This window comes from Nelumbo nucifera, chromosome 5 (assembly GCF_055504915.1).
Source record: "Nelumbo nucifera cultivar China Antique chromosome 5, China Antique-T2T, whole genome shotgun sequence".
NCBI classification, from domain to species: Eukaryota; Viridiplantae; Streptophyta; class Magnoliopsida; order Proteales; family Nelumbonaceae; genus Nelumbo; species Nelumbo nucifera.
Window position 1 is genome coordinate 3083044 of NC_142653.1, and position 288358 is coordinate 3371401.

Genomic DNA, 288358 nt, shown 5'->3' on the forward strand with positions numbered 1-288358 from the left:
AGAGGGATCCCGACACCATACCTTTTGAATTCTCGTGATCTTTCGAGGTGGCAGCAGCGAGGATGTACTTTCAAAGGTGAGATCGATGGGGTGAAGACGAAGAAGAAGAGCAGGAAGGGGAGAGAGAGAGAGAGAGAGGGGGGGGGGGGGGGTAACTGTCCACTTCGTTGCTTGTTCGGTGCGACAATCTTGTTGATTTCAGGCCAGGGTTGTGATGGAGCCATCGGCTTCAGCTCTGTTTCCAAGTGTCGAAGGGAAGCGTGATAAAGCCGGTGTACATTCTCCAATGTTCTGTGTGCTCGATTCTCTGTTCTCAAGCAATGCAACATCCATTGTCCCTGGGACTGCAAGCTACTAAAGAACCCAGTTAAGCTTTTAAAAGGCTGTTCTTCCAAGCATGAACGAACGATAATCAACAGATTCCGACTCTCCACATTCAGGTTATGTCTCCATATCAGTTCATATGTACCAATACTGGAATAGAATAACGCATTGGCTGATATACATCGATGAACCGATTCTTAATACGATGTTTGTATCCAAAACGCATTGCAATGTGCATCCATTTCCAAGCTTTCTTATTTTTTTTGCGCTTCATGCCCATTCCCAATTCCCTCGAGCCCCCACCCTCCAACCCTCTGACAGCAATATTTGATCAGAAAACCTGAGCCACCATTAGGTGGGGTATTCATTTCTAACCATACTGATTTTCTCACAATCTGGAAGGACCAAGATGAAATGATTGATATTCAAGTATTCATAAGACGGCAATAAATCAATCAATTTGGCAACCGTTTATTACTGATTCTATTTGCTCTATTTCTCTGATCCCTAATCTCTTCTAAGTTATTTTCCCTTTGAATTGTAAGTAATATGTGTCAACTTAAATGTGAATCAAGTGAATATCTACCATAACCTAAGGGCAAGCTGGGGCTGGGCGCAAGGCAGGCAGAAGGTATGTATAACCAGCAACAATACCCTGAAGCCTAGAGCCTTGTCCTACATTTCCACCTTTGCCTCTTGCCTTTCCATAAGTTGAGGTGCATGCAATAAAACATCAAAGTTGGAAAAAAAACCACCAGTGAACCTTAACGCTCTCTTATTTCAACACTCACAACAGATTTATTTTGTCGGACAACAACCAAGTCACCAGACCATTGAGAGATTATTTTCCTTTTGATCTCCAAAGGCCCCAACAATTGTAGATGACAGTAATTAGTTTCATGTTGGAAAATGGTTTATCCATTCAATAAAATTCCACGACAACAACTAGGTTTCTACCCAAAAAGCAAAACATGATAATTATGATTCATTGATTTCATCAATTCTGCACTAAAATTACCGTGCACATCCATAAAACCATAAATATTGCGGGAAGTGAAAAGAGGCGGAGAAAAACAAAAATAATAGAAATCTAAGGGGGAACTCAAAAACAAAAAAGCAAGAATTTTGTTGGTAATCTGATTAAATACTGTACAGTGCAGGATAGAGCTAGATGGGGAATGGCCTACATGATTAGAGCAGTAGATATACATTATGAACAGCAACCTCTCTCCACTCTACCTTCAGTGGTGCCCCCGTCTGAGGACCGATAGGAACCCACTGGACGATTTGTCCTTGCGCCGGTCCTCACCATCATCACCTACCTGTTCCAAGAGTTTGCGATCAGCTCAATTCCATTATAATATAAATATCCACGAGAGCCAATATGTTATGTTGCTAACCTCCTTGGTTAAATGCTGCAAGATCTCTATAATTTCAGAGAAGTCGGGTCTTAATGTTGGGTCTTGCTGCCAGCATCTCTCAAGCAGATCAGCAAGCTTTGGATGAGTGTTCTTTGGGATAGTTGGTCGTAAGCCCTGTCAGCACATTAAAGCAAGTAATTATTTGTTATTTAATATGCAAGTTGAAATATTTAATATATCTGATTAATACTACCCAATGTCCACAATAATGTTAACATATGTTTTATATTAAATGGAATTATTCTTAAAGATATTCACATTAGTTTTGCTCAAAGAAATTAATGACCTCACACCCATAATGAAGATTCAAAGTAGTTTCTACTTTCTACTTGGAATGGCAATGTTATTGTTTTGCTGTGGGATAATATCCTCAATGGGTTGTCTAAACTCTCTATTATGGTAACAAATAAGCACCCACTCTGTGATAAGACAAATTACAGTGGGTAGATTGAAAAATATTGATATTTACTCATTAAAAAATCAATCATATATACCATAAATGGTGGTGAAATACATGTGGAATTGAGCTTGTAGACTTCTTTGGCAGCAATTCCACTGAAATGACTTCCCTAGTTGCTTTTCCATGGTAGCATCACATAGGTATGGTAGGAATAGTTTGGTTGTAATAAAAGTTTAGAAGTGATGAATACCTTTTGGACCACACCAACTGCAGCTTGTAATGGTGTTAAATACTCGTATGGAAGCTGAAAATCAATATAATAGCAAATTAGTGTTGATAGGTTTATTCCATCATTATGAAACAAAATTAAATGGAATAACCCCCCCCCCCAAAAAAAAAAAAAGAAAAGAAAAGAAAAAGAGAAGTTAAACCAAAGAACCCACTTCAGTTGTAAAAATAAATTACTTGTGACTACCTTTCCTGTTAATAGCTCCCATAGCACAATTCCAAAACTGAAAACATCAGCCTTGTGGTCATATGGCTTGTGCTCTATTACCTTCAATAAGAAAAATAGATACAGTGATAAGTGAATCCTAGGAAGGAGAAATCAATGTTATATTTAAAAGGTAGTCAGTCTGACATGTATAACTCCACTACAGTTGGAGTGGAAATTGTTCTCTAATTTTTAACTCCCTACAAAATGCCTACCTCTGGAGCCATCCAACGATATGTTCCAGTTTCTGCGGTCATGACACCAGACTGAGCTTGCACTCTGGCAACTCCAAAATCAGCAACCTTAACAACCTGGAGCAAAAATTTAATTATTTTAAACAGGCAAGCACTGGAACCACAGAACCCCTCTAAAGAATGCTACAGAACTACACGTATACAACATAAACAATTTTGACATTAACACATGAAATAAGATGTTAATGACATGAATTTGTATATCATATAGGCATTTGCAGGATGATAGGAGTTCAATATACTAGAGCAAGATGAAACCACATCCCTCTGATTAATCTACTAAACAAAAAGATGCAGCAGCAAAAATGGTATGAGCTCAATCTTGGCACTTTTATCCCTTTTCTGAATTAGAAGGTACTTTGAACACAGGCAACGCTAACTGCCAACCAAATGAATAACTTTTAAGGGGTTTAAATTTAACAAATCTCAAAGGCTACCTCAACATTGTCTTTAAGAACAGTCATAAGAACATAGTTCCTTTAAGCCTAGGGGCCTAGGAAAATATAAATTCTAGGTTTATGCTGAGAATAATCAACCTGGGACATCTATATGGGGATCAGTGTTTTAAAAAGCGTGGGAGGCATGTCCCTGGAGGCACACCTGGCACACCTCCAGGCAAGGTGCCCCCAAAACGCCCTGAGGAATATGCCATAGGAGTTAATACCTCTGAGGCATATGCCTCAGGTGCAAGAGGTGCACATGTCGTGTGCCTCATGCACACATCATACAGAGACAAATAAAAAGAAACAAAAAAGAAAGGAAAAAAAAAGAAAAAAAAAGGTAAGGCAAAGAAAGGGTACTCCAAAAGCCAAAACCCCATTTGAGGCATCTCTTTCTTCCTTTCTATTCCCTTCCCCTCCCTCTCCATCCACGTCCCATTCAAGTCCCATGCACAGGAGCAGGGATGAACAGGTAGGGTGCTCTCTCTCTCTCTCTGATGATATTAGCATTCTGCACTTCAAAGATATTTATCAAAGCTTGTGGTTCCCTGCAATAAATCTATGATTTCAGATTGAATTTCTCTGAAACGCAGTTGTAATTTCATTTTGAAACAGCATTTAATATATTTATTTTCTAGTTATTTTTTTATAAGTTTTATTTTCTAGTTATTTTTGGCAACCTCTCCATTATTACTTTGTTTTCTCATTTTTCTCATATGAAGCAGGCATTATATCCCCTTAGTAAATGTTGTATGCATTTGTTAATTTTTATAGTACCAAGACATACATTAATACTGAACTATGCATATTACTGCACCTCAAATTGCATTTTGGGTTTTTGGAGATTCAAATATTCAAACAATTGGGACACTTGTCACCATTTCATTGGGAATTCAGCATTGGACACAGGTAATAGGTAACCAGCAGATACACAGTGGGATGATCATAGCTTTCTATTGGAAACAGAATCATTGAAAGCATGTCGGCAAAACAAGCTTTCTAGAGCATTGTTCTTAAGCTCAACTTACTACTGCACCCCACAAAAACAATATATAAGGATCCAAATGGGGATTGATTCTGCCTAGAGCCCAATTACTAAATAGAATTGATTACTATATCCTACAAATGCAATATCTGAAGATCTAAATAAGGATAGACACTGTCTACAACCCGATCTCTCAATCCAGCTTATTACGGTTCCTTAGAGGGCCTACAATGCATAAAAACTTGTTAAGAAATGAGACTTTGTATCAAAAACTTCTATTTGTATTTCTAGCCTTCATAAATAAATTCTACAAAGAGAAATACAACAAGAATTCCCATTGGAAGAATCCTGTAATAGTTGACAATATACATGTTGGTTTGTTTTATTGATCAACTTCTTCAAGTTAGAATCAAAATTTTTCTCTGGCCTTGGCAAGGATGCAAGGGGAATATTTAAAGAACACCCTGAATGGGCCTTACCCACACTAAGGTATTTAATTGAGTGAATTATGTTGTAGATATGAGAACTTTTATCAAATTTACAACAGTGTATCATCAAGAATTTGTAATAATTGCAACACAAAGAAAGCAATTGATGGTATGCAAAAACAACTACTAATTAGTAATTACATGAATAAGAAAAGTGAAAGGAGGTGGCAATGTAAAAGGATATGATATATATGACAAGAAGAACAAAAGATGCAGAATGCACAACATTGAAACAGAATTTACAGAATGAGATATAATAAGTTAATGGTTTCTGAAAATAATAAAATTACAAGAATAATAATTATTATTATTTAAATAGAGATCATCAACATAATACGCAAATGTCAAATGATGAAAGGGCCAAACGAGTCGAAATGTTGAGGTTGAATGGAAATCCTTACCTCATTTTCGTCCATTAGAAGGTTGGCAGCTTTGAGATCCCTGTGAATTATGTTATTTTGGTGCAAGTAATTCATTCCCTTGGAAACGTCAATCGCTACTTTGAGCAAGGATGGGAGCTTAAAAACGCCCTTTTGTTTATGCAGAAAATCATATACACTTCCACCAGACATAAACTCTGGCAAAAAAAAGTGAAATTAAAAACTACAGAAAAATAAAATCATAATAAAGAATGTCAAGCTCAGATTCTAAAAATATTAAAAAAAATAAGAAAATGAAGTTATATGATAAACTACCTGTAACGATGCACAAGGTTGGAGGTTGAGTACATGCTCCAATGAACTGCACAACATTCTTGTGCCTTACTTTCCTGCAAAAGCCAAAATAAAGAAAAGGCTTGGAGCAGGCAAGGTGGAAAAACAAACCCCAAAGAGAATGACAAAGTAATCTTCTCCCTCCTCCTATTTTCCTTTTATTTATATTTTCCATTATCTATATTTATATGTATATAAATACAAGAAAGAAAGAGTTCCAGCCACATATTATCATAGATGAAACCAGCTATAGCTTAAAGTAGTTCCTGAGAAGATCATATGGCTTCTAATGGATGAAATAAATTCCTCAATGTCTCCCACTGTATGGACGGGATTCCCTGTCTTGTAATTCTCTATTTCGGTTATCAATTAATTCTTACTTTGCCTTCCAAAAAAGATATCAATATTTCTACCATTTATCAAAAAAAAAATTTAATGAAATTTCTACAGTCTATCAATAAAAGCTTCCTGTATGTACCTAAAGAGAATCATTTTAAATACACCTTCTGTCAAAACAATAGCTCTCCTTGTTGGAGTTTTTCCCTATCTCATTAGCTGTGTTTGGTGAGAGTGTCAAAACAATAGCTCTCCTTGGTTTCCTTTTGCATTGATCAACTTGAATTTTTGTGAAACGTATTTTGTTGTGATGGCTACAAATACTTGGGGTGCAAATGGATCGAATCAAATTTGGATAGGGGTATCTGAATTCGATTTGATAATGTAAATCCTATATCCGATCCGATCTGACGGATCTTACGAAGATCAATTCAAATTCAAATTCGCTAAGGATGTTGGATAACCAAATCTGACTCAATTCAATTTAATTACCCATAGGTCTAAAATTTAACAAATTATTAACAGGACAAAAGCAAATAAGTCTATAAAAAGAAAAAACAAAAAATACGCAAGCATTGTTTCGATCTAATATTATTCAAAAATCTGACAGGGATTATCTGAATCCAACAAAATAGGATCAGATTTGAATTTGAACCAGATCATGATCCGAGTCCATTTACACTCCTAACAAATACGAATTTCAAGATCAGAATCTACCATTTTTTGCATTGACCACTTTGAACACAGAAGTATGCTTCCATTTTTTGGAAGCAAACATTGACTGCATTTTGAATGCAAAAACGATAGAAAAAAAAATTACTTTTATTTTCAATACAAAAAGTGAATTCTTACCAAACTCCTGCAAAATTGAATCAGAGCGCAAATTCACTTCAGTTCAGCATTTGCACTCTTAGTAAACACAGCCATAAACTATGTCCATTGTAAAATTCAAGGCATAGTTTTTTTCTCACTTTCCCACAGTACCACTTTCCATAAATTTTATAAGTATTGCTTTCCAAAAACTATAGTCTTTATCTTTTCCATACTTTTTGAGAGTTTTCATCACACTTGCTCTGATGGAAGGAGAGGATTTGAAAACAAATTTAAACAAAAGAGATAGCAAAGGATTAACTACAGTCTCACTTGAAAAACTGATTTCTCAGAGTGGATGGTTACTGCAGGATGGAGAGAATATTCGAGTGTATTTAAGTCATATCATTCTTTTTCAAATAAACTGAACAAAAATAATTCTCTAATGGATGATTGGAACAGAATAACTATTTCCAGAAAATCCAACAACAGATGCTTACAAAAGTGGCCACCATCAGTGGAAAAAATACCTAAGTTAGCAACTTTACTTGTTTGACTGATAAAACCACTTTTATTTCAACTTGGTAAAGTTAACTTTAACCAGGATATTTCTCTAACCCATAATTGTAAGAAGTGAAAGACTAGGTTAACCTGCATAGATAGATCCAATGTTCCAAAATTAAACAACATAAATAACAAAGTAATCTCTTCACAATGACAAAACTAGCTATTCTAATAAATAGTAACAAGAGACAGTTACAGAAGATGCTGAATTTTGTTTAATCTTGAAGATAAATTGAATCCAATGTTTTCATGAAAAACGCTAACTAGTGGTACCAACCTATACAAGAATTAATTGAACAAACCTCATAATAAAGACTTCTTGTGCAAATTCTCTTTGCAAGTCCTCGCTTACACGTTCAGGCTTTAGAACTTTAATAGCCACTTCCTGGCTGCGGTAGGTACCTTTATACCTGAAATAGTTAATAGGTACAACTCAGAAAGCAGTCACACACAACCAATTACAGGTCCTACATGGTGGAAACAATTTACAGACAGGAATGAAAACTTACAGATCTCCATATGACCCCGATGCAACTTTGTTCTCAAATTTCAACAGGCTGGCATCGATTTCCCAGACATCAGTTCCATCGGTGGGTATTTTTACATGATCAGGAATGAGCTTAGGCCCAGTCTGCCCACGCTTGATGGCAGAAGATGATGACTGAAGCTTTGACTGAAATTTTTTCTGCATTGTACCTCAAATAATCGTTTACAAACACCCAGACCACTTGTGACAGTGAAATGAATACAAACACACATGCCATGTTGAAATCCAATAGTTGCTTCATCCAAACACACATGCAATAGCAGTAAACACAAAGTAAGTTCTAACCTTTCCAGCGTCCCCATATAATGATGTGGTTTTACTTTAAACACTCACCATACTTCTAGACAGCACACAAACAATATTAGGTGGAATTGATTACCTATATCATGGGGATTATAACTTCACTATGTATACATTGAAAACAACCTTCTACAGGACATCAACCATATTCCAATGGGGCTATGGCCTTGTGAAGATAGCTAAGTAGGTTACATGTCTGTCAAGGCAAAATGGTATTCGTAGAATCTGAATAATCAAGGTTCTGAATAATCTGAACAATCAAGGCAAAATGAATTTTGATGGGTGTAGTATTGGCAACCTAGGGCCTTCGGGTATTAGGGGTGTTTTAAGGGATGAGAATGGAATTATAATTGCCTTGTTCTCAGGCCCAATTGAAGAGGGTAATTCTCTTAGAGCTGAGACTTTGGCGGCTATAGAAGGTGTTCAGAGAGCCAAGGACTTAAAATTGAGGAAGTTGATCGTCAAAGGAGACTCCAAACTGGTGGTAGAATGGCTTAAAGGAGATAAAATTGGTTTATGGATGTACAGCAATGAGAGGAAGAAATCCCAATGGCTGGCAAAAGTTTGGGTTAAGAGATGTGCTAACTCCCTTGCTGATGGGCTAGCAAAGCAAGGGGTGAATAGGGAGAACTTGTCTTGGGCTCAAATGTAATTTTTTGTTTTTTCTTGTTTGGGGAAGATAAGAGAGGTTATCTCCTCCCTCTGTACACTTTTTATTAATTAATGAAATCCTTTGTTATTGATCAAAAAAATAATCAAGGTTTAGAAAAAGGTGTTGATTCAGGAACAACAAAAAGATCATCCAAGACATTAGTTTAATCATCATGAAAGATATTAATTAGATCTGCAAAACGATCCTTCACTCCTGATTTATTCTGGAGCCTAAATGAATGTCTAGCTAGTTGGCAAATTTCAACAAATTGCTCCTTACTTTGAATTTAATGTAACATAGGAGCTTATGCTTATGCACATGCCCAAGGAAACTTAATGCAGATCACTTGTCAACCTTTGTACAAGCACAAGTCAAGCACCACATCTAAAAGATTAAAAGTATCAAAGCAACTACTTGAGCCACATATCCAAAATAGACATTAAATGCTAAATGAACAAGGATAAATGAAAAACTAAAAGGATTTCTATAATTAATATATTCAACACTGATTTTTTTCAATCAGTTGGTGAGGGTTATGTAGAATGCACAGCACAGGGTTTTCAGCCAGGTGGAGGGCTGACCGGCAGGTTCAGATCATCATCTAGAAAGGGACCATCAATGATCAAACTTCACAAGTATAGTGCTTGAGTGCATGTCTGTTTCATACCCATTCAAATATAAATGGCCCTTGATCAACCTCAAACCCCAAAAATAAAGGGTGACATAGATTATATAGTTCTTGCTACATCTCTTACAAGATGCACAGTTTAGCTTGGCCAACTGTCTTGATCATTGATAAAAGCTCAACTGTATCAATAGGATAAAGATTTAATGAATGAGACAAATACCTTTTGCCAAAGATATGCAATAAATATGATGTATGATACTGCTACTCACCCAAATATGTGAATGCAAACAAAAATGACATGTAACAGGGGAGAGATGGAGAGAGATTACCTCGAACTTTAAGATTTCCTTCTCAATTTCACGTCTAAGCCGCTCTGTTTCCTAACAATTTCCAACATAAAAGTTAGAAATCAAAGAGTGTACAGTGAACTAAGAGGAAGAAAAAATTCCTATTGGGTGGTGGTATTCGTATTCAGACACAGAATATTCAAATATACAAACATTTCAAACAACTGCACAACCAAAATTTCCATTGGTTCAGGAAAAAGGAAATGGCATCAGGCTTTCAGTGGTTCAATTGAAAGCCAAACCACTGACCTATCATGTCCTAAGTAAAACTACACAGGAGGAAGGGGTAAATATAATCGAGTAGATAAAGAAGTTACAATAAATATAAAATATTAACAAAAAATAAGACAACAGCTCTCTCAAAAAATGAATTTCATTTGATAACAAATACCACGTCTGGGGCTGAATAATGACAAATTCAGGATTAAGGTGACAAATGTGAAAAGTTACAAAAAAAGAAATAAATAATAACAATAATAGTAATTATATATATGGTAACTTTCGTTAGATTAACTTCAGATACTTCTATTGATTTGTTAGAAAGAATGGTTTTACAGCATTTTGAAGCAGGAATGCAGTTAGTAGCTTTTCGATAGGTTAGTCATAGCTACCTAACCCTATTTTTAATTTTTTTTATTTGGTTATTACAACACAGCCCCTAAAACAACTGATTTCTATTCACCCCTTGTCTTGCTAGTGCAAGAGCTATGTTGTTGGTTTATCTCTAAATCCAGTGGAACAGAGTTCTCCTAATTTTCCTGTGAACAATATGACCTCCCTCATTATGTATCTATATTTTCATATACCCATAGTATTATTCTGAAACCAGCTCACTAACACTTACGAATTCAGTTCCACTACTAAGTTTGTGAAGTTTAGGGAACCTCAAACCCTGTAGAAACTCAACCTTCTGAAAACACCCACACTTTTTATTAGTAACTACTTGATTTAATTGATTTAAAATGAATGAGTTATAAGCATATGGCTACATCCCTGAGATTGCGATGGACAACACAATATGTATACATCATAGGTTCCCGCATCTCCTGAAAATAAATATTCTCGACCCTTAAAAAATGGGTTCACAGTTCACCAATTGCAAAGAGAAATCCTAGGGTTTCTGGAGTACATAGAAACTTATGTATTATATAGTTTGTCTAGAGATCAGCTATTTTTAGATGAAGGAAAAGTTACACAATAAGAATAAATTCCTAAACTTCTAAGGGGCAGTATGGATGAATATCACTTAAAAACAAGAGTTTTTTCTCTATAATTAAAAGAAAAATCTCAACAATAGTTAAATCTATGGACATATTTGAAAATGAATAGCTAACTCCTAAGAAAACCATTGTACAATTAATATAGTATGAGTTTACTACAAGGAAAAGAGAAATATATACATGTATATACTTATTTCAAAAAAAAAAGTAGGTGCATAGAAAGGGGGACAATTCCTGATAAAGCCTTTGCAGGATTTTAAGTGATCAAATGGGGGAAGCCTATTGCTGTACAGATTTTCTAGTCTTGCTCCTATTTTAGCTAAACCATCTGCAATATGATTCAACTCCCTCGGTATCCACAGCAAGTTTGCGACTTGTGTTTATATTTCCCAATGAGTCTCTTGCCTCAGCCAGACATATTTTTGAACTTTTGACTAAAACATATTAGACAACAAATTATTCAAATATGTGGAAAAACACAAGAAATTTACATACAAGATATTTGATATGTGAATAAAATGAATTTCAAAAAAAGGATAAAAATACCAGAATGCATTGTTTTAAAACATTCTTATAATATCAAGATAATGATTTTATTCATAAATAAACACTCATTCAATCTTAACCAATCATTTCACCATACCACATACATTTGACCAAACTTTTTATCGTAACTCTCAATCTTGAAACCAGACTTTAATAAAATTTTCCCATTTCATAATTATGTCATATGTGTTTTTACTAACTATATTTTTAAGTTGGACGTTACACGTTAGGCACTAAGAATCAATAATTCATTGAACAACCTAGCCAATCCATCTGGAAATGAACCAGTTGCCACCACTAAAGACAAATCAAGGAAATGCTATTATCAGAACAAATGTCATCAACATGGGACCCAAATTGGACTAATGTCAACCAGGCCCCACTCCCACTCTACATATCACAAAGGTCCATGCAAAAAATCTAAACAGAGTATGCAGAAATAGTAGAATAGTTGCAAGGATATTTATCTAATGCCATACAACAAAACATGCTGATACTTTTAATCAAGAACACAAATAACTTTGATAACTAAACAGGGGAAGGAACATCAATAAAATGTTTCTTCTTCCACAAATTTTTACTTTTAAGATGGAAATACCTCAAGTGCCCAACCATCGACAACGAAGACATCTAAGGAATAGCCATCTACTGTAGAAAAAGCATGTGCTTCTTGGATGTTCAGCCCAACCTCACCAAGTAACGAAGTCAGCTGGAAATTTAACATAACTAAATTATCATAAGCTTTGAAAGAAGTGTGTTCAAATATAACAATAAACAGAATCTTTATCAATGATGCCAACATGCCAGAACAACCAGAAGTCCTCTTAATTGTTGCCAAGGCCCCTAGGGCTTTAATATTAAAACCCTTAAATAAAACATAAATAATACAATATTATGTGATATGATGTATTACACAGTACAAACATAGTAATAAGATGCAACCATAGTAATAAAATTATATCAAGGCATCCGCCTTGCAACTATTGTTAACTAGGTTGTTTGACATTCAGGCAAGGGTGCTTTTCTCACTTAGGTGATGCCTTCATACTATGGCCCTCTAACATCTTAGATCGATCATGTACCCATAAAGAAGCTTGGGCCAATAAAGGTATTAGTCAATTGATTCTTGACTCAAATTTAAAGATAGCATCAGGTTCACCATTTACTTGTGACCTGAAAGTTAAATGTCAAAAAGAACTAAATGCCTTCATAAGTTAAATAAAAGACTAGTATCCTCTATCATTTATATTATTAATAATAGTTTCTCTGGTGATTTACTGTCCAATGGAAATTATCAATCCTTCCAGTATTCAACTCAAAGTATGGATTTAAGATTTCTGAAAAAAAAAATACTTTTTAACTAAAACTAATTTCAGCTGAAACACACTGAAATTATAGTAAACTTCTTAAACTCTGGTGAAATTTATTATAGATTGAAATTTTAGGTATAGTGAATAGAAATTTTTGTTAGGCATGTTGTTTACTCCCAGGTTTATGCCTTTTATGCCCTATCATGTTTTACTCAAAATTACTGGTGGGACTCCATCTTAGGATTCATAAACCACCTTTTCATTTCCCCATCACTAAATCTAATACCAGCAGTCTAGCACCACCCCCACCCCCCACCAGGGGAAATGTAATGAATTGTCCTCTTACAATGGATATTTGTGGAAATGAATATTACTTCGCAAGTGCTAGCGTAGGGGTATTTCTGTCTTTATACCTTGATTGATGTTGCTGATCTGTAATGTTGTGTTGAAACATGTGCTCTTAACTTAAGTAAGGGCACATAGGTCTTTTCAGTTATGTTTTAATAATAATATAAATACTTACTGGCCGACTGGGAGAAGTCAAGTTGACTCTTTCAGTTCGAACCAGAATTCTCTCTTTCTCTCTTTCTTTATCACTTTTTCTTCTTCTACATAACTGAACTCAGTCAGGCCGAACTCTAAGGCAGACCTGAATTATAACATGGTATCAGAGCTAGGTTAAATCTGCCTAGATTTCTGCTTGCCTAGGGTTCATTCTCTGCGCACCCTATCTAGGGTTTTCTCCTTTTTTTTCTGTGTTCGATTAGAGATAAGGGAAAGGGCTGAAAAGGAGTGATCGCCCTCTTCCCTTGGGGGTCTCTATGCCTCCAGTCAGGTCGTATGTGGTCGGTTGCTGTGATTTCTGAGATCACCCTCTCCTAGTAGAGGAAGAATAGAGGGCCGAACTGTGTGTAGCTGTTGTGTGTGAAGCGGCTGTTGTGTGTGGACTGCTCTCCTGCTCGCATGGGTGTTACTTCAGCGATAAGGTAAGGGATTTCAGTGCATGATATCTGTTATGGATTAAATAGGAGGTGTGTTTCAGACCATTTGCTAGGGTTTCGGCCAGTAAGAGCTAGGGTTTATGCTGGTTTCTTTGTGCATTTTGAAGGAAGAGATATGATCATATAGTGGTGAGATTGCAGGTAGTTGTAGGAGTAGGGTTTGTGGTGTAAAGAGCACACATTCCAGCAACAATTAGTGCTGCAATCAGTGTGACAGGTGTGACCTAGTGGTGTGTAGTGTGCAGATCTCAGTGATAATAGAATTCAGCAAGTGTGCAGAATTGGTGATAACATAATGGGAGACAATAAGGATTATAAACCTAGTGTGATGGTGCCTACAGACTACCTGAATGTTCAAATGACCTGCATTAAGTTAAATGGAGAGAATTATGTGCCTTGGGCTAAATCCGTTGAAGTCTTTCTGAAGGCAAAGAAGAAGGTAAAACACATCAGAGAGGAGAAACCCTCCTCTGACTCTCACGAGTATGAAGACTGGGAGCAAGGGGATGCTCAGATCATCACATGGTTGTGGAACAGTATGGAACCCAGGATTACTGTGAACTTCATGTTCCTTGATACTGCCAAAGATGTGTGGGACCATGTGAAGTAATTGTATTCGGGGCAGGACAATACAACCAGAGTTTATCAGCTTTATCAAGAGTACTTTAATCTGCAATAGGGCAATCAGAGTCTTGAGGAGTACTATGCCAACATGAGGAACATACGTAATGAGTTGAATGTCTATCATCCTCTCACTTCTGATGTCAAGATTCAGCAACAACAGAGAGAGCAGCTTGATGTGACTAGATTTTTGGTGGGACTAAAGTCTGAATATGAACCAGTACGGGCTCAGATATTAGGGGGATCAGCTCTTTCGTCCCTAGAAGAGTATTTGCTCGACTTCGGAGGATTTCTATCGGATCTACTGAGAACTCTAATATCTCAGATAGATCTGCCTTTGCTGCATTGAGAGGGCGTGGTGGTAGAGGTGGAGCTCGGGGAGCTCAGTCTGGCCGTGGTGTTGGTAGTGGTTCTGCATATGGCCGAAGTGGCAATGGTGGGTCTACTTATAATCGTGGTGGTGGTCGTACTGGGAGCAGAGATTCAGGGGGAGCCCGTGGTAGAGGACGTTGCTCAGGCCCGAGGAAGTGCACTCATTGTGGTATGGATGGACATACCATCAACTATTGTTATGATTTACATGGTCCTCCCTCAACCTGGGCCAATCATGCCGCAACTAGTGACTCAAGTTCCAGCTTTAGACAGAAGAATCATTCATCTGACCAGTTGCCTCCTACATCCACAGATGGTCCCATGAAGGAGATGGTGAGTGTTCCTCGTGATGAATATGAGAGGTTTATCCAATCACAGCAAAACACGACGATTTTTGCTCACTCAAGTATGGTTTGTTTGGCATCTACACCCAATCCCTGGATCATTGACTCTGGAGCCTCCGATCACATGACTGGAACTCCAGGTGTGTTTTCCTCCTTATCTCATTGCTCAACATCACAATCTGTTACCCTTGCTAATGGTTCCACATCCTCAATTTGTGGTGTTGGTAATGTTGACCTAGATCCTGTATCCCTCTCATCAGTTCTGTATGTTCCTAAATTGCCTTTTAACCTTATGTCTGTTAGTAAGCTGATCAAATCACTTAACTGCTCCATTACCTTTTATCCTTCTATGTGTGTCTTTCAGGATCTCAAGATGGGGATGAAGATTGGTGGAGGGCATGAAGCAGGTGGACTGTATTATCTTGACGGTGGTGGTGGTAGAACTTCAACAGCTCTCCAATCATCTCTTTCTCCTCTCCAGTGGCACTGCCGATTTGGTCATCCGTCGCTCAAAGTCTTGAAGTCCTTAGTTTCGTCCTTGAGTCAGCTTTCTATTTTGGATTGTGAGTCGTGTCAGTTTGGGAAACACCATCGTGTTCCCTTTAGTTCTAGGGTTGATAATCGTGTGTCGAGTCCTTTTTCTTTAGTTCATTCAGATGCTTGGGGTCCTTATAAAGTAATGTCATATAATGGATACAGATATTTTGTCATTTTTGTGGATGATTTTTCAAGGATGACGTGGCTCTATTTAATGAAAGAAAGAAGTGAATTGTTTACCATTTTTTAAAAATTTTATGCTGAAATTCATAACCAATTTGGTACCCACATCAAAGTTTTTCATTCTGATAATGGCCGCGAATATTTATCCTCATCATTTCAGGAATACCTGGACCAACACGGCATTATATATCAGACCTAGTGTACCTACACCCCACAACAAAACGGGGTGGCTGAGAGAAAGAATTGCCATCTCCTTGAAACAGCAAGATCCCTAATGCATCACATGCATGTTCCCAAACCTTTTTGGAGTGATGCAGTGCTTACCTCTTGTTTTTTGATTAATCGGATGCCCACGTTCATCCTTGATGGTCAGTCTCCGTTTCAGGTCTTGTTTCCCACTTTGTCTCCGTTTCCTCTTACGCCGAGAGTTTTTGGGTGTGTCTGTTTTGTCCATAACCTGGGTCCTGGGAACGACAAGTTTGATGCCCGTTCTCTCAAGTGCATCTTCCTTGGCTATTCTCGGACCAAAAAGGGTATAGGTGTTACCATCCTGGTTCTCGACGGTCCTTTGTGCGTGCTGATGTCAGTTTCTTTGAGTCTACTCCGTTCTTTTTGGGGTCTGGTGATGCTTCTTCCTCCTCATCACCTCCTCCTCTTCCACTTCCCGTTGTCGATCCTCCTCCCTTTGTTCCAGCCGTGACCAAATCCTTGCCTCCGGTGCCACCACCTGTTGAACACCCACCTATCCGTCATGTGTATACATATCGCTCACGTGCACCAGCTACTACTCCTCCGGCTACATCTCCGTCGACGGATCCGGCACCAGACCCCCACTTAGCATCTGAGATTTATCTACCCATTGCTTTGCGGAAAGGTAAACGTACTTGCACCCTTCATCCCATTTCTAATTATGTTTCTCTTACTCACCTTTCCGCTTCCCATCGCCAGTTTGTTACCTTGTTATCATCAGTTATTGTTCCTAAAGATGTCCAGGAAGCCCTTGCCTCTCCAGGGTGGTGCCGTGCCATGGAAGAAGAACTCCCAGCCCTTCATCATAATCATACTTGGGACCTCACTGCTCTTCCTCCTGGGAAGCAAGCTGTTGGTTATAAGTGGGTTTATACAATTAAGTATCTGCCTGATGGTAGTGTTGAACGTCTGAAAGCACGATTAGTTGCAAAAGGGTACTCCCAAAACTATGGCATTGACTACACAGAGACCTTTTCACCGGTTGTTAAGATAGGTTCAGTTCGTGTTGTGATCTCTCTTGCAGCCATGTATGAGTGGCCACTATATCAGCTTGATATCAAGAATGCCTTTTTGCATGGTGACTTACTCGAGGAGGTCTACATGGAGCAACCTCCAGGGTTTGTTGCTCAGGGGGAGGATGGTAAGGTGTGCAGACTAAGGAAGGCTATATATGGGCTTAAACAGTCTCCTCGAGCATGGTTTGATAGGTTCAGTGAGGTGGTAAAGAAGTTTGGCATGAAACAGTGCAAAGTTGACCATTTTGTATTTAGTCATGACTCTCCGGGAGGAAAAATACTGTTGGTGGTGTATGCAGATGATATTGTTATTACTGGGAATGATTACATTGGTATTGATAGGCTGAAGACTTATCTGCAGGATCACTTTCAGACAAAGGATCTGGGTAAACTGAAATACTTCTTGGGGATAGAGGTAGCAAGATCCAAGTATGGGATTAACCTGTGCCAGAGGAAGTATGTGCTTGATTTGCTGGAAGAAACAGGCTTGTTGGGTGCCAAACCAGCTGAAACACCCATGGACACAAATACCAAGCTAAGCAGTGATATGGGTGAGGTGTTTGAAGACCCTGGCAGATACTGACGACTTGTGGGCAAACTGAACTACCTAACCATTACCAGACCAGACATCTCATTTGCAGTTAGTGTGGTAAGCCAGTTCATGCAAAAACCTCCGATTCCTCATTGGAATGCGGTTCTGAGAATTGTGAAGTATCTAAAAGAGGCCCCGGGCCGCGGTTTAATATACAAGAGTGGGGGAAAACTTGAAATAGAAGGGTATTCTGATGCTGATTGGGCCGGTTCTATGTCTAATAGGCGGTCTACTACAGGCTATTGCACGTTTCTGGGAGGTAACCTGGTGACATGGAAAAGTAAGAAGCAGACGGTTGTGGCAAGAAGCAGTGCAGAAGCAGAATATAGGGCTATGGCGCATACCGCTTGTGAATTAGTGTGGCTAAGGAACCTTCTACAGGAAGTAGGGTACAACATTAACACTCCAATGAAGCTCTATTGTGATAATCAGGCTGCAGTTCATATCTCCTCTAATCCAGTGTTTCATGAAAGAACAAGCACATTGAGGTTGACTGTCACTTTGTGAGGGAGAAGGTGCTGAATGGAGAACTAGACACTACACATGTTAATACAGGAAATCAGTGGGCTGACTTATTTACAAAAGACTTGAGTCGGGGAAGAGTGGACTACATATGTAACAAGCTGGGAGTATATGATATATACTCACTAGCTTGAGGGGGAGTGTTAGTGTAGGGGTATTTCTGTCTTTATACCTTGATTGATGTTGCTGATTTGTAATGTTGTGTTGAAACATGTGCTCTTAACTTAAGTAAGGGCACATAGGTCTTTTCAGTTATGCTTTAATAATAATATAAATACTTATTGGCCGACTGGGAGAAGTCAAGTTGACTCTTTCAGTTCGAACCAGAATTCTCTCTTCTCTCTTTCTCTCTTTCTCTCATTCTTTATCACTTTTTCTTCTTCTACATAACTGAACTCAGTCAGGCCGAACTCTAAGGCAGACCTGAATTATAACAACAAGCAACTCATCAAGCATCAGCTTGTCCTGCATTATCAATCCCCCCAAGTTAGGATACTCAATGAAAGGAACCCATGCAAGGAAAGGTTGGTCAAGGACTTATTTATCAAAAAAGGGGGAGGTCCCAATTGCATAAGAAAGGTTCTCTGTTATGTCTCACACTCTCACCAGATGCTCCACAAGTCAACCTGGATTCTGGGCATGTGAACTGTTTTTTTTTTCAGATAATATAACACCTTTTGGAAAGAATCATTTAAATGTGAATCCTGAATGTTTGACAAGGGATTTAGAATCTCAGATTGCTAATCCCATGTAAGCTCTCTGGGATTTGTTTTGTTTGGATGTAGGTAGAATCAGCCAACAGAAGTAAAATTATTATTTCTCCATCTACCTTTGCTTGCCCAACAAAAAGAGGGAGCAGAATGTGGAAATGTTCCAAAGCAGCCACCCTATGGACAATTTGGAAAGAAAGAAATGCTAGAATTTTCCAAGATAAAGAGAGATCCTTTACAGAAGTGAAGGAATGTATTTTAACTAGGGCTATCAACTGGCTGAAATCCTTGGCTTCTTTCAACTCATTCTCATTTGATGACATTTGGAGGAATTGAGCTGCAGTTGCACACACTTCGGCTAGGAAAACAAAAGCAGCAACAGTTTGGGTAACTCCTCCGGAAGGGGTTATTAAACTGAATTTTGACGGAAGCAGTCCGGGTAACTCAGGACCATCAGGCATAGGAGGAGTTCTGAGGAATGAGAATGGCAACATCATGTCCTTATTCTCAGGCCCGGTGGGGATAGGGAATTCAACAAGAGCTGAGTTGTTGGCTGCAGTACAAGAAATTCAGATTGCTAATCAACCAGGAGTGGAGAACCTATTAATTGAAGAGGATTCTAAGGTGATTGTGGGCTGGTTGTCAAATCCAGACTCAGTTGTTTGGAGTTATAAGGATCACATCAAAAAAGTTAAATGTTTAACAAGACACATAACGTGCAGATACCAGTCAGTGGGTAGGGTGGAGGCAAATGCTTTGGCTGATTATCTTGCCAAACAGGGGTCTGCTAGGGATCGGTTATTTTGGGCAGCTTTGTAATCTTTATTTCTGGCCACTTGTAATGTTTAGGGGAGGCTGCATCTCATGCCTCTCCAAGGGATGCTTGTAAAGCTTTATTCTTCTTGATTAATGAAATAAATTTTTAATTATCAAAAAAAAATATCACATTACTTGTACTCTTGAGTTTGAGTTTTCATGAATTCAAAAACATTTAGAAGGTGGTCAGGAATACAAAATTGAGAACATGTGCTTACCTCCAGTAGAAACAAGACCACCAATTTTCCTCACAGTTTAAACCCTTAAAGTTTGTTCTCCTTTGACCAATTGGAGATATTAGTGCAGGTGTCATAGGCCAGGCCGGGCCAGGGTCCAGGCCTATGACTTTATATATAAAATATTGTTTTTATATTATATGACATATAATATGTTTAAATTTTATGTTATACATTATATAATATAATATATTATAAATTATATTTTATACACCTCTCCTCTTTCCTTTTTTTTTTTAATATTTACGTATTCTTCTGGACCTTCTCTTTTAGTAATCTCTTAATAATTTGTTTAGGCAAAATGCAGGTGGATAGATAGAGGTATGTAAAGAATAACATTAAATATAGACATTATGTCATGCATAAAAGATAATATGCTTGGAAAATATTGTAGGATGCAAATTATCCAAAAAACAATATAGTGGCTGCAAATTTAATTTTCATATGATGATAGAACTCACATGCTAGAGTAGACAAACCATCAATTACCTGACTCAAAAGTTTTGGCTTGTCATCTGATGAAAATGTGATTTCATGCATCGGCCTACATGATTTTCAAATGTATAAAAAGATGAATTTCATAGTCTTTCACAAAGTAGCATTGCAATATTTAAGCAAGAACAGAAATTTTAGAAGTAGCACCATTCAATAAAAGGCTAAAACCTCACAAAATAAAGTTAAATATTTCAGTCAACTAATAATTGCACCTGAACAAAATTACAACTCAGCTGCAATAGAAAAGAAACATAGTGATAATCACACACACACAAGGCCATTATCCAAAGTTGGTCCATGCTAATGGTGTCTTGCATGAAGATAACCTATGCCATTTTTTACATGAAGTCTTTGTTCTCAGAATGAAAACCATGTTCACATTCTTGTCAGCCCAAGGTTTTACCCTATGGACCAAGTAATGGCCCCTAAATTGTTGAATGAGTGAAGAAAAGAATCATCTTGCATTCGAAACATAAGAGTAAGTCCATAGCTAGCTAAACAATAAATAAAGGAGGTAGAAAAGATTATTTGTAATTTATGCATCATAGAGATAGTATATTAAACTGGCTAAATGTAGAGAAATCCAGGAAATCCATCGGCAATGGCAATTTAATGTTTAAAATAAGCACATTTAATGTTTAAACTTTAAACTTTACCAGATGCAAAGCAAATTTAATGTTTAAAATAAGTACAAACAAATCCATTTGCAATGTATAGGAGTTCCATGTTCTTTTTCCACAATAAGCAAAACATTTTATGTAAGTATATGGATCTACAAGTCAAAAAGGCATTAGGTTGCATGTATTTACGGTATACACCCTCTATGCCCAATATAGCAGACCAATTAAAAACAAAATACCTTCTTTTGAGCAGCCCAAAATCATGCTGAAAATACTAGCATCAGCAAAATCTAACTATCCTTTACATTGACCAAAGACAACCTGTAAAGAGGAGTTAGGCAGCACACCCAACCCTAAAGCCCCATTACGATATGACATTTTCCTTGAAATTAATTAAAATTAGAGAATAATTCACACAACTTGGAATTAAGATAAGTAAAATAAACATTTAATACAAACAATAGTGCACCTACCCAGATCGATGAAGAGAGGGATCTATATAACTTTACAGGGTGATGTTCTGCTGATTTAGAGGACGGAGGACCTGAAATCCTTCAAGGCCAATAATTTTGGATCCGTCTCTCGGTTGGAGAGCAAAATCCTTAGGGTACAATCATTTTACAATCCCTCTGGATTTTTTTTATAGGAGCTGAAAATTTATGTAATCTTGTTTTCCCTTTTACTTGATCCAAACACAGCACAAAACAACTTAATAAACAAAAAAATAAAGGTTTCAAACTACAGATTCAATGTAAATTTCACTCTATATGGAAGCAGAATTAATTTGTGGAAGTTTATAGAAGCTCACAGAAACATTCTAAAATAATGGAACTTATGAAAGTTAAAAATCTTTAATCAACATTCAGAGAAATAGTTTATAGCCATGATCATAAGCTAATGCATTTTCTTTTTTTATCAATAACTGAAATTCATTAATAAATTAGAAAAATGGAAGATATAACAAAAGGAGGAGATAAACTCCCTTAACTCCCCCAGATAAATGGAAAAAAATTACAATATATCCCAGAAATTAGTATTTCTTCCCACCCCTTGTTTTGCAAAAGCATCAGCCATACAGTCAGCATCCCTCTTAAACCAATTCAGCTCGATTTCCATTCCTTTTGTCAAATGTCTAAATTTCCTTTTTTTTCATCCACAGAACTCCACCACCCCCTTTCCTCCTCTTTCTGGAGCCAGCTAATAACCAACTTAGAAATTAGAATCCCCCTCAATTAGCACCTTACTAAGGTTAAGCTCTTTGGCTCTTTTAACACCTTCCAGCACAACAAGGATTTCCGCTCTCAATGAATCCTCAACACCAATGGGAGCAGAGAAAAGAGCCACAATTTTGCTATCCTAATCCCCAAAAACATCTTCAATACCTAAGGGTCCAGGATTTCCTTCACTGCTGCCATCAAAATTCAGCTTGATGAAACTATTAGCAGGGAGAGACCAAGTAGGCACAACTAACTCTTTCTAAGGCTCAAAGTCAGCCACTTCTCTCCGCTTCCTAATCAAATCAGCAGCAGGGATTCCGCCAAAATATTTAAAGTTTTCACCCAGTGGATCACCCTAACTGTAATGGCTTCAATTAGAGCATCTTTACTTCTTTCTTTGCCTTCAAACAACCTCTGATTTCTCTCTTTCCAAACATACCAGCAAAGAGCAGCCCTTGAACATCTCCATAAAATTTCCCCCCTCATCTTCTGCCAACTAACAAAGGTAGGATCAAACAGCCTTTGAACATTTGGCGGGGGAATCCACCTCCAACCAAGCAAGGAAGAACACCATTCCCAAATTGACAATGTAAGGGGACAAGAGATTAATAAGTGATGAGTGGACATCCCATTAGCTTTACAAAGGATACACCAGTGGGGACAAGCAACAATTAGGTCTTTTCCTTTGTAGAAACTCACAAGTATTAATTCTATCCAAAAAAAAAAATCCCAGCAAAAACCCCCAACCTTATACAGAATAGGCTTACCCCAAACCTCTTTAACCAAAAAAGGTCAGCCCCCAATATCTACTGGTCTCATTAAGGATAGAAAGAAAGAAGCACAAGTGAAGTCACATGAAGGGGAGAGAGTCCAAACCCGACAGGTAGGTAGGGTATTGCATTTTCTACCACAAATAAATAAATACAAACATGTTTTCCTCATTTGAGATTTTCAAATATTTTTGTTCTCACCTATTTGTTTTCTTAAGTTTAAGATAAGACCTTTCCCATTTTTATTATTTTATACAATGTCACTTCTATCTCCATTATGTTTTTTAAAATTTTTTTTATCAATAATTGGAATTCATTAGATTAAAAGAATTTAGTTACAGCGCTCCAAAGAGAGATAAACAGGTTTAACTCTCTCCAGGAAGACAACAAAAATTTCTATCTTCATTATGTTTTTTAAAAACTTTATTGCCACACTTTCATGTTTTGACCAAAATCAGGTATTTTTATGTTATGGTGTAACGTTTCAGTTTGAACAATCAAAATTTACTGAAATTTTGACCAAAATTTCAACCTGGTAAATTTTATTTCAGTTTCCATGGAAACATTCAGTTTGAGAGGAAGTTTAAACCATACAAAAAGAGGAATAGGCATGAAGTTCAAAATATATAACCCAAGAAAACAACCAAATAAGGACAACTCATTTCCAGATATCATACGACCAATTAGCAACCTTAAAAAAACGCCTAACATAATTCTCTCAGCATTATTTAGGGAATTTCCTGAATGAGATAATTTTTTTCTGCAGAAAAACTTTCAGCAAGTATTTACCGAGGAATAAGTGGATTGGCATGCACAGAACTATCTCCATCTTCAATATTTGATCTTTGGGCTTCAAGTGCAAGAGCTTCAAGATTAGGCGAGGAACCAAATGCAGGTGGCGGATGAATGCTAAATAATCAACAAGGAGATAAATCATAACATGATCAATGAACAGTAAAGAGAAATACAAAGGACATAAAAGGAAGATGATGACAAAATGCATTCTTAAACGTGTCTGTAGAAAGGAACACATGATTTGAGGAAATATGCAGAAAAATAGAACAAAGAGTCTACATTAGATTACAAATGAAAAACAAAAATAAATAAATACCTTTGCCTCATATGAAAATTAGAACTTTGAGCATCTTCTTTCATTGATGAGTCTACTGAATTTCCATCAGAGAGAGGAGGAACCTGCATAAGAAAGAGAGTAGCAATTACATATTTGGTCACTACACTTAGAATGAATTTAAAATAGCATAATGGGAAAACCTTCATTATAAGCAATTAAACAATTAAAAAGAAGTTCAAAAAGATTGAAGTTTTCCATCAACTTGCAAGTGCTTGGATCATTTCTTACCGATTCATCCCATGTTTTTTTCCTCTTTTTTATCTTTTTTTTATAAGAGTTTCCTCGTTTTTATCTTTCCATTGCTCTACTTGAAAACAAACAAATGGAACTACTAGCTAATAAGATAGGGAACATTTTCCTCAAGTTCTATATGAACTAAACATCCCCCACTAAAGGGAAGCAATTGAGAGTGAATTTTATGTTTGCTAGTGTCAAGAAGGTATGGTGGTCATATCAAAGGTACAGTGAGTCAGGAACAACTTAACCAAGGGTCACTTGGGGTGTGTGAAGAAAAATAAGAAAGCTTCTTTTTAAGGTTCAAAATACTGGTAATTATGACTGCCATAAAGGAGGTGCTCCACTTCTGCTTTCAGTTGGAACTTGGAAGCTTTTCCTATAAGAATTAGGTCAAGGGTAAAATACTAAAATCTCCAACCATGAAAGTGAACCATAAGGGTATGCCAAATATCAATTTGAGCAAAGCCCTTCAACATTCAAGTTCACTCCTGAGGAGCCATAATACATTTAAGAAGATCATATTTACTTTGGTATATGGAATGGAGGTGCCAAGGATTCAAGCTTCCAAAGGTGTATGGCATGTCAAACGACAAAACTCATGACACTGAGACATGGTGATATGCAAAACTTAATTACAGGTAACTCAAAAACGTATTAGAAACTTTTTTCGTGATATATTTTTTGTTTACATGTGCTAAGTGCAAAGGTTTTATGCTGATTTGAGCTTGGAGAATCATCAAGATGCTACAAGAAGTTCAATGCCAAGTGTTGGCACAGTATCCAAGAGACAGCATGGCTAGATCCTCTAGTTCCAAAAAGTCCAGGTGACAAAGTAGAAGACATTGCACTACAAACCTAAAAACCAATAGAAAATAAAATGAACGCAAGTAGGCAACCAAAGGAATAAATGCCAAGCCAAAGAAACTTGACATTTTCCCTTTCCTCTATTGAATGAATAGGCAGGCAGCTCAAGCTATCAGTAAATAATCATGGGGCAATACATTATTACATGTTAAAACCTGCATTAGAAACAACTATTATATAACGAGCCCCCGTTGATTGAGTAGTCCATTTGCATGCTAACTAAGGGAGCAATACACCATGTGACAAGAAGGTAAGTGGGATACACCAATAAATTGGAGAAATAGTTACACCTGCACAAGACGGACATCAAATACAGGTCTAGTGGGGTTGTCTTGTGCCAGCCGCAGCAACCTCTTGTGCGTCAGAACATCTTCTGCCCTCTCAGCATTCACATCCATTGCATACCTACAATGCAGCAATGAAATCCTCAAGACAAGCACAAAGTATTAAACTTGCAATAAAAAAACGAAGTGTTTCCCACTGTATAACGGCAAACCACAATAGAAATGATCACAGTGCATAACATCGGAAAATCTAATCAACAGGATGAAGATAACCGAAAAAACACAATGGAGTGAATTTGCTCCGTTCTACGACTCCGTATTTTAGTCCAAAAGCTCTAAAAGTCAAGAATTTGATAGTCTGACTACAATGTAGAGAATCCCAGCAAGCAGCACACCAGGAACATAATTTTAAATGAAAGCACAAACAATAAAACGAGAATCAGTCCACATAATATCAAAAAAGACACTTAGACCACAAGATTTCACAAGCAATCCTTCGATGACCAGATTCGTAGATACTGATAAAGCAAAAGCACGATCAATACAATTAGAAGAACACTTGGAAGAAAACAAGAGAGAAACAAAATAAGAATTAAGCGAAATAATACTTAGGGTTACAAGTTACAACAGGTACCTAGCGGGCAGTCGATTAAAATGGTTCCAAAGGTCATCTTCAAAATTAGGAGCATTTGCCTCCTCGTTATTGGATTCTCTGAGTCTACGAAGCACCTCGTTATAAATCTCAAGCTTCTGTCTTTGCTGACGAGGATGCGTGGGCGAAGAGTCCACCGTTCTGCTACTGCAACTCTCGGTATCATCCATCGCCATTAGCAAACTCAAAAGAAATCAACTAATCAAAGCAAAACACGGACGACAATCGCCGAGACGAAGAAGAACAAGTTGAAAAAAGAAGAAAAAAAATCAGTCGCTTCGAGATCCAAAACTGTCTCTATGCACGCGAAGGAACAAAAGCAGCAAACGACGATATCTCATGGTTGAAGATCAAAATAGGAATGGCCAGCGAGACAGAAATCACGACGAGGAACGGTGTGAAAATATATGAGCATTAAAGAAGGAAAGTCTCTTTTTAAATAAAAGTTGCAATATATGGAGCCCTTCTTTGGAGTCATTCCTTAATTAACAAAGATTTACCCATTATTTTACTCTCTCTCTCTCTCTCCTTGCCGCTTGCCTTTTTCATGAGAAAATTTAACTAATAAAAAATTAAAAAAGATTAAGCAAATGGAAACAACGGCGGTGGCCCTTTTGGTGGCTTCACCCCCTCTTGCTCTCTTGCGTCTCTCTCTCTCTAGTTTGCCTTTAGGGGAATGCTTAACGGCGTAGTGCGCACTGCGCAGGCACCCATGTTGACGAGGAATTGATGGATCCTACTGATGCGCAGTGCCCCCACTCCTTTGCTTATTATTTCCCAGTTATTTATTTATTTAATAAAATCTGATTTATGTAATACCTCTAATTAATCGGTGATGCCATCTCCCACCACCACCACTTACCACCTTCTCCTTTATCCAATGCGGTCTCATCTTTCCCCAACTCCCACTCAACCGTATATAATAATAATAATGAATAAATAAATATTTGTGTAAAAGAGAAAAAAAACGCTTTTAGAATTGCTGAATCGGGGCAAGCAGGGAACTTCCTTGCACGAACCTATCTGTCGCTGAATTACGAATATAGCAAACGGATCTTGTGGCCGATCCAGACCGTTGATCAAATAAAAGATGCTTGGAAATGGCCACGTGTTCGGTCCCACGTAAGCTGGCTTATAAGGTTGAGAATGGGTGGCACCATGGTACAAGTCGAGAAGAGCGTGAAAACTTTAGCCCGTGGTCTCTTCTAGACTGTATTGAAAAGGAAAGAAAAGGGGGGAGTGGAAGAGATGGTGCTGGGAGTGTTGGATTTACTTTTCAGGGCTCATCCATTTCGAATGGACCTTTCATTGATGTGTTTTCCTTCTTCTTTGGTTGTTGAATATGAATTGAATCCGCTGCAGCACCTGGAAGATAAAAATTTTACTTCCTACCTATCAGGAATAGACACGTATAGAGACCAGGTTATCTCGATTTCAGTGTGAGACTCCTGCTTGGATGACCCAGATGTCCTTATCAAGCACGGCGTGTGTGGCTGATGTTACATCATAGAGCTATACTACAGTGCAACTCAATTACAAACTAGTTTAGTAGTCCGGATTGATTAGGTATGATCAAGCCAAAAGGGACTCACCAGATAATTGTTGATTGAAAATGGTATAAGTAATAAGATAGACTGATAGAGAGAGACACCTCTAAGAAAAAGATCATGTAATGTAATTAAGATACTACAAATGGGATACGGATAAGATATATTGGTTGTTGGATAAACCCCCAAATCCAAACATTCTGGAAAATACTACAAATGGGATACGGATAAGATCGATATATTTCTCGGCGGTTGTAGTTTGTACGTTGTAAACTTGTAATTAATCATGTAGCTAGCTTAGCTTAGCTAGTTTAGTTCAGTTCAGTATATATAGGAGCATAGAATGAGTTGGTGAGAGATCATGTAATGTAAGAATGACTAAACATTTATTAAATAAGAGAGTGGAGAGTGTCAGAGTGTGAAGGAACCTCTTACCTCTCAACCTGAGAAGGAAGGAAAACGAAAATCAATTAGGAGGCACGTGGTATGTATGCCGCAAGAAAAGTAGATGCGTATGTTGATGGGGTTGGGAATGCCAGATGCATCTTTACAGATGGATACGCATATGCAGTAGTAGTAGGAGTAGTAGGAGGGATGGCTGGATGGGGTCCATGGGGATGGACTCATTCAAATTCATGTGGTAGGGCAAGGGAAGGAATCGTCGGAGCTAATCTGAAAAGAGATGACGTGGAGTAGACGTGGAAAAATCTTAGGTGGCGAAAACAAGTGCGGACTTTTTAATGTGGCTAAGCGATTCTGGTGGGTGCGTAAGTTGTGCTTATCATCGGAACCCGAGGGAGGGAGGAGATGCACGTTGACAGCTAGGCTCTTCGTAAGCGGCGATTCGTCGCCGCTGGAATAGCCGGTGGAATAAATTTCTAAATCTTATCCAGAACCTCGGTACTATCCTTTTGCTAATTAATTTAGTAATAATAAAAAGGAATAAACAGCGATGAAAATGGTAAAATAAGCGTCCAATTGGGGCCGGCCAAGTCAAATTAACGTGGAATCTGCAGAAGAAGATTAGAATTAGTTTGGTGCCCAACTCCTTGATTAAAACTCTCTCTCTCTCTCTGCAGCCCACGTGCAGCAGAAGGCAATAGCCATATATCTTTTAGTTTTATGAAGAAATGCAAATAGTCCCAAAACTTTTTGTCCTCCATCATCCAACTGCTCGTCACCGTCTACTCGGAGCAACGAGAACGACGTTGGCGACGGCGAGGATCTTGAATTTATACTTTATATTGTCTGGAAATAAGTCTGATTCCTCATTTTGGATGGCAATGCTATTGTTCTCTGAATAGGATCTTATTTATTCGAGAGTACAATTTATTATTCGCGTCTTTCACTGATTGCTACCAACAGCTTCCTTCTGATTTGATCAGAAGTAGCCAGAACAAAGTTTAACAACTACACAAATTCGGTTCATTACCTGGAGAAAAGGACTCAAACGGATCCAATAAAAGTAGATCCACAAGCAGAAAGCACTGAAACATTTTATTTTCTAGTTTATTTTTCATTGCTCCTCATATGAGTATAGATCAAAAGGCACCCACCGCCCTGGTCTAGGCTACTTGAGCGCTCATCAACCACGAATGCAGTTGGAGGTAATCAAATAAAGTTTTGGTATACGAAATGTAAAAAATGTTTGAGAAGAATGTCTATCAAAAAATGCACCAGAACAGCTTGCAAACAACGACTTTTCCTCTATTTGAACTTTGTTTTCTTCTTATTACCAAAAAATTTTGAAAACTCAGATGAAAGAGCACTTCAAACTCTGGCCAATTTATCTCTTTTTCTCCAAGACTCCAATTCCGACCAAGTTCCCTCGTCTCCCAACTCCGACCAAACCCCTTCTTTAGTTTTGGGTAATCTACTTAATTAATACCCTAACAAATCCCAAATTGCTCGGATCCCTTCTTATTACTCCCAAACTTTTGTTTTGTTTTTTTTATAAGAACAACATAAGTAAAATAATAATAATAATAATAATTTGTCAACTCAAGTTTGGGTGTTTGATCGAGTAATTATGGACCATATGCAATTTTTTTTTTTAATTTTAATGCGTTTAACTTATGCCTTTAAAGTATAGTCACACCCAAACGTCAATGTCCATATTTAAGGTTGTCTATTCATGGTTAAAGTATGGATACATCCAAATGCATCACCAGGTGTTTATCCATACTTTTTTACTCCATGCGTTTTATTTTTAATTTCTTCTCAAAATTTTATTATATATTTTTATATTATTTATATTTAATAAATAAAAGATGTGGTTTATGAAAACATCTTTAAATAATTGTGTTGGAAATCCAACAATACGATACACTCAATATATGGCGTATCATATTGATATTTTGAATCTTTGGTCTATTATTAGTTCTTATCCCACCGAATCTATCTAATTTATACCCATGTTTTGTTAGAGAGAATCAAAAGAGTTTCAAAAATATTTAATAGGAAATAAGGGATTTAATAGAGTAGGGGAGATATTACAAACATTGATTATTGAAAAGAGAGAGGGGGATTAAAAACAATTTTATTAGAAAAGAGTAATGATAGATTTTAACATAGCAATTTAAAACCTAGAAAGGTTTATGAGGAGACATAAGAGGGTTTTTAATATTTCGAATGTGTGAAGAAGAAGAGAAGGGGAGACTATGTATGAGAATGTGGTGAAACACCCTTGGGTCTTGGCCTCCACACACTCCTCTTTCAATCGTATACTAGTAAGTAGTAGTGACCACTGCAATGCATGGGTTGTTCTTTAAAAATTTAGGCCCTGTTTGGATATATTTTTATAAAGTACTTTCATACTTTTGAAAATACAAGAGTATGAAAAGTACGATATAGTGTTTTTTTGTATTGTATACTTTGTGCTTCTACTTTTATACTTTTTAAAAGTACAAAAACCCCAAAAAGCATGAAGTCGGTTTTTTATACTTTGTGCTTTTGGTGAAATTGCACTTTCGTTTTTGTGCAAAGGGGTGGTCATGTGTAACCACCTTCCGATACAACTCTTGGTCCTACCTCTATTCACCACTATTGGAGATACACCGCCATTGTTGGTCTCAACCACTAGGAGTGGCCACGAGTCAAGCTCTTCATGAACTATTCGAGTTCAGCTTGTGAAAAGCTCAGCTTAGCTTGGTTTCAACCAAGCTTCGAGTCGAGCTCAAGCCTAATAAAGCTCGGTTCATGAGACTCACGAGCCGAGCTCGAATAGCTACATATAATAATAATAATAATAATAATAATAATAATAATAATAATAATAATAATAATAATAATATAATTATTATTATAGAAAATAATATATAATAAAAATAATATATATAATATTTTTATTTTATATATAATAATAACTTAAATATTATATTTCTTAATTTTTTAAATATCAAATAAAAAATATTTTTATATAATTTTTTATTTTTATTAAAATATTTTTCTCAAGTCGAGCTCAAGCTCGATCTCGATCCTTGTACTATCTTGGTGAGTCGAGCTCGAATATCTAACTATTTGGCTCGGCTCGTCTCGAATCCACCCCTATCAGCCACCAAACCACCTGAAACCGTCACCGGAAGTACAGACGGACGTGCTTTTACCAAACAGGAAATGGTTCTTTTATTCTGGAAAGCATGCTTTACAAAATGTTTAACCTAAACGGTTTTCAAAGCAAAATCATCAAAGTAAAAACATTTTTTGTACTTTACACTTTGGTACTATTAAAAGTACAAAAGTATAAGTCTACCCAAACAATGCCTTAATTTGTAAGTTAAGAACATAAAGTAACAATGATTCACCAATGTTTTTATATATTTCTAGCACTTTATATAAAAAAGAGTAGAAAAAATAATTTTTTTCTTTTTTAGTTATTGAGATTCAAACTTATTCCTTTTTATATGGCTTATATATTATGAGCACGTAAACCAACTGCTTAGCATGAGAAAAAAATTGATAGTGGCACAATTGGGGAGTTAAGGGTTTGAGGGATGTGCTACCCCTATAAATCCAAAAGAAAATGTATTGAACATAAACCAATTACCAAGTTAAAATAACAATTTCAAAATTAAACTAATGAGGAAAAACAAAGACTTACGGTAGGTGCTTTCTTATTGCATTTTATTATTGAACCAGAATAATCCATAAAACAAACTGACATTGAAATAATAGAAAAAAGAGAGTAAAACTAATAACCTATGGGAATGAGTAATGAATTCTTTAGACTTTTATATAATAAGGTTGGTTTACCATGTGTACTTGTAATGAGGATAACCAAAGGCTTACGGTAAGTGCTTTCTTATTCTTATTGCATTTTATTATTGAACCATAAGAATCCATAAAACAAATTTACATTGAATTAATGTAAAAAGAGAGAAAAACTAATAACCCATGCAAAATGAGTAATGATTTCTTTAGACTTTTATATAATAATGTTGGTTTATCATGTGTACTTGTGGTTGTGCACAAGGTTTTGACATTAGTTTGGGTCCAAGTTAGGGTTTACATTTTAGGTTGGCCCTTAACCTACCCAATCCATCTAATATATATCCTATTTTATTGGGAAATTGTCCAAAACCCACCATCACTTTTTCCGAATTCTCTTAAACTCACCACAACTTTTCGAAACGTCCAAAACTCACCATGTCAATGAGATAACGGTAACTTGACTAATAGACAACGTTAATTTACCATTTACCCTTCATTATATTTGATCCATTTTGCAATATACCAAAATTACTCCGTCAATCTTCAACCCAAAAACCCAAGCATTAGTCGCTACTTTCTTTCTCCATCGGCCGCTGCTTCCCCTTTGTTTGAGAACTTGAAGAAGAACATGATGCATCTGAGAAGAAGAACAGTCCGCAACTTCTCACCGGTCACTGCTTCTCTCGTACCTTCGTCTGAGAAGAAGAATGGTTGGATGATCATGAAAACTGTTCCCATCGTCTGAGAGCAATCGGAGTACAGTCCGCAACTTCTCACCAGTCGTTGCTTCTCTCATCGTCTGAGAAGAAGAACAGTAGATTATTGCCTCTCTCATCATGGATATTGATTTTTTTTCTAATTCATCTTTGATAAATGTAACTCAGATTTCACAAGAAGGAATTCGGGTTGCAGGGAAGGACTAACGTCTCCCCGAGTTTCCTATGAGCAAAAAGAGAATGAAGAAGATTATAACTTTAAGCTGGTGAGGGCAAGGTCACCATCGATTTCAAAGGGATCAAAGAATTTCATGGCTCTGACCATTTCTGCATTGTTTAAGGTGAACCCATCGCCGAGAAAGAAAGTGTTGACTGAGAGAAACGAGGTTGTTAGAACTTCCATTATGTTCTTTGATGGAAAATCCCCTCTTACTTGCATAGATCTATCAGAAACTATGGAAGAGACTGGTACGAAGTTGGACGCAATTTTTCATTCTCAAGTATGTTTAGAATGCAAAAGCAAATCAGAAACGTTACGTGAACCAGTCATTGCAGATTTTGGTTGCAACCTCATCCTACCTCCTTTGGTTTCTGAACCTCTCGAAAGCACTGCTACACCAAAAGCCAATAGTTCATCGATTCCAAGAAATCTACCCCCTACCTCAACAATTAGGTCTCTAGACTTTGCAGTAGGGGAAGAGATTGGTGTAGAACTAGATGACCTTCTCGATTCCCAGGAACCCTTAAAAACCCAGACACATACTACATTAAGGTTCCTTCACAGGATTTTTCCTTCATCGGCAAACCCAAATCGGTAACATTGTGCTTTAGAGAACTACCAAAGCCACGGTTGTCTACCATCTTCATCAATGAACCAACATCAAAATCTGCCTTGCTAGAACTCCCAAAAGGTTCCTTCACAGGATTTTTCTCAAGTAATCGTGTAGAAGTTCCTGATTACCTTTTGAACTTGCTCAACTAGAGTTGTTGCAACTGAACTAAACATCTCTAGGCTTTCCTTGACCTTTCTTGTGGTAATAACTGGCTCACCAGTGGCATTATTAGGGATGCTCTCACTCCTCTTTTCCTGCAACCTCTTGCTTTGCTCAGAAAGATGACTCTATTTCTACAATCTCATCCCCTAAACACTAAAATCTTCCACTTTAGTAGAAAAACCTCCAAACTTGGACTCCGAAGACACCAGTTCTTTCTTCCCTACTTCCTCTATTTTTCAAGGAAAAGACCTCTATCGAGATTGAGAAGCCAAGGAACTACCGTCAAAGATCTTACACTAAGATTCAGATGCTGCAACGTTTGTTGTTTTAGTGTTGCTTCCAAACTTACCCAAAACCCAAGCTTAAGGGTATTTCGGTAAAAAAATTGTTTAACAGGCCGACTCACCATTTAGGGGCAATTTAGTCATGAAATATGCATTTAGGTTGACGTGGACAATTTGGGTTGTTCAACTTTAACGGTATTGTAACGATGGTGAGTTTTAGAAAATAAAATCTCACTGACATGGTGAGTTTTAGACATTTTGAAAAGTTGTGGTGGGTTTAAGAGAATTCAGAAAAAAAGTGATGATGGGTTTTGGACAATTACCTATTTTATTTAGAGAAAGCCCAAAGGAAAATAGGGATTTAAGGGGGAGGAACTCACATTTGCTGCAACCACAACCGCCATTTCATTTGGTAACCACCAATGAAATGCAAACACGTTATCTAAATTTCCTCATGTCGGATTTAACGTTAACATGGACATAATGCCCAAATTAAATTAAATCCCATCGAGTGGGCATTTTGAGTTACAAAAATGAGGTGGGTTCAGGGCGGGGGTCATATTCCTTGTCCCCAACCCCGATTCTGAAATTAACCCCCGTCCCCGATCCTCGGACGAGGATGGGTTCCCTGTGGAACCTGAATCCCCGAAATTTTTTTAACGCCTGTTTGGCATCGTTGTCGTCGCTACAGAAAACAGCGCCACATTGGAAAAAAGGGTGCTCCAGGAAATAGGTGCTTGTTTGGAACCATTTTTTCATAAAAAATAGTGCTCCAAACCACGCCTTGGAAATCGGGAAGGCATGGCTTGGGCAACGCCAAATTTGGCGTTTCCTAGAGATGCAACTCATTGCTGCCAATAGGAATGTGAGGTAGTAGTGATGTGGCCCTGGATAATGGGTACCAATGCTGAAAATGTTTTATGGAGCATTAAGCATTAGTACCAAACAGGAAAAGTTGTTGTTGCTCCAGGAAACGTCCTACCTGGCAGCAACGATTCCAAACAAAAAAAAAAGACACTATTTTCTCAGAAAATAGTGCTTCCAACCCATACATCAATTGAGAAAATGATATTGTCTCTGTAGCATTGATGCCAAACATATACTTAAATAACAGTATTTTTTAAAAAATAAATTTATTTAAAATAAATAAAACATTTAAATTATAAATAATATTTTAATATATATATATATATATATATATAATTGGGGTCGGGGCAGAGCGGGGAACTCAATCCTCATCCCCGACCCGATAGGATCCCACTCTCAGCTCTCCCCTTCTCAGCTCTTACCCGATTGGCGACCAGAAGCCCTAACTGGGAGGTGGTTTAAATGTTGAATCTCATCTTCATTCCGTGCAAACCGTTGTTTATAGCCATCTACCAAACTCAAGATATTCAGTATATAGATGGGAGAAGAGGGTTTGGTTGAAATATATCTTTGATTAAATCGGTATAAGTTGGGCATGAATTTTAGTTCAAAACCTGCACAGAATATAGTTTTGACATTTTTCCACCGTTTCACGAGTTGAAAACTTGATATGTTTGAACTTAAAAACTTTAGGGCTTGTAATGGTGGAGGAACGAACATAATTCCACCCACAAGACATGGGCTTCCAACAACACCACAACAGCGGCAGCGATGGTATTTCTCAGAGAAAGAGACCCATGACTCGAAGAACTCACTCCACTAATCCAAAAACCCATCATGAGATTGACCTCCAACTCAACTCCTCAAGATCGGAGAGCCCAAATTGCCCCATTTTGCTTGATGGTGACCTCCCATTTGGGAATCCCAATACTATATATCAAATAATCCTGAGTCACAGTTGGGGCTCATTGGCATTATTGTTGCCGCAGATGATGGAGGTGGGGTTTGTAGCTGGAACTTAAAGAAGGGGAGAGAGGAAGAAGAAAATGGGATCCTATTGTGGGTTTGCATAAACTATGGTGAAAGTTGAGAGATGGGGGAGTGAGTCTCTAACTCAAAATGCCCGCTTAATGAGTTTTAATTTGGGACTTGAAGTGTCAATGTTAACGTTGAATTTGAACTTGGAGCAAACTAGATGACGTGTTCGCATTTTATTGATTGTTGCAACGGCGACCGAATTTATTAGAGTAAATAAGTATTTTATGAAAGATAATGAAGACCAATCAAGGCTTTAATTTTAAATTGATATTATTTTTAATGATTTAATTCAAAAATAAACATGAGGATGTGTGATAATGGAGAGGAGATAGGTGTTATAGCCTTACAGGTGTGAAGTTTGTGGTGACTGGTGAGAGGAATTAATTTGGATTTTCTCCTCAAACCATCGCAAAGCACATCCAGCTGTGCATTAAAAACATCTCCTTATGAACGACTGAATGACATGATACTAGATGTGACAGTTGAATGTAGTGTAAAAGTTTGGTGTGAGGAGAGCTTTTGTAGGAGGATATCCCCACAGCCAAACTTTGTATTAGAGATATAGGACTTGGATGGTTCCAAGATTAGAACCAACATCAACATTCAATATAAACTTTAAAATGGATATCACGCCCAGGCAATAAACCGGTTTGGATGGATTGGACCAATTCGGTCCAAATATTTATTAGATTGGATTGGAGATGGTCTGTTTGTAATAAATTTATATTAGATTAGGTTGGATTAAGCTAATATCTGACTCATTGAAATAAGATAAGAATATAAGTATCAATGAACTAGGTTTGGATTGAAACTAATCTAAATCAAAATGAATTCGAACAAATTAGATGATCCAGACATTGAACTGAACCAGTCTAAAATGGTCCAAAAAATTCATTGGGTTAGATTAAACATAGTCCATTTATAATGGGCTCACATTAAAATAGATCGGATTGAACCAAATCAATTCCAATTGACACCCTTATATGCGCCCAGCCCCAATAACCATACAAATACAATATTTTCATCATTATTTAATCCTATCAGAATTGAAAGTTGCAATATTTCGTCGCAAGCTGCTTGAAATCATGTGGACCAACAATAAAACTTTCAGCTCATACATACGACTCATGGCCAAACTTTATTCTAATGTTACCATGCACCAACCTCTATGTTAATTTTCTACGACTTCCGGTCCACCTCCCCCTCCACAGCCACCAAATTCGAGTAAGTCATCAATATATAAAGATTGTTCCGACTTCCGAGATTACATCTGCACAAATTCTTGTAACTGCCCAATAAATTAAATACATCCCGATTTGTATTAAATTCAAAACAAAACAACCCAAATCTTGATTGATCCAACTCAATTTTAGGAATGAATTGGTTTGGCTTTTTATAAAGTTTCATCAACGTGTATATATTTTGTTGATGTAACAGTTATTTTTTATTTAAACAAAAAAAGGATTCTTACTATTCAGTCCACTCTCACAAATTTTAGTTCTATCATACAATTGGGTGAATATTAGCTCGGAATTAATGTTAATATACGAATAGGTGGAGTGCAGTCTAATTTTCGACTCACGTGGGTGTGGCAGCAAAATAAAAAAAAAAAAAAAAAAATCGGCTCATTAGTTTTGACTTTTCCGGTTTTTAGTAAATATATAACGAACTTCTGAGGTTTCTCAATTCGTGTAACCACTGCGTGAAATCCCTCCCAAGTCGCCACTTATTTCAGTGACATGCCAACGCAAAAGCAGGAAAAAAAAAAGGGAGGGGTAAGTCGGTGAACGAATCGATGGTTCAGATTAACAAATACAGGACTTTCAGCCTTTCACTGGCAAAACAATCCGAATATGAATATACCAAAAGAATATCCTGATTTAACGGATCCAGGACCCTTGAAGAGCTCAAATACAAAACATATATATGTTGACGAGCACCTTTTTTGATATGTTAAATAATAAAAAAATAAATCAAATCGATATAGATATGTTTTCCATGTGATATATACGCATGTTGCCCATTTTTTATTTTTTTATTAAATTTTAATTGGTTGGAACCAGGTTGGATCTCCTCACACAAGGCGCTCCACAATGACTTTACTGGCACATCCCACCGTGCATTGAGAATATCTTTTGTATTTAGATCCGTATTCCTACACCTATCTCACTAAAAATACACTAACCATTGTAATTTATTATCAAAATTCATGGGTTCTTTTTTCTAAAGCCAAATTCATGGGTCAAGGTTTTTTCGGTTATCTGGCACATCATATTTGCCTCTCGCTTTAGAATTAAAATTAAGTGAGCATGCATGCTTTTATCTTTTAGTAGTGGGGACACGTGCGGTGTACAAGAAAATATGAAAATTTGAATATTTTTATTTAATATTAATTAATTGATAAATTAATAACCAAAGTTTATTGTTTATTAACTAAAAGTATTTAAAGTTATTGTTAATATTTAAAATTTTAATAATTGTATTTTTCATTCACTATTGATTTAAAAAAATAGTTATTATTAATTTAATATGAATAAATATTTTTTAGTAAATTTAATTTTTTTAATCATTTGTAGTAATTTTAATAATTATTTTCATTATTTTTAAATGAATTTTTGATTGATTTTAAATAAATAAAAATAATTATAAAAGCTAACATCTTTATTAATTTCACTAAAAATTGACAATTATATAGGAATGATAGTGGGACGGGTTTGGGGCAGGGCACACCATCCTTATCCCCACCCTGTAGTCAAGACACTATACTCCATCCCCGCCCCCACCCCAATGTCAGATAGGTTCAAGGCAAGGCACCTACTCTCTGTTAGGGATAGGGAATCCATGAATTTCCCTACCTCATCCAATCATCCTTGGTGTCAAGTGAGTTCAAGGCAAGGCACCCACTCCTCATCCTTGATGAGGAATCCTCAAAATTTTCCCGCTCCATCCCCAATGTTGGGAGGGTTCAAGGCAAGGCACCCACTCCCCGTCAACCCAATATTCAATTTGATGACAAAATTGATAGAAAAAGATATAATGAGTATCAACCACATGGCAAATTTCTAAAATTACACTAAATTGTCTTTAATTTTCAAAAATGTAATTTTATGAAAATTTATTAAATTTGTGTAATTTTGAAATTTTATTCAAATGTATTTTTAAATTGTTACTAAATAATTTATTTCTTTCTAAATGGTTCACTTACAGAATTATACTATTTTATCTTATTATTTCTAATATAAACTAATCAATAATTTCCTTTTTCCAATATTATACTAATTTATAATAATAATTTGTGTAATTATTGCTTCAAATTACAGTTTTCCCTTTCTCATGCTCATTTATCTTTAATAACTTTCAATAATTTACAATGAAAATTACATAATTTATAATAGTTTTTCAAAATCTATCAAATGTAATAAATTTTCCTAAAATTTCAAAAATATTCCAATAATTTTCAATAATTATTTAATATATTCATATATTATTGCATTAAATATTTATTTTTATTAGGTAGTTTACTAACAAAGTTACACTAATTTGTCTTTTATTTTCCAATATAAATTAATTAATAATTTCATTTTCCAATAATATAATATTTTATTCCCCTATATGCATTTAGTTAACAATAGAATAACTATAATTTTATACTTTTTGATAATTGTTAAATATAATTCTAAATTTTATAGCAATTAGTTAAAGAGTTTTTAATTTTTATAAAATATTGTTAATTAATATGAATATAATAGTAGTATTTACCCAAAATATATACTTTAGAAAGTCATGATGAGTTAATTAATAACAATATTTATTAATTTTTGGTAATTTACCAACTGTACTAATAAGAATATTTAATTTTTGATAATTTACTAACCGTATTTATTAACTTTTGGTAATAACACTATTTAATATTCATTGAATATGGGTTGGATTAAATATTAGTTGTATTTAACTATTTATTAATTAATATGAATATTTTAAATGAGAGAGAGTGGATATAGATTGTGGGGATAGATTTTAGGAAATGATTGGTGAGTGGGGTAACATGATACATTTATAATATCTTAGAGGAAATATCTTAGGAGAGAGATTCTAGGAATATTTTGGAGTGGTTGGGTTGGGAATGGTGGCATGGCTTAATGGAAGTGGTGGAAAGGGGAGAGGACAGAGAGCCAAGGAGAATGTAGGGTGGGGGTGGACCATCTTGCTATATATACATACTAGCGGGGACCCATGCGATGCATGGGCTTTGTTAAGAGAAAATTGGAAATACATAAGAGTATATAATTGTTTTATATTTTAACTTTTTAAAAGCCAATCTCACCGAAATCGACTTGAGTTGGTCAGTTTTCTAGTATTTTCGGTCGGTTTAGCAATTTTCCAATACGACCAAGTTAGGTCAGTTTCGGTTTGCCATTTGTTAACAAACAAAAATTGGATCGCCCTGACCATAGATATAATAATATTTTATATTATAAATATATTTTTTAATACCAAAAAGTGGAAAAATTCTCATATTTCTTAGTCTATAATATTTTTATATCATAAATTTATTTTTAATAATACCACTATAATTTATTAAATTTAATTTTAATTTTAAAGTTTAAATCTTTTGAACAAACAAACCAAATTGAAAATAGGCCCAAACTGATACAACATGAGCTGTCGTTTTTCACTAATAGTCAATTGGTTTCGGGTAACAACCCGACCTAACCAAGTTGATTTGGTTGGAGAAACAGCCTGCAACCAAACTGAACTAACCCTTGAACATGCCTAATCTCAACTAAATTAATAGTCTAATCTCTAATAAATAACAATAGTTAAATCTCTAATAATTATTGAAAATTTATAGCAAAAATATACAATTATTGAAAATAAATTTATAATGAAAATACAATAGATATCTAATAAAAATATAATAAATACTGAAAATGTATTAAATTAGTCAATAAATAATGTAATCTCAAATAATAGTTTAATATCTAATAAATATTAATTAATAAATTGTAAAAAATACATAATTACTAAAAATAAATTTATAACAAAAATACAATAAACACCATAAATTAAATTTCAAAAGTTAAATAATAGTTTTTTTAATCTCCAATAATTATTGACAACTTACTGTAAAATAACAAAACAAAATAGATTCATAAATAATTATTGAAAACATATTTATCAAAAATACAATAAATAATTACTGAAAATAAAAATAAATATTAATTTTAGTGTATATATATAAATATATAATGAATATACTCTATTATTGTAAAATTATAACTAATAAATATTATTTTTTGAAAGTTATTTTCTATAATTATTAATTGATATAAGTGAAATTAGTTATTTAAAATATTATTTAGTTATTCAAATAATATTGTTATTTAAAATTTTAAAATATTAATTATTTATTGAATTTAATAACCATAAAATTATAATTAGTATTATTATTACATAATTTGTCATTAATTTTGTAAAATATTAAATTATTATTAATATGAATATTATGAAATCTATTATAACTATTTTTCTACCTCTAAGATTTTTTATATTTATTACATAATTTTATTATTTTAGATATTTAAAATTTTGGCATGTTAAATATTTTGTTATTTAAATATTTAAATTTTATTTATTTTAATGTTTTTACGTAATATTGAATATTTTATTATATAAATATTTAGATATTTTTAATGTTTTGTTAGTTAAGATATTTAGTTATTTAAATAATGTTTTATTATTTGAATAACATTTAAATTGAATAGTTTGTAAAATTATAATTTATATTGTTACTACATAATTTCATGATGAATTTTGTAAAAATATAAAATTATTAATAATATGAATATTATTAAATCTATTATAATGAACTTTTGTGTTTTGAATAAATATTTTAAAGTTGGTACATAATTTTGTTATAATATTTAAATAATTCTGTAAATTTTTAAGTTGGTATAAATATGAATTAGAGATAGTTTAGGAGGGAATCTCTTTACTAAATTAAAGATAATTTAAGAGATAAATAGGAGTTAGAGACAATTTAGGAGAAAGTGGTTCCACTTGGCTAAACATTAGAAAAGCAAATCCCTCTTTCTAAATGGTGGTTAGAAATAGTTAACCTATGTTATTTCCTTATTGGTTTAATGGGTAATTATGTTGTATAAAAAAATTAAAAAAAAAGAAAATTAGGAAGGGAGTTTGGAGCAAGGAGAGGAATGGTAACGTGGACTGTCTTGCTATATAGATAGATAGATAGATGCTAGCGGGGACCCATGCGATGCACGGGTTTTGTTAAGCAAAAACAAAACAATAGAAATAAATAAGAGCATGTACTTGTTTTATATTTTAACTTTTTAATAACCAATCCGACCGAACTCGAGCCAAGTTGGTCAATTTTCTTGTATTTTTTATCGGCTTTGGTTCAACAGTTTTCCAACCTGACCAAATTAGGTCAGTTTCGGTTTGGCTACACCTAGCAAAAAGTTTACTCAACCCTAAAAAACAGGGTTAGGATCTCATATTTAGCTACTAAATTTGAGAATGACCCGACACGACCCAACCCGAAAAAACCTGGGTTGGGTCATGGGTCAACTCGCTGACCAAATTGTTAGGTCTAATTGGGACTATTTATGTATTCTTCGAAGCTTTCTTTCTTTCATCTTTACTATTTAGTCTTTACTCTTTGAATTGTTGAATGTTCAAGTTTTTTTATTTTATGTTTGGAATTTTGAGGTTAATTCTTTTAATTTTGACACTTTTCATGTATTTTTTTCTTTATTTTATAATTTTTTTGATATTTTTAGGGATGACCCGTGGGTCAACCCTAACCCGAACATTTAGGGTTAGGGTCAAGCATTTGTTGACCTAACCCGATATCAACCTACAATATCTTGACCCAACCCAAACCCGACCCACACAACCCAATTACCAGGTCTATGTTTGGTTATTTGTAAATCGACCAAATTTGAACCGACCAAACCATATATATATATATGTATTATATTTCAAATATAATTTGTTAATACAAGAAAGTGAGAAAATTCCTATATTTCTTAGTCTAAAATATTTTATATCATAACTTTAATTTTTAAGTTTAAATATTTTGATAAAACAAACCGAACTGATATAACCCGAGTTGGTGGGTTTTCACTAATGGTTAGTTGGTTTTGGGTGACAAACTCCTAACCTGACTAGGTCGATTCGGTTGGTGAAACAGCCTGCAACCGAACTGAACCAATCCTTGAACACTCCTAATTTCAACTAAATTAATAGCCTAATCTCTCTAATAAATAACAATAGTTTAATCTTCAATAATTATTAAAAATTTATAGCAAAATCACGTAATTATTGAAAATAAATTTATAATGAAAATACAATAGATATCTAATAAAAATACAATAAATACTGAAAATATATTAAATTAGTCAGTAAATAGTGTAATCTCAAATAATAGTTTAATGTCTAATAAATATCAATCAATAAATTATTAGAAATACATAATTACTAAAAATAAATTTATAAAAAAATATAATAAATTAAATTTTAAAAGTTAAATAATAGTGGTTTAATCTCCAATACTTATTGACAAATTTCTGTTAAGTAACAAAACAAAAATAGATTTATAAATAATTATTGAAAACATATTTATCAAAAAATACAATAAATATTAGTTTTAGTATATATAAATATATATTGAATAAACACTATTATTATAAAATTATTACTAATAAATATTAACTTTTTGAAATTTATTTTCTATAATTATTAATTGATACAAGTGAAATTAGTTATTTACAATATTATTTAATTATTTAAATAATATTTTCATTCAAAGTTTTGAGATATTAAGTATTTATTGAATATAATAATGCATAAAATTAGAATTAGTACTATAATTGAATAATTCATTATTAATTTTGTAAAATATTAAATTATTAATATTATGAAATCTACTATAATTATTTTTCTACTTTTAAGAAAATTTTTAAATTTATTACATAATTTCGTTATTTTAGATATTTAAAATTTAGTCATGTTAAATATTGAAATAATATGTAAAATATTTAAATTTTTTCATTATTTGAATTTTATTTATTTTAATATTTATTACATAATCTTAAGTATTTTGTTATATAATTATTTATCTATTTGTAATGTTTTGTTATTTAAGATATTTATTTGGTGAAATATTTAAATAATGTTTTATTTTTTAATGTTAAGTTTTTATTGCTTGAACAACATTTAAATTGAATAACTCGTACAGTTATAATTTATATTTTTTTTACTACATAATTTCATGACGAATTTTGTAAAAATATAGAATTTTTAATAATATGAATATTATTAAATCTATTATAATTAATTTTTATGTTTTGAAAAAATATTTTAAAGTTAATACATAATTTCGTTATAATATTTAAATAATTCTAGTTTTTTTAATCCAAACTTTCTTTAGATGTAGATAAAAAGTGTGGGAGAGGAAAGGATAAATAGGAATTAGAGATAGTTTAGGAGAGAATCTCTGTACTAGATTAGAGATAACTTAAGAGATAAATAGGAGTGAGAGATAATTTAGAAGATAAATAGGAATTAGAGGAAATTTAGGAGAAAGTGGGGGAAAATGGTGACACTTGTCTAAACATTAGAAAAGTAAATCCACTCTTATTATGGTTGTTAGAAATAGTTAAGCCTATTTTATTTTCTTATTGATTTAATGAATAATTATGTGGAATTAAAAAATAAAAAAACAAATAGATAGATAGATGGTTGGTGTATATATGGCTTAAAAAATTGGTTAGGAGCCCTGCCGGGCATAAATCCTATCTCTGTACCATAAAAAAAAACTCATCAATTAATCCGCAACGGATGAATCTCCTGACCATCATAGTGTATGATATTAGAAACAGTGTGTAGCATACTGGCCTCATTCACGGGAGTAATGGTCACTTGTTAAAACAAGATCGTTTCAGTGTTGAAGGTAATTCCGGTGTTGTATATGGTTCACTGTACATGCAAAATAGAGGAAGAAAGAAGAGCCAACTTTCTTTAACTAATATGGTGATAAATATATGATGTTTGTGGTGCCTTATCTCCAATTGCCATATTTGCTATTTATGTCTTTTATGCATTTGTAGATGCAGTTTTGTCAGATTCATGTGGACACAAATCGGGTCAACCACTTGGAGTATCTGGTTCAACCTTTCAACTGGTTCAAATAAAAATTAAAAATTAGTAGTAATATTAATAAATACTTGTTAGATATCTTTTAAATCTCTCTCTTTTTTCCTCAAAATAGGCTCAAGATGATATATGGCATTGCAGGTTCTAACGCACCCCTATTATCACGTATTGACCAAGTCAACGTATATATAAGTTTAAAAAAAAAAAACAAGGAGAGTGATTTTTTGCAATAGACAAAATCGATTTAGATCAGTATAAATCCATACTCACACCATTCGACCAGCCCCTCTTTCAATTTTCAATCTTGTTTTATATTAGGAATATCTTCTTATGAAATAAAGCATATAAGCAGGAAGATATTAATGGGACTTGCACTGACCGAAGCGGAATTCCAACCGATGATGGTGGGTCTGGAGTCATTTAGATAAACACGTGGAAGAAGATAAGAGCATAGTCAGTCTCTCATCGTAAGTCGTGGCACAGCAGCAGCTCTAACTCAGAATTGCCATGTCATCGAGTGATGACACAGACACACACAGGAGGATTAAATGAGGGAATCTTTGTCTGACTGCAAAAATAAAGGCAGGCATGGATGCGTATAAATGTCCACAGTTTCCGTTCTTTAATGAACGCCCAACACCCCAAATTCCACATTTACTCTTTTCAACTAACAAAAAAAACGCACCAATGACATAAATTTGCTACCAACATATTAATAAATCACCAATTCACCATTCACCAAGAAAAATGATAAAATAAATCTCAATGAAAGTCCGAAATTAAGGGGGCAAGGTCGACTCCATCCACTGATGCTTCCGATACACAGCGAGGATGTGCTGTGGGGCATTGTGGGCAGGAGATGTGATCTCTGATCCACACTACGTTAATGTAAGAAGACCGTGCAAAACTCTTTTCTCTCTTTTTTGTTAAAATGAAAAAATATAAACAGAAATAGGAGTAGCCTTTGGGCAACCGGCAAAGAAAAGTAAATTCGACTAATAAGTACCTACGATATAGCATAATTATCAAAAGAGAGAGAGAGAGAGAGCAGAAAAGTTGGTGCAGAGAGCAGTTTGGTTCAATCTATTGTAGCAAACAGCAGTTATGACATAAACCCGACGTTCACGGATCTGGTCTACTGGATTCCAAATCCGGTTATTGATTAGACGGTTCCCCACCGTGTTGCATAACTGGACCATTGAAGTGGATGATAACTTGATAAAGTTTACAGTTTTGCAATGGGCAGACGGCAGGAGGGGGGAAATTGAAACTGAAAAGCAATATTTATTTAATTTTCACTTATTCATCACACGATAGAACTCACGTCGTTCCTGTTAAGTGATGAGTTCAGATGCTCGACGGCCCCGGCCCAGATTGGAAGGATATGGAATGTTAGACTCGAGTAGTTAAAACCCTAGCTAGTTTAGAAATGAATAGATTATTTAACCGATGGAATTGATATATCAAGCATTAATGGAAGCAAGGTAAAGGGAAAGCTACCATTGCTAGCTCAGGCGACTTTCTCACCACCGAATCGGAATAAGCTGGACGATGAATTGGTGAAACCCATCAGTTATTCCAATCCATTGATCAAGGAGAGACAGCATACTGTGAGATCATGTAATATGAATTATGTAGCTCAAGTAGCTAGAAATAATTAAGCGAGCTGCGAGCAAACATATATAGAAACCACAGTTGCTCAAACCCAAAGTTTAATTAATTAGCGCAGGGGGTTGTGTGTATAAATGAAGCGCAGATTGATCAATATAATGGAAAATACTTATATATGGATATGCATGGTGGCATCAAATAAAAGCTGCATATTGACGTGCTATCACGATGTGCATGGCTTTGAAATTGAATATAAGGATATACAAACCTTGTAATCGGCCGGTTAGTCAGTCTGTTCTCTGTTGCGGCCGGCCGGGGAGATGGTAGTGGTTGGACTTGGACATGATGAGAAATATGGGGAGATGAAAAGAGTACTGAGATATTGGCACGGCTCAATCAAAACTGCACCTCTGAAGGCGGGCGAGATGTTTGTCTGAATGAACCGGGCCAACATCACAGTAACTATTTCAATATCATAACCATTAACCAGCAGCTTCTCTCTCTGATGAGTACGAGTACTCTCTTAATTTTTTTTTTCTTGAATCCTTCACTGTGATGGTCCTTTGTTACAAGGAACCCAAAAGCAGCAGCAGGGCGAAAATATCAACAGAAGAGATAAAGGTGGAACATGAAAAACGAGAGAGAGAGAGAGTGAGGGAAACGTGTTTGAAGGAAGGGAGTAGTGAGAAGAGATGGGAATGTCTTGGTTGAATTTATGAAGGTTGAGGGCGTGCAACAGCATTTAATCCCTCGACTACCAGATCAGAAAAACGGACCAGAGCATTAATAAGGAATCCCGGCCGGTGATACTCTCTCTCTCCCCCCTACCAAACAAGAAAAAGCAGACCACAACATTAATAAGGAACCGCTCCATAGAATCCCCTTGGCCCTCTCGAGTCTCGACTAGACAAAACCAGCAGAAAGACGGACCAAGCCAGTAATAGGAAACCGCCCCGTAATCTTCTTCTCTAAATATATATATATATATATACATATTGATTATTGAAGATCTAGTAGCATACATATATAGAAGGCCAATCACGTCAAACTAACAATCTAAGAATTATCTGCTATGGCTAATTATATTTCTCATTTTCAATGCACAATAACTTGATCGTTTAATTAATTTCATTACATGATTAATGATGAATCTGAAATTTACAAAACATAGAGGCTGAGGACAGCTAACACCCTTCTGACTTCTGACTTCTGAGGAGGTAGCCAATCGTAATTTTCATATCTCTTTCTTAATTTTCTTTGTTTTCTTAATTTCTTTTCGACAAAGGAAAAAAAAAGGACTCTTTTTTTTTTTTTTCCTCTTGCCTTTCCGTGGTCCATGACTCCATGTAAGAGAGTAATAAAGGAGAACATATCAACAATAAATACGTTGTCTGGGTCACGAAGACCTCGTTCTTGTAATTGACAGCCTTGTGTACGTCTATGCTTTAATTGGGCATGGCTTAATAGTAATTCTCAAAAATTGAAATAGGGTTTTATTCTGAGAAATGAATTCATTAGTAGTCATTAGATATATAGACATGCCCTAAATCACCAAAGTCTTAATTAAAAGCGGTGTCCCCAACACCACCACACTTTGCAAATTTACTGGTCGTGCCAGGGAAAGTATGACTGACGGGGAGACACAGACAAGTAGGTGGCTCAGGCAGTCGACTGTGACTTGAGAAAAAGGCTTTTAAATTTCATGCCTGCAGCCTAAAATGGCCGTGAACGTGAAGCCTTGGGTCTTCTTGGCTTTCAAGAAAAAAAAAAAAAATATATATATATATATATATATATATATAAAAGTAGTTATAAATAGGAGAGCAGTACATGGTCTCCAACTTTTTAACTGTCACACTCATTCAAGTTTTCAACCGCCGGGGTTTGGGATTTGGGTATTTGAGAGTGTTTTGACCTAAAGGGTTTTCATCCAAATTTCAAGTCATATTTCTGCCTGTTTTTCGGCCAAAACATGGAAACAGACACGGCTTTATGTAAAAAGAAAAAGAAATTCCCCACAGCAGCAGGCAGCGGCAATTCATTCAGATTTCAGCATCGTAAAAACATGAATGGATAATAATAGCATCTCCCTTTTGCTCAATATTGCCATGGCAACGGGGATGTCTTTTATAGCTTATGTCATGACAATCTAAGGCATGGGGATGGGTATATCATAACCGGACCGGCTAACCCTAGCCTGCTTATCTCTGTTGGCATTTCATAGCCTAAGCTCAACCCTAACATGATTAGTAGTGACAAACCAAACCCACCCCTATTGGAGGGTAGGATGGGACATCAGCATCGATCTTACCCCACAGCCAACCTGCTCCATTGACAATCCTTGATGTTGCCAAGCCCAAATCTCATACTCAACCACACAGCTAGGTGGTAAATTGCCGGGGCTGCTCTAGGTTCAACCCTTTTTTTAGTAGAACGGCTTACTTAAAAGAAAAAGTAGTAGGCCCGCTTCAACTTGACCACTGAACAAGGCGGCGAGAGACTGGGCCATCTTACTACTGCTTACTGCCATCCCATGCTTGCAGCTTTAGGCTCCCATAAATGGAACGTATTTAGGGAGGCCACCTCAGCACCTAAGGTGGGTTTGCTGATGTGCCATTTGTTTTTATTTTCAAAAATTAAACTAACCATGCTCTACTACTCCCTCCAACTCTCATTAAACCACACAAGTTTGTAGGGTTAGGAAATCTATAATAAAAGACATTTTAATTATTAATAATAATAAATTTAATGTCTTTATGTTATTTTATAATTTATATATATGTAGTAACATTTTGGTAAAAGCTGAGCCCTAGCCCGGCCCATGAATTGAGCTCAATACTCTTTCAAGTGGTCACAATAAAATCTCTCTTAGAATTAAGGTCGCCTTTGGATAAGCTTTTTAGTACCTGTGCTTTTAAAGCCTAAAAACAAGATACCAAATAAAGCTTAAAAAAGTACAAGGCCCCAAATTTAGGCTTTGTGCTTTGAGCCTTTAAAGTATTTTGGCTTTAGATTGCTATGTTTTTAATTCATTTTTATTTTCTACAGACCAAACTCAAAAGCAAATCCAAATAGAGTCTTGATTATTAAAACTTCTAATGGACAATCTTAAGGGCTGCTTGATAATGCTAAAACAGGACATCGATCAATGATCAATTGTTTAAGCTCTCCCATTCAAATCGGATGACTACTTATTTGGTTCATAACTCTTTTTTCTCTTTTATTTTTTTAACACTCAGAAAAAATGGGTAAAATGATCGTAATTTTACCATTTTAAAATTATTTAATAACATTTGATGTCACATAACAAGTTGACTAACGCTTACAAACTACTGTTACATAAATCTGCTAGTACTTCACATCAGCACATGGCCACTCCTAATCTCTCTTGGCAAATCTTATGGAAGCTGAACATACCATCACCTCGTATCCACATTTTTCTTTGGCGATGCAATGTTGGAGCCCTATCTGTTAAAAAAGCAATTCAAAAGTGTTTGCACTTTGCACTTTGCAATCTATAGATCCCACATGCGTTATCTGTGGTTGCGAAGATGAGAGTGTTGAACATTTGCTCTTTTCATGCCCAGCGGCCCAAAAAATTTGGTTTGCCTCTAACCTGGGATTAATAACTGCAAACCATGATAATTGGAGTTTTCCGCTTTGGATTGAACGTTGTATAACTTGGAACTTGATAGGTTGTCACTTTTGATCATAGGCGTGTTATTCAAGGGACCCGGGCTCTATAGTCTATACAATTCCTACCTCAATCTCTCCATTAAACAATTTGCCACCGCTTTCAGTTACAAATGCCCGCCCCTCCAATCCTTGTTTGTTGTAGCAAGCCCACCCTAGGGAAAAATTAAAATAAACGTGGATGCAAGTTTTAAAGATCATCAGTGTGGAATTGGCTGTACTGTTCAGGACCATAATGGAAACTTCTTGTTTGGTCGACCCTCTCGTATCGAAGCGTCTTCCCCCCTTGTTGCTGAGGCACAAGCCTTCCATGCTGGTGCTCTCTTAGCTAAGGGTTTACACTTGCCACATGTCATTTTGGAGGGAGATTCTCAAGTTTTAGTAAACGTCCTATTGGGTTGTTGTCCAAACCCACATTGGAATGTTGTAGTTGAGTGTAGGGCTGTGATTTCTTCCTCACTTTCTTATTAGGGCTTGTAATTCAGCGGCTGAGTTTTTGGCCAAATATGGTGCGTCTAGCTTACGCACCCACACATGGTCAGTAACACTTTCTTTCATTAAACTCGGAACAATGTAGTAATTGAATTCTTGAATGGATTTGCCTACGGGCTTAAAAAATATTTAAAGATAAAAAAAAATGGACTGACAATAGAAACCCTCATAATTTGAAATTTCAGAATACTGTAGAGACACGTTATGATACATCTCACCTAATGTGAAGGAAAAAGGGAAAATTAGTGATCGGTTCAATCAAAGCCCTCCACGTCAGAATATTATTATAAATAAATTCTTCAATACATCACAACTGTCCATTTCGAAATTAGGATGAGATTTCAAGGTTATTGCAAAAATTTGGCCTGCTTCTATTGATACATCTCACCTCATGTGAAACCCAATTCATGCTATTTTTTTTAGTAAAACAATTCATGCTAGAAAACCTAAATTCCAGCACGACGCTCGAAGCTTTGAGTTCACATCTACGTCCCACAATGTCCCACAGTATATGATACCATTATTTCTGATATTATCATCAGGAGATGTTTTCAACACGGCCAAATATACTGTAGGACGTTGTGGGGCGTTCCCTTATAGGGTGCAGATCTGAACTCCAAAGAGCTTTTAATTATAAATTAGAAAATTTCATATCACTGGAAAATGTTTCCAATATATGACGGGATGTGTTGTAGGACGTTGTGGGGCGCCCGTTGTAGGGTGCAGATCCGAACTCCAGAGAACTTTTTTACCCATAAATTAGAAAATTTCCGATGGCTCTCCTTATCCATCTCAAACATGAATCGCCCCTAACTGTTGGACTTGACTCTAACCAGTTAAATTTTGACACATGGGATCCATAGAATACATCTGATAATAACCATGCAACGAATTGAAGGAGTAAGACCGAAAAAAACGCCGAGCTTCCAATAAAAAAGACATGTACAGAGAGAGAGACAGAGAGAGGGAGGGAGGGAGGGAGGGGAAGGAGGGGGGTGAGAGTTGAGACAGAAAACTTTCGGCTTCGGGAGTAACAGGAGGTGACCCGAGAACTTGAACAGCATGGACACTAAGGTGATGGGTCAATCAGCCTCACGTCTACCGAAGGAGACAAAAAAATTGGATTATTCTTGGGCCAGGAATCGTGGATGGTTGGCGTTAATAAAGGAACAACGGTCCAGATTTTACATCATGAGAAAATGCGTGGTAATGCTTCTCCGCAGCGATAAGTACGACAAGTATTAACTTGTTTCATGTTTTATCTCACTCACTTTTTTTCTCTGAATTCGGATTTGGTCCTCACAAAACCATATAACCGTCCTCACACCGTCTTCACAGCTTTTGTAACATCTCCATGCTTTTTTTTGTTCGTAGAGAGATATTTCTAATGAACGGCTGCAATATGCTATGAGGACGGTTTAGGATCAAATCCGATTTTTTCTCTCTCTCATCTCTCTTCTCTCTTGTATGTTTTTAATAATAATAATACATATTCATTTTTTATCTATATTTTTTTTTTCTTTTCCGTTATTTGAAGAAAGATTGAATTGTATGATTTCGTATTTCTACGTCGGCATGAAGTTTAATATTTTGGGTGGATAGGGGAAGGGCGGAGGGAGCTGAAAGCCTGAAACCAATTGGGGCTTCAATTTCTTACAAAAATATAATAAGGTTAAATTGCTGAAACCTCCTCTAAGGTCTTTGGCCTTTGCTGAAACTTTCACTGAAATTTTGTAATTATTTGTCATCATTTCTTAGGATTTTTTTTTATATGGCTGCAATTAAATAGATTCTGTGGTTAGAATCCTTTAACAACAAGCATAAAAATGTCTAAAATACCCATACAGTTACTATTGAGGTTGGCTTTTATAGAAAAAAAACAATGCAAACTTTGTAAACAACAAGAAAAAGAGAATTTAAAATTATAGCTTTACCATCGTGGAGGAATTGACATGAAGGGCGGATTTGAATTTGGGGTAGCTATTGATATAAAGAGAAATTTTGGAAGATAAATATTTTAGTCAAAAGTAACTTACATGGGTATTTTGAACAATTTTGTTCCTCTTTTTAGAAGATTCAAGCAAAATGGGTCTAATTGCAATTATGTTAGAAAGTCCAAAGGAGGTTATTGCAATTACCAAACTTTAGGGAAAGTTTCAACAACGATAAGAAACTTCAAGGGAGGTTTCAACAATTTACTATAGCTTCAATTAAACCCAAGGTTCAAAATATCGACATGTATCAACCCGTATCGGCCGATACATATCATTCTAAGACCCCTCCGATATGCCCCTACAGTGGGTGTATCGGAGGTTTGATCGGTTCAGGGGATAGAGGAGATCTAAACTGACCCTCCTAAACCGGTTGCAAAAAAAAGTAAAAAACAAAAAAAACAACCAAAATGTGTATCGGTTCACCTGATATGCCCCTACCTACATATCGGACATATTCGATATTTTAAAACTTGATTAAACCTAAACATAAATACATTAAGCCAATTACTCAAACAATAATAAGAATGAATATGTTATATGCGAGTGACAAACCAGAAAAAAGAGGGTTGGACCAGTTGGTTATTATTTTCCCCTTCTTCTTTTTCTTCTTCTTCTTCTTCTCTCTCAGCGGATCACAATCCAACTAACAACCTTCGTCATTATTGTCCAATTATTATTATTATTATTATTATTCCCTAAATTTATCCAGGGTGACCATCTTAACATGTTTTTAACCATTCTCAAAATTAGGATAAAAAGAAAAAAGGGAGGACACACGCCTTGCCCCAAAAGCCATTGAACAAAAAAAAAAAAAAACCTCTCCCTGAAGCATTCAGCCCAATCCAACAAAACAAAATAAAACAAAAAAAGAAATACACTAATTAATTCTAAAGCCTTATTGTGTACTATTAGTTGGCTATTTTTAAACTAACGGACAAATGGGCTAAATGAATTAGAATGGATTGAAATCATCAAATAATAACCTGTTATAACAATACGATCTGGATTTTCTGCCCACAAATCTCTACCCACACTCATACCCGCCTTGAATCGAAGTTGCAGCAACACATCACCATATTGTATTTGTGGGATGTGTTGCTGTAATTTACTGTAAGTAGAGAAAATAAATAGAAAAATCTGGGTTGCTAACAATTACCATTCAGATCTACAATTCACAAGAATCCTAAACACCTACTTACAAAAACACTATAACCGTACATTGAGAACATCTCTCCGTATGAATGATAATATGAAATGTTCTCAATGTGTGATTGAAATAATGTATGGATAGGAAATCCGAACTGAATTATCCCATGGATGCAGAGACTATTTCTTTCTTTCTGCTGGGCCGGACTGAAATAATCACTCCTCAAATAATAGCAGACGCAGAACAATTGAGGTGAGATAAACCCTCCAAGCAATACAACTTTCGTCTTCCCTGTCGTGTTCATCATGCTCCCTTGGCGAGAAAAACGTCAACATTGTGGGCCACGGCCCACCAACCCAATAATCTCTAGATTTTGTACTGGGCAATTATGATTAACCTAATAGGAGCTTGGATCCTTAGATGGCCTGGATTTTTTTTTTTTTGTTCTTATGAAAATAATGGCCTGGAAATTTAAACCATAGAAAGGTCTTTCTCTTGTATCGTCATGAATTGAAGAATCTCTACCGTATCTAACTTCATAGTTCTTTTGGATCGTTAGAAGCAAGCCATCTGACAAATAATCATATGATATCAGAAATGCATAGACGACCAAATTCTTCGATATGACTTTTTTTTTTCGAAATCATGTTCTTCGTTCAACATTTTTTTCGAAATGAAAAAAAAAGATTTTTCTTAAATTCTTGGTCTGAAGATTTTTCATTTGGTGATTGATATTATGTATAAATAGGGATGATTTAATATCTATACTGCAAAATTTATCTTTGTTTTATAAATCATTATATTGATAGTTTAAAAAATATGGATTGTTTTTTTAAATAAGACTTACGTCTTTGCTTGTCATTTGTCAAATAGAGTCCGGATCTCTTGGATCTCCTGCCGAGAAGAACTCTATTCGCGTCTATCTACCTCAAGTTTCTAAATATTATACAGGCCGATACGCCGTATGGCCTATATGGTGTTTATTTTTATGTTTTATTTTTTTACTAGTAAGAATGGGTGGGATGCACGGTAAAATCTGATAGATTTAATAATTTTATTTTTTATTTAATATTGATTTATAAAAAATAATTATTGTTAATTGAATATGAATAAATATTTTTTTAATAAATTTAGTTTTATTTATAGTTTGTAGTAATTTTAATAAGTTTTGTTCTTTTTATTATTTTTAAATGAAATTTTGATTAATTTTAAACTAAATAAAAATAATTATAAAAGCTAACATTTTTATTAACTCCACTAATAATTAACAATTGTATAGGAATGACAACGGGGTGGGTTCAGGGTAGGTCGGGCACCCCATCCCTTCCCATGCCCCATTGTCAAGACACTCTACCCCATTCTTGCCCCGTCTCTAGTGACGCGCGAGCTCAGAGCAAAGTAACCACTCCTCAATGTTGGGCGAGTTCAGGGGAAAGGCATCCCACACCTCATCAACCTCGAATTTCCCTACCCTGTTCCTAGCATTGGGCAGGTTCAAATAGAGGTGTAAATTGGGTGTGGCCTGCACAAAGTGTGAGTTGTGCTGTGCTGGCCCATGAGGTGTCTTGGCAGTGCCTCCCTCTTCTAGGATAATTTGGGGGGTCGGTTTGGCACGGCCCACGGCTCAAGCCCGCATGAGCCCATGTCGTGCCATGGGTCGGGCTGGTCCATGGGCCAGGCCATGCCACACACCTAGCCAAACTCAAGGCAAGGCACCCACTCCTTGTCCAAGGTTTTTAAAATTGGACTAGATAGAGAACCGTTCTTGGGTCGAACGGTCTGTCTGTCGAATGGATGACCCGCTCTAACAAAAAAAAAAATAAAATAAAAAATTAGAAAAACAAAAAAGGCAAAAAACTGTTATCCGGGTTAACGGTTCAATCGCTCATGTCAACGGTTCGCTAACCAAATAAATGGTTTTTGGACAAAAAGCAGTTTTGAGGTGAAACGGTGTCTAGTTCCCAATTTTTTGGTCTAACCATCTAGTTTGATCAAGTTTTGAAAACACTGTCCCTGTCAACCCAAGTTTTGAGTATCAACCACATGGTAAATTTCTAAAAGTACACTATTGTCTTTAATATTAAAAATGTAATTTTATGAAAATTTTGGAAAATTTATTGTACTTGTGTAATTTTGAAAATTTATTCAAATTTATTTAAATTTTTATTAAATAATTTATTTTCTTTTTAAATGGTTTACTTATAGAATTATACTAATTTATCTTATAATTTCTAATATAAACAGACTAATAATTTCCTTTTTTTAATATTATACTAATTTATCTTAATAAATTGTGTAATTATTTGTTAAAATTATAGTTTTCCATTTCCCATAGTCATTTATCTTTAATAATTTTCAATAATTATTTAATGCATTTTAATAAACTTTCAAATACTTTATATCTTTTAATTTCAAAAATGTTATTTTACAAAAATGCAATTTTATGAAAATTTTATTACATTTGTGTAACTATGGGGATTTATTGAAAAATTTTTAATATTTTTTTATTTGGTAGTTTACTAACAAAATTACACTAATTTATCTTTTATTTTTCAATATAAATTAATTAATAATTTCATTTTCTAACATTATAATATTTTGTTCCCCCATTTGTATTTGGTTATTAATTATAATAATAACAACAACTAAAATTCTATACTTTTTGATAATTGTTAAATATAATTCTCAATTTTATAGAAATTAGTTAAAGAGTTTTCAATTTCTATAAATGTTGTTAATGAGTTAATTAATAACAATATTTATTAATTTTTGGTAATTTACTAACCGTATTTATTAACTTTTGGTAATAATACTATTTAATACTCATTGAATATGGGTAGGATTAAATATTAACCGTATTTAACTATTTATGAATTAATATGAATATTTTAAATGAGGGAGAGATTGAGGGGATGCATTTTAGGAATTCATTAGGGAGTGGGGCAACATGATACTTTCCTATTGGTTTAAATGAGATACCTTAGGAGAGAGATTATATGAATATTTTTAGGTAGTTGGGTGACATGGCTTAATGAGAGTGGTGGAAAAGGGAGAGGAGAGAAAGTCAAAGAGAATGCAAAGTGAAGATAATGGAGTAAGGAGAGGCATGGTGACGGGGACTCGTACTTTTTTAAGCGAAAGTTAAACAATAGAAATACATAAGAGTATATAATTGTTTTATATTTGAACTTTTTAATAAACAATCTGATTAACCAACCTGAGTTGGTCGGTGAGTCTACACTCATCGCGATTATGTGATGACTTTAAACTTATTGCAAGTCCGCACGGGTCCAAAGCTCATCGCAATTCTGCAATGGATTTAAACTCATCGTAAATCCGTACAGGTTCAAAGTTAATCGCAACCTGTTTCAACCATGAATTTATCACAAATGTGTGATGTGAGTTATGGACTCATTACAGGCACTCACATAGTATTAGTTTGACACCTCTTCTGTTCTGATGGTCTAAGTGACCACCATTTACCTACAATTGCACTGTAATTTTTAAAATTAAATTTAATTTTTAAGTTTATATCTTTTGCACCAACTAACCCAAACTAATACAACTTGAGTGGGTCGGTTTTCACAAAAGGTCAGTTTGCTTTAGTTGACCAACTCCCCAACCTCCAACCTGACCAGGTTAATTGGTTGGCCAAATAGCCTACGACATGTCCGAACCAACTTATGAACACTCATACTTTTAGCTAAATTAATAGTCATATCTCCGATAAATAATAATAGTTTAATCTCCAATAATTATTAAAAATTTATAGTGAAAACACACAATTATTGAAAATATATTGATAATGAAAAAATACAATAATTATAAAAATTACAAAAATACAATAAGTACTAAAAATATATTAACTTAGTTAATAAATAGTATAATCTCTAATAAATATTAATTAATCAATAAGATAAAAAAATACAATAAGTACAATAAATTAAATTAAAAAAATTCAATATTAGTAATTTAATCTCCAATAATTATTGAAAGATTTCTGTTAAATCAAAACAAAATAAATTGATACATAATCATTGAAAATGCATTTATCACAAAAAACTATAAATAATTACTGAAATACAATAAAGTATATATAATTATATAATAAATACAGATTAAGAGTTAAAATTATTATTAATAAATATTAATATTTTTGAAAGTTATTTTCTCGAATTATTACTTGATATAAGTGAAATTAGTTATTTACAATATTAAGTAAAAATATTAAATTATTATTAATTTCAATATTATGTCATAATTATTTTTCTACTTTTCAGAATGTTTTTAAATTTATTACATAATTTCTTTATTTTAACTGTTTAAAATCTAGTTATGTTAAATATTTTATTATTTAAAATATTTAGTTATTTAAATACTTAAATAATATGTAAAATATTAATTATTTATTGAATGTAATTTCCATAAAATCATAATTTATACTATTATTACATAATTTCATATTAATTTTGTAATATATTAAATTATTATTAATTTCAATATTATGTTATAATTATTTTTCTACTTTGAAGAAATTTTTTAAATTTTTTACATAATTCTGTTATTTTAACTATTTAAAATCTAGTTATGATAAATATTTAAATCTAATATCTTTAATTCCTATTTATCTCTAATTTAGTAGAGAGTTTCTCTCCTAAATTATCTCTAATTCCTATTTATCCTCTCCCCTACTTTTTATCTATATCTATCTAAAGAAAGTTTGGATTAAAAAATTAAAAAAATATTTAAATATTCTAACAAAATTATATAACGAATTTAAAATATTTATTGAGAACACAAAAAATAATTATTAATTTCATTGGTTGTTTAATCTAATCAAGATAAGCAATGATTACCGTTTTATATTTTTAGAACAAAAGAAAATAAGAAAAAATACAAAAAATGGAGAAAATAGATAAATAGCTTCTCTCAAAGGAGAGCTATGCTGACATGGCAGGACCAGTTAGCTACCCTCTGAACCATGATCTGACCCGATACACCCCCTGTAAGGGCATATCGGGAAGGCCCCAATACGATACATATAGGCCGATACATAACGATATTTTGAACCTTGATCTACATAATATCACAGCCACACATGAAAACATCTCATCCTCCTACATAATATCATGCACAAGGTAGTGCATTGTGGGTAAACGTGAACAGATTTCTTTGGAAAAGGCAAGAAATCTAAAATACTGGTAACCAACAAAACAGTATGCATAAAAGTGGTGGCTAATCAGTAGGTATTCATTAAATTTTTTTTTTTTTTTGGGAGGGGGGCGGTGATTGGTCTTCCATATCATACCTTCCGACATCATAGTTAATGGATTTACTCTTTAAAATCTATAGTTTCACTACTTACTAAAACCTATTTGCATTTTATTAAAACCCCCCTATAATTTGCAAATGGTTTACTCAATCAACTATCTCTCAAGAACCATTTGTTTTGCTGTTTGAAAATGGTCACATGGCCACATAAATCAAATAGAAAATGTTTAAGGCATATGTCCAATGGTTTTTTATTTAAAAAGTACTCTAACACATCAGCTGTGTTTGGTTTGAAGGAACCCTTCCTTTTCCCTACCTTTTACTTCAAACCAAACAAAGCCTTCATACATGTCAAGCTTTTAGAGATGAAACCTCCCACTACAACAGAAATTTGATGGATAAGATGTTGAGTGTATGTGATTGGAGAAGATCATGGTGATTTTCTCCCATGTTATCTATGTTTATAGGTTTAGTTGACTTGCATCAGTAATAAACTAATAACAACCACATTGTGATGCCTCTTCTTTTTCTTTTTCTTTTTTTACTAGGGGTAAGAATGATATTTCTGTTTTTATCTTATTTTAGTTAAAATTGTGTGAACAAATGTTAAGGTTAAAATTATCATTTCTACTTTTGTAAGGCTGATTAAGTAAATGGCAAATTTCTTAAAGTATCCCTATGGTTTAGAAAATTGATTAACTCTACCCTTATATTATGTTTGATTTGAAGGAAAAGGTAAGGAAAGGAAGGGAAATGTAGGGAAACCTATCAGAGATTTGTAAAGGTTTCCCTACCTTTCCATTTAGAGGTGTAAAGTGGGCCGTGCCGCGAGCGGCCCATGCAAAGTGCGGGCCGTGCCACCCTCCCCGGTGAAAAATTTAGGGGTCGGCCCGGCATGGCCCAGGCTCGTGCAAGCCCATGCCGTGCCGTGTTGTGCTGCGGGCCGGGCTGGCCCGTGGGCTGAGCCTTGGGCCAGGTCGGGTTGTGCATCGGGCCAAAGCTATTTATTTAAAAAAAATTTATAAAAAACTTAAAATTTTAATTTTATATGAATTTTGTGTATACAATTTCTTATATATACAATAATTAAATAAATTAGTATAATAAAATTAAAAAATATTTATTTTATTAATATATTATATACTATATATTATTATCTAATTATAATATATATAATATTACATATATATATATATATATATATATATATATATATATATATATATAATATAAAAATAATATATATGGGCCGTGCCGCGGGCTATGCTGGCCCATGGACCTAAAACCCCAGGCCCAGCACGACCCGCATGATCATGCCAGGCTTGGCATGGCACACCTCTATTTCCATTCTTTTCCTTTCAAACCAAACACAACCTTATTTTTTACATATTATCTTAAAGTACCTTTAAGTTTTCTAACAATTGTCTAAAATCTCCCTTGCCGAATTGCCGTTAACTTTCCGTCACACTCTGGTCACATACGATGTCATATGGTTAATATATATATATATATATATTAAATTCCTAAAATACCCTTTCTCGACATCTTCTTGAAAGAGATTTTTTATCCCAATTTCTCCTCAGGTACAGATTTCTCAGGGAAAAGGGATATATTACAGCGATACAAAATCCATAATAATGCTCTCATGATCGTTGTGCGGGCTAGAGATTTATTGGCAATAAAACCCATTGCTCCGAGCACAAATTCATTAGATGAGAATCATCTCCAGATTTTATTTCGCCTTAGCTGTAGTTATAGAGAGGGAAGACGGGTTCTTATTACTATTCCATTATCGGGATCCATAGGGACGCCTGCCAAAAACTCGTGGTGAAATCCACAGCGCCTACCAAAAACTCATGTTGAGCTGATGAGCCACTAGAATAGTTGTTCGTCCAACCATCAAGAGATATTGCAATTCTTTGCTTCTGTTCACGCTAATAATTGTATTCCTCTCTTGCCAACCTCTGTTGCTAATAATTGTATTAAAATGCAAGTCAATATAATAAGATCACGTCTGTTGTTTGTGTTAGTGTTAGGTTAGGCACTCAGGCTGGTGAGTGTGAAAGTGAACTAGGACATGGTCATTGACTGACCGACTCTACTCTGATTGAGTTTCACTAAGTTGGTTAACATTACCAGTTTAGTGCCAAATTACTGTAGATGGATAGTGATGTAATCATTTCTGGTTATGTACCAATTTTTTCAGATGTACCAATTTTTTGGTTAAGTACCTCGTCACTTGACCTGCTCCCAGGTGGCCTGTGACTCAGAGGATAGTGGAACTCCCTAGTGGCAAACTGCCTGGTGATGAGCTACTTGGTGGCGAACTCCCTGGTGGTGAGCTACCTGGTGACGAACTCCCTGGTGGAGAACTACCTGGTGACGAGCTCCCTGATGGAGAGCTACTTGGTGAGGAGATCCTTGGTGGTGAGCTACTTGGTGACGAGCTCCCTGGTGGTGAGCTACCTGGTGACGAGCTCCCTGGTGGAGAGCTACTTGGTGACAAGCTCCCTGATGGTGAACTACCTTGGTGGACTCGTCATTTGACATGCTCCTAGGCGGCCTGTAACTCAGGGGATGGTGGAGCTCCCTGGTGTAGCGTAACCCGACTGCCCTCTGCATGAGGTGATCTCCTCTCCTTTGTAGGCGGCGGGAGATGGGGGACCTGTGAGAACTGAATCAGAGGACCCGGGGGTATTTTCCTGGTGGGGACTCTCCGATGCCTAAGTTAGCATTCTAATTGTAGGGAGCTTGGAGAGAAATGAGAGAGCTAGAGAGCAAGGATTACCTCCATTTTTTCATTCTCTCCCCTTGTCTTTGGGGGTCAGAGTCCTTATATAGTGGTGTCCTGTCAAATCAGTCGTAACAGCCTCTGTCAAGTCAGGCGTAACCGCCTTTGTCTCTCTGCCGCAACCGTTACTCTCAGAGCTGAGGTGGCGGGTGCAGGCGGATACTACGGAGTACGGTTCTGCCAGTCAAGGGACAACTCTCAGGATTGGCAGGCACGGTGCCGCCTAGCGAGAGACGTGGGCGTAGGTCCCCGGATCTGTTAGGTACAGTTGTCAGGCAGGAGATCTTCCTGCGATACGCCGAGCTGCCCCTAAGTGACGAGCTCTTCATAAGACGCCAGGTTGCCTGCGGAGTGGCCAGCTGCCTGTGGCGAGCTGCCTATGCCGAGCTACCTGTAAGGTGCCAAGCTGCCTATGCCGAGCTACCCGAGCTGTACCGAGCTGTACCGAGCTGCCTATGCCGAGTTGCCCGAGCTGCCTAGTCGTCAAGAGGCTGCACTTAGTTTGCATGAGGTGCCAGGTGTCACAATTTCACTAGAGGACCAAATCCACCCTCATCAGATAGGATGCGCAGGCAGGGGATACATGCTATATTTTGTTTTAAGAAGACAGATAAATGAATCTAATCTCTGTGTTTGAGTTTGAGAAGAGGGAGCTTTGACTGATGATGAATAGGTGGCAAAGAGGTGGACCGGTTTCGGTGGAGATCGATTTCTGATGCATCTGATGAATATGTAGCAAAGATGTGATGTATTATGGTACTGTACATCAATACCGATTCTGTAGATTTCTTGCTTTGCTTCTCCAATCTTTCTTTTCTTGTTTGTTGATTTTTTTTATTTCTTTTCCTTTAGTATTTACATTCGGAAAAAATTGGAAATCAGGGTTTTTTCAACAGTTGGGTATTTTTTTCTTTTACAAATTTGATGATTAGTGAAGGGCAAATTCAATATATATATATATATATATATATATATATATATATATATATTGTTTTCCCTTAGTGTTTATCAATGTGTGAATTGTCAAAAAATTTAAGGATATTTTAAGGCAATAGATAAACAGTAAGGGTCATGGTTTTTTAAAACTGAACCAGCGACTGAACTGGTCAGGGGTCCGGTTATCGGTTCGAACACTCTGACCGTTCGACCCGAACGGCCGGCCCATTCTGACAAAACAATTGAAAAACGGTCAAAACCGTTCGAATGGTTAACCGGCCGGTTCAGCAGTTTGTTGACCAAAAACAACAGTTTTGAGGAAAAACAGAACCGGTCATTCTAGTTTTTCCGGTCCAACCGTCCAATCTGGTCCGGTTTTGAAAACCATGATAAGGATAAAGTTAGTTAATTTCTTAAACCATAGGGATACTTTAAGAAATTTGCCCTTAAGTAAATTAGTTGTGAACCATAGGATAATTTGATAAAATACAAACCATATGGTAGATTTTAGTAAATAGATGAAACTATATGAGTATTTTAATAAATAACCCTTAAAGTTAAAAATGAGAACAAAATATTCTAAAAGTTTTTTTTTTCCTCAAATTTCTCATACACTTCCATTTAACTTGCGACAGGTCATACGCGGAATGGAGGTGAAAAGTTGAGGAAAAAAAGGGGTAGGAAATCCTGATACATCTACAATTTAAGAACGTATTTCAATTTTTCCATGTTGCCATTTAAACAAATCAAAACAAACATTTTCACTAATATATATATGCTACTAAATTATTTTTCATTTTTCACATGTACTTTGTATTTAATAGAAGCGAATGGATCATGGTTTTTAAAATCGGATTGGACTGGACGGTTGGACTGGAAAAATCAAAAACAGTTCTATTTTATCCTAGAACTATTATTTCCCCAAAACCATTGATTTGGTCAGTAAATTGTTGACCCGGGCAGTTGAATTATTTGAACCGTTCAATGATTTAGTTGTTTTTTTCTTAATTTTTTATTTTTTGTCAAAATGAACCGTCTGTTCGATTCGAATGATCAGACCATTCGACCCAGGAACTGGACCCTGACCGGTTTGTTGTCCGATTCGGTTTTAAAAACCTTGGAATGCATATAGGATTATTTCTGCAGACAGATTTAATGTATGAGAAGCATGAAAAGCAAACGGTTAGAGAAAATTTCGTATCATCTAGAAGTCAGTTTTCTCAAAGAACGATAACATTTTCAATAAGCAAACAAGAGCAGGTTGGCTTTTTTAGCTGATTTTCAGCAATCAAACATCATATTGAGTAAAGCATAGGTTGAACGACCTGTTATTCGTTTGAAAGGAAGGAAATTTTTTGTGAGATTAGGGACCCCAATTAAGAAGTAGTCTTATTTGGCATACTCCTAACTTTGAAGAAGATGGGATAAAAGTCATAAAACCTACCCTCCTATTTTCTCAGCCATTCCGCCAATGTGATTCTTGAGGCCCATGTTTTTTTTTTTAATTTTATTTTATGGGGAGTTCTCAAGTCAAGTTCATCATCACCAAATATAACATAAAAGTAGTAGTCAGATAACAACCACAAAACAGTTGGGAAATGAAATCCCTGCAGCACCTACCTGTTATTCCTAAATCTTAATGGTAAAAGTAAAATTTCAAAAGATCAGCTTAGTATTAACGTTCTCGCTCGCCTATAGTCTAGCAGTTTTTCTGTTGAATTTGAGGCCTACAAGTGTGCAAGCAGCAGACAGAAAAGGGATTGCCACACTTTTCTGGGTTTATATTAAAAACAAAGAAACAAAAGGAAGACATACATAAAGGGACACAATGGGTTGAAACAGAGGAAAGAGATTGCCAAAATTTGATGGAAAGGCTGGTGTTTTTTCGTTGGAGATGGAGAGTTATTACCCACTTCTTTAAAGATCTGGTGTTAGTGTTTTGTTTCTAAGAAAATCTATTCCCGAATATACTCGTAGCAGTTAGCTAATACTCAATAGGAATGAAAGGAAAAAAGAAAGAAAAAGAAGGATAGGTAATATAAAGGGTAGGTAGCGGTTATCTCAAGCGATCGAATAAAGAGAGGGAGATATATCGGGCTCCATTATTTGCCTTGTCTGCAAGCAACTTCGTTTAGTTGTTAAATTGCTTATTTTTTAGAAGAAAAATATGAAACAGAAGGATGATTCGGACTTAAAAAAAAATCTCCCTCCCAAATCCCAATAATGACAAAAAAACAAAAAAAAAAAAAGAAAAAAAGGAGGGCTAACCTACTGTTCTCATGCCACTAGACCTTTAGCACATAGATGATTCACAGGTAGCTCTGTGGATTAATTATATTGTTCAATCGGTTGCACTCGTTAGATGCATGTTTTGTAATCATGGGTTTAGGTAATTGATGAACATACAATTACTATGTGAGCAATCTTTTGGACGGATAATCCCAACTCCCATCTCACCATATTACGTGTAACCTGATACATTGTATCTTAGAATACGATTCTAGTACAAGAGTATTTCCTTTTACTAGGAGGAAGAAAATTCCCAGCTCAAAGATAAATAGTTTGGCGCATGCATACTACAAGTCTACAAGACATGGGGATTTGCCGATTTTGGACACCCTCGGCCTCGGCCTTCTTGATCGCCACTTCCGCGTTACATACGCGCCAAGAGGAGAATCTTTGAATTTCGTATGCAGAAGGGGACCCATCTGAATTTCTCTTCAAACAAAATCAAACGAACTCCGTTTCCTCGAATCTGCAAAAGATAAACTAGCCCTTTTACACCAAACCATAATAATTTCTGAGTTTTGAGTGACTCTGATATAGTTTGCATCTTTTTATTTATTTTTTTCTTCGGGTAAGCGGGTGAATTTGCATTTATCTTTCACCCCGCCTATCCTTTGTGCTGATTCTTTGAGCCCAAAAGCTAACTCAATCATAGACCACCTTTTCTCTTTTCTCCACTAAAAAATGGTGGTGGTGGTGGTGGAAATGGATGGAGGTGCCTTATATAGTATTTCTATCTATATAAATAGTCGTCGAGGATGACAAAACAATTTCCAAGCGTTCTTCTTCTTCTTCTTCTTCTTCTTCTTCTTCTTCTTCTTCTTCTTCTCTGACGAATAAAACTATTTACTAGTGCTCTAGCTTAATTGGTTTCCTTCCATGGCCTACGAGCAACTTCGAGCCATGGGGTCGAGCCATAAGAGTCTCCAGGCCGTTTTGGCTGCGCCCGGGGTGAAGGTAAAGAAGGTCACCAGCTTATCAGCCGATGGTCTAACAGATTTCATTCAATCCATGATCTCCAAAAAACAAGAGATGAAAGACCCCTTCTATGTACTAGACTTCGGGGTGGTGGTGAGTCTCATGGACAAATGGAAACGTTCCCTCCCCAACGTCCGCCCCTTCTATGCTGTCAAATGCAATCCTCACCCAGCTTTCCTTGCTGCGCTTGCTGCGCTTGGGGTCAGCTTTGACTGTGCAAGCCGTGCCGAAATCGAGGCTGTCCTAGCACTCGGCGTCTCTGCAGATCGAATTATCTACGCCAATCCTTGTAAGGCCGAGGCCCAGATTAAATATGCAGCCAGCGTCGGAGTCAATCTCACCACTTTCGACTCTCGAGAAGAAATAGATAAGCTACGAAGGTGGCATCCAAAATGCTCGTTATTGCTTCGTCTGAAAGCCCCAGACGACGGGGGTGCTCGTTGTCCATTGGGACCCAAGTATGGTGCATTGCCCGAAGAGGTCACCCCTCTTCTACAAGCCGCTCATGTGGCCCGGCTAACGGTGGCCGGGGTCTCCTTCCACGTAGGCAGCGGGGCTACCCATTCGCGTGCCTACAGCGGTGCAATAGCAGCTGCTAAGGCCGTATTCGACACTGCCGTGGGACTGGGTATGCCACGCATGAGCATCCTCAACGTTGGTGGCGGTTTCACAGCGGGAGTGGGCCCACAATTTGAAGATGCTGCCGCTACCATAAATGCAGCCATAAAGGTCCACTTCCTCGATGAATCCGGTTTGACAGTAATTGCTGAGCCGGGTCGGTTCTTCGCTGAGACGGCGTTTACACTGGCAACCAACATCATTGGCAAGCGCGTACGTGGGAAGCTGAGAGAGTACTGGATCAACGACGGTATATATGGGTCCATGAACTGTATATTGTACGACCATGCTACCGTGACGGCGACACCGTTAGCCTGTACATCCAATCGTTCCAACCCTACTTGTCGAGGAGGAAAGACGTACACATCGACCGTGTTTGGGCCCACTTGTGATGCGCTGGACACGATTCTCACGGGTCACCAACTGCCGGAACTTCAGGTAAACGATTGGCTTCTGTTTCCCAACATGGGTGCCTACACGGCCTCTGCGGGGTCAAATTTCAACGGCTTCAACACCTCCGCCATCCCCACCCACCTGGCGTTCTCACCTCCAGCTCCATGCTAGACCGGTGTAGATGCTTTTCTCCTCGATTCCAACTCCAACGACGTCGCGGTTGTCAAGTAGCGCTTTCCTCTCTTGTTGGGGGTGGTTGTTAGTTGTTAGTCGTTAGTGGACGGACTGTAACTTCGCACTTTGAAATATATCTTATAATTTCTATCTCAGGTTCCATTCCCTTTTTCTTGGTAGATATACTCATAAATTTGGTTCTCACACCGTCTTCGTAATATTTCAGCGGTACATTTAAAACATCATCCCATCAATGAATAAGATGAGACCAAATCAGATTTTTTTTTGGTATGCAAAAAATGAAAAAAATTCTTGGGTGCATTTCTACTTTGCTGGGTCTTTGATATTTGGTGGGATTTTTCTTTTTTCATGTCATATCAAAAAATAAATATTTGCTGCGGATGCCGGATGCCATGTATGAGTGCCTGTTTTGACCAAAAAAAATCTAGAAAAAAAAGTTGCACATTGGAATTTGGATGCCTTTAACCATTCATGCCTAAAATGTTGCCATGCAAGGCCCCCCTACCGCTGCAATAAGGTCCAATGCATTCGTGAGATAATAACCTTTGATTTAATAAGGTCGGATGAGGTAAGTGTTTGAGAGGACCTCTCAAACACTTACCACAAACAACAAATGAATAAAATCAATGACATGATATGCCCTGTGTCAGACATATTGTAATGTATCGAGGTTCATCGAAACACTATTTTGAAGGCATTTCAATAAACTTGTGTTTTAAATGTTAAAGATTACTAAAACCAATTCCCTGTTAAAATATCAAAAGAATCTATGATATGGGAAAAACAACTGAGGTTGCAAATAAGGTGTAATTTATCAAAATTCATGGATGGGTTTTGATTGGTAAAACTTTTTCCATATCATATATTTTCTGTATCATAAATTTTCCCTTTTTTGGATATAATCCAAGTAGAAATGGTGCAAGATATTGCGAATATAAGGTATTTTATGGCATTAACAGATTCCGATACCTGAAGGGCCCCAATTGAATTAAAATCCTTATTTCCTCATTTTGAAAATATATATTTGTAGAAAAAGTTGTGTGCAATAGTCCACCTATACGGGAGAATATTGAGAGAATATTTTTTTATGTGGGGATTCTGGGGACACCTAAGGTGAGAAAAATACTACCCATTGTGAGATAATGGCGTAGAAAGCAGTTTCCCCTGCCCTATGATGGAAGCCCAGGCGGCACCATCCCTTGTTCTAGGTTGTGGCGTCGTGCTTAGTGATTTTACGGTTGTAAGGATGGCCTAAGTATGGATTTTGAACATAACCTTTGGCTTCCAATTCCAGGGCCAACATTTATGTATCTGAAATGTTCATATATCATGTACAGAACTATTCAATGAGTACCTTCACGGCTTCACCATATCATTGTATGTGGATGGGTTTTCTGAACAGAGCGCTGATATCAGATTATCATGTGGCACCTGAGTCCTGAGATGGCAGGCAAATTGCCCAAAAAAGAAAAGTTTTTTTTTTTGGGATGTAAATGGATCTATCATATTTGAATCAGGTATATCTGAATCCCATCCGATAGAAAATGCATACGATCTGAGTTGGCCCTTGATTAAAATTTGATTTGGATTTTTTATCAAATATCCAACAAAGGGTATCCAAATCCAATAAAATAGGATCAGATTTGAATCGGATGGGATCATAATACATTCCTTTTGCACCCTATGTTTGGTTTGAAGGAAAAAAGTAGGGAAAGGAAGGGAAAGACAAAGAAATCAATGTTTTCAACCCAATGTTGACCTAACCAATTTAATCATTCTAAATTTCTAACCATCACCCCCAACCATCCACTTCTACTAAAACCCATGAATTGGTCAAAAATCATTAACCTGATAAAAAATGTCTGACCCAAGTGGTTGGACCATTCACCCATTCAATCCAGTGATTTCATACTAAATGTGATTTTTTTTTTGGGTAATTTTTCGAGATCTATGCATTGTAGGCACCTCACCCAACTATTTTTGCCACAAAACCCTTTTTGTCTCAAATCACAAATTTTAGCATATTTATAAATAAAAATAAAAATAATACATATATTACATGTATAAGTATAAATTATTTATTAATAAAATACATATTTATATATTTTCTGATGTGACACGGTCTAACCTGTTTGACCCGGATGGCCAAATCAGTGATCTACAACACAAAAACACAGTTCGATCTCCGGTTCAACTTTTAAAACATTGGTTTTCCACTTTTCCCCTTTGTACAAAAGACCTGCCTCTCTAAGCTATACAGGTCTCCTTACAAATGTGCAATTGTATGGAATATGGATTTGCCAAGCCATTGGAAGGAGATCGGATCTCCTGAAAACACAAACTTTGTAGTCTTAAGCACATGCATCCACCCACACACGAAAAACATTTCCCCATGAATTTAATATACATGCGTGAGAGATATTCACAATGTACATTGGATGAGCGTGGAAATATTCCCCAGTAATTTAGCACTCCTGACAAGACGATAGAACCTTTTTTCTTCCTCGCTCCATAAAAAGGAATTCACCACTGTTTATACATGCATATTCCATGCACTGATGCACATAAGTCAAGAATAAAAGATGCCATGATAATCCAGAATATGGTGCAACGTCCAATGGTCTAATGTCCAATGACAAAGCTCCAACTTCTAAACCCATGAAGCTAATGTTTTCAACCCATTGTTGACCCGGCTCGCCAGACTGGTCGACCTGTCACCTAACCAGGAATCCAGGTCCATTACCCCCTCAACCACAAAAAATGTAGACCGAGTCACCAGCAAGTGACCTGCTTGAATTGTTGAGAGAGAGAGAGAGAGTGAAGATAGAAATTATTAAGAAGAAAAGAAAACAAAAACATACAAAAAGGCCTGGTTCCATAGAGAGAAACCAGGTCCAAAGCGAACGTCAATACCTGGGTCTACGAGATGGCAACACACAAAAAGCAGACCCCAAAAGCTACCCCCAACAACTAGGTCCAACTACAGGCCCTCTACAGAACAAAACACCACAGTAAGTCAGTAACAAACCCGGGTTGAACCATCCCACCTGGTCAACAATAATGGGTTACAAATTAGACCTCTTTTTTGAATCAGGAAATATCCTTTATTTTTGAGTAACTTTTATCAAAGTCCTAAAAACCTAAACCCATCTAAGTCTATTTTATCTGCATTCTTTATATATTTTCTGTATTTTTTGTCATTTTCATCATTAATAACAAAAATTCTTATATTATGTCACTCTGTTTAATATGATGAATTTAAAGACAAGGACAATTGATTATTGAAAGATGAAGTAGAAGGTAACTTGATTTTTTGTCATTTCCTCATGTCAGTGCACCAAACTACAAGGACAACTGATTATTGAAAGGCCGTATTCTTTGTCCTTCTTTAATTAGATCTTCTGGACAAAGATAATTGATCAAAGCAAGTAGTTGATCAAGACTACAGTCAGTCTTGGATTCCAAAGGATTTCAGATTGAGAAAAGTAGAAGGAAAGAGGGAGAAGAAGAAGAAAGCAGAAGTACACAAGGGTTTTGAAAAGGAGGGACAGATCGAATGAATCTGCTGCCGCCACTCTCTCAATATTTATATGTTATGTTCACTAATTGTAGGAAAGGGCAGAATTGCCCTTAATACTTGCATGGCAAATAAAACAATAATAAACTGAAATAACAAGCTGTCTAAAATAACTACCAACTAACACTGACATAACTAACAAAGATTACATGTGCTGTCATACGAACACCGTGGGGACCACAGCCGTGGGGCCCACATCAGTGTTCTCTACACTCCCCCTCAAGTTGGGAATAGATATTTGTCATTCCCAACTTGCATAGGTCTACCTCTAACTTCTTCCTTGGACCAGCCTTGGTGAGAAGATCTGCGAGCTGCATGTTGGAGGTGATATACGAGAGACACACTTCTTGTGATGAGACCCTTTCTCTGACAAAATGTCGATCAACTTCGATATGTTTAGTTCTGTCATACTGCATCGGATTGTGAGTTATATTAATAGCCGCCTGATTATCGCAATACAGCATCAAGGGCTTCTCATAATCAATACCCAACTCTTCAAGTAGTGATTTCAGCCATAGGATTTCGGCCATTCCATTAGCCATTGATCTGTATTCAGCTTCGGCACTAGAGCGAGAAACAACACTTTGTTTCTTACTCCTCCAAGAGACAAGGTTACCTCCTACAAGGGCACAATATCCAGAGGTAGACCTCCTGTCATCAGCACTCCCAGCCCAATCAGCATCTGTATAGACCTCCACCTTCATGTGATTATTATTCTTGAACAGTATACCTCTACCTGGACATCTCTTCAAGTATGCTAATATTCTCTCAACTGCAAGAAGATGAATAGTTCTAGGGGAATGCATGTACTGACTGACAACACTGACTTGCATAACTGATGTCTGGCCGTGTGAGACAGAGATATAGGAGCTTTCCAACCAACCGTTGGAACATAGCTTTGTCTTCAAGAGGCTCTCCATCCTCTGCACTGATCTTGTGATTCTGTTCAATGGGTGTATCTACAGGCTTGACACCTAACTTTCCAGTTTCCGCCAACAGATCAAGAACATACTTCCTTTGAGAAATAAAGATCCCCTGTTTAGATCTAGAAACCTCAATACCCAAAAAATATCGCAGTGCACCAAGATCTTTCACCTCAAACTCTTGATGGAGCTGTTTGAGGGACTCAATCTCACTATTATTATTCCCTGTCACTACAATATCATCCACATATACAGCAAGCAAGGTCAAGGAAGAGTTCACTCTTTTAACGAACAATGTATGATCTGACTGGGCCTGTACATAGCCGAATTTTCCAAGGGCTAGTCTGAATCTATCAAACCAAGCTCTAGGGGACTACTTTAGTCCATACAATGCCTTATTCAGTTGGAAAACCTTCTTACCTGTCTCTACATCATAAAATCCAGGGGGCAACTGCATGTAGACTTCTTCCTGTAAGTCTCCATTCAGAAAGGCATTTTTAACATCCATCTGATACAAGGGCCAAGAGTAACTTGCTGCAAGGGCTAATAGAACTCGAATAGTGGTCATCTTGGCTACTGGGGCAAAAGTCTCCAAGTAGTCTATACCATAAGTCTGAGTAAATCCTTTTGCAACAAACCGGGCTTTGTACCTTTCAATGGAGCCATCAGCATTATGTTTCACAGTAAATACCCATCTACATCCAACCGGTTTCTTTCCTTTGGGTAGGTCAACTAGCTCCCAAGTATTATTTTTCAAAAGGGCATCCATTTCAACTTTCATTGCATCTTTCCACTTAGGAACTGGCAAAGCTTCTTGCACTGTTTTGGGGATAGGAATATCAGCAATGGAAGTAAGAAAGTACCTATAATTAGGAGACAGACAATCATAGGATAGAAATTGGGAAATGCAGTGAGTTGTGGATGTGGTGCAACGCCGTTTCCCTTTATGGACCGCAATAGGGAGGTCAAGATCATCCGAAGGAAGGGAAGTAGCAACAATGGAAGGTATCTCAGTGGGTCCTGGACCTAATAAGGGGACTGTAGTACCTGGATCTGGATCCGTAGAAGGAACTGGGGCTGGCCTGAACTACTGATGACCGAAATCAACCAGCCTCCGTCGCCTGTGATAGACTTTCAACTCCTGATCCCTCTGACAACCCTCATCACTCAATGGAATGGGTAAAGGAACCTCAAATGAGTTAACCCCACTCCCACTGCGCTCCCCCTAAGAAAAAGACCCAAATTCTCACTACTCTCCCCCTGAGGAGAAGCCCTAGGATAATAGGGTACCTCCTCAAAGAAGGTGACATCCATCGAAACAAATCTCCTCCCCAAAATAGGATCATAGCAGCAATAACCCTTTTGAGATTGTGTATAACCGAGAAAAATGCATTTGGAGGCCTTAGGGTCAAATTTGGAATAATGAGGTCCAAGAATCTAAACAAAGCAAGTGCAACCAAAGGTTTTAAGAGGAACAGTAAACAACTCCTCATCTGGGTATAGAAGGGTAAATGAAGGCTTCATGTCAAGAACCCGTGAAGGAACCCGATTAATGAGATACATTGTCGTGAGGATAGCATCACCCCATAAACGGATAGGCACATTGGAGGTAAACATAATGCTTCTAGCCACCTCCAAAATGTACCTATTCTTCCTCTCAACAACCCCATTCTGCTGTGGTGTATGAGGACAAGTGCTCTAGTGAATAACCCCATGATCGAGTAGATAAGAGGCCAGTGACTTGGCAAAGTATTCTTTTGCATTATCAGATCTGAGGATTTTGATTTTGACCCCAAACTGGGTTAAAATCATCTGATGAAAGTTTTGGGTTAGAGCGGGAACCTCATACCGAAAACGCATAAGGTAGACCCAAGAAAAACGGGTATAGTCATCAACAAACAATAGAAAATATCTATACCCCCCCATAGAAGGGATGTGATACGGGCCCCAAACATCGGTGTGCACAATATCAAAAGAATTACTACTTCTTTTATTACTCGAGAAATAAGATGTTCTACAATGTTTGGCAAGCTCACAACTCTCACATCTCAAATTTGACATCTCAACAGACTCAAACAAAGTAGGAAACAGACTCTTCAAAGACCGAAAAGATAAATGACCTAATCGATTATGCCAGAGCATAATTGGACTCACAGACTGAGAGACAAAAGACTTCTTATCCACAGGCTCTTTCCAATGAGAACTCTCTCCAAGCAGATAGATTCCATTTGTCTCACAGCCAGTCCCAATCACCTTCCTCGTCTCCAAGTCCTGAAAAACACATCAATCAGGGAAAAAGGTTACTGAACAGTTCTGATGTTTTGTAATACTACTAACTGAAAACAAATTAGTATCAAGTTTAGGAACATGCAAGACTAAGGATAAGGAGATAGTATCAGATAACTTGATGTCACCCTTGTCAGAAATGGGAACAAGGGAGCCATTAGCAATGGATACTTTATCTCTACCAGAAGATAAGTGATAAGTAGCGAACAGTGATGGCAAGCTAGTCATATGGTCAAATGCACCTGAGTCTATTACCCAACAATGTTCAGTGTTACCTGGAGCTGAAGCATGGTAAGCTGAGGCCCGAGTACCTGAATGAGCAAATGTTGATGTGGCAGGGGCTGATGGTGACTGAGATGACTGAGCTAAATTCCTAACCTCCTTTTCCAACTGTATTAGGGTAGCCCGAACAACAGCTAAGGTATCTAGGGGCGTGCCTTTTGTGCCCAATGAGGATGCAGAATCGGTATTCACAGCCATACGAGCATTACCCCTTTTATTCCTTAGTTTTGCTGGGACTAAATGAGGGTGCAACTTCCAACATGTATCTTTCGTATGCTTGGATTTCTTACAATGTTCACATACTAGATCCTGCTTATCTTCCTTCTTCATGTCCCTTTCTGTATCACCCCCAGACTAAGGTTTAACTGCTACTAGGGCTGGGGGGAAGGACTGATGCTGCATCATAACCTTTCTTCTAGTCTCTTCACTATGCACTAGGGAGTAGGCTTGAGATAAGGTCACACTGTCTCTTGTCAGTATCTGCTGTCTCACAATGTCATAATCAGAATTCGAGCCAACCAGAAATTCAAACACCCTATTGGTCTCGACTTGCTTTCTATAGGTCTGTGCATCTTTTGGACTTTCCCACTCAAGAGTCTCCAGATGGTCAATTTCATGCCACAGAGATTTCAAGGTAGAGAAATAAACAGAGACTGGTTTATCTCTTTGTTTGAGGTTATTTACCTCACACTTCAGTTCATAGGCTCTAGCAACATTAAGGGGTTGGGAGTAGGTCTCTTTCATGACATCCCATATCTCCTTGGTTGTCTTTGCCCACAAGTAATTTCGGCTGATATGTGGCTGCATAGAGTTGCACATCCATGTCATAACCAAGTAGTTCTCCTGAACCCAGTTGGTATACATTGGGTCCTCCTTGGAAGGTTCTTTCACATCTCCCAATAGGTAGCTAAGTTTTCCCCTTCCCCCAATAGCCATCATTGCCGATTGGGCCCATTCCAAGTAATTGGATCCGTCAAATCTCACATTTGTAATCTGAAACGCAGTCTCAGACATATTACCAGGACTGCTGTTCCCAAAGACACCTTCCCCCTGATTTTTGAACTCCATTCTTGGTTAAGAATCAGTAATTAAGAACTATTAGGGCTACTGCAATAGAAAACAACACTTAAATAACTGATCACAGTCAGAAATCTGTATGAAATCAGTTCAGATCTTATCTGAAACCAATCGGCAGTCAGAATATAATCAGTCCGATAACAGTTCTCACCCCCAAAACAGGCTCGGAAGCCGAAACAAGTCTAGAAACCACTTAGAAAAACAACCTATAATGCTGAAGCAGAATTAGGGTTTTAATCGTAGGGTTAGGAAAACCTTTGTGAGAACATAAACAGTGCTCAGCCGCACCTTCCAAAGGATTCACAGTCAAGTCTGGCCATTGGGTTAATGACAAACCCTAAAAAAACTGATCGCCTCTAAGAAAATAAAGGAGAGTTCGGCCGCTCCTCCCAGATAGGTCCAACCTATCTTGACTGACAGCAATCTCAAGGGAAAAATAAAAACTTACCCAGAAAACTCTGATCGCTACCTTCAATCGTGGCCTGAACCCTAACCTTCTCTGATTCTTCCTGATTACCAAAACACTCTCCAAGCCTCTACAAGCCTTCGGACAGCTGCTAAACCTTTCTGGTAACCTCCAAGAATCAGCCAACAAACAATCCTTTGTAAGCTTCCAGCCCTAGACAGTTCTCATGTGGTCGGTTGGACTAGACACACATGAGAAACCCTAGATAGGCTCTGATACCAAGTAGTCGATCAAGACTACAGTCAGTCTTGGATTCTAAAGGATTTCAGATTGAGAAAGTAGAAGAAAAGAGGGAGAAGAAGAAGAAGAAAGCAGAAGTACACAAGGGTTTTGAAAAGGAGGGACAGATCGAATGAATCTGCCACCGCCACTCTCTCAATATTTATATGTTATGTTCACTAATTATAGGAAAGGGCAGAATTGCCCTTAATGCTTACATGGCAAATAAAACAATAATAAACTGAAATAACAAGCTATCTAAAATAACTACCAACTAACACTAACATAACTAACAAAGATTACATGTGCTGTCATACGAACACCGTGGGGACCACATCCGTGGGGCCCACATCAGTGTTCTCTACAAAGCATTTTTACCCAAAAAGTAAAAAAATAAAAAGGCAATAGAACGCAAAGAGATCACATTCATTTAGCAAGAGAAATAAAGAGATGGTTGTGATTAGAAAACCAGATCAGGACTATGCACTTGTTTGTTGTGAATCTTGTGATTATTTATTTACCAAGACATGCACATAAAGATGGTTCATCCCAACAAATTTTAACAGCATAAGTGCATAACAGTTTACATTTTATTTACACCGACAATTTCCCTATTTGTAAGTTAGAGCTGTACATACCATTCTTTTGAAGACATTTTTTCTGTTGCATCATGTTCCACGGGATTATGGTTCCTCTGACTTAAGATTTTCTATTTAAGAGAAAAATACTTGCATTAGAAACACAAGCAATATGTATCTGTAAAATTTGCAGAAGAGTAAATGCTGAAATTGTAGTTTTATGAACCTAAGAAAAATCAATGAACTGCTGAAATCAAAATTCAACCGAGTTGTGACAATAAACTTTCTTTAAACATCCAAACCAAATGTGTGCTTGGCCTTCCAAACATTTCTTCAAATTTAGTAAGGAGAAATAGGGGGGAAAATGAAAATAGTGAAGCGTACAAGTAAACAGCCACTTAGGTGTTTATACCTTACAAACCACCTAAAGTTCATAGCTTGATGTTTGGAGCTTTAAGAGTTTTTTTCTCCACATTGCTGCAGGAATAGTAAGCAACTGTGTCAGTCTAAAGTACATAAAAAAACAACAATCATGTAGAAGGAAATTGGTGGCTGTTTTGTTTCCTATACCTGCATCTCTGTACCTTTCTTCTTTAACAGCTAACTTGATACTTTTCACCAGATCAAGTTCCTTGGCCAGTATATCTGGACCACCTGCAGCACTGGAAAGATACATCCAATATTTAGAATGGTACAGCTAAATTTATTCAAGGTTTTAAAAGGCTGAAGGTGTAGTTGAAGCATGGTGGCCGAAAAAGGTGAGGCATAAGTCTCAAGGCGTTGTGAGGTGTAAGCCTTGAAAATTAAGAAAAAAAAAACAATTGAAGTTTATAAATGATAGAATAACATATGATATATCAAGTTAGAATGATAGAAGGTACAGATACCCATAAAATAGACGTTCATAAGCAATATAAACAACTAATCAACTAACAATTATAAACCTTTTACATTTCAAATTTCGAAATCCAAAGTTCTCAAATTATTCAAATAATCAATCATAATGTTTTAGACTATCAAAATTCTCCATCATCAAAATTGTTTTCATAAATGAGATACATATAATGAATCATCCATATAATTTATATTAGATTTATGGTTACCCAACAATTTAGAATAAAGGAAACAACTTAGGGATTTGATCTATCTATGCAAAAAAAAAAAGTCAATAAAATGAAAATAAATTCATTAGAAAGAGGAATGAGATAAATAACAAACTTGGGACGTTAGATTTAGAATATTAAAAAAAAAAAATCCCACTTAATTTAACCAATATAAAACTAAGAGTTTGATTGGCCTTTTTTGCATTGAATTGTCCTAAAACACAAAGATAACTTGATTTGCCTTATTGGCTTTTCATTTTACTTTTTTTATTTGGCACATAATTACTAGAGTGCCTCTCATATATTTTGAACTATATAAATACATAAAATTTATTTTTGTTGTATTAAATCATTGGTTCTTGAGACTTACACCTTTTTATGCCTCAAGCTGCATCTCATGCCTTGAGGCTTGAGGTGTACGCCTCTTTCTGACAAGGGCCTTGTGAGGCCTAAGCCTTTTAAAATAATGGCTTTATTTGTATTCTTTACCATCAAGTGGCCTTAAGAATGAGCACATGTAAAACAACTAATTTGTTGGCAACAAGTCGACAAATACTAAGACATTCAGGCAAATACCAGGTGTAAGCCGGCTGGCATGCCAAGTCAATGTCAATTAGATAAAAATAAATAAATATGTGAATATTCTAATGTATGTATATAATTACACAGTGGGTCTAGCAGTCAGGTCATTTAGCAAAAAAGTTGAACAACCAAAGAAATCTTCAGCATGGCAAAGTGGTTGGGGCAAAAATGGATCCAAACGTTTTTTTATCTGTAATTAATAAAAAAAAAATAGTTTTGTGAGTATTACAGATTACAGAAAAACAGTAAAAAGAGCAAGCCATTTTCTGCACATCCCAATACATCTTTAGGCCAGTCCCAAACAAGAAAAGATTCCCCATTTACCCTGGTTGATAATTAGAAGTTATCAATACCTATGTGAATGAGGTATTCACACTTCTAGCCAAAGATCTTGCACAGTGCATTCCTCCCTCTATTCCCTATTAATGGGGAAATTTTGAACTCAAAATTCCAAATGGTCAGAAACAAACCCCCTTTTTCATTCTATATCATGAGAGTTTGGCAAAAGTTTTGGTGCCGGCTGTCAACCTGACTCACCTTCCTTTATCTGGGCTTGGGACTGGCAGTGTAAGACAAAAATATAATATTGAAAATTTTTTTTCCTTTTCATTCTATCAAAAAAAAAAAAGAAAGAAATAAACCCCTTTTTAGGCAAAACTATAATTATAATATTGAGACTTTAAATAGTCAATAACCTGTTCTAGACACTAATAACAGTTGGGTCAGACTAGAATATTTGTACAGGTGGTCAATCCAGAGTATCCCCTAGTTGACGGATAGTTCAGATTGCCCACATCATCTCTCCACATGAAAGAAATATGGTAGGCTGTGTAGGGAAGCTCCCTACTTGGGAACGGGATCTGCTCCTCACACAGGGGCGCCTCACAAGCACACCCACTTGTACGGGATCTCCCGTGAATAATAACTTATAAGTACGGGAGATGTTCCCAATGCATGGTAGGAATGTGCCAGTGAGGTCGGTGTGAGGACAGATCCGGTCTCCTCTACTTGACCCAATTAAGGAATATTTTGTCCATATAATTATATAATTATACAAGTATATTTAATTGCATGTCAATTATAAATTATTAAAACTGCAATTTGAATTTCTAAACGATTATTAAATAAAAACTTGCACATGATTTTTAAAAAATGGTGACAAGATTTTTGAATAACTTCACTGGCACAAAGTAAAACATAGAAACATATAAGGGATAAGAGCCCTAAATTTTAGCTTTACTGTTTACATGCACTCCTATTGACCCAAAATAGTAACACATATCAATATACAAAGGGGATATAGTTACTTATTTTTCCATTTTAAAAAACTTCAGCTGCGTTTGGTAAGAGTGCACATGCAGAACAAAGTGAATTTGCACTATCATTCAGTTTTGCAGGCATTTGGTAATAATACGTTTTTCGTACTGAAAAAGAAAGTAATTTTGTTTTTCCAACTGTTTTTGCACTCAAAGCTGGTCAAGATAAAAAAGGTAGGTTCCAGCCTTGAGGTTCATGTTTTCACTTTCACGAACAAACATGAGACTGTAAATTTATGACTGCAAAACCTAACCAGGTTTACATCCTTCTATTTGAACAAATTTGCATTCACAACAGTGCATTCACTTTTTTCTCTTCCCAAACACAGCCTCCATGATGTATTTACTTAATTGCTTCCTCTAAAATGTTTGAAAAAAAGTTTCCTAATTAAATCAAAGTTAGGAATTACATGATCTATCTGATTTCAGCCATGCAGAGGATGATGCAGCAGGTTCAAACCATCCATCAGGTGGACACTCCAGATTGACCTGGTATCCAATTCCCTAGTGAATATTATGCCCAACTTTGCATTGGTGGTTTCCCCAACACATTTTAGCATCCAAAGTTTTTTTTAATTTTTATTTTAATAGTGTCCAACTTTTTTTTGATGAATTAACAGTGTCCAATTAGGATACCAAAAAAGCATGATAACAGTACGAGTTTATAAGAATTGCACACAAGTCTTCTGAGGTTTGGTCATTTTGGCTGCTATGTCATTCATGTGATGCAGAGAAATGCTCTTGCTACTATTTAGACTGGACTTAATTTATAAAGTGCTTTTATCACATATTTACACAACCATATAGGCAAGGCCACCTTTTACACACCTTGTAGCACAGTAGCAGTGCCTCACATTGAACATGTATCTATTTTATAAGCGGAAGGGAAAAAAACTATAAAAGGAAGATACAATGGAGTCCTTACACCTTGACAACACAAATCTAATATTAAAACAAAGCCCTCAGACAAGTGGCATCTTATTTTTCAAGAAAGAGAAACTCATAGTGGTTATTCCCACTCTCAAAGAAAAGCTTCCTTACTCACACATGTGTCTACCCACTCAAATGGTAATTACCTCCACTGAAAAGAAAAACTCATTTCAAAGGATGTAGGGTCCAATAAAATGGGTTATTATTTAGAAATAAAACTTGATTGAATCTATTAAATTAAATAACAAATGTCACCATAAAAAAATCAAATAAAATAATGGCCTAAATTTACAACATAAAAAGGGTGTCAAATAAAATTTGTTAGAATACAAAAATAGAAAAAGAAAACAGAATACTGACCTTGTACTTAGTACGGGGGGTCATTCTCTAGTTACAGAAATAAGAAAGACCAGAAAAAGTGAAGCCTAAGAATGATTAAGTACCTGTCCAAAGATACATCATAAACTGACTTTGCACGGTTTCTTCTGTGTGCTCCGTAAACAATCGTAATAGCATCAGACAAGATAATTTGTCTGTTGACATAAATTGGAGCCTGTATTCAATTCAATTGTGAAAATTCTAGCATCATAGAATGATAGAAATTGCTTTTTTAATAATAGAACTTTCCAGAAAAATAGAAGGCTTATGTCAATGCATGGCATGGTTTTGTGGTTGAATTTTGGCCCATTATTTACCAACGGATATGGCATTGAACAGAATGGAATGGTGAAACAGGATTCGTGTAGCCAACCTATATAGTTAGGTCAAGGCTTGGATGATAATGATAATGATTCAATTCAATTGTGACAAACCGTGACTCACGAGCAACCAAGACTTGTCCAACTTAAATTAGTTTATGCTTCCATTACACTAAAACTCAGAATAGCAAGTGTTTGTATACCTTCTACACAAATAAGCACATACCCTTCATATGGTTTAACCAAAATGGCCTAGAATTTATTAGTACACACGTTATTTGGAATATTAAGAATTTAAGATAGAATATGCCTTTAACATGCCTACTGAAAAAGAGATGCCTATAAACAATGCATCAGAATGTGCCTTCCTATTTTATCAATGTCCCCAAGAATATTTCTTGCCTCTTCAAATTCCAGGAATCTAAAAAAGAAAAGTTCTCAATGATGTCATTTTTACATCTAAAAAAGTTCTCCAAGGATATTTTATACAGATGTATACAAAAATTCTTGAACACAGAGATGACCAGATTATTTCAAGGGATTTTAAAACATGAAACACATATCAGAAAAAAAAAAAGTTAGTGAAAAGGTCTTCCTCCCATCCCAGGCCCAAGGACACAGCTAGACAAGGTACTGGACACAAGGCCATAAAGGCCATTACTAAATGTTGGTTCCAGCCATAGGGGGGTCATGGGAGGGGTAGACTGGATATGGTCCTAACCTTTGGCATTTTTTGCATAAAGATATACAAGGCTAACACTAAAAATTGTAGTGTCCAACATGATAGAGCACTCGTGTAAAAGTGTGCTGGTACCATAGATTTTTCTTTAAAATATTATATTGTAAGGGAGAAGTACATGAAAGGTGACTGCTGGACTTGACATACTCACAAGCGTTGACTGGGCAGGTATGTATGCACTCTGAGGAACCCTGGCCTCTAAGAAACTTGATTAGGATAGTTAAATCTCTGGAGTTTAGGGTTGCATCATATTATATTCCAGGGAATTATTTTAAGGATTCTCTATCCTTTGATTTATCCAGTTTATTTTTCACCATGTTTGTTAAGGAATCAATCTTGGGATTCAATGCCTTCTGTTGTATGTAGTCCAACCCTTTGAATTAATCACCATAACTTACAAGAATCAAGTACAACTACTAACAAAGCATCTTCTAGCTCTTCCAAGATCAATAACATTAATTGCTTCCAGGCAACAGGAAAGAAAAAGCCCTAAAAGCATTACCTTGCATCTTTTGGCCACATTTATGGCATCTGATGGGCGTGCATCCACACTTAGAAAAACTTTTTCCCCTCGCTGCAGATATAAAAGCCTCATGAGGGCTAAAAATGAGCTTTCATAAACCTAATGTGTTTACCAAAAGGAAAGCAAAAGTATCTGGTACAAGCCAATCATATATGTAAGAGTTAGCCATTAAAAAATCATAAGTTCTATAGTTACCTTGCTAAAATATATTCTGGCATGGTAAGTATTAACCACTCTTTCCGTAATACGCACCATTTTCACCTGATGTAAAAAAGAAAATCATTATATGGAAAGAGTACAGCTTACTTCCAGTATATGTAATCAAAAGAATTGATTCCAAATGGCTGTTAAAGCTTAAGAAAATCAATTAAGATGTTTCCTTCAATCATATCTACACAGCAAACTGTTTATCACTAATTTTATCATTAGGTGTCTAAATTTGAAGCCAGGAGATTGAAGTTCCAAAGACTCAAAGATTATGTTTCACTTCTAGGTTTCAAAAAGATCAGCTTTGAAATTGCCATTAATCATATCCATGTTTTATTCTGACAAAATTATTATGTGTACTATGCAGCAGAAAAAAAAAGAATTAAATTTGCAATGTACTGGAAATAAAATTTTTATAAATATGGTTCAGACTTAATGAAAAATAGAAGATGAAAAGGAAATGGGTGATCACAGGTTAGGAGAGAAGAGAAGATTACTCTCTCCTGCTTGGTGGAAGTTCAATTAAGTGAGTCTTACCCCAGACATGTGACATATAAATACTTTAGCATCAATATATGAAAGAGAACAGACCAAAGTAACCCTATTCAAACCAGTACAAAGATAAGAATACTCCTAACCACACACCTATTACATCAATATATTCTAAGAATTCTAAACCAACATTAGGCCTCAAGAAGTCATCTTTCTCATCATCATCCAAGTCTTATCCCAACTATATGGGGTTGGCAAGATGAATCCTATTTTGCCATTCCATTCTGTTTAATGCCATATCCATTGTTAAATTATGGGCACTTAAACAACTTCTTACTACTTCAACCCATGCCCTTTTTGATCTACCCCTAGCTCTTTTAGCCCCTTCAACTTGCAATAAATCACCTCTTCTTACGGTTTCTGTTGATGGTCTTCTATGTACGTGAACAAACCATCTCAATCTACTTTCTCTCATTTCATCACCTATTGGAACTACTCCTAGGTTCTTTCAAATGCACATTAAGAAATTACATGATGCACATCTCTGCAGAGATTATCTAACTACCAATGTTACAGGAATGCATAATAAAAGTAATGCAAATAAACAATGAAACCAAAGCAGAAAATTTTTTGTCATTCCAAAAAAAAAGCATGCACAAGACTTTACTTCTTTTCAATAAAAATTAAAGAATAGATAGACACTTTGTTAGAAGGGAAAGGATGGAGGGAGAATACACAAAGAATAGGACATAACAAAAGAATAACAAACATAAAGCAAACTGAGAAGGAAAAAAAAATGACTTAAACAAGTGATGAGAGGGTAATACCAAATTACAAATAAACTGCTATTTGCTACTTTCTCCATGTTCAAGACTATCACTGATTTCAGTACATGGAGGCATAAAAGTAGGGCCACTAGTCAAAAAAATTAAAGGACACAAAAAGTTTAAGCAAACAATGGGCTTTCTGAGATTTTTATGAACCATTGCTTATAGGCTATCCAGGTGGAGCCCACCTTGCAAAGCCAAATGCCACCATCGGGAAGCCCTCCCAAACGGGCATTAAAGTATTTTAAGAATTTCTTTTTAATATGGACAAGCAACTTTACACATGTTTAGATATGGGTATTCTTTAATGGAAAGCCATTTTTTTGGCTGAATGACAGCAAAATCAGGCTTTCTAGGTTTTTCACCAAACATTGCTTAAAAGCAATTTTAAGAATTGCTTGAACTTTTCATAATCAGTTATGTGATAAATTCAAGGTGAAGACAAAGAATACCCCATGTAGAAAAGTAAATTATTGCGAAGTTCTCATCTAAAAAACATCTTAGTGTATCAAAGAAAATAAAAGTTATTCATCCTCTATTGAACAAATATGAGAAATAAGTCCCTTTTCTTTGATAGTAAAATAGAAATTTCATTAAAATAAAAAAGAGAATACAAGAGGAAGGTGATAAGCAAAGTTCATCCACCATCACATTATCCACTCTTGGAACATGGGAGGCTATCTTGTTTAAATAAGAGGAAAACTCCCTGAAATAATTATTATGTGATATAATCTCCCAAGGACCTTTCTTTTCCAGGGAGCCTAACAAATAGCATAGTTAAGATTTATTAAGACTGCTTTCACTCGCCACAAGAAGCAGGAAGAATAATGATATGCCTTGAATAATTATAAACATGAACAGATTGGTTCCGTAAGTCATAATGTCATATCCAGGTTTAGGAGAGTGGGAGTCAGAACCTAAAAACCTTGCTTGAATTATAGTCACATTTACAGAACATTTCAACTCAGAATTTTATTATGAAATATTAATGAAAGAGATAAATTATGAAATGACAAAGAAATAAGACCATAAGTTATATAAAGAGACGGCTAATACATACGTAAGGAGATTAGGTCCTTACTTCATAGCCAAGTTTCTCTACAAGATTTCTCACAAACTGGAACTGGTCTGGAGAATCCTGCATGAAGCACAAATTTGATTGCCAATTAGGAAGTTGAATAGAAAGAAAATGCAAATTGACAGTCAAGTAGCAACGAAAGCAAACTGAACAATGAAATCATACCCCATTTTTATCCTCCATGAATGCATCTATTATTTTTTTGACAGCATATTCCCCTGCACTAGTAGACAGAGTTACCAATACAAAAAGACTGTCCAAAATGACAGAGAATACTGGACAACAATGACTAGCAAAAGAAATTAATAAAATGTGAAAGCGTCATATACATACCAACAATAATTGGCAATAAGAAGTCTCCATCACAAGAAACTTTTAGGAAAATTGTAGGATTCCGAAAACGATGAAGAAACCCTTGACCAATCGACGGAACATCAGCTTTGGACTCGTTTCCTTGAATAGGAAAAGGAAATAATTGACCAGATGACTGCCACTTTATTTCTGTTAGAATGCTCGAGTCAGGGGTATTTTGGTCATTCTAGTGTATCTTATTGAAAGTGAAATGTCTATTGTATCTGAGTTTAAGTTATGTGTCCCATCTTCTATGAGGGACAACATTGTCTTTCTTGTAACTTAAGTTTTATAAATAAAAGTCAAGTGGGTCGGCTAGGAGAGGGTGACTTTCACTTTTCTCTCTTCTAATCTGGCCGAACATTCTTCTCCTTCTTTCTCTTTTCTTTCTTCTTCCTTCTTCTCTGCTTTAACCTAGAATGAATTAGGGTTTATTCACATGGTATCAAAGCTGTAAGGTCGTATCCTTATTTTTTTCTTGTTGCTGTTCATTTCTGGGTTCGCCGCCAGCTTTCACAGTCGTCTTCTTCTTTTTCGATTGACCTGAGTGGAGGTTCGATAAGGGGCTGAAAAGGAGCTGTCGTTTTGTGGGTCTGGAGGTGAGAATGCCTCCTGTCGTTGCTGTGGTGGTCGTTGAAGTGGTATACTAAACCCTCTATTCAGTATCGAAGAGGGTTGAATGTGGACAGGTATGAACACTACTGTTGTTTGTCCAAGGGACTGTAAATGTTTTCTTGTTGCTTCAAAAGTTGGTTGTGGTGATGCTTGGTGTGACTGATATGCATTTCAGTCGTATTCCTCTTCATATGTATGTTGAAAGAAGAGTTGTCGACTGCTGAGGTTCACAACAGCAGTAGATTGGTGGTGGTTGTGTCGTGGTGATTGGTGGTAGTGGTGGTTGGGTCCTAGACCTTGTGTGTAATCAGTTCTGCAGTATGCAACCCAAGTGTTTGATGTGAAGACTGAGTGATTTCAGTCTTAGTGTGTGGTGGTGAATGGTTTTGCAATGTGCAGCCCAGGTGTTTGATGTGAAGACTGAGTGATTTCAGCCTTAGTGTGTGGTGTGTAATGTGTATTTAAAGCTGGGATTGGTGGTGCTATAAGTGAGATAAGCCGTGTGAAAGAGTGTGTGATTGTGTTGTATACTTGAAGGTGAAATAATGGAGATGGCTTCTTCCGTAGATGGGAATGACAACAAAACCAGCATCATGCTTTCTTCAGATTATATAAGTGTTCAAATGACATCCATCAAGTTGACTGGTGAGAACTATGTACCATGGAAAAAATCTGTGGAGGTGTTCTTGAAGGCCAAGAGGAAAGTAAAACATGTGAGGGAGGAGAAACCTTCCTCTAATTCTCCTGGGTTCAGTGATTGGGAACAAGATGATGCACAGATAATGATATGGCTTTGGAACAGCATGGAACCAAAGATTAGTGTGAACTTCATGTTCCTAGATACAGCCAAAGAGATCTGAGATCATGCTAAAAAGTTGTACTCTGGACAAGACAACACAACTAGGGTATATCAGTTATACCAAGAGTACTTCAATTTGAAGCAAGGAAGTCAAAGCTTAGAGGAATATTATGCAAGTTTGAGGAACATCCGCAATGAGATAAATGTGTATCACCCTCTAACATCAGATGTCCAGATCCAACAAAAGCAACATGAACAGCTTGATGTGACTAGGTTTAATGTGGGCTTGAAGGTTGAGTATGAGACTGTCAGAGCACAAATATTGGGGGGATCAGCTCTCCCTTCACTTGAAGAAGTTTTTACCCATCTCAAAAGGACATCCATTGAGCCGATGGAACATTCTTCATTCTCTGATAGATCTGGTTTGGTAGTGACTAAAGGGAGTGGCCGTGGAAGTAGAAGTGGTGGTGGCAGCAGTGGCCCTCCAAGCAACCGTGGTGGACACATATTTAACCGGGCTAGTGGCCGGACTGGAGGCCGAGAGCCGGGGGGAGGCCGTGGAAGAGGAAGGAGTAATGCTCAGAGAAAATGTACACATTGTGGCTTAGAGGGGCACACAGTTAATTTCTGCTATGATTTGTGTGGTCCACCCAACACTTGGGCTAACCATGCTACATCTAAGAGTAGTAGCACCATTACTGAAAGCCAGCAAACTGTCCCAACCCCCTCCACACCCGCTTGTGCTTCTGGGCAGGAAATGGTGAGTGTACCACGGGCAGTGTATGAGCAGTTCCTTCAAACATCTCAGCAGAACACAGCTACACTTGCCCATTCAGGTATGGTTTGCTTGGCTTCCAAAGCCTCACCCTGGATCATTGATTCCGGAGCCTCGGACCATATGTCTGGGACTCTTGATGTATTTTCTTCCCTTTCTCGCTCCTCCACATCTCAGTCAGTTACTCTTGCTAATGGTTCTACATCTCCTATTTGTGGTGTTGGTGATGTTGATTTCTCCTCCATGCTTTTAGCATCTGCTTTATATGTTCCTAAGTTTCTGTTTAATCTTATGTCTGTTAGCAGATTAACCAAGTCTCTTGATTATTCTATAACTTTCTATCCTTCTTCTTGTGTGTTTCAGGATCTCAAGACGGGGAAGAAGATTGGTGGAGGGCATGAAACAGGTGGTTTGTATTACCTTGATGGTGGTGGCCCCCCAGTGGCTTTTCAGTCGTCTCTTACTCCTCTCCAATGGCACTGCAGACTTGGTCATCCCTCTCTCAAGTCTTTGAAGCTGCTAGTTCCTTCTTTGAGTCATCTTTCATCGTTAGATTGTGAGTCATGTCAGTTTGGAAAACATCATCGAGTCTCATTTAGTCCAAGAATTGATAGTCGTGTCTCTAGTCCCTTTGCTTTAATTCATTCTGACGTATGGGGTCCAGTTAAAGTTGTGTCATACAATGGGTTTAAGTATTTTGTAATCTTTGTTGATGACTTTTCAAGGATGACATGGATCTACCTTATGAAAGACCGTAGTGAACTGTTCTCTATTTTTCAGAAATTCCATGCTGAAATACGCACTCAATTTGGTGTTCATTTGAAAATACTTCGCTCCGATAATGCCAAAGAATACATCTCCTCACCATTTCAGCAATACCTAGAACATCATGGAATAATTCATCAAACTTCTTGTGCCTACACCCCGCAACAAAACGGTGTAGCTGAACGGAAAAATAGACATCTTCTTGAAACTGCTCGGTCCTTGATGATCATTATGCATGTCCCAAAGCATTTTTGGAGTGATGTTGTTCTTACATCCTGTTTTTTGATAAATCGGATGCCCATGTCAATCCTTGGAAGTCAATCCCCTTTCTCCGTGTTGTTTCCCACTTTGTCTCCCTTTCCTCTCACCCCAAGAGTCTTTGGTTGTGTTTGTTTTGTTCAACACTTGGGGTCTGGAGTAGACAAGTTAAATGCTCGAGCTACGAAGTGTATTTTTCTTGGCTACTCGAGGACTCAGAAAGGGTATGTGTTATAACCCAAAATTTCATAAATCGTTTGTGTGCTCTGATCTCACATTCTTTGAATCAGTTCCATTTTTCTCAGATGTCAGGGTCTCTTCTTCTCCCTCTGTGGTTCCTCTTCCTGTACCGGTTATGGACCCTCTTCCCGTAGCTCCCATTCCTACTGCAGATGCACATCATATGCCTGTTACTACAAAGAGGCTGCCAATTACTCAAGTGTATACCCGCAGAAGTGTTTCGGCCCCTCCTCCACTTCAGCACCTTTCGACAAATCCTGCTACTGCTCCTTCTCCCTCAGATCTTGATCTTCCTATTGATTTGCGGAAAGGTAAACGTACTTGTACTTCTCATCCCATTTCAGACTATGTTTCCACTGCTCACCTTTCTGCTTCTCATTGCAAGTTTATATCATTACTCTCATCGGTTCCCATTCCCAAGACTGTACAGGAAGCCCTTACCTCCCCAGGGTGGAGGCAAGCCATGGAAGAAAAACTCTCTACTCTACAACATAATCACACATGGGAACTCACCACCCTTCCTCCTGGTAAGCACACTGTTAGGTGTAAATGAGTCTATACAATTATATGGTGTGGAACGATTGAAAGCACGGTTGGTGGCCAAGGGCTATTCTCAGTTATATGGTGTGGACTATATGGAGACATTCTCTCCTGTGGCTAAAATTGGTTCAGTTCGGGTGTTGATCTCATTGGCTACTATGTATGATTGGCCTCTCCTATAACTTGACATAAAAAATGCCTTTCTACATGGTGATCTTGTTGAGGAGGTGTATATGGAGCAACCACCAGGGTTTGTTGCTCAGGGGGAGGCTGGTAAGGTGTGCAGGTTCAAAAAGGCAATCTATGGACTGAAACAATCTCCTCGTGTATGGTTCGGCAGGTTCAGTGAAGTGGTGAAGGCCTTTGGGATGAAACAATGTCAGGTTGATCATTCTTTGTTCAGCTATAACTCAAAAGATGGAAAAATCTTGCTAGTCGTGTATGTGGATGATATTGTCATAACTGGAAGTGACAGCAATGGAATTGACAGACTGAAAAAATTCTTACAGGATCACTTCAATACGAAAGATCTGGGGAAACTAAAGTACTTCTTAGGAATAGAAGTTGCGAGGTCAAAACAGGGGATCAACCTATGTCAGAGGAAATATGTTCTTGACCTACTTGAAAAAACAGGGTTGTTAGGTGCTAAACCAGCAGAGACTCCTATGGAACTCAATGCCAAGCTAAGTGTGGACGCAAGTGAAGAGTTTGATGATCCTGGAAGATACAGAAGGTTGGTGGGAAAGTTGAACTATCTGACCATTACCCGACCAGATATATCATTTGCTGTGAGTGTGGTGAGTCAGTTTATGCAACATCCCCGAGTTCCTCACTGGGAAGCTGTTTTGAGAATTGTTAGGTACCTAAAGGGTGCTCCAGGCCATGATTTGTTATACCAAAAGGGAGGAACTCTTGAGATAGTAGGGTACACAGATGCTGATTGGGCTGGCTCTATATTAGACAGGAGGTCAACCACATGGTATTGTACCTTCCTGGGTGGCAATCTTGTAACATGGAAGAGCAAGAAGCAAACAGTGGTGGCAAGAAGTAGTGCGGAAGCAGAATACAGGGCTATGGCCCATACCACATGTGAACTAGTATGGCTGAAGAACCTACTACAGGAGATGGGTTTCTCAATTGACAAACCCATGAAACTATACTGTGATAATCAAGCTGTTGTTCACATCTCATCCAATCCTGTCTTCCATGAAAGAACTAAACATATTGAGGTGTGTCACTTTATGAGAGAGAAAGTGATAAGTGGGGTAATAACTACATCTCATGTGAGCTCAGGAAATCAGTGGGCAGATCTCTTCACAAAAGGATTGTCTCGGGGAAGAATAGATTACATTTGTAACAAGCTGGGACTATATGATATATACTCTCCAGCTTGAGGGGGAGTGTTAGAATGCTCGAGTCAGGGGTATTTTGGTCATTTTGGTGTATCTTATTGAAAGTGAAATGTCTATTGTATCTGAGTTTAAGTTATGTGTCCCTTCTTCTATGAGGTACAACATTGTCTTTCTTGTAACTTAAGTTTTATGAATAAAAGTCAAGTGGGTCGGCTAGGAGAGGGTGACTTTCACTTTTCTCTCTTCTAGTCTGGCCAAACATTCTTCTCCTTCTTTCTCTTTTCTTTCTTCTTCCTTCTTCTCTGCTTTAACCTAGAATGAACTAGGGTTTATTCACAGTTTCTTCCACAAAACCTTGCTTATGCAGTTGGTAATGCCTGGTAGTCTTTGTAGTAGTTGAAATAATGAAAGATAACTATCAAAACTAGATAAAATACAAAGGACTAAACATAGGAAGAAAACTTAAAGTTTAAACCATACAAGTTTCATTAGACCCAAAAAAGATTACTCTAAATAATGTTATAATAAAAGAAAGAGGAAACTGGAAAAGATGGTTAATTCAGTATAATTAAAGCAGCTAGGCAATAGCTAGGAGCTTTGGCCTGGTAAGGTGAGTCAATGCCCAGGTGACAATCAGGTGATGCCTAGGCAGCAAATATGATATAACTATATATTATGGAATTTGAGTTGATTTTATATAATGCCAAAATTTTTAAATAATCTGCATACATACAAAAGAGTTAAGAGAACCAACTATTAGATCTACATGCACTCCTATTGATTGAAAATGGGTTATACATATTCATATCAACGTACAAAGAGGGCATAATTAGTTATTTGCCGCCACTAAGATGCTTATATTTATACTGCTTGCCTGGTCCATTGCCTAGGCGATCACCTAGACAATGCTTTAACCACATGAATGAAATTTAAAGAATATCCTGAGGTGCTTCACAAATGATAGCTAATGAAGTTGAAATTTCAAATATTATTTGAAACTCAAAAGCAAGACTAGGAACAACAAAAAAAATATGTAAAGATAAAACTTACATAACAAGCAAATGAACAGACCAGACAAGAGACACACACAAACATATACTTCATATGGATACTTATTGCACAAGGGAAAGCAACTGAGGTAGTAATATGAAAAAGACCAAGGGGTCCGCACGCCCGTGAAAGTGATCCGATGTGAAGTGAACGTCGTGATAAGAATAGAGAAAAAAATGATTATTCGGTGATCTCTATACAGACTACAAATTGATGCAGATTATTAGAATTGGATGACTCGGCTTTACATCGTTTTCCATTTATACATTGATTTATTCTTTCGGGTACCAAATTGGATTCAAAGGCGCAGTCGTGCATGGTTGATGTATCAACCATACGAGATACGAGATACGGCACAGAGAGAGAGAAAAAAAGATGAAATCCAGAATACATCTTACTTGCTAGTTATGTTTCCTAATAATCTGAATTTTTGAGGAGGTAAAAGCACAACTTGATGTTGATCTACGATATCTTCACCAAGTAAAGGTGAAAATGAATTTAAAATAAAACGAAGATAGTAAGAGAAGCTCAGAATCGCTTCTAATATACAAACTATAACGAGAACCTAAATACAAAGGCTCAGTTTGGGAAGATTACAAATATGTACAAAGTAGATACAAGGTTTAAAAATATAGGCTCAGTTGGGAAATAATGCGAATGCAAACATCTACGGTGCAAATACATACAACATGATACAAAATACAAGGTTTTGCACTCTACATTACTCCTGCCAAACTGAACGATAGTATAAAAAATTTTGTATTGTACATATTTGTATTCTTCCCAAACTGAGCCAAAGGAAACTGCAATAGAGAACGTTTTCAAGCAAGGACATGCTGCAAGGAAACAACCAAGTGATTGCAGCATTGAAGCAGAAAACAAATAAACTAGCAATGATGGCGACCTTAATGTCACTAATTTCACCAAATTAAAGACAATCATTATTAGAAAATTGAAAAAAAAAAAAAAAAGATAAAGGCGGATTCGAACCTGAAGCCATAATGAAGGCTTCGAGGTAATCGTTGTCGCGTTCTTTGTCATTATTATTGGATTCCCCACCAAAACTTCGACGAGAAGCCTTGCACTAAATGATAAACGATTTGGTTCCGTGAGATTTTCTGATCTGGAAGCCTAATTGAAACGATGAATGAGATGACAAGCAACTCAGCGAATTCGACACAGAACGACTTGCATTCGCTTGAGCCATTGGAAAAGCTCCCATGCAGGAGGTCGTACGGACGCGTAATTGGTTTCCGATCACTCTTCTTTTTATTCCTCCCTTCCGACGAAATGAAATCGAAGACAGGATCTCTCTAAGAATGAAGACCCACAGAGGATTGGTAAAAACTAAAATGTAGTCAAGTAATCGTTGAAATGAACGGAAAAAATTGTCAACTGATTCCAGCGTTTTATAGGTAGACGGGATTTCCCGAAAGCAAATAAACGTGCGAACACTGTGAAACGAGAGCACCCGTACGGGAGATATACCCAATGTGCGGCTGGATGCGATGCTCTGAGAGTGGGTAAGAACTGCTGGTTTTAAAATCCCGTCCTAACAAAACCGCTATACCTTTCCCTCTCGGCTCTTGCTCACCGATTTGTTCTCAGTTACCTTCTTCGTCACGAGGGTTCTGACTTTGGATTGGCTCAAATTTCTTCCGGTATAATACCATTACGGCACGGTAGGTATTAGGCAAATAAAATATCTTCTTGTCCGATATCACATCTGCGCCAAGGGCGCGCCCACATTCACATCTCAGCGTGTATTGCGAACATCTCTCAAAGTTGTCTGTGCGAGATGTTCTCAATGTTGAGATATGCTGCGGGACGGATATGTGAATTCCTCTTATCTACGTCAAATATGAATTGATAATCTTATATATATAGATTATAAGATATGTGAATTGCTCTCTCCGTTTCCTATTAATAAATATATATAAGATAATTAGATATATATAATTATATAAATATTGTTAGATATATATAATTATATAAATATATAATAGGTATTATAAATATTGTTAATAACTATATATCGAATCGTTCGAATGGTTTTGATCATTTTTTTATTTCTTTTTTAATTTTTTATTTTTTTGTCAGAATGGTTGGACCGTTCGACCCGGTAACCAGACCCCTGACTAGTTCGGTCTTAGGGTCATTTTAAAACTATATAAATATTGTTATATATATATATAATTATATTGTTAGATAATTAGATATATATATATATAATTATCTAATTATATAAATATATAATAGTTATTATAAATATTGTTAATAACTAGATACCGAACCGTTCGAACGGTTTTGACCCTTTTTTTTAATTTTAAATTTTAAATTTTTTTTGTTAGAACGGGCCGACCGTTGATCATTCGACCGGTAACCGGACCCCTTACCGGTTCGGTTTTAAAAACCATGATGTTATGTCATTCGAGCGTGTGACTCATGCCCCAAAAATGGAACCATTCTGGCCACCGGGTTTCGGGTCGATGGTTCGACTGTCTGATTCGAACGGACGGCCCATTCTAACAACAAAAATAAAAAAAAAAATGGCCAAAAACCATTGAACGGGTTGATGGTTCGACCACTCGGGTCAATGGGTCATTGATCGATTCAACGGTTTCTTGCCAGGGACCGGGATTGGGGTAAAACACGAACTGGTTGCCTGGACGGTTCCCAATTAAAAATATAAAAAATGGATGACCCGTTCTGACAACAAAAATTACAAACAAAAAATTGAGTGTGTGAGGTCCATTAAGATATACCATACGTGTTATGTCATTCGAACATGTGACTCATACGACCTAAAAACAGAACCATTATGGCCACTGGTTTGACTACTCGATTCGAATGGATGGCCCGTTTTAACAACAAAAATTAAAAAAAAAAACGATCAAAAACTATTGAATGGGTCAACAGATCCTAAGTCGAGAGAGGGTTTTGTAAATTGAGTCCAAAAGTTGTGTTTAATTTTCTATTAACAAACAAAGTTACAACAACAAGTATTAAAAATTTCAATTATTTAATTGAAATATATAAAAATTATATAAATTATTAATTATACTTTACATAAAATTCAAACCATTATTAAATTCAATACATAATACATAAGTTGATATGCCTTATAATAATAATTTAATGGTTTTAGAGAATTTTAATTATAAATATTAAGAATATTTTAGTAAATTCAGTATATGAGTCATGTTTAGTTTAATGCTGTACCCTACCTAAACCGTTTTAAAATCCCAAAACTCATCTTTGCTCCAAAATCTTTTTTTTTCCTAAAAAAAACTGCGTCATCAAAGAGTGTAGGGGCGAGTACCTAGTGGAAATTGCCATCCTTGATATCGAATAATTAGTTTATCAATATTTTTACGGAATGGAGATTGTGTATATATAAAAAACTTATAGAACCAATCACAAGTGAACACGCCACTGTTGAATGCACACTCATGTATATGAAACACTCTACATGTTGTAGGCTTTTACAAACAGCATGTCGAGCAGCAGTCAGCAGATTCAGGCTCGTTTTAAGGATCATATTAGGGTTGTTCATAAGAAGACCCAATCCAACCAAACCGACCAACCTGGACTGACCCAATCTGAATCGGCCGGGTTTTCTTCAGCACCGGTTGGTTCGGGTTGTAAAAAATCATAAGTCGATGGTTCTGGTCGGTTTCAGTTTTCATGTCATTTGGTCGGTTTCAGTTTTTATGTGTGAAAACCGAAACGACCCGAACTAAACCGACTTAGTAGTTAGTTCCTAGTTAGTAGTTACAACCTACTTAGTTCCTACTTAACTAAGTTGTCTCTATCCTATTTACAACATAACTTAATTTCTAGTCTTATAGTTAGGAATGACATTAATGGCAAGTATTGTAAGCCAACTAGACAATGATTTTTTTTGGAAAAGTTTAAAGAAAAGAATCAAAGGATCCTAGTTTCTATGGTCTTTTACACCAAATAGGCAACCAATTACAATTAGAATTAGGTGTCTTTTTTACTTAGATTAGAAGGTTTATTGAAATATACAAATTTCAATCTTCTTTCTCTAATACAGTTTGACTTTCTATTTTCTTGATAACTTCTATTCTAACTTGGTCCACCCCCCTTAGCCCCTCAACTCAATCACAATCTCTAATACAATTTAACTCTCAAGAATCAAAATTTTGAAATTTCAATTTATTACCATGGTTGAACTTAGAGCCAAAACCGACCCAAACTGATCCAACCCGACTCAAACCGACCAGGTCGGTTTTGCTTAACACAGAATCAGTTTCGGTATCAATTTCAGGTAACCCAACTAGGTCGGGTTGGTTGGAAAAATCTCAGTAAACCGACCCAACCTGACCCGTGAACAACCCTAGATCATATATCCAGGTGAACTCGTTTTAGCATAAGTTTTTAATACATCTTTGGTTCACCATATATGCAAGTTCAGCTTCGGTCACTGCAAATTCATGCCCATACCGTCCTCCAAACAGCCTCTTGCAATCTTGTATCGAGAATATCTCCCTATGATTTCATAAAGCACATAAGTAGGGAAATATTCTCAATAGGCTGTTTGAACGGGCATTGCACTGATGGAAGCCGACCTCTCATATAATCGCGTAGAAATCTCCATCTAAATGGATTAAACTCAATACGAGTTCCCAAGTTGAGCCTTAACCAGCCTGCCACTATGGTTTTCAAAACCGGACTGGACCAGACGGTCGGAAAAACCGAGAACTGGTTGACCGGTTCCGTTTTTCCCCAAAACCGTTGATTTTGGTTAGCAAATCGCTGAACTGGCCGGTTAACCATTCGGACCATTCGAACCATTCTAACCGTTTTGACCATTTTTCAAAATTTTTATTTTTTTTTAATTTTTTAATTTTTGTCAGAATGGGCCGACTGTTTGGGTCGAACGGTCAGACCGTTTGAACCGGTAACCGGACCCCTGACCGTTTCAGTTTTAAAAAACATGCCTACAACAATGCGCTAGCCCAATAGCAATAGCAGAGTTCACATCTACGCCCCACAATTTCCCACAACACATTCTGCCGTGTATTAAGAAGCTCCCAATGATGTATAAAAAATGATGATGTCATCATCGGGAGATGTTCCCAATATATGCCAAGGATTTTTTGTGATCACCTTCCCACCAAAAAATTTGTCGTATAGGACATATAGTCCCTCATTGGGCTCCATTTGATAAGAGTGCAAATGGAATATAAATACAAATATGTAGATTGCATTTTAATCATGCAAATGCAAAATTGGTTTAGTTTTGCATCCATAAATTTACTTTCTTACCAAGCGATCTTTAGTTGTAATGAGTGTAAATATAAAACCCAAGATTGAAATACACCTTTTTAACATTAATCAGCTTTGAATGCAAAGTTTTCATATAAACTTTATTCTCATTTTGAATGCAAACATATCTTGAAATTTGTGAAAATTACTACTTTCAATACATAAATGCATTATTACCAAACACCATCAAAAATAAATGAGAGTGCATATATGCACTCAATTGACATCTGAATTCTTCCCAAATGAAACCCTGGGAACATCTTCTCATGAATTTAACATATATGAAGGCTCTACAGTGGCCACCTTACTATTGTCATTGTGGCATATCCAATAAAGATAAGGATTATTATATAAACTTAACTTCACTTTATTCCATTTTTCTTAAATTCATCCTAATTTTTCAAAAGGGTCATTTACTAAACCACTCTCTATAGTTTTGTGAATTTACTAAAACCTATCCTATATTTTGTGTTTTACTAAAGCATCCCCTATAGTTTGCAATCAATTTACTTAATTGACCTTCTATTAGATGAAAGTGGAAAATAACAGTTTTAGTACTAACATCCATTCAAAAAAATTAATCAAAAGAAACTAAAAACAAAAATGCCATTTTTACCCATAGTAAAACACAAACAACCATTATATTTTTCTCTAATTGGTCGATTTTGTTTTCTATACAAAAAAGTGTTAGGGGTACTTTTGGAATAAACAAAACCATGGATCTATACCCTTGAACATTTTCCACTTAGCTTAGGGATACTTTTGGAATAAACAACCATGGGTTAATGCCCTTAAACATTTTCCACTTAGTTTAGGTGATCATGTTACTATTTTCATATGACAACAAATAATTCTTAATGAAAGGTCGATTATTAAGGCTGCATTTGGAATCAATGTAAAAATACACTAATGATGTTTTACACTGAACTAGAAAGTGACTGTTGTTTTTTTTTTGAAAATAGTGATGGGTGGAAGAGTGTAAAGTTTTACATCGATTGTCAATGTAAAACTTTAGAACTGATGAGGTTTTACATCAATTATTGACGTAAAACTAAACTCCATCCAAATGCATGCAAAACTGAACCGGAGTATTTTTTACGTCAATAATAATTACACCCTCTTTCCAAACACATACAAAACCGAACCGATGTAAAATTTTCATCGGATCTTGATTCTAAGTAAATAGGTTACAAACTATAAGAGGTGTTTAAGTAAAATACAAACTATAGGGTAGATTTAAGTAAATCTATAAAACTATAGGGAGTGTTCTAGTAAATGACCCTTTTAAAAACCTCCAAAGAGCTGCAAGTAAAAAATATAGTCATTAGATGAACGATTTTTGTAGATTTACTATGCCACCCTTGTCAGAAATGGACACTTTTTTGAGTTCTTACTTCTTAGGTTAAGATGAACAACTTCCAACCGGTTACCAAACACAACCCTCATCAAAATTGACCTGTCGGGAAACAAGTAAAGGTAGTGCAAAAACTGTCCATTTCTTAATTTTCATTAACGTGGAGTGCAGTGGATAGTTGCAAAAGGCCCTCTCGTTCATCTTAATAGAGAATAGGGAGCTAGCTACAAGATCATCTGGCCTAACTATTGCCCAGGAGAAAAGCCGATTAAGCAACATACAAAAAAAAAGTTGGGGGCCTTGGGGCTATAATTCTTGAATTGGATCTGCTCCTCACCTAGGGCACCTCACACTCACATCCCACCCTGTATTGGGAACATCTCCCCATGAATAATAAATTTAAGGATGGAAGATGTTCCCGATATACGGCCAAACATGCTGTGAAGTCGCAATGTGAGGAGCAGATCTGCCCTCTTAATTCTTATGGGTTACTCACAAGACAGGAAGATGAGCCCGAGATTTTCAATTTGAAGTTCTTATTGCTCATGATTACAAATTATAGATCCATTTGGTTCGCAGTCAGAATCAGAATTGAAATGATCTATTCAGACAAGAATCAAAATTGGAATCAGAATCAACTGGAATACATTCTTATTCTCAAGAGAGGGAAAGAAATGGCCATTCTCTTAAATGAGAGAATGCCATTCCACCAGGAATTTAACGAATTCTGATTCCACCCAACAAATGATTGAAATTTCCAAGTCTGATTCTAGTAGACCCTATTCCCACAAACTGAACCCCTACAGTAAATGGAAAGTTTTACACGGGAATTCATTTTTATTCTATTTTTAAATGTAATATAAAAAATACAAAGCATAAACGCACTCGTCAATCTATCAGAATTAATCTACAATGTAAATGGTTGGAGCTATGTGGTCAGAGCATCAGGGAGAGACGTATAGTTGCCGAGTACCTTGCCACCAACATCAGGAAAATTCTCGTACCCAGGCAAAGGGCCCACCTTTCCGTCAGCTTCCACCTGGATCGGGTACCTGAGAAGGTGGGCACGCATTTCTGTAACCTCCTCAGCTGTAAACTTCTTCCAGTTATCTTCAGCCATACTGTTCACAGTCCTCACACAATCCACACTCTCAGGCTCCAAGAAGCAGTCCTTCACTACACCAAGGTGCTCCACCCAGAGAGACATCCTATAACCGTGTATCTGCATGCATAACCAACAGTTAAAATTTTGTTTTTTGTCTGGATTAACCACAAAGAAAATTGCAATAAGAAAAATTTCCGAGTCCAGTCCATTGATACCTAATCACAATCCATGTGTGATTTAAATTGTTATACTGGCTGGATATCTTGAATTAGCTCAGAATGTATACTATGTTGAAATTAAAACAAACAAAACATAGAAGAAATATTGCCAACCTGACCGCGTGGGCGTTTCTTCACAGCCCATGTGTGATGAGGTTGATAAGCACCCATAGCTATCTCTGTGTCCCTGTTACCAGCCAAAGATCGTTCATTGATATTGGCAGACCCTAAGATGACATACTCATCATCTACTATCATTCCTTTGGCATGTACATAAATCATAAATCGGCGGGATCTTTGGGCAGCTGATGCCTGAAAGAAATCAAGCTCACCATCAAATCTCTTACAAGTGGAACAAGAAAATCATGCTCTGTACATGAAATTCTGTACTCAATTAGGTATCATGTAAATTTAAAATTAATCAAGTACTCAGTAAAAACATATTTACTTCAGTTTACCAACTATGACATTAATATCCAAAACCCAAAAACCTAAAAGATGAAACATTCATTATTAAGGGCAATATCCTCCAGTTTGATGTTAAACGGTTTCAGGTGTGACTACGTCTTGGGTGGAAGTTCATAAGCTACATAATGGTAGATTGAACATGAAACTCTGTTTGCAATGCAAATCTGAACCAGATATAAATTTTGCTTCAGTTTTGCATCTGTTTGATTTTAATTATGGTTTTCACTATTATCTGATGCAAAATTTGTACCTTCTGTCTCATTTTCATTTATCGGCAGTGCAAATTTTTCATCTCAAAAGCTGATGAAAAATTTGCACCACATTCTTTTTTTTTTTTAACCCCAAAATTTACTCAGTGGAGGGGAGGCTTAGATTTGCACCACTCTCCTCCTACCTAAATTCTCACTCAAATAAAGTGGAGACCACATCAATGCAAATAAACTCTATTTGCACTACCATGCATTTATATTGATGCAAATAACATTTGCACTGCATCCAAACAGAGCCTAAAATGTACAATCTCGAACTAAGCAAGCAAATTACATTTCAGATGAAGAGGAAACAACAAACAAATGCAATATGAAAATAAGTGGAGATGCAGTAAGTATAACAGGACGTATCTGTAATGGACTTTGCATAAATTCATGTTTCAACATTCAAATGGTATGCTTAAAACAATTAAGCATATGATCAATATGTCCAATTCAGGAATAATAAAAAGAAGGTACAAACTCATGTCATGTGGTGGCAAATGTACTTGGGCGAAAAAATTATGTAGAACAGAATACATTTTGAGATATAAAAACCCAATGTTTTAACCACCAGAAACTGGATTGGAATATATTGTGTCCCGTTCAAAAGGTTCAACAGCTTAGCAGGCTGTTTGGATGATAAGACCCATTAGTAGGCCCCACCAAGGTTTAGAAGTTTCTCTACAGTGCATCCAATGAAAATTCCCCACCTCCACCTCAAATCTAAACTTCCCATCCAAATCTCCAAAGTATTATGAACCACAAAAAGAACAGTAAAATCATACATAAGATTAGATACACACCTTTGGCAGTCAGTGAAGCATAATATTCCAGTAATTGTTGCTACTCAGTTAGGCAGAACAGGGCTTGGGATGTAACAATCATCCTATGTACCATATTAATACTTTGTTGTGTGATTCAACAAGGAATAATATTATAAACTCCATTCAGCTAGGTGTTTCTGGTTTTCTACTGCATGAAAATTATACACAATGAAGCAGATTTAACTCTGTAGCTGGCCATATGGCAAAAGGCTGAGGTTGAAAATGAAAATTATATGCAATGTCAGAGTGCTTTTCCCCCTTTGGGTGGTAACGCATAAACGTCAGACGTAGAAAATGCCAAAAGACAATATAGGGTTTGGTCAGGCAACTAAATTTTTAACCAGACATCAAGAACAATTCAATCCAAAGTCTGCCAAATTGCAAATTCATAGTTGCTTTTAAGTGGATCTACAGTTGCAAAATCAGAGGCATCTAGCAAGCTAATGCATTAGGACACAAGGGACAATAATAACAACTAAAATTAACAAACAGAGTTGCTATGTGATTACCGTATCACCATTAGTAGAAGCTAGACTACTTGAACCAAGCATATCCTTGGGTAGTTCTTCCCGTTTACCAAGACAATAGAAATTCAGGTAGTCATTAACTTGTGAGTTCTCAAGCTGCACAGATTTTAGTTCCTTTGCAATAATTTCATACATCATTTGCATTGTTTGGCCCTGCAAAAGAAGAGTAAAAAACTACTTTTTAAGTGCCATACCATGTATGAAATAAATAATTTCTATATAAGTTCCTCACAAATATATCTAAGTGATATATACACCAATCCAAACCTAGTTTTTGAAACAAACCATATAGATATTATGATAAATGAAAATGAAATTGATCATTTTCTTTTATCAACACCATACTTTATAGAGTATTTTATTTTTGAGAAAATTTAACCAGAATTCATTAAATGAAGAGGAGGTACATGAGAAGATGTACAAAGCAGGGGAAGAACCCCTACGAATTACAAAGGAGGAAGCTTGTTGCTATACAAATGCTCCAAATACACACCACATTTGGCTAAACCATCCACAGTATGATCGTGTTCCCTAGGAATCCAAACTAATTTTACATTTAAACAGCCCAAAGAATCCCTAGCCTCTGCCAGATAGTGACTCAATCTCCAAGGACCCCCCTCTTTGTCTCTTAACCATTTTATAGTATTTGCTGAATCACCTGCAATGGCTAAATTCTGGATTCCCAATTTTATTATTAACCTGATTCCTGTGAGAGCAGCCATCACTTCAGCCTTTGTAGAATCAGCCAAACCGATTGGACTGCTAAAAGTCCAACATATATTGCCCCTTTCGTCCCTTACTGTACCTCTAATACCAGCTAATCCAGGGTTACCTAAGGCACTTCCATCGAAGTTAAGGGTCATCACTCCTTTTTTTTTATCAATAACAGATTCATTATATTCATTGAAACAGCATAATATTTATAGCAAGGAAGACAAACACTCTTATCTTCCGAATACAACTTAAACCCTCAAAAGAAAGAAAAGGAAAAAAGAAACAGTTAAGTTACAATGTGGCCCAAAACATTGCTTCCCTTTCTATCCCTTGTTTAGCTAATCCATCAGCTATAGAATTAGCTGATCTCTTAACCCAACTCATCCTGATTTCCATCTCCCGCACCAGCCACTTGAATTTCCTCCTCTCATTGCTGTAGTTCCATAAGCCGCAGTCGTCTTTAATCAGCCACCCTATCACCACCTCCGAGTCCCCTTCAATTATGAGTTTTCTAACATTCATCTCCTTGGCTTTCTGAACTCCTTCCATAACTGCCAAGATCTCAGCTCCAAGGGAATCCCCACTCGAATTGGGCTTGAGAACAGGGCAGAAATGATCCCATTCTCATCCCTAAAAACACCTCCAATCCCTGATTGTCCAGGATTCCCCCTACAACTCCCATCAAAATTTAATTTTAAGAAACCAGCAGCTGGGGGGGGGGGCGGTCCAAGACACCCTTATTACTGGTTTGGTCTATGTGCAGTTTGCAATCTCACCCCACTTTCTAAACATGTCATCCACTGTGTAGTCTGTAAATAGCTCTAATGATTTCAGCCACTGTACAGCCCTTATATGGATCACAACCCTCAATTCGTCAGCCCCTATCTCATCTTTTGAGAAGATCCTAGAATTTCTTTCTTCCTATAATGACCAGCATACTGCAGCCCTCAGTCCTCTCCACATAGTCCTTCCCCTTTTCATGCGCCACTTGAAGAAAGAAGGGGAAAAGAGACTGCAAGTCTTATGGAGGATTCCACCTACACCCAAAGAGAGAAAAAACCCACTCCCAAATTGACTTTGCAAATTGACAAGACACCAGTAAGTGAAAACCAGTCTCCCCATCCGCTTTGCAAAGAACACACCAATGAGGTGACAAGCAAGTATTGGGTCTCTTCTTTTGGAGCAAATCACCAGTGTTGAATCTTTCCAGATAGGCTTCCCAACAAAAAACTACCAACCCTAGGAGGAATTGGTCTGCACCAAACCTCATTAACCGAGAAAGGGGAGGTTGTAGGACTGGTGGACTGGCAAAGGACTTTGAAGAAGGAAGCACAAGAAAAAGAGCCCGTGGGGGTAGGGGTCCAAATTCTAGATTCCACCTTAGAGGTGTCTAAGAAAACATTATCAAGAAGTTCAAGGAGGCTCAAAATACTGTCGAGGTCTGAGTCCCTCATAGCCCTCCTCAGACCCAGGTTCCACCCAAACCCAGAACTGGAAGAAGAAGGGGTGAGGAAAGAAGAAATTGGCTCATTTTTAAAATCAGAGAAAGCATACAAAGAAGGAAACTGGTCCTTAAGAGGAGCATTCCCCACCCAAATTTGTTCCTAGAATTTTATGGAATTACTTGAATTCAAATCATACTTGACAAGAGGGGAGAAAACTGGAAGCAAATCATGAATGGCTTTCCAAGGTGAAGTGCTTGTGGTCCTTGCTCTGATTCAAGCATCCCATCCATTTTTCTCCAACCCATGTATGCTTGCCACTATTCTAGCCCATAGCTTCTCCTGCTCCAAAGGAAACCTCCACAACCACTTCCCCAAAAGGGCCGAATTCCTTTTCCGGATGTTCCCAAGCCCCAAACCACCATAATTTTTACTCCTGGTCACCACCTTCCAGCTAACTCTATGGTCCCTCTTCTCCTATCCCGACTCCCAAAGGAAATGTCTCATCAACCTCTCCAACCTACTACAAACCTTCCCTGGAATCTTGAACACTGAAAGGAAATAAATGGGTAAGTTTGCTAACGTGGCCTTGATTAGTGTAGTCCGACCACCCAGAGAGAGGTAATTCTTTTTCCAAGAGACAAGTCTTTTTTTCAAATCTTTCCACCACCGGGTTCCAAAAGCTCTCTCTTAGGATTATCACCTAGGGGCAACCCTAAATAACTCAAAGGCCACCCTGAAACTTCACACCCAAGTACTTCTGCACTCTCCCTAATCTCTCTCTCCTCCAGATTCACACCCACTACACAACTCTTCCCAAAGTTCACCTTCAAATTTGACATTTGCTCAAATAGTTGAATCACTAGTTTCAAGTTCCTGATGAAATTCACATTACCTCCACAAAACAAGATCGTATCATCAACAAACTGTAAGTGAGTGAGTGGGATGTTCTCCCTTCCAACTCTCCAACCTCTAATGAGACCCCTAGAGTCTGCTCTGTGGATCAATTTCCCCAAAACATCAACAACTAGTAAGAACAAAAAAGGAGATAAGGAGTCTCCCTGTCTTATACCCCTAGTGGCTGGGAAGAAATCTACCACTGTCCCATTCACTAGCACTGAATAATGACAATTCCGAACACAGCCCATGATCCATTTGCACCATCTATCCCCAAACCCCATTTTGGTCATAACTTTCCTTAAAAATTCCCAATCAACCATGTCATAAGCCTTCTCTATATCCAACTTACATACCACACCCTTCTTTTTATCCTTCTTGAAACTCTCCACACTCTCATTAGCAATGAGGATTTGATCAGTAATCTGTCTTCCACTTACAAAGGCACCTTGATTTTGTTCAATTGTGTCTGGTAATACCTTCTTCAGTCTCAAAGATAACACCTTTGCAATGATCTTGTACATGTTGTTTACCAGACTGATTGGTCTGAAGTCCCTTGGATGTGAAGCTTCTTTCTTTTTGGAAATTAAAGCTATAAAAGTGGAATTCACCCCCGGATTAACAATTCCTCTCCTATGAAGCTCCTAAAAAACCATTAGAAGGTCTTCTTTCAAAATATCCCAACAGTCTTGATAAAAAGCCATTGTAACCCGTTCGGCCCTGGAGCTTTTGTTCTGTCCATAGAAAACACAACCTCCTTAATCTCTTCCAAGTCAAAGTTCTTTTCCAAACTTCTCCTGTTATCCCCCTACATCTGGCCAGTCCAAACCTTCTACCCACACCCTTCCACTTACAGGCCTTCTTAGAATGGATTTAAAGTGTTCTACACATGCCCCGGCTATCTCCTCTTGTTGAGTTAACTCAATTCCATCCACAACCAATTTGGAAATGAAACTTCTCCTTCTCCTTCCATCTGCCAAAGAATGAAAGTACCTGGTATTTCTGTCTCCCTTTTGCAACCATTTACACCTAGATTTTTGCCTCCAGCTTATTTCCTCCTTATGTAGGCAATCCTCTAACTGTCTTCTCAAGCCCCTTCTTAGTTCATTGTCTTCCTCTCCATATTCTCCCCTTTCTTCTTTAGAGTCAAAGCTTTCAAGTTGGTCCATCAAATCTCTCTTTCTTTCTTCTATTCTCCCAAACTCCAAGATATTCCACTCCTTGATCTTTGCTTTCAAGAATTGTAGTTTCTTATGGAATCTCATCCCCTCCCATTCCACCAATGGGTTACACTCATTCCACCACTCCCTTACTCTATTGGTAAACCCGGGATGGAGTAACCACATATTTTCAAATCTAAAAGGGGCAGGTCCTCCACTCCTCTCTTCCATACATATCACTATGGGCTAATGATCCGAGGTCACCCTAGGTAGAGCTCTAGATGCCAAGTTCCCCCAATGTTCTTCCCAGTCCACAGAAAACAGGAACCTATCCAGCTTAAAACATATGGGTCTAGATTGGAGATTTGACCAAGTAAATGTCTTCTGGGCTAAAGGTATCTCCTTATGCTCAAAGGTATCCACAAACCTGTTAAACTTCCTCATGCTTGTTGTCACCCTCTGATTGGTCTTATTGGTTTCCTCTAGGTATCTGATAACATTGAAGTCTCCACCCACACACCAAGGCCCATCCCATAGCCCTCTTACATCAGCCAACTCCTCCCACAATTCCTCTCTCTCTGTAGTCATTTGGTCCATAGACATTTGTAAACACCCACACATATCCATCCTCCTGCTGTTTGAACTTCATGGAAACCGAGTATTTTCCAATTAGTTCCTCCAAGCCTTCAACCACATCCCTCTTCCACATTGTCATTCTCCCCCCTGAAGCACCCCAAGAGGGAGCAGCCACCCAACTAATGCCCCTGGCTTTCCATACACTCCTTGCCCACCTGTTATTAAACTCCATTCTCTTGGACTCCTGTAACAGTACAATGTTTGGGTCAAACCTTTTTATTACCTCTTTTACTATCGCTCTTTTCCTCACACTTCCTATTCCCCTCACATTCCAACTAAGTATCTTCATACTCACTTCTTTCTTAGTTCCCTTCTACCCTTAACCACTACTTTCTCCCTTTCCTTCTATCTCCTTTTGCCCCAAACTTCTTGTGGGGTCATCACTCCTTCACTGATGGGGTTGGGATGCCTCAAGGATGTTTGATAGGGGTGAGGGAGAAACAAAAAGGGGTAAGCATCTCTATTGAGATCATTGAGTGAGAGTCCTTTGAACAGATCTGAGTTCACCGTCCAGAGGTTGCAAAGATAAGTAATATCTGAAATTAATTCCTCCAGGGTTCTGAATTTATTGTCAAAGAGGCGATTGTTTCTTTCATCCCAAACACCTCACAACACTGCATGTAGCATTGATTGCCAATAAACTTTACCCCTTTTACTTAACCCTGTTCCTTGCCATTGATGCAAAGTGTCCATAATGTGCATTGGTATAACCCAGCTGTAACATGCCATTTTCAAGAAATGGAACCAAATCTTTTGGGTGAATTTGCAGTGAAGAAAAATGTGATCTGCTGATTCACCTTCACTGAAGCATAGAATGCAAACACGAGGAGAGATGGACAGTCTTCCCAAAAACTTTTTCTGCAAGAGATCACAAGTATTTAATTTCTGGAGACAAGCTTCCCAGACAAAGAAACAAACTCTTGAAGGGATGTGGCTACACCAGATCTTCTTATAAGGAAAAGAGGGATGTTGTTCATCAGCAATCAAATCCCTGAACATAGACTTAGAAGAGAATTCGCCAGTAGGGTGTAGGGTCCAGATTCGGGTGTCAGAATAGGAGGGGGAGATGCAAGCTTCTTTAAGGGTCTGAATTAAGTCTATTAATTCAGAAATCTCCAAATCCCCTAGGGGTCTTCTGAGTTGAAGGTTTACGGTGTTCTCAGCAGTTTGGTCTGGAAGGCAGGAAGAAATAGTGGCTTCTTGGTCAAGGGTAAGATTAAAAAGTCTAGGGAAAGAGGCTGCAAGGGTAGTTTCCCCCCCACCAAAGGTCTTTCCAGAATTTTATTTTAAAGCCATTTCCCACTTTATATCTTATAAAAGGAAAGAAAGAAGTATGGATGGAGATGATACCTTTCCAAGGATTTGTGGATTTTATCCTGTTCAAATGGAGATTGCTATCCCACCCATTTGCATTTGATCCGTATTTGCTTGAGATGACAGCTGTCCAAAGAGCATTGGGTTCTTTAGGGAACCTCCATAGCCATTTGCCTAAAAGAGAAGATTTTCTCTTTTAAGTGCCCAATTCCCAAACCACCTTCCTCTTTAGGCTTGCATACTTGTTTCCAACTGACTAGGTGGCTTCTTCCCAAAGAAAGTTCCTTTGAATCTTCTCAATCTGATTTCTGACTTTGGTTGGAATCTGGAAGACTGAAAGGAAGTAGAATGGCAAATTTTCTAAGGAGGCCTTCAAGAGAGTAAGCCTTCCCCCTTTTGAGAGATAACACTTTTTCCAAGTTGATAGTTTCTTCTCACATTTCTCCACCACTGGTCTCCAGAAGTTGAGAGATTTTGGATTCCCTCCAAGAGGCATCCCAAGATAGGAAATAGGAAGATTCTCCTCTTTGCACCCCAACAAAGATTTGAAGTTTTCTAGAAGTTCCACTTCCATTGAGTTAAGAGCTACTATACTACTTTTGCAAAAGTTAACCTCAAACCAGTGATAAGTTCGAAACATTCAATTATCCTTTTAGTGTTTGTGATGTTGGTTATGGAGGCATCCAAGAACAAAATTATGTCATTAGCAAATTGTAAATGTGAAATGTGAATCTTGTCCCTTTCCACTTCAAATCCTTTCACCAAGTTAACGAGAATAGACTTATCAAATAGATAGTTAAAGATGTCCATCACCAAAGTGAATAGAAAGGGGGAAAGAGGACAACCTTGTTTGAGACCCCTACTAGCCTTGAAGTAACCTTCCGCATCACTATTTATTAATACTGAGAACCAAGGAGAGCCAATACAACCTTTAATCTACCTGATCCATTTTCTACCAAAGCCTCTCAACTTTAAGCAATCTAAAATACAATCCCAATCCACTTTATTGTACGCCTTTTCCAGATCTAGTTTCACAAGGACCCCCAGGTTCCCAGAAGATTTTCTTTCTTCCACACACTCATTTGCAATTAGAATGCTATCCACAATTTGTCTCCCTTTTACAAAAGCAAATTGGTTTGGGGAAATTAGATCTTCTAGGACTTCTTTAAGTCTATTGGCCAAAACCTTCGCCAAAATTTTATAGATGCTCCCTATCAAACTTATTGGTCTAAAATCTTTAACTTCCAAGACTCCCCCTTTCTTTGGGATGAGGCAAAGAAAGGTTGAATTTAGGCCTTTGTTAACAATGGCAAAAGAGTGGAAATCCCTGAAAAAATCCATGAGATATGACTTTACTATTTCCCAACACTGCTGGAAGAAAAAAATTGGGAAACCATCCAGCCCTGGAGCCCTATCTCCATCCATGCTAAAGACAGCCATTTTAATTTCTTCCTCTTCAAAGCTTCTTTCCAACCAAACCCTCTTTTCAGCTGATAAAGTTGTGCCTTCCCATCTGTTCAATGTAAACTGGTTATTACTATCCTTGGAGTAGAGGTTTTTGAAGAAGGAAAGGAAGACTTCCATAATTTCCTCAGGATTCTCCACTTCCCTCTGGTTCAGTTTCAGCTTAGAGATGAAATTCTTCCTACTTCTTCCTGAAGCATAAGTGTGAAAGAATCTGGAGTTATTATCTCCTTCTTTCAGCCATCTCACTCTTGATCTTTGTCTCCAGTAAATTTCTTCTCTTCTGACCAGCTGTTCCCATTCCTTTCTCAAATCTACTCTTCTACTTCTGTTTAAAGCATCAAGGGTCCCATTTTGTTCTCTACTATCCAACTCCTCTAATTCCATGAGGATTCTTTTCTTATCTTCTTCAACAGCTTTAAATTCCTCTCTCCCCCAAGCTTTAAGGTTTTTCTTCAGAGCTTTTAATTTCTGTAATAGCCTGAAACCAGCCCACCCCTCTACTTTGCAATCTTTCCACCATGCTGCAACCTTTTTGCTGAAATCTTTGTGATATAACCAGAATTTATCCAGTCTGAAAGGGGTTTTTCTTTTGATAATTCTTTCAGTGTTTAGCAAGATAGGCCAGTGATCTAAAGTACATCTTGGGAGAAGTTCTTGGCAAAGGTTGGGGAATCTCTCCAATCAGTCCTGAGAAATCAGAAATCTATCAAGTCTGCAACTTATGACATTTTCTTGCATATTTGACCAGGTGAAGAGTCCATTAGTAAGGGGGAGGTCACACAAGTTGTGTCTAGAAATAAAATTAGAGAAGTTCCTCATACTTCTGGTTGGGGCTCTACCATTGGAATGTTCCAAACTAAATCTGGTGACGTTGAAGTCTCCAGCTAAACACCACGAGATATCCTCCTCCTCATGCAGGGAATCCAATTCATCCCAAAATCTCTCTCTATCAGAGGGAGAGTTGGGGACATACACTCCGGTAAGAATCCATCTGAGCCCATCTTTAATATTTGTGAACAAAACCGAGATTGAGAATTCACCTTTATCAATCTCCAAACCTGAAATTTCGTCTTCCTTCCATGCTAGGATGATTCCACCAGCAGATCCCACCGCTGGAACAGCAGTCCATTTCCTACCCCTTATTCCCCAAATTATCTAGAACTAGGAGAAATCAGTGTAAGGAAATGATCTCCATAGCCCCAACCTTCTTATAAGGCATTGGGCCTTTGCCTTAAAAAATAAGCCCTAGCACAACTGACCAGCTAAACCATTGCAATTACATTCATCACCTTTGAAATTCCTCTAATTTACGCTGGAGAGATTATGAGATTTCCTTAAACCATTAGAGAAATGCTTTGTTTTCTAATGTGATGAGATGAAGAGAACTACTTGCACCCTTCAAGTGGTGTATGTTTCTCGTGTAAAAAATGCCAAAAGTTGTTGGTTAATGGCCTTCTTTGTCTCTTCATGTCTTCATGTAGAACATGCCAAGTATTTTGATATTGCCCTTTAAGGAGAACACGTACAACATTCCTTATTTCATCAAGGTAGTGATACAATCCCTAGTCCCTATCCCACTCTTTTACTCCATCTAATTGCATTTGTTGATCAACCATAAAGTATGTAAAGCACTCACTTTTAGCTATTGCCCTTTAAGGAGAGCCATCAACTCTGCTTTGGTGTGATGCCAATGGGGCCACTGGTTATCCTTGTTTTTGATAACCAGAACAATCTTGGAAGTCCATGGAACTGACATGGTTATAAACTTTTTTTGGTAGACAGTTATAAAATTATAACTTACTCTTGTTACACTTTTGGTACCAAGGGCATATACCAATCCAACCACCTTGAGTTTCCAGTTTGGTGGAATTTTGAACAAGTTGAGATGAACCTATGCCTAAATCTCCACCCATGATTGAGTTTGGGCAGAGGAATGCTGCAGCCAGGTCTCTCTCTGTAGCTTGTCAGAGAACCACAACAATGATTGCTCCTGTTCACTTTCTTTGTCCTTTCGTTTTTTTTTTAATGAGAAATAGACTAATTCAGGTTTCAACCTCTATCTATTCTCAGATTAATTTCTTTCTGTGTTAATGCATGTTATAAAATAAGGACAGAAACAGCCAACAATCCAAGCATCTCTTCCCTCTGTACCCAAGATTTAAGCACCTCATTCATACCTCCTTCTCTATCCCTTTCTACCAACTACCATATGAAAATCCATAGATATAACCACTTGACTTTCTTATCTCCTCTGCACTGTAAAATGATTTCTTGAATTTTTTATCAAGTGGCAGCGCACAGCAGTAGTCATGCAATTTGACCCAAATCTGGATCAAACCATTTTAAATATCCATTTTAACAGTAGGAAACTTGAAATTTAAGATTATTTGGTTTTGCAAAAATTGTTTTTCACCTTTTCCCCAGTATGTCAAGATGATACATTATGTAAATGAGGAATTCCATTTTTCGTCCTTCATTACTTCCTAGGTATGTTATCAGTTCTTAAACAGTAAATGCCTGATAAATTTCTGAAAACAGAGTAAAGCTGCTTTGTGGATGAAATGATTTAGTAATTGATGAAAAACATTACCTGCCAATAAAGAATTTCTTGAACAGAGGCAGAAGTAGGGATACCCTCAGGCCACATCGGTATTACAACATACACTGCAAATCTCTCCTTAGCTCTTATTTTACTAGCAATTTTCAACGCCAATTCCATTGGTATTAGATTATCAGCACCTAATTAAACCAGGAAACACTAATTTGAGAAATTTAAATAGAAGCAAGTATGAAACATATAAAAATAGGTGTGTGTTTATCAGAAAAGATAGAATAGGATTACAAACAATAAGAAAGACAAGATAAGGTTCAATAAGATATTGAGGCAAAATAATTAGCCATGTTAGCTTATACTCAAATGGAACTACAGGTATGTGGAAGTCAAAAATGAATATAAATCGTTGTAGAATCATGACTTGAATGAAGATAAAAGGCATGGCTTTTGAAAATAGTCATCTAATGGTTAACAAAATTTAGATACATGGAGAAACTATCATCATCAAGCCTTGTCCTAACTATATGGGGTCAGCTACATGAATCCTGTTTTACCATTCCATTCTGTTCAGTGTCATATCACCGTTAAATTATGAGTGATCAAGTCTTACCTATAATTTAATGAAGGGAGAGGCATAAAACATGCAGCAAAATAATATAAAATCTGCAAACATGCAACATGTGTTTTAGTTTAAGATACCTTCCACACAAAAAAAAAATACTCATTATTATAACCATAAAATTTTTTTAATTGCTAAGATGATGTGCTAAAAATTTATTATAATATGGGGTATTCAACTATTTGACGACTTCTTTGCATGTATTACTATGTAATATGCACCATTGTCTTTTCAATTGTCATTTCGTGCTTGTCCTAGTGCATTGTGGATATGACACCCAACAGAAGAAAATGGCAGAAACAGGATTCATGTAGTGATTCCATATAGGTGGGATGAGGCTTAGATGATGATCTGTATCTTCTCAGCAAAATGGAATATTTTCTTCAAGTGATGAAAGTGGTTTACTTCATAGAAAATGAACCATGCAATTCATACAGAGAAAAGTTGCTTCTAACCTGCACTCTTGTAAGATGGCCATCCGTAAGATGATCCAACAAAATACTGATTTTCGATATATATGAAGTGCTGGGCAGATCTTATTGCCTGGATATATGCAGTTTGAATGCTTTTCTCTATCACCAGATTTTTTTCACAGACAAGGTTCTGCAATAGCAAATATCGAAGTTAGACCTCAATAGAAAGTTTTTCCTTAATGAGCTTTTTCCCTACTTTCACTGAAAACTACTTGTTAAACTACCCTGAGAACCTTTTGTTTTGTGTTCCATTCACTAGTCCTATTCAATATGTAAATTTTGTGTTCCAATCAATAGGAGGGTTTTATAAATAGACCTGCTCATGAGCTTGATGAACATTTTTGGTAGGAAATCCTTTTAGTGACCCAGAATCAATAGATCGGAAAACCTGTCAAAGAAGAGAAACTCAACTAAGACTCATCAGAGAAAACCAATGAAAGTAAAAAAAAAAACAAGTACTTCCAGACTAGAAATTTGCACTATCCAACCTGAACATGCCAGGTTTCAGGATCATCTTCCCCAGAAACCCATAGGGTAGAATCATCAGGAGAAACAGATTGTGAATTAGGATCCCCACGTGGACTAAGAATCCATGATATCCGTTCTATCTTTATCAAAGAATCATCATGCCAATGAGAAACCCTTTTGAAACGCCGTCCAAATTCTGACCATTTTCTTGCTCTTCTCCAACGCTGCTCAAAGTTTTTAAGCACATCATATGCAACAGGGCCTTCAATTTTGCAGTGCAAATCATGCCATGGTTGCCTTGGAGCCTTGGTTCCTGCCTATTATACATACAACCAGAAAGCAAGTAATCTAGATGATTAAAAAACAAAAGCACATGATAATAACATCACCACATATCAAATAGATGCATTACAGAACCAGAATCTTAAAGAATAAACTGTTAACATACATTGACATGGGACTGATTTGGATGCAGACAAAGATACCCATGGGAGAATCCTGAGTTTTGGGGGAAGATTGATTGTAGATGGAGTTCTTATTGCTAATGAACTAATTGATTCATGGAAAAGAAGTGGAAGAGCTGAATTGCTGTGTAAGGTGGATATAGAGAAGGCTTATGACCATGTAAATTGGAATTTCTTGGATTATATATTAATGAGAATGAATTTTGGTGAGGCGGAGAAATTGGATAAAAGTCGGTATTTTATCTCCTTCTTTTTTGGTGTTTGTGGATGGAAGCTCTTATAGGCTATTTTGGAGTTCAAGGGGCTGAAGACAAGGGGACCCTTTATCCCCCTGTTTATTTGTGTGATTGAAGCTCTTTCCAAACTGGTTGAGAGAGCAAGTTTGGGAGGACTGATGGGAGATTTTTATTTTCCAAGAAGAAGAAGAAGAAAAAAAATGTGAGAGAGACTAAAAAGCATGCTAGCAGCGCCAGCTATTCTATTTATATATTATTAGGGAGACTGTACATAATATAAAAGAAAGAAAAAAAGACTAAAAATGCCCCTACAGTACATAGCTGGCATATTACATCACTCCCCCTCAAGTTGGGGCGTAGATGTCAATCATCCCCAATTTGTCACAAAGATCATAATGCCACAAGGAATTTAATCCTTTGGTAAAAACATCTGCAAGTTGTTCTTCAGTGCTGACATAAGGAGTGCAAGCTTCTCCCTGATAAAATGTTTATCTACCTCAATATGCTTGGTTATGTCATGGAGCACTGGATTAGCTGCAACATTGATGGCAGCCTTATTACCACAGTAGGGTGACATAGGACCATCAAGAGGAAAACCCAATTCTCCTACCAGATTTTTAATCCACAAGAGTTTAGCAACACCATGAGCCATGGTCCTGTACTCTACTGCACTAGATCTAGCAACCATACTCTGTTTCTTACTTCTCCAAGTCACAAGGTTTCCACCTACAAAGGTATAATAACCACTGGTGGATTTCTTGTTGTCCACTGAGCCAGCCCAATCAGCATCAGTATAAACTTCAACTTTCATATGTCCATGCTTCTTAAAGAAGAGGCCAGTCCCAGGAAATTTTTCAAGTACCTAAGAACTCTATTTGCTGCCTCAAGGTGTGCAATCTTGGGAGCATACATAATCTGAATGAGGACTCCCATGGAATATGCAATGTCGAGCCTAGTCATAGATAAGTAGAGGTACTGCTTTGCATCCTTTATGGGCTTATCATTGCAATCCCCTAGTTTGTGGTTCACATCAATAGGAGTGTTAGCTAGTTTGGCACCTAGTTTCTGTAGAGAACACTGATGTGGACCCCACGGCTGTGGTCCCCACTGTGTTCGTATGGCAGCACAGCATGTATTCTTTGTTAGTTATGTCAGTGTTAGTTGGTAGTTATTTCAGTTTGTTGTTACAGCTTGTTATTTCAACTTTATTATTAGTTTATTTGCCATGTAAGCAATAAGGGCAATTCAGCCTTTTTACAATTAGTAAACATATAAATATTAAGAGTGGGTTGGCAGATCATAACAATTCGACCCTCTCTCTCTCCTTTTCTAAAACCCTTCGTGTGCTTCTGCTTTTCTCCTTCTGAAATCTTCTCTTTTTACTTTCGGATTCAAGACTGATTGTAGTCTTGATCGACTACTTGGTATCAGAGCAAGGATTAGGGTTTCTCATGTGAGTCTGATCCAGCCAACCACATGAGAGTTGCCTAGGGCTGGGAGACTAAGAAGGGGGATCGGCTGATTCTTGGAGGCTACTGGTAGTGTGCGGCTACTACTAAGAAGATTGTAGAAGGCTGGGAGAGTTCCAGTAGTCAGGAAGAATTAGAAAAGACTTCGGATCCCCAAGATTAGGGTTTCGCATCAGACAGAAGGCGGTGGCCAGAGATCTTCTTTCACAAAGTAAGTTTTTGCTTGAGAACAACCTTGAAAGAACCATCTTGGTCTATTCTGAGAGGTGCGGCTGAAACTTTTTTCTCCTTAGGGTTTTGAGAGAAAACCCTAAAATTCAGAACTGTCGATTGGTTTCAGATCAGATCTGAACTGGGTTCATACAAAATTCTGTTTTCCCCTTGTTTGTGGAAGACCTAGGCCGGCTGCTATCAGTTGCTTAGGTGTTGTTTCCTATTACAGTAGCTTCAAAAGATTTTGATTGCTAATTCTTAACCAATAATGGAGTTCAAGAATTAGGGGGAAGGTGCTTTTGGAACTAGCAATTCTGGTAATATGTCTGAGAATGCATTTCAAATTACAACTGTGAGGTTTGATGGATCCAACTACTTAGAATGGGCCCAATCGGCCATGATGGCTATTGGGGGTAGAGGAAAACTTAGCTACCTATTGGGAGATGTGAAAGAACCATCTAAGGAGGACCAAATGTATACCAAATGAGTTCAGGAGAACTACTTGGTTATGACATGGCTGTGCAACTCTATGCAGCCACATATCAGCCGAAACTATTTGTGGGCAAAAACAACCAAGGAAATCTGGGATGTCATGAAAGAGACCTACTCCCAACCCCTTAATGTTGCTAGGGCCTATGAATTGAAGTGTGAGGTTAATAACCTCAAGCAAGGAGAGAAACCAGTCTCCGTTTACTTCTCTACTTTGAAATCTCTGTGGCATGAAATTGACCATCTAGAAACACTTGAGTGGGAAAGTCAGAAGGATGCATAGACTCATAGAAAGCAAGTGGAGACTAATAGGGTTTTTGAATTCCTAGCTGGTCTGAATTCTGATTATGGTACTGTGAAACAACAAATACTAATAAGGGACAGTGTGACCTTATCAAAAGCCTACTCATTGGTGCATAGTGAAGAGACTAGGAGAAAAGTTATGATGCAGCATCAACCCTTCCCACCAGCCTTGGCAGCAGTTAAACCTAAGTCTGGGGGTGATACAGAAAGGGATATAAAGAAGGAAGATAAGCGGGATCTAGTGTGTGAACATTGCAAGAAACCTAAGCATACTAAAGACACATGTTGGAAGCTACACCCTCATTTAGTCCCAGCAAAACTGAGGAACAAAAGGGGCAATGCCCATATGGCTGTTAATACCGATTCTGCATCCTCATCGGGCACAAAATGCACGCCTCTAGACACCTTAGCTGCTGTTCGGGCTGCCCTAACACAGTTGGAAAAGGAAGTTGGGAATTCAGCTCAATCATCTCAGTCATCATCAGCTCCTCCCACATCAGCCTTTGCTCATTCAGGTACTCGGGCCTCAGCTTACCATGCTTCAGCTCCAGGTAACACTGAACATTGTTGGGTAATAGACTCAAGTGCATTTGACCATATGACTAGCTTTCCATCATTGTTCACTACCTATCACTTATCTTCTGGTAGAGATAAAGTGTCCATTGCTGATGGTTCCCTTGTTCCCATTTTTGGCAAGGGAGACATCAAGTTGTCTAATACCATTTCCTTATCCTCAGTTTTGCATGTTCCTAAGCTTGATACTAACATGCTTTCAGTCAGTAGTATTACAAAACATCAGAACTGTTCAGTAACCTTCTTCCCTGACCGATGTGTTTTTCAGGACTTGGAGACAAGGAAGGTGATTGGGACTGGCCGTGAGACGAATGGGATCTATCTGCTTGGAGAGAGTTCTCATTGGAAAGATCATGAAGATAAGAAGTCTTTTGTTTCTCAGTCTGTTAGTCCGGTTATGCTTTGGCGTAATCGGTTAGGTCATTTATCCTTTCGGTCTTTGAAGAGTTTGTTTCCTAATTTGATTGAGTCTGTTCAGATGTCAAATTTGAGATGTGAGAGTTGTGAGCTTGCAAAGCATTGTAGAACATCTTATTCCTTAAGTAATAAAAGTAGTAATTCTTTTGATGTTGTGCACACCGATGTTTGGGGCCCGTATCAAATCCCTTCTATGGGGGGTACAAATATTTCTTGTTGTTTGTTGATGACTATACCCGTTTTTCTTGAGTTTACCTTGTGCGTTCTCGAGATGAGGTTCCTGTTCTGACCCAGACCTTTCATCAGATGATTTTAACCCAGTTTGGGGTCAAAATCAAAATCCTTAGATCTGATAATGCGAAAGAATACTTTACCAAGCCATTGGCCTCTTATCTACTTGATCATGGGATTATTCACCAGAGTACTTGTCCTTATACACCACAACAGAATGGGGTTGCCGAGAGGAAGAATAGGCACATATTGGAGGTGGCTAGAAGCATTATGTTTACCTCCAATGTGCCTATCCGTTTCTGGGGTGATGCTATTCTTACAACAGTGTATCTCATTAATCGAGTTCCTTCACGGGTTCTTGACATGAAGCCTCCGTTTACCCTTCTATACCCCGATGAAGAATTATTTACTATTCCCCTTAAAACCTTTGGTTGCACTTGCTTTGTTCAGATTCTTGGACTTCATCGTTCCAAATTTGACCCTAAGGCCTCCAAATGCATTTTTCTCGGTTATGCACAAACTCAAAAGGGTTATTGCTGCTATGAACCTACTTCCGGGAGGAGATTTGTCTCGATGGATGTTACTTTCTTTGAGGAGGTACCCTATTACCCTAGGGTTTCTCCTCAGGGGGAGAGTAGTGAGAATGGGGTTTGTGAGAGTGGGGTTAACTCATCAAAAGTTCCTTTACCCATTCCATTGAGTGATGAGGGATGTAATGGGGAGGGTTGTCAGAGGTGTCAGGAGTTGAAAGTCTATCACAGGCGGTGGAGGCAAGTTGATTTCGGTCATCAGCAGTCCAGGCCAGCCCCAGTTCCTTCTGTGGATCCAGATCCAGGTACTACAGTCCCTTTATCAAATCCAGGTCCCACTGAGATACCTTCCACTGTTGCTACTTCACCTTCTTTGGATGACCTTGACCTCCCTATTGCAGTCCGTAAAGGGAAGAGGCGTTGCACCACATCCACAACTCACTGCATTTCCCAGTTTCTGTCCTATGATCGCCTGTCTCCCTCTTACAAGTCCTTTCTCACATCCATTGCTGATATTCCTATTCCCAGAACAGTGCAGGAAGCCTTGTCAGTTCCTGAGTGGAAAGATGCAATGAAGGTTGAAATGGATGCCCTTCTGAGGAATAATACTTGGGAGCTAGTTAACCAGCCCAAAGGAAAGAAACCGGTTGGATGTAGATGGGTATTTACCGTGAAACATAATGCTGATGGTTCCATTGAAAGGTATAAAGCCCGGTTAGTTGCAAAAGGATTTACTCAGACTTATGGTATAGACTACTTGGAGACTTTTGCTCCAGTGGCAAAGATGACCACTATTTGAGTTCTGTTAGCCCTTGCAGCCAGTTATTCTTGGCCCTTGTTCTAGATGGATGTTAAAAACGCCTTCCTAAATGGAGACTTACAGGAAGAAGTCTACATGCAAATTACCTCCTGGATTTTATGATGCAGAGACAAGTAAGAAGGTTTGCCGGCTGAATAAAGCCTTGTATGGACCAAAGCAGTCCCCCAGAGCTTGATTTGATAGATTCAGACAAGCCCTTGAAAAATTTGGCTATGTACAGGCCCAGTCAGACCATACATTGTTCATTAAAAGAGTGGACTCTTCTTTGACCTTGCTTGCTGTATATGTGGATGATATTGTGGTGACAGGGAATGATAACAATGAGATTGAGTCCCTTAAACAACTCCTTCATCAAGAGTTTGAGGTGAAAGATCTGGGTGAGCTACGATACTTCTTGGGTATTTAGGTTGCTAGGTCTAAACATGGGATCTTTATTTCTCAAAGGAAGTATGTTCTAGATCTTTTAGCAGAAATTGGAAAGTTGGGTGTTAAGCCTGCAGATACACCCATTGAATAGAATCACAAGATCAGTGCAGAGAGTGGAGAGCCTCTTGAAGACAAAGCTATGTTCCAACGGTTGGTTGGAAAACTCCTCTATCTTTGTCTCACACGACCAGACATTAGTTATGCAGTCAACGTTGTCAGTCAATACATGCATTCTCCTATAACTACTCACCTCCTTGCAGTTGAGAGAATATTAGCATACTTGAAGAGATGTCCAGGTAGAGGTATCATTATTCAAGAATAATGATCACATGAAGATAGAGGTCTATACAAATGCTGATTGGGCTGGGAGTGCTTGATGACAGGATATTGTGCCTTTGTAGGAGGTAACCTTGTCTCCTGGAGGAGTAAGAAACAAGGTGTTGTTTCTCGTTCTAGTGCAGAAGCTGAATATAGATCAATGGCTAATGGTGTGGCTGAAATCCTATGGCTGAAGTCATTACTTGAAGAGTTGGGTATTGATTATGAGAAGCCCTTAATGCTGTATTGTGATAATCAGACTGCTATTAATATAGCTCACAATCCGGTACAACATGACAGAACTAAGCATATCGAAGTCGATCGACATTTTGTCAGAGAAAGGGTTTCATCTAAAGAAGTGTGTCTCCTGTATATCACCTCCAGCATGCAACTCGCAGATTTTCTCACCAGGGTTGTTCCAAGGAAGAAGTTAGAGGCAGACCTATGCAAGTTGGGAATGACAAATATCTATTCCCAACTTGAGGGGGAGTGTAGAGAACACTGATGTGGACCCCACGGCTGTGGTCCCCACTGTGTTCGTATGGAAACACAGCATGTATTCTTTGTTAGTTATGTCAGTGTTAGTTGGTAGTTATTTCAGCTTTATTATTAGTTTATTTGCCATGTAAGCAATAAGGGCAATTCAGCCTTTTTACAATTAGTAAACATATAAGTATTAAGAGTTGGTTGGCAGATCATAACAATTTGACCCTCTCTCTCTCCTTTTCTAAAACCCTTCGTGTGCTTCTGCTTTTCTCCCTCTTTTCTTCTTCTTTTCTCCTTCTGAAATCTTTTCTTTTTACTTTCGAATTCAAGACTAATTGTAGTCTTGATCGACTACTTCTTCCTAGTATCCTTCAGAAGGTCAAGAGTGTACTTCTTTTGGGAGATGAAGGTACCCCGTTGAGAGAGGGCAACCTCAATTCCAAGGAAGTAACATAATGGTCCCATATCCTTCACCTCAAACTGTGTGGCTAGGAACTTCTTCAACCTCTGTAACTCTAAGACCCAAATACTAGTGATAACAATGTCATCCACATAGACTATTAAAGCTGATATTTTCCCTTGTTCCTTCTTCAGAAAGAGTGTGGTCAGTTTGGCATTTTTTTGAAACCCATCTGTTGAACTACATGGTGGAATTTGACTTTGACTTTGATTTAATAAATCTGAATATTCACTGATAAAAAAAAAAAACTACATGGTGGAATTTGCTAAACCAGGCCCTAGGAGACTATTTCAACCCATACAAAGACTTCTTCAACTTGCAAACTTTTTGCTCACTACCTTTTGCACAGAAACCGGGAGGTAGGTTCATGTACACTTCGTCCTCCAAATCACCATTCAAGAAGGCATATTTAATGTCTAATTGGTGAAGTTCCTAATCCAGACTTGTTGCAAGAGAGAGAATGACTCAAATAGAATTCATCTTTGCTACAACAACAAAGATTTCTGCATAATCAACCCCATACACCTGAGTAAAGCCTTTTGTAATCAGGCGATGTACCTCTCAACTGTGCCATCTGCCTAGTGTTTCACTGAAAACACCCATTTGCACCCCACAAGTTCTTTTCCTTCAAGAAGATCTACCAACTCCCATGTGTCATTTTTATGTAAGCCATTAATCTCCTCCTTCATGGCATCTGTCCATTTAGGAACTGATAAAGCCTCTACAACACTCTTAGGAATGGGAACACTATCAATGGCTGAAAGGAAAGCACAGAAAGAGGGTGAAATATTCTCATAGGATAAAAAATTAGCCATAAGGTGGTGAGTGGTACATAATCTAACACCTTTCCTCTTTGCAGTGAGAAGATCTAGGTCATAATTTGAAGTATTAATATCAATAGGTTTAAGGGTATCGACTGGAATAATGGTACATGGATAGGGTAAGGGATCTAACCCCTGAGAGTCCGATGGCATTGGTTGTACAACTTCAGGTTGCTCCGCAACTATTGAACTTTGTGGGACTTGGTTTTTATAACGTTGTCTACGTAAGACACATAATGGAGGAGGGTCAAAATGAGGAGGTAATATATCCTGAGTCTGTTTCTCCTCAACCTTATTCTCCCCTTGAGGAGAAACAGGGAAAAAAGGGACATTCTCAAAGAACAAGATATCCATAGACACAAAATATTTTCTAGAAATAGGGTCAAAACAGCGGTAACCCTTCTGAGACAGGGGATAACCAAGAAAAATACAAACAATAGCTTTAGAATCAAGCTTACCTCGGATGGGAGAGAAATCATGAACAAAGCACTTGCAAGTTGCAATCAAAGACACACATGGGTATGGGAAATAGAGTGGCCTTGGGGAAAAGGAGCTCATGTGGAGTCCTATATTCCAATAACCAAGATGGCATACAGTTGATAATATAGGCTGAGGTCAAAACAACATCCATCCAATCTTTTCGGGACATTCATTTACAAGAGTAATCACTAGGCAACTTCCAAGAGGTGGTGATTTTTTCTTTTTGTAACGCCATTTTGTTGAGGGGTTCTGGCACAAGAGCCCAGTGGAGGGAGCCACAAGAAGAAAAAAAAGTCAGTTAGATCACCATAGAAATATTCCTTCGCACTGTTTGATTGGAAAACTCAGATCTCAATCTGAAAATGAGTATAGATCATGCGCTGAAAATCTTTCACCAGTTTAGGGCAACCGTTCATAACATAAAAGAAAGAAAAAAGACTAAAAATGCCCCAGCGGTACATAGCTGACATATTACATCAGTTTCAAAGTAGGGGAGGGGAAGTAGAGGTATCTCTCCTACAATTCGTAGATGAAACCCTTTTCTTTTGTAAGGCCTCTTGGGAACAGCATGGGAATGTCAGGGCAGTTCTGAGATGGTTTGAGGAAGCCATTGGTTTGCACATCAACATCTCCAAAAGTGAAATAATGGTTGTAAGGGAAGTTGCAAATTTGTAGTAGGCAATGGAGTAGAGATGTAAAGTTGGTAAACTCCCATTCAAATACCTTGGTTTGCCACTTGGGTGATAATTGTAGATCAAAAGTCATTTGGGAGACTATCACTGAAAAAGCTTATAAAAGGTTGTCACCTTGGAAGACAAAATACTTGTAGAAAGGGGGTAAAGTCACTCTAATACAAAGTGTTCTATCTTATTTACTAGTTTATTACATGTCTTTATTCCCAATCCCAGCAAGAACAGCTATGGTATTGGAGAATGTAGAGATGATGGGCCTAATGGGCCTTAGCTCCTTTCTTTTTATTTACTTATTTTTATGTTTATATTTGTGATTAGTGGGCTTAGTTATGGGCCTTCTTTCTTTTATTCTTGTTGTTTTTAGTGTTGGCTGCCCTAGTAAGGGCATTCATGTAATTGTATTCACATTAGACTTAGAATAATAAAAGATCTTTATGGGAGACTAGAGAGAGGTTCGGTTGACTCTCTTCTTCCTTCCCTTCTCTACCTTCTCTACTTCTTCTTCTTCTCTTTTCATCTTCTTCCTTCCCTTCTCTACCTTCTCTACTTCTTCTTCTTCTCTTTTCATCTTCTTCCATCTTCCTTTCTTTTCTACTTTAGTTTTTGGATTTATACAGGTCAGATTTACAACTGAGAAGAAGATAAGAGACTTTTTGTGGATGGAAGGAGGAAGCTAAATGTCATTTGGTGAATTAGAAGTCAACACTGCCTTGCTAGGAAAGTGGCTGTGGAGGTTCAATGAACAGCCAAACAGTCTATGGAGAAGGCTAATCATATCCAAGTATGGCTCTAGTAGCAGGGAATGGGAGACAGAATATAGGATCTTTCTATGGCTGTTGAATCTAGAAGGCAATTCAAAAAACTCACCTACATTTCTCGAAGGGAATAAAGTATGAAATTGGTTATGGACAAAGGATCCTTTTCTGGAAGGATCACTGGTGTGGCGATGGACCCCTTAAGGACATGTATCCTGGTCTCTTTTGAGATTGTTGTGGACAATGCAACAGTGGCAGACTCTATGGATAGGAAGAACAGGGTTGTGTTTAGAATCCTCAATTCCGGTGGAACCTGAATGACTGGGAGGTTAACTCTTTAATTAGTATTGTTAGAGTCAGCTGTAGAGGGCTAGTATAGGCATTTTACATTAAGTTATGTGTTAAATGTAATTATGAGTAGATCTTAAATTAGCTGATGTGGCTCTCACTTAAGTGAGGGCATAAGAGTAATTCTGATTTGTTTAGAAAGGTATAAATAAAGCCTGGCCGACTAGAGAGGGTGATTTTTCTCTCTAGTTCGACCAGAACAGTTTTCTCTTCTTCTCCTCTTTTCTTCTCTTCTTCCTACTATTTCTACAGATTCTTCTTCTCCTCTTTTCTTCTCTTCTTCCTACTATTTCTACAGATTCTTCTCCTCATTATCTGGAATTATAAGGACACTATACCTGAATTCTATCATGGTATCAGAGCCACGATAACTAGTTCAGATCAACCTTTTTTTTCTCCCTCTATTCAGCACATACTCTCCTAGGGTTTTGCAGATTTCTCATTGGTAGATAGGAGTTTCACAGAAGGGCAAAAAAGGACTGATCGTTTTCTTGTTCTGGAGTTTTTCATGCCTCCAATGTGTAGAGTTGTTGCTGTTTTGTGCAGTTGGTAGAAAACCCTCTACTCGGCAGTTCGAAGAGGGCTAGTTTCAGGTGTGAGGATGAGTGACAGTGCAGATTTGGTCGGTGGGAGTTCAGATAGTTAGATTACATGAGTGTAGCAGTGAGAAACAGATTGTGATGTGTTGTAGACCAAATTCCCTGTTCGTGAGGTGTATTGTGATGGTTTATGGTGCTGAAAGTGGAAGACAGCAGTGGTGTTGTTGCTGAAAGTGGTGAACAACTGTGAGTGTTGTTGCTGAAACCTATGAGAGTAGGTACCCTAGTAGTAATCAGTCGGTGTGTAGTGTGGTGGCTAATTAGTGAAGTTGAGTGATGATGAAATCTGTATTATATGCCGCAGAAGGGCATTTTCATCTTTTCCTCCTTTTTTATTTTGTCTTGTTTGCCCTAACATATAAATAGCAATGCTGGGCACTGCCAGCAGTGATTTTCTTTTTGGCTCTCATGTCATTCTTCTTCTCCTTCTTCTCCTTCTTCTTCTTCTTCTTCTTCTTCTTCTTCTTCTCCTCTTCTTCTTCTTCTTCTTCTTGCTGAAAACATGGTATCAGAGCAGGTCGGTGCTCTGTAAAATCTCCTCAACTGCATCGGCTGAGTGTTCTGTGATTTCTGGACTGAGAACAAAGGAAGCACACTGATGTTCTGGACCTGAGACCTGTTCGACTGCATCTCCTTCATCTGTTCTGGGCTTAAACTCGATTGAAGCGATTCCGGGAGGTGTTGATGATTGGCTGAATCTTCCTAAGAGGTCGGCTGTTCTTTTTTTTCTATGTTGTTCCCTACTGTGTTACTGGAAAACCCAGAATTCTCTCGGACTGATCAGGGACACTTTGTAATTTCTTTTTTTGGTTCTTGGTGCTGACCCCAAGAACAGGTTAAGGTTCTTTTGCCTTGACTGAATGATATAAGGTGGGCTTAATTCCTTTGTGGGTCGGATGATCCAGAAAACCCTTTTTTCTTTGTGAAGAAATCTGTAGGTCATGAGTGACCTGGTTCGGCTGACTGGTACAGCAGCTGTTTACTGATGTTTGTGGCTAATATTAGCCTTGGAGGATCTGTTACACCTGTGAGTGTTCAGGTCAGTATCGCAGCAGAAGTTGGTTCTTTGATTGTTATTTACTCAGAGTGATGGCTGTGTCTTCTCTTGTGGTGTGTATAGACTGAAACCATGAGCGCTGAAGAGTCTGCAACTTCGGGAACCACCATGAATCACAGTGTAATGAGTAGTGGTCAGATGTGATTCAAACCAATAAAATTAGCAGAATATTTCAGATTAAAGCAAAAGAAAGTAAGGAAGAAGAAGAAGACAGCAAGAAGAAGAAGGAAGATTGGAGAAGAAAGGAGAAAGAAAGGAGGAGTTCGATAATCTCCTCTTTCCCCCACTAATCTTTTAATAAACTTACTTAAGTTCCATAATTTACAAGATTGCCCTTAAATAGGCGTTCACATCAGCACTATACTTAGAAAACATAAACTAGAGCTAAAGGCCCGTAAAGAAAAGGCCCAATAAGAAAACATAACAAGAAATGACTAATAAGAAAGACACTAATTGCCTAGGGCCCATTCGGCTCAGTTTCTCTACACTTCCCCTCAAGCTGAGCATAGATATCCATCATGCCCAACTTGCTTATATAGTGAACCAGCTTTCCTTTAGGAACACCTTTTGTCAAAACATCAGCCAACTATTCTTCAGAAACAACAAATGGTAGACAGACTTCTCCTGAGGCAACTCTCTCTCGTATAAAATGTCTGTCAACTTCAATGTGCTTAGTTCTGTCATGTTGAACAGGATTATGTGCAATGTTGATAACAACCTGATTGTCACAATATAACATCATTGGCTTTTCACAGTCTATACCCAATTCATCTAAAAGTGATCTCAACCACAAAATTTCAGAAACTCCATGTGCCATTGCCCTGTACTCCACTTCAACTGAGGATCTAGCCACTACAGACTACTTCTCACTCCTCCATTATACAATGTTCCTTGTTACCATAGCACAGTAACCTGACGTGGACCTCCTATCATCAATACATCCGGCCCAGTCAACATCAGTGTATGCTTCCAGCTTCATGTGTCCATGCTTAGCAAACAAGATACCTTTCCCTGGAGTCCCTTTTAGATAGCACAAAACTCTCTCAGTAGCTGCTAAATGTGTATCTCTGGGAGAATGCATAAACTGGCTGATTACACTAACTGCATAGGAAATATCTGGCCGAGTCATGCAAAGGTATAATAACTTCCCGACCAGTCTCTGGAACACTCCCTTATCAGGCAACAGTTCACCTTTAGTAGCTGACAACTTATGATTTAGGTCTATAGGAGTAGAAGCAGGTCGAGCCCCCAGTTTGCCAGTCTTTGCAAGGAAATCAAGAACATACTTCCGCTGAGAAGTGAAGATACCATCCTTAGACCTGGCAACTTCAATTCCTAAGAAATATCTGAGTTCTCCCAAGTCTTTAATTTCAAACTCAGTGTTAAGAAAGATTTTGAGATGAACAACTTCCTGAGTATCATTACCAGTAATCACAATATCATCAACATAGACAATCAGAAGGATCACTAAGGAATCTCTCCTCTTAACAAACAAAGTATGATCCGACTGAGATTGTGTGTACCCAAAAGCAACAAGAGCAGCCTGAAATCTGTCAAACCAGGCTCTAGGATATTGCTTAAGGCCATAAAGAGACTTCTTCAGTTTACAGACCTTTCCTTGCATCTCCTTCCCATATACCCCTAGAGGTAAAGACATATAGACCTCTTTATGTAGGTCCCCATTCAAAAAAGCATTCTTTACATCAACTTGAGGGGGAGTGATGAAATCTATACTATATGTCCCAGAAGGGCATTTTCATCTTTTCCTTCTTTTTTATTTTGTCTTGTTCGCCCTAACATATAAATAGATATGCTGGGCACTGCCAACAATGATTTTCTTTTGGCTCTCACGTCATTCTTCTTCTTCTTCTTCTCCTCCTCTTCTTCTTCTTCTTGCTGAAAACGAGTGACAAACTAGTGGTAGCATTTCTTCCCTTTTCCTTGTGCAGTCATGAGAAACCGCAGAGAATGCAAGTCTAGTTTGATGGTCCCTTCTGATTATCTGAATGTGCAGATGACATCTATCAAACTGAATGGTGAGAATTATGTGCCTTGGGCTAAATCTGTTGAAGTTTTTCTAAAAGCTAAGAAGCAAGTGAAGCATGTGAAGGAAGATAAACCCCCAACCGATTCTCAAGGATATGATGTGGGAGCAAGAGGATGCGCAAATTATGACATGGCTATGGAACAGTATGGAACCCAAAATCAGTGTGAACTTCACGTTTTTAGATACAACAATGAGGTTTTGGATCATGCAAAGAAGCATTATTTTGGACAAGATAACACTACTAGGGTTTACCAACTGTACCAAGAGTATTTCAATTTACAACAGGGGAATCAGAGTCTTGGGGACTATTATGCAAGTATGAGAAATCTGCGAAATGAGTTGAATGTGTATCACCCTCTTACACCTGATGTCAAAATTCAGCAATAATAGAGAGTAGTTGGATGTGACCAGATTTTTAGTAGGGTTGAAGCCTGAATATGAACCGGTAAGAGCACAGATACTAGGTGGGTCTGCTGTTCCCTCTCTTGAGGAAGTGTTTGCTCATCTCCGGAGGATCTCAGTTGGACCCACGGAGAACTCCACTATATTAGATAGGTCTGCATTTGCAGTAACGAGAGTGGGAGGCTGTGGAGGTAGAGGAGGAGCTTGAGAAGATCAGCTTGGATGTGGTAGTGGTGGTGGACCCATGTATGGTTGTGGTGGTGGTGGCATGTACAGTCGTGGTGGTGGTCGTGTTGGAGGTCGAGACTCAGGGGGAGCCCGTGGTAGAGGATGTAGTAATGGTCAAAGGAGGTGTACAAATTGTGGTATGGAGGGGCATACTATCAACTTCTGTTATGATCTACATGGCCCACCTTCAACCTGGGCAAATCATGTAGTTGTAATTGGTGGTGGTTCGAGATAGGAATCTCAACAAACTGATCAAATACCTTTTACATCTACAAATGCCTCCAAAAAGGAGATAATGAGTATTCCACGGGATGAGTATGAGTGGTTCATTCAGGGTACGTCTCAACAGAACACGGCTACCCTTGCACACTCAAGTATGGCTTGTCTGGCATCCAAACTGTAGAGAAGATGGGCCGAATGGCCCATAGACTGTCATTTTATGTTATGTTATGTTTCTCTCTGTTGTGGGCCTTATTCTGGGCCCATACTCTGTAATATTCTGTTTTTTGTATTTTCCTGCTCACTCAAGGGCCTCTCTGTAATTTGTCAAAGATTAACTTATTAATAAGATGTTTAGAGTGTTAGAGAGAGGTAATGTTCGAACCTCTCATTCTCTAACACTCATTGGAGCATCTCTCTCTCTTCTCTTCCTCTCTTGTTTGCTGTTTTGCTGTTTTGCATCTAATCTCAAACAGTTCCATACATCAAGTGAACTGTTTTTCAACTTGGTATCAGAGCGGGTCGTTGCTTGGCGTGTCCCTCATGTGGTTCTAGTTCAGCCAACTGCATGAGGAGGTTCTAGGGCTGAATGTTTACAGTCATTCGCCTGGTTCTTGGAGGTCATTGGAGGGTGCCCAAGTTTCTATACACTTGGAGAAGGGTTCGGTGACCAGGAGGAATCAGAGAGCAAGTTTTTTAGCCTGATTTGAAATCAGAGAAAAGGGATTTCGAAGCTAGCTCAGAGAGCAAAGTGTTCAGCCTGGTTTGAAGTTCAAACCAGAGATATTGTAAGTTGTTTTCTCAGTTCTTTGCTGAGTTATTTTTGTTATTTGGGAGGACTGTTAAAGCATTCAAAGCACACCTCCATTCGGCCCACTGTTGCTGGACTGATTTCTGGGTTATTCTAGAAGTGTGGTTCGGCTGTTATTGGGCTTCCAAACTGCTGAAAAACTGATCTAAATTAAGTGGTACAAGCCTCTACTTTAGTTCAGCCGCTTCTTGGACCTAGACAAAGTGTTCTTGAAGTGATTTCTGCTTGTTAACAGTGAAGTGTTGACTGTTGCATACATATTGTTTGTAAAAAGTCCTCTTAGGTACTGTGGACTGTTTTCTTTGTTCTCCTTGGAAAATTACTGTTGGGAACCAAGAATACATATTGTTTGGAGGCCTGCTGATTGTTCCTTGAAGGCTGAATCAGGGTTTCTTCTCTTTGAAAGTGCTGCCACCGAACTTAGTTCTCACGGCTGTCAGTTCTGAACTGAGTTTGTGTGCTGCTGTGTTTGCTACTGTTTCAACTCAATCTGAGTTCTCTGAAATCAAATCACTTTTAAAGGCCTGCTGAATATGGACTTCTCAGAAATTGAGAACAAGAGCACTGCTGAATATGGACATAATTTGGGAACTACAACTGATTCCTTGTTGGCTGTAACTACAGTTAAATTGGATGGAACCAATTATTTGGCCTGGTCACAATCCGTAAAAATTCATATTTGCAGTAGAGGAAAGTGGGGGTTTATCTCTGGGAGCAAGAAAGCTCCCCTAGAGGAGGATCCCTCTTATGAGAAATGGGTGCAGGAGAATTACACAGTGATTGGGTGGCTTGTGAACTCAATGCAGCCACAGATTAGCCAACATTACTTGTGGATGAACTCGGCTAAAGAAATTGTTGCAGAAACTTACTCCCAGAAGTTGAATGTTGCCAGAGCTTACAAACTGAGAAGTGATGTGAAGATTCTAAGACAGGGGGAGAAGTCACTTGCAGCATACTTCTCAGCCCTAAAATCTATATGGCAAGAAATTGACTTGATAGAGGCCGTGACATGGGATACCCCTAAGGATGCTGAAACATATAGGAAATTGGTTGAAAGGAATAGGGTCTTTGAGTTCTTGACAGGGCTCAATTCTGAATATGACATTACAAAGCAAAACATCTTGTCCAAGGAAGATGTTTCATTGTCTCAAGCATATGCTTTGGTCAGCAGTGAGGAAAGTAGGAGGAAAGTGCAGGTTCAAGGGGTCAGTATCAATGATCATTTTGCAAATATGGGAATCAAACCCAAAGGGGTTACAGGAGCTCCCAGTGGCACAGGAAAGAAGGAGGTGGTGTGTGAATATTGCAAGAAGCCGAAACACACTAAGGACAAGTGCTGGAAATTGCATCCCAGTCTTGTTCTTATCCGATTCCAGAAGAAGAATGACAATAGAAAGACAGGAAGTGCACATACTGCCACAAGTACAGATACAGAGTTTGAGTCTGCAAGTGCACAATTGGCAGCCATGAAAGCTGAATATGAGAAGTTTGGAAGGATGATCAGCCAGCTTGAAGGTGTAACTTCATCATCCAACCCTTCTGAAAGTCCAGCCACCACTGCATTTGCTCACTCAGGTATAAGGGCTTCTGCTAACCATGCATCTACCTCAGGTAATCCCAAGACCCCTTGGATCATTGACTCAGGTGCTTCTGATCACATGACCAACCTTTCCACTTTGTTTGTGTCATATGATTTGCTTCCTGGTCGTGACAAAATCACCTTAGCTGATGGTTCTCTTGCCCCCATTTCTGGCAAGGGAACTGTCAAGCCTACAGACTCTTTACTTTTATCTTCCACTCTTCATGTACCTAAGTTAAATACCAACTTGTTATCTATAAGTAGCTTGACCAAGTCATTGGATTGTTGTGTAACCTTTTTCCCTTCTCACTGTGTGTTTCAGGACCTGAAGTCTCGGAAGGTGATTGGGAGTGGCCATGAAGCGAATGGAATATACTTGCTTGACACCCCTGGCCAATGCTTTGATCATCCCAAGAATGTTGCTTTTGGTTCTACTTCTTCAGAGTCTGTCAGTCAAATTATGTTGAGTCATTGTCGGTTGGGTCATTTACCTTTTTCTGCTTTAAGTCATTCGTTTCCCAAACTGTTTAAGGGAGTCAGTGTGTCCAGTCTCAGTTGTGAGTCATGTCAGTTGTCAAAGCATTGTAGAAAAAATTACCCTGTGAGCAATAAAAGATCCTCTTTTCTTTTTCATATTGTACACTCTGATGTGTGGGGGTCTTACCACTTACCCTCTATGGGGGGCTACAAATACTTTATCCTGTTTATTGATGACTTTTCTAGATTCACTTGGATATACTTAATGAAATCCTGAGACGAAGTCCCGAGACTTGTGAGGCAATTTCATGAGCTTGTTTTAACTCAATTTGGTACCAGAATTAAGGTTTTCAGATCTGACAATGCAAAAGAGTATTTTGAGAAGAGCTTATCCTTGTATCTCTCTGACATGGGGGTTATTCACCAAAGCTCCTGTGTTAGAACCCCTGAACAAAATGGAGTTGCTGAGAGGAAAAATAGACATATTGTTGAGGTTGCAAGGAGCCTTTTATTTGCCTCACATGTTCCCACAAGATTTTGGGGTGATGCTGTACTTACTGCTACCTATCTAATAAACCGTATGCCATCCAGGGTTTTAGGGTTTAAATCCCCCTTCAGTCTTCTTCATCCAGATAAGGATCTCTTCCCAATTCCTCTTCGTGTGTTTGGTTGTACCTGTTATGTTCACATTCCAAGTGTGCAGAGACACAAGTTTGAACCAAAAGCCCACAAATGCATCTTCCTTGGTTACTCCCCCACACAAAAGGGTTATTGTTGTTTTGATCCAAAGACTGGCACCAGACATGTCTCTATGGATGTTACCTTTGATGAACTTTCTCCTTTTTATGGTTCCTCTCAGGAAGGACATTGTCAACAGGGGGAGAGTCTGTCACAAGTTTTTGCTCTTCCCCTTCCTGTCCCAGTTCAGTCTCTTGACAAATCTGTATCCTCACAAAATGAATCAAAGGAGGATCAGCCACTTCATTCTTCTTGTCCTAGTGCTCCTATCTCTTTACCTCCTCGTCCTACCCATAATCCCAAAGTGTATCAAAGACAGAGACCCAGGAATGAGCAAGTGGTTTCCCTTACAACAGATGAGGCTCATACCCTCCCAATCACAGATGAGATAACAGGTATTGCTTCAGCTCCCTAGGAATCCTCCTTCCCAGATCTTGATGTCCCCATTGCTGTTAGGAAAGGAAAGCAGAAGTGTACTGCACACTGCATTTCCAAACACCTTTCTTACGACCTACTTTCCCCTTCATATTGTGCCTACCTCTCTTCAGTTGCTTCTAACCCCATTCCTAGGTCTGTATCAGAAGCTCTTGGGATTCCAGAATGGAGAGATGCCATGCAGGCTGAAATGGATGCTCTACATGAAAATGGTACTTGGGAGGTGGTGGATTTGCTTGAAGGGAAGGATCCAGTTGGATGCAAGTGGGTTTTTACCATTAAATACAGGGCAGATGGGACTATTGAGAGGTACAAGGCCAGACTTGTTGCAAAGGGCTACACACAGACATATGGGATTGACTATCTGGAAACTTTTGCCCCTGTTGCTAAGATGACATCTGTGAGGGTTCTTTTATCTCTGGCAGCTCACTTTGATTGGCCTCTCTATCAGTTAGATGTAAAGAATGCATTTCTGAATGGTGACTTACATGAGGAGGTCTACATGTGTCTTCTTCCAGGAATGTATGGGAAAGATATGCAAGGAAAGGTATGTAAACTGAAGAAATCTCTTTATGGCCTCAAACAATCTCCTAGAGCCTGGTTTGAGAGATTTAGAGCTGCACTTGTTAAATTCGGCTATGTTCAGACACAGTCAGATCATACTCTTTTTGTGAAGAAAAGTGGGTCTCTAGCAGTGTATCTCATTGTGTATGTTGATGACATTATAGTGACTGGCGATGATGCCTCAGGCATTCTGGGCCTTAAGTCTTTCCTCCATACAGAATTTGAGATTAAGGATCTGGGGGAGTTGAGATATTTCCTTGGCATAGAAGTTGCTAGATCCAGGGATGGGATTCTTATTTCCCAGAGGAAATATGTCCTTGATTTGTTGTCTGAAACTGGCAAATTGGGTGCAAGACCAGCTGCAACTCCTATTGATATGAGTCACAAACTTTCAGCTTCGGATGGAACTTTGTTAGAAGACAAAGGGGTCTTCCAGAGACTTCTTGGGAAGCTTTTGTACCTGTGCATGACTAGGCCAGATATTGCGTATGCTGTCAGTTGCATTAGCCAGTTCATGCATGCTCCTAGAGATACCCATATGGCAGCAGCAGAACGGATTTTGTGCTATCTGAAAGGCTCTCCAGGAAAAGGACTTCTATTTGCCAAACATGGTCATCTGAAACTTGAAGCCTATACTGATGCTGATTGGGCTGGAAATATTGATGATAGAAGATCTACTTCAGGGTATTGCAGTCTGGTGGCTGGTAATGTTGTCTCTTGGAGGAGTAAGAAACAAACAGTTGTGGCTTGATCCTCCGCAGAAGCAGAATATAGAGCCATGGCACATGGAGTCTCGGAATTGTTGTGGCTAAGGTCCTTAATGGAAGAACTTGGGGTAGATCATGACAAACCCATGATGTTGTACTTTGATAATCAGGCTGCCATCAACATTGCTCACAACCCGGTACAACATGATAGAACCAAACATATTGAGGTTGATAGACACTTTATTCGTGAAAGAGTCTCCTCCGGTGAAGTGTGTCTTCCATTCATTACTTCTGAAGGACAATTGGCAGATTTTCTCACCAAGGCCATTTCCAAGGCAAGGCTTCAACATGACACTGGCAAGCTGGGCATGATTAACATCTATGCTCAGCTTGAGGGGGAGTGTAGAGAAGATGGGCCGAATGGCCCATAGACTGTCATTTTATGTTATGTTATGTTTCTCTCTGTTGTGGGCCTTATTCTGGGCCCATACTCTATAATATTCTGTTTTTTGTATTTTCCTGCTCACTCAAGGGCCTCTCTGTAATTTGTCAAAGATTAACTTATTAATAAGATGTTTAGAGTGTTAGAGAGAGGTAATGTTCGAACCTCTCATTCTCTAACACTCATTGGAGCAGCTCTCTCTCTTCTCTTCCTCTCTTGTTTGCTGTTTTGCTGTTTTGCATCTAATCTCAAACAGTTCCATACATCAAGTGAACTGTTTTTCAACTCAAACCTTCCCATTTGATTATAGATTTTGGAGCTTCCGATCATATGACTGGGACTCTAGGTGTGTTTTCATCCCTTTCTCCGTCCTCCACATCACAATCTGTTACTCTTGCTAATGGTTCTGTTCTACATATTTCATATGTGGTGTTGGTAATGTTGACACAGACTCATTATCCCTATCCTTAATTTTATATGCTCCCAAGTTTCCCTTTAACCTGATGTCTGTTAGTAAATTGACTAAGTCTCTTAATTGCTCTATCACTTTTTACCCTTCTTCTTGTGTGTTTCAAGATCTCAAGATAGGGATGAAGATTGGTGGAGGGCATGAAGCTGGTAGACTGTATTATCTTAATAGAGGTGGTTCGACAATAACCCTTCAAACATCTCTTTCTCCTCTTCAGTGGCACTACAGACATGGTCATCCATCTCTTAAAGCTCTTCAGTTACCTGTTCCATCATTGAGTCGTCTCTCTACTTTGAATTATGAGTCGTGTCAGTTTGGGAAACATCATTGTGTTCCCTTTAGTCCTAGAGTTGATAGTCATATGTCGAGTCATTTTTCTTTAGTCCATTCGGACATCTGGGGTCCAAACAAAATAGTATCTTATAATGGTTACAAGTACTTTGTAATTTTTGTTGATGATTATTCAAGGATGACATGGCTTTACCTTATGAAAGAAAGGAGTGAATTGTTTTCTATCTTCCAAAAATTTTATGCTGATATTTGCAATCAATTTGGTGTACACATTAAAATTCTTTGTTTTGATAATGGCGGCGAGTATTTTTACACCATTTCAAGAATATTTGGAACAACATGGCATTATCCATCAAACCTCGTGTACCTACACTCCTCAACAAAATGGGGTGGCTGAGAGAATGAACCGTCACCTTTTGGAAACTGCTCGGTCCCTCTTACATCATATGAATGTTCCCAAACACTTTTGGAGTGATGCTGTGCTTACATCTTGCTTCCTTATTAACTGAGATGTAAATCAGTCCTGTAAAACTGATATAAACTTGGTAAAATTCAGAGAAAAAGAAGAAAGAAAAATAGAGAACAACAGCACAAAGGAAGAAGACGGAGAAAAGAAGAAGAAGAAGAAGAAGAAGAGTTCGAACGTCTCTCCCCTCCCTTCTCTAATCCTTTTGTTAAACTTCAATCTTAGGTTAATTACAAGTATGCCCTTAAGTGGGCAGCCAGCTAGGCAATAACATAAAGAGAACTAACAAAAAAGAAATAGCAGGCCCATTAGCTAACAAATAAATAACATATTACAAGAAAAGATACTAGGGCCCATTCGGCCCAGTCTCTCTACACTCCCCCTCAAGCTGAGCATAGATGTCAATCATGCCCAGCTTGCTTATATAGTGTGTCAGCTTCTCTCTTGGAACTCCCTTGGTCAAAATATCAGTCAATTGTTCTTTTGAGGTGATGAATGGCAAGCAAACTTCTCCTGAGGAAACTCTTTCCCGTATAAAATGTCTATCAACCTCAATGTGTTTGGTTCTGTCATGTTGAACATGATTATGTGCAATATTGATAGCTACTTGGTTGTCACGGTAGAGCATCATTGACTTCTCATAGTCAACCCCCAATTCTTCTAAAAGTGATCGTAGCCACAATAATTCTGGCACACCATGTGCCATTGCCATGTATTCTACTCCAGTAGAGGATTTGATAACTACTGATTGTTTCTTACTCCTCCATGAAACAATGTTCCCCACCACCAAAGCACAATAACCTGAGGTGGATCTCCCATCATCAATACATCCTACCCAATCATCATCAGTGTATGCTTTCAGCTTCATGTGTCCATGTTTGGTGTTCATAGGTGTATTATATGTATTGTACATAGGTTTAGTGCCCGCAGGGGTATTTTTGTAATTTTGTAGACCTATTGTGTTGTACGGCCAGTATAGTATAAATACAATGCTTCACTCGACTGAAGCAGTTCCTTTGAGGCCTTAACTCAGTTGCCTCTTCTTCTTCTTCTTCTTCTTCCTTTCTCCTTTCTTCTTCTCCTTCTTCTCCTGCTCAACATGGTATCAGAGCAGGACTGTCCAGGCCTGGAAAACAACCAGCTGAGGTCTCTCTCCACTGCTGCGTAGAAGCTATAGTCCTGATGCTCGAAGACAAGGAAGAGGAAGCATTCTCTAGTGCTGCAGCTAGTCTCCACTGCCGAGTAGGGTTCTGCTACAAGAAAGCTGATTGTTCAACTTCCTAGTGCAGAAAAGGGTTCTGCTACAAGTTTTTTTCTTCTTCCTTCATCCTTCAGCCTTAGGTGATGGAAACTGGAGTTGCTCGGCTAAGAAGACTGTAGAAAACCATCCCAGATGTACGAAGGAAGGTTCTGATCTGAAGAGAAGTTTGAGTCCATGACTGTACTGCCTATTCATAGTTCGGGTGACCTAGGTACTGAACTGATTTTTTTTTTCTGTTTATGGTTCTCTTCTTGTACGACTGTTGATGTCCCAAAATCTGAGTAGGGACTGTCCCCCTTCCTCCGATTGTGTGTTGCTCTATTCAGCTCTCTAAGGGACTGTTGATGAACCCTAGACCCTAAGTAACTGTTCGGCTGCCCTGGAAAGTGGATATCAGCCGATTAGGTATGGTGAACTACCACTCGTATTGTTGTTCCTACTGAGTTTTTTTCAGCTGAGAAGCTGTATTAAAGTTGTAAAACTGTAGGTCATTCAGACCTGGTTGCACTGCAAGTGCAGTTCGTATATTGTTCTGTGGACTCCTACACAGTGTAGGTCATACAACCTAGTACTGCAGCTGCAGTGTTTGTGCTTGGTTCTCTGTGAAACCGAAAATCTGCAAGTGCCTAGTTGTGGACTGTAGCAGCTCTGTAAGGCAGTGTGCCTTTGGTTTTGTGTAATTCTAAACCTAGAATCATGAATAGTGAAGATTTAGCTACATCCGGAATCTCCACAATGCTGAATGGAATGAGTGGGAACAGTGACCTATCCTTCCCTATGGCTGTTGTTCCTCTTGATGGGTTAAACTACCTAGAGTGGTCAAGGGGGATCAAGCTATACATAACTGCAAGGGAAAAAATAGGCTACATAAATGGAAGAATCAAAGAACCACCTTCTGGAAATGCAGAACATGATAGATGGGATCAGGAGAACAGTATGGTTATGTCTTGGCTTTTAATCTCCATGCAACCGCAAATAAGGAAGAACTTCATGTGGGCTGAAACTGCAAATGAGATCTGGGAACAGGCAAAATCCACATATTCTGAACTTCGACACTATGCCAAGATTTATCAACTGCAAGCGACTTCATCTACTTGTAAACAGGGGGAGAAGAGTTTATCAGTTTATTATTCTGACTTGACAACTGTTTGGAAGGAGTTGGACCATTACCAGAATATTGATTGGAAGTGTGATAAAGATGCAAAATTGTACAAGAAACTTGTCTCACAGCAAAGGGTGTTTGCCTTTTTACATGGTCTCAATCCTATCTATGAATCCATCAGAGTACAAATTCTAAGTTCTAAGGATCTTCCTTCAATTTAGGAGGTCTATGCTCTTGTCCAGTTTGAAGAGAGCAGAAGAAACTTGATGAACAACACCGGAGGGGATGCAATTGTGTTGGCGGCAAAGGGGGGTTCCTCTACTAGTGGTGGACCTTCTTCCAAGAGAGGGGATCTCCAGAAAAAAGCAAAAGATAAGGAAAAATTGTGGTGCACTAATTGTCAGAAGCCCCGACACACCAAAGATACTTGTTGGGATCTCCATGGGAAACCAAAGTGGGCTCAGGATTTACCTAAGAAGCAAGGCTCAGATGTAATTAGAAGACCCAGGCAACAAGGTACCAAGAAACACCACATGGACAATATGGTTACTCGGGAGAATCAGCCCTCCACTTCTACTGTGACTCAAACACCACATGGCCAACATAGCTACTCTGGATCTGACCCAAGGGAGGATATTGTAAACTCCTTCCGTGACCATTTGGAACTTTATGGTAGAGCAATTCGCCAGATGGATGCTCCTCCCACCACCTCTTTTGCATCCACATCAGGTAATCCTGCCACAACTTTCCATGTTACTTCTCACGACCTTGACTCTCCATGGATCATTGATTTTGGAGCATCAAAACACATGACTGGTATGTCCTCTTACTTTCAAACTTATCACCCTCTTTCCGGAAGAGATAAAGTTAGACTAGCTGATGGATCATACACTTCCATAGCTGGTCAAGGAACTCTCTCTCTTCCCCTCGGCCTTACTCTTTCTAATGTTCTTCATGTTCCAAAATTCCCTATGAATTTGTTTTCAGTCAGTAGTGCTGCAAATTCCTTAAACTATTCTGTGACCTTTTTCCCTTCCTATTGTGTGATTCAGGATCTGGCCTCGGGGAGGACGATTGGTAGGGGACGTATGGTTGATGGACTCTATATGCTGGAGAATACGGCTAGCCTTCATGTTACAGAGTCTATGAGTCGGTTCAAAAAGAGTAAAATGTATTTATGGCATTGTCGTTTGGGTCATTTGTCTTTTGAGTCTTTGAAAATTGTTTTCCCAGAACTGTGTAAGTCTGTGTTTGTTTCTAATTTTTCTTGTCAAACGTGTCAGTTAAGCAAGCATTGTAGAACTCAATTTCCTCAACGAAATAGTAAATCTGAGTTTCCTTTTCACATTGTGCATTCTAATGTGTGGGGCCCTGTTACTTTACCTTCTGAGAGTGGATACATGTACTTCATTACCTTCATTGACGATTATTCCAGATACACTTGGGTATATCCAATGCGAACCCGTGAGGAAGTACCAAAAATTATCCAAGATTTTTAGCGGTTGGTCTTCACCCAATTTCAGACCGAAATTCAAATATTTCAATCAGACAATGCAAAAGAATTTTTTCATAGTGACCTCACAGAGTTCTTTGCTTCACATGGCTCACTTCACCGGAGCTCTTGTGCCCGCACGCCACAACAAAATGGTGTGGCTGAACGGAAGAACCGACACCTTCTTGAAGTGGCACAGGGTTTATTACTCCACATGAATGTTCCCAAACGATTTTGGCTTGAGGCCGTCCTTTGTTCTACATACCTCATTAACCGAATGCCCTCTCGTTGGTTAGAGTACAAAGCCCCACATCAGCTTCTCTTTCCTAAGGCCCCTCTTCTTTCTATTCCTCCTCGTGTTTTTGGTTGTCGGTGCTTGTCCAAAACCTATCTCCCACCCAGGGGAAATTGGACTCTCGTGCTATCCCGTGCATATTTCTTGGCTACTCATTCTCTCAGAAAGGGTATCGTTGCTTTGATCATGTTTCTTGGAAATTCTATGTCTCCATGGATGTTACCTTCTTTGAGGATGAGCCCTTCTTTCCTGTTTCTCCTCAGGGGGAGTATAGGCATGAGGAGAAACTGGTTCAACTTCCTCCTTTTCCTACTCCTTCTCCTTCTCCCCTTTCTCCTTCTGATCCTCCACCTTTCCGTGTTTTTTCTCGTCGTCGTAAAGGCCAACCAGGTTCAAGAGCTGTGGAGAATCCAAAAGCCGTACCTCAAATGCCATCAAATTCCTTGGGGGAAGATCATACTCACTCAGGTAACTTGACTCCCAACCTCCCTGTTGCTAATGATCTTGACCTTCCCATTGCCCACAGGAAAGGTGTTAGGTCGTGCACCACTAAACACCCCATTTCCAACTTTGTTTCCTATGAGAACATCTCACCTTCATTTCGTGCTTTTCTTACCTCCATTGACAGTATCCCTATTCCCAACTCAAGTATATAGAGTTGATTATGCAGAAACCTTTGCCCCTGTTGCCAAAATGAACTCTATTAGAGTCCTTTTTTCTCTTGCTGCCAATCTGAATTGGGATCTACATCAGCTCGACATCAAGAATGCCTTCTTGAATGGTGACCTTGAAGAGGAAGTTTATATGGTTCAACCCCCCAGTTTTTTGGCTCAAGAAAGTGAACAAAAGGTGTGCAAGTTGAAGAAGTCTTTATGTGGGCTGAAGCAATCACCAAGAGCTTGGTTCGGCAGATTTCATACTGCAGTTCAGGAGAGGGGATACAAGCAATGTCAGTCAGATCACACACTGTTTGTAAAAAGAGTAGAAGGTAAAATGGCTGCCCTAATAGTATATGTGGATGACATAATTGTTACTGGTGACTAGAAGGATGAAATTCAAAGTTTGAAGGACTTCCTTGCCACTCAGTTCGAAGTGAAAGATCTAGGACCCGCCAAATACTTCCTTGGAATTAAGATTGCCCGATCAAAAAAGGGTATCTTCATCTCCCAAAGGAAATATGTCCTAGATTTGCTTAAGGACACTGGAAAGATTGGGGCTAAACCAGCTGACTCTCCCATTGACCCCAACCATAAGTTAAGTGACAGCCAAGGTGAACCTCTTAAGGATGTGAAGCAATTTCAGAGGCTTGTAGGGAGATTGTTGTACCTCTCTATGACTCGTCCAGACATAGCATATGTTGTTGGTGTCCTCAGCCAGTTCATGCATGCACCTAGGTCCACTCATCTTGAAGCAGCGGAGAGAATACTGCGGTATCTTAAGAAGTTCCCGGGTGCTGGCTTATTATTCCAGAAACATGGACATTTGAGAGTTGAATTTACACAGATGCGGATTGGGCTGGATCTCAAAGTGACAGAAGGTCTACTAGTGGTTACTGCACCTTTGTAGGAGGGAACCTTGTTACTTGGAGGAGTATGAAGCAAACCGTGGTAGCTAGATCCAGTGCTGAAGCTGAGTACCGTGCAATGGTACACGGAGTAGCCGAAGGTATGTGGATAAAGAATTTATTGGGAGAGTTGGGTTTTCCAGTAGATAAACCCATGACTCTACTCTGTGACAACAAGGCAGCTATAAGTATCGCTGCCAACCCGGTACTACATGATAGAACAAAGCACATTGAAGTTGGTAAGCACTTTATCAGAGAGAAAATCATCACAGGCGAAGTATGCACTCCATACATCAGCTCTGAAGACCAACTAGCAGACATCTTTACAAAAGGGCTACACCATTCCAAACACCAAGGTCTCTGTGACAAGTTAGGCATGACTGATATCTATGCCCCAACTTGAGGGGGAGTGTTGACAGGTGTATTATATGTACTGTACACAGATTTAGTGCCTGTAGGGGTATTTTTGTAATTTTGTAGACCTATTGTGTTGTACGACCAGTATAGTATAAATACAATGCTTCACTTGACTAGAGCAGTTCCTTTGAGGCCTTAACTCAGTTGCCTCTTCTTCTTCTTCTTCTTCTTCTTCTTCTTCTTCTTCCTTTCTCCTTTCTTCTTCTCCTTCTTCTCCTGCTCAACATTTGGCAAATAGAATGCCTTTCCCTGGAGTACCTTTCAAGTAACACAGAACTCTTTCTGCAGCAGCTAAATGAGTATCTATGGGAGAATGCATAAATTGACTAATAACACTCACTGCATAGGAAATGTTGAGCCAAGTCATGCAGAGATATAACAACTTCCCAAGCAGTCTCTGAAACACTCCCCTATCAGATAAAAGTTCACCATCTGTAGCAGAAAGCTTATGATTGGGATCTGTTGAGCAAGAGCAAGTGAAGAGAGGAGAGGAGAAGAGAGAAGAGAGGTGAGTCGAGTGACTGAAAGCCCTCCAAAACACTAGGGGCGAAAGAATGATTTTATTATTTATACTAGTACAGTCAAACAATATAAACAAAGGAGAAATTACAACAATACCCTTATGGTACTAAACCTGAATACATAAACAACTGTCAACACTCCCCCTCAAGTTGGAGCATAGATATCAATCATGCCCAACTTGTCACAAAGATCATGATGTCTGGAAAGGTTTAAACCCTTTGTAAAGATGTCTGCAAGTTGGTTCTCAGAAGTGACATAGGGGGTACACACTTCGCCTGTGATAACTTTCTCTCTGATAAAATGCTTGTCAACTTCGATGTGCTTTGTTCTATCATGTAGCACCGGATTGGCAGCAATGCTTATAGCTGCTTTGTTATCACAAAATAGAATTATAGGTTTGGTCACTGGGAAACCCAACTCCCCCAACAAATTCTTTATCCACATGCCTTCAGCAACCCCGTGGGCCATAGCACGATATTCAGCTTCAGCACTGGATCTAGCTACCACATTTTGCTTTTTACTCCTCCATGTAACAAGGTTCCCTCCTATAAAGGTGCAGTAGCCACTGGTAGACTTTCTGTCACTTTGGGATCTAGCCCAATCTGCATCTGTATAAACTTCAACTTTCAAATGTTCGTGCTTTTGAAATAACAAACCAGTACCCGAATACTTCTTTAGATATCAGAGGATTCTCTCTGTTGCTTCAAGATGAGAAGACCTAGGAGCATGCATGAACTAACTGAGGACACCAACAGCATATACAATGTCTGGGCGAGTCATAGAAAGGTATAACAATCTCCCTACAAGCCTCTGAAACTGTTTCACATCCTTGAGCGATTCACCACAGTTGTCACCTAATTTATGGTTGGGGTCAATGGGAGAGTCAACTGGCTTCACCCCCATCTTTCCAATGTCCTGAAGTAAATCTAGGACATATTTCCTTTGAGAAATGAAGATACCCTTCTTTGATCGGGCAACTTCAATTCCAAGGAAGTATCTGGCAGGTCCTAGATCCTTCACTTCAAACTGAGTGGCAAGAAAAAGTTTCAATTTCTGAATTTCATCCTCCCAATCACCAGTAACAATTATGTCATCCACATATACAATTAGAGCAGCAATTTTACCTTCTCCTTTTTTCACAAACAGTGTGTGATTTGATTGACATTGCCTGTATCCTTTCTACTGAACTGCCACATGGAATCTGCTGAACCAAGCTCTTGGTGATTGTTTCAGCCCGTATAAGGACTTCTTCAACTTGCACACTTTCTGTTCATTGCCTTGGGCTAGAAAACCAGGAGGTTGAATCATGTACACTTCCTCTTCAAGGTCGCCATTCAAGAATGCATTCTTGATGTCTAGCTGGTGTAAAACCCAATCCAGATTAGCCGCAAGAGAGAAAAGAACTCTAATGGAATTCATCTTGGCAACGGGGGCAAAAGTTTCTGCATAATCAACTCCATACACTTGTGTAAATCCCTTTGCCACTAAGCGAGCTTTATACCTTTCCACTGTTCCATCAGCCTTATGCTTGACTGTGAACACCCATTTACCATCAGCATTTGTCACGGAATTTGGATTTTAGTGTGAAATTGAGTGAAGACCATTCGCTGGAAATCTTGAATGATTTTTGGTACTTCTTCCCTGGTTCGCATCGGGTATACCCAAGTATATCTAGAATAATCATCAATGAGGGTAATGAAATACTTGTAGCCACTCTCAGATGGTAAAGTAACAGGGCCCCACACATCAGAATGAACAATGTGAAACGGAGATTCATATTTACTATTTCTTTGAAGAAAATGAGTTCTACAATGCTTACTCAACTGACACGTTTGACAAGAAAAATCAGAAACAGACATTGACTTAAACAGTTCTGGGAATACAACTTTCAAAGACTCAAAAGACAAATGACCAAGACGGCAATGCCATAAATAGACTTCTTTCTTACAGGACTGACTCATAGACTGACTCATAGACTCCGTAACATGAAGACCAGCCTTATTCTCCAGCATGTAAAGTCCATCAGCCATATGACCCCTACCAATCGTCCTCCCCGAGGCCAGATCCTGAATCACACAATGAGAAGGGAAAAAAGTCACTGAGCAATTCAAGGAATTAGTAACACTACTAACAGAGAACAAATTAATGGGAAAATTTGGAACATGAAGCACATCAGAAAGGGTAAGGCCAAGAGGAAGAGAGAGAGTTCCTTGACCAGCTATGGAAGAGTATGATCCATCGGCTAGTCTCACCTTGTCTCTTCCAGAAAGAGGGTGATAGGTTTGAAAGTAAGAGGACGTACCAGTCATATGTTTTGATGCTCCAGAATCAATGATCCATGGAGAGTCAGGGGTGTGAGAAGCAACATGGAAAGCAGTGGCAGGGTTACCTGACGTAGATGCAAATGAGGTTGAGGGAGGAGTATCCATCTGACGAATTGCTCTACCATAGAGCTCTAAATGGTCACGAAAGGAATTCATAATGTCCTCCATCGGGTCAGGTCCAGTGAGATGTGTCTGAGTCACAGTAGAAATGGGGGGCTGATTCTCCCGAGTAGCCATGTTGGCCATGTGAAGTTTCTTTGTACTTTGTTTTCCGTACTTCTTATTCACCTCTGAACCTTGCTTCTTAGTCAGATCTTGAGCCCATTTTGGTTTCCCATGAAGATCCCAACAGGTATCTTTGGTGTGTTGGGGTTTCTGGCAATGAGTGCACCACAATTTTTCCTTATCTTCTGTTTTTTTCTGGAGATCTCCTTTCTGGGAAGAAGATCCCACACCAGTAGATACACCCCCTTTTGCAACTAACACAACAGCATCCCCACCAGGGCTGTTCATCAAATTTCTCCTGCTTTCTTTAGATTGTACAAGAGCATAGACTTCCTGAACAGAAGGGAGATCCTTAGAGCTGAGAATCTGAACCCTGATAGATTCATACATAGGATTCAGACCATGTAAGAATGCAAACACCCTTTGCTGGGAGACAAGCTGTTTGTACTTCTTAGCATCCTCATCACACTTCCAATCCACACTCTGGTAGTGATCCAACTCCTTCCAGACAGATGTTAAGTCAGAGTAATAGACCGATAAACACCTCTCCCCCTGTCTACAAGTAGAAGATGCTGCCTGCAGTTGATAAATTTTGGCATAGTGTCGCAATTATGAATATGTAGACTTTGCTTGTTCCCAGATTTCATTCGCAGTTTCAGCCCACATGAAATTCTTCCTGATTTGAGGTTGCATGGAAACCAAGAGCCAGGACATAACAATATTAATCTCCTGATTCCATCTATCATATTCAACACTCCCGGAGGATGGTTCTTTTATCCTCCCATTAATATAGCCTATCTTCCCCCTTGCAGTGATGTATAATTTGATCCCTCTTGACCACTCCAGGTAATTTAAACCATCAAGAGGGACAACAACCATAGGAAAGGATAGGTCACCCCCACCCATTCCATTCAGCATTGAGGAAACTCCAGATGTGGCTGAATCTTCACTGCCCATGATATCTGAACAAAAAGTTGAAACAGCAACCAAAAAAGTACAGTCGTACAAGACTATTTCAGAGATAGGTCCTTCTGACCACCGGTTTCACTGAGAACAAAAAGAAAGAGCACTGCTGTTGCAGTACAAGAACAGGTCCTTCTGACCTACAGTTTCACTGAGAACAAATAACAAACTGAACACTGTTGTTGCAGTACAAGAACAGGTCCTTCTGACCTACAGTTTCACTGAGAACAAACAACAAACTGAACACTGCTGTTGCAATACTGAAACAGGTCCTTTTGACCTACGGTTTCACTGAAACAAGTCTGCACACTGCTGTTGCAGTACAAGAACAGGTCTGAATGACCTACTTAGTAGGGCTGATAGCTAACCAGTCAAGGAGATCAATAGGGTAGCCAAACAGTCAATTAATAAGATTAATATTGAGCAGACAATTAGTCGGCTAAAACAGACCATCAACAGTCCACAATACCAACAAAAAAAAGGTTTGAATACAGTTACTGTGTTAAGGAATACAGTCACTTAACAGTAGGGCAGCCGAACAATTCATCAGTCGAACAGACAACAGTAGGGTAGCCGAACAGTCATCAAACAGTTCAGCAAACAATAGGTATCCGAACAAACAAGGATGATAGTACCTCTTTTAGTTTCAGATGATAGTCTCCCTTGTGGTAAACCAGAACCCCTTGACTGTAAACCAGAGCTCCTTCTACGAATCCTCAAACAATAGGCAGCCGAACAGAAGATGAGCAATACTTCTTTTAGTTTCAGATGATAGCCTTTCTGAAGACAGAACACCCTCTACGAACTGCAAACAATAGTCTCTCTACAGTCGAGTAGACAGGAGGAGCAATTTCTAGGCTGGAAGACGAAAAGACTCTGTAACTTCTGGGTCGAACTGACTTCACCAGATTAGGAGTTCGATTGGAGACAGCACTGGATGCAACAGTAGTTAGCTTGACACCACCCTTCAGGCCTGGACGACTTGCTCTGATACCATGTTGAGCAAGAGCAAGTGAAGAGAAGAGAGGAGAAGAGAGAAGAGAGGTGAGTCGAGTGACTGAAAGCCGTCCAGAACACTAGGGGCGAAAGAATGATTTTATTATTTATACTAGTACAGTCGAACAATATAAACAGAGGAGAAATTACAACAGTACCCTTATGGTACTAAACCTGAATACATAAACAACTGTCAACAGGATCAATAGGAGTGGAGGCTGGTTTAGCACCAAGTTTACCAGTCTCAACAAGGAGGTCAATGACATATTTGCACTGAGAAATGAATATACCATCCTTAGATCTAGCAACTTCAATGCCCAAAAAAATCGAAAATCTCCTAAATCCTAGATTTCAAATTCAGAGTCAAGAAACCTTTTGAGCTTACTGACCTCCTGGGTGTCATGACCCGTGACCACAATATCATCAACATAAACTATCAGAAATCAAGAACAAGGTATGGTCAAATTGAGTTTATGTGTAACCAAATGAGACAAGTGCAGCCCTGAATCTCTCAAACCAAGCCCGAGGAGATTGTTTGAGACATAAATGGATTTCTGCAATTTACACACCTTCCCTTGCATTTCCTTTCCATACACTCCCGGAGGCAAAGACATATAGACCTCTTCATGTAGATCTCCATTCAAAAAGGCATTTTTAACATCAAACTAGTGGAGAGGCCATTCAAAAGTAGCAATTAGGGACAACAAAACCCGGACCGAGGTCATCTTAGCCACAGGAGCAAAGGTCTCAAGATAGTCAATACCATACATCTGAGTGTAGCCTTTAGCAACCAGCCTGGCCTTAAACCTCTCAATAGAGTCATCAGAATGATATTTAATTGCAAATACCCATTTACAATCCACTAGTTCCTTCCCTTCTGGCAAGTCAACAATATCCCAGGTATGGTTCTTATGCAAAGCATCTAGTTCAGCTATCATGGCATCCCTCCATTCCGGTTAAGATAGGGCTTCTGGTACAAACATGTGTATCACATGGGAAGAAACAAAAGCAAGAAAAGAAATAGTAGGTAGGAGATAGAAGGCTACAGGACAGGTGTTTAGAAATACAATGGGTTGTACACTTCCACTTGCCCTTGCGAAGAACAATAGGAAGATCAAGGTCTGGGAAAGAAGTAGATGGGTCAGAGGAAGCCTGACCTGTTACCTTAGTAATGATGAGAGGAGCAGGAGGCTCATCTGTAGGAGTGTAAACAACTTGCCCATGTCTGAATCTGTCTTTGGTACCACCTTTGGGGAATAGGATGAGGTGGAGGAGGAATAAGAATACTGGAGGTAGGCCCAGTGGGAGAAGTGGACAGCTCATCAAATGACTCAAAAGGAACAGGAAGAAGAACTGCTAGAGACATAGCAAAGGGTTCCTCAGATTTCTCCCCCTCAGGAGGAATGCTAAAGAAAGGAGTAGATTCAGCAAATGTGACATCCCGAGATACAAAATGGGTGCCACTAACCAAATCAAAACATCAATATCCTTTCTGCGTGGAGGCATATCCCAGGAAAAAACATTTGGCAAGCCTTAGGTTCAAATTTGTGCCTTTGATGGCTGTGAACATGTACATAGCAGGTGCACCCAAAAACACAGAGAGGAAGAGAGAAGAGATCCTCATTCGGAAAGAGAAGGCTAAAGGGGCTTTTGAAGCCAAGAACCCGGGAAGGCATACGGTTAATCAAAAAGGTAGCAGTAAGGACAACATCTCCCCAAAATTTTATAGGAACATGGGATGCAAAAAGGAGGGATCTAGCAACTTCAACCACATGCCGGTTCTTCCTTTCTGCCACTCCATTCTGTTGTGGAATGTAGGAACAAGAACTCTGATGAATAACCCCAAAAGTTTCAAGATAGGTTGAGAGGGTTTTCTCAAAATACTCCTTAGCATTATCAAAATGGAATATTTTAATCCGGGTGTTAAATTGGGTAAGAATGAGTTCATGAAATTTTTGCACAATAGGTGGTACTTCATCCTGGGATTTCATGAGATAAATCCAAGTGTAACGAGAGTAATCATCAATAAAAAGGGTAAAGTACCTGTAACCCCCCATAGTAGGCAAATGATATGGCCCTCACACAGCAGTGAACAATAAGAAAAGGAGAAATAGATCTTTTATTGCTTATTGAATAAGATTGTCTACATTGCTTTGCCAGTTCACATGACTCACAATGAAGACTAGATAAAAACACTCCCTTAAACATATCTGGGAACAAATGACTCAAAGCAGAAAAAGACAAATGACCAAACGAAAGTGACATAACATGACTTTGTCAGTAGACTCTGACAAAACTGACTCCAAGGCAACTTCATGAGGTGGTCCAAGAACTCTATCAGGTGTGTCCAGCAAGTATATTCCATTCACCTCATGGCCACTCCCAATCATCCTCTGAGACTGCAGATCTTGAAAAACACAATGAGTGGAAAAGAAGGTTATGCTATAGTTCATGGATTTAGTTAAGCTGCTAACAGATAAAAGATTTGTATAAGTTTAAGGACATGAAGGACAAAGGATAAATAAAGGGTGTCAAAGGTCTTGATATTCCCCTTGCCAGAAATGGGAGAAAGAGACCCATCTAAAGGGAGATTTTCTCTCTACCAGAGAGGAGGTGGTATGAACAAAAAAGATTAGACAAGCTGGTCATATGGTCTGATGCACCAAAATCAATGATCCAAGAGATTTTATGATTACCTGAAATTGAAGCATGGTTTGTAGAAGCACGAATACCTGAGTGAGCAAATGTTGATGATGATGATGTGTTGCCTGAAGAGTGAGATGTAGAGACAGTAGCTTCCAAGTGATTTAACAACCTTCCATACTTTTCAAAATCTGCCTTCATTGCTGCCAACTGTTCCATGGTTGACTTCTCTTCACTCTCCTTACTTCCTTCTTCAGGTACTGTGGCAACATTAGCTGACTTAGGCTTTCCTGTCTAATTGGTCTTCTTAAAATTGTTGTTATTCTTAAACCGGTTAGGTAGAAGATCAGGATGAAGCTTCCAACAAGTGTCCTTAGTATGCCTCGGTTTCTTGCAATATTCACATACCTGCTCCTTCTTCTCAGTTGGACCCTTCGACTTTATTCCAGCATGTGCAAAGTGTTCCCGTAGGTGGACTCTGTAACTGAACCTACCGCCTACTCTCCTCACTGCTTACCATAGCATATGCCTGGGCAAGAGTAACCTCATCTTTGGCCAAAATATTCTACCTAATGATATCAAACTCAGGGTTGAGTCCTGTAAGAAACTCAAAGACCCTGTTTTATTCCACCAACTTTCTAAAAGTTTCTGCATCCTTCGTACTCTCTCATACAACTGTCTCCATAACATCAATTTCCTACCATAGGGATTTCAGCATAGAATAGTAGATTGCCACACTCTTCTCCCCCTGTCTTAGGTTCTTCACATCACGTTTCAGCTTGTAGACTCTAGCCACATTCAACTTTTTGTGAATAGGTTTCGGTAACACTGTCCCAGATCTCCTTGGCCAAGGACATCTAGAGATAGTGCTGACTGATATGAGGCTGCATAGAGTTGACCAACCATCCTATGACTATATAGTTCTCCTGCATCCATTTCTCAAATTCAAGGTCTACCTCTTCGGGTTTCACCTTACTGCCTGTGAGATACCCTAATTTTCCTCTACTATAGACATAAATCCTTATAGACTATGCTCAAGCAAGATAATTGGTTCCATCTAGCTTAATTGTGGTCACACCAGTCAAAACGGAATCTACCGAGCCAAGCCCGAAAATAGGCACCTGCTTGAACTCACTTCCATATTGCTCCATTAATCAAACAAAAATAAAAAAACCAGAAATCTGATCTTTATAAACTTACTTAAAGTCAAACCAGTACCCAAATGCTTGAAAACTAGGGTTTCATTGTGTCCGACTATCGGGGAGAAAGTGAAAAGATGCAACCACTTCTACCAGAGCTTCCCAATCTCTTCCAAAACTGAACCGCCCTCTTTTAGAAGTCAAAAGGCACCTCCCAAGCACAAAGCCCCACACCCAATGCTTCACTTTTATCTGTACCTTCAAAAATCTCTAATTGGCTAGGGTTTTGGGCAGAAACAGTACAGCATTGCTTCGTGGCAGTTTCTGGCCAAAATACAACTTTCCAAACCCTCTACCAACCAGGCAAAAGGTCCTCTGAATTATAGAGAACCTATCTCTCCATACACTCTCTTAATTGAAGGGTGTATGGGAAAAAGAGAGAAAGAAAAAGAAGGAAAAAGAAACCTGCTCTGATACCAAGATGTAAATCAATCTTGTAAAACTGATATAAACTTGGTAAAATTTAGAGAGAAAGAAAAGAGAAAAATAGAGAACAACAGTACAAAGGAAGAAGATGGAGAAAAGAAGAGGAAGAAGAAGAAGAATTTGAATGTCTCTTCCCTCCCTTCTCTAATCTTTTTGTTAAACTTCAATCTTAGGTTAATTACAAGTATGCCCTTAAGTGGGCAGCCAGCTAGGCAGTAACATAAAGAGAACTAACAAAAAAGAAATAATAGGCCCATAAAGATAGGCCCATTAGCTAACAAATAAATAAATAGCATATTACAAGAAAAGATACTAGGGCCCATTCGGCCTAGTCTCTCTACAAACCGCATGCCCATGTCTATCCTTGAAGGTCATTTTCCATTCTCCGTTTTGTTTCCTACTTTGTCTCATTTTCCTCTTACTCCCAAAGTTTTTTGGTGTGTGTGTTTTGTTCATAATCTTGGGCCTGGAATGGACAAGTTAGATGCTTGATCCACTAAGTGTATCTTCCTTGGTTATTCCAGGACTCAAAAAGGTTATAAGTGTTATAACCCCAGTTCCTAGCGTTCTTTTGTGTGTCCTGAGTTTACATTCTTTGAGTTTGTTCCTTTTTTTCTCCGGGTCAGGTGTTTCTTCTCTTCCATCACCATCACCTCCTCTTCTAGTTCCTGTTGAGGACCCCATTCCTCTTGTTCCAGTTGTGACTAAGTCTTTGCCTCCAGTGCAACTCCCTGCTAAACGACCACCCATTCGGCAAGTGTATAATCATCGTCAAGTACTGGCTCCTCCTCCAGCTTTGTCACCGTCGACAGATCCGGAAGTTGTTACCACCCCAGCCCCACCCCCTAGTTCTGACCTTGATCTTCCTATTGCTTTGCGGAAAGGTAAACGTAGTTACACTCTCCACCCCATTTCCAATTATGTTTTTGTATCTCACCTTCCAGCTTCCCATCGCCAGTTTGTTTCTATGTTATCCTCTGTCTCTGTTCCAAAGGATGTTCAAGAAGCTCTCACTTCTCCAGGGTGGTGCCAAGCAATGGAGGAAGAACTCTCGGCCTTGATTCGTACTCAAACGTGGGACCTCACCACTCTTCTGCCTGGTAAGTATGTTGTAGGCTGTAAGTGGGTGTACACTGTTAAATATTTTCCTGATGGAAGTGTTGAATGGTTGAAAGCCTAGTTAGTTGCCAAAAGTTATTCACAGCTCTATGCTATCGATTACATAGACACATTCTCCCCTGTTGCCAAAATTGGTTTCGTTTGTGTTCTGATCTCCCTTGCTGCTATGTATGATTGGCCCTTCTTTCAGCTTGACATCAAGAACGCCTTTTTACATGGTGACCTCCTTGAGGAAGTGTACATGGAGCAACCACCAAGGTTTGTTGCTTAGGGGGAGGGTGATAAGGTATGTAGACTTAAGAAGGCTATTTATGGGCTTAAACAATTCCCCCATGCATAATTTGGTAGATTCAGTGAAGTGGTGAAGAAATTTGGCATGAAACAGTGTCAAGTTGACCATTCCGTATTTAGTTATGAGTCCAATGCTGGGAAGATCTTATTGGTGTTAAATGTATATGATATTCTTATCACTGGCAGTGGTAGACCAGGGATTGATAGGTTGAAGACTTACTTGCATGATCACTTCTAGACAAAGGATCTTGGCAAATTAAGATACTTCCTAGGGATAGAAGTAGTGAGGTCCAAGATTGGTATTAATCTGTGCTAGAGGAAATATGTCCTTGATCTGCTAGAGGAGACAGGGTTATTAGGTGCCAGACCAGCTGAAACACCCATGGAACTGAATGTCAAGTTGAGTAGTGGTGTAGGTGAGGAGTTTGAAGATCTTGGAAGGTATAGAAGGTTGGTAGGTAAGCTGAATTACCTAACCATCACTCGGCCTGATATCTCATTTGCAATTAGTGTAGTGAGTTAGTTTATGCAGAATCCTCGAATTCCACATTGGGAGGTGGTTCTAAGGATTGTACAGTACTTGAAGGGAGCTCCAGGTCGTGGTTTGTTATATAAGAGTGGAGGAAGTCTTGAGATAGAGGGATACACGGATGTTGATTGGGCCGGTTCCATATCTAACAAAAGGTCAACTACAGGGTATTGCACTTTTCTTGGTGGCAACTTAGTGACATGGAAGAGTAAGAAGCAGACAGTGGTAGCAATAAGTAGTGCAAAGGCTGAATATAGAGCCATGGCACACACAACATGTGAACTAGTGTGGTTGAAGCATCTCCTAGAGGAAATGGGGTACTCGATTGACACTCCTATGAAGCTATATTGTGATAATCAAACTGCAGTTCATATCTCCTCTAATCCAGTGTTTCATGAAAGAACAAAGCATATAGAAGTTGATTGCCACTTTGTACGTGAGAAGGTGCTTAATGGAGTGATAAGTACAACATATGTGAACACAGGAAATCAATGGGCAGATCTGCTTACCAAAGGGTTGAGTTGGGGAAGAGTGGACTACATATGTAACAAGCTGGAATTGTATGACATATACTCACCAATAGACTTGTTCATGGGTCGGGTAGCCCAACGGCCTGGCCCGCACCCAATCGGGTTTGGACATGTAATTAGGCCCGCGGGCCTGACCTCAGGCCCAAAACACCAAGCCCGATTGTGTGTCGGGCTGGGCTCAGGATTTGTCAAAAAAACCCAGCTCGGCCCGACTCATTTATATAATATAAAATATATAACATTTATTATAATATATATTAATAATTAAATATATACATTTTTTATTTTTTCTTTATAATTTCTCTCTCTCTATTCAGCCGCTTCAGCAGCGGCATGAGCTATATACTTCGGGCTCGGGCTCGGGCCTAGGCCCAGGCTTCGGGCTTTTTATGGGGGCACTCGGGCCCAAGTTGTAGGCCTGATGGTCGGGCCGGGCTCGGGCTCGGGCTCGGGCCTTAAAAAAATCTGTTAATGCAGAGTGAAAGCCCGGCCTGGCCTGGCCCATGAATAGGTCTACTCACCAGCTTGAGGGGGAGTGTTAGAGTCGGCTGTAGAGGGGTAGTATAGGCATTTTACATTAAGTTATATGTTAAATGTAATTATAAGTGGATCTTAAGTTAGCTGATGTGGCTCTCACTTAAGTGAGGGCATAAGAGTAATTCTGATTTGTTTAGAAAGGTATAAATAAAGCCTGACTGACTAGAGAGGGTGATTTTTCTCTCTAGTTCAACCAGAACAGTTTTCTCTTCTTCTCTTCTTCCTACTGTTTCTACAGATTCTTCTTCTTCTTATTATCTGGAATTATAAGGACACTATACCTGAATTCTATCAAGTATGTTACAGACACTGTATAATGTTAGAAAGACAAAAGGAAGACTCTAATTTCTCAAGGGATAGGATTTGGATCAGAAATGTACTGTCTAAATTGGCTAAGGGGGTGAAGTAGGTATACAGGTGGTGGATGAGAGGTGTGTTTTGTGCAATAAAAGTATGGAGACAACAAGTCATCTACTGATTCATTGTGATTTTGTTTACTGGATTTGGGGAAAATGTTGGAAATTTCAGCTCTTTTACTGCTTCAAAACACTTCAAAATGTTTTTTAGATTGACAAGCTGCATAATGAAGATGACTAGATGAGTGACATGAATGCTTTCTCTTCCCATCAAGAAACCTCAAATCAGGTTCAGATTTGTAGTCTTCACCAAAAAGGCATCCAGAATATCTGCTACCATTAATAGCAACATTTATCTAACAATTTTGTTCAATTGTAATTTTCTTTCTTCTTATACATTTTTATTTATTTATTACATGCTTTATGACGTCCTGGGCTGACCTGTTTGACATGGATGATCAAACTGTTGACCCACAACCCAGAGCCAAGAACGGTTCAATTTCCGGGTCACTTATTAGAAGTGACCCTGTGGCTACCCTTTTGGGTTACCCCCTATATGCCCATGTTGATTCTCCATATTCCAATAAAAAACTTGGTCTGAAGTTTTGTAGTATGTCCTAAGCATAGAGTTTTCTATAAATAGGGGCAGTTCAATTCTCTTGGATTGCAGCCTCAAATTTGGCATTTTTGTCAGGGGTGTGGAACTCCTCATAAACATTAACCGTTTCATCAAAAGAACCGGCTCTTCATAAAAAATAGGTAGGTAAATCTTCTTGAACAGATTATGCAGGGGATAATGGCCATTTAAGGTTTTCTTGATGCCTCAGTTCCTTATTTGTACTCATTTACTTGGACCAAAAGAAGTAAAAGAAAAAGATGAGGATGATGAAATCCCCATAAGAGCATTGCTTAGGATTTGGAGATGTTATCCAAGATCAACTTCAAGGCTTGAAGCACATGTTCTATGCTGTGTGTCTATGCATTAGTCAACAGTAACTTGTTGAGGGTATTGGTGTATTTTTACAATTACTTTTCTTTGGTAATAAAATATGGACAGTGAAGGATGTTGGATTATGATAATCAATTACTTATTCCAAAACCGACAGTATATAATCCAAAAAGTCTAGATGCAGTATTTCAAGCATAATGAAATAAGGAGCAGGTTAAACAGAAGTTCTAAAATAGAATCAAAGAATGAATTGTACTCACAGGGAATGTAGGATTGTGATAATCATCCTGAAACACAGAATCAAGATCACGAAACAATCGATGATCAGGTGTGTCATAGCGGCCATCACAAAGATCAAGCCCACCTATAAATGCAGTAATTTTTCTGTTATTTCCAGGTCCTTGTGTATCCACTAACACACATTTTTGGTGATGTGTAAAAAGGGTACCAACAACCTGGATGCAGACACAACAAAAGAAATTTCAACAAAATAAAGATTATTAAGAAGCTAAAATCATCAAGTGGAATTATGTACATAAAGGACATCTATTCTGGTTGTCAATAAAAAAAATTAAAAACTGAACCAACTTGAACCATCTTCCAATAAACACCCACCAATCACTTAATTGATATTTGTGTCTCTCATACCAGAAGTAGACAGGGTCAAGTACAGTTGTGTTAGACCACAAATAAATAAGGTCAAGCATGTAAGATATACTGATGAGTTCCTGAGGTGCATTTTCAGAAGCCAGCATAAGTTAGATATTTAGAAGTTGGTAGGCTTTTCTCTTGGTGCTTTTTTAAAGTTCTCTTTAATTTTCAGGAGGCAGGGGTGTTTTGGTATTTTCACATGTATTTGGTGGTCCAGCTTTGGGATTTTGTTGTCTGTGTCATTCTTAATGTTAGTTTTAGTCTCCCAAGTAGGGGTGTCAATAGGTCAGGTTCAATTTGGGTCCATTTATACCCAGACCGGTACCCTATTATATGCATCAGTACCTTCTTTGGTGGGTCAGCACCCAAAGAGTGTAAAATTCAAATATCACCATTTTGGTGACCAATGGCAGAAGATCATCTAGGACAATGATTTTGAATTTTGAATAGGACGAATCTGTAAATAAAAACATCTTGTATTTTGAATGATGCTTTCCTGATACAAAATGCTCTGTATATATTATCCTTTTAGGAAATCTCTTCCTCCAGTTAAAGTTAAAACAATACTTCACTTTTACTTTTCAAAGAAACCTGTTACTAGTATTTCCCAGTGTTTTAAAAGTGAGAGGCACAAGAAAAGTGCAAGGACCTTTTAGCTCCAAGGTGTAAGGCGCAAGACGAGGTGTGTACCCAGACAAAGCCAGGCATAAACCCCTCTTGTACTATGGGGTCAGTGACAAATACACCCCCCCTGAAATTTCATTTGCGACAAAGACCCCCTGAACTTTCACTTTGCAACAAATACCCCCTGACCATTAAGTCAGATGATGGAATGTGTTAATTTACCAAAATACCCACCTAAACTTTTCATATTTTCTTTTTCTTGTCATTTTCTCTTAAACCCAGTTGACCAAAAATACCTCCATTTTCTCCAAATGAAACTATCTAAAATAACAAGAATAATTTCACTGGCATAGAAAATAAAGTTTTTTTTTTTAATTCTCGATTCATTTCACTCACATGAATGCCTTTCTTTATCTTAAAATATAAAAACTATCCACTCTGTTCTCCAATAATTCAAGAAAAAGCAAATGGAAGCATAAATTTATATCTATTAGAAAGAAACCTCTACCATTTCATTTGAATATTGAATCCAGCCAGAAATTTGCAAGGATCTATTGGAGCAATCAAGAGGCCTTCAATGTTATATTTAGAAAACTAATCAAATCATAAATCATTCAAATAAATAAAAGGGTAGTTTGGGGATTTAAAAAATAAATAAACAGCTGAATGAGAATTTTTTGAAGTTAACTGATGGAACTCTAATGGAGGGATTATCAAAAAAACTCTAACAGAGGGGAGTATTTGTCACAAAAGTGCAAGTTCATGGGGCATTTGCCACTAACTCCATAGTACAGGGAGGCCTTTGTAATTTATACATAAAAACAGGCAAATTGATCAAAAAATACTTAAAAATATGCAAACCTGAATTCTAAAAGAAATTAAATACTTTAAAGATTTACTACCTCAAAAAGAAAGCATAATATATAAAACAAATTCAAAGTGGAAGTGAAACCAAGCAAATGCAGATCATACCAAAGTGCTTCAAGAACTCAACAATGTTTGCTTATCTCCTAGTTGCATTACATCAACTTCCTAAAACTTAGGAAATTGGAGCCTTTTATGAATGTAAAGCACTGATAGGCCTAAAGCTGGAGGAAAGGCCCCTCAGATGCAAGCCCAAACAAGCCCATAAACGAGTTTGGGGGCAGTACCTCTGAGCTGAATTTTTTGCCATATATAATGTAGGAAACTGTGGACCCCACATTAAGTGTATTCGTGTGATACCCTGAGATGTACTTAGATTTAAATTGATTAGGATCAGCTTTCCTAGTAGGATTAGTTTTATTCTATCTTATCTAGGATTAGATTTATTTTAATCTTATCTTTTATTGCCATGTAAGCATTAAAGTTCTTTTACAATTAGGAAACTATGTATATAAATTAAGGAGTGGGGCGGCTGTTTTAAACACACCAACCACTCTCTTCTTTCTAAAACCTCTCCACCAGTTCTCCCTCTTCATCTCGCTTTTTCTTCTCATCTCTCTTCCTTTCTTTATTTTCTGTTCAAAACCTAAGAGATATTTGTAGTCTTGTACGACTACTTATAAAAGGGGGTTGGTTTTGTGATTTTGGTAGCAGTTTATTCTATTTTGGGGTTTGGGATCAAAGATCAGTTTTATTGTTTTTTCTTTATTAGCGAAAACTTTGTTATTTGAGATCCTATTCACAAAAAGATAATTTTGCATGGACTCCCCTCCACTTTGGAGGATACTTGCAAGTCAAAGTGTGTCCATGAGCTGACTTGTGTCCAACTCTTTGAAATACATATCATTCTAATTAATTCATCTCCAAATTCTAAATGGCGGCCTAGACCTTTCAGGTTGCTTGAGGCTTGGAAAACGCATGAAAGATGCAAGAATATTATTTCTGAAACTTGGAATGTTGAGGTGGAAGGGACAAAAATGTATGGGTTGTCTAAACAAATTTCGAAGTTAAGTTAAATCTGGGAAAGTGGAACAACTCCACCTTTGGATTCATTGGAAAAAAAAATATAGAAAAGCTCAACGCTGACCTGGTAGAGGTTCAAGGGCTTCCTCCTAGCCTGGCTACTGAATCTAAGAGAAAAGAGTTGGAACTGAATTTGGATCTAGAACTCAAAAGAGAGGATATATTATGGCATCCAAAGTCTAGAATCCAGTGGGGGATATGGCAAGTTATCTGGGTTGTGAGAAAGGAAATTGGCCCATCAAGTACCTAGGATTACCACTTGGTGGCAATCCTAAAGCTTTGAGTTTTTGGAATCCAATGGTGGAAAGGTTTGAGAAGAGATTAGCTGGGTGAAAGAGAAATTGCATTTCTTTAGATGGGAAGATAACATTTATCAAATCTACCATAGCTAACCTTCCTGTCTTTTTTATGTCGATTTTTAGGATGCCCCAGGCTGTTGTGAGAAAGCTGGAAAAGATCATGAGAGACTTTTTGTGGGGACCTGGGGAAGGGAAGAAAGATTAGGCCTTATTGAGTAGAAGGAGGGTTGGGGATTGGGATCATTAGAATTAAAAATTGGGCCTTATTGAGTAAGTGTCTATGGAGATTCCTCAATCACATCAGGTATGATTTGGTCTTCGGTCAAAATATTAGATTTTGGAAAGATATTTGGGTTGGGGAGACCCCTTTGATGGAGATCTTCCCTTCACTTTATGCTATTACCAATCTCAAAGGCAGACCGGTGGCTGAGTTCATTTTCTCCTCTTCCTCTCCTTCTGAGCTAAATTGGAAATTTGGAACTTGGGCCTCATTAGGAATCTTAGAGAATCTGAAATTCCCCTTGTTTTTGCTTTGCTCTCTTTGCTGAATCCAGTGGTTCTTGGGGATGGGGGCATGGACAGTAGGGTCTGGACCCTTAATTCGGCTGGGACTTTCACTTGTAAATCCTTTTTTAACTCCCTTGTAGCTTCCTCACCTTCTCTTTCACCTACTTTACCTGTTAAGGAAATATGGTGTTCTCCCATCCCTCCTAGAGTCAATGCTTTCTATTGAGAAGTGTTTCATGGTTGCATTAATACTTGTGATAAGCTTCAAAGGAAGTAGCTTGGGAGGGTTGTTTAACCCTTCTGCTTGTAGGTGTCTACTAAAAGAGGTAGATTGATGCGGAAATGCACAAGGGCAGCAATTATTTGGACAGTCTAGGAGGAAAGAAACTCTAGAATTTTGGGGGAAAAGAAGAGGAATAAGGAAGAATTGATTGAGGCCATAACCCTAAGAGTGGCACATTGGTTCAAGACCTTGAATTTGTTCTGAGACTTTAAGATTGATGATTTCTTCAAAGCTTGGGGGGGCTATAGCTGCCTCATCTTCTAGAAGACAGATTGCAACAGTGATCTGGTCTCCCCTGCCTTGTGGCTGGTTGAAACTGAATTTCGACGGGAGTAGTGTGGGCAATCCAGGCCCCGCTGGAATTGGAGGAGCTATCAACAGAATTGTTAGCAGCTATTTATGGGCTTGAGAAATCCAAGGAAATGGGCTTTGAAAGGCTAATTATTGAAGGTGATTCCAAAACAGTTGTGGACTGGACCGACTGGTTAAAGAAAGGGGAAGGAGTTTCATGGCATTTAAGGAATGATCTTAGGAGGTTCAAAAGGTCTCCAGGGATATACTGATTCAAGTTAATTGGGTTAGAAGGTCGGCCAACAATTTGGCGGATAGTTTAGCTAAACAAGGGGGTTTGGACACTGATTCTTCCAGAATTCAGTCAACTAGAAAAGGAGGATTCTGGAAATAGTTTAGGAGAGTTCCTGGATTATCAGATTTGTAATGTGATGACTTGTCACCCTCTTGTTATTTATTCTGGAAGTAGTTTAGGAGAGTTCCTGGATTCAGTCAGCTTGTTATTTATTCTGGAAGTTGGTCTATGTATTTGGGTGATGACTTGTCACCCTCTTTTGTAACTTCTTTTATCTTTAATTAAATTTTTATTTTACTTATCAAAAAAAGGGTGGTTGGACATATTTGTAATATTTGGGGGTTTGGACACTTGGTGTCTATTTGTATCCTCACAACTTCTTGTTGTGCTGCCTTAATTAGCTTAATGAAATCCTTTTTCTGAGTTATTGATCAAAAAAAAAAAACAAAAAGGCTTTGGAGGTTTGGGGAGCAACAAGAGAGTCCTTAGAGAAAAGTGAGCCAAACTAAATATGGATCAAGAAACTCGGATGGGATCTGGGTGTCTCAGCCAATCTTATGGATGGATTTTCAGTGCGGAAGGGAATTGAGAAAGCTTATAACCATTTTCAGTGTAGAGGTGTAAGATACAAGATATGTAATGGCAGAACAGTAAAATTATGGAGGGATGCCTGGTGTGGGGACAGATAATTAACAGAAGTCTTTCCAAATTTGTTTGAGTTGGCAGTTGACAAGGAGATAGTATGGCACATTGCTTCCAGTGTCAGAACGGAAGCATGATGTGGGCACCACAATTCAGAAAAAGTTTAGAGGATTGGGAAGTTGGTTCTGTGGTGGAGCTGCTGAAAGGGCTGTATGACACTCAGGTGAAATTCAGAACTTAGAAGATAGGAGGATATGGATCCGGGAAAGTCAGGAAAGTTTTCAGTTAAATCTTTTTCTGATAATTCAGCAGTTATAAATAGACTGAGGTCCCAATTAACACAGTTTTCTGGAAAAACATTCCATCCAAGGTGGCTTTTTTTTTTTTGTGTGGACTGCCTACTTGAACAGAATCCTAACTAGAGATAATATAGTAAGGAAGGGTGTGGCTGTATTATCAACTGAACGTGTGCTGTGTGAGGAGGCTGATGAATCTTTTTCTGATAATTCAGCAGTTATAAATAGACTGAGGTCCCAATTAACACAGTTTGCTGGAAAAACATTCCACCCAAGGTGGCCTTTTTTTGTGTGGACTGCCTACTTGAACAGAATCCTAACTAGAGATAATATAGTAAGGAAGGGTGTGGCTGAATTATCAACTGAATGTGTGCTGTGTGAGGAGGCTGATGAATCAGTGAACCATATGCTGCTGCCTTGCAGATATGCACAAGATATTTGGGTTAAGTTTATGGGCATGCTTGCCATTAAGGGGTGCTGTCCACAATCTGTGTTGGATTTCTTAAATGGTTGAAGGTAGTGGATTGAGTAAGAGAGGTTAAATCATTTGGATATTGATCCCAGCAGCTGTCTTCTGGAATCTGTGGCAGGAAAGAATTCCAGAAAATTCAAGGATAAGGAATGTTTGGTGGACAAAGTTTTTCAGATGATATTGGGCATGTTGCATTCATGGCTGAATGTTCATAAGTCTTTTAAGGGAAGGAGTCATGGTACATATTTTGTATTTGAAAATCTATTTTGTAAATTGCAATGGTATAGTTTATTAGCAATGCAGGGGCAGTTTTTTTTTTTTTTTTTGCAAGCTCCCCTTGTACAGCGTCTTGTTGTTCAGGGAATTTTTAAGATTAATGAAAGTTACTTTTAACTTTTCTCAAGGAAAAAAAATGCTCCGAAGTGGATATAAAGCTACCCCAATACAACTTCTTTCTAACACCTCTCTAGACAATGAATCTATCTGATTTCTGGATGTTACACCAGAACAAAAGTTTCCTGAATTGGAATTATGTTGTTTAGCCCATGGAATATATACAGGAAGATGGAAAAGACAGGCCACAAAGGAATAGTTTCACTGGACACAACCATCTGATATATCAAAAACATAAATTAAATAAGACTCCAAAACATATAAAGCTACTCTAAAGGTTAGAACCCCCAATACAACTTCCTTCTTCCTAACACCTCTCCAGACAATGACTCTATCTGATCTCTGGATGTTACACCAAAACAAGAATTTCAGACAAAGTTTCCCTTAATGGAACTATACTGTTTAGCCCATGGAATGTGTACAAGAAGATAGAGAAGGCAGGCCACTAAGGAATAGTTTCACTAGGCATATGTGACAAGAAATTCCAATAGATTGTTTGCATAATTTAATAAATGTGAATAAACCCTAGTTGTTTCTAGGTCAAAGTAGAAAAGAAGAAAGAAGAAAGAAGAAAGAAAAGAGAAAGAAGAAGAAGAAAGAGAGGAGAAAATTATTCGGCCAGATTAGAAGAGAGGATGTACAAAAAGTCCCTCTCCTAGCCGACCCACTTGACTTTTATTCATGAAAACTTGAGTTACGAGAAAGACAATTTTGTCCCTCATAGAAGATGGGACACATAACATAAACTCAGATACAATAGACAATTCACCTTCAATAAGATACACCAGAATGACCAAAATACCCTTGACTTGAGCATTCTAACACTCCCCCTCAAGCTGGAGAGTATATATCATATAGTCCCAGCTTGTTACAAATGTAATCTATTCTTCCCCGAGACAATCCTTTTGTGAAGATATCTGCCCACTGATTTCCTGAGCTCACATGAGATGTAATTATTACCCCACTTATCACTTTCTCTCTCACAAAGTGACAATCCACCTCAATATGTTTAGTTTTTTCATGGAAGACCGGATTGGATGAGATGTGAACAGCAGCTTGGTTATCACAGTATAGTTTCATGGGTTTGTCAATTGAGAAACCCATCTCCTGTAGTAGGTTCTTCAGCCATACTAGTTCACATGTGGTATGGGCCATAGCCCTGTACTCTGCTTCCGCACTACTTTTTGCCACCATTGTTTGCTTCTTGCTCTTCCAAGTTACAAAATTGCCACACAGGAAGGTACAATACCCTGTGGTTGACCTCCTGTCTGATATAGAGCCAGCCCAATCAGCATCTGTATACCCTACTATCTCAAGAGGTCCTCCTTTTTGGTATAACAGACCACGACCTGGAGCATTCTTTAGGTACCTAACAATTCTCAGAACAGCTTCCCAGTGAGGAACCAGGGGATGTTGCATAAACTGACTCACCACACTCACAGAAAATGATATATCTGGTCGGGTAATGGTCAGGTAGTTCAACTTTCCCACCAACCTTCTGTATCTTCCACGATCATCAAACTCATCACCTGCATCCACACTTAACTTGGCATTGAGTTCCATAGGAGTCTCTGCTGGTTTAGCACCTAAAAACCCTGTTTCTTCAAGTAGATCAAGAACATATTTCCTCTGGCATAGGTTGATCCCCTGTTTTGACCTCGCAACTTCTATTCCTAAGAAATACTTTAGCTTCCCCAGATCTTTCGTATTGAAGTGGTCCTGTAAGAATTTTTTCAGCCTGTCAATTCCATTGTTGTCACTTCCAGTTATGACAATATCATCCACATACACGACTAGCAAAATTTTTCCATCTTTCGAGTTATAGCTAAACACGGAATGATCAACCTGACACTGTTTAATCCCAAAGGCCTTCACCACTTCACTGAACCTGCCGAACCATGCACGTGGAGATTGTTTCAGTCCATAGATTGCCTTTTTGAGCCTGCACACCTTACCAGCCTCCCCCGGAGCAACAAACCCTGGTGGTTGCTCCATATACACCTCCTCAACAAGATCACCGTGTAGGAAAGCATTTTTTATGTCAAGTTGTAGGAGAGGCCAATCATACATAGTAGCCAAAAAGATCAACACCCGAACTGAACCAATTTTAGCCACAGGAGAAAATGTCTCCATATAGTCCACACCATATAACTGAGAATAGCCCTTGGCCACTAACCGTGCCTTCAATCGTTCCACACTGCCATCAGGAAGATGCTTCACTGTATAGACCCATTTACACCCAACAGTGTGCTTATCAGGAGGAAGGATGGTGAGTTCCCACGTATGATTATGTTGTAGAGCAGAGAGTTCTTCTTCCATGGCTTGCCGCCACCCTGGAGAGGCAAGGGCTTCCTGTACAATCTTGGGAGTGGGAACTGAAGAGAGTAATGATATAAACTTGCAATGGGAAGCAGAAAGGTGAGCAGTGAAAACATAGTCTGAAATGGGATGAGAAGTACAAGTACGTTTACCTTTCCGCAAAGCAATAGGGAGATGAAGATCTGAGGGAGAAGGAGCAATAGCAGGATCTGTCGACGGGTGCCGAAGTGGAGGAGGAGCCGAAGCACTTCTGCGAGTATACACTTGAGTAATTGGCGGCCTCTCTGTAGTAACCGGCATATGATGTGCATCTGCAGTAGGAGTGGGAGCTACGGGAAGGGGGTCCACAACTGGAACAGGGAGAGGAACCACAGAGGGAGAAGAAGAGACCCCGGCAATTGAGAAAAAAGGAACTGATTCAAAGAATGTGGCATCCGGGCACACAAACGATTTATGAAACTTAGGGTTATAACATTTGTACCCTTTCTGAGTCCTTGAGTAGCCAAGAAAAATACACTTCGTAGCCCGAGCATCTAGCTTGTCTACTCCAGGCCCCAAGTGCTGAACAAAACAAACACAACCAAAGACTCTTGGGGTGAGAGGAAAGGGAGACAAAGTGGGGAACAACACGGAGAAAGGGGATTGACTTCCAAGGATTGACATGGGCATCCGATTTATCAAAAAACAGGATGTAAGAACAGCATCACTCCAAAAGTGGTTTGGGACATGCATATTGATCATCAAGGACCGAGCAGTTTCAAGAAGATGTCTATTTTTCCGTTCAGCTACACCGTTTTGTTGTGGGGTGTAGGCACAAGAAGTTTGATGAATTATTCCATGGTGTTCTAGGTATTGCTGAAACGATGAGGAGATGTATTCTTTGGCATTATCGGAGCGAAGTATTTTCATATTAACACCAAACTGAGTGCGTATTTCAACATGAAATTTCTGAAAAATAGAAAACAATTCACTACGGTCTTTCATAAGATCTATCCATGTCATCCTTGAAAAGTCATCAACAAAGATTACAAAATACTTAAACCCATTGTATGACACCACTTTAACTGGACCCCATACATCAGAATGAACTAAAGCAAAAGGACTTGAGACACGACTATCAATTCTTGGACTAAATGAGACTCGATGATGTTTTCCCAACTGACATGACTCACAATCTAATGATGAAAGATGACTCAAGGAAAGAACTAGCAGCTTCAAAGCCTTGAGAAAGGGATGACCAAGTCTGCAGTGCCATTGGAGAAGAGTAAGAGACGACTGAAAAGCCACTGGAGGGCCACCACCATCAAGGTAATACAAACCACCGGCTTCATGCCCTCCACCAATCTTCGTCCCCGTCTTGAGATACTGAAATACACAAGAAGAATGATAGAAGGTTACAGAACAATTAAGGGACTTGGTTAATCTACTAACAGACATAAGGTTAAAAGGGAACTTAGGAACATATAAAACAGATGCTAAAGACAATGAGGAGAGATCAACATCACCAACACCACAAATAGGAGATGTAGAACCATTAGCAAGTGTAACTGTCTGAGATGTGGAGGTGCGAGAAAGGGAAAAAAATACATCAGGAGTCCCGGACATATGGTTCGAGGCGCCAGAATCAATGATCCAGGGTGAGGCTTTGGAAGCTAAACAAGTCATACCTGAATGGGCAAGTGTAGCTGTCTTCTGCTGAGATGTTTGAAGGAACTGCTCATATATTGCCTGTGGTAAACTCACCATTTCCTGCCCGGAAGCACAAGTGGGTGTATAGGGGGTTGGTGCAGTTTGCTGGCTTTCTGTAATTGTGCTACTACTTTTAGATGTAACATGGTTAGCCCAAGTGTTAGGTGGACCACACAAATCATAGCAGAAATTAACTGTGTGCCCCCCTAAGCCACAACGTGTACATTTTCTCTGAGCAATACCCTTCCTTTTCCACGGCCTCCCCCTGACTCATGGCCTCCAGTCTGGCCACTGGCCCGGTTAAACATGTGTCCACCACGGTTGCTTGGAGGGCCACTACTGCCACCACCACTTCCACGACTACTTCCACTGGCTCAATGGATGTCCTCTTAAGACGAGCAAAAACTTCTTCAAGTGAGGGGAGAGCTGATCCCCCCAATATCTGTGCTCTGACAGGCTCATACTCGGCCTTCAAACCCACAAGAAACCTAGTCACATCAAGTTGTTCACGTTATTGTTGTTGGATCTGAACATCTGATGTGAGAGGGTGATACACATTTAGCTCATTGCGGATGTTTCTCAAACTTGCATAATACTCTTCCAAGCTTCGACTTTCTTGCTTCAAATTGAAGTACTCTTGGTATAACTGATATACCCTAGTTGTGTTGTCTTGTCCAGAGTACAACTTTTTAGCATGACCCCATATCTCTTTGGTTGTATCTAGGAACATGATGTTCACACTAATCTTTGGTTCCATGCTGTTCCAAAGCCATGTCATTATCTGTGCATCATCTTGTTCCCAATCACTGAACCCAGGAGAATCAGAGGAAGGTTTCTCTTCCCTCACATGTTTGACTTTCCTCTTGGCCTTCAAGAACACCTCCACAGATTTTGCCCATGGTATATAGTTCTCACCATTCAACTTGATGGATGTCATTTGAACACTTAGATAATCTGAAGAGAGCATGATGCCTATTTTGTTGTCATTCCCAACTACAGTTGAAGCCATCTCGATTATGTCTCCTCTGAATATACACCACAATCTCACACTTGTCACAAGACTTATCTCACTTACAATACCACCAACCCACTTTCTTCAACTGCACATTACACACTACACTCTAAAGCTGAAATCATTCAGTCAACACATCAAACACTTGGACTGCACACTGCAGGACCATTTACCACCAACACACCACTACTGAAATTACTCAGTCATTTCATCGAACACTTGTTCTGCAAACTGTAGAGCTGAATACACACAAGGTCTAGGGGTTCACTTTTAAGCATTTAAAAAAATAGATATGCCAGCCACCACAACACAATCAACACCACACCACTGCTGTCGTGGATATCAGCAGTCTACCACTCTTCTTTCAGCACACATGTGAGCAAAAAAACACAAAAAAAAACATGACTGATATGTGTATCAGTTTCACCCAGCACCACAACAACTAACTTTCGATGTACACAAAAAAAAATCAGCATTCACAATCCATTTCTGAACACACGACAGCAGTGTCCATACCTGTATACGACTAGCCCTCTTCGTACACTGAATAGAGGGTCTAGTATACCACTTCAACGACCACCACAGCACCGGCCAGAGGCATTCTCACCTCCAAGCCCTCAAAACGACAACTCCTTTTCAGCCCTTTATCGAGTCTTCAATCAGATCAGCTGTAGGATGAAGAAACCTACTGTGAAGCTGGCGGCGAACCCAGGAAGAAGACAACAGCAAGAAAAAAAAAAAAAAAAACGAACACCAGACCTTAATGCTCTGATACCATGTGAATAAACCCTAGTTGTTTCTAGGTCAAAGTAGAGAAGAAGAAAGAAGAAAGAAAAGAGAAAGAAGAAGAAGAAGGAGAGGAGAAAAGTATTCGGCCAGACTAGAAGAGAGGATGTACTAAAAAGTACCTCTCCTAGCCGACCCACTTGACTTTTATTCATGAAAACTTGAGTTACAAGAAAGACAACTTTGCCCCTCATAAAAGATGGGACACATAACTTAAACTCAGATACAATAGACATTTCACTTTCAATAAGATACACCATAATAACCAAAATACCCCTGACTCGAGCATTCTAACAATAAAAAATGCAAAAGTAGGGATCATGTAGTTGTGAATAAACCCTAGTTTTCTAGGTCAATGTAGAAAAGAAGAAAGAAGAAAGAAAAGAGAAGGAGAGGAGAAAATTATTCGGCCAGACTAAAAGAGAGGATGTACAAAAAGTCCCCCTCCTAGCCGACCCACTTGACTTTTATTCATGAAAACTTGAGTTACGAGAAAGACAATTTTGTCCCTCATAGAAGATGGGACACATAACATAAACTCAGATACAATAGACATTTCACCTTCAATAAGATACACCAGAATGACCAAAATACCCCTGACTCGAGCATTCTAACACTCCCCCTCAAGCTGGAGAGTATATATCATATAGTCCCAGCTTGTTACAAATGTAATCTATTCTTCCCCGAGACAATCCTTTTGTGAAGATATCTGCTCACTGATTTCTTGAGCTCACATGAGATGTAGTTATTACCCCACTTATCACTTTCTCTCTCACAAAGTGACAATCCACCTCAATATGTTTAGTTCTTTCATGGAAGACCGGATTGGATGAGATGTGAACAGCAGCTTGGTTATCACAGTATAGTTTCATGGGTTTGTCAATTGAGAAACCCATCTCCTGTAGTAGGTTCTTCAGCCATACTAGTTCACATGTGGTATGGGCCATAGCCCTGTACTCTGCTTCCGCACTACTTTTTGCCACCACTGTTTGCTTCTTGCTCTTCCAAGTTACAGGACTGCCACCCAGGAAGGTACAATACCCTGTGGTTGACCTCCTGTCTGATATAGAGCCAGCCCATTCAGCATCTGCGTACCCTACTATCTCAAGAGGTCCTCCTTTTTGGTATAACAGACCACGACCTGGAGCACTCTTTAGGTACCTAACAATTCTCAGAACAGCTTCCCAGTGAGGAACTCGGGGATGTTGCATAAACTGACTCATCACACTCATAGCAAATGATATATCTGGTCGAGTAACGGTCAGGTAGTTCAACTTTCCCACCAACCTTCTGTATCTTCCAGGATCATCAAACTCATCACCTGCATCCACACTTAACTTGGCATTGAGTTCCATAGGAGTCTCTGCTGGTTTAGCACCTAACAACCCTGTTTCTTCAAGTAGATCAAGAACATATTTCCTCTGGCATAGGTTGATCCCCTGTTTTGACCTCGCAACTTCTATTCCTAAGAAATACTTTAGCTTCCCCAGATCTTTCGTATTGAAGTGGTCTTGTAAGAATTTTTTCAGCCTGTCAATTCCAGTTATGACAATATCATCCACATACACGACTAGCAAGATTTTTTCATCTTTCGAGTTATAGCTAAACACGGAATGATCAACCTGACACAGTTTCATCCCAAAGGCCTTCACCACTTCACTGAACCTGCCGAACCATGCACGTGGAGATTGTTTCAGTCCACAGATTGCCTTTTTGAGCCTGCACACCTTACCAGCCTCCCCCGGAGCAACAAACCCTGGTGGTTGCTCCATATACACCTCCTCAACAAGATCACCATGTAGGAAGGCATTTTTGATGTCAAGTTGTAGGAGAGGCCAATCATACATAGTAGCCAATGAGATCAACACCCAAACTGAACCAATTTTAGCCACAAGAGAAAATGTCTCCATATAGTCCACACCATATAACTGAGAATAGCCCTTGGCCACTAACCATGCCTTCAATCGTTCCACACTGCCATCAGGAAGATGCTTCACTGTATAGACCCATTTACACCCAACAGTGTGCATATCAGGAGGAAGGATGGTGAGTTCCCACGTATGATTATGTTGTAGAGCAGAGAGTTCTTCTTCCATGGTTTGCCGTCACCTTGGAGAGGCAAGGGCTTCCTGTACAGTCTTGGGAATGGGAACTGAAGAGAGTAATGATATAAACTTGCAATGGGAAGCAGAAAGGTGAGCAGTGGAAACATAGTCTGAAATGGGATGAGAAGTACAAGTACGTTTACCTTTCCACAAAGCAATAGGGAGATGAAGATCTGAGGGAGAAGGAGCAATAGTAGGATTTGTCGACGGGTGCCGAAGTGGAGGAGAAGCCTAAGCACTTCTGCGAGTATACACTTGAGTAATTGGCGGCCTCTCTGTAGTAACCGGCATATGATGTGCATCTGCCGTAGGAGTGGGAGCTACGGGAAGGGGGTCCAAAACCGGAACAGGAAAAGGAACCACAGAGGGAGAAGAAGAGACCCCGGTATTGGAGAAAAAAGGAACTGATTCAAAGAAGGTGACATCCAGGCACACAAACGATTTATGAAACGTAGGGTTATAACATTTGTACCCTTTCTGAGTCCTTGAGTAGCCAAGAAAAATACACTTTGTAGCCCGAGCATCTAGCTTGTCTACTCCAGGCCCCAAGTGCTGAACAAAACAAACACAACCAAAGACTCTTGGGGTGAGAGGAAAGGGAGACAAAGTGGGGAACAACACGGAGAAAGGGGATTGACTTCCAAGGATTGACATGGGCATCCGATTTATCAAAAAGCAGGATGTAAGAACAGCATCACTCCAAAAGTGCTTTGGGACATACATATTGATCATCATGGGCCGAGCAGTTTCAAGAAGATGTCTATTTTTCCGTTCAGCTACACCGTTTTGTTGTGGGGTGTAGGCACAAGAATTTTGATGAATTATTCCATGGTGTTCTAGGTATTGCTGAAACGATGAGGAGATGTATTCTTTGGCATTATCGGAGCGAAGTATTTTCATATTAACACCAAACTGAGTGCGTATTTCAGCATGAAATTTCTGAAAAATAGAGAACAATTCACTACGGTCTTTCATAAGATCTATCCATGTCATCCTCGAAAAGTCATCAACAAAAATTACAAAATACTTAAACCCATTGTATGACACCACTTTAACTAGACCCCATACATCAGAATGAACTAAAGCAAAAGGACTTGAGACACGACTATCAATTCTTGGACTAAATGAGACTCGATGATGTTTTCCCAACTGACATGACTCACAATCTAATGATGAAAGATGACTCAAGGAAAGAACTAGCAGCTTCAAAGCCTTGAGAAAGGGATGACCAAGTCTGCAGTGCCATTGGAGAGGAGTAAGGGACGACTGAAAAGCCACTGGAGGGCCACCACCATCAAGGTAATACAAACCACCGGCTTCATGCCCTCCACCAATCTCCGTCCCTGTCTTGAGATCCTGAAATACACAAGAAGAAGGATAGAAGGTTACAGAATAATTAAGGGACTTGGTTAATCTACTAACAGACATAAGGTTAAAAGGGAACTTAGGAACATATAAAACAGATGCTAAAGACAATGAGGAGAGATCAACATCACCAACACCACAAATAGGAGATGTAGAACCGTTAGCAAGTGTAACTGTCTGAGATGTGGAGGTGCGAGAAAGGGAAAAAAATACATCAGGAGTCCCAGACATATGGTCCGAGGCCCCAGAATCAATGATCCAGGGTGAGGCTTTGGAAGCTAAACAAGTCATACCTAAATGGGCAAGTGTAGTTGTGTTCTGCTGAGATGTTTGAAGGAACTGCTCATATATTGCCCATGGTACACTCACTATTTCCTGCCCGGAAGCACAAGTGGGTGTGAAGGGGGTTTGTGCAATTTGCTGGCTCTCAGTAATTGTGCTACTACTTTTAGATGTAGCATGGTTAGCCCAAGTGTTAGGTGGACCACGCAAATCATAGCAAAAATTAACTGTGTGCCCCTCTAAGCCACAATGTGTACATTTTCTCTGAGCATTACCCCTTCCTCTTCCACGGCCTCCAGTCCGGCCACTGGCCCGGTTAAACATGTGTCCACCACGGTTTCTTGGAGGACCACTGCTGCCACCACCACGTCTACTTCCACGACTACTCCCTTTAGTCACTACCAAACCAGATCTATCAGAGAAGGAAGAATGTTCCACTGGCTCAATGGATGTCCTCTTAAGACGAGCAAAATCTTCTTCAAGTGAGGGAAGAGCTAATCTGACAGGCTCATACTCAGCCTTCAAACCCACAAGGAACCTAGTCACATCAAGTTGTTCACGTTGCTGCTGTTGGATCTGGACATCTAATGTGAGAGGGTGATACACATTTAGCTCATTTCGGATGTTTCTCAAACTTGCATAATACTCTTCTAAGCTTTGACTTTCTTGCTTCAAATTGAAGTACTCTTGGTATAACTGATATACCCTAGTTGTGTTGTCTTGTCCAGAGTACAACTTTTTAGCATGATCCCAGATCTCTTTGGCTATATCTAGGAACATGATGTTCACACTAATCTTTGGTTCCATGCTGTTCCAAAGCCATGTCATTATCTGTGCATCATCTTGTTCCCAATCACTGAACCTAGGAGAATCAGAGGAAGGTTTCTCTTCCCTCACATGTTTGACTTTCCTCTTGGCCTTCAAGAACACCTCTACAGATTTTGCCCATGGTATATAGTTCTCACCATTCAACTTGATGGATGTCATTTGAACACTTAGATAATCTGAAGAGAGCATGATGCCTGTTTTGTTGTCATTCCCAACTACAGTTGAAGCCATCTCAATTATGTCTCCTCTGAATATACACCACAATCTCACACTTGTCACAAGACTTATCTCACTTACAATACCACCAACCCACTTTCTTCAACTGCACATTACACACTACACTCTAAACCTGAAATCATTCAATCAACACATCAAACATTTGGACTGCACACTGCAGGACCATTTACCACCAACACACCACTACTGAAATTACTCAGTCATTTCATCGAACACTTGTTCTGCAAACTGCAGAGCTGATTACACACAAGGTCTAGGGGTTCACTTTTAAGCATTTTAAAAAAAAATAGATATGCCAGCCACCACAACACAATCAACACCGCACCACTGCTGTCGTGGACATCAGCAGTCTACCACTCTGTATACGACTAGCCCTCTTCGTACACTGAATAGTGGATCTAGTATACCACTTCAACAACCACCACAGCACCGGCCAGAGACATTCTCACCTCCAGGCCCTCAAAATGACAACTCCTTTTCAGCCCTTTATCGAGTCTTCAATCAGATCAGCTGTAGGATGAAGAAACCTACTGTGAAGCTGGCGGCGAACCCAAGAAGAAGACAGCAGCAAGAAAAAAACGAACACCAGACCTTAATGCTCTGATACCATGTGAATAAACCCTAGTTGTTTCTAGGTCAAAGTAGAGAAGAAGAAAGAAGAAAGAAGAAAGAAGAAAGAAAAGAGAAGGAAAAAGAAGAAGGAGAGGAGAAAAGTATTCGGCCAGACTAGAAGAGAGGATGTACAAAAAGTCCCTCTCCTAGCCGACCCACTTGACTTTTATTCATGAAAACTTGAGTTACAAGAAAGACAATTTTGTCCCTCATAGAAGATGGGACGCATAACTTAAGCTCAGATACAATAGACATTTCACTTTCAATAAGATACACCAGAATGACCAAAATACCCCTGACTCGAGCATTCTAACAGTAGTAAACCAATAATAACATGTATGTATTTTGCCTTCCTGGTCAAGGACAGGAAAATTTTGCATTCAGAAAAGGAAATCGAGTTAACTACACCTAAGAAAAGAGAGATAAAAGTAGTGAATGAAAAATTAATAGTAGTTTCATCCACATATATCAGTGGATTCTCTGTTAATCTAATAAAGTCTGTAAAATGAGAACTTCCATTAGCATGATCAATTACTTCATATGTAATGCAAACATACTGCAGCCAAATGATAACAAAATATATTCCAACAAAACAATATAACTTATGACATGGTATAAATCCTGCCTGTTGCTTGACAACGCTAAGCTTATTGCTGGCATAACGAGGCGATAGCACACAAATGACTGATGAATGCTTGAAAAATTTCTTGGTTTCCTCATCATGAGTTTGCATCACACCAGCCTGCACCCAAAATCATGCTGCCTTAAGACTAAGAATATGTAGTCTCACCCATATTTAACAAAAAATATGGTTACAATTATCTTACAAAATTATATCCAGATAATGATGGCAACACATTGCAGAAGAGCACATAAGGGCAACATCCAGATTCCAGAGAACATTATAAGCATTTGCTTTATTAAGCAAATAGAGAGACATCAGCAAGAAACAAGTAAAAGTTTTCAAAATAGATAAATAACATAATATTTGTATACCCAGTGCCAATCATGAGTAAACATAAGTTCAGACACAACAATATTATTGAGATATTAAGATCAACACCAGGGCCAGAGCTCAAAAGTTTCTCCTGAGAGGCCCATAGAACTTATAATAAAAACAAATTAGAAAATCCAATTAGAAAATAGCATCAGCTGTCTCACCCCAGCACACCCTTTTTACATTTGAGCCCAAAACAGTTGCTGTCTATTGGCCCCCTGTCTAGCCAAAGCATCCTCCACACTGTTTGCAGACCTTTGTTCTCACCTTATTTGAAGCCGCATGTCTTTTGATACCATCTGAACTGTCTTAATTTATTTCTTAAGTTCTATATCACTCTCTTTTCCTTCATTAACCAGCTTATTACCTCATTTGGTTCACCTTAAATCATCAACCATTCAACTCCCATTTCCTTGGCTTTCTGCACCCAAATACTTCTGCCAAAATTTGTCTTTGTTGAATCTCCTTCTCCAATTGGACCTGAGTACATCAAAATTATAGTTCCCTTCTCATCCCTTTTTACTCCAATTCCAGAAAGCCCAGGATTGCCCATACTACTTCCATCAAAATGCAGCTTTGACCACCTGCTTTCCAGAGTCATCCAATCCTTTTTTTCCTTTTGGTTTTTTAGATGGCAATCCTCCAATTTATAATAAACCATTCTTTTTTTATCAGTAACTCAGAAAAAGGTTTTATTAAGATTAAGAGAAAGCAGGACAAGATATTGTGGAAGATAAAGTAGACACCAAGTGTCTAAAACCACCAAAATATTACAGCTGAGCTCAAAACATGGTCCCACTCCGAACCCCTTGCTTAGGTAGATCATCTGCCAGGCTGTTGGCAGATCTTCTAACCCAATTAACTTGAATAAATATGTCCCTAGAGAGCCATTTAAACCACCTAAGAACATTCCTTAGATGCCAAGATACTCCTCCCTTCTTTAGCCAGTACACAACTATTTTGGAATTGCCTTCAATAATTAATCTTTCAAGGCCCAATTCTTTGGTTTTCTCAACTCCAAAAATAGCTGCCAAGAATTCTGCAATTGCCACATCACTATTGGACCTGAGAAGAAAGCACGTATATTTCCTTCCTTGTCCCTAATTACTCCTCCAATTCGAAAGGGGTCAGGATTGCCCACACAACTCCCATCAAAGTTCAGTTTCAACAAGCTGCTTGATGGAGGTGACCAGCCCACTGTTGCTATCTGTCTTCTAGAAGAGGAGACAGCTATAGCCCCCCAAGACCTGAAAAAAAATCATCAACCTGAAAGTCAGAAAACAGATCCAAGGTTTTGACCTGATGAGCCATCCTTAGAGTTATGATCTCAATCAAGGCTTCCTCATTCCACTCCTTTTCCCCAAATATAATTGAATTTCTTTCCTCTGGAACTGTCCAAACCACTGCTGCCTTGGTACATCTCCACATTAGCCTGACCCTTCTATTTGTACAACTGCAATTAGAAGGCTAAACAAACCTTCCAAGCTGACAGGAGCCAGGAGGGAGCCAACTACAACCAAAAAGTGAAACAAACCAATCCCAGAAAAAACCAACAAAGGGATAGGAGATTAAGAGATGAAATGCAGTCTCGCCATTTAACTTACATAAGCAGCACCAATTAGGGGATGACACCAGTTTGGCCTCTTCCTTTGGAGCTTATCGCAAGTGTTAACGCAACCGTGATACACAGAAAGCATGGACTCTAGGAGGAATGGGAGAACACCAGATTTCCTTGACAGGGAAAGAAGGAGAATGGGAAGGTAAGGAGGCTACAAGGGAATTAAACAAAGGTTTACAAGTGAAGAACCCGGCATGATTAAGAGTCCACACCCCCATCCCCAAGAACTAAAGACTTCAGCAAGGTAAGCAAAGCAGACACTCTGGGGATTTCAGATTCTCTAAGGTTCCTAGTGAAGCCCAAGTTCTAGTTCAACCCAAGAGGGGAAAGAGGGGGACAAATAAACTCTGATACTGGTCTACCTTTGAGATTGGAAAGAGTGTCAAGGGAGGAAAAATTATCCATCAAAGGGAACACCCCAAGCCAAATATTTTCCCAAAACCTAATTTTCTGACCCGAGACCAAGTCATACCTGATGTGGTCGAGGAAAACAGGAAGAGAAGCGTGGGTGGCTTTCCAATCGGGGTGAGCAAAAAAACCGAAAAACCGGTTAACCGAACCGGTCAGTTCGGTTTCGGTTCGATGTTTCTAAAAAATCGAAGGTACCGGTTCGGTTTCAGTTAACCAATATAGAAAACCGGCCGTTAACTGAACCGACCGGTATACATATATTTCTATATTATATATATATATATATATATATATTTATGTACACTATATTATATATTTTATATTTTTTATATATTATAAATTAATAAATATGCATTATATATAAATATATATTTATAATATATTATTTATGATTTATTATTTAAAATATAATATTTTATATATATATTTATAATTTTTATTATATATTTATAATATTTATTGTAAAAATTAAAAAACTGAAAAACTGACGAACCGAACCGGTCAATCGGTTAACAAACTGGCTTCAGTTCGGTTCCGGTTACCGGTTTTCCAAAAACCAGTAGTACCGGTTCGGTTCCAAAATATGCCCCACGGTTCGATTAACCAAATCGTGAGCACCCCTACTTTCCAAGGAGTAACCATAATAGCTCTATGAAGACAACCAACATCTCAGCCATTATTTGACAGCCCACACACACTTGCCACCACTTTGTGCCAAAGTCTTTCACTTTCTTTCAGAAATCTCCATAGCTATTTACTCAATAGGGCCAAATTTTTTATTCTCACATTTCCAATGCCCATCCCCCCTTCTGCCTTCAACTTCGTCACCTTCTCCCAACTAAGCAAATGATCTTTCTTCCCTTCCCCAGGTTCCCACAAAAGTCTCTCATAATCTTTTCAATTTTTTTCACCACAACTTGGGGCATCCTAAAAACTAACATATGATAGATGGGAAGGTTAGCTAAGGGTAGATTTTATTAAGATTATTCTCCCACCCAGAGAAATATAATTTCATTTCCACCTAGATAGTCGCTTTTCTCAAATTTTTTTTTTTTGATAAATGAGTAAAATTTTATTAAACCAACAAATAAGAGTTACAAGCAACCCAGAAAAAGGCACGAGAGGCGACCTTTCCCTTAAGATTGGTCACAGAATTATAAGTTCAAATAAAAATTACAAGGTAGCCCAAAATAAAGAAGCCTGAGAAACCCCCTGTTTTGCAAGTGAGTCAGCCATCGCTTCTCAAACCTTTTCACCACTAGGTTCAAAAAACCGGGCAATTTGGGGTTGTCACCAAGAGGTAATCCAAAGTATAGGCAAATTGTGGATCAGATTTTAATTGCTAATGAGTGTGTTGAGGCCCAAAAGAGATTAAGAAAGAAGGGAATTGTGGTTATGTTGGACTTGGAGAAAACCTATGATCTAGTTGGCTAGGAGTTTTTAATTAGCATCATGAAGAATTGTGGCTTTGGGGAGTAGTGGTGTAAATGGGTTATAGGAAGTTTGCAATCAAGTCATTACTCAAAACTTGTCAATGGTTTGGGCTGTTCAGTGGTTGATTTTTTTGAAGGTACTCAAGGTCTTAGACAAGGCAACCCTGACCCATTATCGCCTTTCCTTTTTACCTTGGTAGTTGATGTTCTGAGCTAATTGATCTCTAGAGCCAATAGCTTACAGCTAATTAAAGGTTGGTCAGTTGGGAGGAATTCTAGTCACTCATTTGCAATTTTCTAATGCTATCCTAGTTTTCTATGATGTGGACTGTAGAGATTGGGTGGAAATTTTGAAGTTGGTAGTGAACCTTTTTGAGAGATCTCCAAATTTGAAGATTAATTTATAATTTTTTTAACTTATAATAAACCATTCAAGCATTTTAAAATTGTAAATGCAATATGGTAATTGTTAGACAGTGTATGCCCTTAGCTCCAATCAGCATGATGTACATTATGACATTTATTTTAATGAATAAAGTACATATTTGGTTCATATTATTATGGTGTGTTTCAGTGTAATACCCGTGTTAGTTTAGAATCTTCACAACCGTTGGATGGACCTGGGGAGATTTATCCTGCAAAGGCTGACACTGATGCACCACCAAGTTGGTTGGGGTAGTTTGTCTCAGCTGCCAGGGTGAGACCTGAGGTACATGCAGTATGGGTTTTCTTGAAACCCTGAACCGGACCAAAATTCCAGTATTGCCCTGGACCTTGGAGATAGATGGGCAAAACTAGAATGTTACACCTGACCCCTAAACTCGATTATGATACTGCACTAGGTGTCGGATTGGGCTATCTTTGATATGCCAATCAGTGAAATCCTTAGAGGGGGTCAAAACCTGGGTATGTTGGGACAGTCCGAGAATTCATCTGATTGGGTGATCATGGTGACAGGATCAGCCCCTTTGTCAGACAAAGTGAATGATCGGGGATGCACTCTCTCTGATGGAAACCTAAACTGCCGGTAGTTGATTTCAACTGTTGAAATTTGTTTTGCAAAATATATTTATATAGAAATACACACACACACACACACACACACACACACACACACATATATATATATATTATGGTTTCAAAATGTTTGCAAAATGTTTTAATTCCCGGGATCCATGTGAGTAGAGAGTGCAGCACTGCACCTTGCAGCCGAGGGAGAGGTCCTCTCTTGTCGGGCAGTGTTTGATCATTATGGGCTGAGAGGTTAAGTGTAAGACCATTGAGGGTTATACCTGATGGGCTAATCTTGCATCTGCCCACAGTCCTTGGGACTTCATAAGATGGCTGGACCCAAGGACGATTTAGTGTAAATGTTGGGCCCATTAAGAGCCCATAGTGATGGACTCAGGGGTTCACTGTATTCAGTAGTGAATTCGGCCAGGCCTTGTAATAGAGGCTAGGCTGAACCCATGTGGCTAATGTGTAGATCAATGATAGGGTCCCACGCCATACAAAGAGAGCCAAGCTAGCCAGCATTAAAGTGGAAGTGAGCCTGAAAGCTTAATGGGCCTAAAATCCCATTTCGAACTGGGTTAATTAGATTAATTAAATAGAGGCAGATCTGGGATTTAGATCAGCAGATAAGATAAGGGATTATCCTTATCCACTTAAAGAGTCCATATCCAAATAAAGATTTGGATCAAAGGAACTCCTAATTTGATTAGGAAGGCTGATCTTTATCTGCAGATAAAATAAGGGATTATCCTTATCACTAAAGACTCCAGATCCAAATAAAGATTTGGATCAGGAAAATCCTAATGAGATTAGGAAGTTGTTTCTTTAAGGCTATAAATAAGAGAGCAGGGTAAACTTTGAAGACACACTCACTCAATACAAAGAGAAGACAACTCAGTTAGACTGATCTTGCCTTCAGCTCTTTTTCTCCCTGCTCTTGTCGCCCTACCCTGTTCGATTCCAATTCTTGGATTTGATCAAGATTCGATCTTGATATTGTTTTTTGCCAGAAGAAACAATTTAGAAGTTGTGTTCACTGTCCCATTCGATTATTGCTGAAGAATCACAAGTTCTTGGTGAAGAACTACTTGTTGATCCTACCTCATCCTAAGCTGTGTCATCTTCAGTGGAGGGAGGATTTGGTACACTCTTTGGGCGTGAACACCTACGTTGGGAGGAGCATTCTTACGTGGATTCCGTATCAGGTATATCCCTCCCTAATTTTGGTTTTAGATTTGGTCCGGTTTGGTTACAAGAACGAACCTTGAAAATGCAGTTTTCTAAATCGGGAATAGGATTCTCGGATGAGAGTAAAGAAATTTTTGAAATTTCACCCAACCTTCCTGCAGGGTTCGGCCATCCATATGATGGATCTCCCATCCCTTCAGCAATACTATAGAAGTGCCCATGTAGTACCAAGTATGTATAAATTGTTATATTATACATAACCAAATTATGGAGTAAGAATTAGTATGGAAGTGTAGGATCACCAAACTTGTGAAGCTCTAGAGGTTAGAAGTATCGAAGGAGTATGCGTTTATGTATACACATTATGTTGGGGATACACTCACTCACAAGACTTGTCCCCTGCATTCTTGCCCAGGCTTTTAAATAGGCCAATACAACTACCATGGTGCCTTGTAGGACAACGTACCCAAATGCCCAGCAATGGGCCTATACCGTTTGTCCAAGTTGTCCTGTTGGAGCCACATGGCCCAAACCCAAGGCCATGGCTTTGCATGCGCACCAAGTGTCAAGGATAGCCTCCAGCATTCCACCAAGCTTGCATGTGCTGCATCGCATGCAACTGTTCCCATGCCTTATCTGAGTGCCAACACAAACAACTGCTCATAACAACCCATGGCCAATAATGATTGCCTATGCATGCACACACCTTGTACACATCAGACATCTGCATGTCCACTTGCCTAGCTCAGCCAATTTGTCTCAGCTCGATCAACTCCACCCCAACTCACTAACGTTCAACTAGCTCCTAGTTAGCTCAGTTCAACTAACACACCCTTCCAGCTCAAGTAGCTGCCTATTGTCATCTATAGCTACTTGCACTATTGCCTCCACCTAAATCCTTTGGCCATGCCAACAGCCACCATTGGTCATGTTCGCATGACACCATGTACCAGGCTAGACACCCACGCTACACCCAATCCAATACTGCCTTGTGCCTGTGTAGGCCGCCTGCGTGTCCCTATGCAATACATAAGCACTCCATGCTTCTGCTTCAACTTAATTTGCCAACCAACCTCCTACTTTGGACATCCTTCCACCCTACAAATATAAAAGCTTTGGCCACCATCATATCTTGGACTTCTATCGATCACAACTTCAGGGAATTCCCCCATTAAATACTTTTTAACTTTGGTATTTTGTTCAAGCAAAGAAATACATTCAAATCTCACAACTTGATGTCCAAACTACTTTGTTTCTTAAATAACAAGATTATCCAAGCTAATGCCATTTTGGAGTGGAATCCATTCACATTTTCAGATTATAGTTATAAAATACATAAGTTGCACTCCTAAATTTAACAATGTGTGGATTCATTCATGTTCCAGTTCTAAATCCTAATAACTACAAATTAGAGTGGACATGTCCCCTTAGGGGATGGTTTTGGTTATCAAGGTATACACTAAAAAATAAAATCTATAAATTGGACAGGCCATAGGCCTATACCCATAGGGTTTTCCCTTGCTATTTATATGCCCAAACTTCAATGGGTTCTCTTCTTGTAGCGTGACTACCTAAAGCCAAACATAGAAGCCTGCTAGAACAAATCAAATATAGAAGGATCTAAAATAGAATATTCTAAGATGCCTAGAAGAAAAGGTGATGAAATTGATTACAAAGCAGCCCAAAAGAGCTCCCCCCCCTATTTGGCCCTTGTTTAGTTAAACTGTCAGCCATCCTATTTGCTGATCTTCTACTCCACTTGAAGGTAAAACAATCTCCCTTGATAAATAATTTATCTCCTTCATGACCTGCCTGTGGGTCCACACCCCCAACTTCCTTGTTTGCATCCACCCTATCACTAGCTTAGAATTAGAGCTGTTCATGGGCTAGGTAGCCTGATGGGCTGACCCGGCTTGGCCTATTATTTATCGAGTTTGGACAAATCTTTAGGCTCGCTGGCTCGGGCTCGGGCAGTCGGGCTTTAAACACCAGGCCTGATTATTGTTGGGGCCAGGCTCGGGCTTTCTCAAATAAACCCAGCCTGATAATATTACATATAATAAAAACATACAATAATAATATAATATAGATAATATATATTAGTTTACTAAATTATTACCAAATACCAATTTACAATTCAGGAAATAGGAATTAGTTTATTAGCTTATTTAATTACACCATAAATAGGACTTTTTATGTCCAGACCAGGCTTCGGGCTTGGGCTCAGGCTTCGAACTTTATATAAGGGCCAGGCTTGGCCCATTAACATTCTACTTAGAATCATTTTCCACTTCAATCTACTGAAAGCCCAACTCTGTCCAATTTCAGTCCATGGAGGAGGGTCAAATTTTCTACTCTCAAGGAGTCTCCTGCCCCTTTTGGACCTAAGCATATAGCCAAAACCATTCCTTCTTCATCTCTAAAGACTCCCCCAATACCAAAAGGTCCTGGCTTGCCAGAAGATCTTGCATCAAAGTTAAGCTTAATTCCTTGAATTGCTGAAGGGACCCAACTTTCCTGAACCACAGACTTGATAGAAGAAGAGTTAGCTACTGCATTCCATCCCCTGATTATATCTTGCACTAAAAATCCCTCAAACAATTTGCTTGTTTTTACCAAACGTTCTACTTTGAAGGTGATGCTTTCTATTAGATCTTCCTTGGATTTTGTAGAACCTTGAAAAATGTGATTGTTCCTTTCTTCTCACTTCCCAAACCACCTACAAGGTTGCTGCTCTAGTGGCTCTCTACAAAAACCTTCCTCTCTATTTTGGTTGCCTAAAAAAAGTTAGCATCAAATAGAGCTGCCACAGAAAGAGGAGTGACCATCTGCAACCAAAGAAAGAGGAAAACCAATCCTAAATACTACATACAAATAAACATGAGATTAGTGAGTGTGATACTGTCTCACCACAGTTATTGCAAAGGATACAGACATGAAAAGAAAGGCACCAAGCTGCCCTTCTTTTCTGAAGCACATCACAAGCGTCAATCCTATTAAGAGCTGCTTCCCAGCAAACAGCCCTGATGTTAGGAGCCACTGGATAACACCACACTTCTTTAGCTGGAAAGGACAAAGCCTGACTAGGGGAGCTAAGGAGGGCAATGAAAAAAGAAGCACAAGAAAAAAAGCCAAAAGGGGAGGCCATCTAGATCCTGTTATCCGAACAAGATTGGTCTAAAAAACATTACTTAGAAGAGAAAGAAGCTCATAAATGGCCCCTATTTCAACTTCCCTAAGCCCTCTCCTTAGACCCAAGTCCCACAACACCCTATCACGACAAATGAAAGAAATAGATTTTAACTTATGTAAAGACAGATAGAAAAGAGAAGGAAAATGATCTCCTTAAGGGGGGAATCCCCAAACCAAGTATCTTCCTAGCAGAGAACTTTATTAGCAGAATAAGCACCATACCTTATAAATGAAATGAAGGAGGGTAAAGTGCCAAGAATAGCTTTCCAAGGAGAAGAGTGCAACGCCCTGGGGGGAATCCCCAAGCCAAGTATCTTCCTAGAAGAGAACTTTATTACTAGAATAAGCATCATACCTTAGAAATGAAATTGAGGGTAAAGTGCCAAGAATAGATTTCCAAGGAGAAGAACGCAACGCCCTAGGGTTGAATCCAAAGTCCCAGCCATTTGCCATCAAGCCATGAATGCTGACTATCACCTTATGCCAAAGCCTATCATGTTCAAGGGGCAACTTCCATGGACATTTCCCCAAAAGTTCTAAATTTCATTTCTTTTTTTCTACAACTTAGGAAGTAAGATTAAAGTAACCTGCCTCTCTTTAAATAGTTGCATTCTCTTTCTTTCTTTTTTTATACAACTTGAAGCTTACGCATTAAGAGGCCCACTTTCTCTCTTTCAGTGGCAACACATAAGGAGCCCACTTTTACCTTCTCTCATTCCGTACTGTTCTTCCATTTCTGTGGAAATTACTTCAAAGTGCTGCATAAACTCCTTCCTGAGAAAGTGTTCCATACCGTTTTTCATACAAGGCTTCCATGCTATCCATATATCCCAAATTTTAGTGGGCTCCCCTCTTGCAGGCTGCTATCCACAGCCTAGAATTGAAGCCCATTACAACAAACCCCATATAGAAGGATTCAAAAGATACTCTAGGAGATGCCTAGAAGATATTTTTTCTTTATTTTATTTTATTAGGTTATTTGACTAGAAATTAGGGTGAAGGTTTGTTGTCTCTCAACAAATATTTTTGTTCTTCTTTTTTGCAGCTCTTGGAGTTTGTGAATTGAGGAGTCGTCTTTCTCTCTATTCCATTAATTCTCCCTTCTCCTTTAGGAGAGGTTTGGGACCGCTGCTGATTCCTCCAATGAGAGTTCTCAAAAATCAGATTTTTGAGAACACTGATTTCTCAGAAATCAGAGAAATTGCCTGTTTGGTACCATTGCTGCCAAGTCAGCCGATTTCTCAGAAATCAGTTATGAGTTTGTTTGGTAGTGCTTATCAGCAGTGATTTTTGTGTTTATGAGAACTACCTCCCCTACCCATGTCAGATGCCACATCATACAACAATAATCAGAATCAGCATGAAAATAGGAATCATCGAATTTGCTTCTCTTTTCAGCCTGATTTTAATAATTTTTTCTGACTGATTTGCTGATTTCTCAGAAATTGGCCAACCGACCACCAAAATAATCAGAGATTTTTTAATCGCTGGTGTGGCTCTGACATGGTGCCGATTTCTGATAATAATGCGAGCTCTATGTTTTTAAGCACCCCCTGCCCCAAAGAAAGAGATAGGGAAGACGAGAAGAGAATGTAATGAATGATAAAGTCTGATTCTTTTGGAGAGAGAGAAGTTTGAGTTTATAATGAAGGTTGAGTTGTTTAAATATTTCTTTTGGTAACCAAGTGGTGGAGCTTTCCTTAGAAACTTGTAGAAAGAAAGAAAATGTATGACCAATACCAGATACAAAGAATCAGTGATCCAAAGATATTATATAAAATATATGGCTGCTAATCAATTTAGCAGCATCTTCTTAATTCACTGTGGAATAATGAAACAAGATCCCATAGCCAACCCCATATGCTTTGCATTATCGCATAAGGCTTTGTTGACCTGGGTCGAGTTCCTTTAACCACATAAAGAAACAATATGAGAACTAATTGGCAAGACAATCCAATAGTGTAAAAGAACATATTCTTTCAAACATAATGGTACCGACTAGCTAATTGGTGAAGTTTTTTTTCTTATTTTCTTTTTTTTTTTTGGGGGGGGGGGGGGGGGGCAGACCTGTGCTTTGAATCAGTTTAACAAATTTGATGTAACAGGATTATAACAAATATGTCTTCTTAGTTTATTCTTTGAATGGGGGAAAAACAAAGTGATGAAGTACATTATGTGTCTGTGTAATTTGTTCAATTCAGGCAGACATCATACATTATGTTTTACCATTATCAAAAGGAAAGGGTCAAAAACAGGATTTGAAGAAACTCTGCAAGAAAAAATTATGACGATGGTTGTCGGTAAAACTTCTCACCGTATTGATGAAGAGATTGCTATGGGAGGTCTTATCATCCCAAACCAACAACAACACCCGTACTCCTTCTTGCGACTTGTACCTGAGCAGCTCACCCAGTGTCAGATCTCCACTTCTCGGCAACGGCTGGGTTGGCTCTCTGAGTAGCTTCACCTTATGGTAGACAGACCAACCGACAATATAAATCAAGTGATGAGCTTCCACTATGGCATGACAAATATCTTCCCAGCACTTGCCTTGACGGAAAATATTTCCGTTCTCCAATTCAATCTCCGGAAGCTTCCCGTCGGGAACATGTGCGTCCTGATAAAGAGTCACTGACCCTCCTTTCTTCAGAGGAAAGTAAGTGTGTCGAACACCCAAATGATCTGGATCTGCTGCAATGCCATGTCGATACAAGGGATTAGTCTCGACGGGAGTAAATTGCATTTGCAGGTAAAGAACTGAACCAGGTTTGGGCGGTTTTCCGTTAGGTCCAATCACCGAAAACGGTTCATTAATGAACTCTCCAGATATGATTCTCTGAGCAGAAACCAGAACAACACCGATGAGCTGAGCACCGAATATGTCATTATCCTTAACATGGAATTCGACATTGGCGGTCGGATGAGCAAGGGAAATGTTGAACTCTTCGTTCCAGCAAGGGTCTTGGGAATTAGGGATAACTCGCGTGCGGGCGACCGTAGCTCCAGCAAGAGAAACAGTAACGTAAGGATCGCTGGTGATGATTTTTCGGTGATGTCGTCGCTGTTTGGAGTCCTCTGAGGCGGACGGATGTCGACAGGTGTCGCAGGCGGTAAAGCAACGGCGGAGACGCTCAGAGATTAAATCCATGTTAGGTAAGTTTTCAGCATTGACGATTTTCAACTTCAGATCTCCGTGAAGGTAGATGATTTGGTTTGAAGCCATGGAAGCCGAATCTTCAACGTTTCCGTCAGAATTAGAAGCCATAACAGTTGTCAGTTGCGGTAGAGTTGAGATATAGTATATGGCGTCACAGAGAATCAAAAGAATCGAACAGGAAGAAGAAAAGCATATAAGGTTTGCTTGAGTTCAACTGCTTCGAATTCGTGTTCATGCGGCAATCTCTGAAACTGTAACTAGCCGGAGATTTTCCAATATTTTTCCTTTTTTTTGCGATTTTTATATATTATATATAAATATATAATAAAATATGTCTGTAATATTATAATAATAAAGAAAAAAATGTCTGTATTCCCCTTCATCAATCGTTATCTAGAATTAATTATTAAACACTAGAAGACTTCGACGCAAAAACGACGTGGGATCGTGAGCACTGAGCAGGCGAAACCGGAAGATCTCGTCGCGTTCAACTCTAACAGCATTAGTTTGAGGGAGTACTGACGACTGCTGAGTACATCCCTCTCCGTTGCTGTTGCAGTTATACTGTTCGCCGTATTCATCCTTCTTCTCCACTGAACAGATTTTAAGATCATCAGCGGATAATATCACTTGCTAGTTGCTAAGCATTAACCATTTAATGGGCTTAATGACCATTGACCAGCACCGAGAGGAAGGCAAGTATCCGCTTTATCAATCCGATTCAATTTGGGGCTGGGTTGGGCTGGGCTGGGTTGAGCTGGGCTTGGGGCATCATCAGATATCAATCCGATTCAATTCAATGGGCTATGGATGGTGATGATCATGTAGCAAGCTCATCGTCCAAAAACGATTTTTCACTTAAAACGCAATAAAAGCCAAAAGCAGCATTTTGTGTAAGTCAAGTGGACTCAAATCTATCATTTTCTCTTACACCAATTCAATGGGCTATTGATTCTTTTACAAGAACGTGGTTTTTTTCTGAATTAAACAATAACCACACTAGTGTTTCAAATAACAGGCATAGTTGTTTATAGTGGTGCAAGTCGGGGCCGGGTTAAGTCGGGTTGAGGTCAATTCTAATTTAACCCGAGTTGTTGGATGGCTGGGTTCAGGTTGGTACGATTTCCCTATTCTCAACTGTTAAATGTTATTTCTTTTTTACAATCGTTCAATTTAATTTTAACATTATTATATAAAAAACAGACATAATTATCATGGTCTAGAAATTTTTCACTATACTTATAATTAATCATACATATAAATGGATAGATAAATACATATATAATTATATATTTATATAGATAGATACATTTATAAATACATCATGCATAGTTGCATTTATATATATATATATATATATATATATATATATATATATATATATAACACTTGAACATGTTTATATAATAATTATACATAAAAGCTAAATTAAGTTCGGGTTGGGTTGAACTGACTAAAGCATCAACCCCAACCCAACTTTTTCGGATTGGATTGGGGCTAACCAAACCCAGAATGCAGTCCTATTTATTTCACCTTTTTAAAGTCTAAACTACAAGGTTTAAAAATGGCTCTGTATGCAGCATGCACATAAAGTATCTTAATTCCAATTAAGTGGCACTTATTAATTATACTTTTTTATGAAAGGAAAATTCATTAAATTAGAAAAAATAAATTACGGGGTATTAGACAACATAGTTGATTTTTTATGTAGCATTATTTTTTGTTTTTAAAACAAAATTAATCATATTTTTTATTTTTACCTTAAAAAAATCGTGTTTTGATTTTTGAACATTCCCTACAATTGCAGAAAACAACCAAACAAAGACATTATACCAAGAAAAGTAGAACACACTAAAACACCTAGCGGCTGTTTGGCATCGTTGCTATTTCCTGGAGCAATGACGCCACATCAGCATCATGTAGGAAAAAATGGTGTTTCAGGAAATAGCCATCTGTTTGGAATCGTTTTTCCATAGAAAACGATACTTCAAGTCACGTCTTGGAAATCGGGAAAGCATGGCTTGAAGCAATGCCAAATTTGGTGTTTCCTGGAGCTTCAGCTCATTGTTGCCAACAGAGCAGTGATATGGCACACTAGCACTGGATAATGGATAGAATTGTAGAAAACATTTCGTAGAGCATTGGTACCAAACAGAAAAAGTTGTTATTGCTCCAGGAAGCGTCCTACTTGACAGCAACAATTCCAAACAAAAAGGGCATTGTTTTCTGAGAAAATGGTGCTTCCAACCCACACATTAGCATAAAAACGATGCTGCAACTGCAGCATCGATGCCAAACATATACCTAATCTATATAAATAGATAAATCAAGCAACCTATCTAATCTATATAATTATAATTAACTTCCCCGTACTTAGTACGGAGGAGACAAACGCAACGTACACGGATCGCATGGGTTAAGGGTCACCAGGATCTGCTCCTCACAAATGGGCGCCTCACGGGCACATCCACCATACATTGGGAACATCTCCCGTGAATAATAACCAATAAGTACCGGAGATGTTCCCAATGCATGAATGTGCGTGTGAGGCGCCTGTGAGGCGCCAGGCGTAAGGAGCAGATCCGGTCTCCACGGCAACACGAAGCCACCGACCACCATAAACATGTGACGCAGGGTTTTCTTTTATTATTTTATTAAGTTTTACTACTTTATTAATCCGTCAAGGGAGTTGGGATCTCACCAATAAAAACCGTTCCAACACTTCCAGCATGATCCAATACATCGAAACTTTCGAGAATGAGATCTCTTATACCTGAGATGTGCAGTCTGCAGTGTCAGATCACGTTGAAAGCGTTTTTTAAGCTATACACGTGTGCAAAGTATTAAAAATACATGATATATTGTATTTGAACCGGTTTATATGATTGCTATAAAAAAAATTCTATTTCTGTTTGATTCACAGGATTAGGGGTTTACAATTGAAATTAAAATGGTTCAATCCTATTTCAACTGTTTGGTTGAACAGAATTGAATCCCATTTTCATTTATGGTGGAACGGTATTTCCTCACTTAACCCCTCTCTTGGGAATGAGAATTCATTTCAGTTGATGCTAATTTTAATTCTTGTTTGAACCAAATAGGTGGGGATGAATAAATCATTTTGGTTCTAACTTGGACTAAAACTAATTAGATTTTTAAGGTTTTTTTATTTTTAGCTGAAATTAGAGTCAAAATTAAAATCATTCAAAATTGAAACCAGAATCGGAATGATCTATTCCTTCATTCTTTTTTGTTTAGAGTAAAATCAGAATTGGAATTGGATTCTCAATTCTAATGGAGGAGAGAGAATAGCTAGGGGTGGAAAAGAATCGAGCTTTGCTCATGAAAATCTCAATTAGTCTTGGTTTAAACCAAGCTTCAAATCAAGTTCGAGCTTGATATATAGGTTCATTTGCTAATTAAGCCAAGTCCGAGCCCAATGAAATTCAGCTCCTGAGGCTCACGAGCTTAATCAAGCTTAATATATATAATAAACAATTTTTATTACATACATACATACATACATGCATGCATGCATATGTATGTACATGTATATAATATTTTTATTTTTTATGTATAATAATAAATAATTTTTTGTATATAAAATTAAAAAATATTTTTGTATATATGATTTTTATTTTTTATAGGAAGTTTGGCTCGCAATCGAGTTCGAGACGAGTTGAGCTCGAACTTGCAAACTTTTGGGTTAAGCCGAATTTGAACTCAAGTCACTAATTAAAATCGAACTCCAACCTAACATTGTTTTGAGAAACCAAACTTGAATAACCAAGTATTCAGCTCGGTTCCACCCCACAGAATGGCTATTTCCTCAAACGTGAAATGCCATTTTACTAAGAATGATTCCCACAATTAAATGGATAGAATAAGAATGGTTCTCATTCAATTTTAGATCCCTATTCCCTCAAACCAAACGACCCCTAATTTCTATTACCCTACACCAAGGCAAAGTTGTTGCTGCATCGTTTTATTTGTAGGGTCGTACTATTACGTGGAAAATTGGAAATCACTGTATTTACAAGTGTCCAACCGGAATGAGATCTGCTCCTCACGATTCGGCGCCTCGCATCACATCCACCATATATTGGGAATATCTCTGTGAATAATAATTTATAAGTACAAGAAATGTTTTCAGTGTATGGTAGGATGTGCTTGTAAGGCGCTTGTGAGGCGCCCTATGTGAAGAGCAGATCCGGTCTTGTGATCAACTCAGCTATAAATTTTGGAGACGGAATCTGTTAAGTACGGAGGTATTTCCAATGCATGATAAGATGTGCATGTGAGGTGCCAGGTGTAAAGAGCAGATTCGATATCCAAATTTCGTGGGACCAGGTGTCATAATCGTAATCGGAAACACATACAAATATGACACGGTGACACTCCCCAATTATATATACTTTGACATCACATCAGCTCCGGATGTGACATGTGCCATGTCATTGGCTCTGGTTTGTAGAGATTTTAGGTAAGTATTAATTGTGATGTATCATCATTTATAAAAGTTGGCGTTGGGAGTTGCAACTTATGTATTTATCCTACATTTCGAGAAAATAATTTTCAATTTCTCGGTGAGATGTGTGGTATTAGATGAAATTGGTAGAGTATTGGAACGTGTTTTGTGGTAAAAGATCCTAATTCATAATTGCAATTCTAGGTGAATAGAGTTACAAACTATAATATTTGAACTGTCGTCGATTCTGGCGATTAGATTGTTCGGCCCATGAATCATTCAGGCAATCGACCATTGGCTAAAAAAAGTTGAATTGGTCAATGATCTATTGAAATGGGTGGTTAAATCATTTAACTCGTTTAATAATTTATGGTCATTTTTATTTTAATAAATTTTTATTTTTTTTATTTTTATCAAAATGGACCATCCGTTTGGATCAAATGGTTGAACTGTCAACCCAAAAACCGATGGCTAGAATGATTTTGGGTTCGGGTCATTTTTTAAAGGGTAAATTTCTTAAACTACCCTTATGGTTTTGACTAAGTAGACCCTTACTGTCAGGTATTGTCTAACGCTACCCCTACTATTTCTAACAATTGACTAGTTCTACCCTTATTGTTAACATACATTAATATTCCGTTACACATGATGCATATTTTTTTAAATCCAATTTTACCCTTCATCCCTCTCTCTCTCCTTCCCCTTCTTTCTCTCTCCATCTCTCCCTTGTGCGACGGACCACTCCACCTCCGGCCTCTCTCTCTCTCTCTCTCTCTCTCTCTCTCCCCCTCCTTCTTCCCCTTCGTTCCCTCTACCCTCGATGTACCTTGGACCTTTGTCCAAGCCTCGGCTAGATCCGCTCAGATCTACGTCTGCTACTTCCCTCCGTCCAGATCTACCTTTGATTCGTCTCTCTCCCTAGTTTTAGTGTCTCATCAATCTCTCGTTCTCTCTCTCACAAGGTCAATCCAAACCCTAAAAAATTCCCAATTCTCTCATGTCATGTCTCGAAGCTTCTATACAAATGTGCTCTTATTAGTTGCAAAGAACGTGAGCGAGAGAGAGGATTTAGGAAGTGGTGCTAGTGACATTATTTGTATTTTCTTTTGTAATCTTGACGGAGTTGGATTTTTGGAGTTAGAAACAAGGTTCAAGAAATCGATATGATACGCCTTGTATCGGACATATCGTATCGTATCTTTTGCGTCCCGAAACACCTGTAAGCAAATGTTTTGGGACCCCACCCTTTTTTAATAAAAAAACCCCATTTTTATCTCCTCAAAAACCAAAAGTTGAAAAAAAAAACTAAAAGAAAAATGTATTTCGATGTGTTTCTAAGTGCCGATACGTAGAGGCATATTGATACTTTGAGCCATGGTTAGAAGTGTCATTTAGTATATGGATTCGAATGGGTGAGGGTTTTCTTTGATTTTTTTTCTTCTCTGATATTTTTTTTTTCAAATGCCATTTTGTTACTTTGACTGGGATAGTTAGATTTTGTCTTTGATTTGTAAGCGAAGATAGAAAAGAACAGATGACTGACTTGCATTGATTGCTTTGAGAAGCACATATGAAAGCACACAGTTGTAGATGCAAATCATCACGACTAAGTGACTATTACCATTAACATTTAGAAATGTATTGGAGTCAAACGACCGCCGGTCTAAAGTAGGATTACTGGAATCCCACTTCAGTGCAAAAGAAATTCCATGGGAGTACACTTAGTCAGTGCAAATGGCCATTGAAATTTCGTTCAGTCTCATCTTTAATGAAGTGGGATTGCTGGTTTTGATCTAACGAAGTGGGTGACCACTGGCGACGCCACGATGGAGATTGACGAAAAAGGAATTCCCTCGACCGGGTTGACGGATTCAATGAAGGCCAGTCTAGGATGGTGCTCGGAAGTTGTAGTGGCCGCCGTTACCTATCACAATGGTGGTGCTCAGTCTTTGTTTTTGGGTGTTATAACAAGGGACAAAAAAACATAAATTTAGCTTTGGTCATAAATGTGAATTAAAGGTTAAAATGGGCATTTCAACTGTTCCGCCCATATGAGAAACAGTAAGTGTAGGGCTAGATAATTTTCAAAAGGGAAAATCTATAATGCGGAAAAGATATGATATTGGAAAGAGTTTTGACTAATCAAAACCCACCCATAAATTATGATAAATAACACTTTATTTACTACCACGTTTATAATTTCAGTTTATTGGTCAATTGTTTTTTTAGATATCATATCTTTTCTTTATGATAGTCGAACCCTTTTCAAAATAGTAAGGATATATTTAATCAATTTTCTAAATCATAAACGTAGTTTAAAAAATTTATCCTTTTTTAAAATATTGTAATTCTGGTTAATTGAACGCATTGGCTGTGAAATCAATAATAACACATGGATCCACAATAAGAAATCTTGGTGGTGTGAGCATTTATCATTGGTCCCACAGCTTGGTGAACGGTTATTGTCGAGATAGAACATCTCCTCTACTTGTGATGGGTAGCCGATCTGATCTCATTATTGCCTTCAACTAACCTTATCTCCTTGCAGAGTGGATCTATTCATTCAATGACAAGTGTTGGGATCTGCTGCATTTTTCCATGAGCAGATCCAGACTCCAGAAATTCCAAAACCTAATTTATCAATTCACCTGCTTATCCAAAATAAATGAATAAATAAATAAATAATCTTTTTGTGTCTTACACCATTCGATCTTTTAGCCTCGCTTTCAGCAAGAAGGAAGATAAATAAGAGGACCTGCTGGTTGCTACATCCCTAGTCCTCCTTACACAGACATCCATGATCCAGAATTCCAGATTATGAACATGAAGAAAGTAATATTTAGATTAGACGCTAATTATATAAGCAAAGACCTTCATAATCTAGATTGAGAGAGAGAGAGAGAGAGGGGACTATGGAGTAAAAAAATCATTGGTTCTTGTTTCATTTTTCTGTCCAGAATGCAATTTTATCAACTTGCACCCTGCCTTGTGAACTGAACAGCCTCTAGCTACAAACTGCAGTCAAAACTTTATGAAAGGCAGGCATCTCTTTCAAAGCTGTTTGCTGCAACTGTCAATAGATATATGAAGGTAAATTGATTGCTTGAATCAATATGATTAGCACTCGATCTCAACTTTCTTTACCGACATTTGAGCATGCAAGGGTGCCCGAAGAACCTGGAATGCCAAAGAAAGATGCTACTGTGCTTAGTAGGCATTTACATCCTACAAGATTAGTTCCTAACAGAGGCTGCTGCTGTTGATTTTGTGGCATGAAGTAGGAGGAACAGCCCTTATCATGATACTCTGTACGAAGGCTATCATCTGCATGGGAAAATGGCCTACTTAAAAAATTTACATATAAAATCAAGAATGAATTAACCATATTAGGTTATCAATATTAAGGTCCCATTTGGTTTGCAGGAATAGGAGTCTGGAATCGGAATTGGAATGGGCCATTCCGATTCCAACTGTTTGGTTGGGTGGAATCGGACTTTCATTCCCATTCCTAGTGGAATGGCATTCCCCCATTTGAGGGAATATCCATTCCCTCCCCCTCCCTTGGGAATGAAATCCAATTCCCATTCTGATTCCTGTCTGAACCAAACAGACTATGGGAGTAGACCATTCTGATTCCGGTTCCAAAGGATTTCAATTCCAATTCCAACTGTAAACCAAACCGACCCTAAGTATTTAAGGAACATTCCTTTATTACAAGGATTTCATTAGGGCTCAAAGATTGTAGAGTGAGGTTGGTGATGTTACTAGCTAGGAGTAAAATGTAACTAGAAGATCCAGACACCTGAGAGCACTTGCTTTTATTTTTTATTTTTTGATGATTAAGATGAGAGCACATGCTTGTGATGACCCAATTAAACATGGACACGCCAGCCCTTTCGATTTTCTTTTTTCTATTTCCATTGCTGCCATGTCTGTATCTAATTGGGGGATTGCAAGGAAATACTGCGACCACAAGCAGATGTGGACCTGGTCTAGATAGAAAAAAGTTCAAATTATTTAATAATGGTAGCCTGCAAACTATTACAGCCGGTCACATTGATAAAGAACTTACTGATGCAAATCCAATGCACATGATACTGAAACCAGGGAAATGAAATGGTGCATTTTCAGATAGGAACAAAGCTGCAAGAACAAGAGCCAAGAAGACAATGAGTTATAATTAGTTCATAATAAGATTGATTTTAGACTGCAAAAGATTTTAATGAATTTTCCTGTTACCTGTTAAAGGAGTGAAAGCTAATGGAGAGATAATGTTGGCAAAGGAACATATGCCTGAGATACATCCTTGAGCCTTCCCCTGAAATAGTATGTGTTCAGCTGTATAAGCCAAGAAGCAAAGGCTGGCTATTATACCGGATAATGCATACCAACATAGACATACATAGGGAAACAGGGATACAACTCCCCATTTCCTAACATCTGAAACATGGATAGGTGGGCATACCATATGATATGCTTATATCATGTTTTTGTATTTAGTTGTAATGTCTTAAGATTTATTTCTTATCAAATTTAATTAGGTCTCTAACATATGGCCTCATTCATTTGCATCTTTGTAACTTACCTAGGTAAGTTCACTTACCCATGTTTTTTTGATTTCTAGGATTCCCAGGTAAGTAATGCAATAGCATTTTTACCCATTAAAAGCTAATATGAAAATGGGGAAAGTTGTCCCATTATGCTTTATAAAATTCTCCTCCCCTAGGAAAGTTACTTACCCACTTGGGAAATGCGTAAGTTTTACCCAGGGAAGTGGAGCTTATTTTACCGTGGGGCCCATTAATTAGTAAATGCAAAAAGAACATTGTAAAGTTGGTCAATGGGGCCAACTTTCCCAAACTCATTTACGGGTAAATGAATGGGGCGATAAAGATTTTTATAACATGATTGTCAAAACATGCCATTTTATATATTTTTAAGGTGGTAATACCACTGAGTATTGGATAATAAAAGTCAACCCAAACCAATAACAAAATCCTATATTGTGGGAATATAGATAAAATAAGCCATCAAACAGTAGAAAATGGTTATGTGCAGGAGGAGAAAAAGTACCGAAGAGGCCCATGATATACTGTAAAGAAACATCTGCATCATTCCATTCCATGGATCAGTAAATCCAAAGTTTGAAAATATACAATATCAGCTTAGGTGATAAACATGAAGAAAGTATCAGAATTGGAAAAGCTACCTAGTTACTTACATGTGTACAGTTTGCCAATAACCCTATGGTGAGCAACTTCTCCTCCCCAAGAGTAAGTGCCAACTGTTAGACAGTTGTATGTCCTTAGCTTCAATCAGAAATATGTACATTATGAATTTATTGAAATGAATAAAGTACACATTTGATTCATGTTCCTGTGGTGTGTTTCTGTATAATACCCTTAAACTGGACACTTAATGAGACTTGTGTTAGTTTAGAATGTTCACAGTCATTAGGTAAGTCTGGGGAGATTTATCCTGCCAAGGCTGACACTGGTGTGCTGCCAACTGTTGGGATGGCTTGTCTTAGCTACCAGGGTGAGACCCGAAGCACATGCAGTGTAGGATTAATAGAACCTTTGAACCGGACCAGATTTCCAGTATTGCCCTGGACCTTGGAGATAGATGGGCAAAACTGGAAAATTACACCTAACCCCTAGACTCGATTAACACTAGGTGTCGGATTGGGCTGTCTTTGATATACCAATCAGTGAGATCCTTAGCGGGGGTCAAAACCTGGGTATGTTGGGACAGTCCGAGAATTCACCTGAGTGGGTGATCATAGTGACAGGATCAGTCTCTTTGTCGGACAAAGGTAATGATCAGGGATGCACTCTCTCTGATGGAAACCAAGACTGCTGGCAGCCGATTTCAATTGTTGAGATTTTGTTTTGCAAAATATATTTATATAAAGATATATATATATATATATATATATATATATATATATATATATATATATATATATATATATATGTTATGGTTTCAAAATGATTTGCAAAACGGTTTTAATTCTCGGGATCCATGTAAGTAGAGAGTGCAACACTGTTCCTTGCAGTCGAGGGAGAAGTCCTCCCTTGTCGGGCAGTGTTTTATCATTATGGGCTGAGAGGTTAAGTGTAAGACCATTGAGGATAATACCTGATGGGCTAATCTTGCATTTGCCCACAGTCCCTGGGTGTTACAAGGTGGCTTGGCCCAGGGACCACTTAGGGTAAGTGTTGGGCCCATAGAGCCCATAAGATGGGTTTCAGGGGGTGTACTGTCCATAACAGTGTATTCGGCCAGGCCTTGTAACAAAAGCTGGGCTGAACCCATGTGGCTGATGTGTAGATCAATGTTTGGGTCCCACGCTATACAAGGAAGCCCAACTGGGCAATAGTTTGGAAGGCTAAGTGAGTACATAACCTTAAATGGGCCTTAAACCCATTTCGAACTGGGTTGATTTGATCAGTCAATTAAAAAGGGGCGAATTCTGAGATGGATCAGCTGATAGGATTGGGCCTAGACCCTATCCACTTAGAGAGTCCAAGATCTAAATGAGATTTAGATCTAGAAGCCTCCTAATTAGATTAGGAGATGGCTGATCTGATCTGCAGATAAGATAAGGGTTATCCCTTATCACTTAAAGGGACTTCTAATCCAAATCATATTTGGATTAGCAACTCCTAATGGGATTAGGAGCTGATCCCTTTAAGATTATGAAAGGAGAAAGGGGCGGCAACAGTTAGTGGTTGATGTTCAATTCTCTTCAGAGTTGAAATCACAAGAAGAGAGAATTCTGCACCCTGCGAATACTCTCTTGCCGCCGCCATTACCTTCAGTTTGATCTCCAGTTCTTGGGAGAATTCAATATCTGATCTTGATATTAATCTTTTGGGAAAAGATTGATTAGAACTGTACTCACAAGCCATCCAGTTGATTCTTGCGAAGGGTCAAGTTCTTTTGGAAGAACATTGTTGATTCTGCTCCATCCTGCACTGTGCCATTTTCAGTGGGAGCAGATTTTGGATCCTTCCTTGGGCGTGAACACCTCCATTGGGAGATACTGTTTCTCCGTATCAGGTATTTCCTCCCTCCTACTCCTTTTGGTTCAGATCTGGTTTGTTTCATGGTTCAAGATTGATCATTGAAAAATATTTTCTTTTTCTAAAATAGGGAATTCGATTCCCTGCAAAGATGGGAGAAATTTTTGAAATTCGCCCAATCCATTCCGCAAGACTTGGGCGTCCATGCGATGGATATCCCATCCCTTCACCAACGTGGGCATGACAACCAACTGCTTTGTGTCAATTGTCATCCAAAGTAATTGGGAAAAAGGAATATGTGAATACACAAATGAAAATGCAGTATAAAATACATGAATTCACGAATTATGTGAAATTACCTTTGAGATGGCTCCTGCAATCCCAGATATTACCATTAGATCAGCAAATTGATCTTTGCTGAAGTGAAAACGGGCCTTCAAATAGTACTGCATAATGCAATTAGAAAGTCGGATTTATCAATCATACAACGTTCAGAATGTCTATTTGAAAACAAGGATATTATTTATAAATTGAACCTGTAGTACTAGCTAACAATGTAGTGCACTAAATTGAAAATTTCAATTCTTGATTAGTTTTATGACTTAAGTACATATATCCACATCAAAACATTGCTAGAATTGATCGGGTGTAATATAGTTTTCATTTGATATTGAAAGCTTTGACTGTAAAAGCCTTTTGACATCAAAGAACATGATGAGCCATCAAAAAAAGTGACCATTACTTCTCAACAGAAAGATTTCACTTCCCAAAGGAAAATTATTCTTCACATTTCCCTGCACTAATTTGGTAGTTGTTGGACAGTACCCATGTGAGTGTCACACTTTCAGTAGTTTCACTGCTTTCTACTTTAGACCCTAATAATTCACCAACATTAGACATGATACGTTATTGTACTAGCTATTCTATTCATTAGTTTATGCACAATCTGTAAGTTTCACTGCTTTCTACCTTTTTTCAAGCTCCAAACTTGTTGCTAGTCACAAAGCTTTCCTTAAACTTAGTAGAAGGTTGAACATTGGAGGTCATAAAAATGTTACTTTCTGTCAGCAGAAAAATACTGACTAATTCATTGAAATAGCACATCTGTTTACTTCATATGAAAATATCCACCAATAGAGTCACAGGTTGGAATGGGCCTTTTGGTGATTAGTCTTGGGACCTTCCTGAAGGATATATATGTAATAAGTAATAGCAAAAAAAAAGGAGAAGGTATGGCATAAGGTCTGGCTCCAAAGTTGAAGCTATCCAGAAGTTCTGCTTGAAGAACCGTTCCTGTTGGCATACATCATGCTAACTAAGAGCTCTTCATCCATTGCTGTTATCAACAGAACACATCAAATAAATAAATATTGTTTATTGTCTATGTCAGATAGCCGACTCCATATAGTTGGGATAAGGCTAGCTTGGATAATGATAGTGATGATGTTTATGTCAGATGTACTGTTTTCTAATGAGATTACCAGACCATATATTGACTTCTTGGATTAACTAGATGACGTGTCAAGTGTCTTACGAGAGGAGCACTTGCAACACCAAGACAATCTCATGTTTAGTAGATCGCGGAAGAGTATTCCCTCAGTTATTCCTAATATTTCCCCCTATATATATGCTATCTTACTTACAAGCATCTCTCAATTAAAACATAAGAATAATATACACAAAAAGGGTTACTATTCAACTCCGTGTCAGTAATTTTGGTTAAACATGATTACCACGAACTCTCCTTATATTTGGACTCCACTGAGAAAAAGTAATTACATTATGCAGTTTTTTTTACAATTCTTTAGGAACCAGTGAGACCATTCAATATAAAAAATAACGAAACAGAAGAAATTTGATCATGCATTTTATAATCTGGTTTCAGTTTCTGATTCATGGAGGGAGAAAGTACCAATAGTGGAGAGTGAAGGGCACCTTCTGCAAGATTGGTGAAGAATGCAACAATTGCTGCTTGTGAGAATGTCAAGCTGCATGGTAAACTTTTGTAACCTTATGAAAAGAACTCAGATGGAAGAAATTTATGACTTATTTTGAGAAAACTCGAAAAAAAATGTCTATGAAAACAACTCAGGCATTCTGCGACTCAATTGCCAAAGGTTCTATGGGTGTGTTGAGGTAATCAGATCCCAATTGGACCCAATAAATTTGAACATTCCACTTCTCTACCTCTTAGGACCAACTGTCCTTTACACAATACTTCCTTCTTAGTTACTTCATCAATCATCAGCTCTAAGGTGGTTGATCAGTTAGCAATAACAAGAATTGCGCCTTCCTAATGGGGTCTCCATTGGAACAAATAATGAAAGGGCTCTTCTCCGACACTTGTTGCTTGGGATCATTCAAATCTTCACAGATCGACTCCTTGAGGAAAGCCATCATGTATACAGCTGCAAGCACAGCTACAGAAGCAGAAACCTAGAACAAAAACAGTGATTATTATACATGAACATGGAAGACATTGGTGAGAATTGAATCAATTGAAAGATAATAATGGAGAAAATATCGAAGAGGGGAATAAAAAAACTAAAAAAAGTAAAAGAAAAGAGAGTGTTAAAACCTGGAATGTGGATGAAGTAGAGAGGAAACGAGCAGTTAGAGTTCCGCAGACAAATGCAGCAGACACAATGCCAGCAAGAATTCCGAACGCCGATACTCGTTGGCTATCTGGAACGCTGTCCGCCTGCAAAAGCAGAGAGAGAAGTAATGTGGATTGTGGAGGGAATTTTGAGTGAAGTTAACTTACTAAATTGCCATGGAACTTGAAATAAAATGAGCCCAGATGATGAGCAGTGTCATAATCCGTTAGTAATTTACATAGTACCTTGATGTATTTTTGACATCATTCTCAGTAACTAAACGTCTTATCACGTAAAATGGTTTTAAAATTATATAAATGATATTTTTGACATTATGTAATATTTAATTAAGGGAATACTAACAGATTGACTTGTAAGGTTGCAAAGGGTGGTTGGAGATGGAAGCCAATCTCTTTTTCAGGGGGTTCGGCTTCAATAAGCTCCAACCTTTACAGCCTTCCATTGAAAATATCTTCCTACTTATGTATCTTATTTAATAAAGAGATATTCACGGGCTTGCCCTAATGGAAACCAATCTCCGGATTCAGCTTCAGTCAGGGGCAAAAGTCCGTTTGGGCAGCCTTTTAGTCTTTTACGGTCTTGCATTAGAATATCTTTGTACTGACGGAGTCAATCTCTTTTTTAGGGTATTCAGACTCAATTTAAAATGATTATAAATACAAATTTATAAAATATAAAACCTTATATTTTATATTATTTTATATATATTTGCACTGTATGTATTTATATTTATACTCCTTCTAAATTGAGCCTCAAGTATTGCAATAAAAAATTGCACCTATTTGTAATTTACCCAAAATTTTGTTATCTCATTGATAACTGACAACTATTGTCCTGTCCATGCGCAGTATAGCCCGGCCTATCAAGAAATTGCTCCGTATCTCAGCTGAGCTTAGTTAGAAATCAATTTAATTCCTGATCTTGACTGATTGACACGGTATATTTACTCAGCAATCAGCATGACCATTCCCGCAGTCCCACTGGATCATCCCTCTACGGCTCTACCTCAATTTGGTGTCTGGTCTGAAATGTAGCAAGCCTCTAAGGCCTTGCTAGAAATGGGCCAAGCCAAACAAATGGGTCGTCGTGGTTCTCTGGGATGTTCTGGGCCCAGGGGAATACGAATATCCTTAGTCATGAACTGACAAATGGAACGTAGGTGGATGGGTTAATGGATTACAGGTGCGAGGTGTCCTGTAATTTCGTCAGACAAAAGAGAAAATATGGGTTGAAGAATTACCACATAAGCCAATGAAAGGCACTGAACGCTGCCATCACAAAGCATAGATGTGAGAGTCTTGAGCACGTAGTATGCGTAGAATAAGCTCGTTGTTCTGCTGCAAGCCAATATAACTGTAAAAAAATGCGTTACTATTATAACGTAAAACCATTCCCGTTCTCTAATCTCTACTTCATTATTGTTATTTTTTGGGCTTGGGCCAAACGGACTAAAATTCTGAAATGATCTATCAGTTTTGATGTGAGGCCAAGGCAATCATTGGAATTATGTACAGTAACATTTTGAGTTGGTTCGTGATGGGTGTCAAAACTCAAATGCGTTCAAGAATCAAGAATCAAGAATCAAACATTTATTATTTAGGTCTGTTTGGTTTGCAGGAATTGGGTCTGGAATCGGGAATTAGAATGAATCGTTCCAATTCTAACTATTTGATCGGATAGAATTGAAATTTTATTTTCATTGCTGTTGGAGTGATATTCTCCCATTTGAGAAAATGGTGGTTCCTTCTCCTTAAGAATAAAATCTCATTTTTATTTATTCTAATTCAGATTCTTGTCTAAACCACAAACTTTAAGAATAAACCATCCCAATTCAGAATTCAGAATTCAGAATTAACCAAGGGGACTACAAGGTTAAACCATTCCAATTCCAAAAGATTTTGACTAACCAAACAGACTTAGTGAGGCAAGAAAGAATACCTAGTGGAAAGATGGCGAGAGTCATTGGGAGGATAAGCAAAACTTTCCTGCCGTAGATGTTGGAGAGGTTTCCAACCAAAGGCGCTATGATGACCGAGCCCAGCCCTGTGATCTGCAACAGAACAATACACATCCGTTGGTGATCTTGCGTGACCGATTAGTTAGGTTGATATTGATCCATAATTCCATATACAATGCAACGTTCAAAAAATTGATATCTATAGGGAGTTTTCCTTACGGTGAGTGTATCAGGGTTTTGATTGGTCCAGGGGGTGAACGGACTTTAAACTGGTTCCTCTGAATCGGATTTGAAAAAAAAAATAAAAAAAACTAAAAACAACTGATTCTGTCCAATACTCTTTTACCGATGTATTAAATGTATCGATATTTTGAACCTTGATACAATATATCTTCAAATATTTTAAAAAATGTATTTTCAAATATTAATTTAGTAAGTGGAAAAAAAGGTTCTTGATGTAAAAGAGATGAAAATAATAACTCAAAAGTTTTCAATCTGAAAATATTTAGACTAAACAAATGAAAATAATCATCTTTGAACCAAACAACGTTCAGCTCGTTAACCTCGTCCATTCAATATGTAGACCGCATAGGTAGTAGGGGTTCAGTCTTGCACTCTTGGTTCAACCAAATCTGACTTCGGGACTACTGATCCTATTTCCCAAAAATTACTTTTTTTTTTTTATACAGAAAGTTTCCAAAAAAATTTACCTTTGGTTAAACTCCATATACCCTCCCATTAGAGTGTTTCGCTTAACTACCTAACTTCATTCAAGTTAAATAAATAAATATATTTGTTAACATTCTATTATTAGGAAAATGGTCATCAGAAAAATGCCCTTGCGTGCATCATGTAATACATTAGCCACTTTTGAATCCAATTTTACCTTTTTGGACGAATTTTTCCTTGAACAAGCAGATAACTCTGTTGGACTGGGTTTAGGGACGCTGTGACATTGACATATGAATTGGCAAAAGCATCCTTAAAAAAAGTAATTTGGACATTTAAAAATATCTAATACATAACATGATGGGCACAGGGGGCATTTTCTATTTATTTTCCTAATGGAATATTTAGAGGTTTTTATTTGCTTGTAATAAATAGTTCAAGGGATAGTTTTATACAAAATAAGCTTAGCTAATTAAGTGAAACATCTCCATGGTATTTAGTGTAGGGGCTACACAATGAGGGATAGCTCGTCCCTCATCAAATCCTTAACACGCCAAACCAGTGATGGTGTGGGTAGGAGTGTAACTTGGATTGACCCGACTTTAACATTTTATACTGTTTTGTTTTGGGTTGGGTCTATTTAAATATTGACAAAAGCCCAAGTTGAGACCACCCAAATTATACCCTTTTGACATTGTTTTGAGTTAGGTTTATTCAAAATTTGACAAAAAACTTAGGATTGTGTTGGGTGTAGGTGGAATCAGTTCCCAACCGATTAGTAATTGGGACGAAAACATAGACCTATAAATGTCCTCGTTAATAGTCAGGTCTATCATGTCCATATCAGGTTATATTAAAAACTATATTTGTTTATTAAAATAATAACTTAAAATTTAAATTTTGATCATATAATCTTAATAAAAATGATGAAAAATATTAAATTATTTATATGTTAATAAATTAAACATTTTTAATTAATATTTTTTATTCATTATCTATCAGATTTATCATTTCAAATATAAATTATGATAAAAATTATAAGTAAAAAAATTATTATATATAAAATAAAATAATTAGTTCTTGGTCTAAACTGTTTTGAAATTGGAAAGAACTGGAACCAATCCAATTATTAATTGGAATAAAATTATGAATCCAAAACCGTTATAATCAGTTTGGTCAATTTGACCCGACCCATTACAATCCTATAAAAGCCGAACAAAATCCTAAGTATGTAATACAACCAGCAAAGACGTTACCAACCGAGATAACAGGGGTAGTCGTTCCCTCGTACCTACAACCCCCCAACTAGACTTGTTCATGGGTCGGGCCGGGCCAGGCTTTCACTCTGTATTAATAGATTTTTCTAAGGCCTGAGCCTGAGCCCGGCTCTCATAAAAAGCCCAAAGTTCGGGCCTAGGCCCGAGCCCAAAATTTAGCCCATACTGTTACTATTGCTGAAGCGGCTGAATAGAGATAGAGAGAAATTATAAAAAAATATAAAAAATGTATATATTAAATTATAAATATATATATATATATATATATTTCAATAGATATTGTATTATTTATATATTTTATATAATATATAAAATACATAAAATATATAATACTGAATCGGGCCGGGTTTTTTTGACAAATCTTGAGCCCGGCCCAAAACACAGTCGGACTTACTATGTTAGGCCCGAGGTCAGGCCCGCGGACTTAATTACATGACCAAACCTGACCGGGGTGGCCATGTAATGGGATTTTGATTCCAAAACTCTGCTACAATCAGCCAGGAAACTTATGAACTGAGTCACCATCGGTTTTTTTTTTTAATGGGTGAATAAGAATCATAAGCTTGAGAACAACACAACAAAATCAAAGCCTTTGCTTTCAAATAAAAAAAAAAAAAATCAAAGCCTTGGAGGTATTGTGGCATCGTGTGGAGCGACAACAATACATGGAAAGACCATGATTTACAGATTTAACCCTTCACCAAAACCATGTCGCAACAGAAGTGAACTCGCATGTAGTTGCCACTTTGCAGGAAAATCCATCAGCCTTGGTCCAACTAAAATAGAAAAAGGGGAGTAAATCCTCTTCCTCCCTCAACTGTGGGTCCTTGGGAGATTTACATATATAGTGCTTCACTCTGATTTCTGAAGTTTAGCATCCTAAGCTTGACTGGCAATGCATTGAGAGAGAGAGAGAAGGTTAATGATAGTCATAGACATACCGCCTGTTGGAATCCACTGAGGTAAATGGCGATGGAGCATTCATCTCTTCCGGGGCAAAGCGCCGACATTGTAACATCGGTGATGGCCGGAATCACCATGAATGTTGCCAAGTGATAGAGAAACACTGTAATAAGGAAGTGGCTCAACCCTGCAATTGCATACGCCATCTCTCTATCTCTGTATATGTGTCTCCAACTCCCAGGTGTAGTAGTACAACACAGATGGCAAAAGAAGAAAAAGAACGAAAGAAGATTCAAGGCACATCACATAAAACAACATGGGGCCAAGCAACTTCATTTAAATTTTAAAGAGCTAATATAATGTATATTCATTCTTCCTCTGTACGTCCACATCAGAAGTTGTGTCGTCATATTCGCTAACCTCGAATTAAAGCTTTTTCTTTTACGTCTAACTACTTAGCTTCCACGCTTTAGGCTAATTGCTTCCGTACCGTATATGATCATCTATTAATTAATTAACACAAGTTACTTCCATGTCCTTCATGTTTAATTGGATTTGAAGCCTTTGATCAAAATTATAATTAATCATGCATCTTCACTTGTGTTAAAACCGAGAATTATGGCCTTGTATGTATTGCAGTGGCTCTACCAATGCGTTATTTCATCTAATTCAAAGGCTTTGATTTGATTTGGTTGTTTTAGCTCTGGGTTAGCTATTGTCGTTGAAACAGTGGTTAGAATAATAAGAATCTTCTGTCAGTGTTGGATCATCCATATACAGGTAGCTAGAACTTTCCAGGCAGTTTCGAAATGTTTTCGTTTTCATTGTACCCCCTTGCCTTTTGTCAATCATGCACAGAATATCCGTGCTATGCACACTGCATAGCATTTCATCCTCCTAAGGTCATGGAAGCTTCCACCTCCGTCTTTCACATTTCCAAAAAAAGTAAAAAAATAAAAAATTCAATCAGCAGAAGATGGGTGATACGGTGATCAACCTTCCTCACACAGTGGCCTACATATTTATTGGGCCCAGTTTGGCATGTATTTTTCGTATGGGCTGTCGTTTTTTTAAAAGTTCTAAAGTCCACGTTTTAGTTTTTCATGTTTTGATTGAAAAAAGATTTAACCATAGAAAGTCATACGTCATCTGACCATACATCATCTTTTGACTATGAGAGCTTCAAAATGATATTTCAAAATAATACTTACCAAACAGCCCCTAAATATATAATATAGCAGGTTGGGTCCTGTCAAGCAATAAGCATCACAATTAAGTACGATTCACCAAACAACTCAAGTCTTTAATTCAGTTGGTGGACGAGATACGGATACATGATAGAGGAGAGGAGTGCATATTCCCGACTTAATTTTTGATGACGGTGATGATGATGTCCATGATGATCTACAACTACCCTTTGGTTGTGTTTGGTTTAAAAGAAAAGGTAAGAAAAAGAAGGAATCGAGTGCAAATCGTCGTCGTTCACGCTTGTTTCTGCTATGCTTCTAATGCTGTTATTCGTTCTTGTCATACTTGTTGTTCTGGATTCTTCTCTCTTCCAGTCAGCAGAAATGATCACGTAAGCAGGTTTTCAATCGCTAGCTGCTGCATCTGCTTTTTTGTTATCAATAAAGTCGTATATTTTGTCTCCATTTGTTCGTTCAATCGTCATCGCAATCTGCAATATTCAGAAATGATGGTGTCGGACTCGGAGAGTGAGGGTTGCAGTGGACGGAAGTTATCTCATGGGAGCCCAGAGCAACCCTTTATCACAATTTCCTGGTAAGCTTCGCTTTTTGACAAGGAAGAGCTCTTTAATCTATACGTATTTTCTACGTTCATAACCATATACGTATCTTGTACGCACATGCATTATCTCTCTAGTCTACGCTTGTAAAGTGGGTAGACGTACGCTGCACTTATAATTACTCTTATTTTAATGGAAAACTAGTGGGGACACGTGTGATGTACCGCTTTGTTAAAATAATTTGAGGCAAAAGGAGTTAAGAGCAAAAGTTGGGTGGACTCAATCCAAGCCAACCCTACTCAATCAAAAATTTTGCATAGGTTGGGCTTGAGTTTTTGAACTTCATGATGGGGTTGGGCCAAAAAGCTTAGGTCTAATTAAACTCGGAGTAGGCTTAGGTTGAGGCCTTGGGTACTGATCCCATGCAATCTAAGCCTGCCCAACATTTTATGTTATATATATCTATATATTATCAATCTATTTTATATGAAAATTGAACTACAAAGATCAATATGCCCAAATCCATGCCTAGCCCAAGTAAGGATGGCAACAGAGTGGGTTTAAGAAGGGTTTTGTAAATTCTAAACCCTGCCTGCCTCCCTAAACTTCCCAATCTATACTCACAGCAAAATCCATATTGGCTTGGATTTTGAGAATCCAAACCCTCATCGCAAATGAAAATGCAAAGTGCTCCTCAACCCCACATTCAAGGATAGGGTTGATAGCGTTTAGAACCCATATCTAATTTTCTATTATTTCTTTGTTATATATAACTAATAAATAAGTAAAGTAATATAAATAAACAACAAAGTTTCCAAATATTTGATTAAGACGTAAATAAAAAAAAACACATAAACTATCAATTATCCTTCACATCAAAATTAAAATATTATTAAATTCAACACATATTATACAAAAAATTATATGCTTTCCAACAATATGTGGGTTGGGGATCGGAGGGTCGGGTTTAGCCTAGTACCATACCCTACTCATAACATATGGGTTGTAGAATCCCAAAACCCAACTTGCCCCAAAACCCATCTTAAAGCAAAAACCCGCCCTGTTGGGGTGGATACCCATTGGGTAGGATAGAAATTGCACCTAGGTTTGTAAACTCGAGCTTAACCTTGAGTTGGGCCAAGCCTAAGCTCAAGGTTTGAGACTTAGGATTGGGTTGACCTTAATCCGACCCAACCCACCCAAGTTGCACCCTAAAAAAGAGGACTATGACATTCCTAATTGTATTAGTTTCTATTTTTTATTACATTGTTTTAACTTTTACTAAATTTTTATTTAGTATTAGTTTTTATTATTTTAAATGGATTAACGGATTTTAAATTAATAATAATTGAATGTAAAACTAATAATTTTATTACTTTTTTGGTTTTACAAAAAAATTGTAGTATCATTATCAAATTATAAGATTTAATTTTGAAATTAAAATTAAACATGTATTAATTTGTATTTACTTTCTTTTAAATAAAAAATCTTGTATTAATAAAAAAATTTAAAATATTTTTATTAATTTGTATCATTTTTATATATAATTTTATATGGAAGAAACTTAATTAATAATTTGCTGCCTTGACCAATAAACGTAAATTAACTAAATAAAAGTAAATTATTAAATAACCTAGTTAGGCGTACACAAAGTTAACTAACTACTAATTAATTAGTTTTGACTAATTAACTTAATTTAATTAAGTTAATAAAAAATTAATTGGTTCGATGAAACACCCATTGCAACAGTATTACATAAGAAATCCAAAAAGAACTGACCAAGTAAAAGGTTTATTGGGTGTTTGGCATTAGAGCATTCCTATTGATGTGGCACATTGAAAATTGAAAAAGCTAACTTTTTTTTTATATGTTATACATTTGTTATTATAAATATATTATAATGTTAAACTAAATCATGTTAAACGCCTAGCCAATCTGCAACCCAATTTTTTTGGTGTTAAAAAAAATAGGTGAAATGAAACTTGTGAATCGAGGCCCACTTGTGAAACATTCTGGTGCCAAATACCCATTTAGGCAAAGATAAATCCCGTCTAGCAATTAATTAAATGCGCAACAGCATTTGCAATCCAACTAGACTTGTTCATAGGTCGGGCCAGGCCAGGCTTTGCCTCTACATTAACAAGATATGCTCAAGCTTAATCCCAAGCCCAACCTAACTATCGAGCCTAGGTCTTAAGCCCGAGACTGACCCTCATATAAAGCCCGAAGCCTAGGCCTGAGCCTGAGCCCGACTAGAAATTTAGAAAAAAAGATTTTGTTCCTTTTCAGCTAAAAATTATTTTATTTATATTAAAAGACTTTAAAACTAAAAAAAAATAATAAAAGACCTTACTATTACTTGAAAAAAGTGAAGAATAATAAAGAAAAATTATATTATATATTTTATATAAAATATATTTTCATTATATGATACACTATCAAGTTGGGCTCAGGTCGGACTTTTTTGAGAAAGCCTAAGCCCGACCCCAAAAAAAAGGTCAGGCCTGATGTTTTACTCCCGAGCCCAAGCCCACGGGTTAGAAATCCTACCCAAGCTAGACTTAGATCGGGCCAAATCAGGTTGGCCTGTCGAACTACCTAGCCCATGAATAGGTCTAAATCCAACACACACACATGGCATGAACGAAGGTAAGATTAGATTCTTACGGGCAGTAATGATATGAAGAAACCGCCGCGATGGAGAGTGAGCATCCACCAGCATGAGTTGGAAAATAACACCTAATTTGATAACTAAAACTCTTGAACCAATGAAAGACCTTTATATAGAGCCATTACTTCAGCCATGGCAGGGCTCTCACATTGAATAGGGAAAGCTCCAAGTAAGTGTTTGACACCGGTCCAAGGATCATTGCACCATTTTCTCATAAAAACGGTGTTGGGCATGTGAAGTTGTAAGTACCATTTTCTAAAAAAAACGGCGTTTATTTTTTCTTCGGAATCGATGCTGCCACATAGGCATTTTCTGAGAAAACAATATTGGTTTTATATAATACTAGTATTGGTAGCAACGATTTCAACATTAATCTATATTATCCAACGTCCAAAATGATGCCACATCATTGCACTGTTGGTAACAATACACCATTTTCTCAAAAAAATATTGAATTTGGCATTGCTTTATACATAACGTTTTTTTTTTCCTAGAAAAATGTTGCCAAACAATAAGGCATTGTTTGAAGCACCACTTTCTCTGATGTGTAGTGCCTAAGTGCCACCATTTGTCAGAAAACAGCACCGATGCCAATCGCCCTAGCTAACAGAAAATCACCATTATGGTCCCAAAGAACCAGCTCAACAGATCCTGCACCTAGTTTGAAGAAACCTGCATCTACATTCAATGTATTGGACACATGATTCAAAATATCAATACTCTTGATATAAAAAAAAAGATCACATATTGTGAGTTTTCAACCATGATATTCTTTTCTTTTCTTGATAAATTCACAAATTAAGATAAGTATCTCAATATTTGACGTTTTGGTGACGTGTTGATAATTTGAATCATGATTGGAGAAAAAAAAAATTGATCCTACAAGGTTGGAATGATAATGCCACAAGGGTAAACCACATCGATTGCCAAAGCTAACTTAAAAGTCAGTTCATGCTTCGAAGCGTTCATCAAAACAGTTTGAACCGCTGATAGAGTGACCCACCGGTTTGTTAATTAGCCCAGAAACATTGCTGGGAGCTCATCTATCTTATTTGCTGGATTAAGCAAGGCTAATGGGGGATCGGATAACCTTTTCTAATATTTTATTAATATGATTATTGATTAATTTAACTACATTTAAGTGATTTTTTTTGGAAAATGCCCGTAGTTTAATTCATTCATCATCAGGATTCATGGTACAAGTTCAAAAAAAAAACCGTGGACCTTTTCTTTCATTAATGGTTGATCCAAATATAATAGTTAAATAATTTATTTTTTCAGTCGTGCATTTTTAATTTGACCGTTTATGGATTCTGATGGTGTGCAATCCGGCTGGTCCTAGTTGTCAACGACCTTGCTTCTGACTGGAGCAACAGGGGGCTTGAAACGGAGAAGAAAGTGGGGAATCTCTAGGGAGGAACTCGGTGAGATTGCTCCGAAGCTCAAGTTAGTATTCTCTCAAAGGCAAGATAAAACCAGATGGCGCAAAGTTCACATACCTTGTTCTTGGGGGGTAGAGAGCCTTTTATAACCACTTCGTGCACTCACTCCTAAGCTTCTGTCGGGTCGGGTATGATTGCCTCTGCTAGGGCAAAACCGCCACTACTCTCTTTGTCGGAGCCGTCACTGTAACTGGAGATGGGGGTGGCAGGTGGCGGTGGCAGGTGGCAGTGGTAGGTGGCCATTGAAGTGCGGCTGTCAAGCGTCAAATCCTGAGTCAGTCAAGTGCGCCGCCCCTGGGTACGGATTCCTTCGGTGTCAGGTATGGTACAGTTGTTCGGTTCGGCGTCCTGGAGGCGAAGTGCTGGAGTGGTGTGCGAGGTGAAGTCTTGAGTTCGGATAGAGGTGTGGCTCGAACTGCCATGGGGTAGGCCAATTCGGGTTGTTGCCCTTTGTGTTCGTAAGGCTCAGGGCCTAAGGGAGAGCTTGGGCTCCTTACGGGGAGTTTGGGTTCCTTGCAGGGAGTTCGGACCGCTGGTTCTTCCTTTCGGAGCTCGCGCCTTGGCGTGCTGTTGTGCCGAGCTGTTGCCGTTGCCACGTGTTGAGTGGTTACGAGATCAGGCCAAATCTTCCTTCATCAATTACTCCCCACTCCTCGCGCCAAGGGTCTTGCCCTGGCACGGGGAGTTCGCGAGGTGGCGGGTGGATTTGTCCCGTACTTCGAATTGGTTGACTGATAGCGCGAGGTGCGCGTCGTCAGGATTTTTTCGGCTTTCTCGAGCGCCAAAAAGACGGGAAACGCGCCAATCTACCTATAAATGCTGATAGACGTGACAGCGCGCGCTTTACTTCAAAATTCAAAAAGCGCGCCGCTGGGAGATGTGACAGCGGGCATCTTTTTAGATTTAAAAACGCGCCGCTGCCGCCTTTAATGCGAGGAGACGTGCGCTGTCACTCTTTTCAGTTTCAAGAGACGTGTGGCCAATCACGTCTCGGTCTCGGGAGACGTGCGGTCAGCGCGACTGCGGGTCATTGGATTGGCTTTGATCTAAGCCGTTGATTCTCAGTTATTGTGGGTATAAATAGTGGGGGACCCCAATCGCTGTCATTATCCTACGTTTTGCTTCTTGAGCTCGCGTTCACATTCTCGTAGTCCGTTTGCTTTTTTCCATGTGAGTACTTTCCTGGCATCCTTCTTCTCCTTCCAATGTCTAGCTCAGATAGCTCAGACAGTTCTTCAAGGGGGTCGGATGCAGGTTCTACAAACCGAGTTGCATCCTCCGACAGTCCTAGTGAACCTAAGGTAGAACTCGAGGAAGAGTTCGAACCCGTAGGCCAAGTCGCCTCGGGTAGTTTGGTGTCCTTCTCTCGTCGAGGTCGGACGTTAGACAAGTTTGGGCCCCCGACCATGACGCCTGAGGGGCTTCACTCCCTTATTACCCAGTTCAACTTGCCTAGGGAGTACACCTACTTCATACCCTAGGGCAGTTTCCCTTGGGAACACGGTCCTGATGAGATATATTCCGGGAGCAGTTCGTTGCGGGGTTGCGCCAGCCTTTCCACCCCCTCATTGTCGAGGTTATGAATCACTTCGGCATTACTGTCGGCCAGCTTCACCCGAACTCCGTTTGTAACTTGGTGGGGACAATCTCCCTATTTTGCGAATAGGTCTTGCCTTTAGACTTGGAGATCTTCTCTTCCATTTTAATGCTTAAGAAGCAAGCAGGTCCCCTTCCCGGGCGTAGGCGGGCGTATTACCTGTCTCCTCGCCGGGTTTTAAGCTTTTACACGAACTTCCCAACAAGGTCCCGGCGTGGAAACGGGACTACTTCGGGGTGCAAAGTGCATTGGGGTGGCCGTTCCAAACCGGGTGGGGGATGGCCGCCCCTGACGCCGGTGTTACGCTTGATAAGGAGACGACAAAGGGCCTCCAGCAATGGGCACGGCTTGGGCTAAAATGCCATCATTATCTGACGGAGGCCAAGCTCATTGAGGCCGGTCTGAGTTTGGGTAGGTTCCTTACTCAGAGGTTTATCTTTTGTTTTGCTCTGTTCTTTCGTTTTTTTTCTGATGCCGAGCTCATTTTGCAGGTGTGATGGACTTAGAGAGGACTCGTGGTGGGCACCTGTTTCACGACATGAAGAGGAGAAAGCGAGTTGCCAAACGAACTCGTGTCGAGCTGCCCCGAGATGCGGAGCCCGAGGTACCAGACTACCCATCAATGGATCCGCCCAGGGAGCCCGAGATGGCCCCTCCAGTACATGAAGCGGAAGGGGCCCCTTATGCCGAGGCTACTTACACGGGGGCTCCCGCTTACTCTGAGTCTGCTTATACGCGAGCTGGGCCCTCAGGCTCGGGAGCTCAAGGCGAGTTCAGGAGCGTGTTGTCGCCGAACCATGCTCTTCAGAAGAGTAGGGAGGCCATCTATCCTGAGGAAGTCGCGGCATGGACCGAGCTTCCTTTGAACCAGGTAGCTTGTCGTACTGCCACTCATGCCATGGTGGTAAGTCAGATTTCTTGTCGGGCTCTTTGCTTTTATCTTTCTTGCTGTCGTTCTTTTGATCATTTGTTCTTTCCTTTTGGTAGGTGAATTCTTCTATCCATGCCTTGGCAGCCCAAGTGGAAAGGAGCTTGAGGCAGGCGCGAGTTGCTGAAGAGGCTTTCCGTGCTGCCGAGGCGGCTCCCCGAGCTGCTGAGGCGGCTTTTCGCGCTGCACAGGCCAGGCAGGCGAGGTCTCAAAGAGATGCCGAGGCCATGGGAGTTGTGGTGAAGCATATGGCGGACCTGAGGCTAGATTTGCAGCATCAGGTTGAATACCTTCAAGAGGATATTAGGGAGATGACACATATCTTTTCTCAAGGCATTGAGGATGCCAAGAAAAAGGCCGTCGATGAATACATCGCCTCGTCGCGCTTTGATGACCTAATGGTGGACTCGTACAAAAGGAGCTTTAAACTAAGTCGGTGGATGATCCAGAATACATACCCCGAGCTCGATATTAGTGCGATATCCACTTCGCACATCACTCAGGAGATGGCCGACGCCGCTGACGGTGAGCCGGATTCTGAGGGCGAGGCAGGACCTTCGGGTATCGTTGAAGTGCCTTCTGATGGTGAAGAAGTACCTTCGGGCCTGTGATTTTCTTTTGATTAAGTGTACACAGTATTATTATTATTATTATTATTATTTTTTTGAAATGTACGCAAAGTATTTTGCAATGGAATGATTTTTCTTTTGATTAAGTGTTGGTCGCTCTTTCCTCCGAACTGGCCATATTGCCGAACTGACCATATGCCGATGCTCCTATTAGTTCATTGTTGACACTTTGCCTGAGCTTTTAGTTTGCATCATTTGCCTTTGCTTGTCCATGCCGAGGTCCTTGTTAGTTCGGCATCCTAGCCTTTTGGCTCTGGTAGTGACAATCCACTTCGCTTGGTGATCTATAGGTAGTATCGTCTCAAGTTAACGACGTTCGAAGCTCGGGGTACTTGTTTGCCCTCTAAAGTTTCGAGCTCGTATGCCCCCCCGAGCGCTCTCTTTACTCGGTAGGGCCCTTTCCAATTCAGTCCAAGTTTGCCCACGCCGGGCTCGGGTGCCATGATCTTACGGAGAACCAGGTCGCCGACGCGGAAGTTCCACTTTTTTACTCTGGCGTTGTAGTACCGAGCTACCTTTTGCTGGTAAGCTGCGGTCCGGATGTACGCGAGGTCTCTTACCTTGTCCAGTAGGTCGAGGTTGGTACGTAACTCATCTCTGTTTGTTTGATCGTCGTATGCTTCTAGTCGCAGTGTAGGTATTTTGATCTCCGCCGGGATTACCGCTTCAGTGTCATAGGTGAGGTTAAAGGGGGTCTCTCCCGTGGCGGTTTTTTCCGTAGTTTGGTGAGCCCACAGAACACTTGGTAGCTCGTCCGCCCACAACCCTTTAGCTCGGTCTAGTCGCGCTTTCAGTCCGTGGAAGATGGCTCTGTTCATTACTTTTGTCTAACCGTTTGCCTACGGGTGTGCGACCGATGTGAAGTTCTCACGAATTCCCATATCTTGGCACTATTCCTGGAACTTGATATCCTTGAATTGCTTGCCGTTGTCGGAGATCAGTACCCGAGGTAACCCGAAACGACATACTATGTTCTTCCAAAAGAAGTTCTGTATGTTTCGAGTTGTAACTGTTGCCAGAGGTTCAGTTTCTATCCACTTTGTGAAGTAATCTACCGCCACCACTAGGAACTTCCTCCCACCTGTTGCTGGCGGGAATGGCCCCAGGAGGTCGATGCCCCATTGCGCAAAGGGCCATGGACTGGTGAGGTACTTGAGGTCGGCGACAAGCTGATGGTGGATATTGACATGCTTCTAACACTTGTCGCATTTCCTGACGAGCTCGACGGCCTCTACCTTCATCGTTGGCCAATAGTACCCTTGTCGAAGTGCCTTTTGAGCGAGGGCCCTGCCTCCCAAGTGTCCGCCGCACAGACCTTCATGAGTGTCGCGGAGTACGAGCTCGGCTTCGGTAGGTCGCAAGCAACGCAGGTAGGGCAGCGTGTAGGACTGTCGGTACAGCCATTCGTCTATTATGACGTATTTGGCTGCCTGGCGCTGCACCCTCTTGGCTGCATTGCGGTCCGCAGGGAGGGTTTCCATCTAGCAAGAAGCTCGCGAGTGGGTCGATCCAGCTCGACTCTGCTTCAAGGACGGGAGCGACCTCCTCTACCCCACCGAGAATGCTAGGCCGAGGTAAGTCCTCTATGTACACGGTTCTCATGGTGTTGTGACTCGTGCTGGCAAACCGAGTCAGGGCGTCGGCCTCAGTGTTCTCTAACCTCGGTATTTGCTTGATGAAGTGTGTCTGGAACTTGAGTAGAGCCTCCTTTACTTTTGCCACGTAGGCGATCATAGTCAGCTCGCGTGCTTCGTATTCGCCCATAACCTGGTTGACCACAAGCTGGGAATCACTGCAGATAACTATGTGTTTTGCTCTTACTTTTTGCACTAGGTTCAGTCCGGCTATCAGTGCCTTATACTCCGCCTCGTTGTTGGATGTCGCGAATTCAAAGCGTAGTGCGTATTCCAATTTTGTGCCACCTGGGCCGCGTAGCACTATTCCAGCCCCGCTGCCCTACTGGTTCAAGGAGCCATCTACGTGAAGGATCTAGGGCTCCACATCCCAGTTCGCGTTTGTCCTAACCAGGAGAGATGCCACACTAGCTGCAACTTCACAGGGTTCAGACTCTATTGGCTTGGGAGCTCCGTGCTCACCCGAACTGGGGATCTCGGGCTCAACCGGCCTAGGGACTTCGAGGCTGAACGTGCACTCGGCGATAAAATCTGCTAAGGCTTAGGCCTTAATAGCAGTTCATGGCTTATACTAGAGGTCGTACTTGCTGAGCTCGATGGCCCACTTCGTCAGCCGACCGGAAACCTCGAGCTTGAGTAAGACTTGCCTCAGAGGTTTGTCAGTCAAGACGATGACAGTGTGAGCCTAAAAATATGGGTGGAGTTTCCGAGCTGCAATTACCAGTGTGTATGCTAGCTTTTCTATCTGCGGGTACCTCGTCTCTGCTCCCTGCAAAATTTTACAGTTCGATTCGTAGAGGTTCCTTGACGGAAGCACTGATCTGTAGCGTTCGAGCCGGGTTCGTAGCCGAAGTTGGGATTGCGACCGTTTCCTCTATGGGCGAAGCTCGTTCCTCGCCCTGCTCCGTGCGCCACTCCAGTTCATGGTCGTCGGCCGCCTTGGTTTTTCCCTTCAGGGCGACAACATAACACTTGCGGGACTCAAGTTGGTCGCCCCGTGCTCTACCCCCACACCGAAGTCTGTAGGGAACTTCATTGCCAAATAGTATGTGGAGACCACTGCCCGCAGGATATGCGTAATTGGCCGCCCTATTATGGCATTGTATGGGGAGGGGGTCGCGACCACCAGGAAATCGTGGTTGAGTCTGACCGCACAAGGCCATGTGCCGACTTCCACAGGTACTGTTATTTTCTCGAGGGGCTTGTCTTCCTCTCCACTGAAGTCCACCAGAGGAGTGTTCGCGGGCTTCAACTCGCTTCTCTGCAACTGTAGCTGGTCAAATGCCGACTTGAAGAGGATGTCTGCCGAGCTGCCCGAATCCACAAGTACGCACCTGACCTCGAAATCGTTGATCCTTAGTTTTATGACAAGCGCGTCATCGTGGGGGTAATGGACCCCTCGCGTATCATCTTCCGTGAAGAATATCGGTTTGTCAGTCTTCGGCATCTTCGGAGGGTTCTGTTCTTCTCGGGCTGCTTCGCGAACTGACGTCCAGGCCGCTTCCGAAGTACAACCTGCTACCACCGAACCTCCCACTATCACGTGGATGGTTCCCCGAACTGGCCTCTCTTCCGGAGGTTGTCGTTGCAACGGTTCGGCTGGCCTGCTGTTGGATTCGGGGGCATCCCTTCCGTGCTCCCCTTGCCGACCTACCTTATTGTTATTAATATTATTATGTTGTACAAAATTTCTCAAGTATCCGCGACGGATTAGTCCCTCTATCTTGTCCCGGAGATTATTACACTGTTCGGTACTATGACCGTGATTTCTATGGAAACTACAGTACAAGTTTTTATTTCTCTCGTTTGGGTTCCCCTTTAGGCGAGGTGGCCATTTTACGTATGGGGCGTCTTTGATCGTCATCAAGATCTCGGTCCGCCTCGTGTTTAACGGTGTGTAGTCCGTCCGAACTGCTAAGGGAGCTCGGAACGGTTGGCTCGGCTTCGGCTCCTAGGCCGGGTTTTTTCTTCTGTCGACTGGGTTGGAGGGCTCGCCTTCCCTCTTTCTTTTTTCGATCCCACTTTCGGTCCTTTGGTTGATCTCTTCCTCTGTTTTCATGAACTTATCCGCGAGCTTGAGGAATTTGGCTACGGTCGCGGGCTGGTTAGCTACCATGTGCCATTTGAACTCCTTGTGTGTTACTCCTCTCTTGGCCGCCGTGAGCTGCACCACGGGGTCCAATCGCGGTATCTGCAAGCACGCATAATTGAACCGCTTGATGTAGCCCCGGATGGACTCTCCTTCCCTCTGGACTACTTCGAAGATGCTTTCCTCGGTTTTGGGGCACCGCTTGCTGGTAACGAAGTGTGCGGTGAAGACCTACACGAACTGGGTCCAGCTTCTTATTGACCCGGGGGCCAGGTTCCTGTACCAAGTGCGAGCCACCCCCTTGAAGGTGGTGGTGAACGCCACGCACATGCACGATTCACTGGCCCTGGCTAGGTGCATTTGGGACTGGAAGGCGTCAACGTGGTCGTTGGGGTCGAAGGACCCATCATACTTGTCCAAAGAAGGGAGCTTGAAGTCTCTGGGCATGGGGACTACAAGGAGTTCTGATGAGAGGGGGGAAGGAACTAAGAGAATAGGGGCAGCTTTTACCTCGTCCGAGCTTGTCTCTTCTTTACCTCTGAGCTCGCGCAGGACACAGGTGGCAGTTCAGTGACTTCGCCAGCGCCTTCGTTGCTGAGTGGGCCTGGTACTGGCGCTGCTGGCCTCTGTGTTGCCGAGCTCGATGGGCTCGGACTGTTGGTAGTCTGCCGCTAGGACGCTGAATCGATTCTCTGTTAGCGGGAGCTCAGACTTGGAGTGTCGAGATACTGACTTGGCGGGCGAGGTCCCCGACCCGCCGGTGAGCTGCGAGGCGGGGGTGATTTTTCTTTCCCCTTGGCCCGAGGATGAGGTCTAGCTCTTGTGGGGGTTCCGAAGCTGGAAGGCTTCTCCTCGGTGATGGCGTCCACCCTAAGGGGAGGGCTTAACTGGCTTTGGAGCAGGGTGCCGAGGTGGAAGCAATGGTTGGTTTAGAGGCAGTTGGGGGAACTGCTGCTGATAGTGGTATTGGGAGATGTGGTGCAGTACTTGGTGCTGCTGGAGCTGATGCTGCTGGAATTGTTGCATTTGGGCTTGCATTGCCCGCATGCATTGCATCAGGTCGTCAAACTGGTTCTGGCTGGTCGCTAGGGGGACAACAGTTGGTTCAGTAAAGGTTGTTTCGATAGGGAGTGGAAAGGGGACATTCAGGCTGGGGATCCCATCCACCGGAAGGGGGATGGTGAACTGTCCAATGCACACCACAGGGACTTGAAGTTGTTCCCCGGTGGTGTTCATCTCTATGCCACGTCTGGCGTTGCTGGAAGAAGCCATGAGTGATGGGGTTTTTGAAGAAAAGAGGTTATGAGAGTTTAGAGGGAGGCTTTTAGAAGCTTTCTCACAGACGACGTCAATTGATGGTGCGCAATCCGGCCGGTCCTAGCTATCAACGACCTTGCCTCTGACTGGAGCAACAGGGGGCCTGAAACGGAGAAGAAAGTGGGGAATCTCCGTGGAGGAACCCGGTGAGATTGCTCCGAAGCTCAAGTTAGTATTCTCTCAAAGGCAAGATAAACCAGATGGCGCAAAGTTCACATACCTTGTTCTTGGGGGGTAGAGAGCCTTTTATAACCACTTCGCGCACTCACTCCTAAGCTTCTGTCGGGTCGGGTATGATTGCCTCTGTTGGGGCAGAACCGCCACTGCTCTCTTTGTCGGAGCCATCTCTGTAACTGGAGATGGCGGTAGCAGGTGGCCGTTGAAGTGCGGCTGTCAAGTGTCAGATCCCGAGTCAGTCAGGTGCGCCGCCCCTGGGTATGGATTCCTTCGGTGGCAAGTATGGTACAGTTGTTCGGTTCGGCGTCCTGGAGGCGAAGTGCTGGAGTGGTGTGCGAGGTGAAGTCTTGAGTTCGGATAGAGGTGTGGTCTGAACTGCCATGGCGGGTTATTGCCCTTTGTGTTCGTAAGGCTCGGGGCCTAAGGGAGAGCTCAGGCTCCTTACAGGGAGTTCAGACTCCTTGCAGGGAGTTCGGACCGCTGGTTCCTCCTTTCGGAGCTCGCACCTTAGCGTGCTTTTGTGCCGAGCTGTTGCCTTTGCCACGTGTTGAGTGGTTACGAGGTCGGACCAAATCTTCTTTCATCAGATCCAAATACAAATTTTATTTTAAGCTTGTTATGATTGTGATGAACGCGTAGAAAAATAATTTTTTAAAGGACATTTTAAGTTTTCAAATGTTTTGATTTCAAAACTTCTATCAAATCTAATAATACCAGTGAGGTGAACCAGGAGGGTCTATGTGTTGAGGTCGATCACAGATAGTTCCTCCAATCAACTAAATCATGGTCAACCTGAAAGCTGGATTCTACCAATCGGAAAGGAAATCAGTTTGATCATTAGTTCAATTTTTAAAATATGATCTCGCCCACCCTTAAGCTAGGCTTGAAAATTCCATAAATTTTCAAATGTCTTGATTCTCTTGATCAACGAGGAGAGAGAGCAGGGGACTGCTTGTATTGCCGGCGATGGCCAAAGGGTGGCAAAACAAAGCTTTTTTGGCAAAAGCCAAGCCCAAACCTGACCCATGAACACGTAATAGTTTTTCTACATACGTTTTAGGCAAAAGCCAAGAGCAACTTCAGTCGATTGCGCTGGGCTTGAGTAATAATTCTCTATACGTTTTAGGCACAGGTCCTAACTATATAATTAATACATCCACATCCACCTCCTCTAGGCTCTAGCTTATCTTCTACGGTTATTTATAGAAAAAAGGAAAATTATCTAAAACTCACCCTGAGATTTTAGTATTTCTTTTAAACTCACTACAATTTTTCAAAATGTTTAAAATTCCCCATGTCACTAATTTGACGTTAAACAAATTAATGAGTGTTAATATATTACCATTTTAACATTCATAAAAAATATAAAATATATACATATATTTTAATAATTAGACATGAAAAACAGGAAAAAGTTCAAACAATATTTTCAAATATAAAATACATAAAAACACAGAAATTTCAAAAAATATAAAAATTATAGAAATTGCAAACAAAATAAAAAATTATTTTCAAATTATAGAAACTATAGAAATTGAAAAACAAAATCTGAAAATAAAAAATAGTAGAAGAAACACCAAAATTTATAGAAAAACACAGAAATTGCAAATAAATAACAAAAAAAATACAGGAAAATTTACAGATTGTAGAAAATAGAAAAATGTAAAGAAAAAAACAGAAATTATAAAAAGCATTGGAAATTATAACAAAACACTAAAAATGCAAAAAAAAAAATATGAAATTTGAAAACTGAAAAAGACCCTTTTTCTCTAACTCGCCATCCAAGGGTAATTTGGTCATAAAAATTGTTATTTATGCTGATGTGGACACCTCTGTTAAGAAGCACTAATGGTGCACTAAGGGAAGGTAAGTTTTGGAAAATAAAAACTTACTGACATGGTGAGTTTTAGATATTTTGAAAAATTATGGTAAGTTTAAGAGAAATACTGAAAACTGATGACTTTTATACAATTTTCCTAGAAAAAAAGAATCTTTATCTTTCTTTATTTTTGATGTGGCGCGATCCAGGCACTCCTAACTGGCGGTTGATAGGCTCCTTGCTGGCAACGAGCGGCACCTGAGAAGATGAAAGGAAGGATTCCCGGGGGTTTGCCCGGTGGGAATACTCCGATGATTAAGTTAGTACTGTGTATGGAAGTAAAGAGGGCAAATGAAAGCTAAGAGTGGAGGTCGCGCTTATCACTATACTCGAGAAGTTGGGGGTCTCCAGAGAGAGAGCTTTCTCCTCTGCCCTGGGGGCTTTTATAGGAGCGTTCTTGCGAGATCGGGCATAACCGCCACTGGGCTCCTGTCGCAGCCGTTACCTGCCAGGTCTGCGCAGGTGATCGTTACAGTGTACTATCCGCTTGGTTGAGTGACACGTCCCAAAGAACAAGGACTGCGCTGCCAGTCGAGAGACGTAGCGCAGTCTGTTCGGTGCGGTCTTGTCAGATGGAAGCTTCCTGAGAGCATCGCATCACTCAGTCGCAAGTTACCTCGTAGCGAGCTACTTTGTAGCAAGCTCTTTGGGGTACTTCGAGGTGACCCTCATCAAGGTTGGCCTTTGGGGCAGTCTTCTGCCTTGGTGCTAGAGTGAGCTGGTTTCCCTAGCTCGCGAGCTAAAATATTCTTAGAGTATTCCCTTATTGGTAGCTCGGGGAACCTGGAGCTCACATTGTAGCGAGCCTCTCCTTTACCTTGCCACCGCGTAGCGGGCTGTTTTATGAGCCTATCACTTAGCCGTACCGGAACACAATGTTGAACTGTCGCTTACGCTGAATTAGTGTCCTCGTGTTGCCGTTTCATAGGTCGGGTCAAATCATCCTTCATCAATTTCAGTAATGAGTTCTACCAAAAGAAAAAAGAAAAAAAAATCAGCGACAAGGACTAAGGAGTAAGTCGATCTACATATTTCTGTTACCACTTAAGACAAACGTTCCATTAGACGTTAACTACTCAAGAGAGAGCTATTTCTGTCTTTTCCGGCAGAGGAGGAATTTGCCTAGTCTCTATCCTCTTAAAGCTGCCCTCCGTCGCACCATTATGAACAAACACACAAATATCTCTCTCTCTGTCTTGTTGAAGTTTCTTATTCATTCAACCTGCAGTAGCCTCTCTTTAGGTGCCTATGGACCTATCTTAAGCGTCTTCTCACTCTCACTCAACCATCTTTATAGCTGTCTTAAAGCTCATCTGACCTTGCAATGTTAGTGCTTCGTCAGTGCATAAGCACTACTGTGAATGAGTCAGATTTTTCTCAGCCTTATCATCTCAAAAAGTAAGCACTGAATTGCACTCCTAAGTCCTATCTGATATATAAAAATTAGGGAGAAGTACCAAATCAGCCCAGATCAGAATTCTTTAGCCCCAAAGTACAGGGGGAATGCATCCTGACCGTAAGGGGGGGGGGGGGGGGGGGGCTGGAATTCAGAATCCTGCATCGTGTGTTTTTGTACTTCTTATCTCAATTGCAATGCAAATTTTGCACCACCTTCTTACTTAACTCAATTATTTTTCAAGTCTCAAACAATGTGGAAACCACATTATCTTACTCTCTCATTCCCAAACAAATAACCCTCTTATCTCCATTCTTTTTTATATAGACTGGAGATTATTACTTCATTAATTAGTAAATACTTACTGTTTTACTTTTCACAAATAAATAAGAAAGCCAAAATGAGGCAAAAGTAAATGAGAATGTACACACAACCTATTTAGATTCCTATGCATGCATTTGCACCAGTGCAAATGAAATTCGCACTGCAAACAAATTTAAACCAGGCTCCATTTGAAAGGAGTACAAATACAAATATGTAAAGCGCAAAACCTTATATTTTGTATAAATTTATATTGTACATATTTGTATTTATACTCCTAAATTGAACCTAAATGTTAAAACTAATATAATAAATGGGAAAGTGGATTAAGTGAATGGCAAAAGTTAAGTTTAAAGCGTTTTTTAAAGCTGAACAAAACCAAGTTCATACTTCATAACAACTGTATTCACCAAAAAGTTAGTTCATAACTGTAGGTTCATCACGTGGAGTTGAGTTTAATTAGACCCAGCTCAAAGCTTTTGTTGCGCTTTAGATTTATAAATTATAAGTTGGAGCCAAGATGGCTAGATCTCTCATTTCCAACACACACACACGTTTAATTTACAGGCAATACTATTAACTACAATGTCCCTCTCATATTTTATATATGCATGCTCTAATTATAAATTATAAGTTGGGTCACATTAATGACATTGTGCATTCTCGATCGTGATGTTGTTGTTAACAAATATAACGCTCAGAAACCTTCGTAGCCATTTGTTGTGGTTGTGGTCCTTTGAGATTTGTGCCAAATACTTCTTGAATCTTGAATCTCAGTTTTTAGGCAATTCTCTCCAGTACATACTTTTTGCCAGGAATGCTAACTAGAAAGCAATTACCTTTAACTCAGATTCTTTGGGTTCGATCCAAGCTTTGTATGAGTCTGACGTGGCTGTTTTTTTGGTTGTTGGAGTGTTTTGGATAGTTTAAAGGATAATTTGTTTTTTTTTTAAGAGGATTTTGTTAGTATATACTCCTAAATCGCCCAATAAAGTGTGTCTATATCTGCAACTCAAAGAATTCGAATTTTTTTCTCATAGTACGCTTTACACCAACCTCACAGCATGTTACAGGTGCATTAATTGTTAATATCCTCCCATTTAGGCTTCATTTGCAAATATGGTAAATGATTTATTTAGGTAATTGGGGTATAAGAACACTTACCAGAGTTTTTTTACACCCCAAGTAAAGGTGTACAATGACCAATATATCTAAAAAAGTGATATTATTGAAGGGATAATATTGTCCCATCACATGCATATTAGCAATTTTCAACATACAAGGGTAAGTAATTTACCCTAGTCTAAAAAGAGTACTACTTTCTCGGGTAAATGAACTGCTTTGAAATCATTCTTTTCTATGGGACCCACTAATATGAGAAAATGAATGCAATTTTTTATTTATTTTTTTCTGTGGAACCTACCAACTTATCCGCCCTTATTTCTTAGAAACAGAATGAAGCCTATGAGGAATAAAATCTAATTTCCTCACAAAATCGCTAACCACGAGGCACTACACTAGCCATACACCGAGAACATCTCCCCATGAATGACAATATATTAAGTACAAGAAATGTTCTCGATGTGTAGTTGCATCGTGTCTTATGGGTAGATGTGGATAGTGTCCTTGAGGGTAGCAATTAGCATAGATCCATGCTCCAACAAGATGGTTCATGAGAAGATTGGTAGTCCTTTACTTATTGGTTGCCATTTATCTCTTAAGCCTCGTTTGCTTTTCGGTAAGTTACTTACCCGGGTAAATGCAATTACCTAGGTAAGTTTTTCTTGGGAAACACTTATTCGGGCAAGTGCATTTACCCATGTTTCTTTTATTTCCTAGGTAAATAAGGTAATGACCATTTTAGCCTTAAAAATCCATTATTAAAAGAGGCATTTTTGTTCCATTCAATTATAGCAACTTTCCCTCTAGGTGAAAAAATTATTTACTCAATGAAAAGATAGATACAAGAAACCAAAATTTCATTAACCAACTTTCCCCGCTCTCAAAATCCAAGAAAAGATCACCCCGTTAATGCTGAATAGATATGGTTCACTTTAAGAGGTTTCAGAGCTTTCATTTGCTGAAAATCGTCAAACCTCTAAATTTGTAGTAATTTGTATTGACGTCCCATCAATCAATTGGCATCATGAATTTAATTCCAATTTTAACCCTCTCTTTATATTTGTATTATATTTTCTACCACACACCATTTTCTCCACACGAGTCACAAGGGTACCCATTTCGGGTGACCCATGTGGACTATGGCTTTCATTAATAATCATAATAATTTTATTTAATTTAGTTTAATAATTACAATAACCATTTCAATCATTATTTATTACTTAACTAATTAAACAAATTTATTATTAAAATATATTAATATTTAACCACAAAATAATAATTATATAATTATTTAAATAATAAAAATTAAAACTCTTACTTATTTTAATAATTAAGATGATTATATTAATTTTTAATTTCTAATTACTTAAACATTCATACAAATATTAAAAATAAATAATTGATTATTGAAATAATTTATTTTTAATTATTTAATAATAACTATTAAAATAACTAATTTAGTAAATATTATAAATTAAAATAAATGTTTTAAATATTTTATTATATATGAATGATTATTCTATTATATTCTCAATTATTGAATAATTATTATTTAATTATGTAATTTTTATTAAATAATTAATAAAATATTATGTACTAAATATCTCTTAATAAATAATTATTAATTGTTTTATTAATTTTCATTAATTCCACTTTTCTTAATTATTTCATATTCATTTAATTAATTGTTAATTAATTTGTTAAATAGTTAAACAAAATTTTCATATCTAAAGTTAAAATGGTCATTTGCTAATTTTTAGAATTCAGCATTTAGATTTCAGAACAACATTTTTTGTATTCAGACTTTAGAACTAACAAAAGTTCACCAACTTCAACACACCTGTAAAAGTAATTATTATAGTTTCAGTCTTTCAGAGGCATTCAGACTTCCTAATTCAGTGCAAGCAAACAAGCCCTTAGAGTGATGAACTGATTGGACACACTTTTGTATTATTATATTAATAATTGAGAAAAATCTATGATATTGGAAAGACATGATACCGTAAAGGCTTTGACCAATCACAATCCCTGATAAATAATTTTGATGAAAACCCACCTGATTGGTTACTTTTACGATGTTAGTGCCTAGTTGATTGGTTGTAAGTTTTTCCGATAGCATGTCTTTACGGCAGCACGGTCAAGCCCAATTAATTAATAGTAAATGTATTTTATCATAAAAGAAAAAGATAACCCAATTGATTGGATTAATTATTTGTATTAATTCAAGAGTCAGTTTTATAAAGGCACCTTAGTGCATGAATCTCGTGTTAATGCAGAATACGGGGATTGGGGAGTGGCAGATGTATACAACGATACATAGAGGATGTTTCTAAGATTTCAATCCACTCAATAAAATCAATCCAACCGTTGTGCCACGGCCCACCCTATTGAGAGCCAGTTTTATAGAGACAAAACAACATTTATTTAAGCTTTCTCACCCCATATTTAGGAGTGGGTTCTAAAAAACTATGGAAGATGTCCCACCAAACCGTACAATCATGTTCATGGGAATCATCGAGTGTTTACTCGCTTCGATGTCTTAAAAGGAAATAATTATTTCTTGTTTAATCTATCATTAATAAGTATGCATTTGGCATTACTTATCTCCTTTTTTTTCTTTAATAAGACTGCATTAATATGTCTTATCTCCTTTTTTTTTTTTAACTACAAAAGGAGATAAGTCTGCAAAAAGGAATGCTAAATACAGCCTAATAAAGAGAATATCACACTTTCTACTCTTATTGCATTCAAATGGTATCATGTAAAACTGGAACTCACCATATATGCGGTGTGCAGATAGAGATCACGTTGAAATAATTGTTTGTTGTGAATAGATCCAAGTCCCCCTAACCCCTCTGCTGAAAATGAAAAATAACTTTCCTTTGAAAAGTTGGCTTTTTTTATTGGCATATACGTACTTTATATTGGAGATGGATGAGGATCCAGTTAGTACTACACCCATTGGCCAGCTGGCGAAAAACTGTGGGTGAGGGGGACAGTCTGGCTTGATTTGAAAGTTTTGGGCATGACACGTTGTCATGGGTGTGCAATTGCCCTCAATATTCTTTTGACAAAAAAAGGCAAACAGGGGACTGTCATGAGTTGAAATCTGCTCTCCACAGAGCGCGCCCCAAAACAAGCGTCCCATACCACACTCCAATCGTGTGTGTGTATTGGGAGCATCTCCCAACGATAAGTATGGGAGATATTTTCAATGCATACTGGGATGTATCATGTATATGTGGGGTGCATTCTGTGGGGGCAGATGTGAACTCGGCTGTCATGACCAAAAACATTCACAACAGCCCAAAGTTTTCACGCCAGCTGATTTCTTCAAAAACTCGATTTGATGGAATGCTTAAACCAATATAAGTCAAGCCTTCTGTGACAAAGGGCTCAAGAAGATAGAACTTTGAGAGGTTTTCTTCATCAAAGTTGATTTCTAAATGTGTTTTGTTAATTTATCTAGTATTTGCATAGCACTGTTTGGATGTTAAAGTTGGAACGGACAGGGTAATTCTATCATTTCCCCATATCACTGTTCATTTGATTTTGACCACCGAGAGAAAGAGTGTGTGTGTTTATTTATTGTTTTTTTTTTTTTTTTATAAAATCAAGCAGTGCTACACAACACGGGGGTAACACGTCCCCTCGTATCACTATCACAAATAGCAGCTAGAGGGCAGGGCCCGGAAGGATGTCCAGATTGAGAACAACAGAGCCTTAAGAAAATGAATTAGCTTCGTTTTCTAGCCAATCCGCAGCTTGGTTTGCCTTGTGATATATGTGTCTGTAAAGGGCCTTCTTGTTTAGACGATCTCTCAACTGAAGACAGTCCTGCACAATACTCCTTAGTCTCCACTGGGGATCAGTGATTTACTTCAAGCAAGCAAGAGATCATGAGTTTTGAGTCTCCCTCGATGATGATAGCGTTGCTAATGAAGTTTGTTGCTAGGTTGTGAACCTCCCTCACCACCCACGCTTCTGCCAAATTGATAGAAGTGGTACCAAATTTGTAGGCTTTAAAATCCACTACTCCACCCATGTGATTTCTACCAATGGCAGCAACAAGCACATCCCATTTGAGGAATGAGATGCATCAAAATTTATTCTGATTGTGTTCTCTTTAGGAGGGTGCCACAGAATATGCTTCCAAGACTTGGTCAACTGAATCATAGAATTTTTAAAGCTTAGATCAATATTTTCCTTATAGGCTCTTAAGGCTCATTCTAGAGTCATTTGAAGTAGATTTATTGTTTAAAGTTTTTGGTTACTCATTTCCATATATTCCATAAAATAAACACATTTTTTCTTTCAAACCAAACACAGCCTTAGTGATTTTATCCCACCAATCCACCACTCAAAGAGAGAAGAATCCAACAAGTCACTTAGACCAGCAATAGAGGGACCTAACATTCTCCATATCTATTTTGAATACTCACACTTCTTAAAAATGTGATCCAAGTCTTCCATATATTTATGGGTTGTGTTTTATAGTACATTGTATATGCCCTGTTTGTAGCAAATCTAATCATATAGGCTCAGTTTAGAAATAGTACAAATATAAATATGTATAGTGCAAATTTTTTAAATTGGATTTGGCCCTCACAGCTCCTTGCAACTGTGCATTTAAAATATCTCGCTATGAAAAACACATACACATACTGTGATGTTCCCAATGCATGGCTGCAAAATGCTGTGAGGACATTATGTGAGGACAAATCCAAACTCCAACATTTTGCACTATACATAAATGTATTTGAACTATTTCCTAAGTGAGCCATAGATATAAGGATTGAATTGCAATGTGCATATTTGTATTTGCACTCTTTTCAAACTATCCGTACATACAAGGATTGAGATGCTAATGGGCTGACTATTGATCATGTTGGGGTGACATTTTCAAACAATTAGGGGCGTGTTTTACAACAAGAATGTTTTTTGTTTTCATTTGTTTTTGGAATAGCCACATCAGCAAAAAACAAAAACATGTTCTTGAACCCTGTTTTTGTTTTCAAAGGGAAAAGACTGACTATTGAACATGTTGGGGTGATATTTTCAAACAATTAAGGGGGCGTTTTAGAACATGAATGGTTTTTGTTTTCACTTATTTTTAGAATCGCCACATCAGCAAAAAAACAAAAACAAAAACAAAAACAAAAACATGTTCTTGAAATCAGATTAATTCAAGAACATGTTTTTGATTTCAGTTTTGCACAACTAAGAACATGTTTCTTGTGTTTTTGTGTTAAGAAACAATCTGTTTTCAAATAAAATGGTTTTGATTTGTTTTTGGAATTAACAACAAGAAAACAAATCATGTTATAAAACACCCCCTAAGAAAACATCTCATTCATTTTGTGATACTTATGAAAAAAATATGAATGACCGAAATTTTAATAATAAAATGTATAGCCTCTTGGAAATTGTTTAAAGAGCTCTTGAAAGTACATGAGAATATTTGGAGGCTGAAAACCATATAGGTGTGAAAGAAAGAAAAATCCATTGGATTAAGTGAATTCCTCTCAATCCCAATGAATGAAAATCAATTTTGATGTTTCAAAATGAGCTGATAATAGTTGCACCTATAGGTGTGTTGCTCGAAATTATAAAGGTGAGATTCTCAAAATTGTAGTTGGATCGATAGAAAACTCTTCCATAGTGGTAGCTGAAATGAGAGCTAAATAACTGGGACTCTGGGAGCAGGTCAAGTTGTAATTAAGGGAGACTCAAAGACTACGATAGAATTGCTTCAAGTTCAAGGTTGGAGCAAGGCTTTGTGGAGGTGCAAGGCTTCAAGTTCAAACCAAAAAAATAAAGTTTGAATCAAACTCAAACTTGAGCTCGAACCTACTAGTAGTTTAATCAAATCTAGCCAAGACATGCAAATTTTTGGCTTGGCTCAGCTCGGTTAGTTGATATCATGTATTTACATATTTTATGTGGAGTTAAGCCTCCTCCTCCTCCTTATTAAACCTATTCATAGGTTGGGTTGACGTTAACTTTTTCAAATTTTAACTATGCCCAACTCAATTCTCAAGTTCGAAGCATCAAGCAAAGTCCTGTTTGTGAACAATTCTAATCATCTAACTATTCAAACATTGTCCCAACAAATATCTTATTGTTATTATTTAGTGCTACATCAATTGTTATATTATGAACACTTAAATCATTTTTTACTACTTCATCCTATGTTATTTTTTATACTCACATGGCCCTTTTGGTCACTTCAACTTGCCATATATCTTAGGGTGTGTTTGGTTCATGGATAGGATCGGAATCGGAATTGGAATCAGCCAAAGTTTTCAATTTTGCCCCTATTAAAAGAACCTCAAAAATAATCACTTTTTGTATATTTTCAACATATAGGCACATTGGCAATCTGCTAACAAGTGCATATATATGGATAAAATATGAAAAAAAAAATGAAAAGAAAAACACAAACAAACAAAAATCACAAAAAAAAAATCATTCTCCACCATAAAAATGAAAAAATGTACAACAATTTCTCACAAAACCCATCTACAAAAAGATGACCCTTTAGAACCTTTAAGTGTGAAATTCTTAACAAAGAAATCAACAAAATCTTCATTGTCTATATTTGTTCTGTTCATACATGAGCCAAATGGGAAACTGTTTTGTATCTGTCTAACTTTCACAAATGTGCCAAACAAATTACTAACATCAGATCCTGCAAATTTTGGGATGACATCGTGCTTGTGTATCTGCAGAACAGAAAGGGTAACATAGTTAAACAATTAACGTGAGAAGAGAATTTTGGTGAAAAGACCCAACTCACGCAGAGCTCAAACATTAAAAATAGATTAGGCCATCCAGGTAAATCAGTAATCTCACATAAAAAAATTGATAGACATAAAGTGTGCATTTGTTTCCTATATATAACTAATCACGACCATGGCCATAGACCATGGTTAATCAATTTCACAATCTTGTGAATAAGCTCACTAAATATCACTGAGCAAATTTATTGAACAATCTTAGCAGTTGTGACACTATAGATCTGTAATCTTGCATAATCAGCTATTTTACAAGCCAAAGCCTTGGAAAATATAAAAGTACAATCCAAAGATACAGAATACAGCATAAAAAATGAAATGATAAGTAAAATATATTGAGCTTTTCATAAAACAAACAAAAATACCTTGTTAGTCTGCTTCTTTAAATGTTTAAATCTTGTTTTTTATCAATAGGGAAAATTTGAAGCCCTACAACCATTGAGTTGACACCTGAAGATGATCCTTGGATATAGACCATAACTTTGGATGGTTGCTTCTCATTTCTAAAAGAACCTGCCATTTCATGCCACCTATCATCATTAACCTCAACTTGGCCCCCATTGACCCACTGGTTATCCACACTAAGTGCAAAATTTACATTTTGAGGACTAGTTGTTCCTGGACTAATGCAAATCCAAGCAGATACTTGGTATGTCAGGTAAAGTTTTAGTTTCTTGTGATCATCTGAGCAGAGCCCATCCAGGTCTGTGTATTGCTCACAAGGATGTAGCGGCCACTTAAAGGTTCATGGGGCCCGAAGGAATCTCCTGCCATTGGAGGAAGTAGATGAGAAGAACCAGTGCCCACACTAGAGAAAACCGCCCATTGAGGCCATCAATAAGATTGCTGTTCTCAACTATATTAGCTCCAAAAGCAGGATTCTACAAAACAAAGAACCATACATGCGATGCTTAGAACACTAAAAAATGACTCTCATAAGAAGGTTTGCATCAGACATCTCACATATATGGAAATTATTGTGTATGTCTTGCATTAGATCCTTCCCCTTCTATCTTATCCCTCCCTTACCTCCTAGTTCTTCCTTCCTTTATATCCTCACTTGACTTTTATCCTTCCATCCCCTCTACTGCCTCAGCTTCACTACAACTCTCAAAGCACTAAACATTCATATACAAATTCATCTTCCCCAAGAAAAAAATGAACTCATACTTAATTGACCGATTTTTTAGTGGAGCGGGGAAGGAGGTAATTAATTTTAACCGAAGTAATCTATGATCTCCAAGATAAAGAAACTAAGAAAGGAAATGAAATTTCAAATTTTATCTATTTTTTAAGCACAAAGAAAATGGTGCTACCTAGATAGTAAAGACCCCCACAATATGGTTCAATCCCAACCCCACCCTTCAAAAGACTATTGGTAACCAAATTAGATAAACCAAAGATCCATCAAGGAATGATCAAAACCATCTCTGCTCCAACCAACAACACCTTTGAAAGTCACCCTGCACATCTACCTGCTAAAACCTTAGAGAAATGCATCCACCTGAGGCTGAGGCCATAAAGCAAGGCCAGTATTCCAACTAATAAAAACTAGTGAACTGATGAACAAGTGTTTGTAGGGCTGGAAATGGATCCAATTAAGGTTTAGGGGTCGATTAAGCATACCAGAGAGATATAGTTAAGGTCAGAAGGCAGTGTTCCATGTTTATGGAAACAGGAATCAGCATCTGATCATACATATCTTGGAGTCCATTTACAGCACAGTGATCTGTTACAAATTGAAAGGGCTAGAAGAACCAGGGGAAGACCAAAATGGTTAAGCAAACTTTGGCATGACTTCAACACAATAAAAAAACATTGACTGAAAATTCTGAAATTCACCAATTAAAAAAACAATCTCAAGTTTATTCTGAAGCTAATCCAATAATAGGATCCTCAGATGAAACTCCTGCACTTTTTGTTTTTTGAAACAGGTAAAGTATAATATCTTTGAATAGAGAAAAAAACATGTACGACAAAGTGTTGTACACAGGGAGGTGGCCTGACCCATGGGTTGACATCACCAAGGCATTAGCATCCGGGAACATATTTCTCCATTCTTAGTTGCCTAAGCTCCTGTCTAGTTTGGCCTTAATGTGGTTGCTTAAGTCTCTTTTGTTAGACCAAGTATGTTTAGGTCATGAGCTTGGAATTTCTTCCAATCCCATCCCCTTAGGTAACTTCTATTTTTCCTTATTTTCTTGACTTTTATTCCTCCAGCTCTCACTTTATCATCCAATTTGAAAGTCATGTTAAAATCTCCCACACAACACCACACCCCCGCTGAAATTGTAGCTAATTGGTTTAACTTCTCCACAAAGGAGATTCTTTAGCTTCTATTAGGTTCTCCGTACACAAAGCTGCACCACCAGGAAGTACATTCATCTGTACTTTCTATTTTTGTGTGAATAACATTATCTACTGCCAGAACTTGCAAAGAAATCACCTTGTCCCAAAAAAGAGCCATCCCTCCTGAAAGTTCATTGGCATCCACATCCCAACAGTTCCAGTCCCACAAACATCTGAACTTCTTTTGACAGTTTAATAAATTGCACTTTTTTTCACTAAACAAAACAACGTTTTCCTTTATCTTCTATAAGGCCTATTTCGCTACATGAACCATCAAGGGGGATTCTATCCCTTGACAGTTCCAACAGTAAGCTTTCATTTCCCCACTGGGAGTTGTATGGGACTGATGGTGCGCGATCTGGTCTCTCCCTGCTAGATGACAGCTCGAACTTTGTTCTGCATACGCAGCCGGTTCAACTACAAAGAAACACTATGAGACGAGCCGGGGTGCTTTACCCGGTGTGGGCACTTCAATGCTTAAGTTAGTGATGAATGTAGTAGCGAGCTTGAATGCTTGTGAGTAAGAGGGATAGAGAGCTAAATCGTGCATACATTATGAGGTTAGTGGTGATGCCCTCATATAGGCGAGCTGTTGTAGGCCTCACGGAACATACCCGAGATCTTTAGACCGTGTTACCTAGAGTCCATTTCGCACCCGGAGATGGACTTCGTGTACGCTGGTAAGTCTTATCGTGTCTGTCCGATTTGGGCAGGATAAGGATAAGGCTCGTTGGCGTACAGTGTGATCCCGGAAAGGTTGGAGACAGCTGGCTAGTTTTTAGAAGTGGGCTATGTGGCACCTCGACAGGTCGGGACACCACGAGGTGCTCGGACCTCGATCTTGGCTGAGGTACCCGAGATGCCCGAGCTGACCTGGCCAACTGAGGTGTTGGAAAAGGATGAATTGTCATCCAGTCATTAGGTCATTCCACGTGTCCACGTGTTAACAGGTGGGGCCAAATTACCCCTCATTAGGGACAACTCCCGCAAGCCCATTCAGATTTGCATTTTTTTGAGGATTTATGTCTTTTGATTAGAGTCAACTTTGAGGACAAGGCACTAGACTATATTAGTTTGAAACAATATCTCTTCGATACTATACCATGACTTGTCATCCCCATTCCAGAGCTTTTGTTTTCTTAAATTTGACAGAATTTAAGTTCTTTGGATGTAAAAGTTCAGAGAGGTAGCACTTAGGGTCTGTTTGATTGCTGAGAAAATTGGATTGAAAAGGTTGGGATGAGAAGAGGAAAAATTATTTTCTCAAATAGTTATAATGTATTTGTTTGCTGAGAAAATCCACTTTCCAGTGTTTGTTTTGCAAAAAAATTTATAGGAGAAAAATCATGCTCAACTATAAAAATGCATGTAATTTACTTTTATGACAACTTGCACCCTCAAATGTATGACACGTACGATTGAACTTGCCACGTGGCATGATAGTGTTATTAAACTTACTCATTCAAAAATTTTACTTAAAAAGAGAAAGAAATGCTTCATCATTTGGACTTGCTCATTCATCATAGAATTTGTTCATAGGAATACTAGGAACTAAAATTGCTCCATTATTTGGACCTATTGGTACATCAAAGAAGTTGCATTCAATAACCTATTTCATTCAAAAAGTCATACATACATCAATAAATCATTTGAATTTGTCTTTAACCTGTAATTAATTCATCAATGCCAATAATTCAACCTATTCATTCCATGTAGTCATAATCATCCATATACCAATAAATCCATTGTGGTAAAATATAACCATTCATTCCACCTAATACAAGTAGATTGACCATCACAAAAAAAAGGGACAACAATCAAATTGCTAATGCATCCCCAAAAAATATACAAAATGGATGCAAAGGCTCAACCATCAAAACAAGTTTTTGTCATATATAATTAGTACCTAGTTTGTTAATAAATGTGAGTTATAATAGTTTAAGTCTTTTATCCATCCCTTCAATATGGAGGCCCTACCTAACTTCATTTGAAGCCACGCGGTATTGAGGCCAATCCGAACAAAATAAAGGCCATCCTAGATATGAGACCACCCCGAAAAGTTAAAGAGGTTCAGAGGCTAAACGGCAAGATAACCGCTCTAAGTCGCTTCATGTCTAAATCAGCAGACCGTTGCCTGCCCTTCTTCAAGGCAATAAAAGGCAAAGGGTTCGAGTGGAACCCGAACTGCCAGCTCGCATTTGACAAGCTCAAGAAATACCTTGCCAGCATCTCGGTGTTGACCCGACCCGAAGAGGGCGATGTTTTAGAACTGTACATATCGGCAAACGACGAAGTGGTCAGTTCGGTACTAATAAAGGAAGCAGATCGGATCCAACGACCCATCTACTATGATAGTAAGATATTGTAGGGATCCAAAGATAGAAAAGCTGGCCTATGCGCTGGTCATTGCGGCCCGTAAACTCCGCCCGTATTTCCAAGCTCATACCATCACCGTCCTCACCGACAAACCCCTGAGGCAAGTATTACTCAGGTCCGAGGTCTCTGGACGATTGACAAAGTGGGCCGTCGAACTTAGTGAGTACGACCTCCAGTACAAGCCCCGAACCGCCATCAAAGCCCAAGCCTTGGCGGATTTCATTGCAGAATGCACGTTCTGCTCCGAGGACCTTGGCCCGGTTGAGCATAGGGCTCCCAGTTCGGGTGAGCTCGGTGCACCCAGGCCGGTTGAGTCTGAGCCCTGTGAGGTCGCACCCGGTTCGGTATCTCTCTTGGTTAGGCCAAGCGTGAATTGTGATGAAGAGCCCTGGATCCTTCATGTAGATGGCTCCTCAAACTAGCAAGGTAGCGGAGCCGGTGTAGTTCTCCGTGGTCCGAGTGGCACGAAACTGGAGTACGCACTACGCTTTGAGTTCATGGCATCCAACAATGATGTAGAATACGAGGCGTTGATAGCCGGACTAGCCCTAGCGCAAGAAGTAAAGGCAAAACACATAGTTATCTGCAGTGATTCCCAGCTCGTCGTCAACCAAGTTACAAGGGAATACGATACCCGCAAGCCAGCTATGATCGCCTACCTGGCAAAGGTAAGAGAAGCACTGCTTAGCTTCCAGTCACACTTTATCAAGCAAATCCCGAGGTCAGAGAATACTGAGGCCGACGCCCTGTCCCGGCTAGCCAGCACTAGTGACAACACCATGAGAACTGTGTACATAGAGGAGTTACCTCGGCCTAGCATTCTCCGGGGGACAGAGGAGGTCGCTCCTATCGCCCAAGCAGAACCGAGCTGGATTGATCCACTTGCGAGCTTCCTGCTACATGGAACCCTCCCCGTGGAACGCAACGCCGCCAGGAGGGTAGAGCGTCAGGCAGCCAAGTACGTCATGATAGACGGACGGCTATACCGAAGATCCTACACCCTCCCCTACCTGCGCTGCTTGCGACCTCCCGAAGCCGAGCTCGTACTCCGCGACATTCATGAAGGCCTATGTGGCGGACACTTGGGGGGCAGGGCCATCGCCCAGAAGGCACTACGACAGGGGTAGTATTGGCCAACAATGAAAGTAGATGCCGTCGGGCTAATCAGGATGTGCGAGAAGTGCCAGAAGCACGCCAATATTCACCATCAGCCCGCCGCCGACCTCAAGTACCTCACCTACCCATGTCCATTCGCACAATGGGGTATCGACCTACTCAGGCCATTCCCGCCAGCAACAGGAGGAAGGAAGTTCCAAGTAGTGGTAGTAGACTACTTCACCAAGTGGGTTGAAGCTGAGACTCTTGTAACCATCACAGCTCAAAACGTCCAGAACTTCTTCTGGAAGAACATAGTGTGCCGCTTCGGGCTACCTCGGGTGCTGATCTCCGATAACGGAAAGCAGTTCGAAGACATCAAATTCCAAGAGTGGTGCCAAGGCATGGGGATCCGGCAAAACTTCACGTCGGTTACGCACCCACAAGCAAACGGTTAGGCAGAAGTCACGAACAGAGCTATCCTTCGCGGACAAAAAGCCAAACTAGACCGAGCTAAAAGGTTATGGGCAGACGAGCTGCCCAGCGTCCTATGGGCATAACGAACTATAGAGAAGACCGCCACTGGAGAAACTCCCTTCAACCTCACCTACGACACGGAGGCAGTCATCCCAACCAAAATCGAAATCCCCTCACTTCAGTTGGAAGCATACAACGACAATACTAATAACGACGAACTACATACCAACCTCGACCTACTTGACGAGGTGAGGGACCTCGCATACATCAGAACTACAGCATACCAGCAAAGGGTAGCTCAGTAATACAACACTAGAGTTAAGAAACGAAACTTTCGCGTTGGCGACCTGGTCCTCCGCAAAATCATGGTACCCGAGCCCGGCGTTGGCAAATTCAGGCCGAACTGGGAAGGACCCTACCGAGTGAAGAGAGTACTCGGGGGAGTATACGAGCTCGAGACCCTGGAGGGTAAACAGATACCCCGGGCATGGAACATCGTCAACTTAAGATGATTTTACCTATAAATCATCAAACTAAGCAGGCCTTGAGCCACTACCAGTTCATAAAGCCCAGAATGCCGAGCTAACAAGGACCTCGGCATCGAAAGGGGCGGAATACCGAGCTAAAGAAGACCTCGGCACCTCATCAACGAAAGCAATCTGCACAAGTATGGAACCCGAAGTACATAGTCCGGGCGGAGAACAGATCGGGCACATAGCCTTACTATGTTAACTTACCTCGAGGCTTAAGTCTAGTAGCTCGGGTATATACTCACTTCGGCAAGAAGAGGATATTTGCACAACTTTTGAATAGAAAGTACTTCATTGCTAAATGTTTTCTTTACAGTGTTTAAAAGGAAAAAGCAAAAAAAAAAAAAAAACTCACTCCGACTTACCACCATGGCGTGAGTTGCAGCCCGAGCACCTATGAGATTGGTAGGGAGATCGGCCCACTGCGCGACCTCCTCAGGACAAGTGGCGGCCTTGCTTTTTCGGAGAGCGTAGCTCGGCGTCAGCATGCTCCCAATCCCACCGTGGCTCCCTGAGCCCGAAGGCGCAGCCCGGGCATAGGGAGCCCCTGCCGCCTCCTGAACTAAAGGGGGCACCTCGAGCTCCCCAGGAGGCCCCGTCCTCGGTACCTCGGCCTCCGCCACCCGGGAAGGATCGGCGCGAACTTGCTTAGTAGCTCGCTTCTTCCGCTTCATGCCAGCCAACAAGTTCGCACCTCGAGTCTTGTCTGCCTCCATAACACCTGCAAAAAGGAGCTCGGCATCAGAAGACGGGAATAAAAGCAAAAACGAAAGTATCTTTATCTGAGCAAGAAACCTACCTGAACTCAGACCGGCCTGAATGAGTTTATCCTCCATCCGATAGGCTTCGCATTTGAGCTCTTGCCGGGCCCAGTCCTAGAGGCCCTTCACCGTGTCTTCATCTAATACGACACCGGGGTCAGAAGCGACCAAACCCCACTCAGTAGGAAACGGCCACCCCGTAGCACTTCGAACCACGAAGTAGTCCCGCTTCTATGCCGGGACCTTGTTTGGAAGGTCGTGTAAAAGCTTGAAGCTCAGGCGAGGTGACAAGTAGTACACCCTCCTATGCTCGGGTAGGGGACCCGCCTATTTTTTGAGCATGAGGATAGCTGAAAAGACTTCCGGGTCTAAAGGAAGGCAGTGCTCGCAGCACAGGGAGATAGTTCCAACAAGGTTACGAACAGAGTTCGGGTGGAGCTAACCTATAGTAAAGCCGAAGTGGTTCATGACTTCAACGATAAGAGGATGAAAGGGAAGGTGCAACCCGACAACAAGCTGCTCTCGGAATATCACGATCTCATCCGGACCGTGTTCCCAAGGAAAGTCGCCCGAAGGTACGAAGTAAGTATACTCCCCGGGCAGGTTGTACTGGACAATAAGGGACCAAAGCCTTTTAGGCATCATAGTGGAAGGTCCGAACTTATCTGGCACCCGACCTCGGTAGGAGGTGGATGCCAAACTACCCGATGTGACTCGGTATACGGGCTCGAACTCGAGCTCTACCTCGGACTCACTAAGGCCGTCGATGGCAGCAGCTCGGTTCATAGAACCAGCATTTGACCCCCCAAGAGGGTTATCTGTGCTTCTAAAACTAGACATCGAAAACAAAGGCTGAGGACTCACCAGGAAAAGCTACCGAACTACGGACGAGTGACGCGAGCTGGCCAGCTTGGATGCGAGCTCAAGGAACAAACGTTGAAGGATAAGAGGAAAGTGACTGGGGGTCTCCCCACTATTTAAAGCCACTGTACCCGCGCATCAACGACCAAGATCGAAACCATCCAACGGCTCCCCGCAAAGTCAGCTGCGCACTCCGCGACGAAAAGACACTTTGGTTCGCACGTTCGAAATTGTTTGGCGCACACATTCAAAAATTTAAAAATTTGAAAATCGTTGGCGCGCGTGAGCCACACGCAACCCGGGACTAACCCCTGGTTGAGCCAAGCCAACCCTGGTTGAGCCGAGAACCCAAGTAGACCGGACCAAAAAAGTTCCTGATCAAGGCCAAAGTGTCTTGAGGCAAATCCACCTGTCATCCTGTGAACTCCCCACGTCGGGTCAAGACCCCGAGCATGGGGAGTGGGGGGCAATTGATGGAGGAAGATTTGACCCGACTCCTCGGCCATGCGACACGTGGATTTAATCGAGAGTGACCTGGCAGAAATGCCTGCTCGGCACGGCAGCAAGCCCACAACCCGAGCTTCGAACTAAAGAGTCGAGTTCCCTCGAAGGAACCTGCAACCCGAGCTCCGGGCTAAAGAGAGTTGAGCTCCCTCGAAGGAACCTGCAAACCGAGCTCCAAACTAAAGAGTCCCGAGCTCTCCCTTCGAGGTCCTGAGCATTACAAGGAGCACAAAAGGCAGAAAACCCGAACTACCTACCTAGGGGCAGTTCGGGTCATACTCCTATCCGAACTCGAGACTTCACATTAAAAGACCACTTCGGCTCCAAATTGCCTGACTGAGCAACCGTACCGACACCCAGGAGACCATACACGGTGGCAGCGCACCTGACCGATCAGAGGACTGACACATGACAGCCGCCATCCAACGGCCACCTACCACCACCATGCCAGACAGACAGAGGCGGCCTTGGCAACTGGCAGTGGAGGTTATGACACCCGAACTAACAACTGGCAGTGGAGGTTATGACACCCGAACTGGCAATTGACAGAAGGAAGTGACTCGATCTGGCAGAGGTAATGATGCCCGAACTGGCAGAGGCATGGAAGTGAGCACACGGGGTGATTATAAAAGGCCCCCATCTCACAAAGAAGAGGATATGTGATTCTTGCGTTTTCTAGTCTTAGAATTCCTCATTTCCCTTGCTTTATGAAGAACACTAACTTGAGCTTCGGAGTGTTCCAACCAGGTTCCTCTCCGGAAGCCTCCATTTTCTTCGTTGTTTCAGGCACCTCCGATCTCGTCAAAAGCGAGGTAACCGGTAACTAGGACAGACCAGATCACGCATCATTAGTACCATTTTTTTGGTGTAAGTGTAAAATATTGAATTGTATTAACCAAAAGACACAATTACAAAGACCCCTAGACACAATTACAAAGACCACTGTATACTAAGGCACCAAATATTGGGAATGTACAATAGGATCTATATGGCAGTATGCATTCCTGTTTACAGAAAGCACTTTACAAGAGGAAAATCCTCAACCCTCTGAAATTTTTATAAATAGATAGCCATGGCTACAGCCTTCCCACCAGTTTCGTTGCAGCATATCCTCTGAGATGCACTATGTTCAAAGATGTGACTGTTCCTTTTGACCAAGAGGGTCCAACAAACTGCCAAAGGAATCATGTTTTACGCTAGTCTGCTTTCTTACTTAACCCTTGCATATACTGGCTTTCCAAAACTTCCCTATCTTTGTTTGGAGGAAAGGACTTTTTGTCTAGGCCCTGTAGACATTTAAACCATACTTAGCTAAGAAGTCAGCAGCCTTATTGGCACACCTAGGTACAACCTGTATAACCTTATTATCCCCCTTAACATACTCAGAAAAAAGACCAAGCTCCCAACTAAAACTGAAGAGAAAATGGCTTCTGTTTTTAGAAAAATTGAGCTTAACAAATCCACCTATAGGTCTATTCCTAGAAAAATTAAAAGAAAAAACACCAAAAAAAATTGTGTAGTACACATCGGTTTGATTTGCATTAATCAAATCCTTCTATCATGTAAATAGCAAACATGTAAAGATCATGGAGAGATTGATTTACATTTGGGTTCATAGTCAATCATAGAGACCACTGTACCAAGATAAATCACTATAATTTTGTACAAACGCTACTGGTGCAAGTCTCTGAATACAAGCTGCTTCAGAACGGAAAATATTAATCATCCAAATATTTACATTTGGATGCCGATGATCAGAACAAGGGGACATAAGTCCATCAACAACCGCCAAGATAAAGTCGAAGAAATAATTAAAGGAATGAGCATCATGACTTATGATGCTTCGTAGAATAACCCCATGGTTAAGATGATTAATCATGACTCATGAACACTTTATTCAAGACAAAACAAATGTAACTCATGTTATCAAAACATTCAAATGGATTTATGAATTTTGTTTTGTAAAAGAAATTTGAAAAGAGAAAAACTTCAATCATCAAAGTTTTCTTACTTCAGACAGAAATAGCGTTGTCCAGAGCTGGAGCGGAAGTGGAAGTTTCTTCACCTAGGAGGAAAACTGGCTCCTTCTATATCCTAAACCGGATGAGTGGGAGAAACTTGGATTCTTCGTAAATCTCTCCTCAAGGCTGAAACTTAAAAAAAAAAATAGTAAATCAGTGAAACCAATTTCATTCTTCAGCACTTCACTTCTTACAAAAAATGAGAGAGAAAAAGAGTGAGTAACGACATGAAGAAAACCTATTGGATTTGAAGTTTCAGTGATTTACGCAAATAGGGTTAAAATGTTAGATCTGGACATGGATGCATGCTTGTGGAGAGTGTGATTTTATTTCAGCAAAACCTTTGCTGTAGACAATGAAGAAAATGGTTGAGCTTCTAGCCACTGAGGGGAAAAACATGGGGTTGGGGAAGAAGGAACCATGGACCGAAAAACAACGGAAAAAGGGTAGAATAAGACCACTAGAGAGAGATATTCAGGGATCTTGTGTTACCTTTTAGAGATATGGCCGGAGAAGCTATCGGAGATATGGTCGTTGGATTGCTACTTTGAAGGGAGAGGAGACTGTCGACTTCTTGACAAATCCCAAGCAATTTTCTTAGCTTTTTCTTTTGGGATAATAGCATATAAGGGCAACTTTTGGGCCCTAAATATCAATAAAAGTAATATATTTTAAAAAAAATTCAAAATTAGGTTAACTTTTTTAAGAATAATATCAATTAAGGGTAAAATCAGTGTTCATCTTCTTTTTCTTGCAATCTGTTCAACAGTGCCGCCACTAGGCCGCCTCGGCAGCGCCTTCGGTGGCGGCGGCGCTGGTGGTCATTCCTTTGCCCAACGCCACCACCTCTGCCTCTGGCAACATTGCCGAAGGTGGGCGGAGACAGAGGTAACAATGGGCGGCGGAAGTGGCGGCGTTGGGCAGAGGAATGACCACCAGCACTGTTGTCGCCGCCTCTGCCTCCACCCACCTCCGACAACATTGCCGGAGGTGGAGGCGGAGATAGCCGGAGCGGCGACGAGCGATGGTGGCCAGCGGCTGGGGCGGTGGCGGCTGGCGGCGGTGCTATTGAACAAATTGCAAGAAGAAGATGAACAGTGATTTTACCCTTAGTTGATATTATTTTTAACAAGTTAACCTAATTTTGAAAATTTTTTAAATATATTACTTTTATTGATATTAGGGCCCAAAAGTTGCCCTTATAGGCTAATATCCCTTTTCTTTTTCCACCAGATTCACATTGTTTTGGTACGATCCCACTCACTTTATTTTGAGGTCTGGCATCCCTCTCTTTTCTCATATCAAAACACTATTTACCAACAAACAAACACAAAAAAGGAAGAATCATTCAAGAATATTCCCTTTTCTCATCATTTCTGACGCTTAAAGAGAACTTGTCATTCTACTTCTTACCGGATTCCCGTAATGGTAACCCGAGGCCTAAATACTAGAATTGGGCCAAGTTGCACTTGCAGCCCTGTTAGTAATAAACAACGAAGTTTATTCCCGCAAGCCTCCAATGCATTGCCTAAAAAAAGAATTGGGCCGTGTATGTTTCCATGCTTCGCGGGCCTTGTGATAACCCATTTCGATGTAAAGCCCTAACGATCGGATATTGACACACGGACCATAAAACAGTATTGGCCCCACTGTACAAACTTTGGTACGATGTGATCTTTAGGTCAATTAATGAGAGTATATCACACTAGCACTAGGGTTTCTCTTATCCACCATTGATTTCACACTCATATCGGGACAAGAGATCCTAATCAAAAGAAAACAACTTTTTAAAAAGGAAAGCAAAAAGATACGCCTCTAGATGCGCGATTGTTGTGGCCGTAGATTCACTATTAGCTTTCTTTTTCTTTTACCTTTTTTTATTAAGATAAAAAGATAAAAGATAGATTAGATTCATTCATGTCAATGATTTTCAGTCAAGTAATTTTTACTTCCAAGTTCCAACCAACCTGTTTTTCACAGTTTCCTTGTGCTGGTGGGAGTGATTCGGGCGCAATTACAATGGGTATGTAACTCCTCGTGATAATCATAGATTAGGATTAATCCACATGAATACTAGACCTGGCAATTGGGTTGGTGGGTCGGGTTCGGGTTGGGTCAATATACTTCGGGTTGATTTTGGGTCGGGTTGAATTTCATGTTGATTTTTCAAATACTAGACCCTAACCTTAAATGTTCGGGTTAGGGTTGACCTATGGGTTAATTTGGGTCATCACAAAAAAATAATTAAAATTAAAAAAAATAAAGAAAAATTACATGAAAATGTCAAAATTAAAAGAATTAACCTTAAAATTTTAAATATAAAATAAAAAACTTAAATATTTAACAATTTAAAAAATAAAGACTAAATAAAAAAATTAAAGAGTGGAAACTTCTAACAATGTATAAATAATCCCAATTAGACTTGATAATCGAATCAGCGGGTTGATCCATGACCCAACCCAACCCAATTCAGTTTTTTCGGATTGGGTCATTTTTACATTGGAGTAGCTAAATATGAGACCCTAACCCTCTTTTTTCGGGTTGGGTTGGGTAAACTTTTTGTCAGGTCTAATGAATACCCTATATTTTTTGACTTTTTTGATATTTGTTCGTTTCTATTTCTACATTTTGTTTCCATTTCCACAATTCGGGTTTGGTTCGATCTGGCCATCTCAACTCAAACCGATCTGAAAATATTTAACGTAATTCGATCTGGTTGCAGCATGATGCCGGGAAAAATTATAACCAATCAACCGGTATCAATTATAGGTGGCAACTGGCAACCGATCAGGTGGAGGTGGTATTCATGAAACTTTACCCATCTTTAAAGATTATAAAATGCCCAAACCAACCAAGCTCAGAATCTGGTTGGGTCGGTCAATTCCGCTTGACTCGCGCCGAGTCTAATGCGATAAGTCGGTTAGTAAAATTCGGGTACGCCAGGATCAATCCCAATCCCCATCAAATTTTCAAAATTTTCCACTAATAACGCACCAGCGGCCCACTTACGGCCCCCTATCGTCGGAATTTTGGAAACGACAAAACACCGTAAAGTCTAAATTGACTAAAGTGCCCCTGAGATGTTGTCATCCTCCTTATTTAACATCACTTTCCTCTCTCACACTCCCTCTACACTTTTTCCCTTCCCCTGCCTTTCACCCTCCACAAAGTTATGGATTCTCTCGCAGCCCTCTTTTGTACGGCTGTCGTCGTCGCCGGCGGCCTTTACTGGTTCGTCTGCATTCTCGGCTCGGCCGAGCAGAAGGGTAAGCGAGCCGTCGATCTCTCCGGTGGCTCCATCTCTCGCGAGAAAGTCGAAGACAAGTACAAGCAGTACTGGTCTTTCTTTCGTCGCCCGAAAGAAATCGAGACCGCCGAGAAGGTACCCGTCTTCGTCGACACCTTTTACAACCTAGTCACCGACATCTATGAGTGGGGTTGGGGCCAGTCGTTCCACTTTTCTCCTTCCATCCCCGGCAAATCCCATAAGGATGCTACCCGTCTCCACGAAGAGATGGCCGTCGATCTACTGCAAGTCAACCCAGGGGATCGAATCCTGGACGTCGGATGCGGTGTCGGTGGACCCATGCGTGCCATTGCCGCTCACTCGCGCGCTAAGGTCGTCGGCATCACCATCAACGAGTACCAAGTGAAGCGCGCGAGGATGCACAACAAGAAGGCCGGTCTGGACTCTCTGTGCGAGGTCATGTGCGGGAATTTCCTCCAGATGCCGTTCCCGGAAAACAGCTTCGACGGCGCTTACTCGATCGAGGCCACTTGCCACGCTCCGAAGCTGGAGGAAGTGTATTCGGAGATCTACAGGGTGCTGAAGCCGGGGGCATTGTACGTGTCATACGAGTGGGTAACGACGGATCTGTACAAGGGGGAGGACCCGGAGCATGTGGAGATAATACAGGGAATTGAGAGAGGAGATGCGTTGCCAGGGTTGAGGAGTTACGATCAGATAGCGGAGATAGCGAAGAAAGTGGGGTTCGAGGTGTTGAAGGAGAAGGATCTGGCGAAACCGCCGGCAAAACCGTGGTGGCAGAGGTTGAAGATGGGGAGAATCGCTTACTGGAGGAATCACATATTGGTGACGATACTGACGTGGTTGGGAATCGCTCCAAAGGGTGTCGTTGACGTTCACGAGATGCTCTTCAAGACTGCAGACTACCTGACTAGGGGCGGTGAGACAGGAATTTTTACTCCCATGCACATGATCCTCTGCAGAAAGCCCGAATCTTCGTCATCGTCTTAGGACCAAATATTAAACGGGGAGGAGGTATTACTTCTACATCTACTAGTCTTTTGTTTCTCTCTCTGTTTCTGTTTTTTGTTCGCTTTATTTTTAAATTTTCATGGTTGTTTTTTTTTTCTCTCTTTTTAAATTTCTACTCGTTGATGTGGTGGTATGGTGGTAATGAAGAGAGGTGAAGATTCAATTGAAGAAAGGGTGGCATTAGTTTTTCTCTTTGTTTTTTGTTTTTGTTTTTATTTTTATTAATTTTGGTCCCATGTATTAGAGAGAAAGAAGAGAGGACTTTTGGACTTTGGAGTAGTAGAAGTGACAGACAGACCGGCTATAGAACACTGAAGAAGAAGAAAATATAATCAAGGAAAACTGCTCTAAATTTCCATGTTTGCTTAAATTTAAGTTTAGGGTTTTTGGCCTGATAAGATGTTTTTGAATTTTAAACTTAAATGGATGCCAACACTAAGCCAGAGCCCAGAGGAGAGGGGAGAGCGAAATTTCTTTTGTTAAAGATATGCAACGCATCGCTGCATCAGGGTGCTTGGTAATTATATCAAGTAATAAGTAGCTGCACCCATTTCGTTCAATCTTCCCGAATGCTCCATGAATAGATTACAATTTACAAATGCTTTTCATTTATTTATTTATGTTTTGTAAGGCTTAGATTTTTAGCAGGCTCCCCGCTCCCCCATGATTTATGTCTTATGAGAGATTATGACGGTCTGAAATCTGAATTCAGCTATCAAAGAAAGAAAGAAGAAAAAAAAAAATCTGAAATTGGGTCAGTCCAAATCCAACAACTGGTTCTTGCTGTCTTTGGCATCCCACATGGAGCCATGCTATGGTATAAGCCTATAAGGATATGAAAATTTGTGGTGGATAGATTTTTTGCGTGTCGTTCACGTGCCTTTCTAAAGTTTAAATGTTGGGGGTTTAGAAAATTAGAATTCAACGTGGGGGGTTAATTTGATAAAAATCTCTGGATGTCACGAAAAGGCAGAGGAGTAGAGGGAGGATGAGGAGGAGCATCTTTTCTTTGGTCGGCCATTGTCTTTTAATAATTGTCTTGATGATTCCTATTTCATTCTAGTATCTAATACAAATTTGAGACCTGACGCTCATCACTTGCATCCTTTTTTTCTTCCATATTCTTTACTTTTTTCAAAGGACAGATCTTGGTGGAATAAAATTGAAAACAAATCTCCTTTTTGAGTTGTGAGTTGTTGACAATCAAAACCACTTTTTCTTAGAAAAAATAATGGTAGTTATATTCCAATCAATACCTCATTCCTTAGTCATGACACGTGGCAAGTTCGTGCATTATTGCTGGATCCAGATCAGTGGTCTGTCGAGTGGTACGTGTTGTTGTTGGTCTGTGCATACTGCATACGCTTTCCATGTACAGATATACCATGGGACTTTTTCTGCCTGTTTGAGGGAGGGAAATACTCTAATACATGGATCATGGATGGGGGACCTGGAGAGAGAAGGGGGACAGATGCCTCGTGAGACCCAGATGATCTGTCAATGCTGGTTTGGCTTTAGCGAGGAGATTATGCTATCTCATACGGTCATACTGTTGTGTTTGTCTACAACTCCCAATATGTTTATAAGATCTCTGGTGGAGTGTGGACACATACATTTGCCGATATAAAATATAGATATATGGGAAGTGGGATTGGCAATAGTGGCAGCAGACACGTTGCCAGCTACTTGGGGGGACCTTTTGCCATGTGCTTCTTGTCCTCTCTCTCTCCCCTTTTTATTATTTTACCTTCTTTGTTTATTCTCTCTCTCTTTTGTTTTTTACATAAATATAAATATATAATTTCAAACACCAACGTGCTTTTGGGTCCAGAAGGGATCCAGTCCCTTTTACAGATGACCTCTGCCTGATATATTATCTGCTTCTGGGTCTGGCTTTGCCTTATTTTTTTCCTTCAAGAAAAAAAAAAAGAATTACACATATAATACAAGATTCAGTCTCTCAGATAATAATATTTAATTTGATAATTTGCTGTTCCTTTCTACTTTAATTTTTGTCACTTGTTGCTTTGCTATCTTATGTCTCCCTCGAAGGGTATGATAAGCGAGTGAGTCCTTCCCTGATGTATATTTTTGAATCATGTGCTGCACCTTGTCTTTTCATTTCCCCTCTTTTTAACTTTGTTTAGACTAGTCGGCCTAGTCCCTATTCTGGAATCTGGGCGAGACCCTTCATTTCAATTTTCAGCATACTGAATCGGGTGACTAATGACTAGTGATGTTGCTTCTTCAATCTTCATGCCATCTATAGCTGATGGAAGACAAATGCTTTACGTGGAGACCCTCGCCCTTCAACTCCGAAAGTCCCAAGGCAATGATTTTCTTGGACCCCCACTATGTCTGTAGTCTGTAGTGCTGTATTGCATATTTGTATTTGCATCTGTACACTCTGTAGGCCGTGGCCGCGCCGCACCGCACCGCCCCTGGCCCTAGGCTTTCTTATTTGAACAACTCAACATGTTTGTAACGCTACTTGACAAATGGCAATTGCAACTTGGTCCGAGCTGACACATGTCCAACCTGGCGCAGCCAACACTTGGGCGTTCCCGTTCCAAGGTTTTGTCAGACCGACCTAACCTACAGATGTATTACTTTTAGGCTTCCTTATCGGGAGACAAGTCGGGCCGGGCTGGCTCAACCTTGCTCAGCTACGAAGTAGGGCCTGACTGTGCCTGGCCCAAGGCTTTGTCAGGCCTTATGGTTGGGTACGATGGGATGTTTGATCTCTCTATATGTACACAAAACTTATACATTTGGAAAAGAAGAAAATAAAATAGTTGATACTTGATAGGTTAAGGGATCTGAAAGACCCAAGAGTCTTTCCCATCATGGCAGGACCCACGCGTCATCCAGCTTGGAAGGACTACAAGTGTTTTCAACTATTGATCCCTATGCCCTATTTCTTGTTTATGCCTTTGTGTGGTTTAGGTTCAACTTTCAATTGAATGGTTCCTTACCTACTATTCAATTCAGTGTTTCTTTTTTCTTCCGACCTTTTCAAATTTTGTAATGTAATTCGTATGGTATCTGTAATTTGGGTGGGGATATGAGCCGGTTGCAATAGTATCATTCGGATTTGGTATGGGTTTTTATTGATACCAGAACCCGACTTGAACCATCTGGGAAGTGGTTCCTCTAAACTTCTAGGCTGTGGTTCGTTTGAAGGAAAATGCAGGGAAACGTAGGGAAACCTTTAGGTTTGAAGGAAAATGCAGTGTAAAAATTTACACTTCTATTATTTGGTTTTATATATGGGAAAATAATGGAAAAACACTGTTCATCATCTCCTACCTTCGGATAGTGTCGTTGGAGACAGTAGTTCGTTAGTCCAAAGCCGTTGGTGAAACAATGAGAGAGGCTTGAACTAGCTACAACAGTTCGTTAGTCCTCTGTTGAACGTCTTTGCCGCTACAACTAGCTGCAGTAGTGAGAGAGAGGCTTCAGTGCGGTCTGGGAAATCCAAGTTCACCACCCTCCATCGGACTTTGTGTTTGCTGCCAGGTTGAAGACAATGAAAACATCCCTTTAGCACAATCCCTTTTCTCTCTCTAATCATCTCTTCTCTCGCCTGAACTGAGAGACCCTAGCCTTTACCTGAGAGTCTCTCTGTGCTCCCAGCACAACCTTTCAAAGGGAAACCACTGGAGCCCTCCCCCTCTTATGCTCTCTCTCTGGACTTTCTCCCTTTCTATCTCAATCTCTCGATATGCTCTCTCTCTCTCTCTCTGACTTTCTCCCTCTCTTTCTCAGTTCTCTCTCCTTAGTTCGATGGCAACAATGCTTTCTCAACTTTTTCCACCAAGAAAGGTTCAAAGTATTGTTACGTATCAGCCCGTATCGGTCGATACGTATCGTTCTGGGACCCTTCCGATACGCCCCTACAGTGGGTGTATCGAGGATCTGACCTGTTCAGGGGATGGAGGGGTCCTAGACTGGCTCCCTTGAACCAGTTTTGAAAAAAATTAAAAAGAAAAAAGTAAAAAAAAACAAGTATCAAAATGCTTGATATGCCCCCACCAGCGTATCGGGTGTATTGATATTTTGCTCCTTGCCACTAGGGTTACATGGTTTTGGTGCGACCCCAAATTCACAATTTTGGGAATTGACATCCCACATTTTCTCATCCCAACCTCTATTTCCCTCAAAACAAATGAGAGAAAAAGAAATATTTTTGTAATATTCCCTTTTTTCTCAGCACCATACCACAAGCCATATGGAGCCTTACAAACCTTGTATATCTTTCTTTGCTTTTTCCTTCAAACCAAACATAGCCTTAAGAAATCTTACAGGTATTTTTTCAATCTAAACAAGTAACAACAGCCCACTCAGAAACTATATACACAACGATATAGTAAAGAAGAGGATATTTAGATTGGTCCCATCTAATTTTCTTCAGAGGTTTAAATTTTGCAACAATGCAACTGCCACATCAGAAAAATTACATATTGCACCCTTTAGTTGCCCTAAAAGCTTGTTTACCTTCCATTAAATATCTATTTACTCTTCTACTTTCCGTTCCTTTTTTTTCCTAGAACTTTTACCTACCATTCAAGCATCTAATCCATATTGTCTTCTTGTAATCTTAAATCTTGACTTTAGCCAGGAATGGATAATGCTCTGTTTGTTTATAATATAAATCTGAACCATTGATTTTCATCATTTCTTGATAGAAATTTGTACTTTGTCTTATTTGCACTCACTGACAATGCAGTTTTTGCATTCCAAAAAATTGATACAAAGTTGTACCACTTTCCTCCTTCCTCAATTCTCTCCCATTTAAAGTGATGGCCACATCCTGAAACAGATAACGCAAGGTCGGATCAAAAACAAAATTAAACTTACAGCAGAATTTAATGTCAGCCCATTTGCCTTTCCAAGCATTTACACCAGTGCAAACGAAATACGCTCTGTGAACAAACTGAGCCATGGGCTCAATTTATTGTTATTTGTTAGTAATTGATTTGGAAAAGCAAATCTTGACTATTACTATGATTGCCATGCCGCCAATGAAACGAAATCCTTTCGTCCTTTTATTTTAAAAATTAAAACTAAAACAACTATCTTGGTGGAGTGTGGAGATGGTAATCATCCATCGACCGGCTCATGGAAAATACGACCTTGTAACCTATGTAATCATATCAGATTTAATATTCAGCAGCCAGCATCGTTATTCCTTCCATAGAACAAATTTTTTGTGGGAGTAGAATAAACCATTTGGAATGCAATGCAAGATATGGCTAGCTAATATGAATTTCATTACGGATTGAAGAAAGATGGCTTTCAAGGATTTAACCTGCGCCATCACCTTTGACCTTTCAAGTTTCAACAACACCACTCAAACTCAATATGGATAAACATAGAGATGGTAATTCTGAGTCAGTTATGGGCTAGAATATATTGGGCTCAGCCAAATGGTCCAGTCCAATCAGAGCCCAATAACAACCCAAAGTTAAGTACCCAATCCTGATGTGACATCGGTCCCATTTCACTACTCGCCACACCGACCCTCTCCTGATATTTTCTCATACAGACGAGTAGACGACAGACGGCAGAACCAGAAAAAGGGATAACTGAATAAACCATAAACAGACAACAAAGAAAAATATCTAGAAAGAATACCACATATGTGGATGATATGAACCACAAATCAATGAGTGGATATGGTCTTTTGGTACTACGGGCGATCTCCATAAGGACCATAATAATCTCACTCCCTCCATGCGACAACTTGTGATCCTTGGATAGCCTGATCTCCAAAACCCGAACTCCAAAGACACACTTCTGAGTTTCATCAACAACTTCGTACTCAATTCTTATCTTTCTATCTCTCTTCATTTACTGAATTTTCCAAAGCCAAGTCAGAAACTCACAATTTTATGGCTACAATCACAAACTTTCTCTCTAGATCACCTTCATCCCTTTCTACCTTTCCTAAAATCGACCCAGCATGTTTCCAGCCAGCCTCCTTTATTGTGTCTTCCTTCACCAAGCGCAGACCACCACCAACAAGACTAGGAATTAGTCGCACCAAATTTGTCACAGAGGCCACCGCCGTCCCCACTACCCGGAAAGTAGAGAGCGATGAAAGAGTTCAGCAGGTCCACAGTATAAAAGAATTCGACGAAGCCCTTCGTGCCGCTAAGAACAGGCTTGTAGTGGTGGAGTACGCGGCCAGTCATAGCTACCAAAGCAGTAGGATTTACCCGTTCATGGTCGATCTGAGCCGAACGTGCAGTGATGTTGTTTTCCTTCTCGTCATGGGTGACGAATCGGAAGAGACGAAGGAGCTTTGCAAGAGAGAGAAGATCGATAAGGTCCCACACTTCAGCTTCTACAAGAGCATGGAGAAGATCCATGAAGAGGAAGGGATCGGGCCGGACCAGCTAATGGGGGATGTGCTCTACTATGGTGATAACCACTCTGCTGTGGTGCAATTGCATTCCAGGGACGACGTAGAGAAGTTGATCGGAGAACACAAGGCCGATCATAAGCTGATTGTGCTCGATGTCGGGTTGAAGCATTGTGGGCCCTGTGTCAAGGTCTATCCGACGGTGCTTAAGCTATCCAGGCAGATGGCTGACACGGTTGTCTTCGCTAGGATGAACGGCGATGAGAATGATAGCTGCATGCAATTCTTGAAGGACATGGATGTGATTGAGGTGCCTACTTTTTTGTTCATCAGAGATGGTGACATCTGTGGAAGGTACGTGGGTTCGGGTAAAGGGGAGCTTATTGGAGAGATTCTTAGATACCAAGGAGTTCGGGTTACATAAAGTTGTCTTACAAAAATTACAATCAGGTGCATGATAACTGTTGAGATGCAACGATATCATTAATTTATTATAGAAAGCAATTAAGGGCCCATTTTGTAATTACTCTTAATTGTATGGTTTATTGTGGAATGGAATGCGTGAGGTGAGGAATTAATGGGTTAAAAAAAAAAAAAAAACTTGAATGAATTGCTTTAAGTTGAGTTGCTTGAGTCTGTTCAAGTTATGCCTCTCCCTCGCTAATTTTTTAATCACTTATTTAAGTTTTAACCTAAACCGAAAGGTTGTTTAAAACGGTATTGACGGGTCAACAACCGGTTCTGAATCAGGAGTACTGCATCATTTGTAAATCCTCTCACTTGGTTGTGCTTACTGCTTAGCTCTAAACTTTAGTTTTGGGTAGTTAATGTTGCTTTTGTTTAATTATCAAAGAAGAAGAAGAACCAAAAAGGAGCCCTCAACGGTCCCAACCTCATTGGGTCGATTTAGGGGTCACAACCTAATTGTATTGGATTGTCTCCTCTGGGTTTCTATGGGAAGCATGGTAATCTCTAATCGGAACTTTTCTAGCCCGATTGGTAAGGTGTAAGGTAGTTTGTTAGAAACCCTTTGGCATCAAATCCAATTACAGAGCAGAGACAATAAGAGAGAAAGAAATGGTTGGGCCGGAGAAAGTTCTTAATGAATTTAACCAAACATAGTTGAGACATTGTCAATAAAACCCTTGCTTGGTGTTTAAGAATCTTCATCCAAGAATGTTCCGAGTACATTAATTATTAATCAAACCAAAATCATTGTTTATGGACATTTGGAATTAGTGCGGATTATTAATATAAGCAATAGATGGATATTTTGGATTTGGAATGTGGTAGCAGATTCCTTGTTCATAGACATGATAACAGATTTATAGTCATATCATATTATCCATGACCATGACTACCAGTAGCAGCGACCCCATAACAACTTATTCATGACTACCAGCTTTATAGCAGAACAAAAGGATAAGGAATATATGATGCTCCACAACCACATCTATATGAGTCATGACTACCACTCCAAAAGTAGCAACCGGTCTGTGCATGTAAGGACTCGGTGAAGGGGCCATTCCTTGCACCCGAAAGCCTGAAACAATGAAAAAGAACCACAACCTCCCTGTCCCTGAATTCACATCTCCTTGGTTACTTTAAGTAATTAATCTCGAAAGCTTTAAATCGCAAGAAGCGAACCCTTTTCACCTTTTGCTTGGAAAATGAATCACAATCAACTTGTATATAACAAGTCAGAGTAGGGTAGCACAGGGGCAGAGAAGCGGAGATGGAGTCGAAATTTACAGAAGAGAAGGAATCATTCGTTAAGAGGTGATGGTGCGCAATCCGGCTGAGTCCTACCTGTCAACGACCTTGCCTCTGACCGGAGCTACAGGGAGCCTGAAACAGAGAAGATGAGGAAGCTCCGGGGGGAACCCGGTATGAATGCTCTGAAGCTCAAGTTATAATTCTTAGGCAAGATAAAACCAGATGACGCAAAGTTCACGTCCCTTGTTCTTGGGGGTAGGGAGCCTTTTATAGCCACCTCGTGCACTCACTCCTAAGCTTCTGTCAGGTCGGGTACGATTACCTCTGGTCTCCTGCCAGTTCGGGTGTCATCCCCTTTGCTGGACAGAACCGCCACTACTCCCTTTTGTCGGAGCCGTCTCTGCGACTGGCGATGACGGTGGCAGGTGGCGGTGGTAGGTGACCGTTGAAGTGCGGCTGTCAAGCATCAGATCCCAAGTCAGTCAGGTGTGCCGCCCTTGGATACGGACCTCCTCGGTGTCAGGTATGGTACGTTTGTTCAGTTCGGCATCTCGGAGGCGAAGTGCTGGAGTGGCGAACGAGGTGAAGTCTTGAGTTCGGATAGGGGAGTGTCCCGAACTGCCATGAGGCGTGCCAGTTCGGGTCACTACCTTGTGTGGCTCGGGGCCTAAGGGAGAGTTTGGGCTCCTCGTAGGGAGGTCGGGCTCCTCGTAGGGAGTTCGAGCTCTTAGTAGGGATATCGGGCTCCTCGTACAGAGGTTGGGCTCCTCGTAGGGAGTTCAGGCTCCTAGTAGGGAGTTTGGACTGCTGGTTTCTTCCCTTTGGAGCTTGCGCCCTGGGTGCGTTGTGCTGAGCTGCTTGCCTTTGCCACGTGTTGAGTGATTACGAGGTCAGGCCAAATCTTCCTTCATCAATTGCTCCCCACTCCTCGTGCTAAGGGTCTTGCCTTGGCGCGGGGAGTTTGCAAGGTGGCAGGTGGATTTGTCTCGTATTTTGAAGCGTGAGGTGCGTTGTCAGGGTTAGTTTCTTTGAGCGCCCAGGAGACGGAAGACGCGCCGACCTGCCTATAAATGCTGCCAGACGTGACAGCGTGCGCTTTATTTTAAAGTAAAAAAGGCACGCCGCTGGGAGACGTAACAGCAGGCGTCCTTTCAAATTTTGAAAACGCGTCGCTGCCGCTTTTAATGTGAGGAGATGTGCGCTGTCGTTCTATCAGTTTCAGAAAGACGTGCACCGGCACTCTATCAGTTTCAGAAAGACGTGCGCCGGCACTCTGTTAGTTTCAAAAAGACGTCCGCCAATCACGTCTCGGTCTCAGGGGATGTGCGGTCTGCGCGACTGCGGGCCGTTGGATTGGCTTTGATCTATGCCGTTGTTTCTTCGTCACTGTGGGTATAAATAGTGGGGGACCCCAGTCGCTTTCACTTCTGTGCTGCCTCTTGAGCTCGCGTCCAAGTTTCAGCTCGCGCTCAGGCTTTCAGTTCGCGTTTTCCAAGTTTTCGCTCATTCAAGTTCCCGTAGTCTTGTTGAAGCTTTTTTCCGGGTGAGTACCTCCCTGGAATCCACCTTCTCTCCTCGATGTCTAGCTCGGAATGCTCAGACGGTCCTTCAAGTGGGTAAGATGCAGGTTCTACGAACCGAGTCGCATCCCCTGATAGTCCGAGCGAGCCGGAGGTAGAGCTCGAGGAAGAGTTCGAACTCGTAGGTCGAGTCGCCTCGGGTAGTTTGGCGTCCACCTCTCGTCGGGGTCGGATGTTAGACAAGTTTGGCCCCTCGACCATGACGCCTGAGGGACTCCAATCCCTTATTACCTATTACAATTTGCCTGGGGAGTACGCTTATTTTATACCTTCGGGTAGCTTTCCTTGGGAACACGGTCCTGATGAGATCGTGATATTCCGTGAGCAGCTCGCTGCGGGGCTGCGATTGCCTTTTCATCCCCTATTTGTCGAGGTTTTGAATCACTTCGGCGTTACGGTCGGCCAGCTTCACCCGAACTCCATTCGTAATTTGGTGGGGACAATCTCCCTATTTAGCGAACATGGCTTTCCTTTAGACTTGGAGATCTTCTCTTCCATCTTAATGCTTAAGACGCAAGCGGGTCTCCTCCCCGGGCGTAGGCGGGGGTATTACCTGTCTCCTCGCCCAGGTTTTAAGCTTTTACATGATCTTCCTAACAAGGTCTCGGTGTGGAAGCGGGACTACTTTGGGGTGCGAAGTGTGTTGGGGTGGCCGTTTCAGACCGGATGGGGGGTGGACGCCCCTGACTTTAGTGTTATGCTTGACAAAGAGACGGTGAAGGGCCTCCGGCAATGGGCGCGGCTTGGGATAAAGTGCCAACAGTATCTGACGGAGGCCAAGCTCATTGCGGTCGGCCTGAGTTCGGGTAGGTTCCTTACTTGGAGGTCCTATTTTGCTCTGTCTGGCTTTTTTGTGATGTCGAACTCTTTTTTGCAGGTGTGATGGACTCAGGAGGGACTTGTGGTGGGCGCTTGTTTCAAGGCATGAAGAGGAGGAAGCGAGTTGCCAAGCGAACTCGTGCCGAGCTGCCCCTGGATGCGGAGCCCGAGGTACCGGACTACCCGTCGGGGGATAGGCCCAGGGAGCCCGAGATGGCTCCTCCAATGCAAGAAGCGGCAGGGGGCCCGTATGCTGAGACTACTTACATGGGGGCTCCCACCTACTCTGGTGCTCCTGCTTACTTTGGGTCTGCTCATACGTGAGCTGGGCCCTCGGGCTCGGGGGCCCCAGGGGAATTCAAGAGTGTGCTGTCGCCGACCTATGCTCTTCAGAAGAGTAAGGAGGCCATCTTCCTCGAGGAGGTCGCGGCGTGGACTGATCTCCCTCTGCACCAGGTGGCCTGCCATGCTGTTACTCATGCCATGGTTGTAGGTCAGACTTGTTATCGAGCTCTTTTGCTTTTATCCTTCTTGTCGTGCTGTTACTCACTCGTTCTTTTTGGTAGGTGAACTCTTCTATTCACGCCTTGGCGGCCCAAGTGGAAAGGAGCTCGAGGCAGGCGCGAGCTGCTAAAGAGGCTCTTCGTGCTGTTGAGACGACTTCCCAAGCTGCTGAGGCGGCTTCCCGAGCTACTGAGGCGGCTGTTCGTGCTGCAGAGGCCAGGGAGACGAGGTCTCAGAGAGATGCCGAGGCCATGGGAGTCGTAGTGAAGCACATGGCGGACCTGAGGCGGGATTTGCAGCATCAGGTCGAATACCTTCAGGAGGACATTAGGGAGAAGACGCAGATCTTTTCTCAAGGTATTGAAGATGCCAAGAAAAAGGTCGTCGATGAGTACATCGCCTCGCCGAGCTTTGACGACCTAATGGTGGATTCATAACGAAGGGGTTTCAAGCTAAGCCGGTGGATGATCCGGAATACATACCCCGAGCTCGATATTAGTGCCATATCCACTTCGCGCATAACCCAGGAGATGGCCAATGTTGTTGATGGTGAGCTAGACTCCGAGGGCGAGGCAGGGCCTTCGGGTATCATTGAAGTGCCTTTTGATAATGAAGAAGTAGCTCCAGGCTTGTAATTTTTTTTTTTTTTGAAGTGTACTACCTTACTTTGAAATGGAATGACTTTTCTTTCTCCCGAATTGAACGTATTTGCCGAACTGACCATACGTCCGATCTGTTTCCTGTCCGGGTTACCGCACTCGCGCGGCCTGTTTTGGTGGTGATTTTATCCACTTCACTTGGTGGACTATAGGTAGTATCGCCTTAGGTTGACGATATTCCATGCTCGGGGTACTTGCTTACCCTCTAAGGTTTCGAGCTCGTATGCCCCCCCGAGTGCTTTCTTTACTCTGTTGGGTCCTCCCCAATTTGGTCCGAGTTTGCCCACGCCGGGTTTGGGTACCATGATCTTACGGAGAACAGGTCGCCGATGCGGAAACTTCTCTTCTTTACTCTGGCGTTATAGTACCGAGCTATTTTTTGCTGGTAGGCCACTGTCCGTTTGTCTGGTCGTCATATGCTCCTAGTCGCAGTGTAGGTATTTCGATTTCCGCCGGGATTACCGCTTCAGTGCCGTAGGTGAGGTTAAAGAGGTCTCTCCCGTGGTGGTTTTTTCCGTAGTTCGGTGAGCCCACAGGACACTTGGTAGTTTGTCCGCCCACAACCCTTTAGCTCGGTCTAGTCGTGCTTTCAGTCCGCGGAGGATGGCTCTGTTCATTACTTATGTCTGACCGTTTGCCTGCGGGTGTGCAATCGATGTGAAGTTCTGACGAATTCCCATATTTTGGCTTCATTCTTGGAACTTGATATCCCCGAACTGTTTGCCATTGTCGGAGGTTCAGCTTCTATCCACTTTGTGAAGTAATCTACTACCACCACTAGGAACTTTCTCCCACCTGTTGCTGGCGGGAATGGCCCCAGAAGGTCGATGCCCCATTGTACAAAGGGCCATGGATAGGTGAGGTACTTGAGGTCGGCAGCAGGCTGATGGTGGATATTGGCATGCTTCTGACACTTGTTGCATTTTCTGACGAGCTCGACGGCTTCCGCCTTCATCGTTGGCCAGTAGTATCCTTGTCGAAGTGCCTTTTGGGCGAGGGCTCAGCCCCCTAGGTGTCCGCCGCACAGACCTTCATGAGTGTTGCGGAGTACGAGCTCGGCTTCGGCAGGTCGCAAGCAACGCAAGTAGGGGAGCGTGTAGGATCGTCGGTACAACCGTTCGTCTATTATGACGTATTTGGCTGCCTAGCGCTGCACCCTCTTGGCTGCATTGCGGTCTGCAGGGAGGGTTCCATCTAGCAGGAAGCTCGCAAGTGGGTCGATCCAGCTCGGCTCTGCTTCATGGACGGGAGCGACCTCTTCTGCCCCTCGAGAATGCTGGGCCGAGGTAAGTCCTCTATGTACACGGTTCTCATGGCATTGCGACTCATGCTGGCTAACCGGGACAGGGCGTCGGCCTCAGTGTTCTCTAACCTCGGGATTTGCCTGATGAAGTGTGACTGGAAGTTGAGCAGAGCCTCCTTTACTTTTGCCAAGTATGCAATCATAGTGAGCTTGCGTGCTTCGTACTCGCCTGTAACGTGGTTGACCACAAGCTGGGAATCACTACAGATAACTATGTGCTTTGCTCCGACCTTGCGCGCTAGGTTCAACCCGGCTATCAGTGCCTCGTACTCCGCCTTGTTGTTGGATGCCGCGAACTCAAAGCGTAGTGCGTATTCCAATTTCGTTCTGCTCGAGCCGCGTAGCACTATTCTAGCCTCGCTGCCCTACTGGTTCGAGGAGCCATCTACGTTAAGGATCCAGGGCTCCTCATCCTAGTTCGCGTTTAGCCTAACCAGGAGAGATGCTACACTGGCTACTACTTCACAGGGTTCAGACTCTATTGGCTTGGGAGCTCCGAGCTCGCCCGAACTGGGGATCTCGGGCTCGACCGGCTCAGGGGCTTCGAGGCTAAACGTGCACTCGGCGATAAAATCTGCCAAGGCTTGGGCCTTAATAGCAGTTCTTGGCTTGTACTGGAGGTCATACTCGCTAAGTTCGATGGCCCATTTCGTCAGTCGACCGAAAACCTCGGGCTAGAGTAAAACTTGCCACAGAGGTTTGTTAGTCAAGACGATGACGGTGTGAGCCTGGAGGTACGAGCGGAGTTTCCGAGCTGCTATCACTAGTGCGTATGCTAGCTTTTCTATCTGCGGGTACCTTGTCTCTGCTCCCTGCAAAATTTTACTAACATAATAGATGGGTCGTTGGACCCGGTCTACTTCTTTTATTAGTACTGAACTGACCACCTCGTCGCTTGCCGAGAGGTACAATTCTAAGACCTCGCCCTCCTCGGGTCGGGCTAAGGTTGGCACACTAGCGAGGTAGCTTTTTAGCTCGTCGAACGCGAGCTGGCAGTCTCGAGTCCACTCGAACCCTTTGCCTTTGATTGCTTTGAAGAAGGGCAGGTAGCGGTCTGCCGATTTGGACATGAAGTGGCTTAGAGCGGCTATGTGGCCGTTTAGCCTCTGAACTTCTTTTACTTTTCGGGGTGGTCTCATATCTAGGATGGCCTTTATCTTGTCCGGGTTAGCCTCAATACCGTGCCGGTTGACAATGTACCCTAGGAACTTGCTCGAGGTGACACCGAAGACACATTTGTTAGGGTTCAGTTTCATGCTAAATCGACGTAGGATTTGGAAGACAGAATCTAAGTCTTGTATTAATTCCTGTGAAAACTGCGTCTTGACGGCCATGTCGTCTACATAACATTCTATCTTCGTGCCAATCAAGGGCCGAAACAGCCTATTTACAAGTCTTTGGAAGGTTGCCCCGGCATTTTTTAATCCGAAGGGCATGACCTTGTAGCAGTACAGGCCAAACTCGGTTATGAAGCTGGTTTTTTCCTCATCGGACTGGTCCATCCTGATTTGGTTGTAGCCCGAGTAGCCGTCCAGGAAGCTTAGCAACTCATGTCTTGAGGTCGCGACCACTAGGCGGTCAATTCTGGGGAGGGGGAAGCAATCTTTCGGGCAAGCTCGGTTCAGGTCGATGTAGTCGACGCACATGCGCCACTTGCCGTTTGCTTTTTTCACCAGCACTGGATTGGCTACCCAGCTCGGGTAATGGACTTCCCTTATGAAATCTGCTGCGATGAGCTTTTCGACCTCCTCGTCGACCGCCTTCCAGCGCTCTGGGGCTAAGTTGCGTTTCTTCTGTCTAACGGGTTTGACTATAGGGTCAGTATTAAGTTTGTGAGTTATCAGGCTGGGGTTAATACCGGGCATGTCGGTCACGGACCAGGCAAAAATATCTAAATTTTGAAGTAAAAAACTCACTAGTTTGGTTCGTAGTGGTTCCTCGACAGAAGCACCGATCTGTAGTGTGCGAGCTGGGTCTGTAGCCGAAGTCGAGACTGCGACTGTTTCCTCTATGGGCGAAGCTCGTTCCTCGCCTTGCTCCGTAGGCCGCTCCAGTTCAAGGTCGTCGGCCACCTTGGTTTTTCCTTCAAGGCGATAACATAACACTTGCGGGACTCGAGCTGGTCGCCTCGCGCTACCCCCACACCAAAGTCTGTAGGGAACTTCATTGCCAAATAGTATGTGGAGACCACTGCCCGCAGGATATGCGAAATTGGACGCCCTATTATGGCATTGTATGGGGAGGGGGTCGCGACCACCAGGAAATCATGGTTGAGTCTGACCGCACAAGGCCATGTGCTGACTTCAACAGGTACTGTTATTTTTCTGAGGGGCCTGACTTCCTCTCCGCTGAAACCCACCAGAGGAGTGTTCGCGGGCTTCAGTTCGCTCCTCTGTAACTGTAGCTGGTCAAATGCTGACTTGAAGAGGATGTCTGCCGAGCTGCCCGAATCTACGAGTACGTGCCTGACCTCGAAGTCGCTGATCCTTAGTTTAATGACAAGCGCGTCATCGTGGGGGTAGTGGACTCCTCGCGCATCGTCTTCCGTAAAGAAGATTGGCTCTTCAGTCTTTGGTCTTTTTGGGGGGTTCTGTTCCTCTTGGGTTGCTTCGCGAACTGACGTCCGGGCCGCTGCCGAAGTACACCCTACTACCACCGGACCTTCCACAATTACATGGATGGTTCCCCGAACTGGCCTCTCTTCCGGAGGCTGTCGCTACAACGGTTCGGCTGGTTTGTTGCTAGATTCGGGGGCATCCTTTCCGTGCTCCCCTTGCCGACCTGCCTTGTTGTTGTTATTATTATCATGCTGTACAAAATTCCTTAAGTATCCGCGACGGATGAGTCCCTCTATCTCGTCCCGGAGATTATTACACTGTTCGGTACTATGACCGTGGTCTCTATGGAAACTACAGTACAAATTTTTATTTCTCTCATTCGAATTTCCCTTTAGGCGAGGTGGCCACTTTACGTATGGGGCGTCCTTGATCGTCATTAAGATCTCGGTTCGCCTCGTATTTAACGGCGTGTAATCCGTCCGAACTGCTAAGGGAGCTCGGAACGACTGGTTTGGCTTTGGCTCCCAGGCCGGGTTTTTTCTGTCGACTAGGTTGGAGGGCTCGCCTTCCCTCTTTCTTTTCTCATTCCCGCTTACGGTTCGTTGGTTGATTTCTTCCTCTGTTCTCATGAACTTATCTGCGAGCTTGAGGAATTCGGCCACGGTTGCGGGCTAGTTAGCTACCATGTGCCATTTGAACTCATTGTGCGTTACTCCTCTCTTGGCCACCGCGAGCTGCACCACGGGGTCTAACCGCGGTATCTATAAGCATGCTTCATTGAACCGCTTGATGTAGCCCCGGATGGATTCTCCTTCTCTCTGGACTACTCCGAAGATGCTTTCCTCTGTTCTGGGGCACCGCTTGCTGGTGACAAAGTGTGCGGTGAAGACTTGCACGAACTGGGCCCAGCATCTTATCGACCCGGGGGCCAGGTTCCTGTACCAAGTGCGGGCTACCCCCTGAAGGTGGTGGTGAAGGCCATGCACATGCACGATTCACTGGCCCTAGCGAGTTGCATTTGTGACTGAAAAGCGTCAACGTGGTCGTTGGGGTCGAAGGACCCATCATACTTGTCCAAAGGTGGGAACTTGAAATCTTTGGGCAATGGGACCGCCAGGAGTTCTGATGCGAGGGGGGAAGGAACTGAGAGAATCGGGGCAGCTCTTACCTCGTCCGTGCTCGTCTCTTCCTTACCTCTGAGCTCGGGCAGGACACGGGTGGCAGTTCGGCGACTTCGCCGGCGCCTTCGTTGTTGAGTGGGCTTGGTACTGGCGCTGCTGGTCTTTGTGTTGCCGAGCTCGATGGGCCCGGAATGCTGGTAGTCTGCTGCCAAGGCACCGAATCGGTTTTCCATGAGCGGGAACTCGGGCCTGGAGCGCCGAGGTGCTGACCTTGCGGACGAGGTTCCTGACCCGCCTGCGAGGTGGGGGTGATTTTTCTCTCTTCAGCCTTGGGACGAGGCCTGGCTGTTAGGGGTTTCTGGGGCCGGGAGGCTTTTCCCTGGTGGGGGCGTCCATCCTGTGGGGAGGCCTTAACCGGCCTCGGTGCAGGGTGCCGAGGTGGAAGTAGTGGTTGGTTCAGCGGCAGTTGGGGGAACTGCTGTTGATAGTGATACTGGGAGATGTTGTGCAGTACTTGGTGCTGCTGGAGCTGGTGTTGCTGGAATTGTTGCATTTGGGCTTGCATTGCCCGCATGCATTTCATCAGGTCGTCCAACTGGTTTTGGCTGGTTGCTAGGGGGACAGCAGTTGGGGTTTTTGAAGAAAAGAGGTTATGAGAGTTTAGAGGGAGGCTTTTAGAAGCGTTCCCACAGACGGCGCCAATTGATGGTGCGCAATCCGGCTGAGTCCTAACTGTCAACGACCTTGCCTCTGCCGGAGCTACAGGGACCCTGAAACAGAGAAGATGAGGAAGCTCCGGGGGGAACCCGGTATGAATGCTCCGAAGCTCAAGTTAGAATTCTTAGGCAAGATAAAACCAGATGGCATAAAGTTCACGTCCCTTGTTCTTGGGGGTAGGGAGCCTTTTATAGCCACCTCGTGCACTCACTCCTAAGCTTTTGTCAGATCGGGTACGATTACCTCTGGTTTCCTGCCAGTTCGGGTGTCATCCCCTCTGCTGGACAGAACCGCCACTGCTCCCTTTTGTCGGAGCCGTCTCTGCGACTGGCGATAACGCTGGCAGGTGGCGGTGGTAGGTGACCGTTGAAGTGCGGCTGTCAAGCGTCAGATCCCAAGTCAGTTAGGTGCGCCGCCCTTGGATACGGACCTCCTCAGTGTCAGGTATGGTACGTTTGTTCAGTTCGGCGTCTCGGAGGCGAAGTGTTGGAGTGGCGAACGAGGTGAAGTCTTGAGTTTGGATAGGGGAGTGTCCCGAACTGCCATGAAGCGGGCCAGTTCGGGTCACTGCCTTGTGTGGCTCGGGGCCTAAGGGAGAGTTCGGGCTCCTCGTAGGGAGGTCGGGCTCCTCATAGGGAGTTCGAGCTCTTAGTAGGGAGGTCGGGCTCCTCGTAGGGAGGTCGGGCTCCTCGTAAGGAATTCAGCCTCCTAATAGGGAGTTCGGACTGCTGGTTTCTTCCCTTTGGTGCTTGCGCCCTGGGTGCGCTGTTGTGCTGAGCTGCTTGCCTTTGCCACGTGTTGACTGATTATGAAATCGGGCCAAATCTTCCTTCATCAAGAGAGATTGCCGGATTTCCAGACCCCGGAGTCTAAAGGCTAGAAGCTGCAAAGTAGTGGAACTGGAAGCGATTGCCCAAGCCCATGGCGGGGCCGGGGGTGTTGTTTCCCGTAGCGATGAGGACGGCATGGTGATGATAAAGATTCTGGTTAGGAAGAAGGAGCTGAAGCATATGGTGGCAATGATGGGAGGTGTCAGTGTCACTAATGCCGGTACCGCCCATCAAACACCATCTTCGCCGCCTTCATTGACGTCGGTATTATTATCATCGTCGCCGGAACAATGCCTAAACGTTATTATGCGGAGAAGGCATTTCAAGAGACCCGATCGTAGTAAGGGAAGCCGCAGTCCGTGGAGGCCTGTCCTCCAGAGCATCCCTGAGGAGCTATTATGACCTATTTCTGTCTTTGTTCAGTTCATCGTGAAATTTGGGCTTTTCAATTTCGATACCATTTTTGCAGCTACGAGTCTCAGACCATGAATATGAATATTTCAAATGGATATCAAATCAAATCTTTTCTTTTTCTCCCTTGATCAGTTTAGTGCCATTTTTAAAAGGGAGTTGTAAATGTGTAAAGTGCTGTCCCATCTTGTGTAAGACGAGGGCCGAATCATTTAAGTATTATGGACGTCATCGTCATGCAAGGAGAACGGGCCTGAGCCAATTGTAATTGTAACTTTGTAAGTTTTCGGTCCACCAATTCAACCATCTGATCCAAGTCAACTGCCACATGGGAGATTATCGGGTTGTTGATGGGCTGAGCCCACAAGCCTAGGCTGCTATTTGATAGCGGGGCCTTAGTTGTAAGTTCGCTCCTAATCCTATCATGGCATGGTCCAACAAAAGTTCGAACACCTACACCTACCTACCTATTGGTTATTGATTCCTATGGGGCGTTCTTTTCTTTTTGATTTAGAAAGGGAGAAAGTTGGTTAAAAGGATTTTGGTTTTTGGTGATAAAAAATTTTATATTCTTTTTTTAGTTTTATGTGGAGATCAGGAAAATTTTATTTTTTTAGGTATTACTTATCCAAGAAATTGATATTCATTTCTCTGGTGGATAAATAAATTTCTCACATATGGGAAAAGTTATCAACACTTGAATGGAACAAAAATGACCATTTCAATAATAAATTTCTATGGCTAAAATAACCATTGCTTTATTTACCTAAGAAATAAAAGAACATGGGTAAATGCATTTACCTAGGTAAGAGTTTCCAAGAAAAACTTAGGTAAATTACATTTATCTAGATAAATAACTTACAGAAAAGCAAATAAAACTTTAAAAATCTAAATTCTAAATTCTAAATAAAACTTTAAACCCCAACCTTATACCCTAAAACCTAAAAATCCTAAACCCCGCCAGCAATCCTTAAATCCTTAAAACCTGTTTGATTTGAAAGAAAAGGTAGGGACACCTCCCTACATTTCCTTGAATCCTCCGACCGAACTCAGAGTCACAGTCACATCCTACCAAGGGTGCAGAAAATTAAAGTGAAACATGAACTTATGTTTAAAATTATACATGGAAATCTTATTTTATCGAAGGTGCCCAGACGAGTGGTGCTACTGGAGTTTTCTTTCGCAGGATGCCAAGCCAAACAATTTGACGGTTTGACGACCAGGTCAAGTTCATTGACAGCCAATGAGCCAAATATAATTTTTTAATAGGGATTAAGAGCGCATATTAGTGGATTCCACCTAGAACTAGAAAGGCTACAACAGAAAGATTGATGATCCTTCCTAGATCCTACCAAGCCATCTTCGGGGCTCAATCTAATATTTCATCTGCTAAACTTCTACCAATCAAATGGTTTCCAGTTTCGACTTCCCACGCACTCCTCCTCCATTCACTCAAAACACTTTCTTTGTAAATAGACTGTGCCTACGGGTCAAACAGATAAACATAAATGGGCTTCATGTAGCCCAATTTATCTGCATTGTTCATGAAATCCAGGGGCATGATATCTTTTAGCCCCATTTGTTGAGGATCTATAGTCACTCGTTAAACAAACAACAACATTATTGCTTTCGACTTTGAACTTATTTCAGGGAATTGGGAATTGTTTCAATAAAGGCCATAAAGGCCGCAATAATATAAAATAGCCAAAATTGGATAAATCTAATGGAAGAACATGATCAACTATGCTATAGCTGCAGCCTGCGGGGAACCAGGCACTCAAACGTGCAGCGCCACCCAGGTCAAGATTCAGTCAAATGGGTTAGTCCACGTTTAGGCAGAAAAACCTTTAAAAAAAAAAAGCAAAAACCGCCTAGATGAATGATTTTTGATTAAGTCAATATTTTTTCTTTTACAACTTTCAGATTTGGAGTTAATTTAGACCAAAATTAACACTAGATATAGGGCTGTCAACAGATCTTGTCCAGGTAGAACGGGAACCAACCCGACAAGAAATACAATGGACCCAGAACTGAATCAGACCCGTAATTTTAGACCCAGAAACAAATCAAATGATTATTAGGGCAATTGGGTCTGACCCGATAGACCCAATTATAATAAACCTACCCAAAATTATATCTATAGCTTGAGTCGAGTTTAAATCAGTTCAAAACTAGATATAATCAATTCCAAACCAATAATAATGGAAGCAATATATCAAGAACCAGAACCGGTTCATTTGATTAAATTTTATCAGACCCATTGGGTCGGACCTGACCCATTTACAGCCCTAATTGAATAACAATTCAAAGGATTCAACGGCCCATATCAACAATAGTTTGCAAAACATTGTTTTAACTATATATGGGAAAAGCCGATAATGGGTCAAATATTTAGTGACCTTACCAATTGCCAGTCATGGTTAGGAATGGGTAGCTGGAGCGTCACACCACACCAAGTATTATAAGAACTTGTAATTGTTTAATTTGCTTAACCCATTTGCAAATTGCAACTGGCTCTTAAGTTTTAAATAAATATACAAATACACCCTTCCATTGATTACCAATTTACCATGCAATGCAATGAAATCATGAAGATATTAAAATTATAATTATGGCTTTGTCATGAAGTACATAGTAAACACTGTTATTTTCTTTTTATATTGTCTGAATATAGTATCGTTGCTTAGGAGATTGAATTTTAAGTCCAAATTTGCCCTTAATTAGCCTTTATAAAATAGATGGATTTCATCCTCACAAAAATTGTCCTTATAACATCCTCGCAATAATTGTAGCCGGAACATTTCTGTATTTATAGGTTTTCATTCATTACACGGTTGACGTGTTATGGGGATGGAATTGGGATTCTTTATGGAACTATTTAAAAAAAGTGAATCCCCCCTTTTTTTTCAAGGGGGCATATTTCATAAATTTTTATCCTAATATAGTTTTTTCATTGGAAAAAAACAAGATTTTAAAAACTTTAAAACATTATATGAGCATTTTTTGTCAAGACAATTAAGGAAGGGGAGGGTGCATTTACATATTTTTCTGAAACATGACACTGAGTTTTTGGTGGAAGTCAAATATAGGGGAGGTTTTAAGTATTTGTTGGAAAGAGGAGGTTTAAGTAATTTCATAATTAAACAAAATAAAAGACTATTTTTTTTAGATTCCAACAACAAAATTGGCATACTTGATATGGTTTTGGGATTAATCCAAGCTTACCTAACAAAAGGAGGTGGGTAATGGAAATATATAAAATAAATGAGGTTAACGTCAACTACAATTAAGGTGGCTGTTATATTCAAATACTTGTTGGATCAAGCACTTCATCTCAAAGCAAATCGTAGTTAAACAAACGGAAAAATAAAGCACTTAAATATGGAATGAAGTAGTAATGTTAGGTGACTACAATCTTTTTTTTTTTTTTTTTTTTGTTTCGCTAGTTACTACAATCGTATTACTTCTCACCAAATCCAAATTTGTTCAGAACCTTTCAACTGTCAAAGGATCGAAAAACAGATGTTAAAAGAATGAAAAAAAGGGAGGGGGGAAGACCGGATCCTCCATCAAGTTGGTTTTCCCATGCTATTCAGTTGAAGAGGTGTAGGGGGAGCGACGGTTCTTCTCTTCCATAGATTAATTTCTTTCTTTGGCTCCAAAGCCACATCTCCACCACCTACCAATATTGGTGCCGAGTGAGAGATAATGATTTCATCTTCTTCATCACTCTCATCCTTCTGTTTGTCGGGGTGGTTCGACAACACATGATCCCTCCAGTCAAAATTGGCAAATGCATTGCGACCACTTGAAAACCGCTTCATCTGACTCAGAGAAGGTGTTTTATCCGCAACTGGTGGCTTCATAACAGAAACAATGGCTTTCTTACCAGTTCTAACACCACGAAATATATTACGAATTGCGGAAGACGGCTTCTTTTTCACCTCCGGCGGAGATGACGACGTAGAACTAGAGCCTTGGGGAGGAGGCGGTGCCACACGCTTCGATTTGGATCTGGGTATCTTCTTCTTCTTCTTCTTGAGCTTAATTTGGCCGATGCATGACACCTTGGGCGATGTGGGTTCCTGTGCGTCGAAGCGGCCACTGTTCGACTTGGTTCGAGCTTCCACAGGAATTATAGAAATGATAGGACCCGAAAAAGCTTTGCCGTTATTGAGCTTGAATTTGCTTGAGTTGTCTGATCTCTTGTCACGGCCTGGGCTGAGAGGTGGGTTTTGAAAGGTAACCGCGGTGGCTTTTGGTAGAAAGGATAGGAGCCGGCTCATTGATTTTGCTGGTTTCTCCATCCAACAACCACTGCTCCGATCAGTCGTCGGTTTTCTTGGATGAGCTCTCCCTATATATAAACAAGAGTTGAAAGAGAAATCGATTCTTTATATAAAAATGAAAGGTAACCAATGGAACATAAAATGGGTTGTGTAATGGACCTTTTCAAGAGATGTGATACATTCGTTGCTTGAGAGAGATGATCAGATGAAGGATGTGTTGGTCAAAGGAAATGACTACGCCAACCTTTTCTGCCCACTATAATTTAATATTTGGTGGTTACTAATTCCAACTTTCATGTTATTTTTTAATTCCGAACAGGATAACAATTATAATTCGTGTAATAAAAACATTTAGCCACGTGGAGGGATGCATGACAATCCGGACCGTCCATCGAATTGGGGTTCCTATCTGAACTAAATTATCTATTCATATCTCTCAGTCCACATCATCTGTATATTCCTACCAAAAAAATCTTTATACTTTTTTTCCATTTTTGGCATAGAAAAAAGTAGCTACTAGCTAGCCCATCGAAAACAAAGTTTAAGAAAAAAGAAGTAAAATTGCATAGTAATCCGAAGCATTTAAGGGTCCGTTGGTTTGAAGGAATAGGGGTTTGGAATCGGAATCAAAATGGGTTATTCCGGTTCCAACTGTTTGATTGATTGGGCGGAATCAGAATTCTATTTCCATTCCTGTTGGAATGGCATTCCCTCATTATGGCCATTCCGTGCCCCTCCCTTGGGAATGAAATCCCATTCCTGTTGATTTTAATTCCCATTCCCATTCCTATTCCCGTCTGAACCAAATAGACTATGGGAATGGATCATTCCGATTCTGACTATGAATCAAATGGATCTTGGTTCGTAGTTGGAATCGAAATCAGAATCGGAATCAAAATCAAAATCCTCCAGAATCGGAATTGGAATGGTTCATTCCCACAGTCTATTTGTTTCAGACAGGAATGAAAATGGAAATTAAAATCAACAGAAATGGAATTTCATTCCCAAGAGATGGGCAACAAATGACCATTCCCTCAAATGGGGGAATGTCATTCCAGAAGGAATGGGAATGGTATTCCAATTCTGCCCAACCAAACAATTGGAATCGGGTCCATTCCGATTCCGATTCTAGAGCCCTTTTCCTTTGAACCAAACGGGGCCTAAGTTTTATGACGCTGACTGAATTAGTGAGTTTATTTGTTGGACCACTCAACAACCAAATGGGCCCCTATGTGTAGAGATGCAAATGGATCGGGTCGGATTTAAAAGAGTATATCCGAATCTGATACTATTCATGTCAGATCCGATCTGATTCGAAGATATGATCAAATCTGATAGGCCTCAATTTGAATTTGAATCCTAACGGTAAGCCGGATCTTTGAATCTGATCCGATCCATTTCCATTTGCACCCCCTACCTATATGTTATGTAAAATAAGGATAAAAATAAGTTTAAGAAATTAGAAAAGAAGATAGTTTTTCTTTTTTTAGTAAATGATACGGATAGAATTAGAACAGCCATGATGGCGCAATGACATGGGGATATCATCCATAGGTGGTTCAATTGATGAATGGAAGTGATCAGCTTTTGGAGTTTTCTTGTCTTAAAATTAAAACTGTTTGGTTCATGGTCTATTAGGTTAGTAAAAACAGTTAGAATGACTATTTTTAACGCAAGGAAGACCAAAAGTTTCATTTGTAGCTATCTGATTTTTGTATTTTTTAGGCCCCATTTGGTTTGTCGGAATAGGGGTCTGGAATCGGAATTGGAATGGGTTATTCCGATTCCAACTGTTTGGTTGGGTGGAATCGGAATCTCATTTCCATTCTTGCTGGAATGGTATTCCCCCATTTGAACGAATGGCCATTCTCTGTCTCACTTGGGAATGAAATCTCATTCCTGCCGATTTTAATTCTCATTCTCATTCTTGCCTGAATCAAACAGACTATGATAATTGACTATTCCGATTCCAATTTCGAAGGATTTGAATTTCGATTCCGACTGCAAATCAAACAGACCCTTAATTTTTTTTACATGCTTTGTCTAATTGTCTTTATGTCTTTTGGTCTATGTGATACGGATGAGAAAAAACCATTTTTTGGTCTTTTGAGTTTTCCATAGACCGAAAGATTCACTGAAAAGACACGCCAAGCACTACCTTATACAATTAATTATCTGAAATATGTCACACGCATTTTGTAAAAATAAATAATGTATGCTTCTTCTTTATAAATATAAACTATATATACAATCCCCCAACCACCCAACTTATCAAATGATGCGGGGGCTTGGGATCACTTGGGATCAAACCCTGTTGTCACTAGGGTTGCAACTTGGGCGGATTTTTGTCAAAATTTATATGGACTTGGCATGAAAGCTCAAACCTGTAGTAGTATAAAGTATTAACTTGGGCCAACCAAGTTGTACCCAATAAGTTTTATGAAATTGATTTACTCCACTCATATTGTTTAGAAATTGCGTTAAAAGTATCTCCAAGTTTTTTAACAATCGAGTAAATCCTCCCTTGATGTTAGCATCTCTCAGTGTAATGAATAGGATTTGTTTGAAATCCCAATATTACCCTGCTGTAGTTGATTTTGTCCTCTATTATTCTTCAAATTTTTAAAATAAAATTTAACATATCTAAATTTTTAATAATAAATCCAAATTTGTTATTTTTTTTAATCTCTTTTTTGTGCTTTTCTTGGTTAGAGCATTTGCAGGCTTTGTTTACAAGTTTAAACTAAATTTCTGGTTTGAAATGCTATTTAGGCTGTATTTGGCATTCCTTGTTTTAAGAACCTATCTCCTTTTTGCAGTTAAAAAACTCAAATGTTCATAGGGGCATTTTAACCTCAAAAAGGAGATAAGTCCTTAAAATAAGGGAATGCCAAATGCAGCCTTAATGTTTCATTCAGCATTGCTAACTGTAAAATTGAATAGTAAAACTGGAAGAGATGATCACCAGGGCCGGGGGTGTGGGGTGAGAAGCTTGATGCCTGTATTTTTCTTTAAGTATTTCATTTTGAAAATTTAAAGAAGAATTGATAGATTTTGGTTAATGAATACTAACGGAAAGGGAGAATTTAATAAGTGTTAAAAAAACTTGGGGACAATTTAAATTAATTTCTATGTAGTAGAGGTAGAGTAGATCAATTTGCTAAATACCTTAAGAGAGAGAGAGAGATGTGTGCATATTTATAGAGGTGGCATAATTGTCCAGTTCAACCCTAGAGAGTATCTCAACTACGACGACACTACCAAGTCTTAAGAGTAAAACAATTAAAGAAATCTGAGTAACGTGTACCGCAGGCGACGACTGCTAAGTTCTAACCACTACCAATTAAAGAAATCTCTTTTCTGAGTTGTGTACTTGTGTTGACGAATTCGCCTAGCTATAGCATGGATGGACTGTGGATGCAGTATCTCTCGTCCGTCGTCAGCAAATAAATAAATAAATTTTCGCTTTTAAATGCATGCATTTTGAGCAAGTCAAATACACAACCATGTAGGCATGTCCTGTTAGGTAGTTGCGGCGTAGAATTCAGATACAAACAATCAATACATTCAAATAAACCCTGCAAGAGAGAATTGAAATTGGCTGAAAACTATTTGACTGATAAAGTAATAATCCATGGTATCAATTATCATAATGGAATATGTAAAAATAATTTAATAGAATATATTACTGAAATGGAAAAACCTTCTAAATATTTGTTAAAAGGATAAATTTCATAAACGGTATATAAGATAATTTTAGTTAAAAAATTGTTATTATCATAAATAATTATAGACATCAAGCGTAATTAGTCATACCCATCTCAAAGAAAAATTCAACCAAGTTTAAGTTTAAGTCGTTAGCTAGGTGAGGTTATTAAATAGGATTTTATTATCTAATACACAACCTTACGGGAAAGTCCATGGGACTTGTAGCGTGGACAAGCACAAAAATTTAAGCTGTTACTCGTGTACCCGAATTAATAATCGGTTCAGTTTTGGATCCATTTTACGGAACCAATTAATAATTGGTCGAGACTGGTTCTCCCTGTTCTGAACCATACCATCGATCTCTAAGTGGATGGTTCAGGTGGGTTTGGCCAGAAATTTCTATATACCTCAAGAGTCTGCTAGCCCATGTTATTAAGTTGATTTTCCAATAATAATAATAATAAAAAAGCCAAATAAAACGCTTGATTAGACTTTAGACACATAAGTCCAACGACAATTTTATGTTCTGGGCCTGAAACTGTTACAAATTAGAAATAGTCACAAATTAACAACCTTTTACACCAACATACTTAATGAGTACTGGGTTTATTGGAAACTGAAGAGTGTGTTACTGAAGCACAGCAAACCAGGCCTCAGCGACGAACAGATTATGATTGAAGTGATATTATATAAATTAGCTAGAAAGATACCATTTGAATATTTGATAAAACATGCAAGAGATGGAGTAGAATCATCCCATCTTTGTTAGTTTTAATTGAACGAGTTAATATCACTCACTCCCCTGTCATTCTATCCCTCAGCATTTTGACTCCCATGTACCTGCATTAATACCCAATTACAGTGGCCTGAGGAGAAATTAAAGGTGGAGCCGTCGATGACTCGAAGCGCCGACGCATCAACACCAAGAACTCTGTAGTCATGGTCAAGCACCTTACCGACCTGGCCACCGTGATAATGCCACAAGGGTCATCACTATATCATTGCAAAACTGTTGCATCGGTATGGAGTCGTTGTCATGTCTGGGTCGCAAATTGAGCTGTAAACTTGCAGTCACGTTGATGAGGTCTTGGTCTTAGATCCACAGTGATGCCTGGGTACATGAATTTCGAGAATGCTTTGGATTCAAATACTTTGTTAACGATTGTCATTCCATCAACGCACCTTATTCGCGACTCCTCCTCTGCTAGCTAGCTTCCTTGAAGTAGTTGAAGGTGACTGACGGGTTTTCATCTGGGTTCCTATTTCGCAGCTCGAGATGACCAGTTGCGATCGGACCCAATATTACTTTTCCAACCATGTAAGTATGTAACCCCCTTTTGAACGTAACCCTACATTCTCGAGCGAGGGAGATCAGCCAGGTTGACAGCTTCCGTAGGGTAATGCCGATCACTTGAGCGAGGGAGATCTCTATACAGAGATGGGGAGGGAATGTAGAGGCCATATTTATGGGGTTGTCTGACATTCCTTGGCCAACCATGGGATGATCCGGCATCACCTTGATGTTATGTGACCTAAGGTGCTCAGCCGGTCCCACCCCACTCAACATCAACAGTTGAGGGCCTCCTATGGCACCGGCTTAGAGGATAATCTCATTCTTAGAGCCCATGTTCAGGTATGCTCTGTGCTTCACTCTCAATGCATCTCTGAACATTAACTTTAAAGTTAATGTTGTAGATTTTGATCAACAGAGAGAGAGAGAGAGAGATCAACAAAACCTTATGTATGTACTGTGGCATACAGAAGAACAGTAAGCTGCTTGGGGTTGGCATATTTGAGCAAATCGGCAGCTGTGTGTCGATGCCCGTCCTCTAGATCTGAACTACATATGCATTTCATTGGAATCCAGTCTCGATAGGTCATACTAAGTTTGCTATACCCACCACCGACGTGTTGCTCTACAGAAGTGAACTACACATTAAATAGGAAGCAGGGATTATTGAATGTCAACTTACCATCTTTTAGGTGGAAATGGACAGAGACATCACAAGCTATCTAATAAGAATGTAATTCTCAAGGTGCCAATCAGATACCAATGCTACACCATTTAATAAATATCACAATCATTATTTAGTGGGCTGTTTAACCAATAAAATTCTGTTTGAAAAGAGTACAAATATAAATATATACAATATAACTACATAGAAAATAATACAAAATATAAAATTTTATGCTCTACAAATTTATATTTATACTCCTTCCAAACTGAGCTTAAACATCACAACCACTCAATCTGTCACTTGGTTCACATAATGGTCTGGTGTGAGGGAGAATACTTTGGGTGTCGTGGCTAATAACCTGAGCTATTCAATAATTTTTTTTTTCCTACGACACATCAACCATTCAGACCCCTTTTTGTCTTTCTAGTCAAAAGATTATTGAATGCAATTACTATATTTTAGCGAAGGGCTATAGTAGCATATCATGTGGAAAAAGCTTCTCAACGGCATAGGTTGTTGGCCTCCAATAGCCAAAGTTTTTCGGGCCTGAGGTGTAGAGTTCCAGAAAAGGAATGCAATATCAAAATTACAGGATGGTGAAGTGGATGCAAGAATTACAAACTCTCAAGACAGTATTCCCTATTACTCTTCCAGTAATAAGTAGGAATGAATTGAATGTGTTTAACTTTCCTACGGTCTCTACTCGTCGCGAGAGAGTTGACAAATTACTGACATATTTTTAAAGGTGTAAATCGGGTCATGCTAGGCTGGCATGACATGGCCCGTGTGCAGTCTGTGCAAAGTTTAAGTCATGTCGTGCCAGTATGCAGGCCGAGCCAGGCCGTGCTTCCCTCTCCTGAGATATTTTGGGGGGTCAGCCCAGTATGGTCTATGGCCTAAGCCTGTGTGCCATGCCGTTGGCCGAGCCTTAGGTCAAGCCGGGCTGTGAAATGGGTCAAGCTATGTTTTTTAAAAATTTTGAAAAAATAATAAAATTTTTAACATAAATTAAAAAATAGACAAAATAAAAGAAAAAAAAAATCTTTAAATTTTATTTTATAAAATCTCGACCATACCGACACATGGACCTGAAACCCCAAACCCGACATGGCCCATACGATTGTGCTGTAACCGGCACGGCCTACAATCCATCATGCTGGACCGGCTCAGAAACATGCCAAACTGCAGCTAATACGGCTCGATTTACACCTCTAGATATTTCCATCAAGTGGAGCTCTAGTTAGGTGACATACGTGATTAATCCATGCCAACACCGTCTCCAATTGGCATTGCAACTTCAGACTCGGATGCACATCTTATCATTTATATCAGCAGATGAATTCAAACGGGGAAATTACAATCTGATTAAAAGTCAATGGAATTTGTGCATCTCAATCACATCCAAAAAAAAGTCTAGCTCTAAATTATTATATATAGATATATAAATATAAATATATGTATAATTATATATTTATGTATATTTTATAAAGTATGGGTTTTTTTAAGTATAAAACTTTTCCCACCATAAAGTAGAACCTACCATGTATCAGATGTGCGGTGTCAGAAGTTGATGTTGATAGGGTGTTGGAATGTATTTTATTGACAGGTGATCCCGACTCCAACGGTTTATGCAATTTTTAGAACACCAGTCAGTCCATAAAACTCTGCACGTAAATTGCATTATATGTCTAACTAGTGTAGTGTTGTAGGCCTTGCAAGTATGAAAAGCTATAAGGTGTAAGGTAGTATAACTGAGTGTGATATACTTTTTTCTTTTTCTTTTTTTTTTTTTCGAAAGGGAAAGAAAGAAAGTGCTGCATGGTTTTGTTGTGTCGCAATTCACAGAAGTGCTGCATCACGTTTGTATGATATGTAGACAAAATAAAGATGACGAAGAGGATAGAAGGAAAATAAAAAATCACCTTTACTTCAACATTACATGCAAATATGCAATGAGACCCTCAAACTCATGGAGTCTAGTAATAATGTAAACCCGTAGATGAAAACAGAGTATTAGTGCATAAATAAATAAATAAAACCCTTTTGACAAATCGCTATAGAAAGGACTTCACTTCACTGTTCAATGATGCCTTATTCTCGAGGGTTGCAATGCAGAATCCCATTCCATCCCTATACAACAATTACAATACATCCCAAACTCATAACAAAAATTGCTTAAATATAACAATTATTCATTGACTGGCCGCCACATCACCAAAATCATATTATTTTTGGCAAACACGCCCTTAGCCTATTAGGATTTAGGAGGGGTTGGACTAGTTTTCGCACATCAAGACTTATTGGGCCGGCTATCCTCAAGTAACTCTCTCTATAACTCTATTCGCTAATTTATGCAGGCCTAAATTATGCCTATCTCTATGGGCCATGGCAAAATAGTGTCATGACCAACACAAAGAACGCCAGGCCTTAAAGCCCAGTGGGCTGAACCTTTCCATATCGAATACAAGGGAAAGTCGATACTCGATACCGAGTAAAATCTGACTCCATTTAAGTTTTCTACTTTCTCCCAAATTGGCTAATCATGATTTCATCCCAATGCCAATATCATAAGATTCTGACTGAGTAACCGTTAAATGGCAGGCATGATTATGGCGAAATAGGATCATGTAGCTTATCTATATAGTCGCTACGAGGCTTAGATGACTGTCAATGGACCAGATATCCGGTACAATATGAGTCTATAACAGTTTGACCAGGCCCAGTCCAATCTCATGAATATTTTGGACCAATTTGGATTTGTCCAATTCAATGTCTGGACCATCCAATATGTTCAATCTGGTTTTAATTTAGATTGGCTCAATCCCAAACATGGTCAATTGACACCTGTATTCTTGTCTTCTATCAATGGACTGGATATTGGTTCAAGCCAATCCAATTCAATATAAATTTATTACAGATGGATCAACTCTAATCCAATCCAATAAATACTTTGAACCTTTTTAAGTCTGGATTAGTCCAATTCAATGTCTTATATTGGTCCGTTTAATCCATCCAAATGAGGACTAAGGAAAAGCGTTAACAGAAGAAGAGATCTCCAATCCTGGGTTCCACATATATACTCCATTGGTCCTGGGTTCCACAAGAAACTCGTCGTTGGATATCCTTCGATGTTGAAGAAGATGAAGAGCTTTTTAGGAAGATGAATTCCTCCTGCACGTTTTTAAAATCCACCTTTCGGTTCTACTTCTCTTTCCATCGTTTTTGGTTTCAGACAGCCCTGTTCCCAGTTCCTTCCTTGCTTAAACGTTTTTTAGGTAGGTATAGTTCCAATTTTTTACTGTTTTTCTTTTGACTCCGACCTTTTTTCGTGAGAGGTTTGAGCATGGCTCCTTTAGTAGCCGCCTTCCTTTTTCATGAGAGGAGGAATCAGACACTCTCACGCCATTAGATTGGAATATATATTTAACTCTAATGGGCAATGGCCTTCCTTGTAGTGATCTTTTCCCGCCCTTTTCTTCTATTGCGACCTGCGAGTGACGACAGTCCTGCTTCTCACTTTGTTTAATCATTGGAGTGGAGACAAAGCAAGGCAGACGTGAGGCCGATTGGCTAGTAGCTATCCTACTGAGAGCTTGCAGTTTGGCGGTGAGGCCCCCATCAGCCAACCCTGCTTCCGCTACTCCAGGAGTGAAGTGTCGTGGATTGACCTTCCCAAATGGATGAGAAGGTTGGTAACCCTAGTTCTTAAGAAAATGAACAGTGTTTTGAAAAATATTTTAATAAATCTACATTTAAATAAATAGATATAAGGGCAAAATAGGCATTTTAAAAAACAAATACATTAGGTCGGCTTTTTTGTTTAGGAAGGAAGGTAATTGTATATTTTCTATAAAGTATAGGGCAGGCTTTTGTTAAAGTAAAAATGTTGGGGAGGTTTTTATGATTATCAAAAAATTTAGAGAAGGTTTTGTATTTTACCCTATATATGAACGAAAGAAGACTATGTTGCTTAAACAAGTGTAGATACACGTGTACATTGATAAGTTATCAGTCCAGCTCAGAATTTTTTAGCTCCATCATACAGGGGATGAATCCTGACCGTGGATTGATGCCAAATCCATGAGCAGGATGTGGCTTATAGGGGAGTAGGGGCACTACTAGTAGACTATGGGGAGTTCTAATTCAGAATTCTGCATTGGACTGTAGTGTACATAACCCAAGGGATTAATTGAACTTGATTGCTATTTTATTGGTTGTGAGATCAATAATTTTCCATGAAGTGCATATAACCCGAGATCAAATCAGCCCCTCAAGATTGTCCTCCACAATGTCCCACAGCACATGCCCTCCATGTGATGGGTTCTGCTCCTCACAAATGGGCACCTCACAGGCATATCCACCGTGCATTGAAAACATCTCTCATGAATAATAACTAATAAATACGGGAGGTGTTCCTAATGCATAATAGGATATGCATTTGAGGCGCCATGTGTGAAAAGTAGATTTGTCTCCCCGCCATGTATTGGGAACATCTCCCGATGATAATATAAAAAATAATGATATCATCATCGGAAGATTCTCAATACACCACAAGAATGTATTGTAAGACGCTGTAGAGGACAATCTTATGGGGGCTGATTTGAACTCATATAACCCACAATTACTCCAATCTCTCAACTATATTTATCATTGTCGTGGAGAAAAATGATTGGTCCTACAACCTATGAAACAGCTCCCTAAGTTAAGCTAATCCTTTCTTTGGCTGTTACTATACTGCGTCATATAAAATGGGCCAATGGGTCTCCTTTGCGAACGTGGCAATCAAATAAAACCAGGATAACGGTCCATGGATCTCTACTTAAAAACAAGACAAAGACCAAGCATATAATGGATTTAGCTTTACATCTTCGTACGTCATATGGATGTCTTACATCTCCGAACGTGGCATTTATTCTTAGATAGTGAGTACGAATCTGCTCCGGACAAAGCGCACCTTACACATTGATCTCATAGTATGTGACCTGTTTATGGGTCGGGTCGGGTCGGGCTCAGGCCAGGCTTTTACTCTTTATTAATGGAAATATGTTAGGCCCGAGCCCAAGCCCGAGCCTGGCCTTGATAAAAAAGCTCGAAGCCCGAGCCTGAAACCCGAAGCCCGACCTAATAAAAAAAATTAGAATTTTTCCCTATTCAATAATCAATATAAATTAGAATTTATTTATATTAAAAAAAAGAATATAAATTCAAAATTTATTTACATTAAAAAAAGAATATAAAGAAGGGAAAAAGGATGTGGAGAAGAAGGGTTCGACTGGAAAAATAAGGGAAAGAGGTGAAAAAAAGAGGGGTATTCGACTAGGGTTTTTAGGTTTAATTATAGGTCGGGTCGGGCCGAGCTATTTTGGCGACTCCCGAGCCCGGCTCGAATTTATTGTGGCCCGAGCTTTTTGGCCCGAGGTTAAGCCCGCAGGCCCATATACCTGTTCAAGCCTGTCCAGAGGCCGGGCTGGACTGGGCCGGGCCAGCCCGTCGGGCCACCCGGCCCATGAACAAGTCTACTGGCTATACATTAGGAACATCTCCCGTACTTATATTTACTATTTATATAGAGAGATGTTGGGTGGAATGTGGCTGTGAGGTCAGTGTGAGATGCGCTCGGTGAGGAGCAGATCCCAGTTCATTAGATAGTTCCATGGGTGGTAGGCTCAACTCCTCCCTCCTTTGCAAGATGTTGGATCTGCTCCTCACAGCTATCTACCAGCCGCACATTGGGAACATCTCCCTTCACTTGTATGTTATTATTTATGGGAGATATTTCAAATACACGGTGGGATGTGGCTGTTAGGTCAATGGTGTGAGAAGCATATCCCAATTCCTTTCGCAAGCTATATTCTTGATCATCAACTGATTAATCAACCGGCTCTTTACTCTAAATCTGGATCACCTGCCAACAAAATATATCCAACAAATTACCAATATAATGCACATTTCATTCATGGCAGTCCCACTTTTATGATGCATCCCAGTCTCATGGTGAGATGTGCGGTGTTAAATGAAGTGGGTAGGGGATTGGTATGTATTTTGTTGGCATAACATCCCTACTCCTTTTACCATCCGGTATCCAGAATTGAAAAGGAGAGGAAAAAGCGACTAAAAAACGGGTTAGATTTGTAGTCAAGGAAGTTCAATCAATTTAAATTTTTTCTCAACAATCAATTTTAATTATTTTACTAATTTCACCGTATGGATTGGTTGGATCCCCACCTACCAAATTTACAAATATATGAACGAAACCAAACTACCGTATTCACGCAAGTACCCATATTTCATATATGTGGATTGATTAGACCTGTTCATGGTCGAGTTTAATAAGCCAGTATTTGAATGGCCCAGTCCGTGAACAGCTCTATTCACCACTAGATTTTCTGGAAGACCTGAGCTTTGCAAAGGACTTGGTTCTATCATCTATCACCTATTATCATCCAGGATGATCCATCTTTCATAATCTTGTTGGGGTGATCAGACAATTCTCATTGGAGGGTTCAATACACTATACCTGAAAATGCAGGAATTTGATGTATTCTTTGTATGTATTAGACAATCCAACTTGCCTTCCTAATGTCTGCATTCATGTAATATACATGGTGCATGGTAATCTGTTTGGTACTGTTTTTATTTCTAAGCAGTAAAGCAACGTTTTCTATTTTAAACCTTTTTCCTGTTGGGTAAGGTGATTTTTTTTTTTTCTGAGTGTGCAATCTGTTTGCCGATGCAGTAAACTTAAATTTGATATTTTGTGCATCAAGAAGATTGAGATTTACGAGACATGGGCATTTTTTACCATTTTTTTCAAAAAAAAAAAAAAAAAAACTTGAACCATATAGTATGATAGGTGTTGATGCTTGAGATGGCCGAGGACAACAAACTAATTTTGCCCCTAGACTCCGAAGGGTCGGCCAAAGGCTTTAAGGGTTTGGAGAGCTTGTTACCGAGGCCGAGATATACAGACTGAGATAGAGAGAGCTCTAAACACTGCATAAGCCGAAGACAAGTGGCTGAGGTACTACAAGGCAGAACACGTCAGAGGCCGCTTGGAGGTAGGTGGAGATGAGCGCCTGAGATGGGAGCCGTACGAGGGCTATCAAAGAGCCCTCCGGGGACGCGTGGGTGCTTCACAGTTGGCTCCGTATGAAGGGAGCAAAGTAACCTTTGTCGTAGCGGATCTCGTTCCCCGTTCTGGCGCTCGTGGGCTGGGCCTCCCAGCCTCAAATGGGCTGGGCTGGGTCACCCCACATCACTTGCCCCCCCCCCCCACACACACCCGAGGCCGAGGAGAAAAATTTGGCTTCAGCTGATGGGAGTAGTAATGGCGAGCGCCGGTGGGCCCGATAGCTGAGGTGTACCCTACGGTGGTGTCCTCTTTTGCGCCTCTGCCTGGTTCATCTTCGTAAGCTTGGCCGAGGCTGCGAGTGATCTACAGTGTTGCTGCTTCGAACAAGTGACTCGAAGGGCGTGCTCAGTGCAGACGCTCTAGTGCTGCCATTTTGGCCGAGGACCTGTGAAGCTAAATGTTGTTTAAGCCGAGGGCCTATGAAGCCGAAGACTACTTAAGCCAAGGGCATGTGAGGTCCAAGGTTTCGTGCACGGTTTGTCTTTTCGGTCGGACTGGTGAGCGCGTTCGTGCAGCCGGGTCGTGTACGTCGGTGGTCCATAGTGGGCGGACACATCGGTTCACCTAGAGCATCATTTCGCCTTCCGAGGGTGGGCGCCGTTTCGCCTTCTGAGGGCGGGCGTCGTTTCGCCTTTCGAGGATGGGCACTCGGGGGTGCACCACGACTGGATCGCAAGTACGGAGGCGTTTTGTGTCCGTTGGATCAGGGACGATCTGTGCCATCGCTAGCGCGTCGTTTCGCCTTCCGAGGGTGAGCGTCACATGGTGTGTCGTGATTGGGCTGTGGCTTCTCAGTCGTAGGATCTCGAGAAATTTGGGCCGTTCGTTCCCCTTTAAATAGGGCCCTTAGCGGCAGCATTCTTGTCGTTTGCATCTAAGCGCCTTTGCCTTCGAATGAACTCAGCTTCCAGACTCTCCAACCTTCAACACTTTGCTCTCACTCTTTTTCCTCCACATTTTTTAGGTAACTTTAAGCAATGTCTTTCTCAGATTCTGGTTCTAAGTGCTAATGATCTTCCGCATGAGTCGGAAGGGAGCTCTTCTTGTACCCCTTCTCCCCTTTCCCCCTTGAGTCCTACTCTTGCCCCCCTTCGGCAGGAAGTTATGGTGCTCCGGGGGAGGGTGGCCCCTGAGGGTGCTGAAGGCAGCCGTCAAGGCGAGAACCCTCCCTATGAAAGTGCCGCTTCTGTGACATTGAGAGAGGCCAAAGGGTCTTGCGCAACCAAGGGGCAATTAAAAGTGGAAACGCCAAACTGACCCGACGTGACACCGTTTTTTGGATAAACGACATCAATACCAAATATTCCCATAATTGCCCGTTTTTTAACCGAAATTCAGGTCTATTAAGAAACGAACTCATACTTGAACAATAGATCCCTATTTCAATCCCAAGTTATTGCTTCCAAACATGCAGTTGATTCTTGTTGAATGAAACCGCCTTAAGGGGCTAAGGGCTTTGAAAGAAAAAAAATAAAAAATACAGTTGGAGACATCTCTATGACGTGGATCAATTTGGATGGGATCTGACGTGCATCCAAAATGGTAAAGAAAGTATTTAGAACAATGTGCATCCAAAATATGGCACAGAAAATCATGATTTTCTTTTGAAGAAACATATCATCATAGAATATAACTCATATATAATATAATAGTTCGAACGGTTTCCATGTCATTATCAATCAAAACCACCTCATGTACAACATTCTTCACTGAGAAATTAAGAAGAGAAAAGCTACAAGATATGATCCCAATATGATTCTCTTTTCCCTAAAAAAGTATTTTAGTATCTTAATTTCTCCTAAAAAGCTACGAGAAAAAAAACCCCTACAAAAGTATTTTACTATTTACTTCGAAAATAAAAAAGTATTAGTAACTTAATTACTCCTAAACAGAGAAAAGCAAAAAAGCGGTTGAAGTGCTGCTGAAACAAACAGGCGACTATGTACAAAAGTACTCAGAGCGGTATCCGTCAGTCAAACGAAAACTTGCCATAATCACCGATTGCTTTCAACGTTGTTCGGTCAGTGCTCCGTCTCCGGGTAAAAAGGTTGTACTTCATCTTCTTCGGACGCTAGACCAAGCGCTCGTTTGATGCCTGCGACAATGTGTTCGCTAAAGAACCTGAAGCATCCGTTACATCGGACCATCAACTGCCGAAGAAAACCCCCGGCCTCTGGTTTCGGCGACGTGGAGTTGGGCTGCAAGTAAGCCCAAGCCGCATGTTTAACAAGACGGTTCTTTATCGGAATCTCATGCCAACTCTGGTTGCCGGTGAAATTCGGCGAATAAATCCCCGCCGCTGGAGATGGGGGCAACAGGTCCTTCAAACTGGTATAGTTCGTAGATTTCAAGGCAACCATTTCGAGATAAGAAACAGAGTAGCGAGAATTCTGAAGCTCTAATTGTTGGAATGCAAAAGGAGATACCTCGCTTTCCTGGAAGAGAGGCAAATTGTTGGATCTTTCCATATGGTGAGAAAGAAAGATTTGGGTTTAAAAAGGATTGTTATTGTACAGAATAGAAGGTTTAAAAAGGAAGGAAATCTCGAGACTTCCTATAATCAAACTAGGAAACTCTCGCGCAGAGAGGAGTTGGAGTTGGAGAGGAAGTAGGAGACTGTCACCGTGTGACCGTGTTATGTTTCGTACTTCATTCATTGTTGTTAGATCGGACCGGACACAAAATCGGACTTACTGTGTCACGTGCCAATCGGTCGATTACCAAGTCGACCCAGCGAACCGTGACATTAAATAAAAAAATCATATTAATAAAAATAACTTGTTAGTTAGTTGGGCTAGGCTTGGCTCTTGGTGACTGCTTGTTCTATACATCCAAACTATATATTATCTCGTACTGGGCTTTCATCCATGTATAACCCAGATTCAGAGGGAGATAAATTTGGCTACCATGTTCGCTAACCCAAGTTTTTTTAATTTGGAGGACCTAAATAATCAAACGATTTCTAAAAAGTGCTCGGATCTGTTACATCCTACGGGATGTCAAAATATTTTAAAGGGAAAATTCAGGATTAATATCTTGTATTTTGGTTGAAGTGACAATTTGGTTTCCGATCTTTAAAATGTAATAATTTAGTATTCAATTTTTCAAAATCTGATAATCCAGTATTCGAACTTTCAAAATGTAACAATTCACTACTTGTTGTTAATTAGTTTGTTAATCAATTATTAAGTGATATTTGAAAAGTCAAAAATTCTCTAAGAATGTCATCTAATTCTCTTTATCAATCATCCAAACATTGACAATAAAATGAATTGTCCCAAATTCTAGATTCTTCTAAACAGTTACCAACACTTTTGAATAGAAGAGGCTAGGATTTGGGACTGTTCATTTTTTTGTCAATGTTTGGATGGTTTATAAAGAGAATTAGATGGTATTTGAAGGGCATTTATGACTTTTCAAATGTCACTTAACGGTTGATTAACAGACTGATTAACGACAGGTACTGGATTGTCACATTTTGAAAGTTTGGATACTGGATTATCATATTTTGAAAGTTTGGGTACTGGATTGTCGCATTTTAAAGTTTGGGGGCTAAATTGTCACTCAAACGAAAGTACAGGGTACTAATAGGGAATTTTCCCTATTTTAAAAGATAGGTATAAAAAAAAACAAAAAAGTACGGGCAGGCCCAATGCAGAATTTTGAATTCCACTATAGAGCTATAAACATTCAAAATGTCAAAAAACCCCATTCTATACATCAAGGCCCACCCGTGAATTGGTATCAATTCTGAGCTGGCACCCACCCCAAATGTACTTTGAGCCTAAAAATTCTGACCTTGGGCTGAATTGTCATTCTCTCAAAAAAAAAAAAATCTTTCCAGTGCTTAATTAGTGTATGTTTGGTTGCGTGGTCTGAGAGGTGTTTTTTTAGATATCTGAAAAATGTTATTGTAAACTTTTTTTGTTTTTTCTATATGGTTTGATGTTTTATGGGTGTTTCAAGTAACTCCCCATAAAGTTGCTATCCACCTTACATAAAGTGTATCACATCAGTATTTCATTTCAAGAAATGCCCATTCATTGGGGGAAATATAAATTTGACGTTTCCCCAAATGTCTCGTGCACATAAACCAAAGTGTTTCAGTTTTTTAGTGTTTATTTAACAAATAGTGGTTTCATATACAATAAACACCATAGCCGATAGTGTTTTTTCAATAAACACTCATAGAATTAAACATATGCGTTCATATTGTGTGTCTACTGATCCAAAGTGTACACAAGACACCACAGCTGCACATCAGTTAACAGCCGGTTTTGTACGACTTCTAACTTAGAGGTGAGTTGTGATTACATGACAGAGTTGTAGTGGTTTTTTTTTTCATATATATCTTCTGAAGGGCTACCCGGGAGGGAGCTCATCCCCCAACCCATAACCCCCTTGGGGAGCAAACGGATCAGATCATGATCCAATCCGATCTGAGATCCTATCCTATTTGGTCGAATTCGGGTCACCTCTATTCAGATCTTTGGATCGGATAATAGGTTCCGATCAAAAATCATATTGGGTAATATATATTATCTATTTATAAATACAAATATATATATGTTATTTATTTATAAATATAATTTTATATTAGATTTTTATAAATTTGTTATATTATTTATTTTTTTTATAAAAACATGTATATATGATGAAAATAATTAAAAAACTTATATTTTTGTGTTTTTACTTTATTTAAATTAGTATATTTTATTTTTTAATAATTTATTAATTTTTAAAGAAAACAAATCGAATCAGATCAGATCTGAAGACCCAACTTATCGATAGGATTCGAATTCAAATCGAGTATTATCAGATCCGATCGGATCAGTTCCAACATGAACAGTATTGACTCGAATTTGAATATACCTTGGTTCGAATATGATCCGATCTATTTGCATCTCTACCCCCCCCCCCCCCCCCAACTCAGGTGCAGGCGGGATTCGACCCCAAGTTTCCACTACAACCAGTAGGAAACCATACCCATCAGCACCAACCAGCTGATTGGCACCTTTTGCAAGGCCATAGTGGTTGAGCACCTGTATTTTGGAGACACTATAGAATATACTACTTAGAGTAGCTTTATATTGTAGTCCAATTTTTTCGCATCCAAAACATAGCATGCTTTTTGAATTTTCACCAAACATAGCTTTTTACGTTCATATGTGAGTCCAGCTCAAAATGTCATAAGCTGCATCCCGAAAGCCTTCCCAAACAAGCAATAAAAGGTATATCTCTCTTGTAAGCATGGCTGATGTGGGCCATTATTGGTTAAACAACCCCTAACAAAGCCATTGCCATTAACTGCAGTTAAACCTAATGAGATTCAAAAACTTTACGAATGCATTGTTGATTTTCTGATTTCAGACCAAGGTTTATTTATGGGTGTCAATGGACCGGTTTTGAATTGGACCCATCTAAATCAAAATCAATTTAGATGGATTAAACAGACCGACAAGACATATTGAATTGGACCAGTTTATATTTAAATGATCCAAAATATTCATTGGATTGGATTGGACCTAACCTATCCTATAATGAATTTATATTAGATTGGATTAGATTGAACCAATGTCTATTTCATTGAAAAATTATAAAAATATAAGTGTCAATGGATCAGGTTTGAGTTAGAATTAATCTAAATTAAAATAAATTTAAACAAATTGAACGGTCTAGACAATAAATTGGATGGATCCAAAATATTGATTGGATTGAATTGGAACTAATCCATTTGTTAAATGTGGGTTGAAATGATTCATAGAGATTTTAAAGAAGCAATTGTAAGTGGGTCTTAGTAGATGTTGATGTATGCACAATACACTAAACATGAGCTAACGCTAGTCTTCCGGATTTGAAAACATTTGATTCAAGAAGCTTCTTTTTTGTTGGTTTCGAATAGATGGTTGTATTTTTCTGAATCAAACTGAGACTATTCTGAAGGCGCAAGCTAACTCGCTTTGTTTTGAGAAAAAGAATATTCCAGGATGTGATTGCCTTTTTTAGAAATATAAAATAATGAAAACATTCATACTGGAAAATACCCCCTAAATTATTAAACTATTGATTGTAGCTGCGTTTGCAATTTTTTTTTTTT

The 288358-nt window shown here is 39.5% G+C and overlaps 8 protein-coding genes, 2 long non-coding RNA genes and 1 pseudogene across 22 annotated transcripts; 3 read left to right on the forward strand and 8 right to left on the reverse strand.

Annotated features, from left to right (window-relative positions):
- Positions 1 to 1274: 1274 nt before the first annotated feature.
- Positions 1275 to 27005, reverse strand: LOC104603681 (serine/threonine-protein kinase STY46-like). Its single transcript, XM_010267763.3, has 16 exons — positions 26231 to 27005; positions 25603 to 25717; positions 24191 to 24273; positions 23869 to 23988; positions 20467 to 20521; positions 12067 to 12177; positions 9685 to 9735; positions 7738 to 7913; positions 7531 to 7638; positions 5501 to 5574; positions 5207 to 5382; positions 2854 to 2949; positions 2621 to 2701; positions 2396 to 2449; positions 1725 to 1859; positions 1275 to 1646 (listed from the first exon to the last, which is right to left on the reverse strand). Exons 1-16 carry the CDS (start codon positions 26422 to 26424, stop codon positions 1566 to 1568), a joined length of 1710 nt encoding a protein of 569 aa, XP_010266065.1. The 5' UTR covers positions 26425 to 27005; the 3' UTR covers positions 1275 to 1565.
- An 18368-nt stretch (positions 27006 to 45373) lies between these two features.
- LOC148791185 (uncharacterized) lies at positions 45374 to 47639 on the reverse strand. Its single transcript, XR_016076650.1, has 2 exons — positions 46964 to 47639; positions 45374 to 45652 (listed from the first exon to the last, which is right to left on the reverse strand). It is a non-coding gene; the product is annotated as an uncharacterized LOC148791185 (long non-coding RNA).
- A 17883-nt stretch (positions 47640 to 65522) lies between these two features.
- LOC104603680 (ornithine decarboxylase-like) lies at positions 65523 to 67623 on the forward strand. Its single transcript, XM_010267762.3, has one exon. It carries the CDS (start codon positions 66185 to 66187, stop codon positions 67463 to 67465), a length of 1281 nt encoding a protein of 426 aa, XP_010266064.1. The 5' UTR covers positions 65523 to 66184; the 3' UTR covers positions 67466 to 67623.
- A 2341-nt stretch (positions 67624 to 69964) lies between these two features.
- Positions 69965 to 93770, reverse strand: LOC104603679 (bifunctional nuclease 2-like). 11 transcript variants are annotated; one of them, XM_019198796.2, is made up of 12 exons: positions 93128 to 93769; positions 85726 to 85893; positions 85558 to 85610; positions 85396 to 85452; positions 82984 to 83049; positions 82768 to 82839; positions 81272 to 81381; positions 77482 to 77559; positions 77310 to 77374; positions 76958 to 77028; positions 70403 to 70480; positions 69965 to 70276 (listed from the first exon to the last, which is right to left on the reverse strand). In XM_019198796.2, the coding sequence occupies exons 1-9, from the start codon at positions 93135 to 93137 to the stop codon at positions 77329 to 77331; spliced, it is 660 nt and encodes a 219-aa protein (XP_019054341.1). In that variant the 5' UTR covers positions 93138 to 93769; the 3' UTR covers positions 69965 to 70276; positions 70403 to 70480; positions 76958 to 77028; positions 77310 to 77328. The 11 variants fall into 11 exon arrangements, with proteins under 11 accessions (XP_019054341.1, XP_010266063.1, XP_088744486.1 ...); XM_010267761.3 differs by having other exon boundaries at positions 77468 to 77559; positions 93128 to 93761; XM_088888360.1 differs by lacking the exon at positions 70403 to 70480 and having other exon boundaries at positions 93128 to 93770.
- A 5638-nt stretch (positions 93771 to 99408) lies between these two features.
- On the reverse strand, positions 99409 to 187356 carry LOC104603678 (phospholipase D delta-like). Of its 2 annotated transcripts, XM_010267760.2 has the most exons (10): positions 185828 to 187356; positions 174286 to 174402; positions 155986 to 156180; positions 113944 to 114240; positions 113772 to 113843; positions 113438 to 113585; positions 112400 to 112548; positions 102162 to 102332; positions 100224 to 100421; positions 99409 to 100008 (listed from the first exon to the last, which is right to left on the reverse strand). In XM_010267760.2, the coding sequence occupies exons 1-10, from the start codon at positions 186776 to 186778 to the stop codon at positions 99715 to 99717; spliced, it is 2592 nt and encodes an 863-aa protein (XP_010266062.1). In that variant the 5' UTR covers positions 186779 to 187356; the 3' UTR covers positions 99409 to 99714. The 2 variants fall into 2 exon arrangements, with proteins under 2 accessions (XP_010266062.1, XP_088743438.1); XM_088887312.1 differs by lacking the exon at positions 174286 to 174402 and having other exon boundaries at positions 185828 to 187292.
- A 6702-nt stretch (positions 187357 to 194058) lies between these two features.
- LOC104603875 (uncharacterized) lies at positions 194059 to 205905 on the reverse strand. The gene is made up of 12 exons (XM_088887512.1): positions 205629 to 205905; positions 202723 to 202834; positions 202025 to 202137; positions 200745 to 200867; positions 200418 to 200602; positions 200079 to 200154; positions 198526 to 198612; positions 196360 to 196422; positions 196212 to 196244; positions 195378 to 195456; positions 195211 to 195281; positions 194059 to 194462 (listed from the first exon to the last, which is right to left on the reverse strand). The coding sequence occupies exons 1-12, from the start codon at positions 205794 to 205796 to the stop codon at positions 194379 to 194381; spliced, it is 1194 nt and encodes a 397-aa protein (XP_088743638.1). The 5' UTR covers positions 205797 to 205905; the 3' UTR covers positions 194059 to 194378.
- Positions 205906 to 230927: 25022 nt separating this feature from the next.
- On the reverse strand, positions 230928 to 243388 carry LOC148791186 (uncharacterized). 2 transcript variants are annotated; one of them, XR_016075988.1, is made up of 4 exons: positions 242803 to 243388; positions 242549 to 242656; positions 242301 to 242436; positions 230928 to 231264 (listed from the first exon to the last, which is right to left on the reverse strand). It is a non-coding gene; the product is annotated as an uncharacterized LOC148791186 (long non-coding RNA). The 2 variants fall into 2 exon arrangements; XR_016075987.1 differs by lacking the exon at positions 242549 to 242656.
- A 2039-nt stretch (positions 243389 to 245427) lies between these two features.
- On the forward strand, positions 245428 to 246959 carry LOC104603677 (24-methylenesterol C-methyltransferase 2). The gene has a single exon (XM_010267759.3). The coding sequence runs from the start codon at positions 245483 to 245485 to the stop codon at positions 246566 to 246568; it is 1086 nt and encodes a 361-aa protein (XP_010266061.1). The 5' UTR covers positions 245428 to 245482; the 3' UTR covers positions 246569 to 246959.
- A 5311-nt stretch (positions 246960 to 252270) lies between these two features.
- CDSP32 (chloroplastic drought-induced stress protein of 32 kD) lies at positions 252271 to 253599 on the forward strand. Its single transcript, XM_010267758.3, has one exon. It carries the CDS (start codon positions 252484 to 252486, stop codon positions 253378 to 253380), a length of 897 nt encoding a protein of 298 aa, XP_010266060.1. The 5' UTR covers positions 252271 to 252483; the 3' UTR covers positions 253381 to 253599.
- Positions 253600 to 268442: 14843 nt separating this feature from the next.
- On the reverse strand, positions 268443 to 269683 carry LOC104603675 (uncharacterized protein At1g76070). The gene has a single exon (XM_010267757.3). The coding sequence runs from the start codon at positions 269479 to 269481 to the stop codon at positions 268744 to 268746; it is 738 nt and encodes a 245-aa protein (XP_010266059.1). The 5' UTR covers positions 269482 to 269683; the 3' UTR covers positions 268443 to 268743.
- A 4282-nt stretch (positions 269684 to 273965) lies between these two features.
- On the reverse strand, positions 273966 to 284729 carry LOC148791187 (protein HOTHEAD-like; annotated as a pseudogene).
- Between the last annotated feature and the right edge of the window lie 3629 nt (positions 284730 to 288358).

Coding starts and splice junctions, on each gene's coding strand:
- LOC104603678 (XM_010267760.2), bottom strand. CDS start 186,778: ATGGCTTCTAATTCTGACGGAAACGTTGAAGATTCGGCTTCCATGGCT. Junction 114,241..155,985: donor ATCACAATCCTACATTCCCT/GTGAGTACAATT, acceptor TATGTATAATAG/GCAGGAACCAAGGCTCCAAG. Junction 113,844..113,943: donor CTGAAACCTGGCATGTTCAG/GTTGGATAGTGC, acceptor CTTCTTTGACAG/GTTTTCCGATCTATTGATTC.
- LOC104603677 (XM_010267759.3), top strand. CDS start 245,483: ATGGATTCTCTCGCAGCCCTCTTTTGTACGGCTGTCGTCGTCGCCGGC.
- LOC104603675 (XM_010267757.3), bottom strand. CDS start 269,481: ATGGAGAAACCAGCAAAATCAATGAGCCGGCTCCTATCCTTTCTACCA.
- LOC104603679 (XM_019198794.2), bottom strand. Junction 85,453..85,557: donor TCATGGAGGATAAAAATGGG/GTATGATTTCAT, acceptor TGCTTCATGCAG/GATTCTCCAGACCAGTTCCA. Junction 82,840..82,983: donor CCAGAATATATTTTAGCAAG/GTAACTATAGAA, acceptor TTATATCTGCAG/CGAGGGGAAAAAGTTTTTCT.
- LOC104603680 (XM_010267762.3), top strand. CDS start 66,185: ATGGCCTACGAGCAACTTCGAGCCATGGGGTCGAGCCATAAGAGTCTC.
- LOC104603681 (XM_010267763.3), bottom strand. CDS start 26,424: ATGGCGATGGATGATACCGAGAGTTGCAGTAGCAGAACGGTGGACTCT. Junction 25,718..26,230: donor TTTAATCGACTGCCCGCTAG/GTACCTGTTGTA, acceptor GCTGCATTGTAG/GTATGCAATGGATGTGAATG. Junction 7,639..7,737: donor TCGGGGTCATATGGAGATCT/GTAAGTTTTCAT, acceptor TAACTATTTCAG/GTATAAAGGTACCTACCGCA.
- CDSP32 (XM_010267758.3), top strand. CDS start 252,484: ATGGCTACAATCACAAACTTTCTCTCTAGATCACCTTCATCCCTTTCT.
- LOC104603875 (XM_088887512.1), bottom strand. CDS start 205,796: ATGGCGTATGCAATTGCAGGGTTGAGCCACTTCCTTATTACAGTGTTT. Junction 202,138..202,722: donor TCTCGCCATCTTTCCACTAG/GTATTCTTTCTT, acceptor ATTTTTTTACAG/TTATATTGGCTTGCAGCAGA. Junction 195,457..196,211: donor GTATATCATGGGCCTCTTCG/GTACTTTTTCTC, acceptor ATACTATTTCAG/GGGAAGGCTCAAGGATGTAT.